We start from the raw sequence: 202,931 nt of genomic DNA, 5'->3' as shown, positions 1-202,931 counted from the left end.
TCAGTCTATGAGTTTCCTTTTGAATTAAGTGTGTTTCTTGTATGCAGCATATTGTTGGATTTTGCTTCTTGACCCATTCTGCCAGTCTATTTCTTTTGATTGGTGAATTGAGACCATTAACATTGATGGTTATAACTGAAACGTATTGACTTGTCATTGCCATGACTTTTTCTTTTTGTTGGGTTCTCCCCCTTTACATTTAATTTCTTGTCATGCCAGATGGGTTCATTCTGCTTTGATTCCTGGGGTTGTGATCCTCAATGTCTGTTCCTAGGCTATTGTGTAAAATTCTTTGGAGTGCTGGTTTGGTATTCACAAAGTTCCTAAGGTGCTCTTTGTCATGAAAGTATCTTATTTCTCCATCCATTTTGAAAGATAGTTTTGCAGGGTACATCAATCTGGGTTGGAGGCTGTTTTCTTTTAGGGCTTGGAATCTGTCACTCCAAGCACTTCTTGCCTTGATGGCTTGTGTTGAGAAGTCTGCTGTGATTGTGATGGGCTTTCCTTTGTATGTGATTTGTTTCTTTTCTCTAACTGCTTGTAGAACTTTGTTCTTCTGTTGAGTTTCTGGAATCTTAACAATTATATGCCTATGTGTAGATTTTTTTTGATCAAGGCTCTTTGGAGTCCTATATGCCTCACTTATCTGTATGTCAAGCTCTTTCCCCCTGCTTGGGAAGTTTTCTGCCATTATTTCTGTGAAGAGATTTTTTTATGTCATCTGCACTCTCTCCTGTTTCTTCATTGAGCCCAATCGGTCTTATGTTATTCTTCTTTGCATCATCTAGCAGCTGCTGGATTGATTTCTCATGTTCCCTTATAATTTTGAAGCAATTTTTCTTTTCCTCCTCACTAATTGCAATCTTATCTTCTATATCTGAAATTCTGTCCTCACATTGGCTCATTCTGCTGTGTAGACTTTCAATGGAGTTTTTCATCTCCTGGAAATCTATTTGCATCTGTTTTATGGATTCCATTTGTTTCCTATTTTGGGATTCCATCATGTTCCTGAGGTCCTCTCTAGATTTATTAATCATGTCTTGCACTAGGGGCACAATTTCTGTTATCTGAGAAATTATTTCTGATTTCATTTTTTCCAGATCCCCTTTTGTTGCCAGTTCAGTGGGTACAGGTGGTTTACTATCAGAGTGTTCCATCTCATTTCCCTTTAGGGTTGGTGTAGGTGATTTGGAAGTCTGGTTTTGAGCCTCATTTACGTGTTTTTTCATTTAGACTGGGGGGGGGGGCTGTTGGTGCCTGTACAGATTACCTCCTCTGAGCTGGGAGAGGTGGGACAGGGGCCGAGAGCAGCGGTAGGGATGGTGGCCCAAAAGCCCTTTCCTGTGGGGTGGGAGCAGTGGGAGGGATGGTGTCCGGGAAGCCCTTTCCTCTGGGCCAGGAGCGGCTGGACAGAAGGTGGTCCAAAAGCCCTTTCCTCAGGGTTGGGGGCAGCGGGAGGGATGGTGGCCCAGAAGCCCCTTCCTCTGGACCAGGAGCAGTGGGACGGCAGCTCAGAAGCCCCTCCCTCTGGGCCGGGAGCAGCAGGACTCAGTACCATGGTCTGGTGGTCTGGTGTCCTCTGTGTCTTTGTAGTGTGGAACCAGGTGGCTGTACAGAGGAGCGCGGTGGTGGTGGTGGGGGGTCCAGTGCATTGTTGCCGGGGGTGTGGGCTGATTTGGCGTGTTCACGGAGACTCGGGACCTCAGTAGGGCGTGCGCAGACCTGCCTGTCTGCAGCGGGCTCAAGTGTGCTTCTAACTCCACTGTTTGAAGTAGGAAATTAGTTATCAATCAGAATAATACAAGGAAGACTAAAACATTACTTAAAATGGCCTATAAAGGCCTAAATGACCTGCCCCCCACCACCACCCAGTACTCTCCCCTCCCCATCCTCACTCATCTTTCCTCTTGTAGTCCTACTCTTGGCAGCTGGCCTTGGCTCAGTCCTTTGTCTTCATCATCTTCGACCACAGGAATTTTTTTTTTATCCTTTTGATCCCTCATAAGTGTGCTCCTCTCACCCTTTTGCCTACCTATCTTATTCTTCAGGTCACAACTCAAGCAGACTGCCTCAGTGAAGTCTTCCCTGACCTTCTCTTCTTACAGAGACATTTAAAGGCTTTGTACATCTCTTTCATACTACACAGCACAGTCTCAGTTTTACTTGTACAGTTAATGAGGTAGTGAGGTACTGTCTAGTAGTTAAGTTTAGGGATTTGGGAGCCAAAATTGCTTGATTTAGAATCCTGGCTCTTAATTTCTTGATACCTCAGTTTTTTCATCTTTCAAATGGGGCTAGTAGTAGTAGAACCTACTTTTAAGGTTTGATGTGGGACTTAGAAGATTTAGTGTATATAAAATGCTTAGAACACTGAAGCATAGTGAGCACTATGGAAGTGTTGGTGTACTTGAAGAGCAAGTGGAGTAAATACTACGTGAGTAACAGACTCACTCAGGTGGGTCAGAAAGAGAGGCAGGAAGGACCTAGCAGAGCTGGCCCAGGTGCTGCAGTCTTAGCTTTGCCAGTCAAAGGGCTGGAGTGACCTCGGGCTTGCTCTGGCAAGAAGTACCTCCTAAGTAAGAAACAGGAGGAAATGACAGTTGTAGCATATTCAGTAATTACCAATAATAATGATGAAGCAGAAAGAAGCTTTTCTAAATTAGTGATCTTTTTTTTTTCTAAATTAGTGATCTTAAAATGAAAACATATCACTCGTGTTGAAGGAAAGTTTTGATTTTCTTTCAATGAAAGGATCTCATAGAAAATGATATAAAAAAAGCATTGCCATTTGAAGAGATATTTAAAAGTATCCAGACAAGGGCTGGGGATGTAGCTTAGTGGCATTGCACCTTCCTGGCAAGCTCAAGGCCCTGAGTTCGATCCCTGGTATTAGAAAAAAAAGTATCCAGACAAAAACTGTGGAAAAAATAGTACAGTGAGCTTAGTAATATTTACTTTCATCTCCTTTTTTATTCACAATGTTATATTCATTTTATTTAATAAATATACTCCACATTATACAGGCTCAGGCTGAACAAAACTTGAATCCATAGCTGAACCTGATGCCTTTTCTGTGTTTGTCTCCCTGTTATCTCATTATTGTTTTAGTTGCTCTTAAAAGCAGGACATGAAACAGAGCCAAGGATCCATGGACTGAAACTTGTCCCCCAGGCAAAGTCAAAGGAACCATAATGGCGGCTGTTGACGGAGGATATTGCCACAGTGTGCCTGTGTCTATCAGAATGAGAATGAGGAGGGAGAGCCATCCAAGAGAAGATCCAAATGAAAGTTGTGAAACAGATGGACCTGTTCATTGCTAGCAAGTTGGGGTCCACATATTTTGATGAAAACTTGCTGAAGGAAGCCTTTTGAGAGAGAGAGAGAGAGAGAGAGAGAGAGAGAGAGAGAGAGAGAGAGAGAGAGAACAAAGCCAAGCCAATATTCTTGTAGTCCCTCCAGGGGACTACAAAGGTAATCCTTTCTATGACAGGTCATGGTGGAGCTGGAGGACAAGGGGTTGGTGAAAGCACTTGGCATCTCCAACTTCAACCATTTTCAGATTAAAAAATTTGAACAACCCTGGAATGAAATATAAACAGGTAACTGATCACTCTAGTGTGACCCATACCTGTTCAGGAGAAACTGATCCAGTACTGCCCTCCAAAGGTATAACTGTCACAGCCTACAGTCTCCCTAGGCTTTCCGAGGACCTTGACCAAGCCAGGGTCATCCCAAGATTAAGCCTGGAGGATCACAACCCTAAGAAGATTATTGCCAGGTGTGGAGGCACATGCATATAATCCCAGCAGTTGGGAGGTTGAGGCAGGAAGATCACTCCAAGTTTGAGACCAACCTGGGCTACATAGTGAATTCAAGGCCAACTTGAACTGCATGGTGAGACCCTGTCTAAAAAAAAAAAAATTATAAAGCACAAAATCCCCAACCCAAATCTCGATCTATTTCCATATCCAGAAGAATTGATGACAATCTCTAAGTCTGTGACATCTACATGAGCTGCTGAGAAACTTCAGGTCTTTAACCTCAAGCCAAATGACGAAGAGAGTTGCTTGAATCCTCAGATTCAATGGAAACTTGAGGACCTCGATCATGGCTGACACATGTTGTTTGGAGTATCCCTTCCATGCTGAATATTGAAGCTCAGTCTCCTGATGAGATTACCAGGTAGATTCTCTCTCTTTGTTGAAGTGCCCCCCCCCCCCACCTGCTTTAGCCAAGCTTACCTCAAGTCATACTGTGCCTGGACTTGCTGGAGGCCACACTCTAGGCAATGTGGTATTTAGATTCACATGTTCAGCCAGGAGCACACTATCACAGGTAAGTATGACAAATGATCATTTTTCCCCACTTATTTGATCTGACCAAATGTTTGTTAAACACCAGGAACTCTGCTAATGTTAATGGTGAAGACACAATAAAAAATAATAATAGTAAAAAAAAAGCAGGGGATATATAGGATGCAAAGCAAAATATTAAAAAATTCAACATATGATTCAGTGCCCTAAACTTTAGAAAATGGCCTTAATAAAGTTAATTCCTTCCTTCAAGATGTTAACGTTATTTTAGTTATTAGATGCAACATATATATATAACCATATATAATCATTTAAATCGTGAAAAGATAATTTGAATCTACTCATACAATTCTCAGTTATTTGTTCTGTTCATCTTGTCATAATTGCTTTTTAAAAATTCTTTGTTATGACCTAAGATTAATTGTCCAAAATATGTAGCTCATTCAGAGTCAAGGAAAAACTTAAAAATGAATAATTTCTAATCCAAGAGATTATTTTTACAGCAGTTTTATCTGACTTTAGTCCTATGACAATTCTAAGTGAAAGACAAATAAATTAGAAATTTGGTAATTTTAGGTAAAACCTTTCTTTTATATTTTCCAGACACTGTGAAAAAGAGTGATTCAAATGACAGAATAATACACACTTTTTTTTTGTTTTGTTTTGTTTTTGTTACTGGGGATTGAACTCAAGACCTTGTGTTTACAAGGCAGGCATTGTGCCGCTGAGCTAAATCCCCAGCCCAATACACACTTTTATAAGTCAGGTGGTTTCCACTTTATTGTTTTTAATCAGAATTTAAGTTGGAGCTAAGTAGGTTGTCATCATTAAAAGCAATTTTTTGACAATTGGCTACTATGGACATTTAATTTAGTGTTGAAAAAAAATGAGCGATATTTACCAACAAAACTTCCATTCTCATCTACTTATATACATATGAGAACAAAGTTGTTGTTTAGTAGTAAAATTATGAGTGGAAAACAGGAATAGTTAAATACTAGCTCACTGGAGCAACAAAGTAACATTAACCCATGAATAAACAAACTTTTCAACCCTCTAAACATATCAAAAATATTAAGGGGCCAACTTCAAAAATTTGTGAAGGAAGCATATGTTTTCAAATTTCTTCTGAGAGAACTCAGGCAAAAATACTTGGAGACAATTAATCAAAAGGAGTAAATGTGGAAGACCATAAATCAATCATGCAACACCCTTCCAGGAGGCATCGGCTATTTTTAACTGTCCTGTTGGCAGGCTTCTGTAGACAGCTGTATCGGTTGGCTGGAGGCTGCCTGTGGGTGTGGAAGAACACTGGGTTGGTTCAGTTATTTTTAGTTGTGAAACCCTCTTTTCAATTGCCTAATATTAAAAAAAGTACACTATGCCTGAGACCCTAGGTTCAACCCCTGGCACCAAAAATAAAATCAATTAAAAATTAAAAAACATATTTGAGATGAACATTTTTACATTTTGGGGTTGAAGTAGCTCCCGTTTTTGCTACAGAACATGGAGCAGACCTTATAAGTGCAGTTTTGGTCCATTTCTCAAAGCTCTCCTTCATTTGTCCGGGAGTCCTTGTGCATTTACTGTCATACGTGGGAGCAAGTGGGAGTGAAGGAAGTTGATTTAGACTGTCTTGATGGAAACCCCTTGAAAAGTCCCCATTTCCCTGTGGTCAGTTTGGAAGGTCTTCCCTGCAAGATTGGTGAATCCCCCGCTTGAGTTTTGTCCAGATGGCAATGATAGGTAATCTCCCTCCCCTATGTTAATCCTGGTGAAAAGGGCTCTTTTCAAGCCTCCCATAAGCCCAGTCTCATTGCTTATTTCCTTTCTTCTCCCAACTTCTTTTCTAGGGTTTGACTCTATCGGCTGTCTCCAGAAAGGCAGATTTAGTTTAGATTCTGGAGTCAGGTACTCATGGACTTTTTATAGCAGTAACTCTGGGTCTCTAAGGATTGCACTTTGATAACTAACTCTGAAATAGCATGCAAAAACCTCTCCTCAGTGTATGTTTGCCCCCAAGTGGGCTGCACTGGGGCAGATTCCCTCAAACACAGACTTATGGACACAATAAGTCAGTTTCTTTTCCTTGGCTCAGTTCTGGGGCTCAGTGCCAGGCATTGGTTTCTTCTTTTTCCCTTTGTGATGACTTTCAGAAAACTCATTGGCTTTCACTGTGACTAGCCTAAATCCTCACAGTTCAAGCTTCTTAACTCCAAATCTCAAAGAAAAGAGGGTAGGGCATTGGTTTCTTCTTCACTGATCTCAAGTTTTCTTAGGCACAAGTTTCCTTTCTACAGATGTACTAAGAGGCTGACTTTGCTAAAATAATAAGGAATTTTCACTAATTCTTGGGGGGGTTTGCTGTGTTGATCTTATCCATGCATAACAAAGGAGGGGGGGGGCTATGGACGTTGCAAAGAAAAACAAATACCAAGGCTGTCTTTTATTTCCTTTCACCTTGGGAGCACAGGGTAAGCAGAATAGTAATGCCAACAAAAATAAACCTGAGCTGTGGCAGGGACTCCTTTATTCAGGTACAACTGGAATCATTCAGAGGTGCGACTGAGAAGCCTGAGCTCCCCTGTGTGTTGGGCCTTCCCCTTTATTAACCACCCCCGATATCATTTCCAAAGTATGACAGAGTCCCTCTTGAAAAGTCTGTAAAGTCAGTTTTAAACATATAATGTATTCCTATCTCCCCCTTCTCCAAAAACACTGTACCATAATCAGCACACATCCTTAAATAATTGTAGCACCTTCCCTCTCACCATTTTGTCCCTGGAGACCTTGAGCTTGAACTCCTGCTCTGTTGCTGCCCTGAGGACCAATAACTCTCTAGGCTGCTCCACAGCAGTCACAGGGACTTCACCTGGTTGGCCCTCCAGGTAAACTCAACAGAACCCCAGGTGTAATAGGGTGGTGAATGAGATTTTTCCTTTTGTCCCAGATTACTGATCAAGTACATACTGGGTTCCAGAGGCACTTGATTCTTCACATGCTAAAGAGAGTCACCAACTAACCCCCATTCCTGTCCACAGGGCTTGAGAAAGTCTAAAATCTTGGGATTTTGTTAGAGACAAAGTTACTGGGGAGTGGGAAGCTGCTGTAGAAGAGGTGCAGAGTTGCCTTAAAATGAGCGTGTGCATGTATGTATGTCTGTGCATGTGCACCAATGCACATGCACACACACACACACACACACACACGCTTGCTATAAGAAAGCTAATATAAGACATTGTCAAGCCTACAAGAAAGAGAAGAGGGGCATCTTTCTCAGATGGATACTGGCTGAGCAGTGGAACCTGTAGGTCCATCCTGGAGCTGTTATGGAAGTGTGGTGACGGAATTCGAGGGAGAGCGGTCTCGTGTCTCCTGAAGTTTGGGACAGCATGAGTATAGAGACTGGTGTCCATTTCTAGTCCAGAGATTTCTGAGGGAGTCCCTTTGGGTTAGCCCAGGCCTGTGGAGATTGAAGAGATCATTTTTATCATCTACTTCCAGGCATACTTCCCTCATGAAGCTCTCATTAATTACTCCATTCCACACCATCTGTTCTTTTCAATGTGCTACAACTTGTAGGGAACATGTCCAGCTTGGTTTTCTAATTATTTCCAGTTTCAGTATTTTTGGGCTCTACTTGTAAGATTGTCTATGGCAGAACCATTTCTTTTTTGTCCTTCTCCCACAGTGACGAATAAAAGGCTTGTAGTAATCACTCACTGAATAGTTATTATACTCAATGCCCATTCAAAGCCCATGATGAACATGGCATACTCATGCTAGTACTGATATTTGCATTTTAGCTACATAATCCAAAGGAAATTTGGGCTACTACTTGAAAGGGAAAAAATCGCCAATGAATATTTTTTGAATTATTTAAGTAAAAAGGTATAACTCAATATGAACCAGATGCACTTACTCAATATATTACAATTATTGCAAGGAAATACTCTTGAGTTTTTTAATAATCTTATAAACTAGACATCATTCTCATCCCTTGTTATATTAGTTTTAACTAGCTGGATGAAGCCTGAGGTATTAGGAATTGGTCATGTAGGAGTCAAACACAGCAAGCTCAAGAAATATTTGGCTGAATATTGACACTCTCTGCTTCCTTCCTCCTTGTTAACTCCTATGTAATTAGTCACTAAGTTCTGCTAATTCTGTCTAAAATGTCTCTCAGCAGTCTGGGCATCTCAAATTTAACTTGTCTAAAATCACACCTGGACATGCTCCCTAACATGTTCTACTCCCTCTCATCTCCCTTGTCTCAGTCTGTTCCAGCTGCCTTCACCCAGGTAGCTTATAAACAACAAAAACTTGAGAGGCTGGGAAGTACAAGATCTAATGCTGGCAGATTTGGTATCCAGTGAGAGTTTATTTCATGGTTTGTGGATAGTACCTTTTCTCTGAGAATTTGCACAGTGGTAGGGGTAAGATAGTTGTCTGGGGCTTCTATTCTAGGGGTACTAATCCTATTTGGGAGGTTATTAGTATTTTTCCCCCCTGCAATATCTCCAGTAGTATCAGCTCTGACTCCTGCAATATCTCCAGTAGTATCAGCTCTCAGCTGGATTAGCTTAATACTAGATCAAGTATGACATTGTTTTAATTAATGTAGCTCTGAAATGATTGGCTGTTAGTACTTGATAGAGGAAGTCTTCATCAGTACCTGTTTTAAAAGCCTTCATTCCCCCTCTCTATGGCCCCTACTGCTGTTCTAGGAATGTAGAAGGAGTACAGTGAACTGTCTGAGCCCTGACTCTTCAAGGGGCATAAGTGCTTTGAGAATGGGTAGACACAAAGACAGTAGTTACTTCTGACTCTCTCCAAGGATCAGGCAAAAGAAAAAAGTTGCCACATAAGGAAATAAAAGCTTTTCTGTACCTTCAATTGCTGAAAACACTGAATTTATTGACATCTACTGCCATCATGTGGACATATACATTTATTGAATTGTTTTGAATTTTTCTAGAGCCTCATTCATCTGTTTTGTTACTTCCTGTGCTATCAGTTCAATGTGTCCAAGTGGTTGATTATCAGATTTTCACACCTCATTTCCCCCAGAATTTGCCTTTGGTGAGCTGGAAGTCTGGGTTTGCACCTTTCTTATGTGTCTTCTCATTTCTGTTTTTGTTGTTGGTACTGTTTTTTGGTAGTTATTAACCTACCACCTTTAACTGTGTGAATTAAATAAAAATCGAGGACCAGCCCAAAATATGTTTATAGTGACTAAATTCTTCAATATAACAACTTTACCCTTTGGGATGAGGGCTTAGAAGGAGTTGGGGAGGGAGGGCTAGATAGGTACAAGGATAAGGAAAGGTTAGAAGTGAGGCCAGAGGACACAGGGAGATCATGCAAACTCTAGGAAACTGTGGAGACAAGAGGAAAAGGCAAAATGAATGAAAGACAAGAACAGAACAACCTAACAGCAACAGGGAAGCTAGAAACAGTATTGAATTTCCTTTATTTATTTATTCCCCCCCATTAAGCTTATCGGTACGTTTTAGGTATAAAATACATTTACATACATCATTGGGCTCTTGTACCATTACATGAGTATCTTGGTTCTTTTTTTTTTTTTTTTGAGTTTCCTTTAAAACTAATGACAATCAAGAGAAGGAAAAAGAGAAAGAAAAGAAGAAAGGAAAAAGAAATCTGAATTAGGACAGTAATATGAACAAAAAGGGAGAGAGATGAAGAACAAGGTGGGAGAGAGAGTGAGAGAGAGAAAGAAAAGAAAAAGAAGAAAAAAGACAATAAATATATTTGAAAAGGGAAAAGAATTAAAAATAAGAGAAAAAATAACTTTGAAAATAAAAAATAAAAATAAAGGGCCTCCTTCAGGGTACGTCTCTGCTGTCACAATAGACAACGTGGGCAGCAGTGTGCAGATCTAAGTCAATTAGTCTCAGCAAGCTAGCAGCAGTCCCTGAGATTCAGGCTGATTTCTGGCTGCAAGGTCCAAACTGAGCTCCCTGAGCTCCTGCTGGGTTGAACTCTGCAAGGATAATCCAGGTTCCAGTTGGAGGTTGTTATCCCTCCAACTTACCAACTAAGGTGGTCTGGTGTGCCTTTATTGCAGAGATTCTCTTCACTTTTCCAGTGGGCTTCAATTTTCATCAAGGAGCCTGAGAGAGGCCCTCCTTCTGTTGTTCACTTCTGCTCTATCTTCTGGAGCTCAGAACAATGTCCTTTATGACCCCCTGTGCCTCTGTGTTGTGGATCCAGGTTCTGGCTCAGCACAGCTGCGTGGGGGGTGTTGTTATTGTTGGTGGTGGTGCTGCTGCTGGCACCCACTCAGCTCACTTCCCCCCCGAGCTGGGGGGCTCTGCTTCTTGGCTCTTGGGGCATTGCTATGGTGGCCCCAGTGGGTCACCTCCTTGGTGCTGCTCCTCCTACATTTATTGAATTGAAACTTGTGTTTCTGTTATAAGGCTATCAAGGCCAAAATAAGGACTAAAAAGCTTGTTTCTATGTCCTTCAGCTTCAGATAATCTCTCATAAATTCCTCTAAGTTCCTTGTGCTCTCAGATTCCCCACAAAATTCCACAATGAAATTCCTTTCTCTTCTCTTAAGATGCACTCTGTGAAGCACCACCAAAATGCATGCTGCTGATATTCCCAGTGACTTAGTTTTTGATGAACTGGATTGAATCAGAAAAAAAAATAGTCCTGTTATCTCTGCATTCTAGTATATCACACCTCATGCAATCACTCCACTTTGAGTGTGGGTGGGACATGTAACTAGTTTCTAACCAATAAAATATGACAGAATGATGGCTTATCCTTTTCATAATTGCACTGCATAGCATTTGCAACTTCCACATTGCTAGCAGACTCTCTTGATTGCCTCTGTGCTTGCATACATGAAGCAAGCAATCCTGCTGAGAGGTTGTCAAGAAGAACTCAGAGTGGCTACCAGCTGTCAGCCAGTAAGAACTTGAGCCCTCAGTGCAACAAGACATAGGGAATTATATCCTGCTGACAACCATATGAACAGATGATTCTGTGGCTGAGCTTTCAGATGAGATCTTGATTACAGCCTCATGAGAGACCCTGAAGCAGAAGTCTCCATTAGGCCATGCCCAGATTCTGTGAAATAACAAATGTGTGTTGTTTTCAGCCAGTAAATTTGTGATAATTTGCAGAAATAGATAATGAATACATAGCTCTTTGGCTTTACTTATATCACTTCCCTACTCAGGATTGTAATATTTGCTTGGAGTGTTTTTTTCCCCTTTTATAATTTATTAGTAGATGTTTGCTGTACATAATGATGACTATTCATCATTGGGAACTTATGCCTCTACATAATATATCTTAATTCTTCTTTTGTTCCCATTCCCCATGCCCTACTTTCAACCTCTCTTCATATCTCCATTTACAAAATATTTGTTTCCATTTTCCCACCTCCCATTCTCTCTCTCTTTTTTTGTTTTTCTTTTCTTTTTTGGTACCAGGGATTGAACTTGGGACCTTGTGCTTTCGAGGCAGGAGGCACAACCACTGCGATAAATCCCAGCCCCCATTCTCTTTTTAAAAATCCACTTTCTCTTCCTTCCCTACCCCTACCATCTCTTGTTTCCCTTCCCAGTTGAACAAGTTCTTTTTTAAAAACAATAATTTTATTGGTACATTCTAGGTATACAATAGTGACATTCATCAATGGAGATGTGTACCTTTACATAATATATCTTGATACTTATTTTTTTCCCATTCCCCTGCCCTCCCTTCAACCCCTCCACTCCTCTCTCTTTACAAAGGCTTTGTTTCCATTTTTAAATTTTCTCATGTTTATTCCATTCCCTTCTTTCCTTTTCCCTACCCCTCCCACTTCCCCTTAACTTTGCCTCTTTTCTTCCTATTTCACATTATCTATTATACATTTTGATCCTTATTTACACTTTCAGTTTCTCACACCAGAGAAACTATTCTATATTTGCACATGTGTGTCCTATTTATTTCACTTAAGAGTATCGCCTCAATGTGCATCCATTTAGTTATAAATTTCTCTATTTTCTCATTATTTATGCCTGAATAGTACTCCATTTTATTAAAAAACCACATTTTCTTTATCCAATCTCCTTTTGATGGGCAACTGGGCTGTTTCCAAGTTTTAATTATTACAAACTGGGCTGCTATAAACATGGGTGTACATATATTGCTGTGGTATGATACTTTTAATTCTTTTGGGAAGATACCCAGCAGGGGAATAGCTGGGCCAAATGGGACCTCCAACCCTAGTTCTTTGAGGTATCTCCATACTGATTTCCACAGTGGGTGCACCAGTCTTCACTCCCACCAACAGTGGACAACAGTTCCTTTTCCCCCACAGCACTGCCAGCATTTGTTATTGGTTGATTTCATGATAGCAGCCATTCTTTCTGGGGTAAGGTGGAATCTCAGCATTGTTTTTATTTTCATCTCTGGAATGACCAGTGATGTTGAACATTTTTTCATATGTTTATTTGCAATTTCTACTTCTTTGTCTGAGAAATGCCTGTTGATTTCAGCTGCCCATTTTTGCATTGGGTCTTTAAATTTGGGGGGTCTGACTTTTTAAAGTTCTTTATATATTCTAGATAGTAGACCTTTGTCTGAGGAACAGGTGGTAAAAATTTTATCCCATGTTGTGGGTTGTCTCTTCACACTGTTGGTGGTTTCTCTTGCTGTGCAGAAACTTTTTAATAAGAAGAGATCCTACTTGTTGATTCTTTTTGCTAGTTCACGTGCAATTGAGGTTTTGTTCATGAAACTGCCAATCCTAAGCCAATTCTTCAAGAGTTCTACCTAACCTCTCTTCCAGCCAGTGTAGTGTTTCTGTTTAGAATTTAGATCTTTAATTCGTTTTAATTTTAGTTTAATTCCTGGTGAGAGATATAGGTCTAGTTTTAATCTTTGACAAGTTGAAACCCAATTTTTCCAGGACCATTTATTACAGAGGCTATTTTTCCTCCAGTGAGGATATTTGGCTTCTTTGTCAAAGATGAGGTGGATGAATATGTCTGGAGCTGTTTCTGCGTCTTCTAATCTGTTCCACTGATCCTCAGGTCTGTTTCTTTGCCAGCACCATCCTATTTTTATCATAGTAGCTTTGTAGTATAGTTTCAAGTTGGGGGTTTTGATACCCCCTACCTTGTCTTTGTAGCCTAAAATTGCTTTTACTATTCTAGGTATCTTCTTGTTCCAAATGAATTTTTTTCCCCATTAAGTTTATTGGTACATTTTAGGTATAAAATACAGTTACATTCATCATTGGGATCTTGTACCATTACATGAGTATCTTGGTTCTTATTTTCTTCCCCTTCCCCTGCCCTCCCTAAGCCCCCTCTACCCTTCCCTATTTGCAAAGATTTTGTTTCCATTTTTTTCCTTTTCTCATATTTTTTCTTTTCCCTTTTTTCCCTTCCCCTACCCCTCACAATTCGCCTGCTCTTTTGGACCTTTTCTTCCTGTTACACAATATCAATTATACATTTTTTAAATTACAATATCAAGATCTAGGAGACATTACCACAGATTGTACAGAATTTAAAAGGATATAGAAAGCATATTACAAAAATCGTTTTTGAAACAAATTTGACAACTTCTAAGAAGTACCTTGGAAGACAAATTAATGAAACTAACTCTGGAGGAAATCTAAAATTTGAATAGCACCTATTAAAGAAAGTATATTCCTAGCTTGAAAACCTACCTATATGACAACAACAGGCTCATATACATTTTAAATGATGAATTATATCAAACATTTAAAGCAGAAAAAAGAAGGAACACTTCTCCCCTCATTTTAGGAACTCAACATTGTGCTAATCCTAAAACTGGATAAAGATAATAGAAGAAAAAAGTATGAACATGGAGAGAAATTTGTTTAACAAAACAAACTATTGGAAGTCAGATCTGGCAGGATATAGAAAGTGGTTTTTTTATAGGGATGGCAGTGTTGGTTCAGCATTGGAAGATCCACCACCAAAAGTCATCATTTTAAGAGAGGAAAAGAAAAACCCATGTGATCCTGTCACTAGTTAGAGAAAAAGTATTGGATTAAATTCTACAGCTGTTCATGGTAAAAGCTATCAGGAGGCTAGAAGTAGAACAGAAACTTCTCCACAGATCAAAGACATGTACTCCATACTTCCATCAAAAATGCCTTATATGAATGGAGAAGATACAATGCTTTCCCCCTAAGGTGGGGAACAAGGGCAGATATGCCTACTCTTCATCTGTCCATTAAACTTTGAAACATAGGCCTAAACCAAAATAGTCTGGAAATAAAATGACACAATTAAGGTAGGATTGTCATGGCAGAAGGAAAATCTTTATATGTAGATAAAATGATCATCTACAGAGAAAATACTAAGAAATCTCTAGGAGCCCCTAGAACTTGTACTTGAATTTAGCAGGATTAGAAAACACAAGGTATGTATAAAATTTCAGGTCTGTGTATATTTGCTATAAATGGAGAATTGGATATTGAAATTTAAAAGTTATGTAGGAGTACAAAGGACCTAGAAAAGTAAAAAGAAAAAGAAAAAAAAATAGTGTTGGAAGACAGTTAGTACCTAATTTTAAGACTTCCTCTAAAGCTACAGTAATCAAGGCAGTGTTGGTGTAAGGAAAGACATATAGATCATGGGAATAAAACAGAGAATCTAGAAATAGAACCACACATATATGGTCCACTGAGTTTTGAAAGATTATGTAACATTTACATTTTATAGAATATAAACTCAATTCAAGAGCCAAGGAAATGATAGTGTTTTCAGCAAATGGCACCTGAATATCTGGTATCTGTATACAAAAAGTTAACCTCAACCCTTTTTTTCCATACATGAAAATAACTTGAAAGGATCTATGAACCTAAATATGAAAGGCTAAAGCTACAAAACTTTAAGAAGAAATTATAAGGGAAAATGTTTATGAATCTAGGGTGGGCAAGAACTTCCTAGGATACAAAAAACATGATGTATAAAAGAAAAAAAATGGATAAAGAGATTCCATCAAAATTTAGAACTTTAAATGACATCATTAAAATGAAAAGTAGTCCTTAAACAGACCATATTTACAATGGATATAACCTATGACTAGAAAATATAAAGATCTCTTACAGCTCATTAATAGACAACCCAATTAAAATGTAGACATAAGAAGATGATAAATAGCCAGTATAGCACAAGGAATGGTGTGCAACTCTAGAATCAGAAAAATACTAATCAGTCCAATAATAAGATTGAATTATACACTCATTAGGGAAATGAACTTAAAAGTTTTAAAAGCTTTGTCAAGACGTTTTCTTTTTATTGGATTCTCCCCCTTTGTGTTTAATTTGTCATGCCCAATGGATTCATTCTGCTGGGGTTCCTGGGGTTGTGATCATCGTTGTCTTTTCCTAGGATATTGTCTAAAAATTTTGGAGTGTTGGTTTGGTATACATGAAGTTCCTAAGGTTCTCTTTATCATGAAAGTATCTTATTTCTCCATCAATTTTGAAAGGTAGTTTTGCGGGGTACATCTATCTGGGTTGGAGGCTGTTTTCCTTTAGGGCTTGAAATACATCACTCTAAGCAATTCTTGCCTTAAGGGTTTGCATTGAGAAGTCTGCTGTGATTCTGATGGGCTTTCCTTTGTATGTGTTTTGTTTCTTTTCTCTCACTGCTTGTAAAATTTTTTTCTTCAGTTGGGTTTCTGGAATCCTAACTATTATATGCCTATGTGTAGATTTTTTTTGAACAAGGCTAGCTGGAGTCCTATATGCCTCACTTTTCTATATGTCAAGTTCTTTTCCCCTGCTTGGGAAGTTTTCTGCTATGACTTCTGAGAACAGTTTTTTTATGTCATCTGCACTCTCTCCTGTTTCTTCATTGAGTCCAATCAGTCTTATGTTATTCTTCTTTGCATCGTCTAGCAGCTGCTGGATTGATTTCTTGTGGTCCATTACAATTTTAAAGCAGTTTTTCTTTTCCTGGTCACTAATTGCAATCTTATCTTCTATATCTGAAATTCTGTCCTCACATTGGTTCATTCTGCTGCATAGAATTTCTATGGAGTTTTTAATCTCCTGGAAATCTATTTGTATCTATTTTATGGATTCCATTTGTTTTCTATGTTGGGATTCCATCATGTTCCTCGCTCATCTATTTTTTTTTTAATCTTTGTCCTCCCTAGATTTGTTAATCATGTCTTGCACTGTGGGCACAATCTGTGCTGTTATCTGAGTAATTATATCTGATTTCATTTTTTCCAGATATTCTTTTGTTGCCAGTTCAGGGAGTCCAGGTGGTTGAGCATCAGCTTGTACCATCTCGTTTCCCTTTGGGGTTGCTGTAGGTGATCTGGAAGTCTGTTTTTGAGGCTTGTTTATGTGTCTTCCCATTTCTACTGGCGGGAGAGGGGGTGCTGCTGGCTCCCACACTGCTCACCTCCTCTGCCCTAGTATCGGTGGAATGGCAGCAGGGGAGCCTCCTCCTGGGCACTCTCTAAGTGTTAAAATAGAAACATGTAGAAGTAAGCTCCCTGCCTCCATCCCAGGCTCCTAGGGCAGAGAAGCTCAGCCAGTTCCAGCACCTGGAAGGAAACTCCCCAACTGCCATCCCAAGCTCCTAGGGCAGAGAAGGTGAGTCACATGGGTGCCAGAAGCACCCCCTCCCATGGAAATGAGAAGACACATAAACAAGTCTCAAAAACAGACTTCTGGGTCACCTACAGCAACCCCAAAGGGAAATGAGATGGAACAATCTGATACTCAACCACCTGGACTCTCTGAACTGGCAACAAAAGAGGACCTGAGAAAAATGAAATCAGAAATAATTACTCAGATAACAGCAAAGATTTTGCTCATGGTGCAAGACATGATTAATAAATCTAGAGAGGACACAGATAAAAAAATAGAGGATCTGAGGAACATGATGGAATCCCAACATAGGGAACAAATGGAATCCATAAAACAGATACAAACAGATTTCCAAGAGATTAAAAACTCCATCGAAAGTCTGCGAAGTACAATGAACCAATGTGAAGATTGAATTTCAGATATAGAAGATAAGATTGCAATTAGTAAGGAGGAAAAGAAAAATTGCTTTAAAATTGTAAGGGAACATGAGAAATCAATCCAGCAGCTGCTAGACTATGCAAAGAAGAATAACATAAGACTGATTGGAGTCAATGAGGAGAGGAGAGAGTCCAGATGACATAAAAAATCTGTTCACAGAAGTGATGGCAGAAAACTTCCCAAGGAGGGGAAAAGAACTTGACATATAGATAAGTGAGGCATATAGGACTCCAGCTAGCCTTAATCAAAAAATTCTACACATAGGCATATAATAGTTAGGATTCCAGAAATCCAAAGGAAGAACAAAATTCTACAAGCAGTGAGAGAAAAGAAACAAATCACATACAAAGGAAAGCCCATCAGAATCACACCAGACTTCTCAATGCAAACCCTCAAGGCAGGAAGAGCTTGGAGTGATGTATTTCAAGCCCTAAAGGAAAACAGCCTCCAACCCAGATAGATGTACCTTGCAAAACTATCTTTCAAAATTGATGGAGAAATAAGATACTTTCATGGCAAAGAGCACCTCAGGAACTTCATGAATATCAAACTGGCACTCCAAAAAATTTTAGACAATACCCTAGGAAAAGACAATGAGGATCACAACCCCAGGAAACCCAGCAGAATGAATCCACTGGGCTTGACAAATTAAACGCCAAGGGGCAGAATCCAACAAAAAGAAATAGTCGTGACAAGGCTTTTAAAACTTTTGACTTCATTTCCCTAATGAGTGTATAATTCAATCTTATTATTGGACTGATTAGTATTTTTCTGATTCTAGAGTTGCACACCATTCCTTGTGCTATACTGGCTATTTATCATCTTCTTATGTCTACATTTTAATTGGGTTGTCTATTAATGAGCTGTAAGAGATCTTTATATTTTCTAGTCATAGGTTATATCCATTGTAAATATGGTCTGTTTAAGGACTACTTTTCATTTTAATGATGTCATTTAAAGTTCTAAATTTTGATGGAATCTCTTTATCCATTTTTTTTCTTTTATACATCATGTTTTTTGTATCCTAGGAAGTTCTTGCCCACCCTAGATTCATAAACATTTTCCCTTATAATTTCTTCTTAAAGTTTTGTAGCTTTAGCCTTTCATATTTAGGTTCATAGATCCTTTCAAGTTATTTTCATGTATGGAAAAAAAGGGTTGAGGTTAACTTTTTGTATACAGATACCAGATATTCAGGTGCCATTTGCTGAAAACACTATCATTTCCTTGGCTCTTGAATTGAGTTTATATTCTATAAAATGTAAATGTTACATAATCTTTCAAAACTCAGTGGACCATATATGTGTGGTTCTATTTCTAGATTCTCTGTTTTATTCCCATGATCTATATGTCTTTCCTTACACCAACACTGCCTTGATTACTGTAGCTTTAGAGGAAGTCTTAAAATTAGGTACTAACTGTCTTCCAACACTATTTTTTTTTCTTTTTCTTTTTACTTTTCTAGGTCCTTTGTACTCCTACATAACTTTTAAATTTCAATATCCAATTCTCCATTTATAGCAAATATACACAGACCTGAAATTTTATACATACCTTGTGTTTTCTAATCCTGCTAAATTCAAGTACAAGTTCTAGGGGCTCCTAGAGATTTCTTAGTATTTTCTCTGTAGATGATCATTTTATCTACATATAAAGATTTTCCTTCTGCCATGACAATCCTACCTTAATTGTGTCATTTTATTTCCAGACTATTTTGGTTTAGGCCTATGTTTCAAAGTTTAATGGACAGATGAAGAGTAGGCATATCTGCCCTTGTTCCCCACCTTAGGGGGAAAGCATTGTATCTTCTCCATTCATATAAGGCATTTTTGATGGAAGTATGGAGTACATGTCTTTGATCTGTGGAGAAGTTTCTGTTCTACTTCTAGCCTCCTGATAGCTTTTACCATGAACAGCTGTAGAATTTAATCCAATACTTTTTCTCTAACTAGTGACAGGATCACATGGGTTTTTCTTTTCCTCTCTTAAAATGATGACTTTTGGTGGTGGATCTTCCAATGCTGAACCAACACTGCCATCCCTATAAAAAAACCACTTTCTATATCCTGCCAGATCTGACTTCCAATAGTTTGTTTTGTTAAACAAATTTCTCTCCATGTTCATACTTTTTTCTTCTATTATCTTTATCCAGTTTTAGGATTAGCACAATGTTGAGTTCCTAAAATGAGGGGAGAAGTGTTCCTTCTTTTTTCTGCTTTAAATGTTTGATATAATTCATCATTTAAAATGTATATGAGCCTGTTGTTGTCATATAGGTAGGTTTTCAAGCTAGGAATATACTTTCTTTAATAGGTGCTATTCAAATTTTAGATTTCCTCCAGAGTTAGTTTCATTAATTTGTCTTCCAAGGTACTTCTTAGAAGTTGTCAAATTTGTTTCAAAAACGATTTTTGTAATATGCTTTCTATATCCTTTTAATTTCTGTACAATCTGTGGTAATGTCTCCTAGATCTTGATATTGTAATTTAAAAAATGTATAATTGATATTGTGTAACAGGAAGAAAAGGTCCAAAAGAGCAGGCGAATTGTGAGGGGTAGGGGAAGGGAAAAAAGGGAAAGGAAAAAATATGAGAAGAAGAAAAAAAATGGAAACAAAGTCTTTGCAAATAGGGAAGGGTGGAGGGGGTGAAGGGAGGGCAAGGGAAGTGAAAAAAAATAAGAACCAAGATACTCATGTAAAGGTACAAGATCCCAATTTTGAACGTAACAGTATTTTATACCTAAAATGTACCAATAAACTTAATGGGGAAAAAATAGAGACATGTAATCTGTTGGAAGATAAAATACTTAAAATTCTTGAAGACGTAAATGTAGGTAAGGACTTTTGTAAGAGTTGCACAAGAAATAATACCAAGAATCAACAAATGGAACCATATGAAATTAAAAAGCTTCTGCACAGCTAAGGAAACAGCCAACAGAGGTAAGATACAACCTATGGAATGGGAAAATTTTTTTGCCAGTCATTCCTCAGATAGATGACTAATATTTAGAATATATGAAGAACTCTAAAAAATTAGATCCCCCAAATAAAAGGGCAACTAAATAAAAAAATGGGTGACTGAAATGAATAGATATGTTTCAGAAGAAGTATAATTGGTCAATAAGTAAATGGAAAAAATGTTCACTATCTCTGGCCATCAGAGAAGTGCAAATTAAAATAGTGAGATTCCAACTTATTCCAGAAAGAATGACTATCATCAAGAAATAACAAATGCTGGCAAGGGTGTGGGAAAAATGAGTCCTTCTAGATTGTTGATGGAAATGTAAACTATACAACCACTATGAAAGTCATTATAAAGATTCCTGAAAAAATGAAAACTAGAAATTCCATTTGACCTAGCTATTCCCCTTTCCTGAAAGAGTTAAAGGCATCATATTATGGTGATACATCCATACCTGTTTATAGCAGCACAATTTATAATAGCTAAATCTTGGAAGTAGCCTAGGTGTCCATCAACAAATGAATGGACAAAGAAAGTGTGGCATGAATATACAATGAAGTACTACTCTGCCAGAAAGAAGGATAAACTTGTGTCATTTGTAGGAAAATAGATATACTTTGAGACCATAATGTTATGTGAAATAAATCAGACACACATGCTTAAACATTGCATGGTTTCTCTTACGTGAGAAACCCAAAGAATAGATGAAGAGCAGAATAAAAGATAGGCAATAGGAATTAGGAGGTAGATCTTTTGCAAAAGGGAAAGGGAGCTAGAGATGAAGGAAGGGGAGATGGAAGAGGAAGTTCCAACTGTGGATGTTATGTTCAGCCTGGACACAAGCGCTCCAGCCTGCCCTTCCTGACAGCCTGCCCTGTGGACTTCAGACTTGTCTAGCCAGCCCCCACAATTATCTAAGCCAATCACTTGTGATGAGTCTCTTAATATGTGTCTACTTTTGGCTTTGCTTTTTTAGTAGTCAGAAAGTGCCTCTTGGATTTGACATTTGAGTGGAAACCAGAATGAGGAAGGAAGGTATATATATCTGGTGGAAGGTTGAGAGTAACAGGGGTAGATTCCAGGCAGAGGAAATATGCATAGCAAAGACCCAGTAGGCAAATGTGTTTGGTTTATTTGAGAAAGAGTAAGGAGGTCAGAATGATGGGGGAACAGGGAGGAAGGGCACTGCAGAGCTGAGTTAGGGAATGAGGCCTGGGCTGGAGCATGCATACATCATGATATGAACTTTGGATTTAATCTCAGTGAGATGGGAAGCAGCAGAGGCTAGAGAGGAGAGCAGTAACATGCTCTAAATTATATTTTAGAAGGTACACACAAACTGTGTTCAAGGAGAGTTAGGAAGGTCAGTAAGGGGCTATCATAGTTGTATAGGGAAGAGATACTAGTGGCTTTGAATATAGTAGTGGTGATGAAGGAGGTTAGAAATGGATGAGAGACATATTTGAAAGGTAGATGGGGGTAAAATTTGCTAAGGGATTGAATTCAGGAAGAGAGAGAAAATAAAGTGAAAGGAAAGATGGATAATTCCTACGGTTCTAACCTGAGAAGCTGGAAGAAACTCAAAGTAGTGCCATCTTCAGGGAGGTGATAATTGGTGAGAAGAGGAGGAACAGGTTTGAGGCATGGAAATTAATACAGTGCTGGAAATACTAAATTTTAGATATCATTAAAATAATCAAGTGAAGATCTCTGTTTGATATGAGTTTCTTTAAATTCTAATTGGAATCATTAGCACGTAGGGTGTGAATGTGAATGGGAAAGAAGAGGTTTGAAGAGTGAGCCTTTTTTTTTTTTTTTTGGTACCAGGGATCAAACTTGGGTCCTTGCGCTTGTGAGGCAGGCGGCTAAACCACTGAGCTAAAACCCCAGCCCTTGAAGAGTGAGCTTTGGGGAGTGTTAATGTTTACAGGTTGGGAAGAAGTGGTGAATTCACTAAAGTAAGTGGGGACTGAGTGGTCAGTAGAGTAGGAGAAACTCTGAAAGAGAGGAGTGATTGCAGGAGATGGGTGTGGCCAATGGTATCAAAGGCTGCAGAAAGCTTGCATATATTTGGAACTAAGAACTGACCAATGAGGACAGTTTTTCAGAGTTGTCTATGGACCGCCTGTTCAAAAATCACCCAATTCGCTTCTTCAAATGAGATTCTGGACCCATCTCAGTCCTATTGAATCAGATTCCCTGGCACATGGTCCCAAGATTGTCCCTTAAACAAGCATAAGATGATTTTTATAAACCTGAGAGCTGTTGTCCCAAGTCTTTGTTCATAGAATCAAATCCAGTTTTTCTCTAGACCAGTGGCTATCAGACTTTAATTTGATCAGTGTCACTTGGTATACTTTTTAGACCACAGATTCCCAGATACCATTCCAGAGTTTTTGATTCAGAAAGACTTGGGTGATGCTGGGGATTTAGCTCAGCGGTTTAGCCGCTTGCTGCACAAGTGCAAGGACCTAAGTTCGATCCCTGGTACCAAAAAAAAAAAAAAAAAAGAAAGAAAGACTAGGGTGAGCCTGGAAAATTGCGTTTCTAAATTCCCAGGGAATGGTGATGGTGCTGGTTGATAGACTACATTTGAAACCCAGTGTGCCAAGTTTTCTGAAGTAGAGCTTTTAAAGTTAGGAAAACCGATTAGAAATGTAGTCTCTTCCTTGGCTAAAAACTGTTAACAGAGCATGGCCTAGAGAAAAATGTGGTCTGTTTTATGTTTTCTTTCTCTAGATTCACCTTACAGCTTTTCCTGTAGCTCTGATTATTCTTCTTTAGCCCTCTGAGGAATGAAGTTATCAGTAATTCAAATCAAGAATTTATCCAGTGCTCTATTTTTAGGGTCTTGTCAATATCTTAAAGAAAACATCTCATAGTAGGTGAGAAAGGCACTTGGACCACTGGGGGTAGCAGAGAACAAACAGTCTGTTAGTTGTTAGAGCCAGAGAGGGCAGCTACGAGCCACAGGTTACAACACAACCTTCCTAAGCACCCACATAACTGGTGTGGCCTATTCTTAGCTCTGCTCTTGGCTGATGGGAGGTAAGAAATGGGAACAGTCTCCAGTCTCCAGTCTGCAGATGAATGAGGAAAGAAAGAAAGGAAAAGAAAGAAAGAGAGAAAGAGAGAAAGAAAGAAAGAAATAGAGAAAGAAAAAGAGACTGGGCCAGGATTGGAGCATGAGAAAAATAAAACAAAACAAAACAAAACCCCTGATTTTTGGCTGTGCTAGAAGCAAACTAGATTGGGCACAATAGAAGCCAAAGTAGATTTGCCAAGAAATAGAAACATCAGATCAGTAGGAGTCCAAGGTAAAGCCAGGCAAAGTGAAACAGCAAATCTAGATTAAGTTTCTAAGGAAGCATTCTACCCTCACGTAAATGAGTCATGTGTATTCAGGTACTGTGTCATAGTCTTATGCCATTTTGTGATCTTTTTGGAACAAATTATCCTTGTGCTTGGGCTGACTGGCCGATCTAATTTCCACAATATCATTTACTTCTGTTTCTGCTTCCTTTTATCCCTCACTCTAAGGCTCTTCATTATACTTCCAAACTTGTGAACTAGATGGATGAGAAACATGAGATTCATACAGGTCAAGTAGAATTTTTCTATCCTTTTATCAGTGTTTTGGTAATGATATTCTTTTGTTTTACTATCCATCCATCCATCCATTAATGCATGTGTGCAACAGGTATTTAAATCCTGTCATGTGCTGGAAACAGCTGTCAGTACAAAAGCAACTGAAGACAATATAAAAACTTTGTAAGTTTCAGAGAATATTGGGAGGATACAGACCTAAAGCAATTAAGTACAGTAAAGAGTAACAGATGATAGACTACAGCATGCACAGAGTATGGTGGTAGTTGAAGGAGGGAATGGCTGATTCTATGGGGCATTGGACGAAAAGCATCATAGAGGAGATAACTTTTGAACTGGATCTTGACTCAAAGGATCAGCAGCTTTCAATGCAGGGAGGTCACTGTGGGGAGAATGAGCACTGTGAGAAAAGGTGCCAATACATGATAGAGCTTGGACATTTGGGTAATTACAGTCTTGTTTGGTGGGTGTTTAGATTGCCCAAGATGGAGAGAGAAGAGGAAGATGGGACAGCTAAGGGACCATGGAAAGAAGACACATGCAAAAATTGGCCTCAAACTGAAGTAGGGAGTCTTCCCTTTGAAATCAGATGTCAGCACAAGTAACTTTGTGGGGCAAGGGTAGAAAGTTGAAGAAGTGGATCCCTGCTAAAATTAGTTTTGTCTAGTTTGCTGAGAGGAGGAGATCTGGTGTGCCTCCGATATGTGTGTATCTGAATAGGTATTACGTGGTGGGAGGCTTAGGGTAGATGGAATAAGTGTCATGGATTCATAAAATCACTTGTGTTATCTACTGAGCCATATTTTCTCACCTTTTTTTCAGTAAGTTTGAATACCTTTGATCTCCAACCCTTTTTTGGCGTCTTGGAGGATGCTATAAAAGGAAAAAAGAAGAGCTCAGTCCTACTACCAAAAGTACAAGGGAGATGGGAAAAAAATGAATAATGAATAGATGAAGAGAAAAGGAAAGCATGAGCCTAAAAGCTTGGCTAACTATTCACTAGTGGAGCAAAGTCATATAGCATCTCAAAGCCAGAAGGTAGAAGGTAAAAGGCAGTAGATAGATACAAATGATTCATACATTTCTGGCTTATGCCAGGGGCACTACTTGTAACACTCCAAGTTAAGAACACAAGAATATTGGTGGCTTTGCTGCCACAAAACAACAAATGGACACTCTGATAGGTTTAACCTATGGGACAAAATGTATGTAACCTGATAAATGCCCTGCAATATCTGAAGGTGTTGCAGGTATCACTGTTAAAAAGAAAACAATCTCTTTTTTTCTTTGGTACCCGGGATTGAACTCAGGACCCTGCACTTATGAGGCAGGAGCAGCACCACTGAGCCAAATCCCTGGCCCAGAAAACAATCTTAATATTAGCCACTATTGAACCACACTCATGTAGCCTAGAGAATGGTGGAAAACATTTCTTTCCTATCAGGTTAACTTTCAGCCCACGCAGACCTAGCCTCAGATGGGTATCTTGAAGTATGCACTCTCTCTGGTCTCTTCTCCAGTTTTCTACCTCTCTGTACAAGCTCCCCAGCCCCACACCTATGTTCCGCCATGGGTTTTAATTCCACCCTGGTGAAGCTCTGTAAGACTGAGCTTGAGCACACTGTCCTTGACAGTGGGTCCTTCCATTTCCCATGGCCATGAGTTGAAGTCTTTCAGATTACTCCAACATGGGCAATATTTATAGGTTTTCATAGGAGGAAAGATTCCCTTTTAGGAGGAAAGATTCCCACCAGGAAAAAAGAGTGGGAGAACAGAAGGAGCGAGAGATCAGAAAACACTGTAGGGCCATACAATTTCTGGAAAGAGCTTAGTAAAAGTAAAAGTAGGCCATAGTTTAACAATTCACTGAAGTCCTTTCACTCACAGGGAAAGCCGGGTGAGAGTTTGTGAATTCTCAGCAAAGGTGATGGTGTTTGGGACTTTTGGACACAAAAAATAATACATCATATGTCACGGATTGCAAGAAACTGAGTGTTGCTGGACCACGAAGCGTGAGGCAGAGACTGGGGAAAGATGAGGTTGGAGAGGTGGGTAAGGCCAGTTCTTGGAGGACTTTGCTGTTATAATAAGTTTTAATTTGTTCAGGAAGTCATTGGTACTATTAATGATTTTAAAACAAGGAGTGGCTTGGTCTTATTTGGATTTCTAAGTAGACCTGAAAGCTGAATAAAGGACAGAATTGAAAAATAATCTGGAGTCAGAAAAACTACTGAGAAGACAGACTCATATTTCTTCAATGAAATGTATAGATACAGTATTTGTGCAATTAAAAACAATTAAAAAGAAAGCCAGATACGGTTGGAACATACCTGTAATCCTAGTTACTAGGGAGGCTGAGGCTGGAGGATTGTGGCAAGTTTCAGGCCAGCCTGTGCAGTTTAGTAAGACCCTGTCTCAAAATAAAACTAAAAAAAGGGCTGGAGCTATAGTTCAGTGCTCCTTGGGTTTAATCCCCAGTCTCAGAAAAAAACAAACTGGAACAAAGAAAAAACTGAATGAAACCAGACATCCAAACAACAAAACAAAAAAAGAAAGTAAGAAAGAAAACAAAATAAAAAGAAAAGAAAAAGGAATTCCTCTGAACATTCTGGACCTTTAATGAAGAAGCAGGAAATAGGTGGCATTCATTCTGTTTTATCCCATTAGAAGCCCTTGATTTGCCTGTCAGCCCAATCTTAAATAAAAAGTCCCTGAAGCCTTCTGTGCTCCATCCCAGAATGTACCTAGATCACCACTCTGGACCCATTTCATCGCCCCTCACTCTTGCTACTCTGAGTTCCCAGGGTTCCTTATTTTATCTACTTATTTTGACACATATTTGCCTGCCACTTGTTTTGATTAATGGCAAGTATGGATCTGCTTTCAGAGTTTTGATATTTCTGCCTTTTCAGGATACCACATCTGGTATCTGCTGTAAGGTTTCATGTGACTGAAGTCCCTTGGGAAAACTCCTTTTTCGTCTGCATTCAGCTTTGGGCATGAAAGGATAGATAAACTACTATGTCCTTCAGTGGGGCTGAAGAGTAGGAATCAGACTCCCCATAATTCCCTCATGTTGCAGAATCAGTCCCCATTCATGTCTGAGAAACAAACGATGTTTCTGGCCTTGGTCATTCTATGTAAGATGCCCCCCACCTCACTGCTGGGAAACACTCTTTTGCATTCCCTTCTCTGGAGCCTCATGCACTTAGCTAGAAGTTGCTTTCTAGATTGCTTAGTGGGATAAAATAATCCAGAATAATTTCCCCCTCTCAAAAGCCTTAATTGAAGGACATCTGTAGGTTTCTGGTTGTTGTTATGTTAGATAATGTAGGTTCCAGGGATCAGGGTGTTGATATTTTAGAAGAGAAAAAATAGTGAATTCAGATTTTGAATGGTGAGATAGTTAACTGTCTTAAAAGCAGTTAGAAAAACAATATAAACAGTAAATTTATACTTACATAATTTGTGCTTCTTTTACTGTGTGCTTATTAACATCAAGTAGACAGGAACATGTTCATGAAACATATAATGCTGGGTTTTGCACAATGCTGCATTTTACTCAGGTCAGATGTTTGGAAAGCAGTAAGGACCACATATCTATAAGTACATTGATTAATCAAATAATTATGCATCTATCTACCTATGAATCTATCAATTATCTATCTATCTATCCATCTACCTATCATCCACCTAAAGGATCACAATATATTAGTGTAAATATAGAGCTACTTTGTTAAGCATAGCATAGTGTTTTGCATAGAATTTGCTATACAGTCGATGTTGAAATATTTGTCGAATAGTCATAATTCCTTATTTAAAGTGATCTCTCACAATGAGAGTCTTATATTTTCTGGCTTACTGTCTTTTTGTCCAAAAGAAATCTGCATTCAGAATTTTGCATGGCAAGTGTGGTAGCGCACACCTGTAATCCTAGTGCTAAGGCAGGGGATTGCCTCAAGTTTGAGGCCAGCCTGGGATACATAGTGAGTTCAAGGCCAGCTTGAACTACATAGCCAAACCTTGTCTCAAAACAACAACAATAAAAATATGGCATAAAAAAGCCAAAAACAAAACAAATCTTCCAAACAAAAAACCCAAACCCAAACAAAACAAACAAGTAAGCAAACAAGAACCAACAAACAAAAAGGATTAAAAAAAGAGAAAAATGAAAAAATTTAAAAGCCCCAGAAGAATGTGTAGCTGTGGTTGCAACCCCTTGAGGTAACAAAAACATAAGAAGATTATCCAGGGTGATCTCATACTGGGTTTTTTTTTTTTAATATTGGGAATCGATCTCAGGACCTTACATTGAGCTAAATCCCCAGACCTCTCATGCTGTTTTAAACACTACACTCTTCTGTCTCTTTTTTTGGGGGGGGGCAGTGGTGGTGCTGCGACTTGAACCTAGGACTTCACAAAAGTTAACTATGCTATTTACCACTGAGCTGTACCTCAAGCCCCTCCTCTGCCTCTTTGTATTCATTACAAGCTAAGCTTCTTCTGGATTTATCTGTCCACTTGAAGAAGCAGTACTATTCTTTATTGGGAAGGGACAGTGCTCTAAAAATTTTCTCCCTTGATAGTATTTCTTTTTCTAAATAAAAGAAAAATGCTTGATTCTATTGGCAGAGTCATTTATCTATTTCGAGATTTATATAGTGCATTGAAGCATTTTTTCATACTTCTTGCCACAATTTTGGAAATGTGTGGTTAAATTTTTTTGAATTATCCTTATGGAGGAGAGGAAGGATTTTGGTATTTCAAAGTGGGGGTCTAGAATGTTTACTTGTTATGCAATGCACAGAACAGTCCATCACAACAAATACCTCATTTGAAAAGAATTAATACAAGGTAATGTCCTATCCCAGACTAGAGCTATCTTCTATGCATTTACTTTGGAATGAAACTGTAGTACTTCAGATCATCTTCACCTGGTTTTATAAAGGAAATAAAATTCCAATGAAAACAAAATATTTTGAAAAGAACAATTTTAACTAAATAATTCAAAGCTGGGTTTTAATAATGATGTTGGCCATGTTTTTGAATACACAGATAACTCTAGCCAGGGTTGGCGGGGAAGTGGCATATATTCTTCAGGGTCTGTTATCATAAGGAAGTCACATTACAATGAGTGCTTTAAGAATTACACTGTTTCAGAGGAACATAGTGCAGACTGACCTTGGACTGGTGAGTAAGAAAAATATGAAGAGGAGTGCTGCTTCCACTGATCTAGTGCTGAGAATGACTTCATGTTCTCAGAGGACATGTAAAATATGGATTTTGTGAACAGATTTGGTCTGAATTTCATGGATAATTTTGGAACCACATATTATTTTATAGCACTAAGAATATGGGACATTTCATTTATAATACTACTTCTAAAACTTAAAAATCTTTCATTTGCTTTTAACTACCATTTATTAAATACTTTTTGTGCCAAGCTTGTGCTTTATGGAAATTATTTCATTTGATCATCTGTCTTAATTACTTCTTTGTTGCTAGGACAAAATACCTGACACAAGTTAAAGAGGAAAAGTTTATTTTAGCTCACAGTTTGTAGAGGTTTCAGTCCATAGTTAGCTGGCTCCAAGGATGGCAGCTTCACAGAGGGGCATGGCAGATGAGAAACAGTCCATGTCAGGGTATGCAGGATGAAGCAAGCCTTCCTTCTCTCCTTTTTTATTCCATCCAGGTTACAAACCTATAGGTTGGCGCCACTCATACCCAGGGTGAAGCTTTCCTCTTCAGTAAGTCCATTATCTTCACTTAGAACTATGTTAAACCAATCAGTGTACTAATCTAGTATTACACACTCATGATTCAGTCACCCCCCCCAAAGCCCCACCTATGAGCATGTGGGTCTTTAGGGGATATCTAGATATAAGTCACAACACCATCTCTTTATGGAATCTGGACATCCATTCATTCAGTAATACATAGAAGGTAAGTAAAGATTTTTTTGAACAAGAGAATTACAGTGGTGCCTGAATTCACAAATGCTTTTGTTTGAAAACAATTTGGTCCACAAAAATATTTGGCAAAATTTTATTTTTGTTTACAAACTCTACATCTGGTGTCAAATGTGACTGTGACCATTTTTCCTGCACAAACACATGCATGGGCGTCTTTTCCAAAATTGTGGAACACATTAAGTTTGTGAACCGAGCTGCCACTGGGGCGTGAGTTATACTTCAGAAAGATTAACATAGTATGTGGGATGATTAAGTTGATGAGGAACCTACTGGATGATGACTACAGTCTAGTTGAGAAGTAATGAGGATATAAACTGGGATGTTGACTGTGGACATGGAGGATGGAATATGACTGGTTGAGATGGACACAACTGAAGGTCAAGTGAGAACGAGTCCATTTTAGATGATCGATTTTGGATTTACTGATTTGAGGTGAGGTCTAATTAATTGGAGTAATTCTGCTGCTTGACTGTAGTTATTTATGAAATGCTGAGTATAATAGAACAGTGGAGATTACAAGTTTGGTCTAGCGGACCTCATTCAGACTTGGCAGTGGGTCTCAGTTGAATTAATAGGATTCTGTCTGGTACTTTTCTCTTCTTGATCTTGGACAGTTTCCTAAACACGCACATCCTTAGCATTCACTGCTGGATATGGAATGTCCAAGATAATACATTTTAGTTGGAGACAGAGTGCAACTTGGATTGAGTCAAAATGGGTGCTCAATAGTTGAAAATTATTGTACTCGCTATACTTTATTTGCCCTATTCATTCTCTTCTCTCATGAATATATAATGGGATTTTTCCAGTGGCTATCTTAAGTGTTATATGATATCACTACACATTGAATGGAGAAGCACATTTGAGAATTCAGCTGCCTTTAAGGACATTTGCAAAAATTTAAGCAACACTACTGTTAACTAATAATTACAAGAGGATGTTGTTCATTGTTTTTGGACTAAGATCCTGCATAGACCAGACTAAAAATAAAAATGGAGTCACTCATGCTAAAGTTCCACATCCACAGGGCCGGGGATTTAGCTCAGTGGTTCTGCCACCTGCCCTGCAAGTGCAAGGACCCGAGTTCGATCCCCGGTACCAAAAAAAAATAAATAAAATAAAGTTCCATATCACCAAACTGAACTAAGTTATATATCTGACCTTCAGAAAAATGAAAGTTAGAAATAACAGCCAAATTGCTTAAACAGGCCAGTTCTAGTTGGCACAACACTAAAGTTCTCTCTACTTTAATCAATACCCAAAAAAAGATAACCTGGAATAACCTGTTAACTAATCATTTATTTTCCTATTTTTCTGTCCCCTCATCTGGGCTTTACGAGGAAAGTAACTTCGAAGTGACCAATCTGCTTTTTATTTTAGTGTCTGCCTTTTTAGGCCCTTCCTCTCTCTATAAAATCAACTTCTTTTGCTTTGACATTGGAACACTTATTCTATTTTATAGAATGAAGTGTTGCCTGATTCTAAAATTGAGAATAAATCCAAATAAGATCTTCGAACTAAATTGTTGTAATTTTACCCTTTGACAATACTCTTCACTATTAAAAAAAAAAAAGAGTACTGGGCATGGTGGCACATAATTGTGATTCCAGGAGGATCCCTGTGAATTCAAGGACAGCCTGGCTACATAGCAAGACCTGTCTCAAAAGGAAACAAAATACTCTTCACTGATATTTACTTTTTAAAAATTTTTATTTATGTATTTATTTATTTTTTTCACTGTTCAGGGTTTATTTGGTGTTGTAGTTGGTTTGGCACTTGGTTACATCGTTCACAGGTAGATCTTTCCTTTTTACATTATATGGCAACTTACACTACTGATATATTTTATATATATATTACACCAAATAAAACCCTTTAAAATAGTTATGTATAAGACATGCAGCGTTGGATTTATACTCTGAATCTCAGGCTGTGACCAGCTGGGCAAAAAGACTAGGCTTTGTTGGTGAAGTTACATAACAGAGCAACATACACCTGGTGCAAAGGGCAGCTGGAGCCTGTGTGATGTTGGCCGTGGTGTCTGAGATGGTTGGGGCTACACAAGTGCCATCCAGCAAAAGGATAGAATTGTGGGGTTTTGTGAACCATTTCTATTTCTAACTTTGGGAAACTCATGTTTTTCCCAAGCCATCTTAATACTACTGCTTCAACCACAGAGCAGATAAAAAGGACAACATGCACAACCTCCAACTAAATCCTCTTGCAGCCCAGACAGCAAAGTGGTGCCACAGGATATCTGCTCTCTTTTTCAGATGGGCCTCTTCCTCAGGAGTCAGGGTCACCTTCACAACATCTGAGATCCCATTTTTTCCAAAGACACAAGGAACACTAGGGAAGATGTCATCCTTTATTCCATCCTTTATTCATGATAGAAGTAGGATGCACTCTCCTAAGATTCATTATACTTTCTGCCAAATCTGCCACAGACAGTCCAATGGCCCAGGATGTGTAGCCTTTGAGTTTGATCACATCATAAGCACTGTCAAACACCTGTTTGTGAACCTCTTTCCACTGCTCCTTATCCCCATCAATTCCTAACTGGGAGTGAAGATTCTTCAGGGAGAAGCCAGCAATGTTCACTTCACTCCACAGAGACACACTACAGTTTCCATGCTCCCCAAGGATCCATCCAAGGCAGCTTAGCGGGTGAACTCCCAGCCTTTCCCCTATCAGGTAACAGAACCAGACTGAATCCAGATTCAACCACTTCTGATAACATGATTTTTGGGAAAGCCACTTATCTTCCAAGCCACATAGGTCAAGATATCCACTGGATTGGAAACAACAAGCAACTTGCAGATTGGGCTGTACTGTACAACATTAGAAATGATGAACTTAAAGATGTTCACATTACGCTGGACCAAATTAAGACGGCTTTCGCCCTCTTGCTGACATGCCCCAGCTGTGATAATAACCAGCTTGTAGTTTGCAGTTACATTATAGTCTTTGTCAGAGACAATTTTTGGTGTTCTAAGGAAAAGGCTGCCCTGTTGGAGATCCACCATCTCTCCCTTCAATTTGTCTTCCATGGCATCAACAAGAGCAAGTTCATCTGCCAAGTCCTTCATTAAGATACCAATGGCACAGGCGATGCCCACAGCACCAACCCTGACAACTGTAATCTTGTTCTGGGGGACCTGCTCTTCTTTAAGGAGATTCACAATCAGCTGATCCTTGAGACTGGCCATTTTGGATTTAGAACCAAAAGGAACCGGGAGTGCATGTTGGGCAGGCGTCAGGCGCGTTGTTGCAAGGTCTGGCAGCAGTTCAAGCACTAAATTTTTACTTTTGAAAAAGTCATTAAGGTACAATAATAGTAAAAAGTTATTGTGTTCATATGTAATGAACCTATTGTCCTTTAAACATTAATTTATGAATAAATACCTCTGGTCTACTTTTTAATAAAAAGTATTGATAACTAGCACTCAATAAACAAGCATTTCTTTGGGATATGCGGGGGTCCTGAAACCAAAAGGTTTGAGAACTGCTGATTTAAAGGAGTAAGATCCAGTGGCGTGCAAAGTGACCAAAGGGACTGTTCTCAGAAAGGGTCTAATTGTCACTACCTGAGGCTTTGAATGAAAAGACTGAAGATCAGCTGACTTCCTTTAAAACTGTTTGTGTTCCAAGCAGCTTTAGAATGGAAAGCCAGCTCTAGTTCATCTCTACTTAACTCTTATTGAAAGGAGTTTTTGTGAATTGTGACAAGTTCTTAAGGAGAAAAATTTAAGAGATGGTGGGTGTTCTTTCTCCTCTTTTCTCTCCTTTCAAAATGGATTTAGAAAATTTACTAGTGTTAGTGATCAAGGCATGTGTCATAATCTATGTTTCCACTCTGCAACATGTTACTCACACGCTGAAAGTGGACTGTTTAATATTTTTAGATACATTGTCTTCTCTTAATCCTGAAATTTTTCTTTTGCAAAAGAATGTTGTAAAACATAAAGATTAAAGGTTTTAAAAACAAACCAAAGGTCCGTTGTGGTGGTACACACCTGTACTCCCAGCACTAGGGAGGTTGAAGCAGAAAGATCTTGAGTTTCAGGCCAGCCTGGGCTAAAACAGGAGACTTTGTCTCAAAAAAAAAAAAAAAAAAAAAAAAAAAAAAGGCCTTGCGTTTCAAGGTATATTTTACAAAATAAAGGAGCTCTTTTGCATTATATCAGTCATGAAATCTGACCCTTGTAAGCTTTTGTAATTAACTGAACCAGTTTGTGGAGGTAGTGTTGTTAGATGAAATACAGGACTGCTAAAAGTTCCTAGGGTAAATTTGAATTTCAGGTAAAAAACTATCTGATCTTTTTAAAAGTATGTGTATATCCCAAACAGTGATACTACAAAATTAAATTCCAATTTAACCAGTCAGTCTATTAATTTGCTAAATTTGGCTACCTTGGCACAATTAGGTGCCCTTTGCATGTCTTTACTTAGCATTTTTTATAACAGGTATGTATTTTCAAATAATTTTGGTGTGAAACCCTAAAAAAATAATTTTTTTCAGTAAAACGACGAATAGTCAGCAAAGAAGTTTTGTATTTTTTATTTTGCAAAACAGCCCCCTTAATTTTCAGAATCAGAGTCCTGAAGCTAGTACAGTACTATGCAGGTCTTGCAAATCAAGTTCTGCAGCTTAGCCAGGCAAAGGTTCCTTTCTGGTTACGGAGTAAACTGGCTCCACCCAATTGCTGAAATGTGATACAAATTGGAACAAAACCGGAAGTTGGCTGGGCTGCCTTGCTTCTCAAGGTAAGTGACCTCTTCGGTTTTATTTAGGTCAGAACTGTTTGCAAAGCGTTTAAAAATTGAAGGCAGCGAGGCCACTGAACCGCGGGCAGGCGCCGTTGTGGACGGGGCGGGGGCCGGGCAGGAGCGAAGCTGCCGGGCGGGCTGCCCTGGAGCGTGTGGAGCCAGGAGGGCTCGCTAACGAGCGGGGCTAATAATGTGCCCCGAGACTTTGACTAAGGAGCATAGTGCTCGGAAAAGGGTAGATGGAAGTAGAGCCTCAGCTGGGGTCCTTAAAGTATGGAATTTATTCATGCACCAAATTATCTTTTTTTTTCTTTTTTCCTTAACGTTTAAATTATGAGAACTCTTGTTTATGTTAAACCTAATATTAGACTTCGTTACTCATGTGGAGGTTACTTAGAGCCTTACTTTTAAATTTTACGATGCTGCCTAAGGCCAAAGCTTTTTTTTTTTTTCCTGTGTGAATTAAAATAATTAGGAAAACTACCCTGAATTTAGCTCAGTGGCGCTGTGCCTGCCTCGCAAGCGCAAGGTCCTGAGTTCGATCCCTGGTACAAAAAAAAAAAATTAGAGTCTGGTGTTGTACTCTAATAGTGCAGAGGTAGGATGCTTAAATTTGGTCTGTTGGCTTATTGATAACAAAGCTAGAATTTTTGAAGAAAGGTTTTATTCATTGGGGGAGTTATAATTGGACCGTAAGCCAAAGTGTTGATTCTTTGGATGGCGGGCGCCTTCTGTTTCACACCTCTCCATTAACTTAGTGTCAGAGTCTTTTGAAATTCAATGAAAAGCATTGTGGGAGTACAGTTTTCAGGTATCTGCGAGTCAGAATGCAGGGATATTTATGAGTAGGTTGCCTTTGCACCCATCCAGAAGTTTGCCATTAGACAAATCACCATTTGGGGCAGAAAAATGTAATAATTTTTTATTAGCTAATTTAGCTACTATAAAGCTTATTGAGTCTCCAAGTTAAATCAGGTTGATAGAATTATGCGATATTCCAAGGAAGGATGGCAGTTTTAATGGGAGACCTTATTTATGGTGACCACTGCGTTAGATGTTTTGTAGATGTCACTTTAATACTCACAGAAGCCCTTGATATTGGTGGCATGGTCTCTAACAAGTGAGAAGGCGCAGTAAAAATAAGTCAGTTGTCTGAGGTCACTAAGGTGTTGTCTGCCAGATTACACTGGATAAATGGACCCATTTAAATTTAGGTCTATGAGATTTCCAAATCCATACAGTTTACTCTGTCATAGGATGCAGTTTCCGATAGCATATTCATTGAATCTTTCAAGCAGGGTAGAGATTTTATTAAAACCCAAACAACAAAAACAGTAAAAGTAATATAGAATATTTGAAAATGGAAGGAAGAAAAAAATCTACCTTAAAATCAACTTAATGTATTTCTGTACAGTCTTTATGTACTGTGTACATTGTAACATTTTAAAAACATAAAGTACTATATTCTTGGAACTATGTATCATATAATATAATAGGGATTGAAGAGAGGAAGTCCAGTCTACTTCCCATACTAAAAAAGGGGTAACCACTGTTGGGAACGGTTAGTAGCACGGGATAGATTTTTTTCTTTCCTCTTTTTCTTTTCCTGTTTATGTATTTTGGCATACTACATGTCATTTGGGAATTTGCTTGCTTTCATTCCTCAATGTGGCATGAACATGCTTCCACTTAAATACATGCCGATTCATGTCTTAGGATTTTTGTGAAGGAATTTAATATTTGCAAAACACAAATGAACTTCGTTTCTAGAAAGCACTTAATTATTATTAGCTGTTGTCCTTGTCATTGTCTACTTTATTTCATTCTTTTTGATGGATACAAGTATTCTATAGTTTAAATATAGCATGGTTTATTTTTGTAACCATTGAAGTATCTTAAAATTTTGCTATTATAAATAATTCTTGCATGATTATGTGGATTTTTCTGTAGGATAAATTTTAAGAAGTGAAATTCCTGTCAGAGGTTAAATATAGCTTAGTAGAATACTGTCAGATTTCCAAAATGTGACAGTTTATCCTGTTTACTGTGTGGTGTTTGAGAGCTCATTTCTTCATATCCCTAGTTACTGAATTTTATCAGTATTTTGCACTTTTCATGGAGGTCCCAGTGTTTTGTTTTTTGGGTTTTTTTTTTTTTTTTTGTACTGGGGATCAAACTCGGGTCCTTGTGCTTGCGAGGCAGGCACCGGAACCACTGAGCTAAATCCCCCCCCCCCCCCCCCCGCCTTTTATTTTATTTTTTTTGAGACAGGGTCTCCCTATGTAGTTCAGGCTGGCCTTGAACTCAGGAGAATCCTCCGGCCTCAGACTTCAGTGTGCTGGGATTACAGGCTTGTGCCACCAAACCTGGCTAAAGGTCCCAGCCAGTTAGAAGGCCAAACCTGAGCAGGAAAAAAGAAAGGAGCTTATTTTAAATATAGCACATGGTACTTTGTCCTTATAGTGTAGTGGGAAAAAAAAATCCTTGAAATTTGAGATGAGTTGAGAAGTCTAATAGTTTTTCTTTTAACTTGGTAATTCCTGGGAAGCTGTTGAATGTTTTTGGGGGAGAGGGGAGATTCATGAGAATTGTGCTTTAGGGAAATGATCTTGTGGTGTAGAGTATGGTTAGGATGGGAATATAGAAACAGACCAGCTTAAGAGTGTCTCATTAATTTGGCTGACTGTTGAGGTGGGCTTTATGTTTGGACACAGTGACAGAATGCAAAACAGCAGACAGATGTAATGGAGGAAGCAGATGCAAAGCAGGAAAGATGCAAAAGAAATAGGTAGGAGCATAGGAGGGTAGAGGAGGACCTGTGGGAGTTGTGTGGAAGTTGGGGTCCAAAAGAATGTTTGGAATCAAATCTTGAGAGTTTGGGATTTCCAATGTTGCTGATTAGAAACATACTGACAGGCTATTATCAGATTAGGAGTCAGGTGTAAGAACTGGACTAGGAGAAAAGACTATGGATTCCATTTCAAACAAGTTGAGCTCATTGTCATCCAAACAGAAATGCTTACAGTTAGACATTTGGGTCAAAGCATTGTAGAGGGCATCGAAAGACTGATAAACTGTCATCTTAGAATCCATAATCAAGGCCACAGAAGTGATGAGCCTGCAGGGAAATGGGTGAGGAGGTGGGAAGTGGAGGGCTGAGGGGAAGAGTCCCGGGGATGGATATCTTCATGGAAGAGGCAGACACAGGGGCCACACTTAATATTTTTGCAAAGACTGTTTCTAACATCTGACCTCGTTTCTAATTAAATTGCCTTCACTGTCTCCAAAAGTCTATTTTCACTTTTTCTTTCTACCACTGGTTCTCTTGTTCTCATTCAAATCATGCTCATTCTGAATCTTCTTTCCTCCACACGCCTTATTTACTTACCACATCAACCTAAAGTATCTGATCTGAGGCTGTGGATAGGTTTAGTGGTTAATCAGTGCCTTATTTTATATATTGGAAATACTAACACCCCCTACAGTCCCATCATTGTGACAAATGCATACTAAGTCCCTGTCATGGTGTCTTTTTTTTTTTGGTACTGGGGATAGAACTCGGGTCCTTGTGCTTGCACAACAGGCAGCGAAACCACTGAGCTAAATCCCTGGCCCTGTCATGGTGTCTGATAGCTTGTAAGTCCTTAATAATTATTAGCACTATTATTAGTTTTTTTCTGTGCCTCTAAACTACTACCACATTTCCCCCAAAATAAGACCTAAATGGAAAATATGCCCTAGCATGATTTTTCAGGATGTTCATACCCTCAAAATAAGCCCCAGGTAAGATCACCAGCCAGGTGGACACATTTAGTATGTCTGTTATGACACATGATGGACATATTGAGTTATAAAATAATTTTAACATAATTAAATATAAATAATATTATTGATATTAATACTTAAATGATAATTTAAGTACATGGACAAAAAGTGCTCATTTAGGGAGAGCTCCGTTGCTGGACATGAGAGATTGGGACCAATGGTTCTACAGGAAGTGGAGTCATAAGAAATTCAGGCTAGAATTTGGGGTTTGGAGAGTTGTGATGATGTTTTGTACATGAATAAATGAATAAATGTAGATGTTTGTGCATGAAGAAATAAGAAAATAACCCCTGAAAATAAGCCCTATTGTGTCTTTTGGAGCAAAAATTCATATAAGACCTGTTCTTATTTTGGGAGAAATATGGTATAATGAAATACAGTGTTGTTTTCCCGTTATGTTTTTATGTAACCTTGGGATGTCTGTCTATCTATCTATCTATCTACCTATCTATCTATCTTCTGTGAGCTTCAATTTCCATACCTGTAAAAAAAGTTTGCATGTTTCTTCCAAGGTCTAGAGTTCATACATGTAAAGAACTGACTGTATGACTGAAGTATATCAGGCATTCAGTAAACAGTTACATCATTAAAGTGTAGATTAATAGTCTTTGCCTGTTTTCATCTATGAGGTTTATGTCTTTAGAGAAGGAGCCTTTTTAATAGCACCTAACTTGGATTTGAGGACAGGATTATGGTGAGAGCCATATAGGATAATCCAGATAAAATTTAGATAGCATGTAATAAAATATTTGCTTTCACTATTTTCCTAGAACATAAATGAAGAAAATGGAATAAAATTACTTGCTGATGAAGCTGCAATTAGCGAAATCAGGGTTAGATTATGGAGTTTTCAATGGCTTTTTTCCCAGTGTTTTTCTCTACTTTCCCTCCCCTTTGTCTTGCTTTCACTCAAACTCTTAAAAATCTTTCCCAGAAGTCTTTTCAACCATCTTACATTGTTAGATCTGACAGATCTCAAATTGGTATTCAAGTGCAATTTTTTTATGCTCTTTATTTTTTAAGACCTTTTCTGAAAATGTCATAACTCCAATTGTTAATTTAAAAAAATCATTTTCTCTATGCTTCCTGCTGTGAAGATAGAGTCTGGAACATTTTTATCTCAGCAAGTGGAAATACTTGACCTATTTTTCAATTTTCCTATAATTTGCAATCCAACTATCAAAGTCAATTTAATTCTTCATGTGGAAGTTTTCTATCAAGGTGAAGTTAAGTTACTAGAAAGAAGGGGAGCAAATTCTCGAAATTATTTTAGAAGGTCTGAACAAATTAAATACATATGCAAGAGATGTGAAATCCTAGTTGTCTAACCCTAATAGTGTTAAGAAATTAGCACATACTAGGGCTATGGAAAGTTAATAGAGATAACAAATAATGTCAATGACCACCTATAGACTTTCTTTTTTAGGCATTGGACTAGAGGATCTATTTTTACATCCATTCTTCCTGGAGCTTTAAAAGAAGTATCTACATTGCTACTCATATTGCAAGACATTGCTCATTTATCAAGTTAAAATTTATTAGAAATGTTTGCTTGTCTTGCAGGACACTGTCAAAATTAGTTACTTGAGATTCAAGATCTTTCTGTAGTTAAAAAAATCTTACATTAGAAGATCACTGTTGGGCCGGGGATTTAGCTCAGTGGTTTTGCTGCCTGCTGCACAAGCTCAAGGACCCAAGTTCGATCCCTGGTACCAAAAAAAAAAAAAATCACTGTGAGAATGCTAACATGCTAACTTATTGGCCTTATTTATAGTTTTTGTTTAGGTTCACAAATAGAAAGATGAGAGTAAGGCATTTTCCATTGGATATGTCCAGTTCCTATCTTCAAAAATCCTCCCTGTTGCACAGATTGTTTTTTCTTTAGTTCTGGAAACTTGACTTTTTATAACTGAAATCTTTTTTTTTTTGGTACCGGGGATGGAACTCGGGTCCTTGACCTTGCGCAGCAGGCGGCGAAAACACTGAGCTAAATACCCGGCCCCCTAAACTGAAATCTTGGATGCTCCTAATTTAGAACTTGACTCAAGGATTAAATTTAACAGTCTATGTATGCCAAAAATGGTTATCAAACTGCAGGTTAAGATCCTTTGGTAGGTAGTGAAATAACAATTTAGTAGGATATAACCTGCATAAAACAAACAAAAAAGAAAGGGATAGAAAATATATGAATTTGTAATGTGATCTTTTGAAATGTTTGGCTGATAACGTAAAACTTTTTTGTTTTGGGTGTGGTATAAAAATCCTGCTATATATAGCAAAAAAACTAAAAACAAAAATAAAAAACCACAATAGAACAAAATAAATCCGTTACCAAATTCTTTAGATACTTTGTTGTGAACTATTTTGGGTGTTTTTACTTTTTTCATAGTTCATTCTTCATAAATAATGTTTTATTGCCTCATATCAATTACAACTCTCAGTACATGCCTACACTTGTATCTTGGGTGAGGCAAACTGAATGTTACTAGCCTGAGTTGTCATAGTGTGTGTGTGTGTGTGTGTGTGTGTGTGTGTGTACATGTGTGTACGTGCCTGTTAACTTTTGAACTCCTTTCATGGCTAACAAGAACTGCACCTTGAATGCAATATAACTGGACGTGATTAGTCAGTTGCTAGCTTAATTATCTGACCTTGTTTTGTCCTGGGAATTGAACCCAGGCCCTCACACACGTTAGGCAAGCACTCTACCAAGCTACACTCTCAGCTCTGACATGGTTTTAACATAAATGTTCCTCCTATTTTTTCTTAATCTTAAATATTCTTGGTGTCACACAATGAAAAGCCAGTTAATGTATTTTATACCTAAAATGTACCAATAAAGTTAATGGGAAAAAAAAAAAAGAAAAAGAAAAGCCAGTTAATGCCCAATTAATTAAAAGGATTTAAAATTTTTATTTAACATGTACTCCCTTATCTAATGACTTACATCTAAATATCTTTCAATTTCATTTTATTTGAATTTCACTTTGTTGTAATAAATATATTTTTCTTATTAGTATCACTGACTTCTGTGGTCCAGGATCACAGTAATAATTACATTTTCATCTAAGAACAAGAAATTGTATTTACGTAACAAAAATGCACTTATTTTGAGGCCTGATTCTTATGTGAGATATATATGGAACATGGTGTAAGCAGTCATTATACCCTTTTGCTAAATGCCTGTCTTTCAGACAAAAAACGAAACTAAAAGCTAACATCTCATTAGCTTTGTGAATATTTCAGTTAGAGAATCAAAGTGACCTCCCATTTAATCTTTTAAACTATGGAGCTGTCTTCATTGTGAACTGACAAAATGCAAGCTATGGTTTCTCTAGTTTTATCTTCTCTATAATATACATATTAAAATGTGAATAGTAACAATTAAAAAAATTATACATAATTGGTAGTTTTTCCTATGCTTGAAATATAACCTCATAATATAATAACTTATTATTAACATTCCATAATTTTAGCTTAAATGTTTCCATGAATAACTCCTATTTGTCTTCCTATCATATTTATGTTACTTGTTGATGTAGATTGGCCAAAGAATTTAAAAAGTTGTTCCTTAAACCATTCACTGGAAAACCAACATTAGCTGTTGTAAAAAACTTTATCTTGAGCAGTCAGCATTTGAGAAAAGAGAAGGAGATTGACATTGCTTCCTTTTCTGACCTTGTTTGTTGTATTTGCTTAAGGAGTGACAGGTGTTATCTTAGTCATATCCCCTTCTTGTTTTATGTTTCATCTTCAAATTATTTCAATATGCTTTTCTAATTAGTTTTTCTAAAATCAAAGCATTTTAGAGTTGAAGGTGGCCTTGAATTTCTTGTAACTTACTTGCTCTGTTTTTCAAATGATGAAACTGAGTCTTAGAGAAATTAAATGACTTGGTTCATGTTATTCAGGTGTTTGGTACATCAAGACTTACTTTCCACTTTCACCTTATAGGAAGTCAGTGCCAAATACATATCTGCTAAACTGAACTAATTCTTTGCAATACACCATTCTTTAGATGAGTGGCACATTGTTGCATTTAATCTTTATAATAATTTAGCCAAGGTCACATGGTTTAATTAAATTTCCTCTGTGCACCTAGTTCTTACAGGAAGTCTGCTCAAGAAAAGGGCTTGGAAATCAGATTTTAATTGAAAATTCTTCTACTGCCCTGCTCTTTAGTAATCATTTTCTTAAATATTTTGTTTCTTCTAGTAATCAACTATTTTCAAAGTTACCTTTTCTACAGAGAAACATTGTACTTCTCTTATGGCATAATTTTTTCTTGAAGCTCTTGATAGGTTTAGTTTTTTCTTTTCTCATCTTTGAATGGAAAGGATTTTATCTACTGTCCAGGTTTGATGTTTGGTAAGATAAGGGTATGTAATACTGTCAGTCCTAAACTGTCTACTTGGTAGCTCCTGATACAAGGTACAAGGTTTGTTAAAGTGTGCATCCCCCAGCATAATTTTTGGAGTTTAGCAGGATTTCCTGTAGTTTAGCTGTGGTCCAGTGTGAAGTTTGTTTATATAACAGTGGAGTTCTGCTTTTGCTGCAGCTCCAAAATTGTAATAAGTTGTATTTCCATCTTCATTTCTGTCAAAGTGCTTTTCATTTTTCTTGAGACTTCTATGACTTGTGTGTTATTTAGAAGTGTGTTGTTTAATCTTCGAGTATTTTAGGATTTTCCAGATGCTTTTTTGTTACTGGTTTCCAGTGTTAATTCCATTGTGGTCTGAGAGCAGACATTGTTGATTTCTATTTTTAAAAATTTGTTAAGGTTTGTTTTATGGAAAAGAATGTGGGGTATCTTGGTGACTATTCCACGTGAGCTTGAGAAGAATATGTATTCTTCAGGTTATTGAATGAGGTAATCTATAGATGCCCATTATGTTCTGTTGACTGATAGTGTTGTTGAATTCATCTTCATCCTGCTGGGTGCATGTCTGTAATCCCAGCACTTGGGAGGCTGAGGCAGGAGGATTGCTGTGAATTTGAGGCCAGCTTGGGCTATATAGTGAGTTCAAGGACAGCCAGAACTACATAACAAGACCCTGTGTCAAAACAAAAAAACAAAATAAAACAAACCTCATCTTCATTCTTACTAATTTTCTGCTTGCTAAATTTGTCTATTTCTGACAGAAGAGTGTTGAAGTCTCCTACTGTTATAGTGGTGTTGAAGCCTCCGACTGTAATAATGGATCATTTCTTTTTACTTGTATTTCTATTAGATATTTTTTTTTGTTTTTTTTTTTTTTGGTACCGGGGATCAAACTCAGGACCTTGTGCTTGTGAGGCAGGCGGTGGAGCCACTGAGCTAAATCCCTGGCCCTTTCTCTTAGATTTTGCTGGATATATTTTTATGCTGTGTTGTTAAGTGCATACACATTCAGGATTGTTATGTCATCTTGGAGCACCGGTCTCATTATTATGTAAAGCTCTATTTATCCCTGATAGCTTTCCCTAGTTTGAAGTCTGCTCTGTTGGAATTAATATAGCTACTTTTGCTTTTTTTTGATTAGTATTGATAGTATATTGATTAATGATACATGGTTAATATCCAGAATATATAAAGAACTCAACAATAACAAAAACTGAAGTAAATCAGTTAAAAAGGGGCAGATGATCTAAACAGACACTTCACAAAAGAAGTACAAATAGCCAATAACTACATGAAAAATGTTTGATAATGTCATTACCCATCGAGGGAATAGAAATCAAAATTATAGTGTATACCATCTTACTCCAGTTAAAATGGCTATTAAAAAATACAAAATAAAAGTTAAAAAATACAATAAAACAAAAAAAATGCTGGTGAGCATGTGGAGAAAAAATACTCATACCCAGTTGGTGGGAATATAAATTAGTATAGCTGCTGTAGAAAATAGTTTGGATATTTTTCAAAAAACTAAAAAAATAGAACTTAATTCAGCTACTCTACTCCTGGCTATATATCCAAAGGAAATTAAGTCATCATACAGAAGACATACTTGCATGTTCATGTTTATTGTAATGCTATTCACAATAGCTAAGATAGTGGCATCCATATAGGTGCACATCAACTGATGAATAGATAAAGAAAATATGGTACTGTATATAAACAAAACAGTATTATTCAGTCATAAAGAAGACTGAAATCCTGTCATTTATACTGGAATGGATGGAACTGGAGGGCATCACATTAAATAACCTAGACAAGAAAAACAAGTATTGTGTGTTCTCTCTCATATTTGAAAACTTAAGAAGAAAAAATAAAAGAGGCCACCTGAAAGTTGAATGGTGATTACTAGGGACTGGGAAAGGTGTCAGCAGGGGAGGTGAGGTGGATAGTGAGGAAGAAGGGTGGATAAATATGATGAATGTACACTGTCTGCATATATGGAAATATCACAGTGGATCCTTTTTTTTTTTTTTGGTACCAGGGATCAAACTCAGGACCTCGTGCTTGCAAGGCAGGCGTGGGGGCACTGAGCTAAATGCTCAGCCCATATATATATATATATATATATATTTTTTTTTTTTTTTTTTCTTATGAGAATTGCCTCATGTGATTAAGGAAGCTGAGAAGTCTCACAATTTGCTGTCTCCAAGCTGGAGAAGCAGGAAAGCTGGTGGTGTAATGCAATCTGAGTTCAAAGGTCTAAGAACCGAGGGGAGGGAGCCAGTATGCAACTGCAGGTCCAGACTGAAGCCTGAGAATGGGGCCTGGAGGGAACAAGACTGTGGCCTGGTTTCTGAAGACCCTGTAACACATCCCTGCCAAAATGTTTGTATTGAATAGTTTATTATTTCCCCAACATACTAATGAAAGTTATCTTTTACTATCTTTCCTGTCAGACCCTGGGGCTGTACCTTTGTTTCATTAAAACAGCTTTGAAAGGAGTCTCAGTTTCCTTCCTTTCCTCGTCTTTTAGGTAAGGAAGTGGGGACTTAAGAAGTGATTTGTCCAAAGTCTCACAGCTGGTACTTGGTAGAGCTGAGATTTAAATCCAAATCTGACTTCACCTACATTCTTTTTATTTTATGTTTTGAAACTATGGATAGCTGAGCATTGAAGGCAAGTAATTACCTAGAATTACTGTCCTGTCTTATGAAAACTGATGTATTTTATTTTAATTAGATCTGAGAATGATATGTTTTTAATCTTCTTTTTGAGATGGCAGTTCCAGGATTTACCCTCAGTGCCTTCGTATTTCTGTTGCATGTTAATTCGGTGGCCAGTTACCCCAACGGAAAAGTAACAAAGTCATGCCATCGAATGGTTCCTGAACATGGTCATAGCCCACAGTCTGAGCCAACTCACCACATGGCAGTGAGTCAGACGACATTCAGACCCGGAGACCAGATTGAAGGTACTGTACTGGGAATAATTATTTCCATTTTGAGTTCCATACTTTTACTGTTTATTGCATTTTTATTATTGGATTTGGATTATTTCATTTTAATCTATTTATTTGTTTTTGTAAGATACCATAATCTTATTTTTCTCATTTTTTTTTTTGTTTACTACAGATGACCATATTACTTATGTAGTGTATCTACTCCCTATTCAGAATGGGTTTTAGAATGTTTCTTATCATTATTTAATATTTATATATTAGTAGTACTATTAACCTAGAAGAAGAAAATAAATTTGTCTTGTTTAAGATATAATTAACTCTTGTCTTTATTGAAATAGTGTTTCCTTGATTCTATTGGCAAAATGTAGGCAAACTGTTATAAATGTTTGTTACAAGCTGGGGCAGTGGCACATGCCTGTAATCCCAGTGTTTTGGGAAGCTAAGGCAGAAAGATCTCAAATTCAACTCCTGCCTGGACAATTTAACAAGAACCTGTTGCAAAAAAGTAAAAAGTGGCCTGGGCTTATAGCTCAGTGGTAGAGCACCCTTGTTCTGGAAATGAAAAACATTAATAAGTATTCTTTTTTTTTTTTTGGTACCAGGGATCAAACTCGGGTCCTTGCACTTGTGTAGCAGGCATCGAAACCACTGAGCTAAATCCCTGGCCCAATAAGTATTCTTTAACAAAAAGGGTATATTGAGAAAGAAGTTTAGAACACTCTGTATGCTATACATATTGTATTTCTTAGAGTTTCACACTGCACAGTAGAATATTAAAAACGCCAGATTTGTAGTAAAGAAACAAATATTTACTTTCATCTAGCATTCAAAACTAATTTAGCCCTACAGATACCCATTGGCTGTCACCTGTGTTTTTCCCCCTTGGGGTTAGATATTACCATCTCCTAGACTGAATGTCCAGTGAAATACAATTCAGACATTCTTTGTCTGTAGAATGATTCCTACTCTTTTTTCTCCAAGAGTAGTTTTGAGCACACATACTTGGTTCTAACTGTGATGTGATTTCTGTAAACTTTCCTTTTTGGGGTCTTACTAAATCTGTTAATCTGTCTTTTTGGTCTGTTTCGTAGTTACTTTGTCAGGACGACCTTTTAAAGGCTTTCTTTTAGAAGCTCGCAATGCTGAGGATTTGGATGGCCCTCCTATTGGTTCCTTCATGTTGATTGACAGTCAGGTGTCACAACTTCTGACTTGTGAAGATATACAGGTTTGTGTTTCACTTGTGATTAATTTCTGTCAGCTTCCTTGGAGTCTTTTCATTTTGGAAAGTGAAATGTGGTAATTGTTACAGTGACATTACCCAGGCAAGACAGTCATTTAAACAGATTCACCATGAGCATGCTTTTCCTTTAATTTACTTGAAATTTGTGTTTTCACATCACCATTCTAGGGAAGGTAGGGCATAGGCCTGAAGAGTTTATAGTTTGTGATATTTTAGATCAGATTAACGTATATTGATTTTTGAAGAATTTCATTATTGAAAAATAGAGTTCTAGAGTGGGCAAAGGCCTAATTTCATTCATTCATTCATTTAATAAACATTTATTTTATGAGGAACAAGGGATATGGTGACAAACAAGACTGTTTTTCTTTGAAGAACTTACATCCTTTCACATCAGTGTGACACATGGACATAAGAAGTATGACACAAAAGTAGAACATGTGGACACAGGCCACAAGCAGAAGAGTTCAGTAGGTTACTGTGTACACAGAGTACATAGGGAGAGCAGTAGAAGGAGTTACATACAGGATGGAGGGAACTGAGAGAGCTTCTTGGTTATGATATCTATTCTAGGCTTTGAAGAATGTAGGAGTTTACGAGGTGAAAGAAATTGCTGAAAAGAAAGAAATTACTAAAATATCATGTTGCATACTTGGAAGCAGGAAATTTTTCTTTTTTCTTTTGAGGAATTATCTGCATTTTATTTGTGTCTATTAATGGAAGAAATATAAATTTATAGTATAAATGAAATAACGACCTGGCTCTATTAGTATTAACATACCCAGTATTCATGATCAGTTCTTAAATTTCTGATGTCTTTAATGTATTCACAGTTAACTGCTGAAACGTTGTCATCCAATCCACATATATTTATTCAGTATCTGAGTTCTTGTACTAGATAAAATAGTCTATCAGAATGCATGGCCATGAAACTATGTCTTACTTTGCAAAATGATAGTAGTTCCAGCTTTGCTGAGCTGTTGATTGAATGAATGGTTGTTCTTTTCCATTTTATTTCAGGGATCAGCTGTGAGTCACACAAGTTCATCCAAAAAAACAGAAATTAAAGTTTATTGGAAGGCTCCAAGCAGTGCCCCAAATCACATACGGTTTCTGTGAGTAGAAGGCTTTATATCTCTGTAACTAATATAATTGCAGCCACGGTGGTTTGTGCCATTCTGTATGCTATTGGACTTTCTTTGTCTAGGAGACTTTTGGCATAGTGACACTAGCTTACTTATGTAAGAGTTTGTTTTGCGTTTTTGTTTGCTTATTCCGCCACAGGACATAGCCAGCACCAAGCCCAGCACTTGGTACCTAATAGGGACTTACTACACATTTGCTGAATGAGTGAATTATTACGTTACCCTAAAACTCATAAAACTATCAGTTAATACTTGAGCCTATATGGTATATGGAGTAATGCTTTTCAAAATAGTGGCTCCTTTTAGTATGAAAATATGAATAAAATATAGTTCTGAAGTTTGGATGACTTTTTTGCATTGTTACAACTTGCAGATTAGACTGTTAGAAAAATAACCAGCATGCCTCTAAGAATTATGAAACTCAGAAGAATTAAAATAGTGCTTTTTCCTTCTTTCTCCGTGCAGGAGAAATGGAATGTCATGAAGCCATGTAGTGATATATGGACGTATATTTCAAGGAAATATCGCTATCCTGACATGTCTCTGTTTTCTGCTTAACTTTGTACACACCTGCCCAGTACAAACAACAACTTTATATCTCTGTTGTGGTGGAGCGTTAAAAAGGAACTGTGACCCAGTAAGAACTGACAGTTACTTATGCAATCGCTTTTGAGCTACTTGCTGTAGCTGCCTGCCACATACTCCCTTCGGAAGAATGTGAATAGTATACTATGAAATGAGTAGTAATACATTCTTTATGCACCAAGGAGAAGAAATCTGTGCAGTTTAGCCTCTGAACGTGACATTTGCGCCTGCTGTTAATATGTCCAAAGAACAAAAAAGCCAAAAAAGAGAGGGACAAAAGGAGAGAGTAATACAAGTTCTTACAGTGATAGGGTAGAAGACAGAGATTTGCTTCAGAAAAGTTGTGTGTTCCTAATTCATCTCTTCCACTTTTTTTCTTTTAACAGTTTGATTTCATTATGTTGGGCCACAATTAGGGTTTTGTCTAATCTCACTATGACTGCATTTCAGAGCCACAGTTGTTGAGAAGTATAAAATCTACTGGGTGAAGATTCCTAGTCAGATAATTTCACAGCCAAATGCACTTCTTTTTACAACACCTAAAGCTACAACAGCCCCATCGTCAACATCACCTCCAATCTCCCATTTAACCAAACCAGTAAGTCATATTTTTATAGCTTCACCAAATGCAGTCTAAAAAGCTTTCTTGGAAATTGTTGTTTGATGCTTGGTAAAGTGCATATTAAAGAAGTGGCTGAACTTGGTTTTGGTAGCAAGTGTTTGTGTTCTCAGTAGGAATCTGAAGGAAGTCTTTACTGCAACATTATTCTTTATAGGTTAGAATAAAGGAAATGCAAGAACCTTAATGTTCAAGATTGGTTATAATATTCACATCTAGTTTATATTAGCAGTGGATATATTTTCATTTGGGAATAAATTTGAAGAAGTCCTTCCCTTGTTTCTTTCCTCGTGGCCAAGTGTCAATCATGGAGAGGGAGCTTAAGCTAAATTGAGACAAGATTTGGAGGAGATTCTTAAAGTGGTGGTATAACTTCTAGATCTTATTTCTTAAAGGTCAAAGAGTAGTGGGGAGTTCTGTATGTTGAACAATAGAAAATTTTTTTCTGTAAGGTTCTCAGCTAGAATTCCATTTAGGGCCTCTGATTAAAAAAATTATGATTGAAAAACATTTTGGAAAGAGTAGTGCATATTAGAAATATTAGGAAGAGGCATTTTACTAAAGGAAATTCAGGTAAATTAGCCTGTTCAATTCAGAAGTGGCTCTGACTGTGTCTTGAGACAGATGGTTGCGGTTTGAAGAGCACACTTGGGCCCAAATACTGACTTGTCTACTTCTTGTGGGTCTTTAGAGAAATCTCAATTTTCAGTCTCAGTTTCACTTATGAGAAACAATAATATCTTGCTTTTAGTAGCACTGTGAGAATTAAAATAAGGAATATGTTTTCTAACTGTGCCTTGCACTTAATATTTAGTAAGCATTAGTTCTTTTTCTTTTTCTCTCCTTTTTTGTTGTTCTCATGTTGACAATGTTTTTGTCTTTCCATGTAGTCAGTAAAAGGGGTATGCTCTTTTCAGAACTTTTACTGTATTTCTGTGCCAAATTTCTAGTTCTGATGATAGGGAATTTTGTTCAGTCATAGGATTGTAGCATTTTTTAGAGCTAGAAGAGACCTTAGGGTCTCTTTTGTTCAGTTTCCCTCTTGGACATTTCAAGGTAAAGGGACCCTAGAGAATTAAGTTCTTTGGAAAATGTGGTGGAGTAAAGGGGAGAGCAGAGACCAAAATTATGTTCCTAGTTCCTAGTGGCTTGTTCTCTTCACCCTACTGTGATTGGTCGTTACATTCTCATTAAATCTAGTTACATAAAGTTAACGTTTAGCTTTCTTTTGAAATGTACTTTTGCTGCCCATTCTAACAAAGTCTGTTTGCTTGCTCTGCCAAATTGTAGAGCTGATGTGTTTTTGAGACTTCCTCTTGTATGCATAACAAGAAGCCCTGGATTAAATCATTACAGATCATTGCGTATTCTTCGCCTCACTAAATTATTACTGCTGTATGGAATAATGATATTTATCGGGCTAACTTTTTCTTGTGTTACTTTAGTATCAAATTTGAACTAGAATTTTAAAAACAGAGACCAAGATCTAAATATAAAAACTTGGGCCGGAGATTTAGCTCAGTGGTTCTGCCGCCTGCTTCGCAAGTGCAAGGTCCCGAGTGCAAGGTCCTGAGTTTGATCTCCGGTACCCCCCCCCCCCCAAAACCTCCTAAGTATAAAAACTTGCTAAGGATTTGCCCGGTTTAAAAAATCCCATCTTTGAAAACTAGAGACTACTTGTTAGGCAGGATTGTTAATGTGGACATAATCCCTAAGAAGTTTCTCAAAATTTACCAGAAACTTTGCTCCAGATACATTCTGGAGTACCCTTAATGTGAAATGCTTTGATATAAAGGGACTTTAGTGCTCTTGTACCACTGCAGGCCAACTAGGATAAAATTTTCTAAATTTTAATTAAAATTAGTTAAGTTCAAAAGTTCACTAACTACTGCTCTGATCACTTCTAATTTGGAATATGTCTTCTGTTCTTTTTTTGAATCCTTATGATGAAAAGGTTTTCTCATTAAAACCTATCATTGAATGTGGTGACTCTTCTGTGATTGGCAATGAACTTGAAGTGCTTGCTCAATAATTAAGTTTTTTTTCTTCCTGTCATTTCTCTAGTTCAGTGCCTCAGACTGTGGGAACAAGAAGTTCTGTATCAGGAGTCCTTTGAACTGTGACCCAGAGAAGGAGCACACCTGTGTCTTCTTGTCCTTCATGAGAGATGAGCAGTCAGTGGTGGTGGAAATGAGTGGTCCTGGGGAAGGCTATTTATCTTTTGCATTTTCTCGTGACCGATGGATGGTTTGTACCTCTCACTTACATATGTAGTAATCAAAGGAGAAGTGGTGGAGTGAGCTCTAATCAATAGTAGATTAGCTGTTTCTTCCCAAGTCAAATTATCATGCTTAATGGTGGAATGGGAGAAGAGAAACTAATTTAGAACAGATTCAAAGTTAAATGGCTGTGTTTCATAATTTTAATTTTATCAGTTGGGCAATTTACCTCTGAGAACAGGCTGTCCTACAGAGAGTTGGAAACACCATCTTATTTCCAGTAGATTTGCCACTTTATGTGTCTTTTTGTGACAAAGCAGGATGTCCAGTTAAATTTGCTCTGTGTAAGATGTCATATTGCTTGTGATGCTTTTTAAGCCACAGTTGTTTACACGAGTGACAGAGCTGAAGTGTGCATTCCTCCTCTTGGTGGCCCCATTGTAGTAGTCACCAGTGCATTTCCCCCCCAGAGAATCACACCTGTGTGTGCAGGTAAAGTGCAGTCGTTACTAGCGGCTCCTTTGTGTGATCTGCAGCAGACAGCATTTGCTTCAGCAGAGTCTCCCTCTCCTTCTCCCTGAGTGGTGCTGGATGGATTCAGTGGTTCTGTAGGTGGCAGCCTCGTGCTATGGTGTGGAAGAGCAGTGCTGCACGGGCATCTTGATTTCCCAGGGAGAAGCAAGAGGAGTCTTGTGGCCAGGACATGTGTAAATCCTGTGCAAGCAGAGTAGGAAGCGTGTGTGTGTGTGTGTGTGTGTGTGTGTGTGTGTAGGAGGGGGCCACCAATGGGGAAAGTTCCTCGTTTCCTTTTTACCAAAGGCAGAAAACCTTTTGAGAGTTTTTTTTCCTATCAGAATTTAAACTTAAAACCACTGCTTTAGGGAATCATATTTCAAAAACAGACAAAGAAATCTGAGATGGTTCTGATAACTAAAGCTTTTTCTAAAAGTACACTGTAATTACATTTGCCCCGGTGCTCTGTCACAAGTATCGTTGGAAGCCAGTTTTAACTTTTTTAGGGAGATGACATTTCAGAGTATATAGTATATGACTCAAATTACTAGAATGCACTTGCTCTCCTCTTTCATGAAATGACAGATATAACTTACATCTATGAGATACAAGTTATGTCATGTGGTTTCAAAAATAAGAAATTATCAGTCTTTCCTCTTCAAAGTTGCTTTTATGGGAAGTTTTTACACTTATGGAAAATAATGCTGTAATTTTTCAAGAGATTTTCTCTACTTCCCTTCATAATTGACATCAGACCCATTGCCTGTTCTTTGGGGTATTCTCAGAACTGGCAAAATCAAGTTTGGTGCATAAGATGAATCATAAGGATGGGTAAAAAGTCAGGCTATTAGAAAAGATGGATGCAATGCTTGGGTGAATGTGATAAGACTGGCTATGAAGGAAATTCTGAAAATGAGTCCAAAAACGAGTAAAAGGCCTTATGGAATAAACATATAATTTTGTTAGGGTTCATCTCTGAAATGTATCACTCATTTAGATATATACTTGAGTTAGTTAAAAAATAAAACTTATTCCAGTCACTTTGTAGCCCAAATTCATGCTATAATACAATTGCACTTTCCTTTTTACTGGTCACATAAAGTCTGTAAGCAGGCTGGGAGGAGGTCATTATTGTTTTGAGTGTTGGGATGGATAACTGACAGGTAGGCCAGTTATTTCTGTTCTAAATTGTAGATATAGATGGCACAAAAGCATTTACCTGTAATTCAAGATATGTTTATCTTACTTAGAGATCTTATCTGTGTCTAGTGTAGGACTCATCAACAGTGTTTACAAAAAGAGACATAATTATGCAGGTGCAGTTGATTTACACAGTAATCCTGTTTAATGATTAAAATCATATGTACACCTGTGCCTAAATTGGGGGAAATGAATCATTTTCAAAATATATTTTAAAGTGGTTATTTCTATTTTGGGCTGTTATCTTTTAATTTTTTAGGGAATTTTTATGATCTATATTTTTGGAGTACGTAAAATAGATTTAAATATTGAAAGTATTTGATGTTATGAATACAGGTTAGATAACCTGTTAGATAAATTATACCTTTTAAAAATTTGGCTTGTAGCTGGGCTGATGGTACACATCTATAATCCCAGCACTGAGGAGGCTGAGGCAGGAGGATTGTGAGTTTGAGGTCAACCTGGGTTACATAGCCATTTGAAGGCTGGCCTGAACTACATTGTGAAAGAAAACAAAACAACCCCCCAAATTGACCTGTAAATTTATGATAGCAGCTGTTTTGGTGTTAGACCTTTTCATAAAAATTGATGAAAAGTTTAATTTTCCATATTTTTTGCTAACAGTAGCTGGCTAATCTCTGAATTTTAATTGAATTTCAAAGTCCATGTATCTTCCTTATCTGAGATATTTTGCTAAATTATGTAGTGTATCAAGCATGCCGATTGTTAGCTTCTCCTTTCCCTGCAGAGTCTATACTTAGATGTAGTACCTCTCACTATGCACTTAGAGCGTAGATCACACCTATGACCCCAAAAGGGATGGGGATCCCACCCCCTCAGCAAGCAAGCAGTTTTCACTGGCTACCAGCTGCTGTCCTCCAGTTCAATTCAATTCAGACACCCCATACCTGGAGATAGTGTTAAATTCCACAGGTTGAGGGCTCAGTCCCCAAGACTGCTCTTCTCCCTACTTTAGGGGGTGATCACAAGCCCCAGGTTATTTCCCCTGTGCTTCTGACTTCATGAGCTACGTACTAGGGTTCCCAGCACCCTTTCTAAATATGCCAAATTTGCTAGACCTATTTACAGAAGTCAAGGAAACACTTAAGTTTACTTGTTTATTATAAATCATGTTACAGAAGGAACAGATGAAGAGATGTACATGGTGAGGTAGCGGGAAAAGGAGTGTGGAGCTCCCTGGCCCTCTCTCCACATGTTCAGCTGTCTAGAAGCTCTCTAAACCCTGTCCTTTGAGGTTTTTATGGAGGTTTCATATAGGCATGACTGATTATGTCTTTGACCATTGGTGATCAGTTTAAACTTCAGCACCTCTTTCCTTCTCAGATGTTGGGGAGTGGGGTTCTAAGCCAAACCATTTTAATTCTGTAGCTACATTTGGGCTACAAAGTGGCTGGAGATTCCAAGGATTTTAGGAGTTGTATGCCAGGAGAAAGGGAGGAGGATTAAATCCATATTTTGCATTACACTTGCCCATATCACATAATTGCATATATAATGTCAATGGCCAATTTCTAGGGTATCCTCAGTACTGACTCTTGGACTCCAGATTGGTGGTTGCAACTGCTGGTTGGTCCTTTCCAGATAAGTGTTCCTGGACAACACAGATCAATATTTATATGACTGGACTTGTCTTTCCTCAGTGAACACCTTTAAAAGCCTTCACCTAAATATGCCACTTCATCTTTCTATGTCTGTCTGTATCTCTATCTTGATTTATTTGGTGTATACGAGTACTTGTTTTTCTCCTTGAATTATTTGAAAGTAAGTTGTGAATATCAGAACATTTCATTGTAAGTTTTCAGCTTCTCTCTCCTAAGAACAGGGACATTCTCCTCTACTTATCACGATGTCTTTATCCCATCGAGAAAATTTAACAATGATACATAATTTTATGCCATATATAGTCTGTATTCCAGTTTACCCTATTGTCACCATAAAGTTCCTTTAAAGCTTTAAAACAAATTTCTTTTTTAATGAGGCAGGGTCTCCCTATGTAGTTCAAGCTGACCTTGAACTCACTATGTAGCTCAGCTGACCTCAAACTCTTGGTGATCCTCCTGCCTCAGCCTCCCGAGTGCTGAGATTACAGGTGTGCATCACCATGCCCAGCTAGCTGGGTTTTTTTCTTATTTTTTCTCTTGGTTTTCTGAGACAGGGTCTCACTATGTAATTGAGGCTGGCCTTGAATTCACTATGTGGATCAGGCTGGCCTCAAACTCACAGTGATCCCCCACCTCAGCCTCCATCCTGCTTCAGCCTCATGAGTGCTGGAATTATAGGTGTGCATCACCATGCTTGGTTTTTTTTTTTTTTTTTTAAATTTTTGACCCAAGATCAGTTGTCACTTAGTACATTTAGTTGGTATATCTAGTTGATCTTTTTTGAATTAGAGCAGTTACCCTACCTTTTTTCTTGATTTTTTTTTTCCTTCCAGGCCAGTGGTTTTGTGGAATTTTCTTAAATTTATATTTAGTTCACATGAAGATTTTTGGCACAATTACAATGTAATTGATATTGTTTCCAAATCAGTGCATCATCTCAAAAGGTGCATAATTGTCAAGTTGTTCCATTATTGCTGATGTTGTGTTTCATCACTGGTGTCTTTCATATTTCGCTATTGTGCAGTTGTCTTTTCTGATTATAATTAATAAATAATATGTGGGACAGTACTTAGAGTGTATGCATAGTCTGCTTCCCAGGAATCTGTTGCCAAATAATTTTAGCATTTATTGATGCTTTTTCTGTGAATCACTTGTTAATATTTGTGATTGTAAAGTGGTGATTTTCTAGCTTATTTATTGGCTGACATTCTTCTGCAAAGACCCTTTTCTCTGTACTTCTCCTTCCCTTTCAGAGTAACACTATGAACTGATTCTTTTGTCCATTGTGCTATAGTTCATTACTACTATCTTGTTTTAGATGGTTTTATCAACCCATATTTGATTAATGGAAGCCCTTTCAAGCTGGCTTCTGTGCCCTTCTGATGTATTTCCATTAGGTTTTTTTTTTTGGTACTGGGGATTGAACTCGGGACCTTGTGCTTGTGAGGCAGGCAGCGGCACCACTGAGCTAAATCCCTGGCCCTCTCCATTAGTTTTTGAACATGTCCTTATTTTCTGGTGCCACATGGTGTTCTCCACTCATACGTTCATGCATTTATAATTATTTTTTTGTTTTGGTGCTGGGGATCGAACTCGGGATCTTGTGCTTTCGAGTCAGGTGGCGGAACCACTGAGCTAAATTCCCGGCCCTATAATCATTTTTTAAAGAGTGATAAAGGAATTTATTTGGCAGCAATTTAAAAGTAATACATTTAAAGAAATAGAGTGTATGCCCTCGAGAGAGAGAGGGTTGCTACAGCTGGGAATGTTTATGTGTTTTTGGTGGTGGAATTTATGAATCTGTAGGAAGTTCTGTCTTGGTTTACAGGAAATAGGATGGCTCACCCACAAGTGAAAGACATGAGCCCCACCTTTTTTTTTTGATAAATGATCTAAGAGGTTTTGCCAAAGACATTCTTTATTGTTTTTTTTTTTTTTTTTGGTGCCGAGGATCAAACTCGGGACCTTGTGCTTGCGAGGCAGGCAGCAGAACCACTGAGCTAAATCCCCGGCCCAAAAAACATTCTTTAAATTCTCCCAATTTGTTCCTTTATTTTAAGAACAGGTTGGGTCGGGGATTTCTGCTGCGCAAGCGCAATGACCCGAGTTTGATCCCCGGTACCAAAAAACCCCCCCAAAACCAAAAAAAACCAGGTTTCTGCCCTTTACTTTATCAACCAAGCTAGTTTATAGAAGGGATGTTGGTGTGATGGCCTAGAAAAAAAAAGCATAAACAAACCTAGTTTATACTGATATAGATAATCTTGAGTAACTTTGTGTCCTGGAGTTACAGTCTTCTTAAAGACTAAGTATAAGTTTTTAGACATGTTTTTTTTTTTGTCTTTTACTTGTCTTTATTTCTTCCATCCTACCTCATTTCCTTCTCTGAGACTTTGATCCCTTATTCTTAAGGGGTGCAGAAAGGCTGAGGGTCATTTTCTTATAACCCCTTTGGCCTGAGGATGGGCGTTGATCCTGCCTAGCTAGGTACCAAAATCTCACTTTGACTGAAAGAGGAGACAAAGGAAGATAGGCTTTGCTGTCTGATGAACTATTACCAGGTTCTGGGGTTTGAGGCACTCCTAGAGATTCTTTCTAGGTACTTCTCTTCCTGAACAAAGAATTAGACAAAACAAGTGCAAAAGGTAGCCAGGTTTTACATTTATTAAAAGTAGGAAAAGAAAAGAAACATGCTTTGCATAGTGAGTGCAGGCCAGTTAAAGGTAACAAAAAAAATACACCCTGGAAAGTGCAGGCCACTGACAGAGGTAACAGTGGCCTCCAGCTTCATGGCTACTGTTTTGTATCTTCCACTCCTTAGGCTGACATTAGATCTAGGCCATCCTATTAAAAACCTGCTTGAGTTCTTTGGAGAAGAGCTGAAGATAGTATTTTCCAATTGGTCTCAGAGGCAGGGCTTTTGGAGCTGTTCTGCACATGTGTCCTGGAACTCTGTGATTGACAGGACACACTCACTTGCCCAGCCAGTTTGCTATGCCCTAATCACTTGCTTCAGAACCATTATGCTTTGATAGTCTGGAAAAGAGGACAAGAATATGAGCAAGTCATGGACATTTAAGCTCCATTTTATAACCATGTTATACAAGCAGAGGTCAGAAATTAAAAGAATATTGTTTGCTAGGTATGGTGGTACATGCCTGTGATCCCAGGACTTGGGAGACTGAGGTAGGAAGATGGGTTCAAGTTTGAGGCCAGCCTGGGTTACATAATTTGAAGACTTGTCTTTTTTATTCTTTAGCTTACATTTAAAGAAATAGAGATAAGTCAACCTTTAAAAAAATCCTTCTCCATTTAATATTAATCCCTAGTTTGTAAAATATAACCTAAGAGTGACATTTGGGGGACAGATATTAAGGTACCCATAATCATTTAAGATACACTGCATGCCTTCAAAATTTTCTACACGCACTGGATGCCTTGTGAAAAAAATATAGAGAAAAAAGGAAAAAAAAAAAATAAAGAAATGACAGAATCTCAGGATCAGATTCCCCAAAAGGACGCTGTCCCTATTTCTCTAAGATCAAACTGCCCCAGATTGGCAGCCTGCCCTATTTCCCCGGGGTTGGAACTGCCGAGTGGCAGTCTGCCCCATCATCTGTCCTGATTAGTCTGGGTGTCCATACCAGTCACAAAGAAATCTGTCTTGGGACCAGGCAACATTGGCCTGTCCCATTGCTGTCATGACCAGGACAAGCATCCTGGTCCCTGGCACACAGCTACTCAGATCTTCATCAATGGATCAGAAAGGCAGGAAAAAGAGGTTACACACAATAGCTGGGATTTACTCAAAAAAATCACCCCAAGGGTCTTTCTGTCTGGGGACCTGTAATATGTAAAGAACTCAGAGAGTTTAAAACATCTGAAGATGCTACCTAGTAACTATAAATTGCTTACCATTTTAGATAGGGAGATAAGCTTGGGGCTAAAATGATAAGAATACCAAAACCAGATAAGGTGGAGGGAGGAAGCAAGCAAGCTGGCGAGAGAGAAGTGACCCCATGAGGCCCCAGAAGAGTACAGTTGGCAGGGCTGGACAGGCATCTCCAGAACCCTGGGAGGTAATGGGAGCCTCGTAAAGGGCAGCTGCAAAGGGCTGGAGTGGAGCCCTTCTGCAGTGGGCTGTGGGCAAAGCCCCGATGGCATGCATCTTCAGAGTGCAGGCTAGTGCAAGGGGAACACTACCCCCACCCCCACCCCCAACATAGTCTGGAGCCCCTAGCTGAGCAGGAAGGGAGGGAATTCATCTCACCAAATCATCAAGTTGCTATCTATCCCTTCCTTCAATACATCAACAATATTCGATACATCAGCAGAAAACTCAGAGAACACATGCTTTCCATTTCCTTTCCTGGATGGTGTGGCCAGAGAGGATGGGAAGGAGGGGGGACTGAAGGGAATTTAGGCCTTTGTCCACCTAGGAGCTTGGGCAAGATTTACTTTCCTTCTGCTCTTTGACCAGCATAAGAGTGGGAGACTCCACATTTTTCTTTTCTTTTTGCAATCCTCAGTGGGGATCAAACCTGGGGCCTTGATTGTGTTAGGCAAGCTCCCCACACAGAGCTACACCTGTAATCCACTCCATTTACTTTTGATTCTTTGGCATGCCTCCACATATTTTAGCTAACAAAACTAACTCTTTTCTAAAATTTTCATATATTTCATTGTTTTTTGTTTGTACCGGGGATCGAACTTGGGTCCTGCTTGTGAGGCAGGTGGCAGAATCACTGAACTAAATCCCCGGCCCTAAAATTTTCATATATTACACATCTTTGGTCCTGAAAATGTCTAAGATTGGAAAACCTTGCCTTTAATCTTAGCTCCCCCATATAACCTGCAAATATTTTATTCTCCAAAGCCTGCCTAATTAGCTCTTCTGATAAACCTTTTCCAATTCTCTGGCTACCCAGTTTTAGTACATGTGCTGCTGAAGTGAGCATATCTTTGGCCATCTATAATTTGTCTTTTCAGAGCACTTTGCCTGAATTTCTATTTTTATCATTACAATTGTGTGCTCCATTAAAATGTACCCTTTGATTGTAAGAACCAAACTGTAGTTATTTTTATTTCTCCCTTAGTACCCACTACAGTGTTTTCTCATAGGCTATGTTCTAAATATATGGATTCAGAGGGGGAAACTGGGATAGGTTTTCAGTCCAACCCAGGGAGGGAGTTGGTGGAAATTAAAAAATATTTTTTTTTGTATTTTGAGATGTCCTTTCACTGTGTTTCCCAGGCTGGTCTTGAATTTCTGGGCTCAGGTGATCCTTGCTTCTCAGCCTACCGAGAAGTTGGGACTATAGGCACATGCCACTGTGCCCAATTGTTGGTGAAATTAATTATGCCACATACCACTTTGCTCCAGATTTAGGATTTCTACAAATGCATGGAGCGTAAGGTTGTAGTGACATCTTGTCTCACCCTTCATTTAGAATAGTGATGCTTGATGTTCCTGTTCTCTATCCCTGCCTTCCTCTTTAATATTTTTGAGAGGCCTTCATGTTTAGATTTAGCATTCTAGTTGATTTCTTAACAGGTTGTCTTAAAATCAACCATTTTATTAAAATTTTTTAAATGACAGAATTCCCACAGCTCATTAATGATGGACATTCTAGAACATATCTTGTCTACCATCAGAGTTCAGCTGGGCATGGCCATGCATGTCTGGGGGGCTGAGGCAGATTCTGAATTTGAGCCCAACCTGGTCAGTTAGCAATTTAGTAAGACCCTGTCTCAAAATAAAAATTAAAAAAGGGCTGGGGGTACAGCTTAGTGTGACTTCCCTGGGTTCAATCTCCAGTACTTTCCCCCTTCCCCCCAAAAAATCAGAGTTCAGCAGAGTTTTTTTGGGAAAGAATTAGACTACAATTGTTTTGGAGCTGGTAGGCCATATGGTTTCTGTCCCAGTTACTCAGCTCTGTTATGGAGTGCAAGAGCAGCTGTAGCTACACAGAAATGGATGGATGTGTGGCTGTGTTCTAGTAGAACAGTTGTGGACATTGAATTTGAATTTATCTTCATTTGTCACAAATATTCTTTTAATTTTTTAAAAGTCATTTAAGTTTGTAGAAACCATTTTTAGTCCATGAGCTGTATAAACACAAGCTTCAGGTTGAATTTGGTCTCTAGACCATAATTTGAGTCCTGGTTTAAAGCATGTCTGTACCAAATTTCTAATGTTGAGTTGGGCTAATTCTGATTTGACTTTAAGTTGGGTAACAGTGAATAATTGCTTTGCTAAGATTATGTCCCAGAGAGTTTTTAAAAGTAGAACATTTGAGTCTGAAAGTAGAGAAACATGGTAGAATTTCAGGTTGGAATTTGGAACAAAATGTATTAGTGTTGGACAGTCTTGGGTCTTGTTTAAGAAGTTAGTGACTAGGGCCGGGATTTAGCTCAGTGGTTCTGCTGCCTGCCTCGCATGTGCAAGGACCAGAGTTTGATCCCCAGTATCAAAGAAGTTAGTGACTAGAGCTGGATGTGTTGGCTGTGGATGTGGAGTAGTCCCCCCTGCTCAGGAGGATGAAACTGGAGGATTGCTTGCCTCTAGGATTTTGGGGTCAGCCTGGGCAACATAGTGAGATCTCTTAAAAACACAAAAATCAGTGACTAAAGTACATAAAAGACCATGTTAGATAGCTTATGTACTTATACACGGTAGATTAAAATGAAGTTAATTTTGTACCATCACTGAAGTGAACTTTGAAGTTGCTGCCTGTATCTGATAGCCACTTTAAGGAGTAAGATTGCCAGGCATTGTAGTGCACACCTGTAATCCCAGCACTTGGGAGGCTGAGGCAGGAGGATTGCCTGGGGTTCGAGGCCAGCCTGAACTACATAATGAATTCAAGGCTAGCCTGAACTGCATAGCAAGACCCTGTCTCAAATAAAACAAAACAAAACATACCTGTAATCCCAGAACTCTGGGAGGCTGAAACAGGAGAACAAATTTGAGCCCAGCCTAGGAAACTTAGTGACTTAGTGAGATCCTGTCTCAAAAAAAAAAAAAAAAAAAAAAAAGAGTTGGGTCTGTAGTTCAGTTTGAAAGCTTTAGGTTAAATCCCTGGTATTCAAAAAACAAAAAACAGAGTAAGATCTAATTTTCAGGGCCAGGGATTTAGCTCAGTGGCCCTCACCTACCTCGAAAGTGCAAGGTCCTGAGTTCAATCCCCAGTACCAAAAAAAAAAAAAATCTAATTTTCAGAGTTAAAGAATATTGGAGACTAAAGGATAGATAAGAATTATACTGACAAAAACTTCTTTGAGCTCAGATATTTTTGTCTCAGTTGTATAACATTAAATGTATTGAGTGTATATAATATATATCAATATTTGATTATAGTGTCTTCCATCCTAGAAGTCACTAAAAAATACACAATACAATGAAATGCATTGTCATTAAAATATGTAGCACATAGATATTTATTCACAAGTAAATATATGGAACAATGTTCATGGCAAGTTAAGTGAAAGAAAGGTAACAAAACTGCATTTTTCCATTTAAAAGGAAAAAATAGGTATAAGTAAAACAAGTTTAGAGGGATATATACAAAAGCATTAATTGGTGATGGATTTATGGACTGTAAACATATTACATGTCCTTTTTTCTTTTCAGTAGTGGGGATTGAACCTAGAGCCTTGGGTATACTAGCCAAGCATTGTACCACTGAGCTACACTCCTAGCCACTATGTGTATATATATTTGTTGTTTTATTATTTTAAGCTGAAATTTTAGTCCTATATTCTAACAAATTATTTTCCACTGAAGAATTTGCCACTGTTTCTCTGGAATTCATATCATTTCAGTTAGTAAATTATGTTTGGACAAAGTCAAATAATATTTGATTAGAGGTTTTTTTAATGTTGAAATTCCTTTAAACTTTTCTCATTTGCAATTGTTTTTCAGGGCAATGATGATGCTTACATGTGTATTCGGGAGGATCAGACTGTCCATATACAGCCTTCCCATTTGACAGGACGAAGTCACCCCATGATGGATTCCAGGGTGAGTATGAACATCCAGGGACCCTCCTGGCTGGCCCACCATCCTCTCTGCAGCTGTCATCTGCTGTGTGGCTGTCGGGTGCAGCCACATAAGAGCCTTGAACCCCTTCAGTAAGAACCCTTGTCTGGGCAGGGGCCTGGTAGCAGGATTCCTCTCATAATGATCTGAGTAACTTTTCTACACTTTAGAAAGCACGAGACAATTTGTTTTTTTGTATGAAAAGATGAAGTCTTGCTTATGACACTTAAATCCTTGTTGCATCTGATAAAAAAAAATTCTGGTTTGTTACCATGGTCAGAGCATTGGCCCCATTCCAAAAGCTTACTCATGTTTTTAAGAAGAAGCTTATGTTGGTGACAGAAGTACTCCTTGACTATGGAGAAGGAGGATCATATATGGTAAAGAGTGTTCCTTTGGGTGGTTGTCTTAAGTGCCCTTTGTTGGCAACTGTGCCAAATGTAGGCCATTTCTGAGAAATGTCTTTTTTCACAGGGCAATTGACAAACAAATGAGCTCTGAAGGAATAGTAGCTATTGCTTACTGACATAGCAAATGCAGTCTGCCTGAGGAGGCATCACTCAGTGACATAACTGTGCATAGCTTTCCCACAGGGTAACTCTCAGCTGGCTTGGAAACTCTCCCCAGTTGCATGTTGCATTTTGGCCCCTAAGGTATTACTGGGTAATTGTTTCTTTAGTGCTTTTCATTGTGTACTAGTGGCCAGATGGAGTTAGTACATCTGCTAAAGTTTCTAACCTGGGAACTGTAGGGCCCTATTCAAAGAAAAAATAATATTTTTGCCAAGTGGGAGAAAGATGAATAAATTGGGGGAAAATGATTCTTGTACTTTTTACGGAGGAAGTGAAAAACAATGATATTACGGACAAAACATGTACATCTGGTTGTAGAGAAAGGAAATTGAACAGGCCAGGATTTTGATCATGTCTTATTTTTAGCAAATTTTTAGAAGTGCTAAGACCCATTGTGTGTGTTTTTTAGGGTCCTCTTGAGGATATGGCTTGGAGGTTGGTGGATGGTATTATGCAGTGTTCTTTCAGAAGAAAGATTACCCTTCCTGGGGTTAAGAATAGATTTGATCTAAACACAAGCTACTACATATTCCTAGCAGATGGTGCAGCTTTTGATGGTAAGTATATTGATAAAACGTTTTCTTCCTCTCCCCTTTTCTCTCTCTTTTACAGAGAGTTTTATAATTGCTCTTTTTTTTTTTTGGATACTGGGGATCGAACTCGGGACCTTGCGCTTGCAAGGCAGGCGTTGGAACCACTGAGCTAAATCCCTGGCTCCATAATTGCTCATTTTTAAGGTACATATTTGTGGGTAAAGAGTTATAATCCTTTTCTATTTTGTCTGAACATTGACTTTTAGTTAACCTGCTAACTTGTTTCTCTGAGAATTACATAAAATATCAACTAGATGACAAGGCAACATTGTTTTGATCAGAATGAACTCTAGTTGGTAAAATGCATTTGGATGAGAAGAACTTTACCCTGAAAGAAGCCATATCTTTGGGTTTTTCTGAGTGTACTGACATGGGCATATCTTATGTAGGGATCCTAGAAATATTGCCTTTGTGGTTGTTGCAAGAAATACTGGGTCTTTGGGGGAAACCTGCCCAGTACGAGTTTCATCTTGTTAGACCTTAGCTGTCTCCAGGAGGGGAGGAGGGGGTAGCGAGTGATTCCTGGACAGCTGAGGATGCCTTATTCTGCCCTGCTGGGCAGTGGGTTTCCTGTCCCACATCTTTCTGAGTGAAACTGGTGTCTCATGAGCCTAATTTAGTTTCAGGAGTCTGAATGCTTGATTTATTCTTAAGACTACCCTGGTGGGAATTGCAACACATATAAATAGCAATAGGTTTTGTTTATGGTCTTGGCTGATGGTGCTTTGAGGAACTGCAAGAAATACCAGTGTAATATTCAGTCACTCATCTCTCTGGAGATAACTATTGTCCTCCAGCTTTGAGAATGTGGCCAGCTTTGCAGATGGGGAGAAGGTGGGCACATAGGATGGACTGTCATGGGGCGGGGGATGGGGATAACAGAGGCAGACCAAGAGGTGTGGTGTAGGCAGAATTTTGAGAAGCTTTGCATTTTTATCATGTGGTTTAGATTTTTTGTAGTTGGTAAAGTGGAATCTCAAAAAGTTTTGAAGCAGGATATAATGGTAGAGAAAATTTAGAAACATTTGTAGATTAGTTGTAGGTAACGTGTAGTTATCCTGGTTAAGTCACATAATCTTACTTGTACCAGCCACAGAAAATATGGCTTGAAAATAATTTCTTGGTTAAGTGATGATAATGTGTAAAAATTACTCATACCAGTCATTGACTGAGCATTTTATATAAAGTCATTTTTACTTTCATAAAAATACAAACTAGATATGTACTGTTCTTTTATTTATTTTATCTAGTAGTAAACCTAGCCTTAGGGAGATGAATTTATCCAACAAGTAAGTGATAGAGTTAGAACTTGAACTCAAACTCTTTGACTTCGGAGTGTATGTATTCAATATGTTAGGACATGGAAAAGAGAGAAAATTAATTTTTAACAAGGAAAAGGTCAAATGTTGGTGTTTTAGTTACTGCTAAACTGCCAGTACTTGTATTGTCATATCATCATCATCATCATCATCATCATCATCATCATTGCTGTCATTTATTGTGCATTGTATGCATCTCATTTATTTCTCATAGAGGCCTAGTAAACAGGTATTATGTAGGCCATTTTGGAGGTAAGGAAAATGAGACTTGAAAAGGCCAAGCAAATTGTTCCAAATGGAACCTGCAGCAGAAACAGGAATTAAGTCCATATCTCTTCCAATTACACAAGCTGTGGCTTTTCCATCACACCAGACTGCTTCCTTCAGTGCCCAGCGTGTTATAGGCTCTCCCTACATGATTAGCGATACAAATGGATTTCTTAAGTTGCTAGGAGATTTAACAGTTTGTGTGCATATTTTTTAAAGTTGTGCACTCAAAAAAATTATACTTCCAAAGAAAAGCAGTCTTGTTTAAGTGGAAGAATTCTATTGTATAATAAATTGCATGTGCTTGAGTGGTGAATGACAATGCCAAAAAAAATTCTTCATAGCTCAGCATTGTATATTTTCTGGCATCAATGTTTTAGGTGATAGTTCTAATACTTTTCTTTAAGAAAATCCTAGCAAAGGAATGATACTGTGGTATGTAAAGAATGGAAGATCAGCTGTCTTACTTCCTGCTGGAGTTGGTGTGCTGATAGCGTGTCAGGAAGGCTTTCTGTCTTGTTTTGGTGGATATTTCTCCTGCTTTAGAACCCCCTGGAGTGCTTGCTAAAATGCACATTCCTGGATCCATCGCAGACCCACTCAGACTCTTGGAGGTGCTTGGGATCTGCGCCTCAAGTGTCCCTGGTGATTGCTCATGTGCTGGAATTGGTAACTTCCTGCTCTAGGAGAGGGTTTTCCCTTTCTAGATGTACACATCAGAAGGCAGTCCAGGGGATAAAGAGAATAATACTAGAACTTTCTTTTTATATTTATCTCATTTAAATTTTTCTCTTATTTTACAGTATATATGATATATTAAAACAATAGTACATGAATATGTTTATTAACAAAAATATACGTATATTGGTGGCACATGCTTATTTTTTAAACTTGTAGGGTGGGAAGCACATAAACCCCTCAAGAAACAGAAATGGAGATTGTTGCCCCAGGGAATTCATTTTGCAATTTCTTTGAACTGGAAAACAAAATTGCAACATAAATCATTGGTTCTTCTATTACTGAGTTGTATGTATGTGGATCATTTATAAATTGAACTCTGCTTAAAAGCAGTGAGACTTTATAAGGTGTAAGCCATTTTTTCAAAGCAATCATATAATCTTTGTAATGCATATAAATTTAAAAGGTGCTTGGTTTCAGTAAAACCTTTTCAAGATCTAGCCATTTAGAGCCTTTTTAAAGAGTGCTGTCTAGGGCAGGGGATTTAGCTTAGTGGTTCCGCCGCCTACCTTGCAAGTGCAAGGACCAGAGTTCGATCCCTGGTACCAAAAAAAAAAAAAAAAAAAGTGCTGCCTTCCTCAGAAGGCTGACATCTTTTGATCTTGGGATGAATAGTTGTGAAATGCTGAATGTTCAACAGAAAGGTAGAATTCACTTGGGCAAATAACTAATTCCAATTAAATCTACCATTTAAATAATGAAGCACACCTTGTTATCACATGACCAGTTATTGAAGCAATATAAGAGTGCTGTAAGTCACATGCTACTGTGGACTCTTGCTCTTCAATCTCCCCGAGAATAGAAGCACAAAGTTATAATGACGCCACACTGTGGAACTCAAAACTGTACAGGGCTTCGTTTTCATTAAGGTTAAGTTCAGGCTTAGTCCATGGCTCTACAGTGATTATGCAGCAGGATTTTCGTGTAGAGGTGGACATCGAGGCCTTTTTCCCGGGAAGCAGCTTTATTCAGAAGGGCACAGACTCAGCGGATTTGTATTCAACATGGCATAGTTGCACCCTTTCATTCAATTTTTGTGTCTTTGTCTTCCTTATATGGACGTATACTAACATTATACAATCTGGTTGGGTATACATTAACATTCTACAGTCTGGTTGGGTATGATTTGTGTTACAGAGTTACATCAGAACTACACATGGGTACACAGAGGCTCATACATTACATCGTAAAAAATTCCCACCCCTACACATCTGAGTGGCCCTACCACAATTGAGAGTATAAAAACATGTCTTCAATAACTTGCCTCTTGTGATTGTTGTAATACAATCTCTTTTTTTTAATCACTACCACCCCACTAATGCAGGATTTTTAACTTCCTTAGCATGTTCTCATTTTTGATAGCTTTCTTTATCATTTTCTTTCTGTCATTTTTGTAGCTCCTGACAGTTATTATCTCTTTGTTCTTGACACTCTCTCTTCTAGGCAATCATTACATAAAGCTCTTCTCATTTCTGCTTCATTTTTGAGCCTCTTTGTTATAACAAGCCTGATGTCCTGACATCATTTTTGAATAATCAGTTTTTTCCTCCACTGCTTCAAAAGCTTCTTTATTATACACTAAAAATCTGCCAAAAAAATCAAACTATTTCTAATTTGCCTGTTCTCCCATTGATCTGTTTGTCTGTTCCTGCTCTTGTTGGAATTACTATAGCTTTATAACAGGTTGTGAATTTTGACCGAATGTGGTTCCTTTCTTTCAACAGTTCTTACTTCTTTGTTGCAAATCTTCTCTGTAGATCAACTCTAAAAATGATTTGTCAAATTCTATGAAAAATCTGTTGGGGATTGAGATGAAAATTGCAGTGAAATTTTAGATAAATTTGGGAGAATAATAACTTTTGGCAATAGTGTGTCTTCTTATCCAGAAACATTAGGACATTCCATTCAGATCCTTGCATATGTGTCTTTCAGTGAAATTTTAGTTTTCTTCTTATCTGCAAATAGGATTTCTATGTTTTTTAAATTTCCTTATGTTTAGGTATAATTTTTAAAAAACAATCTAGTGTAAATGGAATTTTAAAAATAGATTTTATAAATTTGTTGTTGCACAGAAAAGCTTCAAATTTTTATTTATCTCGAATTGATCCACCTAGTTTTCCAGTCCATTATCTTATATTTTCTAGATAAATGCCATATCCTGTGCAGCTAGCCTGTTTTCTTTCTTTTCTACTACATTGACTACTTTTCCCAGAATGCTGTAGAGTGGCAGTGGTGGTATGTTTAGCATTTTGTGTTGCTCTTGATTTCGATGTGGATGTTTCTGATATTCAGTGCTACCTGTCATATGTGTTACATTTTTCTGGTGGATATATTTTATCCTCTATTGTGTTTAGGAAATGTGTTCTTCAATTCCTAACTTTGTTAAAAGTTCATATCTACTCATGCCTGTATTCCCAGCACTGTGGGAGGCTGAGGCAGGATTGTAAGTTTGAGCCCTGCATGGGCTCTTTAGTGACTTAATGAGGCCTTGTCTCAAAATTAAAAAGAAAAGCATGGGGGTTGGGGCTGGGGATGTAGCTCAGTATAAAAACGCACATGTCATGCCTGAATGCTGGCTTTCTCTAATGTCTTTTGAGCAGCCATTGAAGATATTTTATCATTACTTTTACAGATTTCCGAATAGTGACTCATCCTCATAGTCCTGAGATAAACCTTACTGGGTCATTTTTTTATTCTCTTAAGAGACAACTGGGCTGGGGATTTAGCTCAGTGTTCACTGCACCTGCCTTGAAAGTGCAAGGTCCTGAGTTCGATCACCGGTATTGGAAAAAAAAAAAAAGAAGAGACAACTTTTACTCATTAATAATTTTATTTAACCTTTTTACATCTGTATTCATAAGTGGTTTTGGTCCATGGTTGTTGGATTGTGTGTGTGCATGTGTATATACGTGTGCTCATGTGGATGTACCCATACCAGTTTGGTTTCAGTGTATTGCTAATTTCATAAGATGAACTCTAGAAGAGTTTAAATAAAATAAAAATTTTAAAGTTACACAAAGTTGTCATACATGTAGAGTCTAATTGTAGGATGGAAATATTTCGCTAACTACAACAAAAATGCTGTTGTCGTTTCTCTCTAGACCTACTACTTCTTTGGTCAGTTTTTCTACTTTTGTATTTTCCCAGAAATTCATCCATTTCATTTAGAGTTTGACATTTTTGGCTTACTTAAAGTTGTATATGTTGTAAGACTGAGATTCTTTTGGCTGATTTACAGTGTTTTATTTTAATTATAAGAATATCTTCTACATTAGCAGTTATGTCACCTTGTTAATTTCTAATGCTGTTTTTGATATTTATTTTTTTCTTGTGGTCAGTTTCCAAAAACTCAAATTGATTTTATTGGCCTTTCTGATTTGCTAGGTTCTATTTGTTGTTTTAAATGTACCTCAAATTAAATGATTGCTTCAGTACTTTATCTTCACCTTGGTTGTGTCCATGTGTTTTCATAGAAGTGTCTTCATAGAAGTGTCTTCATTCTTACACATCTCTGTCTTGTGAGTTTACTTCTGCATTCCTATTTAACCCAAAGTTTATTCAAAAGAGTACATAGATGATTTTCCCTCTAGTTTTCAGTTCTCTTTTACTTTAGCTGCCTTTTAGGAGAAATTATGTAACCTATATCCAGTGTAGTTATTTACTTTTGGAAATTATTAACATATAGTCTGTTGGGGCCGGGGATTTAGCTCAGTGGTTCCACCGCCTGCCTTGCAAGTGCAAGGTCCCAAGTTCGATCCCGGTACCAAAAAAAAAGATATAGTCTGTTGTCTTGACATTTGTCATTTGAGACAAAGATTTATAGATTATCTCGTATATAAAATTTTAAAATTACTTTTACATTTGTATAGTATGCTAAAATGTGTTTCATAATTTATTTAATCATTCTCCTAATGATAGACATTTAGTTTATTTTTTTTATGACATAAAAGAAGTTGTTGTGAACATTCTTGTACATGTATCTTTGGTTAAAAAAATTGTTATTTCTGTAGTACAGATTCTTAGAATGAACACCCTTCCTGTGGAATTCTACAAATTCTCAGGTTTAATTTCATACACAACAAACAATAATACATCTTCAGTTTGTTTCTGTCATAATTATTTGGGATTTTGGTTTATTAAACTCAACCTGAATTGACCATATACCAAATACCATGCTCATCAAAATGCTTTCCTTTCTCTCCTCACCCTCTTCTCCCAGATCCCAATATCTTTTTTTTTTTTTTTGACACAAGATCTTGCTAAGTAGTTCAGGCTGGCCTTGAACTCATGGCAATCCTCCTGCCTCAGCCTCCTGAGTGCTGGGACTACAGACACCTGCTACCACATCCCAGACCCAATATTTGTTAATTTGTTCTAGGATTTTAGATACAGTTAATGGTTAATGGTTTGTATGTTTTTAAAAGATATGTATGCTTGGGCCAGGGGATTAGATCAGTGGCACTGCACCTACCTTGCAAGTCCTGAGTTCAATCCCTGGTACCAAAAAGAAAAAAAGTATGCATGCTCCTTCAGGATTATATCTGACTTGAGGCAAGAGGAGTGCCATGAGTTTGAGGCTAGCCTGGGCTACATAGTGAGTTCAAGGCCAGTCTGAACTACATAGTGAGACCTGGTCTAAAAAAAGTTATATCTGACATTTTCAATGATTTGTGATCATATCAGTAATTATTTTGACTTCTTGTTTAGCCCATTTCTTACCACCAGTTCTTTTACCCTAATTTCTCCATTCCTCATTCTTTTTTTTGTTTGTTTTTTGGGTACTGGGGATCCAAATCGGCTCCTTGCACTTGTGAGGCAGGAGGCAGAACCACTGAGCTAAATCCCTGGCCCTCCATTCCTCATTCTTATTTTGATTCCTCTTTGTTGGTTATTTCTTTAACTTTTGTCAAGAAAGCTGTATGCCTTTGCATATATCTTATGTTGCTTTTGCTTATGAATGACAGCTCTGTTAATAATTAATTTTTATTATCATAAGAATTTTTTCTTCCAATTTATGCCTGTCTCTCAAGTTTTTCTCTCCTGAGGAAGTAATTCTTTTCTATCATATTTAATTTTGTTTTTTCAATTTTCAGGTCGAATTTATAAGCACCCTCAGCAACCTTTGATTACACATGACAAACACGATGTGACAGACTCTCCAAAGGATGTAGGAGGATCTCGCTCTTCACTCCTTTTGAAGGTTCATGGTAAGTCACATGTGTAGTAAGATCACTTCTTGGTGGAATAAGCTCACTTGAAGACTCAGCGCTGGCTGGATTAGGAATGGTGCTGGCATAATTGACCACATTTTTATGTCTTTAATGTTTAAACACTACCATTTGCAGGTAGATCATCTACCTTAATTTTTTTCTAATTCTTATTAAAAATGGAAGTTTTTAATAAGGCCAATTCAGTGGTTTTTACCACTGGCTGAACATTAAAATTGCCAGTGGAGCTTTTAAGACATCAATAATTTTTAAAAAGTATCTAGTTACATATGAATTGCCGAAGTTAAATGAAGAAGATATAGAAATTCTAAATACCCCAATTACAATGAGTGAAATTGAAAATGTAATAAAAAATTTACCAACAAAGAAAAGCCCAGGTCCTGATGGCTTCACTGCTGAATTCTACAACACATTTAAAGAAAAACTAATGCCATTACTCTTTAAACTCATCAAGGAAATTGAAAGGGAAGCAAGGGTTCCAAAGTCATTCCTTGAAGCAAGTGATACTTTGATTCCCAAACCAGGGAAAGACCCAACCCAAAAGGAGAACTACAGGCCAATCTCCCTAGTGAACATAGATGCAAAAATCCTCAACAAGACACCACCAAACAGAATACAGAGGGTCATCAAGAAGATCATACACCCTGACCAAGTCGGATTTATCCCAGGGATGCAAGGATGGTTCAACATCCATAAATCAATAAATGTAATACACTATATTAACAGTCAAGGACAAAAACCATGTGATCATCTCAAAAGATGCAGAAAAGGCATTTGACAAAATCCAACACCCATTCATGATAAAAATGCTACAGAAAACTGGAATAAAAGGTCTTTGTCTCAACCTGATGAAGGCTATCTATGAAAAACCAACAGCCAACATCATACTAAATGGTCAAAAACTGAAAACTTTCATGCTAAAATCAGGAACAAGACAAGGATGCCCACTATCACCACTCCTGTTCAATATAACTCTGGAAACATTAGCCACAGCAATTAGAAAAGAGAAAGAAATGAAAGGAATAAAGATAGGAAAGGAAGAAGTTAAACTCTCATTATTTGCTGATGATATGATACTTTACATAGAAGACCCAAAAAACTCTACCAAAAGATTTCTGGACTTAAGTGACAGATTCAGTAGAGTAGCTGGATATAAGGTCAGCACTCAAAAAACAATAGCCTTCTTATACACAAATAGCAGACTCATTGAGAGAGAAATTAGGGAAACAATTCCTTGTATAATAGCATCCAAAAAAATGAAATATCTAGGAATCAATCTAACAAAGGAAGCAAAAGACCTCTATGCTGAAAACTACAGCACCCTGAAAAAGGAGATTGAGGAGGATATAAGAAAATGGAAAGACATCCCTTGTTCCTGGGTAGGAAGAATCAATATAGTGAAAATGGCCATACTTCCAAAACTGCTATATAGATTTAATGCAATGCCAATTGAAATTCCAACAATATACTTCACAGGGCTAGAGAAAACAATCCAAAAATTCATTTGGAACCAGAAGAGACCTAGAATAGCAAAAGCAATTCTGGGCAACAGAGCCATGGCTGGGGGTATCACAATATCCAATTTGAAGCTATACTACAAAGCTACTGTGATTAAAAACAGCATGATACTGGCAAAGAAACAAACCTGAGGATCAGTGGAATAGATTAGAAGATGCAAAAACAACTTCAGACATACTCAACCACCTCATCTTTGACAAAGGAGCCAACCACCCTCATTGGCGGAAAGACAGCCTATTTAATAAATGGTGTTGGAAAAACTGGATTTGAACCTGTCAGAGATTAAAACTAGACCCATATCTATCACCATGCACTAAACTGAGATCTAAGTGGATTAAAGATCTAAATATTAAAACAGAAACACTAAGCTTGCTGGAAGATAAGTTAGGTAGAACTCTTGAAGATATTGGCATAGGAAAAGACTTTATGATCAAAACCTCAGTAGCACGGGAACTAGCAGAAAGAATCAACAACTGGGATTTCATCTTATTGAAAAGCTTCTGCACTGCAAGAGAAAGCACCAACAGAGCTAACAGACAACCTACAATGTGGGAACAAATTTTTAGCAGCTGTAACTCAGGCAAAGGGCTACTATCTAGAATATATAAAGAACTGAAAAAAATCAGACCCCCCAAATTCAAAGACCCAATTCAAAAATGGGCATCTGAAATTAACAGACATTTCTCAGACAAAGAAGTAAAAGCAGCAAATAAACATGAAAAAATGTTCAACATCACTGGTCATTCCAGAGATGCAGATGAAACAACACTGAGATTCCACCTCACCCCAGAAAGAATGGCTGCTATCAAGAAATCAACAAATAACAAATGCTGGCAGGGTGTGGAGAGAAAAGAACCCTTCTCCATTGTTGGTGGGAGTGCAGACTGGTGCAACCACTATGGAAATCAGTGTGGAGATACCTCAAAGAACTAGGGCTGGAAGTCCCATTTGACCCAGTTATTTCCCTGCTGGGTATTTTCCCAAAAGAATTAAAAGAATCATACCACAGAGATATATGTGTACCCATGTTTATTGCGGCATAGTTTGTAATAGCTAAAGCTTGGAAACAGCCCTAGTGCCCATCAATTGGAAACTGGATAAAGAAGATGTGGGTTTTTTTATAAAATGGAGTACTACTCAGCCATAAAGAATGAGAGACTAGAGTCATTTATAGCTAAATGGATGCATATTGAGACCCTACTCTTAAGTGAAATAAATAGGACACGTGTGTAAATACCGAATAGTTTCTCTAGTGTGAGAAACTGAGAATGTAAATAAGGACTAAAAGGATTAATAAATAATAAATGATACTTTGAAATTGGAAAAGGTCCAAAGGGGCAGGGGTGGTGGGAGGGGAAGGGGAAAGGAAAGAATGGAAAGGAAAAATTGTGAGAAAAGAAAAAAAAAATGGAAACGAAGTATGTAAATAGGGAAAGGTTTAGGGGTGAAGGGTGCACAGGTAATGGGGAAAAAATAAGAACCAAGATACATCACGTACAGGTACAAGCACTCAAAGATAAATGTAAATGTATTGTATACCTAAAATGTACCAATAAAAGAATTTAAGAAAAAAAAAGTATCTAATTGTTTCTGATTGCAACCCGGGCTGAGTATCACAGAGTTAATTAATTTGCACGAGACCTTAATTGTTGCGGGGTTTTTTTTTGGTACCGGAGATCGAACTCGGTTCCTTGCGCTTGTGAGGCAGGCGGTGGAACCACTGAGCTAAATCCCCAGCCCTTGTTGCTGTTTTTTAAAATAAATGTTAATAATAGAATGGTCTGTGGTTTTATTATATAAGAGTAGTGCAGCTTCAAAATATGGCTTTATTTATTTATGTATTTATTTTCGGTACCGGGGATTGAACTCAGGACCTTGTGCTTGTGAGGCAGGCATAGTGCCACTGAGCTAAATTCCCAGTCCTAAAATATGGCTTTATTGATGAAGAATTGATCAACGCACAATGATCTGAAGGATTACAAAGTACTTAGTGCAGTGCTCAGGTGTCATATGTTTAAACGAGGAATGGCACCATGTTGGCAGACAGTGAGCAACAAACAACTCTCCCGTACTCTGGTTCCACCAGTGAAAGCTGCTTGTTGCAAAGATAGGATTTAAAATAGGAAAGTATGGTAGTATATACTATCCTCTTAGAAGACGTTAGTATTTTGGGCGAGCTTTCCTTTTTTTGGTATATTGGTTTTACGTTCTCCAGAGTTATCCATTATGGTAGAGTGGCCATCAGTGTCACCACAGTTAAGCTTGACATTTACCTAATTGTTGTTAATTTGATTCTATTGTTAATTTGTTGTGCCTCCAGTTAGGCAGTGATTGGGCTTGGAACTTATTTGCCTGTTTGTCATTGTTTTTTGGCGTGAAATGTGGGAAGATTCTGAAATAACTGCAGACAAGCTGTATTGATGTGATGGTTGAGAGCACAGTTTCTTTCTTTTTAAAAAAGTTTTTATTTTTATTAGTACATATTTGTATTATGTAATGATTACCTTCTTTGTGGGGAATTGGTACATGTTCATAACACACCTCAATTCTTTTTTCTTCCCCTTTCCCTCCTTTCCCTCTTCCTTCCCTTCATCTCTTCATCCCTTTCCCATTTGAAAAAAGATCTGTCTCCCTATTTTCCTATTATCTTTTATTTTGTTCTTTATTTATCTTTGGGTTTCTTTTGGTACCAGGGATCAAACTTGGGACCTTGCACTTGTGAGGCAGGCTGCAGCACCACTGAGCTAAACCCTTAGTTCTTTGGGTTTCTCATAAAAGAGAAACCATGCAATTTTTTTTTTTTTGGTACCAGGGATTGAACTCAGGTCCTTGTGCTTGCAAGGCAGGCAGCGGAACAACTGAGCTAAATCCCCAGCCCTTCATGCAATGTTTAAACTTGTGTCTCTGGCATACTTCACTTATGATCTCAAGGTGCATCCATTTCCCTACAAATGATTCAAACTTATCCTTTTTATGGCAGAGTAGTACTCCATTGTGTATAAATACTACATTTTCTTTACTCATGCATCTGTCAATGGGCATGTAGGTCATTTCCAATATTTAGCTATTATGAGTTGTGCTGCTGTAACCATGGATATGCATGTATCAGTGTAATATGATGTCTTTAACTCTTTCAGAAGATACCTAGAAGGGGAATAGCTGGATGAAATGGAAATTCTAGTTTTAGTTTTTTGAGGAATCTCCATAATGATTTTCATAGTGGTTGTACTAGTTTGCATTCCTGCCAACAGTGTAGAAATATTCCTTTTCCCCCAGCCCTTGTTATTATTTGATTTCTGTAGAATAGCTATTCTTTTTGGAGTGAGATGGAATCTTGGTGTTGTTTTAATTTGCATTTCTCTAATGGCTAGAGATATTGGACATTTTTTCATGTATTTATTGGCCATTTATACTTTTTCTGAGAAGTGTCTGTTCATTTCAGTTGCCCACTTTAAATCAGATCTTTACATTTGAGGATGTCTAATTTTTTTGAGTTCTTTGTACATTCTAAATATTAGTCCTCCATTCAAGGAATATTGGACGAATTTTTTTTTCTCATTCTGTAGATTGTCTTTTTACTGTGTTGGTACAATTTCTGAAGCCAGATTGTATTTTAATCTTGACTTTGTAAACTTGGGCAAGCTGTTTAATTTGCCTTAGTTTCCCCACACAGCAAAACTAGAATAACAGCTGTAAATACCTTGTAGGATTGTTGTAAAGATCAAGTACATGAGCACTTGGCATGTAAAAGAGCTATGGAAGTGCTGGCTGTTTGAAGGAGTGATGCTGGGTAAAATCTATGGTGCATAGGATTTTTTTTAGATCATACTTATGTATACTAAATGTATTTTGCTAGCTGTTTTTTATTTTCTGAGGATTTGGCCTCATAATTTAAGGAACAGCTTCTTTAGTTTGTGATGTCAGCCTCTGTATTTTTCTCACCTGCAGCTGCCTTAATGTTCGTGGCATGGATGAGTACTGTCAGCATGGGTGTGCTGATTGCCCGGTTCTTCAGACCTGTCTGGTCAAAAGCTTTCTTCTTTGGTGAAGCAGTTTGGTTTCAGGTAGGTGACGGAGAAAAACAAAAAGAAAACAAAACTTATTCCAGTTTTCAACATAAACTGTATGGGTTTTTTTTTCTTTACAGTTGTTGTAGGTTTTAGATCCTCCCCCTGACTTTTGTTTCCTAATTATCTGAGAGTAGACATAAGGTACCTGATAGAGGCAGGTTGGACTGGAGAATGTGTCGGGGCCATGTGTGTCCCTTTGTAGCACGGCCATTGGCACCCACATGCCCCTTCCTTACTGTTTGTGGGCAGATGTGTGAGCACAGCATTCGCCAGCACTCTTGAATGGAGAGCAGTCGAGGAGGCCTGGAGTGCAGAAGAAAGAGACAGTGGTGCTTCCTGCTGTCCGAGCAGGGTTCGGTCCTCTGGTTGATGGGCGTGGAGATGGTGCTGTTCCTGACTTGGCAGTCAGGATCATGTGTCTCCTGAGTCAGTGGGAAGAGAAAATAGAAGTGTTCCTTGTGTTGTCTCTTCCCATGGGCTTAGGAGACAGTTTTCTAATGGCAATGTAAGCAAGAATCATGAATAATAAAGCAAGACCACTTTACCTTTCATGGATCTTGGCCTATCAGTGTTTGCACATACAGTGGAAGACCAATGAGTATGTGTTGAGTTAGAATGGAAGGAAAAATACTCCTGATAGAACAGGTTAGACTTTTTTAGAGGATATTTTTCACTCTTCATATAAATTTGCTGTGTTTAAGGTTTCACTTATCTGACCTCATTTCTCATCGTTGGCTGGTGGTGCTGTTTTATTTGTTCTCTCTAATGCTGTATGCCTGGCTCCTGCTTGTTATGCTCTGTTTTTGTGGGTGTGATCTTTCTCACTTGTTCTGTCTCTCCTCCAGTCTGCTCCTGAGGATGTTCCTAACTGGGTGACTCAATGGGGTCTGATCAAAAAATACAATGAATGAAGGTTTGTATAAAAAGTTTATTATAGTAAAAGATACATTGCCATTAGTCTCCCTCAAAATATACCCCCTCACTTCAAGCACACTCATTCCATCATTCCTGCCACTTTCTGAAGCAGTTCTGGAAGTCTTCTTTCCTGAGTATCTTTAGTTATGTTGTTGTGGTTGTGGCAGTGTCATGAATCACTTCCAAACCTTTACCGTTCATAGTCATTTTGAATTTGTGGAAGAGCCAGAAGTCGCTTTGTGCCAGATCTGCTGAATAAGGTGAATGAAGAGACACTGTAATGCATTTACAAACCTGCTTTTTCATTAGATGGTACTAGGCAGCAACATTCACTGATTTTTTGATCACACCTTGTAAAGACACTCAAAGCAGGACTCTCAGAACTGAGGCAGAAAATGACAAGAGGGGTGAGATTAGTGTGTTTGAAGAGAGGGGTAGTATTTTGAGGAGATTAATGGCAATGTGTCTTTTACTGTAATATATTAGAAAAATAAACATCCATAATATTTTTTGATCATACCACATATGTTTCCTCAAAATTCAAATCCTCCACTGTCTTTAAAACCACTGTGTGTGTGTGTGTGTGTGTGTGTGTGTGTGTGTATAGTGACATATACATATAGGGTGACTATATATCTTACTTTGCCTGAATAGTTTTGGTTTGTACCAGTTTTCCAAGGCATAATCAAGTAACAGTGCCTATTTCATTCATAATACTCTCTTGATTTATAGAATGAGTTGTATTTTTCATATATTTTTCACTTATTTACTCGGTTACGTCCCAAGCTCCTCAAGAGATAGCATTTTCTGTTGCGTTACCATCTCTTTGCCCCTGTTGTAGCACAGAACTTGATGCTGGACCTCCATAAATATCTTTGGGAGGAAATGAAGGAGCTGGCAAGTCAGCATGCTTCATGTGAAACAGCCGTTCCTGCTGCTCTGTCGGGGAGAAGTCTTTGTAAATATTTTTGAGTGATGGGAATGGAAGCTTAGAGTGTTCTTTAAAGTTTAACATATATAAACCTTTTATTTTCACTGACAATAAAAGGTGATTTGATGTCAGTTGAATGCAGGCCTCAGAGACATGTATCCCATGTCTTTCCCTGTGTAACACTAACTCTTTCTCTTTCGTAGTTATTTGTCCTCTCACTTTTGTCATGTCACCTTGCAGCTGCATCGGATGCTCATGCTCACCACATCTGTGCTCACCTGCATTGCTTTTGTTATGCCCTTTATATACAGAGGAGGCTGGAGTTGGGTGAGTATGTCTCAAACAGGATGTTTCTAGTACAATCTATTTTGATGTCAAAGCAAATTCTATTTTGTGCTCAAATGATGGGTAAAGACATTTGTCTGTGTGTCCTTTCTATTTTGAGTTACGTGATGATAATTTCATAAGGTTGGGGGTCAGAGGTGGGGTGAAATCAAGTACATATTCTTGGGTAGTCCAGTGTTTTTTTAAAAAAAATTTGCATCAAATATACATAGTGTAGTTTTACTGAGTTTTTTCATTATAGAATAGCTAAAATTTAAAGTATGATATCAAAGGAACATAAATAATATAAGTGGTTTTCTGTAACTAGTACTATGATTACTACTAAGGTAACATAAATTGCATTCCTAGCATGTGATCAGCTGTTGCAACTGCTTTATATGAGCTATCAAATTTCCATCACAAATGAAACAGCTACTGATAATAATACTTGTCACAAATGAAGAAATGGAGGCTGTTCTTAGGGATTTATCTCTAATCAGATCTCTCCCTTGGCTCATAAATTTGTCATAAGCAGAGCTCAGGACTTCTGCTGGCATTTCTAGGGCCTCTCAAATTTAACATGTCCAAAATGGAGTTCCTCATCGTCTCTCTCAGTCCTGCTGTCCTGTAGCCGTTTCCATGTGAGCTGTCAGAGTTCTACCTTTAGCCCCAAACCTTGGCGTGATCCTTAAGTGGGCTCTCTTGCACACCCCATAGAAGACCCATCAGGAAATCCTATTGCTCTGTATTTAAGATCCATCCATCATACAACACCTCTCATGACCATCCATGATACTGTTCCGTGTGTTTGAGCCACCACCATCTTTGTACTTTGACAGTAGCCACCTTCCTGGTGTCTTCCCTTCGCCCTTGCTCAGGTACAGTCTCTTCCACAGAGAAGAATGGTTAGAAAGTACAAGATGAAAAAGTGGTATTTGAGAGAGTACAAATCAGACCATATAATTTCTGTGTCCCAAACTGCTTTCTCTAATTTTCCTGTTTTACTCAGAGTAAAAGCTGAAGTCATTTGAGTGACCTCCATGATTTGTCTCCCAGTTATTCTCTTCCTGCTTTGTTGCATTCATCTCATTGCACCCTGGCCTCCTTACCGGAGTACAGACAGGACCAGGCATGATTTATGAAGTCCTGTTTCTGTGGTCTTGGCAAAGATTCTTCGGAGACTTCTCTCCCTCAACTTCCCCAAGTCACTGTGCAAATAATAGCTTCTCAGAGGGCTCTAATTAGAGAACATCTTTACCTTGTATCATTTCACATATTTACTTATTAACATGCCTTTCCTTACTCTAGTGTGTATGCTCTGTGAGAGCTGGGGTATTCACTGGTCTATTGCTGGTGTATCCCAAGCACCTGCGAAAGGTTGTGGTACACAGCAGGTACTTACTTGGTTTATAGTTAGTGAATGAATGAGTGAATAGGTCCCTTGAGAATCAGTCATGTACCTCATCTCAGAGCCCATGCTTCCAGTATATTCAGTTTTATAGTCAGAAATTGATATTAAAGTTTAATATTCAGAGTTTGAACTGGGGCAGCAGGGGAGAAGTGTGAATCTTGGATCAGAAATATTATTAGGAAACCTCTCGTACTTTTAGGTAGTTTATGGATCAATCTATTTTTAAAAAGGCATTATGAAGATTTTCTGCTATGAATTGAGACATTATATCTTTATTTTATCTGTTATTTGGAAAAAATTATTCTGTGATTTTGTAGTTTTTGTATTTTATGACTAGGACAGTACAATCATCCCTCAGTACCCTGTAAGGAATTGGTACCAGGACTGCCTGGGGGTACCAAAATCCAGATGCTCAATTCCCATATAAAATGCATAGAACCTACATACATCCTCCCATATACTTCAAATCATGTTTGGATTACTTACAATGTAAATGCTATATAAATATTTATTCTACTGTGTTGTTTAGAGAGTAATGACAAAAAAAATGGTGTATGGATATTCAGTATAAATGCATTTTCCCCCAAATACTTTCAATTACTGATTGACTGCATGGATGCAGAACTCACAGATATGGAGGGCTGGCTATGTAGAAGTTAAATGCATTCTTCTATAGCCAGATCACTTGGGTTTAAATCCTGGCATCATCCCATATTATTTTAGATTCCTTTGGACAAGTTATTTAACTTCTCTGCCCCTCAACTTACCCATCTGTGAAATGGGGATAGTGTATATCTCTGTCACAGACTTTCTGTGAGGACTGGGAGTTAATGAATTGAAAGCACTTAGGGTAGTTCTCAGAACATTCTAAGTCTATACAAGAATTTGGTTGTTGCTTCTGTTTTTTTTTTAAATTAAGTAGAAACTTTTTATATCTCCCCAATCTTGGTTATAATTTTATCCATGTATAACTTGAGTCTGTGATTTGAAAGCTTTTTTTATATTGCTCATTTGTCAGTCTTTACTTTTTATTTACAAAGACTTCCTCCCATGGCTTGGACACCACTGTGTCCCTGCTCTAGGTCATAGATTTATAGTCTATGGGAGCAACGGACCATAGGATCACTCAGGGTACTAGGTATGTCACGGGGTAGAGACGCTTTTTGGTCCTTTCAGGTGTTTAAATGGAATCATTGTACAAGGTGGTCTGATTCAGCTCTCTGCTGTTTTGAGGAGCACCCAGCCTCACTAAGGCAGGAGTGTTGCAGAAATTGTTTCGATTCTGTGTTGATTCTTTTTTCTTGAGTTAAGTCTTCATGCAGCACAGAGGATATAAGCTTTAGCACAGTGGTCAGGAGTGAACCAGACTCTTTTTCAGTTCCGGAATTCCAGGGAGTCATACAGAACACAGAGATCTCAACAGATGATTATGCTGCACTGAGACGCTTGCCCTTGACATGTTGATGTGAACTAGACCCAGTGGGGCTGCAAATGGTGTCATGGTGTCATGGTCATTTAACACCCTGATGCGGGGGAGGCAGCATCCTACACGTGGACTCCACCACAGCCATTTATTTACACACTGTGTGGGCTTGGACACAGTACTTGATATCTCTGAGCCTTAGTTCCTCCATTTTAAAATTGGGATATTGATAACCAGGGGTCAAGCATTGTAGGAGCGTTAATGATAATGTATGGAAAGTATGTGCCTGGTACAAAGTGGAGATTCATTGAATGTTGCCTGTCACCATCATCACCATCACTGAATGTGTATAAAGCTGTGGGAAAACCCTAACAATACACTTGTGTATATTGTTTTTAATTTGAGGATTCAAGTTGATAAGAGATCTGAGAATATTAAAATGACATAACTTTGTCCAGCACGCAGGTTACCATCCATACCTCGGTTGTATAGTGATGACCTTGGCAGTTCTGCAGCCTCTTCTGGCAGCCTTCAGGCCACCTTTCCATGACCCAAGGTACTTACAGCTCTGATATACTTGCTCTCAGTGTGGATAGCATTAGTTGGCAAACAAATCCCTTTTCAAGTGGAAACAGTTATCGCTTATAAAGTTAAAAAAATAAAGTATGGTGAAAAATTGTATTTACTTTGAAAGGCTTTAAAGTGTATTTCAGATATCTAATTTCTAGGCAGTAAGGGAAATCACTTGCTTTTTATTTTCTTGTCATTTCATCAAGATTAAAAATACTGATTGATCTTTCATTTTGGTAGAAGGCAGATATTTAACTGGACTCACTGGAGTGTGGGAACAGCTGCTAGAATAATAGCAGGTAAGTAATTGTGATGCCACTTATAATTGCTGGTTCCTTGCATTGTAAGTTGTAATCTGGCTTAAATGATTTTTAGATGCATTAGTAATGGGAGTAGTTGGTTGTTGAGGAGAAATCAGCCTTAAAGATTGAAATCCAGAAAGTAATTTTTACAGGTAACAATTTAAATCATTGTTTCAGGCTTAAGTTTTTAAAAATGACTAAAATTATTTTTAAGACTTTTCTTTTTCAAGCATTTGTCTTTGCCAGCAGAATAAACTATGCCAATAACAGACATTTGAGCAGCTCTGATTGAGGGTCATTTTGTGAGCTGGGTTGGGGGTGGTGGTGGGGTCCACGCCCTCCATCCCAGGTCATTTCCATAGGGCTTGTACCTTCAGAAGAGGTGGTTTGCTAACGGCAGGTATGATTATTCAGTATCTTTTGATTCTTTGTATAATGAGCCCCAAGACAAGTGTCTGTAACCCTAGCATTTCTGTAGCCTGTGGGGCTCAGCAAGGAAGAGGGGGTACAACCAGCAATGGTTCCATACTTTTCTCCCTTCTTACATTGCAGACTTAAAACATTTTGGAAAGTTTGGGTGCCTCTTTTTCAATAACTGAGAGATCATATTTATAATTTCTTGTCTTGACCCATATAGTCCATATAGTATCACAATAAAAAAGACTAAATTAATTATTTGACCTCAAATACTAGTTTTATTTCATAAACTTTGAGTATGTTTTAGTTGATATACACATAATTATCTCTTTCAGTGGGGACTATATATTGAAAATATATATATATATATATATATATATATATACATTTTTTTTTTTTCTCTTTTTACACATAGTGGCAGCAATGTTCCTAGGAATGGATTTACCAGGATTGACTCTTCCTGATCCACAGAAAACCTATGCAATGATTGGATTTGTTATCTGGCACATTGGGACTGAGGTTGTTTTGGAGATACATGCTTACCGACTCTCTCGAAAAGGTGAGCTGCTTTAAAAACCATTTTTTGTGGAATCACTTTTATTCAAAGTACTGAAAATCAATTTTAGCTTCCTGGTATTAGTGGTTGACTATTGCGTGGTAGATCATTAATAATTTCTGGTGTGATTACTCAGCCAGTGATAGAAGTTATGGAAATTCTTTGCCTTTTTTTTTTTTTTTTAAAGTACATTATATTGGAATTTGAGAATAAAATATAAAGGAAAGAGTTTAGCTTTAGAGAAGTCGTTTTTTGGTTTTTTTTTTTTGGTACTAGGGATTGAACTCAGGACCTTGTGCTTGCGAGGCAGGCACGGTGCCACTGAGCTAAATCCCCGGCCCAGAGAAGTCTTTTTTATAAGTACTTTCACTTTGCATGTTGCTCTGACCTGGAGCCAGCACACACCGGGAACTCCAGTGCCTGATACTGAGGGAACCTGAGATGGAGAAATAGGAGAGCTGAGTCAGTGTGGGGCAGAGGTGCAGCCAGGTTTGACAAACTTATGGTATGCTCTTCCTTAGAGTGCAGTGTCCATAAACATGTAGTTAGGTAGGACCCACTTTGCCAGGGTTGTCTAGTGGTTAGATCTGGTTTGGCCTTACTGCTAGGCAGTCAAGTTATCTATAGCCATAGGTGAAGAACTTAGTAGATTTTAGGCGCAATGTCTTCTGTGTCCCATCTCATTGTCAGCCCCTGACATTAGTGACCTTCTAAAAACAAAAACTCTTTATTGTTCATGTTGTGAATCTAGGAGCCCGGGCCTCTTAGGAGCCAATAGTAAATATCTGTCTGCCACTTTTGGTTCTTAGCAGGGTTATATACACGGGACTTCTAGTGACCACTGTATTATGGCTTACTGTTTAAAACACATGTGCACTTAAAACTTGAATTGTTATGTGTTAATTGGCTTGCTCTAGTCATTCCACAGTGTACACATATATGAGAACATCATGTGGTATACCATAAGTATATACAATTTTACTTGTTAATTAAGAAAGTAAAATTTTTCAAAAGCTTTGAGTGCTAAGATTTTGGCACGGTGTTTATTTCCTAGAAGAGAGCTTTTTACAAGTCCTTTAACAAATGTGTGCATGGTCAACTTGTCTCAGTTTGTGAAAGCCTTAAATATTCAGAAGGTTTGTGACATTTTGTAGTTTGAAATGGAGAGCTTACCCCCTGGAACTGGTGAACAATTGGAATCAGGTTTTATTTTATTTTTTGAAAGTTTACCTACCTAACACTGTCCTGACAAATTTATGTTGTTCTTGACAGTCGAAATATTGGATGATGATAGAATTCAGATCCTTCAGTCATTCACTGTATCTGAAGCAGAGGTAAGTCTTTGTTTTCTAACTTATTGACACAATCTTAATCTTGGTACTTTGTTTTATATCTCAATTTTTCTTTCAGGGCCATACTTTTAAAAAGACGGTGTTGGCAGTTTATGTTTGTGGGAATGTGACTTTTCTTATCATATTCTTATCTGCGATCAGCCACGTATGAACAAGTAAAGACTATTTTTGTGGTCCTGGTGATAATTATCATCAAATCAAATAAACTTGAAGCTTTTACTAATTGTCTGGAGTATGTTCATGAATTCCAGTTTGGAAGACCAAGTTTGTGTTTACAGAGGAATTCTGATGTCTAGTCTTTACAGATAAAATTCAGTGGGGTCATATAGACCATAAACTGATGTGAAACCCTGTGTATAATCCTGCATCTTAAAGGCAATGTTGTGCTTGAGGAGAAATAACGTCAAATATTCCATGCCAAGATTTTAAGAATGTTAGCATTTAAAAGAATAAACAGGAATGATCTGGACAAACAAAACAGATACTGTTCCAAGGCAATTGTATTAAGGTAAAATATTTTGGACTACAAAGCTGCTATGGTACTCTAAAGAAATGTTTATTTTTACTAATATATCTGAGTGGTCTTTGGATTTCTTTTAAAGAAACTATGTTTCTGGGACATTTTATTTGCTCTGTATATCAATACTTCTTTTGTTAAAGGTAGAGGTGGGATTGACCCCAATGTAGATTTCATTAACATTTATATATTATTAGTATTATAATTTCTTTGTTAGTAGTGAAATGCAAGTAGGTATTTTTTGCTTAAAGATCTTATTTATTTATTTAGCTACAGAGCCAAAATGGCATATATGTTAATTGTTTTGACTGTAAGATTTAATTCTTATAGCATTTTAGACATTGTATTTCAAAATTAATAAAACTCACCCTTGAGCTCATATGTAATAGATGTTCTCTTTCCTTGTTGACATAAAATCATATGAGTGATTTTGTTTTGTAAGAAGTTCCTAATGGTTTAATGAATCAGCAGAGTCAGTGTTATTTTCTTTATTTCAATAATTTTATCTTCTGTTTTTATGGCTGTTTCATTTGTTATGAGGACCTCTAGCCAGTGGATGGCACTGTAATACTGAATTTTTCCTTGCTTCCTGTTTTCCTGTGCTGTGATTCACTTTTAGTACTTAAAAATCAGGGGATGGCATTTTCATTACATTCTTCCAGCTTGTCTTAATCTGTATTTGAAATATTTCTGCATTTTTTTTTTTTTGGTTTGCAGTTATGGGTGTTGAAATTCGAATTAGGAACAAGTGTTATTATTTTTTAGTTTAATTTTTGTGTTTTTAAAAAAATAACAATTGTTTGCTAGTTCCCTTTACATTCCTTTACATATCCTGTAGCAAATGAACATAATTATCTTAGGCAAAATAGTACATCTTTAAAATAGAAAGTTTAGAGATCAGACTTTAATTCTTTAGCTCTTCTTTCTGATTATGTTATGTTTTGGCTTGGCCTAAGAACCTAATTTCTGTCTGTAAGAAGTGGCTTCAGTGCTGGGGATTGAACTTGAGTCCTTGTGCTTGCGCTGCAGGTGGCGAAACCAGTGAGCTAAATCCCCGGCCCGAAGTTTTGTTTTTATTCGTTATGTAGATGGTTAGCACGAGTATTTTAGGGTTTAGATAAGAACTTTCTGTGTTCTTATTCTATAGGTGCTACACTACTTATAATCAGACCCTCTGAAAATGTCTATATTTAAAAAAAATTAGGATAGCAAATTAAATATTATAGTAAAATATTTTCCTTATGTTTTTTGTTGTAATGGGCTTAACGGCTAACAAATTTCTCTTTATAAATTGTATTCTATATCTGACAAGGAAAAATTTAAGGGAAAGATGACCCTAGCTTGTGTTTGGTAGGAGTTTGCTGGGCTTCTAGAGCTGAGGCCAAAAATCATAACTTTTTCTTTTTCACTGATTCATATGTTGGCACTATTCTGATAACTATCCCAGCTGACATACAGAGTTGTCAAAAGAAATAGTTGTCACTTCACCTTTTTAAAAAATATTTTTATTGTATGAAAAAAATTTCAAAATCATATGAGAATAATAGTTATTGCACTGTGTATCATTATCTTCAAAGTAGCTACTTAGAATAAAAAACATAAATCAAAGATTCTAAACTGGTACCACTGATTCTAAACTGGTACTGTGGAAATCAGTGTGGAGATTCCTCAAAAAACTAAAATAGAAATTCTATTGAGCCAACTATTCCCCTTCTAGGTATCTTCCCCAAAGAGATAAAATCATCATATTAGAGGGATATATGCATACCCTTGTTTATACTACTAGCTTATCATAGTTCATTAAAAAGAAAGATTTGTGTTATTATCTGTTTCTTTTTTGGTAAGAATCTAATCTTTCCAGTAGCACCAAGTTAAGACTTTTCTGCTTATGGGTGGTTGGTACTGACAGATTTCAAATACTTATTCTTTACTCCTCTCAGTTTTTTATTTGTCTAATAAACAATCTGCATAGTTTGAAAAATGATTTCTTTCATTAGGAGTGATTGTTAAGCATAACGCTTTTATATCTTAGCAACACTGCTCAAAACAGTGAGCAAAATCGTAAATTTTCTTAAAGAAACAATGGTCTGTAAAATAAAGATCAGCATGTTTTTCAGGAAAAAAATGAAATTAATTCTAGAAAATTGTGGTTAGGGTAGTATTCATAATTGAGACTTTTTGTTTTTATTATCTTTAGTTCTGTGGAAATCAATCTTAAGGGCATAGGTGGTATAGAGCATGAATTATCAAATAAGTGAATCAAATTCACTCTAGTGCATACTTGGTTTCTTCAGGATTTTAGGCTGTGATGTGTGTCAAGTGATGTCTCATCCTTTCTACATCCAGCCCCAGTGTAGGACTGGGAAAGACAAATACAGCAGATATCAACTAGGAAGTATTAGGGGCACATGTAGCTCTTGGCTGAAATTTTGTTTATCTGTGACTGTTGAAGTACCGGCCAGGAGAACAAAGGCCCTTGTTTAAGTTAATCCATTATAGATGGGAATGAAAGGTTCTCCTAATTTCCTTCAAACTAAATTAGGTTACTCACTGTTTTTGTTGATGTTCTGCTTTCTTCCTTATCCATTTCCTGACAGGCTCATCTATGTGGCCGTGTCCCTGATGGTCACCTGCCTGGAATGCCATTTCTGTTCTCTCCCTAGCAGAACCTGGCTTATCAAGTTTTAGCCCAAGGTCTTTCTTCTCTTTGGAGCCTTCCTTGACTCTCTTTCCAACCTGGGTTTCCTTTCCCTCACCTTCCTATAAGTATGGTGCTGGTGGGATAGGACGCAGGTCATCCTGTAAATTGAAAAGGACTGGGAGTTGGGAGTCGGAAGGATCTACTTTTGCTGGTTGAGTTACAAGCTGCACGTCCATGACCGAACCACTTACCTTCTGTGAGCTCCACTCTGTCTGTGTGACCCATCTCACTGAGCAATGGTGAGGATGGAAAAAAGTGATGCCAGCCAACGGGGCTTGTTTTGTACATGTTGATGACAGTGTCTCTGCTATTTTCTTATAGTATTGTTTTTGCATATAAAGTGTATAGTTTTTGCTATATAAAAATATTTGACGTTCATCTTGAAAACATTGTGTTAAATAAAATAAGCCAGACAAAAAAGGACGACTGTTGTATGACTGCATTTTGTGTGGTACCTAGAGTAGTCAAATATGTAGAGATGGAAAGTAGCATGGTGTTTTCCAGGGGAGGGAGGTGGGTGGACCCAGGGCATGGGTGTTGTTTGTGTTTAGGTTGTTGAATAGTTTTGGAGACAGGTAGTGGTAATGAGTACAATACTGTGAATATACTTTATGCACAGAACTGTACACTGAAACATTGTTAAAATGGTAAAAAGGTAATAAATAATAAAAAGTGGGAAAATGTCTATAATAGCACTATTTATGATAGCCAAAGGAGGGAAACAACTCCATATGCATCCCCATAAGGATGAATGGATTGTGATATATACATACAATGGAACATTATTCAGCCATAAAAAGGAGTAAAGTACTGATACATGTTATAATGTAGATGAACCTCCAAGCTACTATGCTAAGTAAAAGAAATCAGGCACAAAGTTTACATGTTGTTTGATTTCATTTATATGAAATATTCAGGATAAGTAACACATAGAGAAAGCAGACTGATGGTTGCCAGGGCCTGGGGTAGAGAGCCAAGGAAGGAAATAACGGGAAGTAACTGGGCTGATGAAAATTATGTTATGAGAATGTTACCTCAGGAAAAAGAATATTTGTGATATTATTGTTCTTGGAAAGTACCTTGGCCTCTTTCTCATCACCCACACACAATAGCTCACACCTACAACTTAAAGGAGGAGAGCTTTATTTTGGGTCACGTGTTCAATCCATTGTCAACTGGCTCTAAGGCAGAAACAGCATGGTAACAGGGTGTAGGCCGAGGAAAGCTGCTCATGTCATGGTGGCCAAAAAGCAGAGAGAGCAAGGAGGAGCTGGGAAGGGAGATTCAGCCTTCCAGGCCACACCGCCAGTGACCCACCTCTAATTAGTCCCCACCTCCTAATAGCACTCAGCTGCTGATCCCCTTCCAGAAGCCCCACCTCTGAACACACAAGACTTTGGGGGACATTCCAGGTTGAAACCCTAACACCTTTGGGTAAAAAGATCTGGGTGTTTTACTGTCCATAAACTTGATATAAACTTAATTTCTTATTTTGTTATCAAAGAAGTGAATGTAATTGTATCTTTGCCTGGTCTCCTGAATTTGAGGAGATAAGGGTCCTAGTGCATATACTAAGAAGTATATCTTTTTCATAGATAGCTTGCACGTAAAAGAAATTGTACTGTGCTTTAGTTTACCTGTGAGGACCCAAACAATTTTTTTGATTTTCAGTCATACACCGATATATGGTAATCAAACTCTTTGGATAAGAATTTCTCAAAACAATACATTCTAAATAACAACTTCCATGTCTAGTAACGTCTGAGTAAGATCCGACCAAACCAGCTCTTCTCCAGAAAAAAGTCTCATGTTTATGGTCAGAAGACATATGTTATGGCTTGGATCTGAAATGTCCCCTCAAAATCTCATGTGTTTGGAAGGTGATTGGATTATGGGACACTATACTCACTAGTGGATTGGTCATCTGACGGCTTCAAAGCTGAGGGGGGGCCTGGTTGCAGGAGGCAGATCATTGGGTGCGTGGTCTAGAAGGATATATCTCTCTCCCTAGTTTCTCCATTTTCACTCAGCATCCTGGGTGCCATGATTTGAGCAGCTTTTCTTTGTGCCAGACCCTTCCACCATGCCCTTTCTGTCTTAGAGCCAGCTGACCTTGGACTGAAAATGTGGTCCAAAATAAACCTCTCTTGCTTTAATTTGTGAGTGTTTGGCATTGCATCTCAGTGATGAGGAATAGTGACTATAATAACATGAATAAGGCAATGTTTCCCAAATTGCATTGATCTACAGAGTCAACAAAATCTCTTTGAAAATCCCAACTGGCTCTTTTTGCACAAATTGATAAACTGATTCTAGACTTTATATGGAAATGCAAAGGATCCAGAATAGGCAGAACAACCTCAATCAAGGACAGAATTATAGAAGATATACTTCCCAGTGTTAAAACATATACAGCTGCACAATATCAAGGCAGCACAATACTGGCAAAAAGGATCATATGGATCAGTTGAATAGAATGTGTTTTCAGAAGTAAACACTCACATTTATTATCAATTTAGTTTTGACGAGGTGCCAAGGCAATTCAAAGGAGGAAAGAATGACCTTTTCAACAAATGTGCTTAGACATTAGCCTAATGGAAAAGAATGAATTTCGACCTCTATCTCACACTAAAGACACAAATTGATCATAGACCTTAACATAAGAAACAACTCTTAGAAGAAAATGTGACTAAATTTTCCCAATTTAAAGTTAAGCCTTAGACATAACACCAAAAGCATATCAATAAAAGGAAAAAAACCTAATATATCAATCTCATCATAATTAAAAGCTTTTGTGTTCTAAATGACACTATCATGATGTGAAAATATCCCACAGCCTGGGAGATTCTTGCAAATTGTATAAGACATTAAAATCCAAGATATATAAGGAATTTTTACAACATAGAAGACAATACACAAAAAAATGGGCAATTGGTTTGGCTAGACATATCTCTAAAGATTTATCAATGGGCAATAACATTGTTATGTTATTGAAAGGTGCTCAACATTATTATTTCTTAGAATCATGCAAATCCATAATGAGGTACTATGTATACCCACTGGAATGACTATTAAAAAGACAGGTAATAACAAATGTAAGCAAAGATGTATAGAATTTGGAACTTTCATACATGGCCGGTAAGAATATAAAATGGGACAATTATTTTGAAAAATATTTTAGCAGTTCCTCAAAATGTTAAACAGAGTTATTACATGGCCCAGGAATTTTATTTTCAGGTATATAAGGAATGAAAAAAAATTGCTAAAAAAAATTATCTACAAAAAGCGAGTTTAGGAATGTTCATAACATCATAATAGCAAAAAAGCAGAAACTTCACAAATGTCTTTCTGCTTATGAATAGGTAAACAAAGTTTATATCCATACACTTATTTACACATTTATTGCTTACACTTATTTAGACATTTATTACACTTATTTGCACATTTATTGCTAAATACCATTTAGCAATAAAAAGAAATCAAGGGCTCATACGTGCTGTGATATGGATGAATCTTGAAAATACTATGCTAACTGAAAGAAGCCAGCTACAAAAGACCACAAGCTGGGTGATGGCTTTTCAGTTCTGTAAATATTGTACATACTATTGAACAATTAATAAGGACTTTTAAAAATTAAAGGGAGGAGTAGACATTTCCACAACTGCTGGAGAGTTCAACCTTCCTTTCTAGGCAATTGATAGAAGAATTAGAAAAACATCAGTAGGCATAGAAGTATGAATCGCAGTATCAACGTCTTCGCTTGCCTAATATTCACACTATACATAATAATTAAGGATTAGGGCTGGGGATATAGCTCAGCCATTCAGTGCCTGCCTGGTAAGCATGACCCAGTAACAAGAAAAAGTAAGCATTACACATTCTTTCCGAGTGCACAGACCTAGCAAATTTGTGTCATGTTCATAGAAGTCTCAATGTATTTACATATGTATATAGAAATTATAGAATATATTTTTAATAACATGTTAAATTGAAAAATCAGTATCCAGAAGTTACCTCAGAACTCTCTAAACATTTAGAAATTAAATCATATATAAGAGAAATTAGAAAAGTTTCATCAGTAATAAAATGAAAATAAAACATGCAAAGCACGATATACAGTAAAACAGTGTTTGGAGTTATTTTGTCAAATAGAGTATCCAGTAGCCATATGTAGCTGTTTAAATTTAAATGTGAAAAGAATTCAGTTCTTTAGTCATATTCAAGTGTTCAATAGTCACATGTTACTAACGGCTACTGTACCAGGTAGGACAAAAGAAACATTTCCGTCATTGTTGAATTAAAAACATTTTTTTTGAGACAGGGTCTTGCTATGTAGTTCAGGCTGTCCTTGCACTTGTGGTGATTATCCTGTCTCAGCCTCCAGAGTGCTGGAGTTACAGGTCATACACACCTGGCCTGACGGTTCTTTTGAATAATGCTTGCTTAGAGGAAAATGTAATGCCATTTTTATAAATAGAAAAGAAAGTCTTAAAATCTACAATCTTAAATTTCTTTCTTTCTTTTTTTGTTAAATTCTTTTATTGGTACATTTTAGGTATACAATACATTTACATTTCTCATTGGGAATTTGTACCTTTACATGATGCATCTTGGTTCTTATTTTTTCCCCATTCCTAGCCCTCCCTTCACGCCCTCCACCCCTCCCTATTTACAAAGACTTTATTTCCATTTTTTCCATTTCTCAGCATTTTTCCTTTCCCTTCTTTCCTTTCCCCTGCCCCTCCCACTACCCCTACCCCTTTGGACCTTTTCTTCCTATTTTGCGTTGTCGATTATTCATTCTAATCATTGGTACATTTTAGGTATACAATATAATGTCATTCATCATAAAATCTTAAATTTCTACTGGAAGAAAAAAAGAAAAGAAGGAAGAAAGAAAATGTGAGTTAAACCTAAGGGAAATAGAATTACAAGAAAGCAGAAATTAATAATTAAAAAATGGACAAATTATAGGTCAAAATCACTGAAACAAAAGTTAATGATTATTAAAAGAAATCAATAAAATCTGTAAACCTTTAGTTAGTTGATCAAGAACAAAAGAGAGAAGACCCAAATTACAAATTTCAGGAATAAAAGAAGACAGTGCTCCAGATCCCACGGATACATGTATTAGCCCACATTATTCAAGATATTTAGAAATATTTTGTAAGGGTGTTAACAGGTTTTTATACCATTTTCTAATAAAGTGAATCAGAGACCCTTGGACAAATTGCTGATTCTAGGATGAGGCAGGAAAGATACAGGATGAGGCTGGGTAGTTGTGTAGTGTGAGAAAGTAAAGAAAAAGCAAAGCAAAAATATTTGTGGGTTGTATTTGTCTGTATTCTCTTGCTGTGACAAAATGCCTGGGAAAATTAACTTGAAGGAAAGATTGTGTGGTGTGGTGGCACATGCTGTAATCCCAGCACTCGGGAGGCAAAACAAAACAAAAAAGAAAAGAAATAAAAAGAAAGGCTTTATTTCGGCTCATGGCTTTAGAGGTTTCAGTCCATGGTCGCTTGGTCTTGTTGCTTTGGGCCTGTGGTGGTGCAGTCCACCACGACAGCAGGACCACAGGCTGGAGGAGATCTGTTCACCTCATGGCAGCTGGAAACAGAGCGAGAGCAAGGGCTTGGGGCTCCAACAACCCCTTCAAGGGCACATCCCTAGTGACCTCACTGTCTTCACTAGGTCCTACCTCCTACAGGTCCCACATCGCCTGGGACCAGCTCTCCAACACATTGTCTTTGGGGAACCTTTAAGACCCAAACCATAACACGGATATGTGTCAAAGGCACAGAAGCCAACTGGAAGCTTTCAGTGGTGAGAGGTTGAGCAATTTGAATAGCAAATTGTGTTGGATCATAGCTCAAGTATAAAGTAAGTATCTGTGGGTTTATACTGATTTAAATAAATGGCTGAGAAAAATAAATAAGGGAGAACAGACAAATCTGTGCAGAAGAATTTTAAGTAAACATGTAGATTTTCTGCCCTCAAGGATAGGGAGCCTAATTCTGTAGTCCTTGAGTATGACTACAGAGTCATACTGTGCAGAGTCATCTCTCCAGAGTACTGTATAGAAAGGAGAAAAGAGGAACTTTACAGTGCCATGACAAACAGTCCTTCAGTCTGGTGATCAAAGTCAACATCAACAGTGATGCATCATGTTGAAAATGTGCTCGATATGATGATTTAATGAAATGACATTTTACCTCTGTAGTCTTCTTCCTCAAAACCCATAACCCCAATATAACCACGAGAAGAACACCAGAAAATATGCAACAGAGGGACATCCTACAAAGTACTTGGTCAATAATTTTGAAAACTGGTAGAGTCATCAAAAATAAGGAAATCCTGAAAATGGTAACATCCATGTAAGGAGACAGGACAACTAAAAATAATGCAGTTTTCTCAGTGGGATCCTGGAGCATAAAAAGGACATTAAGGTAATCTGAACAAACGATAAACTTTGGTTAATAGTAGTGTGTTACCACTGATTCATTAATTGTAACATGTATCATGCTAATGTAAGGGATTAATAATAGAGGAAACTAGGTGTGAGGCTTGTATTAACTTTGTTCTGTCCTCTTCATTTTTCTGTTAATCTAAAATTAGCTTTAAAATCTATTAAAAAAACAAGATGAAGAAGATAAAGTTGGAAGACCTGGCCCCTTCTTAATTCCGACACTTATTATAAAGCTACAGCATCAACAAAGCTACAGGTTAAGTGTGGTATTGGCATTACCTGTTACTATTACTACCCTTACTTTTCCCTGAACTTTTGCTTCACTTGTCTTACTCCACTTAACTCAAAATGGCTCACTGACCTAAGCATAAGCACTACAAGGAACAAAACATCAAGGATGAGATGAAGGATGTAATGGTGTCAGCCTTAATGTGTGATGTCTTAGCTAAACTTGATGATGGATGAGACACTTGGTGCTTTTCATTCACTGGCAAATTGAATCCTCAGACAACTCTGAGAGACTCAAGTAAGTTGTTGGTTGCCCAAGTTTGTACAGTGAGTGTGGCAGATGCCATTGGTACCTGTGTCATAGCCTCCTGGTCCATTTCCGTAGTGGACAGTTGTGAGTAAGTCCAATATACACTGACACCATCTCTCCAGAGGTACCTCTGTACTTTTTTCTTTTCACTGTGGGTCAATCCTAAGAAACATGTGATCCTCATGGAAGTGCAACCTGGAAGTGGGGAGGAGTTTATGCTTGCAGGTATGATCCTCAGTGAAGGACCAGAGCTGGTGGATAAGTGCCCCAGCATCTTCCCCTTCAGAAAGACAATTTTAGGTGCTTTCTGTACACTCTAGAGAGCATGGTGGAAAAAAGTCCCTCTTACCTAGAGCATTAACTTTAATTGTGAACCATTAAATTGGTCATTCTTTCCTGTGCTTTTCTTTCTGCCTAGGATTACTTCTCAAATAAGTACCCATGTCCTAATTTCAGGCTGTGCCTCTCATTAAAACCACCATTAGCCCTAAAAAGCAGACATTCAGGGTGGGATTCTGAAACTGAGTTGTCACTCACTGATCAGATGGCAATTAGGGCTGGATAAGTAGAGATGGTGACAACCTTTGGCAGCCTGTACTACTACATTTACTAAGATGCCTACTGGTACTGAATTGAGGTGACACACAGGTGAAAGGGAAAACTTGGGTTGTGTGGTAGCTTTGAACTTGACCTATGTGGGGCATAGGTATTGCCATCTACTGACATGTCTTGTTAAGTTGGCTGCTTTTTATAATTTCTTTGGAAGCCTTGAAGAAAAAGAATTAACTTCAGACTCAGTGATGTCTTGAGGGTGCTGGATAATGGATAGTATAATTAAGCATTGTAAGGGAGAATTTATTGTTATGGGAGTATTCTTCAAATTAAGATTTAACATCTCAGCAAGAATACTTAGGAATGATATACTATATAGTACATGTTCTCATTAGTTTTAATATTAATGTTCTGACTCATTCATAAGAATTGGCCAAACATTAGACCAGCGATGTGCTCTTTGAGAAGATGGGAAGTCCTTTACCAGCACAGTCAGCCATTGCACCATGGGGTTCACTTTGCACCCTATGTGAAGGGAAGGATGTAACAAGAATGAATGTGTCAGATACCATCTGCAAAGTTGTGGGCATTGTTGAGGTAATCTATACCTATTCTCAAAGTCTGAGGACAATTACTGCATGTACTTCTTCAGTGTGTGCAAGGGCTTGAAGTGTCTCCCAAACCAACAGAATTGGTCCTTAGCAAGACAGTGTAGCTGTCTTCTGGCATTATTGATTTTTGTCTGATACATTTACTTGTCAGAGTTGAAGATGAGTATTTCAGTGATGAAGTGTAAAAACATCCTATGATCCTTCAATCTTTGTAATAACAATGTTTGAATGACAGTTAATGTAATATAGGCAGGATATTTTAAATAACTTTATTCTTAAATGTAACAAGTTCTTATTAGAAATGCTTTGGTATCAATACAATAAAAATATGCTGGTTTCCCCCCTCCAATGAATCATATCAAATAACTGGAAAAGTTTTGGATTTGGTTTTCCCCAGTTTTTGGAATTTTTTTCACAGATAATGACTACTATTTATTCACATGACTTAATATTGGTATGATTATAGTTTTTTAGATTCCAAGAAAAAGAAACAAAAATATCCAGAAGAGAAATTTGCAGATGTTTCTTAGTTTTTTCTCCGAAGAATTTTTACATAGGTAACACAGCTCTCAGATCACTTTTTTCCCAAGCTTTGCCATTCTCATCCTTAGAGCTGCAAATTAAAGAAAAAAAAATAGAGAGAATTATGAAAAAGAGCCTCAATTTTTACTCTAAATGACCATTTCATAAAATGCAGGAAAGTTTAGAACATACCTCAGATGGTTTTATCCAACAATGTGAGCATTGTTTTAGTAGCACAAAAAGTAGAAATAATAAGCTATGGTTAACTTAGGGCAGAAGCAGGTTCAGAACTAGAAGGAACCTATTCTATAAAGATTAGAAAAAGTGGTAGAGCAAGCACGGTACAATTGGCATAGTTATAGGATTAGTGCATATTTTCACTTTTAGCCATAGATACACATTCCTATAGGTCAATAACTGTGTTTTGTATAGATTTCTGAGCTAAAGGAATGTACTGCCGAAAAAGAAAAGATGTTGACAAGTAAATTATATTCACGAATAGGTTATTTTTTAGCTCATTAAACTTAGTTTTCCAAAGGAGGTTTGGCCTTTGGATATACAGTGACAAAAACAAATTTCTTTATGTATGAAACAATGTCAGCTACTAATTAAGAGCTGGACTGAATGTATATTGTTTTTGTCACGATACAAGTGGCAAATATTTCCTTTTTGAGTATATTCTATTATTAATTATACATTGTATAGAGAAAGTATTTTTTAAAATGTAGATTTAGAATTTATAATACTCCTTTGGTATTTTGGTATCATGCCTTAATATTTATGACTTCAGACTGTCTTAGTCATATTTCAAAAATTTAGAGCTGCTTTCAAGGCACTGATCTAATGATAATATTAATGATGTAATATTACATTCATGTGTAATGTGGCTCAAGAACCAGCTATTTAGCTCATCTCACAAGTTTGTTTAATGAAACAATAACAGGGAAGCCATGTTTTCTCATTTCTATGCCATATGTTAGTTATTTGTTATCAGCGGAAATAACCCTCTCTCTAAGAAGCTCTTTTGTACAAATATGAGAAGGAATGGGGATCCACTATTGTAACAAGTACACGATCATTGTTATTGTCACTTTACTTATATGAGATATTTTAATTTCAATGATGTTAAAAAGCATTATTTCACTTGAAGCTTTAGGAAGAATGATCATTTCCAGGGGCAGGGTCAAAATATTTATCTGCATTCAGGACCAGCTGAGAGGATTTCCTTTGCTCTGTAGTAAGCAGGACAGTCTCTTGCTGGGAACTGTTGCATGGTGAGCCCTAAAGAGAGGTCTGTCATTCCACAGTAGGAAGTAAACAGAAGGCAGAAGGCAGAAGGCAATGCTGTAGGGAGCTTCTACTCTTGGATTTTTACAGACTTCTACCTCACTAATGGCAAAAGAGAGCTAGAGTAAGGTCCCTAATTTAAAGTTCTATTTGAAGGCAGGAGCAAAATTCTCTTTCCTATAGTTAAGCCCCATGCTTAAAGTTACTTTTTATCTCTACAATTACTCCTTATTTTGAGATCTGAAAATCAGGTACACCTTGTGCACTATGACATTTGGAGAAGTTTGTTAAGGTCTGTTTTCCTCTCTCTCCTTTCATTAAGCCTACAGCAAGTGTAAATGATAGGAGTTCCAGGTAGATGTAGAGGTCAGACTATGTTGGCAATGGAGGGCCTGTAGATGTAGTAAGTTAAAAATTTGGACCATCAGTTTTTCTTTTGACCTCTGTTCTCTGATCCCTACCTCCTCTCCCTATAGCAATTCAGATGCATGGTTTTAGCTGCCCAAACTTGGTAAGAAAGAGAGCTTTTCTGCTTACAAATATTTCTTGTTCCCTAGGGCTGATATAGATTGTAATTTCAGCACCAATAGCACATGAATCCCCCAGAGCTGAGGTTTCCCATATCTTCATTCTGAAATACCACTGACAGACTCAAGCTAGATTTTCTGGAGGACAGAATTGAGTTAGATGTAAAAGAAGTGTGTGAGAACCACCAAAGAAAACCAGGTGTCTAGCTGGTGGTCGATGAGGGTAGTAGAGGGATGCCAAAAAAAAGCTTACTGGGCCCCCACAATGGTGGAAGAGTAGCATTAACTATATCTTTGAACATGACAATGTGATATTTCAGTAACAGATGGACACAACATTGCCTATATTTTCCTATCTTTCCCTGTTCAAAATTTTGACTAAATAAATCTTGTCTTTAGAATCCCCAGGCTCCATATTTTTCTACCTTTCTTCCTCTTTCCTTCTGTTTTCCAAATTAAAAGTTGATTTTCAGATAAGAGTTCGATAGGCATATTCATTTCAAGGAAGAAGAAACTAACAATTCTTAACAATCTATGCCTACCGGGACTATTCATATTTAATAGGGGACAAAAACAAAGGAATTAACTTAAATAATGAGTTTTCAAATATTATAAACACTTTTTGGTTGGGGGAATGGAGTGATAAATTCAATTTACTTTGTGCTTGTGAAAATGAAGTGCATAGGTGGTTACGTGTTCTATGTATGTGGTTGGCTCCCGGGAGCATATGACAATATGATTATATTTGAAACTCATTTAAACAAACATATTAGCTTTGTAATCCATGTGTTGAATGGGAAAACAGGGATGTAAGACAATATCACGATAGAAGGCAAGGAATTTGGAGCATTCTGTTTATAAGATATTTGGGTTGATAGTACAGAAACTTGTATTGTTACTTTGTCTGGAATAGGTTTTCCTGTTTTCATTATTTTAGCTCAATGGCATGATAAGTGTTGTCTGAAAACATTAGTCACTTCCTGTCATTTTTCTTGGGATAAATGTGTTGACATGGTTAGGGAAGAAGGAATAAGTGTATTTGGGAGGAGCTGGCTAGTATCCAAGTTTAAAAAAGGAAGGTTTTATAGTGGGTAATGTCACTGTTGTTGACCACAAACAGTATTTTTCTCTTTCCTAAGTTTTTCATGTTGTTTAAAAAATGAATTTAAAAATGCAAATTCTGATCAGCAAATAAAGCTCGTTCTCAAAATGGAAAAGAACCTAGTATCTGCAGGTTTCCATTGTGGGGCACATACATCACTCAACTCTAATTGAGGAAGCTATATAAGTGGACACTTCCCAAGAAATTAGAAATTCCTCAGATGATTACATTTACAATTAGTATGCTCAATTTAACTACTTACAAGAATAAAAGAGGGTCCATTTTATTATATTATTAGCAACTCAAGACTGAGATTGTGGTTGGCTGAGAAAGAAACATCATGAATTTTACAGATACTACCATACTTCTATAGAATTATCAGGTTCTATTTTTTAAATTGGCTGGTGATTGATATTTATTGCTCTTGAATGATAATTGTCCAAATAGTGATATTTTAAATTGCTATCCCGTACAAACACCCAGAGCCTGAGTGTCTGGGTAATTTGACTTACATCTTGAGCTAAGGTAAGCAGAGATATTCTAATTGATTTTGTCAGGTTTTTGTTTAGTTTTCATACATGATAACTAAAATGTAATATTTAAGTGATAACAAGGAGTCTAATTGAGGACCTATCACTTTGATAGAAAAAAGTGTTAAAGTTATTTTTCATTCAATGTTAAAATAGCTAGCTAGCCATAAAAATTTTTATAGAGAATGAGAAATGCAAATATATAGAAAATAGAAAAAGTAAATATTCTAAGGTGGAGAAAAATATACAAAGTTAAATGTTATAGATGATGTAAGATAAACTGACAATCTATTTTTTAAAAAATGTAGAAAAATGAAGGACATAAAGTTAATAAAACTGTAGAAGTATAGAGAAACAAGATATAGCAAAGTAATAAAATACTCTAAAAATAATATTTGTTCCTTGCATTTTCTTGAAAAATTAAGGCAATTTGTTAACTTATGTAGAAAATTGAAACCACAGCCAGGCAATGACAAGTAGTTTCCATCAGATTCTGGTGGGAAAAGATACATTATTGATGATCCAACATATCAATTACCCAAATACATTCATACACAGTACCATATCATGACAGAAGATGCATCTCAAGTTACTATGGTCAATCAATGCAATATCCAGATAAGGCAACAATTTATTTTCACTTTCTTTATTGCTTGAAGTGACTTAATTACTCTGGTGGTGATAATTCAGATCAGCATTCATAAAAACTCTCAGGGCATATTAGTTTATGAGGTGGTCAAATTAGCTGAAAGCAAGAAGGTTCCTTAACACAGCAAGGAGACTGTCACATGACTAAACAGCAGTGGCATGCCTTGGCGTTTTTATTACCTGTTAAAGATGGATCCTCAGTCCCATCCCCGGCTATCGGAACATCAATTGGAGAATGGTGGGCAGGGCCACCTAAACTTTCTTCTTGTTCTTTCAGAGATATTGAATTTTTGTGGGGAGATTTATGGTTTGAGTTTTCATGAGGATTCACTTCAGGTCTCTTTCTAGGAAGTGGTGTGGGTTTGGGTGGCTGGTAAACCTGAATACAGGGCGCTACGGGGTGATAGGACAGCTGTTCAGCTTCTCCTTCATCCTCCTCTGTCTCATCATCAATCACAACTAGCTCAGCGTGGATGATCCCATCATACCCCGTCAGAAGTTTTTTGTCTTCTTCATTGTCCTCTGCCTGCTGATACCCCATGAAAATCATGGTCACAGGTTTTGAATTATCCATGTCAGGAGGCAATGAGTGAATGATATTATATCTAACATCTTCTTCTTCCCCTTGGCAAGTGGGAGAAGAGCCCTGGTGTTCTGACTTCCCAAGTGTTGCTTTGCTGGGGCTCACTCTGGTTTTTGGAGAGGGTGCATCATATTTGTCCTGAATGGCATTTGAGTCTTCCCAAGGAGTCATCATCTTTTTTGGGGCGTGGGACATCTCATCTGCTTGTTGAGTTATTGATCGGGGATGAGGTATTGGCTGAATGGGGCTGATGTGATTGACTCTGATGCTCCTCTCCTCTGAAAGTCCATTGTCCATATTGAGTATGGAGTCATTTACATCATGGCTCAGTCCATTAGCTTTAATCTTTATCCTTTCTTGAAAATTTGGTCCAGGGGTTGCCTTTTCTCTCTGCGGGGCTGTGGGTCTGCAAAATGGATTGGCGTACACAGGCTCATGATATTCAGTTGGAGATTTAGAGTTTCTCTCTGAGGCTTGTCTTAGAAGTTCCTCCACCTCAACTGGTGCCAGGCCATCGGTGCCATTGTATGCTGCACAGTGATTAGAGCTTACTGCATACACTGACTTTTGTCCGTCATCATAAACTTTGATTCCTGTACCTTTAAAGTCATCTGATGGGAGAGGTATCGAAGACAGAACTGTACTTTCCCCAGTCTTCAAGTCTTTTTCAACTTTAATTTCCATGGCATACAGTGCTGTTAAGAGACAAATTTGATCTTTAATTTAATTAAATTTCATTTATAAACTGGCCCGCTTTTACGGTGTTTTATACCTTTTGATGTTTTTTATTCTTTTATGTGAGATCTAAAAAATTTTTTCTGATTTTATTCCATTAATTGTGTGGTACTGTAATAACACTGTAACATCATGGGTTTTTAGGTAAGAGAGTGTGATATTTTGGAAATATGTTAAGGAGAGAAGAAAAGGTGATTGGAGAAAAGAAACTGATGAATGCAGATAGCAAAACTTCACAGAAGAAACAAAAGATATACTTTTGCCTATTAATAAATCCAATGAGGCAGATTTACACTCTTGTATTACTCAGTGGGAGAATCTATCTCTTCTTGAGGTAGGAGGGATAAGGCAGAGTGGGTAAAATGCCTAGGATGGTGCATTTCATTAAGTTACATCTTTCTTGCACAGACCAGCCCCCTTTTGAAAATTTACAGGGGTGTTCTAAAGTTTAAGTGTAGAACTGGTATGAAAGGCGGAGGGAGAAGGCCAAAATCATATACTTCTCTTTTTGCCTTATGTTTCTTCCCACTTTTACATCCACTCTCAAGTAAAGGGAAAGCTAAAAATAAAGCAAAATCAGCTGTGGTGAAACAACGTAACTGGAAGTAACTGGTTGATTTGGGGAAAGCTAAGATCTGTTTTATGACCCAGATAAGATTCCTAGGGATAGAAACGATAAAGATAAATGGATTTTTTTTTTTTTTTTTTTGGTACTGGGGATCGAACTCGGGACTTCCCGCTTGCAAGGCAGGCGGCGGAACCACTGAGCTAAATCCCAGGCCCTAAATGGATTTTAAAGATAAAGATAAATGGATTCTGCAAAATTATAATGTGGCAATGCATTCTCTTATTGCACTCTTTAAAAATAACTCGTGTGCAGTGGTATCTTAGTTCACGAACTTAATTTGTTCTATGATTTTGGAAAAGATGGCTGTGTTTCTGTTTGTGTGGGAAAGATGGCTGCGGTTGTGTTTGTCACCCGATACAGAGTTTGCAAACAAAACCAGTATTTTGCCAAATGCTTTTTTTTGCAAACCAAATTATTTGCAAACAAAAGCGTTTGTGACCTGATGCACTACTGTATTTTATACTGCCTCTCTTGCCTGATGGAATTGACCTTCCTTGGCTATCCAATCAAAACTGCAATATCTCGTACCCACTCTCTTTGTCCCACTTATCTACTTTATTCTTCTGCATTTCAGTCCTAAACGTGATATAGTTAGTGAATGCCTAGTATGTGTCTTACTGAGTTTGGCATAGAGTAGATACTGACTACATATTTGTTGAGTGAATGAATGACCACAACCTGCACAATAGCTTTTCATTCCAATCTAAAGTCCAAAGATTTCCTCATATTTCCATGAGGAAAGCTTCATGTTTCCAGGAGCTTTGAAGAATGAGTAAGGGAATATTTTCATTTTTAGAAGGGTTTTAGTAACGCAAAAGAGCATCTACTGGATGAAATATATTGGAAGAGATATTTTTCATCAGGGAAGTTTCTCTGCGAAGAGCTTCTTGTATCCTTATTTTACCTGTTCTTAACTAGGTTGGTGGAGAATAAAATACATAGAATAAATACTGGAACCCCTTGTCTCTATCAATGCAAGTGACTCATATATCTTACAGAACTTTGTAAAATAGACTATTGCTTAGCCTGAAAGCATAAGATGTCATTGCTAGTTGTAAATATATGACTTCTGAAACTGAGAGCGTGCCATTGAACACAGATTTCACATATACCTTTTCTATTTTGTTCATCATCTTCCAGTCCTTCATTTCTTTCCTTCCTTAATCTGGAAGGTATGTAATATTTTGGAAGGTCAGGGATGTTAGCATAGATATCCTCAATGGACTCTGTAAAATTGACATAAATTCAAAATATGTTAAGGACATATTTTTAACAATAGGAAAAATTTCAGTGGGTTTATAAAAATCTCTTAGTTAAACATGAAATTTGGCTTCTCAGAAACATACCTCTTGATGTTTCTTCCTTTTCTTCCTTCACAGACTATAAAAAAAAGAATTCTCCATGATTAATTGAGTTTAAAAAATAAAATCCAAATGTGACAATACTTTGAAAAATTACAGAGTATTTGTGGATTAATTTGGCAGGAAATTATGGTTTAAAAATTAGTTCATACTCACTCTTATTATATCTTCTGTTGTCCTCTCAATTGATTTTAGTTTCTTTAAAATTGCCTCTTCATTGGTTGAGATTTCCAGTTCAACTTTTTCAAGATCTTGGATCTCTTTCTCAAGCCTAACAACAAAAAAGATATACTTTGTATTGCTTAACACAGTCACCACGCAGGCTTCTCAAACATATCTTCCCTGTTTATGAACTTTCCTTGGACTATTGCATGCAAGTAGCCAGGCCCCTTCTAAGAACATAGTGTCATACTTACCATCACACTTTAATTCATTTATCACTCTCAAGGTACAGAAACTATTTAACACTGAATAATTTTCAATCCGAGTCTGTTTTTGGGGGGTGGGGGGACTTAGATAAAGGATTTCCTTTGCCCTATTTTCTTCACTGCAATTATTAATGTTACTTCCAAATGAAATAGAGCAATTTGTTTTATAAAGAGATTTAAGTTTAAAGTTGAACCAAAAGAGATGATACATTTGTAGTTATGTAGTTCATCAATTTTTCTTACTCATCTCCATATAAATTATTTGGGAAAATAGTATAACTGCTAAACTTGATTTTATAATCATAGTAATTTCATATGTAAAATCCTTGCATATCCTAACATCAAAAATGAGACTGTTTTAAGTTTCCTAAGAGTTTTGCCATGTTCTAGTGAGTCACGTGAAAAGAAGGAAAATGGGAAAAATGTAGTACAACAGCCTCAATTGCTGTTGTTTATAGAGACTATATTTTCTGGGAAGAAAATGGGCATACATGTCCTGATAAAGTAGAGGGGAATTATAGAGACAAACAGATACATATGTACTTGGACTGTTGCAACATTCTGAGGTAGTGTCTTGAGGGGCATATAGCAAAATGTCAGATTGTTGTGAACTGCAGGGGGCATCATCACGACCTTTATCCTATATAAAAACAGCCACTGGCAGTCATACAGTTACTAAGGCTGGCAGTCACCAAAGACACATAGTGTCTCAGCCAAATACACTAAGCTCTAAAGTCAGCTGCCTCAGAGGATGGCTGATTACATACAGCAGCTGGTTCAAGAGATGACAGCTGTGGATATTCGTGTCAGCTAACATAATTGTCAGTTTTCTTGGCTGCGTTCTTGAAATGGACATGGGCCTGGCAGTTCCAAAATCCTGTACCATTGTCAAAACAACGAAAGCCCAAGATGTGATCTATGTGGCCTTTCTCTTACTCGTTTGCTTCAGCATTGAAGTTTTGACTTTGAGGTTGCCTTTGGCTGTTACAGTAGTCGGTGACCATTTGTAGGTGAGCAGATTTCCTTGCATGTCACACAACTCTGAGTGGAATGTAGTACCTCTTGTTTCTTAGAAGTTATTGAGGTGTGACTGCCATTCTACTAAACTTCCTCCATGTCTGCAGAGGCACATTTACTTATCAGCAGAATTGTCGGGATATATGTTGGTCCAGTCTGGTAGAGTGGAAAACTTTGTATTAAATGTGATAGATCAGGATACTATTGTCTCTGTCACTCACTACTTATGACAGTTAGTTCTTTCAGCATTACTGAAACTCAATTTTGATATTTGTTCAATGAGAATAATAGCACTTGTCCTGCTTTATATAGACATTTGGTGAAATTAAGGAGAGATAATGTATATGAAAACACATAAAATATGGTTGGTCTAAATTATGGAATAATTTTTCAAGTTTTCTGAAACACATTTTGTTTCCTTTCATCCCCTGTCTCACTTCCTAATATGCATGTTATAGGCAGTCAAAAATGGGAACTCTTTTGGTAGAAAACAAGGAGGATTCAAATCATTGCTGCAAATGGCCCTTGGACCTCAGGACCCATCTATGGAATAAGGGAGACCAAGGACTGAATTCTAGTTCATCTGCTATTTTCCCATGTGACCCTAAATCTTTAGACTTCACCAAGACTCATTATTTTCATTTATTCATTCATCCATTTAAAAATGTTTTAGTATCTACTTTTACCAGAAACTATTCTATGTGCAAGTTTATGACAAAGACTCTGTCCTCAAGGGGTTTATATATATATATATATTTTTTTTTGGTACTGGGGATCGAACTCGGGTCCTTGCGCTTGTGCAGCAGGCGGTGAAACCACTGAGCTAAATCCCTGGCCCCTCAAGTGGTTTATATTTTAGGAGGAGACCACACACTAATTCAGGGACTGGAAACTTTTTCTGTAAAAGGCCAGATACAAAACATTTTAGGCTTTGCAATCCACATATGATTTCAGTTGCATATGCCTTCATTTATTTTTTTCTCCCTTCTTTTTGTTTTATAATCCTTCAATAATATAAAAACCAGCTGGGTGTGGTGGTGCATGGCTGTAATCTCAGCACTCTGGAAATCTGAGGAAGGAGGATCACAAATTGGAGCCTAGCCTGGATAATTTAGTGACTTAGTGAAAACCTAAAAAAAAAAAAAAAAAGGCTGGGCATGGAGCTCGATGTGAAGGCCCTGGGTTCAAGTCCCATCTCTGCACAAAAATTATATATGTTATAAAAATTGTATATATTATGTATGTATCATAGATAGCATACAAAAAATCATTTTTATTTGTTTTTATTTTGTGTCTGTAGAAATACAGGGCAGGGTTAGATTTGGTCCTGGGACATAGTTTGCTAACCCCTACATTAATAAAAAAACCAAAAAAGTGTGTGTTACATATACATACATATATGTGTGTGTATGCATACGCACACATCTACTTACCTATTTATGCACAATAAACAAATGTATTACACATATAATTGCATATATATTACACATGTCATTCTTTATGAGAAATATTATCCAAGGAAAAAGCAGAATAAGGGCTATGAACTTCAGGATAAGGGGTACATAACATGGTCAGGGAAGTTCTTGCTGACAAAATCTCATCTGAGAAAAGAAATGAGGGTGGGACACATGAGAGTTTCAGTGGGAGAGTGTGGCAGAGAGCGAAGAATAGTTATAAAGCTTGGAGTAAGGAGGCACATGGGAAGAAGTGACCTGCGTTGGCAGGCAACCAGATCCCGTAAGACCTTGTGCAAGGTAAGGCCTTTGGGGAGCCATTGGGAATTTGAGAAAAAAAGAAACATCCCATGACTTGAGATTCAAATAATCCCTTGGATGTTGTGATGAGAATAGACCAGAGGGGCAAATATGGAGGTTCAGATGAAAATGGTTTTATGCAGAGTTGGCAGTAGAAGGGTAAGTGATTGGATTCTGACAATATTTTGAAATACGTAAAGGAAGAGCTGCCAAGATTTCTTGATCACATGTGGGGTGACAGTAAAAGAGAGATGAAAAGAGTGATTCCAATGCTTGCGACCTGAAGAACTGGAAACATGCAAATGCAATTGACTGAACCAAAATCTGGGAGAGAAGGAGGAGGTTGGTGAGGAATGTGTTAAATTTGAGACAGTCAAGTGTGATATGGAGATGTTGGATATAAAAACCTGGATCTCAGAGGAGTCTGGGTTTAAAGATATATATTTGGAACTGGTATGTAGGTCTGTGTGTATGTAGGTATGTATGTATTTATTTTTTGGTACCGGGGATCAAACTTGAGAGGCAGGTGGCAGAACCATTGAGCTAAATCCCCGGCCCTATTTATTTATTTTTAAAAAATTAACTTTATTGGTACATTTTAGGTATACAATATAATGCATTCATCATTGGAAATTTGTACCTTTACATAATCTCTCTTGGTTCTTCTTTTTTCCCCCTTCCCCTGCTCTTCCTTCAACCCCTCCAACTCTCCTTGTCCACAAAGACTTTGTTTCCATTTTTTCATTTTCTCACATTAATTCCATTCCCCAATCCCTCCCACCTCCCCTTCCCCTTTGGACCTTTTCTTCCTATTTCACAATATCTATTATACCTTTTGATCCCTACTTATACTTTCAGTTTGTGTTTTTAAATATAAAATGGAGTACTACCCAGCCATAAAGAATGAGAAATTAGAGACATTTATAGCTAAATGGATGCACATCGAGGCGATACTCCTAAGTGAAATAAATAGGACACATATGTGTAAATACCAAATGGTTTCTCTGGTGTGAGAAACTAAAAGCGGAGTTCTTATTTATAGCCAGAGGAGTTGGTAAGATTTCCTGGAAGGTAAGAGAGATAGACAAAAATTCCAAGAACTGAACCTAGGACAATTAGAGGTCTGGCCAATGATAACTACTTCTTAGGGTGTAAATGAAGAATGAAAGAAAGAGGGAACACTTGGTAATTCTTCCTATGTCTTCTCCTTTCTGAGAGTTCTAGGTCTGCCTGGTCAGTTGTATCTCAGGGAATTAATGCACTGGTATTTTAAATTGTTTCCCTCTGAAGAAAAGACCATGACTAATGTAATTTCATATCTTCAGACTACTATGGTAAGAATATGAGGCTGAAAGCTTGCTAACCTCATCAAAGGATCTGCTAATGAATGTTTTTGAAGGTTTTCAAGTTACTGGTGAAAGCTGCATTAATAGGAGGCTAATGACACTTCATGACATGTTTGTGAAAACTAAACTACAAAAATAAACATTTCCTTCCCATTCTTTATCTCTTAGCATCAGCCTACTCTGAGTTAAAAAGGATAATAAGGAAACATCTTGGTGCTGATTACTTAGAATCACAAGCCTCTGACAGGAGATGCTTACTGACATAGGACATTTCTCACAATTTTCACATAATGCAAAACTGTTTTTACATCTTGATTTGCCCCTTCTGTCTATATTATTATTTATGGCTAATATAAATATCATCAAGAGATAAATGTTAGAGATTTGCTGTTCCAAAAAAGATCGAAAGGACCAGAAAGCCAGTGTTAGTTGATGTGGGACCTAGACAATAGTGACTGACAGCGAGGGACTTGTTGCTCCAGATTCCTCCCTCACTTGATCATCACAGAAGTGACCCGGAAACAGAACATGAGGAGGTCTGATAAGCTAGCTCCACACTAGAAAATGTACCAAGCTTTTATGGGCTGACTGTTCATGAGGAGCGTGAAACAAAAATTACAACAGAAGGCAGAGGCTATCTTTATGTCTAACATAGTGGTTCTGAGCCAGGGGTAACTTTGCGTGTCTGGAGACATGTTGGATTGTCATGGCTGGGTAGGAGGGGGCTACTGGCATTTGGTGGGTAGAGGTCAGGGATGATGCTAAATGTCTTGCAATGCAAAGGACAGTTCTCTCACAACAAAGAATTATCTGGTCCAAATGTCAATAGTGTTGAGGTTGAGAAACCTTAGGCATTCAGTACAATGTCTGGTATAAGATAAGTTCTTGAAAAATGCTTTATAAGAGATTTATTTATCTTCATCTCTCATTTATTTCTCTTCCAATTTTATCTGTTTTCAATATACAATGTGTATGTACCTACCCCCCCCCCCCCCCCCGCTTCAGTGGCCATTCATAGTTAAGAGAAGACTGAACTCTAATTTAAAGCTCAAACAATGCAGGGCTTAAGTTAGGGACTTATACCCATTTCTTTTCCAAAGATAGTTTTGGGAGAGAGAAAAAATTTAGCAGGTACAAGAGAAGTATTGGAGAAATGTATGTATATACATATATATATATACACACACACACATATATGCAGAGATGTACATACATCTATAATACATACATATATGTGTAAATATGTATGTAAAACATTACTTTTTTTTAACATGTAAAGCTTTAGGGGAAGTTGGTGTGGAATAACACTTTAACCTTCACTTGCCTATTTTTCAGCTGATGGCTTTGAATTTCCGTAAGTGCTGCCATCCCCATCTTTAGAAGGTTTTACCTTTCAGAATGGGAATTGAGCTCCTTGAAATGCTGACTCAGTTTGGCAAGAAGCAGCCAGCAGAGACAGAGAAATATCCTTCTTGGTGCCTCCTGGGCTGTTAGGCGGGGCCTGATGGATGACTTAGTACCTCTCACAATTTCTGAGAGATGGTAGGCAGGGTTCATGTGCCAATTTAGATAAGCAGAGTACATGAAAAAGGATTTGTAATGCTATCCATTATTGGAATCTTTCTTCTCTTTGCTATTTGCTGGGGGAAAAGAAGGCTATTTTCAAGAGCTCCCTAGGTAAAAGCAGGTAGCTTTCATTTCATGCACTGTGGTAGTAATAACCTCCCTTAATCAGCATGGGATAATGTCCCCAATCCAATTCCAACATGCAATTTTTTGTCTTAGAAAAAAGGGCAGCACGTAAATGCTGGATGCATCAAGAAGAGATTATTTCAGAAGGCAATTTTTTTCTGCAGCTTAGGGGCCATTTATCTCTCTCAGTTTTTGGTGGAGTTAACAAGGACTGACACCCTGGTGGAGTTTGTTATTAGGGGCCAAACAGACTGGAACTCAGCAGGGTGGGATAGGGGGAAAGATAACCACAAACCCAATTCAAAAGTTTATGCCCTACCTTTCAGTACTGGACTTGCTAGCAATTATAACGTTTAGCATGTGTTGCACATGGATACTGTACCAGGCACTGGCTTAATTAGTTCTCATGACAATCCCAGGAGCACTGTTATTAATTCCATTTGTCAGATCAGCAAGCAAGCTGGGCACCTAGAAAGGCATCTGGCTCTGAGGTTCACAGGAAACCTGAGGCAGGGTAGAATTTGAAAGCCTGAACTCTCAACTCCTCTCCCATTAGCCATTTGGAAACAAGACTTAATTAAAAAAAATTGATCCTCTGAACCTAGACACAACATTCATTTCTGCTCAACAGTATAAAAGGATTTTTTATTTTCCACGATAATAAAGAAAGTGATGATTGAGATGGATGGGGCCACCGACATGTAAAAGTGCTGATCCATTATAGAGAAGGTAATATTTCTGCCCCAGCCTTCACTGGGGTTAGTTTGTTGTACTGAAAATTTTTCTGCTCAATGCTCCAGTCAATATGACCATGATTAAAGTTCAATATATACATATATATTTGTTTGCTTGACTTTTATTCTTGGTAGTTCTTATAACCGTGTCCTTTGAAGAGTCTGCTGTTTCCTACACTAAGGCCACTTTATACCAAGAGTTTCTTTCGTTAGACACAAGACTGTTGTGTGAAGCAATTGAAGTGATGTGTCTTGACTGTAAAGCTGGGTAATGTAATTTGACTATAACATTGCAGTTGAATGTAATCACCAATGCTGTCTGAAGTTAAGTTTAAAGATAGCTTTTAGCTGTATATGTACTTGAAAGTATGGATGAATTACTTGCATCTCATTAGCCTAAGCTTTCTTCTTAAAAGCCAGGATTACACCCATAGATAAGGCCTAATGATTATTTCTCAGGGTAGCCTGATTCAGCAGGAGTTAGGCTTAAGCTGTGCCACTATTGAGAACAGTTGATGGAAGTGCCAGGAACATTCTCCCATCCCCAACCTTTCCCTGAGCTAAACTGAGAAGGAGTCAATTTCTTTCAGGGCTCACAGGCTATCAGAATGTCTTTGCCTCCAGCAAGTATTGAATTCTGCTTAGAGGAGGAGTGTCCAACTCATGGTCCCTGGACCACATTTGGCCCTAGACAGCTAGTAATATGGCCCCAGAAAGTCATAAACTTTTAACTTTATTGTGTGATTTTTAGCTGTATTTTTCATGACTCAGTTGGGCACACCTTGAATGTAGATTGTGTAGGTGACAACTGTATAGGGGATAGACCAGTGTAGTGCTCTGTCTCCCATGCATGCCACACTATAGATTTAAAAACGTGCACATCACCCAACTGAATTCCTCCCAGATTTCATTTAAATGTATATATATATGGAAGTTTTATTACTTATACACAGTAACCATGTTATAGATTTTATATATAGCCCAAGACAACTTCTCTTTACTCAGCACAGCCTAGGCAAGCCAAAAGATTGGACTCCTGTGGTTTGGAGAAGTGAGTAAGCTTTGTCTCTTCTTGAGCTAGAGATTTTCTCCCTTTTCTTTCTCACTGAATCTTGGAATAACTGGAAGTAGCTGATGATTTTGTGAGTTTTTCTGTGTGAAAGCCCAACTTTTTAGGGAAAGCGATGTTTTCTTGCACATGAAAACACACCGAAGCTGACACACTTGGCTTGATCATTCAACCCCTTCAAATATCATTTCTCATTTGGGGAATAACAACTGTATTCACCAAGTGTGGTCTTAAGGAAATAGTTGAGATAATGTTTGTATCACAGGGCTTAATGGAGAGGAGTTCCTTAATAAAGATTAGTTACCCTTTTCTCTTAGTCTGTTTGGGAGGGGGTTCTATCTCTAACAACCCTAATGAAAGAAAAAATCTATCACGTCCATTTATGGATTTGATCTTCAACTTTAATAGCAATGGTTTTAGAGCAAGCATGGTAATAATATAGCTTTAGGTACTCATGCCCAGTCCTTGAGAACACTATTCTAGACAGGTATATGTAGTACAGTATAAGGGTTCCCAACCTTTTTGGCACTAGGGACTGGTTTTGTTGAGGACATTTTTCCATGGACTAAGTGTAAGGGTGTGATTTCAGGATTAGATTTCTCATAAGGAGTGTGCAGCCTCGGTCCTTCTCCTGTGAGAGTCTGATGCAGCTGCTGATCTGGCAGGAGGTGGAGCTCCGGTGGTAATGCCAGTAAGTGGGAGTGGCTGTAAATACAATGAAACTTAGCTTGTGTGGCCTCACTTCCTGCTGTGCCACCCTGTTCCAAACAGGCCACCAACAGTATCAGTCTGTGGCTGGGGGTTTGGGGGTCCCTCCTTATGTATTGTTAATGAATTGTCATAGTATTTGTGATGATGTTCATTTCATACATACAAAAAGTAGTCTATTTTGACAACTTGCCATTCCTTCTGCCCCCAAATCCATTCCTTCTTTCCTTTTTATGTTTCATGTGTCTCCCTGGGTATCTTGCTATAAACTACATTTCCTAGTCTCTTTTGCATTTAGATGGATCTAGCTAATAGGATATTATATAGCAGAAGTCACTTCAGCAACTTTCAGGTCATACCTTAAAATAGACCTGTTGGCTCTCCATTTATCTTCTCTTTCCTAAACTGGAATGCAGATGTGATGTAAGCTGGCTTTACCATGCTGCCAAGGGCATCCCTTAGGGAAGATAAAAGCAACAAGACAGAAAGGAACAGAATCTGTCTATAATCTCATGTTACATTGTTGGTCCTCTCTTGAATGTCTAGCAGTTAAGACTTTTATGTGTGTGAGAGAAATGAACCTTTCTATACCATTTAAAGTTTCATACAACTGCTCTTTAGGATTCTTTTAAAGCAACAAAACCAGTATGCTAACTATTGTATAACCTTATGGGGGATGAATCATAGTATGACAGATTTTATGAGATTTTTCATAATTTCTTCATTGATTTGCAGAATTAATAATTAGTATCTCTTATTTCAGGTAGTCAATGAATGAAAACAAAAATTAATCAGTCTTTGTGCCTAATGGTGAAAAGAATTCATGTGTTTCTAATGCTACATTAGGAGTCGCGAGCCTGCTGCAGACAGGCAGCCACCTGGTTCTACACTACAAAGGTGCAGAGGACACCAGACCACCAGACCACGGTACTGAGTCCTGCTGCTCCCGGCCCAGAGGTAGGGGCTTCTGAGCTGCCATCCCACTGCTCCTGGTCCAGAGGAAGGGGCTTCCAGGCCACCATCCTTCCTGCTGCTCCCAGCCCAGAGGAAAGGGCTTTTGGGCCACCATCCCTACCGTTGCTCCTGGCCCCTGTCCCACCTTTCCCAGCTCAGAGGAGGTAATCCGTGCAGGTGCCAACAGCCCCCTCTCCCAGTCGAAATGAGAAAACATGTAAAGAAGTCTCAAAACCAGACTTCCAAATCACCTACAGCAACCCCAAAGGGAAGTGAGATGGAACACTCTGATACTCAACCACCTGGACCCACTGAACTGGCAACAAAAGGGGATCTGGAAAAAATGAAATCAGAAATAATTTCTCAGATAACAGGAGAAATTGTACTCCTAGCGCAAGACATGATTAATAAATCTAGAGAGAAGCTGAGGAACATGATGGAATCACAACATAGGAAACAAATGGAATCCATAAAACAGATGCAAATAAATTTCCAGGACATGAAAAACTCCATTGAAAGTCTACACAGAAGAATGAGCCAATGTGAGGACAGAATTTCAGATATAGAAGATAAGATTGCAATTAATGGCCAGGAAAAGAAAAATTGCTTCAAAATTATAAGGGAACATGAGAAATCAATCCAGCAGCTGCTAGATGTTGCAAAGAAGAATAACATAAGGCTGATTGGAGTCAATGAAGAAACAGGAGAGAGTGCAGATGACATAAAAAAAACTCTTCACAGAAATAATGGCAGAAAACTTCCCAAGCAGGGGAAAAGAACCTGACATACAGATAAGTGAGGCATATAGGACTCCAAATAGCCTTGATCTAATGCTACATTAAATCTGACATGGTTTGTGTTGACAGCTAAGTTTTTTTTTGTTTGACCCTTTCTTAATAGGCAGCTAAATGGTTAAACTTACAATGAAAAAGAAAGATATTTTTATTTTTTTAAAAAGCATAGCTCATCTAAATAAATATTTGGAAATTCAATGCATATTACTCAGTACATAGAATTGATACTTCAGTCAGGTCATCTTTACTGTGTTCATTGTATGTAATGGCAGACAAATTATTACCAATGGGCCAGAAGTTAAAGATGTAATGCTAAACTATATTTTTCCAATGAAATAGAGGATATCTGGAAAAGAGGGTGTGATTTTTAATTTACTTTAAAAGATAAATAATTTAAATAAATTTAATCAAACATTTAACAAAGCTTTATTAAGTGCTGATTATCTGTCAGACATTTTTGTTTCACTAAACTACAACAAAAGTATATCACAAAAAGATGAAGAATACTTCTATGCACATTCATGCAGGTAAGAACAACAACTGTGCTAGAATCAGCCACTGTCGAAGAGTATATGTACATTAAAGAAGATCCAACCTACCAATGCAAACAATCACATGATACAAAAACGGAAGAGCATTTGGCATACAGCAAACACCATTTGCCCAGAGCCAGATCTGTTGTCTCTAATTCCAAGGACTTAAGAACAGGACAAACAATATAATTTGGCAGCTTTAAGATCACTGGAAACAGAGAACTAACAAAACAAATGTTAGTCTGCTCTGATGATTGGGTATAGCAGATGTTTAGAAGGCTAAATAATTTATAATTACATGTGAATAGCTTTTGCATGGGTAAATCTGATCTCCTAATATAACACAGTAAATATGAAAGGTTATCTGATGGGCAGATGATGGTATCAAGATTTGAAACTGCCACGTAGGCAGGTAACATTAGAAAAGAGTAGTTTGTTTGTTTGGTACCAGGGATTGAACTTGGGACCTTGTGCTTGCTTGGCAGGCACTGGAACCACTGAGCTAAATCCCTGGCCCAGAAGAGAGTAGTTTAGTAGAAAAACCAGCGCTCTCAATCAGAATAATATTTTGTATATTAAAAGTTACATTTTCATCTAATAACAAATGCTGGTGGGGGTGTGGGGAGAAAGGAACCCTTCTCCATTGTTGGTGGGAGCGCAGATTGGTGCAACCACTGTGGAAATCAGTGTGGAGATACCTCAAAGAACTAGGGCTAGAGGTCCCATTCGACCCAGCTATTCCCCTGCCTGGTGTCTTTACAAATGAATTAAAAGAATCATACCACAGCAATATATGTCCACCCGTGTTTATAGCTGCACAGTCATAATAGCGAAAGTTTGGAAACTGCCCGAGTGCCCATCAACTGGAAATTGGATAAAGAAGATGTGGTTCTTTTTATAAAATGGAGTACTACTCAGTCATAAAGAATGAGAAACTAAAGTCATTTATAGCTAAATGGATGCACATTGAGGCCATCCTTTTAAGTGAAATAAATAGGAAACACATGTGTAAATATGGACTAGTTTCTCTAGTGTGAGAAACTGAAAGTGTAATTAAGGATACACACAGATGAAATTGCCTAATAACATATTTCTCAGATTGTGTTTCCATCGCGTGTCATATGACTGTATCGAAATTTAAATTAGGGAGAAGTTTGGCTCATGTGGAGTCTGCTAGCTAACTGGAGTTTTTTTTCCAGGTCATTATTTGTTCAGTGTTGGTTTTGAGGATCTTTCTGAAACAAATCACATCCTCTGGTGTCTTGTTGGTGCTTGAGATGCTTTTTAAAGTTATATTGAAAAATGTTTAAGTGCTTTTCAGTTCTGTTTTGGTTGAGTTCTACTGTATTTGAATATTATTGTAGAATTTTTTCCCCTTGCATTGTTCTTCTTTGAGTGGTTTTAATTTTTTGTATGTGTGTGTATTTGATAATAAAGTTATTTAATAAAAAAGTTGGATTTGTCATAAAATAAGAAACTAAACTGGATTTTGGAAAGTCAGTCACTGCAATGTGTCTGTTGCAGATGTAGTTTTTTTTTATTAAATTCTTTCATTGGTACCTTTTAGGTATACAACATAATTACATTAATCATTGGGAATTGTACCTTTACATGATGCATCTTGGTTCTTATTTTTTCCCCATTCCTAGCCCTCCCTTCCCTATTTACAAAGACTTTATTTCCATTTCTCATCATTTTTCCTTTCCCTTCTTTCCTTTCCCCTGCCCCTCCCACTACCCCTACTCCTTTGGACCTTTTCTTCCTATTTTGTATTATCGATTATTCATTCTAATCATTGGTACATTTTAGGTATACAATATAATGACATTCATCATTGGAAATTTGCACCTTTACATAATCTCTCTTGGTTCTTATTATTTTTTTTCCCCATTAACTTTATTGGTACATTTTAGGTATAAAATACAGTTACATTCATCATTAGGATCTTGTACCATTACATGAGTCTCTTGGTTCTTATTTTTTTTCGTCTTCCCTTACCCTCCCTTCACCCCCTCCACCCTTCCCTATTTGCAAAGACCTTGTTTCCATTTTTTTTCCTCTTCTCATATTTTTTCCTTTCCCTTTTTTCCCTCCCCTACCCCTTCCAATTCTCCTGCTCTTTTAGACCTTTTCTTCCTGTTACACAATATCAGTTATACATTTTTAAAATTACAATATTAAGATCTAGGAGACATTACCACAGATTTTACAAAATTTAAAAGGATATAGAAAGCATATTACAAAAATCTTTTTTGAAATAAATTTGACAACTTCTAAGAAGTAACTTAGAAGACAAATTAATGAAACTAACTCTGGAGGAAATATAAAATTTGAATAGCACCTATTAAAGAAAGTATATTCCTAGCTTGAAAACCTACCTGTATGACAACAGCAGGCTCATAAACATTTTAACTGATAAATTATATCAAACATTTAAAGCAGAAAAAAGAAGGAACACTTCTCCCCTCATTTTAGGAACTCAACATTGTGCTAATCCTAAAACTGGATAAAGATAATAGAAGAAAAATGTATGAACATAGATAGAAATTTGTTAAACAAAACAAACTCTTAGAAGTCAGATCTGGCAGTATGTGGAAAGTGGTTTTATTATAGGGATGGCAGTGTTGGTTCAGCATTGGAAGATCCACCCCCAAAAGTCATCATTTTAACAGAGGAAAGGAGAAAGCCATATGATCCTGTCACTAGTTGGAGGAAGAGTATTGGACTAAATTCTACAGCTGTTCATGGTAAAAACTATCAGGAGACTAGAAGTAGAACAGAACCTTCTCCACAGATCAAAGACATGTACTCCATACTTCCAACAAAAACTCCTTCTATGAATGGAGATGATACAATGCTTTCTCCCTAAAGTGGGGAACAAGGGCATATATGCCTACTCTTCATCTGTCCATTAGACTTTGAAACATAGGTCTAAACCAAAATAGTCTGGCAATAAAATGACACAATTAGGATAGGATTGGCACGGCAGAAGCAAAGTCTTTATATGTAGATGAAATGATCATCTACAGAGAAAATACTCAGAAATCTCTAGGAGCCCCTACAACTTGTACTTGAATTTAGCAGGATTAGAAAACACAAGGTATATATAAAATTTCAGGTCTGTGTATATTTGCTATAATTGAAGAATTGTACCAGAGTGTTCCATTTTGTTTCCCTTTTGGGGTTGCTGTAGGTGACCTGGAAGTCTGTTTTTGAGGCTTGTTTATGTGTCTTCTCATTTCCACGGGAGGGGGGTGGGTTGCTTCTGGCACCCAAGTGGCTCACCTTGTCTGCCCTAGGAGCTTGGGATGGAGGCGGGGGAGCTTCCTTCTGGGTGCTGGGACTGTCTCAGCCTCTTGGTTCTTATTTTTCACCTTGCCGAGCCCTCCCTTCCATCCCTCCATTCCTCCCTATTTACAAAGATTTTGTTCCTATTTTTCCATTTTCTCATATTAATCCCATTCCCTTCTATCCTTTCCCCTAGCCCTCCCACTTCTTTCCCCTTTGCCCCTTTTCTTCCTATTTCACATTACCTATTATACATTTTAGTCCTTTACACTTTCAGTTTCTCACACCAGAGAAACTATTCGGTATTTATACATGTGTGTCCTATTTATTTCACTTAAGCGTATCACCTCAATGTGCATCCACTTAGCTACAAATGTCTCTAATTTCTCATTTTTTATGGCTGAGTAGTACTCCATTTTACAAAAAACCCACATTTTCTTTATCCAGTCTCCAGTTGATGGGCATTTGGGCTGTTTCCAAGTTTTAGCTATTACAAACTGTGTTGCTATGAACATGGGCACACATATATCACTGTGGTATGATTCTTTTAATTCTTTGGGGAAGATCCCCAGCAGTGGAATAGTGGGGTCAAATGGGACTTCTAGTCCTAGTTCTTTGAGGTATCTCCATACTGATTTCCACAGTGCTTGCACCAGTCTACACTCCCACCAGCAGTGGAGCAGAGTTCCTCTTTCCCCACAGCCCCGCCAGCATTTGTTATTGGTTGATTTCATGATAGCAGCCATTCTTTCTGGAGTGAAGTGGAATCTCAGCATTGTTTTCATTTGCATCTCTTGAATGACCAGTGATGTTTAACATTTTTTCATGTATTTATTTGCCATTTCTACTTCTTTGTCTGAGAAATGCCTGTTCATTTCAGATGCCCATTTATGGATTGGGTCTTTAACTTTGGGAGGTCTGATCTTTTTAAGTTCTTTATAGATTGAAGATAGTAGACCTTTGTCTAAGGAAGAGCAGGTGAAGATTTTTTCCCACATTGTGGGTTGTCTCTTCACACTGCTGGTGGTTTCTCTTGCTGTGCAGAAGGTTTTTAATAAGAAGAGATCCCACTTGTTGATTGTGCTAGTTCATGGGCAACTGAGGTTTTGTTCATAAAATCTTTTCCTACACCGATGTCTTCAAGGGTTGTACCTAACCTCTGTTCCAACTGGTTCAGAGTTTCTATTTTAACATTTAGATCTTTATTCCATTTTGATTTTAGTAAAGTGCATGGTGAGAGATACAGGTCTAGTTTTAATCTTTGGCAAGTTGAAACCCAATTTTTCCAGCACCATTTATTGAAGAGGCTATCTTTCCTCCAGTGAGGGTGTTTGGCTCCTTTATCAAAGATGAGATGGCTAAGTGTGTCTGGCATTGTTTCTGCATCTTCTAATCTGTTCCACTGGTCCTCAGGTCTGTTTCTTTGCCAGTACCATGCTGTTTTTCTCACAGTAGCTTTGTAGTAGAGTTGCAGGTTGGGGATTGTGATATCCCCTGCCACGTCTCTGTTACCTAGAATTGCTTTTGCTATTCTGGGTCTCTTCATGTTCCAAATGAATTTTTGGATTGTTTTCTCAAGGTCCATGAAGTATGCTGCTGGGATCTCAATTGGAATTGCATTAAATCTATATAGCAGTTTTGGAAGTATGGCCATTTTCACTATAGTAATCCTTCCTACCCAGTAGCAGGGGATGTCTGTCCATTTTCTGATATCAGCTTCAATCTCTCTTTTCAGAGTGCCATAGTTTTCAGAGAAGAGGTCTTTGATTTCTTTTGTTAGGTTGATTCCTAGGTATTTCAGTGTTTTGGATGCTATTGTGAAAGGAATTATTTGCCCTATTTCTCTCTCAGTGAGTCTGTCATTTGTGTAGAGGAAAGCTATTGATTTTTGTGTGTTGACCTTGTAACCAGCTACTTGTCTGAATTTGGTTATTAAGTCTAGAAGACGTTTGGTGGAGTTCTTGGGGTCTTCTATATAGAGTATCATGTCATCTGCAAATAATGACAATTTGACTTCTTCATTTCCTATCTTTATTCCTTTTATTTCTTTCTCTTGTCTAATTGCCATGGATAATGTTTCCAAAACTATATTGAACAAGAGTGGTGATAGTGGACATCATTGTCTTGTTCCTGATTTTAGTGTGAAGGATTTCAATTTTTGACCATTTAGTATGATACTGGCTGTTGGTTTTTCATAGATGGCTTTTATCAGTTTGAGGTAGAGACCATCTATTCCAATTTTTTGTAGGGTTTTTATCATAAATGCATGTTGGATTTTGTCAAATGCTTTTTCTGCATCTATGGAGATAATCATATGGTTTTTGTCCTTGTCTCTATTGATATAATGTATTACATTGAGTGATTTGCATATGTTGAACCATCCCTGCATCCCTGGGATGAATCCCATTTCATCAGCGTGTATGACCTTCTTGATGATCTTCTGCATTCTATTTGCCAGTATCTTATTAAGGTTTTTTGCATCTATATTCACTAGTGAGATTGGCCTATAGTTCTCCTTTTCAGTTGGGTCTTTCTCTGCTTTAGGGATCAAGGTGATGCTTGCTTCCAGGATTGAATTTGGGAGTGTTACTTCCCTTTCAATTTCATTGAAGAGTTTAAAGAGTAGTGGCAGTAGTTTCTCTCTAAATGTCTTATAGAATTCAGCAGTGAAGCCATCAGGGCCCAGGCTTTTCTTAGTTGATAAGTTTTTAATTACATTTTCAATTTCATTGGTTGATATTGGGTTGTTTAGAACTTTTAGGTCTTCATTCAACTTTGGTAATTCATATGTATCTAGGAATCTGTCCATTTCTTCTGTGTTTTCCATCTTATTGGCGTATAGGTTCTGGAAGTAGGTATTGATGATCCTCTGGATTTCTTCTGGGTCTGTTGTAATTTCACCCTTTTCATTCCTAATTGCATGGATTTGGGCCTTTTCTTTCCTTTTTCTGGTAAGATTGACTAAGGGTTTGTCAATTTTGTTGATTCTTTCGAAGAACCAACTCTTGGCTTCTTTGATTTTTTTGTATCATTCTCTTAGTCTCCATTGCATTGATTTATCCTCTGATCTCTATCATTTCCTCCCTTGTATGAGCTTTGGGTTTATCCTGCTCTTCTTTTTCTAGAAGCTTGAGGTTCAGCATCAGGTTGTTTAATTGGGCTTGTTCAGTTTTCCTAATATGTGTATTCACTGCTATGAATTTCTCTCATAAGACTGCTTTCATTGTGTCCCATAGATTCCAATATGTTGTATTGTCATTGTCATTTAATTGAAGGAACTGTCTGATTTCTTCTTTAATTTCCTCTGTGACCCATTGATTATTCAGAAGTGTGTTGTTCAATTTCCACGTGTTTATGAAATTTTTTGAGTTTCTTTTGCTATGGATCTCCAATTTCATTGCACTATGGTCTGATGATATACAGGGGATAACTTCAATTCCTTTGTACTTACTTAAACATGTTCTATTTGTGCGTATGTGGTCTATTTTGGAGAATGACCCATGTACAACTGAGAAGAATGTGTATTCTGCTTTTGTGGGGTGGAAGACCCTGTAAACATCTGTTAAGTTCATTTGTTCAAGAGTTCGATTGAGTTCTAGTATTTCATTACTTAGTTTTAGTTTAGTTGATCTATCTATTTGTGACAGTGGGGTGTTGAGGTCCCCCACTACAATTGTATTAGTGCATATATGACTTTTCATGTCCATTAGTATTTGTTTTATATAGTTGGGTGCACTAGTGTTTGGTGCATAGATATTTATGGTTGTCATTTCTTCCTCTTGGATTCTTCCCTTTACAAGGATGTAGTGTCCTTCTTCATCTCTCTTAATCAATGTTGGTTTGAAATCTACTTGATCTGCAAAGAGGATAGCTACTCCTGCTTTTTTTCGGGTTCCTGTCACATGGAGTATTGTTTTCCACCCTTTTACTTTCAGTCTCTGAGTTTCCTTTTGAATTAAATGTGTTTCTTGTATGCAGCATATTGTTGGATTTTGCTTCTTGATCCATTCTACCAGTCTATTTCTTTTGATTGGTGAATTGAGACCATTAACATTGATGGTTATAACTGAAACGTATTGACTTGTCATTACCATGACTTTTTCTTTTTGTTGGGTTCGCCCCCTTTACATTTAATTTCTTGTCATGCCAGATGGGTTCATTCTGCTTTGCTTCCTGGGGTTGTGATCCTCAATGTCTGTTCCTAGGCTATTGTGTAAAATTCTTTGGAGTGCTGGTTTGGTATTCACAAAGTTCCTAAGGTGCTGTTTGTCATGAAAGTATCTTATTTCTCCATCCATTTTGAAAGATAGTTTTGCAGGGTACACCAATCTGGGTTGGAGGCTGTTTTCTTTTAGGGCTTGGAATCTGTCACTCTGAGCTCTTCTTGCCTTGATGTTTTGTGTTGCGAAGTCTGCTGTGATTCTGATGGGCTTTCCTTTGTATGTGATTTGTTTCTTTTCTCTAACTGCTTGTAGAACTTTGTTCTTCTGTTGAGTTTCTGGAATCTTAACAATTATATGCCTATGTGTAGATTTTTTTTGATCAAGGCTATTTGGAGTCTTATATGCCTCACTTATCTGTATGTCAAGCTCTTTTCCCCTGCCTGGGAAGTTTTCTGCCATTATTTCTGTCAAGAGATTTTTTATGTCATCTGCACTCTCTCCTTGTTGCTGATGTAGTTTTCAAGTGAATGCAAATAAACATAGACCCTGGAGGTTGGGGTGCATAGGGAATTGGTAAGATTTGGGCTTCTTAAATGGTCTGACAGGATAGATGTTGAGTGTGGTTTTTAATTAGGATGTGTTGAGAACATTGTAGTAAATGCCATATATTTAATAGGAGCTAAAGAATTGTAATGATAATGCAATCTGACTCCTACCCAGGTGTCAGGAGTTTTGCAAGTGACCTTCAAGTATTCTTGTAGCCCTGACATTGGAAGCTAACTGAAGATGTGCTTATCCATGACTCTGGTATGCTTTTTTCTTTCCAAGTATATGTTTGTAATAGAATAGTGGTTAATTTTGGAGAATTAGTACATACATATAATATATATAATATATTTTGATCATTTTCAATCCCTTTACCTCCATCTTCTCCCTCAAATCTTCTCTTATTATTAAAAATGTGGAGAAAAATATTTCTAGTGAATAAACCACTTGTAATCACATAATAAAGTGCCAAAACATATTAAATGTTGTAGATAGTCATTGATTTTCTCCATTCAGAAATAATCACTGGCTTTGGACCTTGTAATCCTTAACATTTATTCATAATCATATTGCAGAGCAGCCACTATATTTTTGATCTACTTCATTTTTGCTTTATTTATTAGTGCTAATTGTTCACATTTGATACTAAGAACAGAATTTTATTATTTGAAGACCCCAAATTTAAATTCCAATCTTTTTTTTTTCCCATTAAGTTTATTGGTACATTTTCGGTATAAAATACAGTTACATTCATCTTTGGGATCTTATACCATTACATGAGTCTCTTGGTTCTTATTTTTTTCCCCTTCCCTTGCCCTCCCTTCACCCCTCCACCCTTCCCTATTTGCAAAGACTTTGTTTCCATGTTTTCCCTTTTGTCATATTTTTTCTTTTCCCTTCTTTCCCTTCCCCTACCCCTCCCACTTCCTCTGGTCCTTTAGACCTTTTCTTCCTGTTGCACAGTATCAATTATACATTTTTTAAATTACATTATCAAGATCTAGGAGACATTACCACAGATTTTACAGAATTTAAAAGGATAAAGAAAGCATATTACAAAAATCTTTTTTGAAATAAATTTGACAGCTTCTTTTTTTTTTTTTTTAATTTGACAACTTCTAAGAAGTACCTTGGAAGACAAATTAATGAAACTAACTCTGGAGGAAATATAAAATTTCAATAGCACCTATTAAAGAAAGTATATTCCTAGCTTGAAAACCTACCTATATGACAACAGCAGGCTCACGTACATTTTAATTGATAAATTATATCAAACAATTAAAGCAGAAAAAAGAAGGAACACTTCTCCCCTCATTTTAGGAACTCAACATTGTGCTAATCCTAAAACTGGATAAAGATAATAGAAGAAAAAAGTATGAACATAGATAGAAATTTGTTTAACAAAACAAACTCTTAGAAGTCAGATCTGGCAGTATGTAGAAAGTGTTTTTGTTATAGGGATGGCAGTGTTGGTTCAGCATTGGAAGATCCACCCCCAAAAGTCATCATTTTAACAGAGGAAAGGAAAAAGCCATATGATCCTGTCACTAGTTGGAAAAAAAGTATTGGACTAAATTCCACAGCTGTTCATGGTAAAAGCTATCAGGAGACTAGAAGTAGAACAGAACCTTCTCAACAGATTAAAGACATGTACTCCATACTTCCAGCGCGAATGCTTTACAAAATGCTTTACATGAATGGAAGAGATACAATGCTGTCTCCTTAAGGTGGGGAACAAGGGCAGATATGCTTACTCTTTATCTGTCCATTAAACTTTGAAACCCAGGCCCCACCAAAATAGTCTGGCAATAAAATGACACAATTAGGATAGGATTGGCAAGGTAGAAGTAAAATCTTTATATGTAGATGAAATGATCATCTACAGAGAAAATACTATGAAATCTCTAGGAGCTCCTAGAACTTGTACTTGAATTTAGCAGGGTAAGAAAACACAAGGTATATATAAAAATTCAGACCTGTGTATACTTGCTATAAATGAAGAATTGGATATTGAAATTTAAAAATTATGTAGGAATACAAAGGACCTAGAAAAGTTAAAAAAAAAAAACCAGTGTTGGAAGAGGTTTAGTACCTAATTTTAAGACTTCTTCTAAAGCTACAGTAATCAAGGCAATGTTGATGTAAGGAAAGACATATAGATCATTAAATTCCAATCTTAATATAACAGAATAACGAACAGGGGCCAGCTAGTTTTGAGTGGTCCAATGGAGCAAGTGACATTTGTCTGTGGCAGACACAGGATGCCCTGAAAGGAATGTTGTGTATAGTTTTTGAGCTGATAAAGTTGGTTATGGGTACTCTCTTGGGAAATGGAGAAGCCCAGATCCCATGACAGTACAAATCCTTTCTCTGATGCAATGAGTCTCTGCTTTTGAACCTTTTTTCTTTGTGACCAAGACTTGAGAGGACAGATCACTGAAACTAATTCACTCCTTATTTTCTGTATTTTTCAGTTGCTCTTTTGTTCTTTCTTTACTCACATCAACACAGCCAGAGCTCTATGACATGTCTGCTAATGGTCTGAAGTTTGCATTTTAAGGTATCCAATATCATTTTGATTGAGAAAATTAATGAAAAGTTAAAATATCTAATGGCAGAAAAATGCAAATATAATTTGTTTCAGGGATCTTATGATTCTGGAATGTCTTCTAGAAGACCGAAAGACATACATGGCAGGTTCTCAATGGTGTTCACTGAAATGAATGAGGAGTAAGAGGAGTAAGGCCCGGTGGAAGAGGGCTGGAGTCAGAAAGGCCTCTGTGTAACACATAGCACAGGTCTATGGCTTTCTGTGCTTATGTATTAAAGCACAGAAGTACACAGAAATACATAAGCATGTAGTGTACTTACGTATAAAATGAAGTTAAGACTTCCCCCAGAGAATTGTCATTCTCAGAATAATACTTAGGACATAATGTGCTTCATAATGGATGGATGGATCCGGAGACCATCATGTTGAGTGAAATATGTCAGACTCAGAAAGACAAACATCATATGTTATCCCTAATGTGTGGAATCTAAAAAATATGGCAAGAAAGTAGAAGGGAGATATTATTAGACAATAGAAAGGGAATAAGAGAGAGGGGAAGGGGATGATGGGCATGTAATAGGGGAGGTAGATATGAGCAAAATATATGCATTGACCCTAGCCTCCTTGTGGAACTAGGGGAAGAGGGCAAGGCAAGGAGAGTGATGGGGGGTTAAAATGATCAAAATATGTTACGTGCATGTATGAATCTGCCAAAATGAAGCCCACTAATCTGTTAAAAAAAAGAGTGGAAAAAAAAGACGTGTCCATAAAGATAGCTACTACTGAATTGAGGAGGAAGGGGTCTCAGAGGTTATTTTAATCCGCCTTTCAGCCTACCATGGTAGTGGTGGTGGGGTACTTATTCTAGGTCAGTTATCACTTAATCTTTTTTCTGCTAACATATAGATGAGATTGTTATGTATGAGGAAAAGAGAATGCATGGTGGGGACAAGAAAATAAAAGAACACCTGAAGGAGAGGGAAATGAGAGAAAAGAACAAAGTGATTGTGGATAATTGCGTCAAACCCATGGTACCACTGCCATGTAACTCTGCCCTGACCCAAAGATACTTAGATGTTCATTCTCTTTTTATTTTATTTATTTATTTATATATTTATTTTGGTACCGGGGATCGAACTCGGGACCTTGAGCTTGCGAGGCAGGCACCAGAACCACTGAGCTAAGTCCCTGCCCTCTTTTTTCATTTTTAAAAGAAATTCAAGGCTTTCTCTTTCATTTCATTAATGCTCAAGTCATTATCTAGGCTTCTCCAGCTGGTCCTCTTAAGGAGGCATTATTTTTAAGTCCATCCATCCATCCATCCATCCACCCATCATCCATCCATCCTTTCATCCATCCTCCATGTCTCTCACTTATTCATGATTCATGTAGTAAACTATTCACGGATATTTCTACTATGTGCTAAGTGTTATACTAGAAGCTTGTGTGTGTTTGTATATGTGTGCATGTGTTTGGTGGGGTGGAATGGGTAGATTTATCCTTTTTTGTTGGAACTTTGGTTTACTCACCTTCTTTTGTTAAATTAAAAATGAAGCTCCTGAATTAAAAATAATCAGACTATCTCAAAAATTAAAAACAACAGCAGATGAACTATTACAAATCTGGTAAACCAATTAGTTAAATATGGAGAGTGAAAAACATGCTTGAAATAATTTTTGACTCATATAATTCCCTCAGAACAATTTCTTAAGTGTTTCTAGGCAACAGAAAATTTAATAAGAAACAAATGCTGGGGGTTTTCTCCTCTCCTTTTTTTCTTTCTTTCTCTCTTATGCTGTCACAAGAGAACAGCTTGTCTGTTTTCCTACTATATGATATTAGATATGGTTAGTTGGGTCAGAGCAAGCAGGCAGAAGCATTTAGAATATGGTATTTTGCATGAAGATATCTCACTTGTGTTTGACGAAGCAATAATTTCATTAAGGTACACTTGCTCTGTACAGGTAGATAAGATCATGAAGTAGAGAATACACTTGCATACATATTTTTATGAGTTAAACTTTGATAAACCATAACCAGCAACAAAAAAACAATTGACCTTTCTATTTCTGCATCAACATTATGAGTTTTCTATGAAATTGAACTTTGGCTTCTATTTTTTGAGCTAATTGAGTAGATTATTGCTCTATGTGATATTGTGCAGAATGCTTTTGCTTGTATTCCATCTCCATTTGAGGAGGAATTTTCCTTAGGTTATGTGGGATGTGGTTACAGCAGCTGTAACAGCCCACTTGCTTTTCTTGTAATGTGCAGTCACAGAAATGCCAAGCTTCACAGGCACCTCTGCCCATTCACACCACACATGAAACAGTTTCTGACTATCTGAGGACAAATGAAAGTTCATTAAAAGAAGGAGAAGGTCAGAAGGGTACTTTGGGATAGGAGAAAAAATATCCTTACCAGAGAACATTTAATCATAAGAAGCTTATCCTTCTCAAAGGGAATGCGGTGCATTTGCATCATTCTCTTTGGCAGTTAACCTTTTACATTTTATGCTTATGACATTTCTGTCAGGCGCTCTGTGTGCGCCAATGAAAGTCAGAGGTCTTTGGACACCATTCAAGAAGCAGAAGGTGCCTAGGGGCTGGGGAAGCTTGACGTGAGGCAGTCTGGCAGAGGAGGAAGTTTATACTGAGCTGCAGGGCAGCTAGAGAAAAGGACTCAGGCTGTGAAGGGCAAGCTGCCTGGGGCAGAGCTCCTTTGGAGACTTCCTGTGGGAGCTTGGGTGTCATTTTTGGCCTTACTTGTTGGACTGAGGGAAACAAAGAAGTGTCAGAGCAGGTTTTCTAAACCAGCCTATACATTTGTGTACATGGAGGTTTAGATGCAATCATCAGTGAATCTGTACCTACAACCAGGAAGTAGACGGTTCAGTGGTCACAGGAAGAGCAGGCTTGTTTGAGAGGTAAATTGAAATCTACTTAACAAAGCGATTCAGAAGATGTTCAGTGTAACTTTCTCCTGAGAACACAGCCTCCTAAGCTGTTAATCAGGGCACCGGGCAAAATACTCAATAATATTGTTCCAAGGCTAACACTCAGGAACAGAAACCATGGAAACCCATTTATTTTGTGAACTTGTTGACTCTCTTTGGAAGAACAGACTGGAAGATGAAGAAGGAGACATGTTTTACTTAACAGTTATGTATGAGTCAGAGAACCGTTTCAGTGTTTTTCATACATTAAATATTCAGGTGAATTGTCTAGTAAGCTGATGGATTTGAGAGTGAAATCTTTAGCATGGATTGGAAAAAAGTGCTATAAAAAGGTAGCGTTTACAGGATTTAACTCTTGTGAAATTTTTCCACAGGATCTGAGGCACAATTTTATTTTATGATTAGGACTTTTAATTAGGTTTAAAATTCTAGCTCTTAACTTTTCAGCTGTATATCTTGGGGTAAGTTCACCTCTATAAATGTCAGTCTTTCTCATATGTTAAATGTTGCCTACCTCACAAAGTGGTTGTGAGAATTTAATAAAATAATATGTATAAAATGTTTAGCATAGTGTTTGGTCCATAGCGAATGTTTCATAAAAATTAAAGCCTATTACCATTTTATCCTTTAGGCCATAAAGAAACATTCATCAAATACTTCCAAATGCAAGGAATCCTAGTTGGGTGGTATTCTTAGTTTGCTGAAAGAGAGATATTTTTTGTACTCATATAAAGAAGTGAGAGATTTGACCAAAATATTAAAATAGTTGAATAAAGTTCTGGGTAATATTCTAATTTTAATTATTTGTGAATTTTGTTAGAGAATAGTATTTAATATTTTTAAAAACCTACTATGTGGAGGGTACCTTGAAGTCACTTTATTCACAATGTCTCTGCAAAGTGACTATAGTTGTCCCACTATTATAGGCACAGAAACTGAGGCCCAATGAGATGAAAGAATGCGACCAAGCTTATGTATTGTGGCGAACGGAACAGAGGTCTGAAGGCCAAAGGCTGCGCTCTTTAGGTTCATTTCACAAAACCAGGGTACAGCAGGATGAAACCTTCATGGGCAAAGTCTGGCCCTGCTGTGGACTCTGAGGTCATTGCAGCATTTCTATTTTGGTGTTCCCATTAAACTCTTACCCTCTAATGGGGTGGGGGCTGGCAAAATGGCAATGTCACCCCTGAGCAGGCACCCAAGTCAAGCGATAAATCACATGCAGTGCTTGGGTTCCTTTTTCTGTTCAGGGGCTGAGAATGGCTCTGCTTATTTCAACCTCAGCAGCTGGCTTGCCTGCTATTCAGAACCAACAGGCACTTGAACTGAGTTAGCTCGTAATAAAAGCTTCTTAAGCACCGTGGGCAATTGTTTAGGAGAAAGATTGACTTTAAAAACATGCACCTGAATGTTTAGCAGCTTTAGAAATATCTGAGGATAAAATGTTCAGTTTTCAGGTAAAGCTGTTTTGGCAGCCTGATTTCTACAATGCTGGGCCATTGTAGAGGCTGCTTAATATAGGCAAGGCACAGATATTTTTTGTCTTTATATGCTGCCTTGGAACATTCTGTTTCTGCATATTTTTAACCAGATAAACGGGCCTCTAAGGGCCACATGGATGCAAATTCTCTACTAACTCTTTTAAAAAATTTTTAAATTTTATTTAATTTAAAAAATTTTTTTCCTAAATGATGAGAAATGGAAAAAATGGAAATAAAGTCTTTGTAAATAGGGAAGGGTGGAGGGCTTGAAGGGAGGGCTAGGAATGGGGAAAAAATAAGAATCAAGATGCATTATATAAAGGTACAATTCCCAGTGAGAAATGTAATTGTGTTGTATACCTACAATGTACCAATAAAAGAATTTAATACAAAAAAATGTTTTTTTCCTAATTATTTGTAAATAAATCTCTTTAGGACCCTTCCTTAAATAAAGCACTTTGTTGATTATTAATATATTTGTCTATTTCCAGTGTTTTACTATTTCCAGAACATTTACATCTACATCTTTCTTTTCATTTTCCAACTGGAAAGTACTGAACTTGGCTTGCTTTTTACTCCTCTACCTTTTCCTGGCCCTGTGACTGTAATTAAGTTCCTCACCTACTCTGAGCCTATCCTCAGCTATGAAATAGAATTGTCTATGTTTGCTTTTTAGGATTGCTGTATAAGGGACTCAGTGTAAGTGTAGGTGCTTTGAAAATCGTTCAAGACCCTTTGAAAATGAATGATTATTGCTATTATTATTTATATTTGTGGACAAAAATCATTGGTGTTCATTAAGGAGTACTAATGAGTTAATAGCATCCTAAAGATCTAAAAATTAAGTTGTGGTGAGAGGCCAGAACAGACATGTAATTGGTAATTTAATAGATAATAGAAGATAATAGAAGGACATGGAAGAAGACCCCAAATGTTATAGGAGATTTCTGGGAAAAGAAGAACAAAGGAACAGAACATATTTTAAAGGCTTTTTATAAGAGATATATTTAGTCCACAGCAGTTGCAGTGTGCCACTTCTTTATAGGCAGAGTAGGGTAGTCAAATGGGGCAGTTGCTGATCTGCTTCTTCCTAGTTGTGTAACATACTTAATCTTTCTGCAAAAAGTGAAGATAACACCTACTATACAGGGGAATGAAAATAATATAATATACATAAAGTGCTTGTTGCATAATATAGCTCATTAACTAACTACCCTCCTCCTCGTCTCCCTCTTCCCCTTCCTCTTCCTCCTTTAAATTTTTTTTTTTTTTTCAGCTAGAGCTCTAGCTAGACAGGCCACTATCAACGGTACTTGGAATTTGAAACTTTTGTGATTCTTAGAGCATTCAGGCGAAGTTTAAAAGCAATCAGTGGAGGCCTAGTAAATACTTTGGGATTACTCAGAATGCTGGCCAAACCTGTTAATGGAGCCTGGGTTACATAGCCACTTCAGTGATCGTCAGGTGCAGAGAAAGTTGTAGGTGTTCAGTTTGTGGAAAGGCTTTAAAAAGTTCTGAGGCAAGAAGCTGTCTGTGTAGTGAGGAGTGTTGACAGGGATTAACTTCTGGACTTACTCGGCGATAAGATCCTATGTTGAGGAATGAAGAAGGTAATCATCGTCTTAAGCTGGACTCTTGGTAAGAAGCTCTTGCTAAGGGATGCTTCGCTAAGAATGGAGTTTTCCAAAGCGTAGTTTGGGTTTAAAAAATTATCATCCACTGTTTGGAGGCACTTTTTATATCTTTCAGCAAGTAACGAGAAATTTATAAATGTAAAATTGTAAATTATGCAACCTTTTAAGAATCAATGTAAAAATATCCAAATAAGGATGGGGTGTCAACTTCTTTAGCTATTAAATACATAAGTACATGCAATTAGGGAAGTAAAATGGAAATTATTTGAAAAAAGAAGCACTGCCTCATGTTGTTCACTTTAGGCCTAACAGGATCTGACTGTCTGCTATAGTGAGTGTGGACATCATGCGGTCACAGCAGACCTGCTGAGTACTCTGCATTTCCAAGTCTTTCCTACAGGCCTCACCGAACATAAGGAAGTGAGTGAGGTTTTGAAAGTTGCCTATATTTCAAAGATGGGAAGATTTAAAATTATTGGCATGAGTATACTGTAACACATTACATCTTTTTTTCCATGTGTAGGTTAGAAAATGATTCTCAGCTTTCCTGTATCAGCTTCTTCCATGACATCTATTTTTTTTGTGATAATACTAATAAGCCCTTATATTTGAGATTTCTAGTTTTTTCATGTCCATCACCTCATTTTAAGTCAAGGTAGCTTGAAAACCTTACTTGGTACACCAGATCTTGCCTGACTCCATACTGATTATGCATGATGGGAAGGAAGGAACACGGAGAAATGAGATGAACACCTGTGACCGAAAAATCATAGAAGTCAAAGGTGGACTTGGTAGCAGAGTATCCATAAATAGATAGGTAGATAGATAGATAGACAGAACCTTCTCTTCCAGAATATCCTGGTTGAGTTTGGGGATTGTGCGGTAGAAATGTGAAGAAGACACAGATAAATACAGCCATAAACCTGTCACCTGAGCCAGGTAAGAGTGGGGACTGGGCCTGGGAAGAAGGAGTGTTTTTGGTATAGGTACCATGTGCCAAGTAGATGATAATAGTTCAGTACATATATTTTAAATTTGTTCAGCAGCCCTAAAACATAAGTATTGTAGGGAACAAGCCCAGACTGGTATGGGTAACTCACCAATATACATTAAAAAATAAACCTAGTGTTGCTCTGCTCAGGTGACATTTAGGTAACATTTCTATTGTTGCCTCCTGGTGTGTTTCCCTAGTCTTTTTAGAAACCCAGATGGAAAATGTGATTGTGCCCCTGAAAATGAGAATGAATCTTCTCCACACAATTTAGGGCAAAGCCAAATCAAGATAGCTTGGGGGCCTCAGTGAGGCCCTTACCTGTGGATACTTTGTTCTAGAACCTGGATCTGATGCTGGTCTTGTTGATTTTGCTTCTTCATCTCTTCTTGTTCTTTTCCGTTGCTGATCCCATCCAGAAGCCATTTCTCCCTCAAGGCTTTTTTCTGATGTCAAGAAATATAAGCGTATATTCTTATATCAGACAACAATTTCTAAAATCTCAAATTTCTTTCAAATTTTATGAATTTCAATAGTGGGCATATTAAAGAATTATTTTCTCCCACTGCCTTGCCTGGATAAATCTGGTATTTTCCTTTTTGCAACCTTGACCACCTTCCAAAGCTAGTTTATATTTATTGCAGTCACACAGAGACCTAAAAGTATGATTATGATGTCTTTGCTATTTCTTTGGTTGATGGGTATATATATTGTTAAAACCTCCCTGAAAGCCATCATGATAGTCACTCTAGCAACAGTACACAATGACTCACCTCCCAAAATCTTGTGTGGGAATAATTGGAATGGCAGGCAAAACAGAAGGTTGCCATTCTACCCATTCCTATCTTAAGTGAATTCAGTGTTATTCTTAGGCTGTGTGGTAGACATTTAGTGTTCTGCTTACTCAGCACTTCCTTCTTTTCTGAGACTCTCCCTGGTTGTAGACATCCTTAAGTCCATCTCCCTGCCTGTTCCAATAATATGAGGCATATTCACTGTGCTGTCTAAACATTAATGAGTTTAATTTTGTCAAATTTAAGAACATAAGAGAGACTTATGTTTTATCCTATGGAAAAAATTCCTCTTGAATTTGCATGAAAGAATTAACCTTTTTGATTTGAGCAATGAAACAGAAAGACTTAAAGCAATGAAAGAGACTTATAAATTTTGGAAGGGCGTTAGCCAGCATCCAGTCCATATCTCAAGTGGAATCTGTCAGACATATTGTTATATTATTTTCAAGGAGTTTAGTTCTCTTTCATACTTTCTGAAGAAAAGGAGTGTCATCTATCTCTAAAAATTATTTGCTCAGCTACTTGTTGTTAATTATTCATTAGGGATTCCCTATGACTGTAATGGTGAGGAAAGAATAGAAATTTTATCTTTTGGCCTTCTTTGATATTACAGTTAAAAGGAGAGCAGGTAAGACTTTGTGTCTTTAAAAAGGATGTATACCTTTAATACCATGGGGGAGAAAAATTTCTGAGTTTAAAAAATTTAATTATGCTAGGTTATGGTAGATAATTACCAAAGGATTTTTTTTTTTAACTAAGGCAAAGGCTTTCAAGTCGGTTAAAAAACCCAAAATTACAGTGATTGCAAATGAATATCGTATGGAATGAAAGTTTGGAGAAAAACTCTCAACTCCTCTAGTTGAATCAGTGCGGGGGTCAGGAAGCTTCTAGGTGCCTAGAAAATTGTTTGAGAACTGCTAGATGCAGTGAGGAAAAGCTTCACCTTAGATCATGCTTTTGTTAACTTTTAAGAAATTGCATGTGAACAACACACACCAGAAGAGCATTTTGTATTATTACATTCTGTGGCCAGAGAATTTGTTTTCTCTTCTTTCCCCAAATGTAATTTAACCATTTGTTATAAAGTTGGTTAGCTGCTTGTGTTTTCCCATAGGCTCAGTATTATTATTCTTAAACCTTTACAACTAATGAATGTTTATTAATTTTTAGGATCCTTATATTTTTTATTTTTACTTATTTACCACATTTTTCATTGTCTACTAGACTTGTGACATTTTGTATTTGTTCCATTCACTAATATATCTTCAGTCCTTTTGTTTTATTAGTACAGATCAGTAATACAGAATAATGAGATTCATCTTGGTATATTGGTACCTGTATATAATTTGAGTATGTTCATCCCCATTACTCTCCTGTCCCATTACTCTCCTTCCCTTTCCCTAAACAGGGAAATCCCTTCTTCATTTCTAAAAAGCTACCTCCTAGTTTCCTGTCATCTGTTAATTAATTAATTAATTAATTGATTTCTCATATAAGAGAACACATACAATGTTTAGCATTCTGAGGTGGGCATAATTCACTTAACATGATGGTTTCTAGTTCCATCCATTTTCTTGAAAGTGATAGTTTCTTTTTTTATGCCTGAATAAATACTCCATTGTTTTTATTTTTTTTGGTACTGGGGATCGAACTCCGGTCCTTGTGCTTGTGAGGCAGGGGGTGGAACCACTGAGCTAAATCCCCAGCCCTCCATTGTTTATATATACACCGTATTTTCTTTATCCATTCATCAGTTGATGGGCATGTAGACTATTTCTATGTCTTAGCTACTGTGAATTGCACAATAAACATGAGTATGCATGTATCACTGTAGTATGTATCACTGTAGCGTACACTGTAGTATGTTTAATTCTTTGGGAATATACTAAGGAATGGTATACCTGGATCAAATGGTAGCTCTATTTTTAGTTTTTTGAGAAATCTCCATACTGATTTCCATAATGGTCCTGCTAGTTTACATTTCCACTAGCAATGTAGGAGAGACCCAGCACATATTTAAGTATGTGAAGACTAGGCTTTTGAGGTCAAAAATGCCAAGAAAATCTGAATATATCAGCTTTTTAAGACTTTATTGTGATTTTATCTATTTGTATGCTTTTTTTCTCTAGGAAACACTCAGATGGGATTGTCTTACAATGTTGAGTTATAGATGGTAGAGAATGATTCTTGTAACATGGTCAGGTTAACTTCAGGCTATATTCTTGGTTCTCAGTTTGGTTAAGAACAAGAATAATTTTAGTTTTAGTGTCATTTCCTCTAGTGGAGAACTTTTTCAAGTTAAATATAAAATACAAATTTGGATGTGCAATGAAAATGATCTGGTATAATGGCATATTATAGAAATCAAAACATAGTTATTTTGTTTTGTGTCACAATTTAGACTTGTGCTTTAGTAAATGAGACTAATGACTAAGGTAACAATTTAATTCAAGATAATAAAATTCAGAACCAAAAGCTATGTGAACTCATTGAAAATATAAGTGTCATGCACATCATGGGTGTGATGATCAGGCTAAGGGGTTAAAGGTCAGATTGGGTTGCTGCAACTATTTAAAAATGTGTATGCACTGATACAGGAGGAACACTTTGTAAATGTTTATGCTTATGTTGTGTAATGTGTGTCATTGAACTGTAATGAAATAGTTTGCAATCAGGGAAGCCGTGAGGATAGTCATGGGAACCAGGACAAGTGGATAGAAGAAATAGAGACAAGTCTGTAACTATAGAGTCTAGTGGAACTTAACACGCTGAACATATTGTAGAATTGATTTGTAAAATACTTTTGCACATTTTTGAATCCTGTTTTGGAATTATGCCCGGTTGCTCCTTGGTCTGGCTAGCTATTTCTGTAAACTTGAAAGAATATTCTGTATTGAAATAGCCGCTCTTTCCTCTGTGTTCTCTTTGGAGTTTTTATGTCTCCCATATAGTGTTCTTTGTAGTATAAATGTCTTTTTTTCTTTTCTTTTTTTGACAAATCAAGATTTTATTTAGTATGAGAATGAGGGGGTCATTTAAGATCCAAGTCCTAACAAGTAGCTTACAAAAATAGTTATTTCTTCTTCCTGTTTTGATACTTAACTGTCACATGAGATTCTGTATTACACAAAAGGCAAAATGATTTTTGAAACAAGTTTTTCTATAAAAGAGAACACATATAAATGCTTCCCTAACTTCAACAGTGAAAGTTACTGTTATCTCTAGTGTTTACTAGGTTGCTTGTGACCCCAAACAGTAAAGGTAAAATATGAGATTTTTACGTTCACTAAAATCTAAAATAGTATGCTAGGAAAATAAAGATACAGTAAACAATGATATAAAGGAGGCTGGAACTCACCAAGAAGCATTACACAAATGACCCAACTATCCTTGGTGGCAGAAAGCAACTTAGCCAGAATACATACTTGTGCTACTGGAGAGGAGATAAACTGAGCCACTTTACCTTCTGGCCAAATTAAAATGCTATTTTTCACTCCTGTTTTGCTTGAAACAAAGCAATGAATATAGGTTAAGATCAATTTTCCTCCTGTTTCTGGATCTGAATTTGCAGCTAATTATAGGGCATGGCCTGTCTGTCAACTCCCCTGTACATATACACATACATGCAGACATATATATTTAAAACTATACAGTAACTAAGGTATTATTTATACAATCATTAAAAGATGTTCTTTGAACATATTAGCAAATGCTATACCTTTTAATTAAATTTTCCTTAAATAACCAAGCACTGAAAACCTAATAAAAATGTTAATTATTTTAAAATGGTTGACGTTCTTTTCCCCTTAAATAGTCTAAGCCAGAACAGGTCTTTTGTAGATGTGCTTAATAGATGCCTTAACAAGATTATGTGTCAATTACCATTTTAAATGTTCAGGACAAATTTTATTTATTTTATATTCCCAGTGTCCAACTTAGTACCTTGTACATAATAGGTGTTTGCTTAATAAGTGTTTGTTCTCTGAAAGGTCCTATGTACACCCATATAAATTCTACTTAACAGTTAAGAGTCACTTGAAATTCCACATCTGTCATAGAACCTTGTCTGACATCTCAGATTAAATAATTAAAGCTTATACTCTAAATAAAACACTATCATTTAACTAACTTACCTTTCCATTTACTCTTTAATTTCCCAAATTAGGAAAAAATATTTCCTATTCCCCTTTACACTCTCCCCTTTGGGTCCATGCACAGCTTGAGAAAGTAAAGATAACACCTCAGTCCAGAAAATATGAAAACCTCTTGGTTCAGGCATGAGCAGCCCTAAGCCAGTGCACACATTTGGCGAAGGGGTGTGGGCAGGATTTCCGAATTTCTGTTTATACAGTCTGCACAATTGTGTACAGCAGTCCAAGGCATGATAAATGTTTTGATTGCATTGGATTAGAAGAGGTCTCCTGGTTCCAGAAAGCAAACCAATATAGAAGACCACACATTACCTTATGGACTGTTTTTGGCAGTACTGAATGAAACTCCACCTCAGAAATGGACTTTTCAGTGAGTTAGGGTTTTCCTGTGTGAAACTTCCTAAATGAACTGAGGGGATAGTTAAGCCTTCTCTTCCACTGTGAGCTATGCTCTTGTTTTGGCTGCAAGGATAGTGATTGCTGAGAGCTAGAGAGCTATGAGTTTACTCAGAAGCAAAAAGTAATTCACTTCCTGTAAGATCCAACTGTAAGAAGAGAGAGAGAGAGGAATCTGGTTTTGGAATTAGAAACAGTCAATCTCAAAAATTGTTCCAGATTTGACTGACTTCATTGAAATTTCACTGAACTAATTTAGACAATTTGATTTTAATCTGTTGATTGTCATGTAGTACACACTGCATTTCTTGAGTGACAGTGTCTGTTCCTCATTGTAATTTCAATGCAACATACTGGAAGGACAGCAGGTCAACTATGATGTCACCTATACATCAAACAACAGAAATGTCAACCTGTCCAATAGGAGCAAAGAAGGAAACAGAATCCAGAGAAGGCAGGTTAATCACTCTTAAATTGCTTCTTTTCTTTTCTTTTTTTTGGTACCGGGGATTGAACTTGGGTCCTTGTGCTTGCGAGGCAGGTGACGGAACCACTGAGCTAAATCCCCAGCCCTTAAATTGCTTCTTTTCATAGATGGTTGGTTACTTGTTCCACTAGAAAAATGGATTTAGCTGAATTTGGCAAGTTTCATTTATGTTTGGAGATCCCATGAGCATGTAAAATTGTTTCATCGGGGGGGTTCATTAGCCCTCCCAGAACAGGGCCTGTTCTCAAGGAGCTCCTGTTTGTCATTTGGTTGCATCCTGTGACTAAGCTACGTAATAAAATGTTGAAACAAACTGTGCTTTAATTACAAAATGTCCACACCCAGTCAAACATGCAAAGTCTGATTTTAAAAATGGAGATGTATTTGTGGCTATGATCTCATCTGTGTTCTGTCAAAAGAATATAAAGGCAGAAGCCTGAACCATACTCAAACAACTTTGGATTCATTGCTTTGAGCTTTCAAACACAAGCATCCTTGACCAGACTAGACACTGTCTGCTCTGTACCCCCTGGGGAATGGCTGGTCTTTCATCGATTTCAAAAGGAACTTCCTAGCTGGACCCACTCCCTAGGGATGTTGAGCGAGACTGTGTCAGGGCCAACTTCTCAAGGCTAAATTCTCAAGGTTACTGAAGGAAACTAGGAAATGCAGTATTAAAGACTAGAAGTGATAAAACTGTGTTTTTCAACTTTCTGTGTTTGCCAGAAGGTATTAATCTCATATGCAAATATTCCTAGCTTGTTGGCCTCTGATATGGTTATTAGAATATTAGTAGGGGTATATTGGGAATTTTTTCTTTCCTAAAGCATCTTTACTATTGAAATTTGAATGCAATCAGGATATTTGAAAACAAAATCACTGAAATAAAATTAAAGTCATAAGTTACCTTCAAATGTTGGTGTTTTAGTTTTTCTTCTTCTATTTTCAGACGTTTCTGTGAGATTTCTTCCTGTATTTTTCTTTTGTCCTGAAATAAAAAAGTTCCAGTATAAATAATTTAAAAAATTTGTGTAAATATGCTTTCTTGAGGTTAATGTGTTTATCTGAACTGTTGGGCAGCAACATGCTCTTGGCATTGGCATAAGGCCACTTTTGAAACTCAAATTTAGAAAAAAAAAAAAAGGAGAAAAGAGAGACAGTCAAAGCATTTTGCCAATGGGAAAAATCTGAAAAGGTGTTCTATCAAAGAGAATTTAAAAATGTTTCAATGTCTTCCCTCCACTACCTGCCTTTTCTTTCTTCCCCATTAGTCTAACAGCGAGGCAATGGGAAAAGTGAATTTTAAGGAGGGGCATTTTGAGATGGGTGTGAGAAGATGTTGTGAGAAGGGAGACTGTTCCTGGCACATGGCTGAAGAAGCTGCTGGGTGAAAGGCCTGAACATGCAGAAAAACAGGGCAGCCTAAGGGTCATTGGAAAGGTAGGAGGGGAGTATGGAACTGCTTCCTCCTTCTGTCCTTGCTATGGGATGACAGGGAAAGGGTTTAGACAATGATTCTTAACACTATGCTGAGGTTTTAAAAAAGTTCTTGGAAAAACCAAGATATATCGTGTACAGGTACAAATTCCCAATGATGAATGTGATTATAATGTATACCTAAAATGTACCAGTAAACTTAATGGAAAAAAGTTCATTTTAAATGACATGATCTCATAACAAAACAATACAACGAAAACAGAAGCATCTCGATAGAAAGCATAATCATTAATGCACAGAAGTTTGTACTTTCTAGGAAATATAGCACATGTACTAAGCAGACAGTCTGAGTTTGATTTCAGGCTGCTCCACTTACTAGTTCTGTGTCTTCAGACAAAATCTTTAACTTCTATAAAATGGGGAAACTGAGAGTAAGGTAGATCCCTTATAAGATGTGAGCTCTAGCTAAGCTTATGTACATAAAAGTTCCTAGAAGATTTCTTAGTATGTATTGCTGTAGAGGCAATTGTTTAGTAAAATTTAATAAATAAGCATATAGCTTGTTATTCACTCCAAAAGCAGCACATTAATTCTGACACTGCTTCCATTGGTCTGAACTATTTCAGGGATTCCTTGTCCAGAACTGAGGCATTTGACTAGCCATGTATAAAAGACCCTTATTTCCTCATTTTTGACCAGAGGTGACATTCTCCACCTTATTCTTAAGAGTTGGTTTTAAATCTGCTTTCAAAATGGAAAACTCCCAAAGGATAAAATTTTGTTGCCAATGAAGACATTTAAAAAAATTTGAAGCATATTCTGAAGGTAATTTAGAAGGAACAGTTCCAAAAATACTTGGCAGTATTATTGAAATAAGTGCATGGCTTCCTGATGTGGTTCCTTTGAAGATTAAAAGCTGTTTTTGATGTATAAATTCAGTTACATTTGTTTAAGAAAAACAACACATTGTTCTCCAACTTTATGTTGTGTTTCTCTTTGTGCGTAGGAGGAATATATGGCTATACCAGCATTGCCTTTTAAATTTTATAAACAATTGTTTTGGGAAAAAATAATTAGGCACTAAGTGTAGGTCTTTAGAATCACTTTCTTCTTTTAGATGGAATCTAGTCACAAAAACTCTGAAAGCCTCTGTCAGCCAATTCTCTACATGAAGCTGGTATTGAGAGAATCTTAGTAATATTTTAAATTTATCATGCCAAACATCTTGGGAAGTACTTTACAGGCACTATTTCACTGAATGGTTATATTAACAAAAAGATATGATAATTTTCATTTCATAAAAGAGGAAATGGAAGCTCAGGGGAGTGAGTACAACTCATTCAAATTCTCATAATGAGTAAATGGCAGAGCCAGAACTTGAACTCAGACAATCTGAGACCAGCTTCCACACTCTTAGCCAAATCACTTCCCCATTTCTTGAGAGGGAAGGTAGTTAAGTTAGTTACACCTTCCCTCCTTGTTTTCTCCATTATGAATACTGAGGGCCAGCAGCACCCTCAGGTCAGGCAGTGAGGCACGGGACCTCTCATCAGAAGGGAGCACATTTTTAGCTCCCTAGACCTGGCACTGTAACCATCCATCCTTCTCCATGAATAGCCATATAGAAGACTGCTGAACCGACAATACCTCCCCACCCCTGTTGCTTGCCAGTTTGGGTTGATTTCATCTCTGGGTTAGTAATCAAGTAATGAAATATGTGAGTAGAGGCAGGTCATTTGAAATGTTTTGGCAGCACCAGGCTTATGCAAGTGTTGCTAAGGAATGCCAGTGTTTTGTCACTTAGAGGTAATGTGATTCTTCTCTCTTATCAGTCTAGGTAGATGGGAAGGTAATTTTGTAATGTTATGGACGTAATCCTATTCTAAGGAAAGGAGTGCTTTTTCCTTAAAAGATGTCCATCAGCTGTAAGCTGTCATCCAGATAGAAGCATTTTTGAAAAATAATATAGGAATAACTTAGTTTCAGTATGACAGAGTAAACTGTAAGTCAACCTAAGTTTAATATCTAGCTCTGCTGGCAGTACATGTACCAGAAGTTATCAAAGTCAGCTAATTCCTTCTCAAATGATCATGAAAAAAATAGATGTGAAACGTCATCTGCTGACCCAAATTTCCCCAGAACCTGCAGCATCTCTCTGGGTAGCTGTTTGATACGACACATTGGACATTTGTAACTATTCTAAATAAGTTATATTGTTGTTTACTTCTTCAGTGTTCAATTACTAGTGAATGATTACCTAGATTTTTACCTGTCTGACAGCCTATTTTAAAGGTTGACACTTTCAAATGTCAATTCTGGGAAAGACTTTCTCTTAGTTTGAAAATTAATTTGTTTGTCTTGTGTGACTATCACATTATTATAACCAGCCATGATCTAAAGATCTTACCACAATAACTTACTTGATAAAAGAAAGCACAGTACCTAACAATGTATTATCAATAATTAGCTAATATTTAATATGCCTGATTCTGACAAGAAGGCAGAACTTATCCTGAGTTGTTTGGTTGCTAATTTATCCCATTCTGAAGTACTTATGTACAGATTTATATTCAAGGTGACACTAGAAGTTCTACAGTGTTTAAAAATTATTCATAAGTAGATTCTTTCTCTGAAAATTTTATTTTCTCAGGAAGAAGGAAAGCATTTGTGTTAGTGGATATAGTCTCAGAAATATGGTGATACATGTCATTACCATGGCATCAGAAGTACTGTGAGGCTTGAGGGGAGACAAGGGAAGACCACTTCCAGTTGATCCTAAGATTAGAGTCTTTGGAATGGCTTCTGAAAGTCAGGTTGGGTAGTTGCTGGGGCTGGGCAATAAGGAGAAAGGGCATTCAGGTCAAAGGCTCAATGTGAGCAAAGGCCTGGAAGTAGAACTTCGGGACATTATTTGGAACAGGAAGTCTGAGTGCAGTAGCAGGAAATAAACTAATAACAGAATAAGAACAGATTCTTTATAGAGACCATTGAATGGCATGACAAGGGGTTTGGAATTTATGTATTGAGATAGGGAGTGATGAGAAGTTTTCAGGGAGAAAAGAATACTAGAGTTCAAACCATGTTTTCAGACATTGATACAGCCTCATTGTGCAGTAGGCATGGAAGGATGAGAACTGGAAGAGGATACACCAGTTAGGTTCCTGCAAAGACTTGAAAGGTCATGAGTGCTTGGATAGAAGGAGCAGAGGATGTGGATGTCCTAGAGAGCAAAGAGTTAAAGTTGTCAAGTCTTGGCAACTGATGGCCATATGGATGAGGGAAAGGAAAGGTCAAATGGAGTAGAGAGCATGTATGTCTGGGTAAATAATAGAGGAAGCAGAATCACTAACAGAAATAGGGAATTCAGGAGAAGGAAGAAAGAGTTTGAGATGAAAGATGACAGATTTCATACCAAGTTTGGTGTAGACTTGGGCCGAGTTGGTGGAGTTATCTGTAGACGGTTAGGATGCTGGATGGAGAGAGATGAGAGGAAGAGTCAGAGCTAGTGACAAAGATGGCTGAGTGTGGGAAGGGACAGATGAAAGCATGACAGGAGGCGGTGTTATGCAAAGAAAACGAGGATGAAGGGCAGATCCTCCATGAATAGAGGAGGGAGGGAACCCATGCTGAAGTTTATTTTGGGGCCAGTCAGATATTATTTATAATAAAACTTGGTGAATTTTGTTATTTTACACATGCAGACTACAAGGAGAAAAAGAATAATCACGATGTCATGATATTGCAAGTTATATGAGATTCAATGCTCTCATGCTCAAAATAATTCATTTTACAATTAAGATTATTAAACTTTGAGAAATAATACAGTGACTAGCTTAAGAAGGTACTTAGGAGCACAGCCGAGACCATAAATTAGATCTTAATTCCCAGTCCCAGTCTCTTTTTCCTTTTCCTATCTACACAAAAGAAAGGCAAAGCATATTTGTGGCATTTAGATAAAAGTAAGGAAAAACAAAAACATCCTGCTGTTATACTTGATGCTACCTGAACAGAAAGAGAGTATACGTGGTATTTTCCAAAGCCAATTGAAGAAAGTGGAAATATGAGTAAGTGCAATGATGAGAGAATTCAATTAGTGAAATATTTTCAGATTCACTCAGTCAAAAGCTGAGTATCTTAAGACCTCATGATTAGCTTTGATATTTTCATTGCTTAGAATCTGAAAAGATCAATAATAGAAGCTGCTTATTTAAATTTCAATCTGACCAAGAATTTAGAGCTGCTGGTGATGTACAAATAATGGTAACCATAAAGAAAAAGGATGTACTAACATAATCCTGCTAGAAATGAATTCTGAGCATAGTTAGAAGTTTACTAGATTTAATGAAAGTAGCTTTTAAAAATTCTTGAAAAAATTATTAAAATTCTTTAAAGGATTCTTAAAAAGGAAGCAAACATTTCAAGAGAGAAGACAGATCATGAGGCATGAGCAGTTTATGAGGAAAACATGGATACACAATTAAAAATGATATTAGGTAAGGAGAAAAGAGAATGACCATAAAAATACCCAAATTAAATAGTTTAATATCTAACTGGGCCCTTCCCAAAGAGCTCATGAAACCAAGAATAAGACAGTGGAACCTATTTTTAGTTGCATGAATAAGGTAAAAATTTAGGGTGATGTGAAGATGTGAAGTACGTGAACAACACTGAGATCACAAAAGGCTAGTGTGTGTGAGTGAGTGAGTGTGTGTGTGTTACTTGACAGTAAAAGATAAAGACAATAAGATTACTGCTGAGATATATAGTGTAATATATGTTACAAATGACAGATATAAGATAGAACTGCTCCACTCCTTTGTTTCCTTATTATTTATTTATTTATTTTAATTTATTTATATATTTATTGGTACATTTTGGGTATAAAATACATTTACATTTATCATTGGGTGCTTATACCTAGACATGATGTATCTTGATTCTTATTTTTTCTCCCATTACCTGTGCACCCTTCACCCCCTCCACCCTTCCCTATTTACACAGACTTTGATTCCATTTTTTTTTCTTTCTCATAATTTTTCCTTTCCCTTCTTCCCTTTCCCCTTCCCCTCCCACCATCCCCAAACCCTTGGACATTTTCCTATTTCAAGTGATCAATTATTCATTTTAATCATTTTCATCCTTATTTACACTTTCAGTTTCTCACATTAGAGATACTATTTGGTATTTACACATGTGTGTCCTATTTATTTCACTTAAGAGTATGGCCTCAATATGCATCCATTTAGCTATAAATGTCTCTAGTTTCTCATTCTTCATGGCTGAGTAGTACTCCATTTTATAAAAAAACCACATCTTTATCCAGTCTTCAGTCGATGGGCACTTGGGCTGTTTCCAAGCTTTAGTTATTACAAACTGTGCCGCTATAAACATAGGTGCACATATATCGCTGTGGTATGATTCTTTTAATTCTTTGGGGAAGATACCCAGCTGGGGAATAGCTGGGTCAAATGGGACCACTAGTCCTAGTTCTTTGAGGTATCTCCATACTGATTTCCACAGTGGTTGCACCAGTCTGCACTCCCACCAACAATGGAGAAGGGTTCCTTTCTCCCCACATCCCCGCCAGCATTTGTTATTGGTTGATTTGTTTCCTTATTTTTGATTAAGGAGAATAATTTTGATCCTGGAAAGGGTGCAACAAATAAACTTAAAAGGAAATTGACATCCAAGAGGAAATATGGCTTCTAATAAGACAGCTGTACTAATCTTCGGCCTCTAATTGGCTCATTTCAGGGAGAAGAAAAATTTACAGACACGATAGAAAAATATTACTATGTAATTTCCTTGGAATCTGGTATGAAGTGAAAATATATCAGCAGACTGAAATTGGCATATGCCCTAAATTTTGGAAGAGAGAAAAAAGAGAGTTATGTTATTTATAATGACTCATGAATTTACTGATTAATCTCTGGTGATGTTGTAGAATAATAAAGTGTATTTAGACAAAGAATATTTTTTTGTTTGTTTGTTTTGAGACAGAGTCTTGCTGTGTAATCCAGGCTGGCCTTGAATTTACGGTGATCCTCCTGTCTCAGCCTCCCAACTGCTGGGATTATAGCCAAGTGCCACCCTGACCAGCAGGAATGTTGTATTTAGAGAGTGATGTCTAGGCAGTAAGTTTTGATGACTAAAACAAAGATTTTGGGCATGTCTGAAGCCCTGGGTTTGATTACCAGCACTGCAAAAAAAAAAACAAAGAAACAAAACAAAACAAACCAAACAACAACAACAACAAAAAGAAAATAAAACCCAAAGATTTCAAACATTTTTTTTCTTGTGGCTTCATTATTCCAAGATCTATAGATGATGATTACTGAGAATTTTTGTGTCAGGAGTTACTTAAAAACAAAAATGTATCAATTTATTTAATCGTCCCTGAACCTCTGAGGTAGAGATCATATTTATTCCCATAATCTAGGTGAAGACAAAGAAACAGAGATCTCTAGATCATGGGAATGTAGTATATCTTAGTTTTCACATAGCTTTTGACAAAGGTTTTTACCTTACTCTTGGAAGTTTGTGTAAATGTGAAAAGAATATATATATATTTTGTACTGCGGGATCAAACTCAGGACCTTGCGGTTGCAAGACAGGCGTCGGCACCACTGAGCTAAATCCCCGGCCCAAGAATATTTATTTATTTGATGATGACTGTCTTAACATTTTTTAAACCAATGTCTATAAGAAGATAGAAAACAAAGTAAACTTAACAAACATGTAAACATAAACATATCGACATAACTTTCTGAAATCAGAATTCAAGGATTAAGCAGAAGTGGGTTGGAAGTTTTAACATTAAAAACTGCTTAGATTAGAAATTTGCACCTTTACATAATCTTTCTTGGTTCTTATTTTTGACCCTTGCCCAGCCCTCCCACCCCTCCATTCCTCCTTATTTACAAAGACTTTGTTTCCATTTTTTCATTTTTACATATTAATCCCATTCCCTTCTTTCCTTACCCTCCCACTTCCCCTTCCCCTTTGCCCCTTTTCTTCCTATTTCACATTATCTATTATACATTTTAGTCCTTATTTACACTTTCAGTTTCTCGTACCAGAGAAACTATTCGGTATTTATACATAAAGTCTTTGTAAATAGGGAAGGATGGAGGGGGTGAAGGGAGGGCTAGGAATGGGGAAAAAATAAGAACCAAGATGCATCATGTAAAAGTACAAGTTCCCAATGAGAAATGTAATTGTGTTGTATACCTAAAATGTACCAGTAAAACAATTTAAGAAAAAAAAAACTGCTTAGATGACTTAGATGATCATCAGGGCATAGAAACTCATGCTATAAAAGATAACCAAGTCAAATTTTCAAGACATTTTGGCTGATAGTGATGCTGTGCCCAAATTAATGATTGGCTTTATTATTAAGTCTAACCTATGAAACTTTATAGGATACATTAATTGTATAATATCTGGAAAATCCAAACAAAGTTAAAGAAAATATAAAAATTGCTCAGACCTTGACTATTTTAGAAAAAATTGTCAACAAGTCGGTGCATTTTATTCTCATAATTTTTTAACTCACAGAAACCACAGCTATATGTGTTTACACAAAAAACACCCAAGGTGGCCCTTACAAATGGTTTTGTGGTCTTTTTTTTTTTTTTGGTACTGGGGATCGAACTCATTTGCCAGACAGGCCTTGTGCCACTGAGCTACATCCCTGGCCCTTGTGGTCTACCTTTTGCACTTAAGCATTGCACACGAGCATTTCTCTGCAACTAGATTTTGTGAACATAAAAATATTAAATTTTATTCAAAATATCACACTTTGCTTAATCATGCCCTTTCTTCCTGTTAGGTTGTTTTGAGTCTTTTGGTACTGTAAGTATTTGGGTGATGAGGTTTCTCATCTGTGTATTTTGGACCAGCTTTCTCCAATGATTTCCTTAGCAAAGGTTCCTAGAAGTTAGTTATCCAGGCAAGGGGTGTGGATGTTTTAAAAATTCTTTATACAGATTGCTGAAAGTCTCCTGTGAATAAAGTTGTTTTAACTTATATTACCACAAAAAAGAGTCCATTTTACCTTTACTGATTGTGAATATTGTAAGTAAAAACCCCACACACTTTAATATTTTGAGTAGGACAAAAATGCATTATCTCACTTTTTTTAAGTAAGATTTCACAAATATAGTCAAATACCATTCATAATTTCTTTGGCTAGTTGTATTAATAATTTATAAAACTGTCTGTGGTGTCAACTCATTTTTCTGTGAACTTAGAAACAGTAATCTTTTCTTCACCACATTAGATATAAACAGTTTTTCCTATTTGCCTTTGAATTTCATTTGTGATGTTTTAGAAGTACAGAGAGAATTTTTTCTATTGTTTTGATGTTTGTGATGTCTGTTTTATCTGAGAGCTTTTAATTATTAATCCATATTTTCTTTCAGCTTTCTAAATATTAAAAATATATAATTGTTTAATCCTGCTGAATTGCATTTTAACTTATGCTGAGTGTTAATCCCTCCTCATTTTTTATGTTTTTGGTACCAGGGATCGAACCTGGGACCTCGCCCCTGCAAGGCAGGTGGCAGAACCACTGAGCTAAATCCCTGGCCCCTCCCTCCTCATTTTTAAGTAATTATCTGAACTTTTATCACTGAGTTCCTTCTTCTTGATTTAGGATGTAACTTTTTCATTTACCAATTATTAAATGTTCATCAGGGTCTTGTTCCAGGTTATTTGTATAGTTTCTTAAATTATTGATTTTACCAATACAAAATTATTTAGATTATGCACCAATGAGGCAAATTAGCATTTTATTGGGCAAGTCTTCCTTTATTGCTCTTATTAAATGTCTTGATTAGCAGTACTAATTTATTTTTCCAGTTACACTTTGGAATTATTTTTTTTAATTCCAGTAGATACAAAATTGAAAACCTAACCAAGTCCTTATCTCTTCTCATTCCTTACCAAATAAAATGTCAGCTAACTTACCAAATAACCAAATAAAAAACTACATACCTTTATGGAGTTTAAAAATGTACTCTTGATAGTAACAATTACTATCCAGATAATTAGAAATTGATATTATGTATGATTTGTAGCTGCATGATACAATTTATATGAAATTGAGATTATGTTTTACATGTCTAGTAATATGACGTTTAAAAATATATCACCAGCATAGCAATGTACCATGTCATTAGTCTTCTAAATTATTTTTAATAGTTACATATTTTTCTGTCTGTCACATATACACATACACACAATGTTTATTCAGCTAATTCTTTTTTTGGACATTGAGTTTGCTTCCTCCTTTGTACCATAAGAGATGATGTGAATAAATTAGGATGCTGTGAACATTGTAGGACGTCCATGTCTGTGTGGGTCTCCTATTTTTCTTTAGAATGAGTTCTTTGTAATGAAATTCTAGGTCAAAGGATAAAATTGTATTTAGTTTTTTTATACTAATTGCCAAACTGTCCTGCTCTCAGCAATTTCATGCTTTTACCTGCAGTGAATGAGATTGCTTCCTTAGAGGTTTTGATTAGAATTGTACTCAACTTAAAATAAATTGAAAGTATCTGACAGCCTTTCTGTACTCAGACTACACATCCAGGAATGGTGTGCCTCTCTGGTCGCATATATTATGTTACTTAGTAATGTTTCATTATGTAAATGTTACATATTTCCTTAGTAGGTATAAAAAGTATGAACATTTCTTCATATAAATCTGGCACATTTCCTTATTAATAATATTTTTAGTTTTTAACGTATTTTTTTAATTTTATAGCTCTTCAGAATTGAATATTTTCTGACTATTCTTTTTCAGAAAACTTGATTTTTGTCTGTTCAGTGTATATATGACTACTTTATGACTTTCAAATTAATTCTTAAGAGTTTTTTTCTATGTGCTTTTTGGTACATGTTAATTTTATAAAATATTGGGTTTCATCATGACATTTTAATATATATATATAACAAAGGTTGATCTCAAATTAATGTTTTCCTAATGTTAGAGATATTGAAAATGAAGACTTGAGTGTTTATTAACTTTTTTGAGTTATGCGGTTGGTCCAGTGGTAAAACTTGTGGTGAACCTAATTTTCTAAATTCTAAGGATGGCGCTTTTTGTACCCCTCTTATTGCTTAAAAATAAATTAATATAAATACAATTCCCCAGATAAAGGATTTGTTATATAACCAAGGTACTCTGTCCTGGTGAGAGTTCTGTTTGACTCGCATCACCATCTTTTAACACTGACACTGCGGACACTGCCATTTAAACTGTCTAAAATGAGCCTATGATATGAGGAATGATCAAAATCTGGAAACAAAAGCTACCCAGCTTCAGTGGCTAGAATACGACAGCCGAGTGAGAGGAAACCAGATTCTGGCGCATCATGTCAGAACTCTCAAGCCAGAGACCTGTTCTCAGGTGAAATAGGAATGGAGCCACCTAATAGTGGAAGAGTCCAGGAGAGGCTGAAAACACAATGCCTGAACATAGGGTAAAGAGGATAGGAATATGTACAAAGAAATCTCTGTTTTCCCTAAGCTTTCTATGATTATTTCTTCATCTGGCTTTGAAGTACCTAATTCCTAAGTCAGTCTTGGGACTGACTTAAGACTTAATTGTTATGGCTACATTCATTATGTTTATCATTACTTCTCATGGGGTGAATTGAAAAGAACAAATTTTCTGAGTCTCATTTCATTTTGTAATTTTAGCCTTCTTTCATAATCTTACAATAAATTCTAATAGACCTCTAAATGGAATCTAGTTTGTATTCTACTCTTATTCCTTTGTTTAGCCTTTCTTGTTTAGTGTAATGAATAGTAACTAAACAGAACAATGATAAACAGCAAACACAAACTTAAGAATTACTGAGGGGGGATAGTAAGCTTGGTCTTGTCTTCAGTGAAAAAGAAAATCTGTTAGCAGGCTAGACAATTACTAGCTTTCCCTTTCTCAGCTTAATTGCACTTGTTCACTCATTCATTCACTCATCTACATGTTCTTTTTTGTGCATCAGCTAGTGTTGAGCTCATTGTGGGGCAAACTCTGAAACATGCAAAGATGCTTTGGTTTTAAGAAGTCCTGACCAGAAGTAAGAAACTGTGCAATGGGAGTAGGATGAGGAGAAGGTAACAAAAGCTTGGAATCTTTAATGTCCTGAAAAATGACTTGGATTCCACCCCAGCCCTCTTAAGATAATAGCAAATGCTTCTGAAATGGCCCTCACAGTCTGTTCTTTTCCTCTTCTCCTCCTGGCAGACTGAGGATGGTGGGAGAAAACTTCAGGGGGTGAAGGAATGACTTGGGTTTGTGGTTAAGGAGAGCAGAGCTGCACAGGATTCTTCTCCTTGTTCCATTTCAAACTTTATCCATAAGAGTGAAGAATACAAATCTGAGGAAGTTCTGGAAGTAGGTGAGGGTTGCCAAATCAGGAAAGTAGATTCAGGTTGCACCATTAACTAATCTCTTTTCTTAGCCTTGGGTATTCTATCTATAAAAAGGAGATGGTAATATCTACTTTTGAAAATAGTCATAGGGGTGTTTGGACAAATGAGATAATGATGCTAAAGTTTTTATTTTTTAGAAGCCTAAATGCTTTGTAAGAATGGAACCAGAAAAGACGTAGAATAGCAAATACAATCCTGAACAACAAGGGCAAGGCAGGGGGCATAACAATCCTGGACTTCAAGTTATACTACAAAGCTACAGTGATAAAAATAGCATAGGATTGGCAATAACAAACAAACAAACACAACAGCAAAAGCAAAACAAAACAGAAAAAATAAACCAAAACAAAACCAGACTCATGGACCAGTGGAACAGAATAGAAGATACAGAAACAGCTCCAGGAACACTCAGTTAAAAGGGCCAAATCCCTTTGCTGGAAGAAATGTAGCCTCTTTAACAAATAGTGCTGGGAAAACTGGCTATCTACATGCTGAAGGTTGAACCTAGACCCATATCTTTCACCATGCACTAAACTAAAATCAAAATGGATCAAAGATTTAACATTAGAACAGAAACAATCTGTTGGAAGACAAAATAGTAAATCTCTGGAAGACAGTTGTAGTCAAAGACTTTCTGAACAAAATCCTAGTTGCACAAGAAATAATATCAACAATCAACAAATGGTATCACATCAAATTAAAAAGCTTCTTCACAGCAAAGGAAACCACCAACAGAGTGAAGAGAAAACCTGCAGAATGGGAAAACATTTTGCCAGCTACTCTCAGACAAAGGACTAATATATAGAATATTAGATTTCCCTAATTAAAAGATTCAATTAAAAATGGGCATCTAAGATGAACAGACAGTTTTCAGATGAAGAAATACAAGTGGCCAATAAATATATGAAGAGATGTTCAACATCAGTGAACATTAGAGAAATGTAGATCAAAACAACACTGGGGCTGGGGATTTAGCTCAGTGGTTTCACCTCCTGCTGCACAAGCAGAAGGACCCGAGTTCAATCCCAGGTAACAACAACAACAACAACAACAACAAAACAACAACAAAAAACACCAACAACACTGAGACTCCATCTCATTCCAGACAGAGTGGCTACCATCAAGAAATCAACCAATAACAAATGGTAGTGAAAGGGTGGGGATAAAGGAACTCTTCTCCTTTGTTGGTGGGACTGTAAACTGATACAACTACTATGGAAATCAGTATGATGATTCTCCAAAAAACTAAAAGTAGAAATTCCATTTGATCCAGCTATTCACCCTCTAGGTATCTTCCTGAAAGAGTTAAAGACATTATACAACAGTGGTATATGCATACCCATGTTCATAGCAGCACAGCTCACTATAGCTAAATTTTGGAAGCAGCTTATATGTCCATCAACAGATGAATGAATAAAGAAAATGTGATATTTATATACAATGGAGTACTAGTTTGTCATAAAGAAGGATAATTTGAGCCATTTGTACTAAAATGGATGCACCTTGAGGCCATAATGTTAAGTGAAATAACTCAGATGAACAAGGTTAAATATCACATGGTTTCCTATACAAAAAACTCACCATATATAGATATATATCTATATATCATAAAAGATCAATAATAGGAAAAAAGAGAGAGAAAAGGTCCTGTATTATAATCCAGCATGAACAATGTATCTAAAAGTGTACCTTGACTTATTACAACTGTCTTATATATTTTATATGTTCTTTGGCCTATTAGTCTGGTTTTCAATCTGTATATATGATAATTAACATTATAAGGTCTTATAAGATAAATAAATGACTCTGATGCTGGAAAAATAAAAGGGTGTGGAGAGAAAAGAAAAAAAATTCCCTACAGAGAATGCAATCTTCATGCTATGCAAACCTGTACTAATACAAGTAAAAAATGCCATGTAAAAATAGGTGCTGTTATTATTGTTGGTAGTCTCAGAATTCTTTGGCATAAGAGATGTTCTTTATGTTCTAATTTGTCTGCATAGCTGGATTAGGATTCGCTGTGATAGCTCAGCAACTAACTATGCTGCATCACTCACCATGTGCCAATCACTGATGCAGTCACACACTGAGAACTTGGTGTTTGAGACAGAAGCCAGTCTTGACTTCTGTTCAGAGCTTCAGAAGATTCCTGAGCTCCATGTCTTAAATGGCTTGATGGAATGCTTTCAGTGCCTAGGTAGGCTGAAAGGTAGATTAAAATAACCTCTGAGACCCCTTCCTCCTCAATTCAGTAGTAGCTATCTTAAATACCTTTGATGATATCTTAGGAAAGTCTACATCTCACATGGTTCTGGGTGAAGGAACTTCTTAAGTCAGTAAATTTTTAGTCTTTTTACAAAATGACATTTAAATAAATTAAAATACTGTTATTTAAAGAGAGGCTAGGTAGTTTGAGACCGGAGATGAGGAAGTACAAGTCCCGTTTCAGTTTTAGCACTGAACTGTGCTGCATTTGATTAGATGGTAGTCTTACTCCATTAGATTTAGTTTGTCTCACTCACTTTTCTAAAGAAGCAGAGTTTTCTTTTGACCATTTGTTAATGTTTCAGAAGGTTCATTGAGATCCTTGTCAGTAGAGGATCTAGGAAATTAGCATTATCGTTCTGAGGCACACTGGAAAAACTTTTCCCTGTTATCAAAAAGCAGTTTCCTTAATGATGTAAAATTATTATACTTCATCACATGGTATCCTTTATGGGTGGCCTATTATGTTTGGCAAAGAAATGTGGCATAGCACATTTGCTTGAGGAAACTTTTCGCTCTCCAGAAAAAACATGTAATCTTGGTACAAAACAGTGGAAAACTGAGCAGAGGTTTTATTGTTTGAACATTCTGGCACCCGCCTTCTTAATTTGGGAGGTTGCTACATCTTCATGTACCTTCTTTATGTGAAAGTTTATGGATCCTCATGACAAAGTGGAAGCTGCTTTTGCAACTTTGTCTTAACTATGAGGTATGGTGAGTAACAAATGGTGCATTCTGTATTCTTTTAACCACTAGTACTTTAAGAAGTCCTTAGAACTCTAGGTAACACAATAATCCAAACAAAGGTATGGAATAAATCTTTGATCAAGATCTAGGCTAGCTTGCTCTTCACTCTTTCATTTGTGCAGGTAGAATGAAGACGTAGAAATATACACAGTCAGCCTAGACTATAGAAGCAGGGCTGGCTTCTTGGACATGTGACCTGTGAGGCCCCATGAGGCAATCACACTCAGAGGAGCCCATCTCCTAGTTTAGTGCTTTGGCATCACCATTTTGAAATTTTGAATAAGGGTATTTTTTGAACAAGGGTCTCCACATGTTCATTGTGCACTGGGTTCCACAGATTCTGCAGCAGTCCTGCCCTTGAGTCATTAGCAGTTTTATTAACTATTAGAGGATTTCAAATATTGACAAAAAGAATGAGATGAAGTGGAATTGTCAGGGTTAAGGAACACCAGGTAAAGAAATAACTAGAAATGTCTGCCTCCTTAATTCCTGTATTTATAAGCCAGGAAAATATTCTTTGGGAAAGAAATAGAGAGTAGATCTAGGGATATGTGAGAATTTTTCTTCTTTTCATCATGAGCAGCTTTGGATGACAAATCTGGCTCTGTTGATCAAATTCCAGTGTCAGGACTTTAAGTGGCTCCTTTCCAAATGGGGGCAGTCCTGGGCAGGTGGTTCTACTTGCAATTCTTGCTATTGTCCAGCTTCTGACAGAACCCACCCCCTTCATGGCTATGTGCTGATGTTGTCTCCTCTGTGAGCAGACCCTGACCATGCTGTTCAAAATTGCAACTCTCTCATTTTCCCTCCTGATTCTCCATTTTACTAATTTTCATTTAAATATGTACGTCTTGACACACAATAGGTGCTCGAAGCCATCAGTTGGATAAAGGCATGGAGAATGAGTTGATAAAACACCTTCCTAATGGTTAAAGCTAAGGCTTAATGGGAATAAAAATGGCGGCTATCTTGTTTCCTCTCTACTCCTCAGTTGGGTCTAGTTCCTTTTGCACTTATCTGAGCTCTCCTTCATACAGGACTATTTTTGAAAGTTTTGATTTCCAGGAATTTTCCAGTTTGGGCATCTTCCTATTAGGAAAGGTATTTGCCTATGTCTCCGTAGAATGGAGCTAAGACACTGTTCCTCCCTTGTTGGGGAGGATGTCAGGAGTGCATGGAATGTTACTCCTCCCAAGGAGACCTCTTTGTGCCCCAGGGAATCTAGGGGTTCTTTTCCCCATTCTTCACTGTGGGCTTTGTTCCCTTCCAGAGAGGAACTCTGGGGGGATAACTGCCAATGAGACATTCAGCTTGTCCTTCATCCTACTCTTCTCAAAGCTGCAGGGGACATTGTGTCATCAGTTTCAGCAGTGTGAAGTAAATTTCAAATTACTAGTATATTTCAATAGCTCTCCCTTTGTATAAAAATCAACTATTTGTTAAAATATGTACTAACTTGAAAATAGCCTTGAGACTTTTAATGTATGAAATATAATATTTAATCAGTTTGAAGCAGCCCTGTTTTTGAATTATATTTGAAAGCTGAAGTCTTTGGCTGAAAGGTACTTTGGGTATTAATTTAGTAAGGTATGAGTTGTATATGAATGAAGTAATGGGGGAAGGACATGAAAGTGAGTAATTAAGTAGAGTGTATATTTGGTGCCTGCAACCCGAAATGCCTTCTTTAAACAATTGTTTCTGAGTACTTTCATCATTTTGCCTTCATTGTCTTTAAATTATTGAGGACTCTGACTAATCTAAAATTCAATTTACTGATGTAAGAAATGAATGGAACCATCACAGTAATTTAGTTTTCAGTTTGAGAGCCTAACTGCTATATCCAGTACTTAATGTGCTTAAAAACATTTTATTTAGAGAAGACTGTCACTTTGTTTTATACAATTACAGGTGTATATATTTATCTTTTCAATTTTTTGCAGTCCTTATAGTGACTTTTTAGACACTTGAAACCGGGTGGAATAAATATAATAGTAAAGATTATTTTATTTCATAGCCAGGAATTGGTGAAACACATTTTAATAAAAATTCAAACATCTTAGAGTGCAAAAGTTTTTCTTCCCCAAAATGAAGTCTGTGAGTTGCTGAATCTTGGTACATTGGGCAATTGCCTTCTGAATGTGTTCCTGAAGCATATGAAAACCATTTCAGTGTAGGCCAACAGCTAAAGTGAGAAGCTTGTCTTTGAGTTTTAGTCTAGGTCAAAGAGTCTGAAGGTTTCAAGTACATCCAAAAGTGAAATAATCCTTCCAAACTCCCTGAATACTATGACTTTTTATTTTCCCAGGGAGAAAGGGAATAGCTGAGCTGGCTTTCTGGGTAAGGCCAGGGTGGGGAAAGCTGGCATTTCCAAGGGTGTTGGGCAGGGAGGAGAGGGGATGTGTTGTTTCCATGGACACCTGTGCTCCATTTTTCCTCTAGGTGGTGACAAATGTGACTGGATTTAGCCTGATGAGGTGTAGACTCCTGGAAATTGGTCCCATAAACTTTTTCCAGTTTTCCCTGTAACCTTTATACAAGTATGTTACTTCTCAGCTAGAATTACTTTGTGATCTTACATTGGAGATTTATTTGACTCTTTCTAATAGGATATGTTTAGGTTAATGGAATAATTCGAAAAAGTAGTTTAATTTTAAAAAAACATCAAAAAAGCCTCTTTCAGGAACTTTTGTACTCTCGTGACTGCTCTTAAGGTGTGATGACCCCTAGTCTCTTTTTTTGCATTTGGAGCCTCAGTGGAAATTCCTGGTGCTCCCGAGTAACTGAACATCGCTGTTTCTCAGGAATATGTGTGGCTTCAATGAGAGTTTCAAGGTACTGAGGGCTTAAACTAGGGTGAACCTCAATTCAAAAAAAGGAAAGGGTGGTCTCGCATATTCACTGAAGACATGATTTCATTTAGTTAGGAGATAGAAGCAATTAGAAGTAGAGCTTATGACCACATAATTCACACAGGCTTGTAAAGTAACCTTTAGACAACAGCTGTAATGTAAAAGGCCTATGCCAAGAACAGCAGAGCACAGTGGAGTTCCTGTCCTTTCAAAGCAGGACAGCTGAAATGGTGACTGGGTTTAACAACAAAACAAAACAAACAGTCCAGGCCAGGGGTTTCCGAAGAAGGGAAGATACAGTAATTAGAAGTTAGACATTTTAAAAAGTATCGCTTATGGAAAAGGGACAACTTCTCAATGGACTCCTGGTTCCTTATCACTGGCAAAGGAAACATTTTCACTTATTGAATCCTTCCTGGAGGTAACTGAGATACTTTGCCCATTTAATAAAATTCCTAAATTAAGATTAGTATTATTAGTTATGCGATTAGAATTTGAACAGCAAAGAAAGAGAGTCTCCTACCTATCTAGATACAGCAAAAGTTTTTGAAAAGTATTCCTTTCTTCCTGACAGATAACTTCAGTAGCAGCAAATGTGAGAAAGTAGGGTGTTAATTTCCAAAGATTTTTTCCTTAAAAGATTATATCAAAAATTGCAGTGAATGATAAACAACTGTATCATAGATTTACAAGTTCCTGCCAAATACAACATTTTATAAAATAAAAAACAAAGTAGCTGTGTCACTTAAGAAAAGTAGTTCATTTCTGCATTGACTCTTTCCCAGAACAAACATAAAAAATCCATTATTTTCCTTATCAGCATTAACGAAATATTTTCCAAATCCACTGCATGCACTGCATTCCTCTATCAGAATCTTATTCAGTTTATAACTGTACTGGAAACCGATCTCTGAGAATTAATCTGATGTGTCCTTTTACCTACTTTTCTCTTGTTTAACGCTTAGCTTAAGAATACCCCGGTACCAAAAAAAAAGAATACCAACCTTCACTTTAATTCTGTTAAGCTTTCTGGGACATACTATGACACTAAAAATAAAAAGTTGTAGGTTATTTTATTTCTTTTACTTCCCTACTCCCTTTAAATAATTTGAACTTTTTGCTGCATCCATTGCCTGAAAGTTTCTAAAACCGGGGATCTGAGTTTTGACCTAATGTCTGTCAAATAGAATTTTCATTTTTAAGGTACAAAGAAGGTAAATGATAGCTAACCAGTCTACCTTCAAAACTTTGATTGCTGTTGAAGATGTAGGCACTGTCTATGAAAATCAGGAGCTTTTGCCCTGAACTCCTACAGAGGGTCACAAGGGTTAAGAGAAGCAGAGACACGTCCACGAAAGCTGACACTTCTGTTTTTCCACTTACAGGGGCTCATGACAGGGGCAGCTAGCAGCCGTGCCGTTCCTCTAAGCAACCACCTTAGTGAGTTATAACTGCGCGCAGACTTACTGTGATGGCTTGGAGTCTTCCCTTCACCAGCTCAGCTTCTTCCATTCTAGAAGTCAAGGGCAGGCAGACGCTGAAGGAAGTCCAAAGCTACCATAAATCAAGGAGCCTCCTTGGGGAGAGTAGCAGGGGTGACAAAAGAGAAGCAGGGAGAAATCCGCTCTTTGCACCAGGGAGAAATTGAGAAATTCCTGACTTGTCAGGAGCGCCTCTCAGCAGATGCACGGATCAGGCCAGACAGACACATGTAATGAGGGTGTGCTGGGGAGGCAGACGCTGAGGCTGCTGGCACGAGTTGACTGACAAGTTTGAACGGCAGCGGCACAAGCCCTTTTCCTTCAGGAGCTGCCAGCTCTTTGTTGTAATGTGCGCAGTTAGCAAGGCACATTTTCTTATTAACTGTTCCTTACCCAGTCCATTATTTTCCAGGAGTGGCACAAGGAAGCCACATGCTTAGTGCTCACTCCGCCTGTGCTCCAGCAATCCGCAACCCCTGCCCCTGCCCGCTGTGGGTCTGTATGGGTCTCTACCAAGTTAGTTTGCCTGCACTCTCCCTCCAGCTCGCAAGCAGAGAGCCTCACCCTGCCTGGGTACATGTACCAAGCCACTTGTTTGCCTTTCTCCTTGTGTTTGGCTTTAATAATAATTGAACCTTCCAGAGTTACTTTTGAACTTCATAGAGTGATGTTTATATCAGGCTGTCCTCCTCTCCCTCAGCTTCCCACTTTCAGTAGTTTGTTGTAAATGTTGGACTCATAGGTCATGGAGGACACAAAGGTGTTAACGTGACAATATTAAAAAGCTGGCCCACCACAAGTGCTCAGTGTGTTGGTGCTCAGCTTGCACTTGCAGTTCTTTCTTGGACCTTGTTCAGAAATGACACTCTTGGCTTTCAGGATGGTGCCCATTTTGACCTTATGAGTTACACAAGAGAAAGGAGTGAGCTTTAGAAAGTGTGATGAAACATTTTGTAGACACCAGCAGCCTGATACTATAAAAATTCTCTTACCCTTTAGAAAAAGGCAGTGAAGCCCAAAGAAACTCAGGTCAAAACAGACACAATGTTTTGCCATAGACTATGTCTGTTTTCTTTCCTTTACTGGTTCTTTAATAAAATTTTGATGTAGTGATCCTAATATCATCTACCTCATTATTATGTGTTTGTATGCCATCAAGCACCTTCCTATTAGCATATGACCAAAGAGGTTAAAAGGACAAACCAGTGCTTGCTTTGGCAGCACCTATACTAAAAGGACAAACCAAACACTGAACATGTGATTGAATTTCCTTTGAATTTTTGACATTAGTAATCGTGATATCTAGTATTTACTGAGCATTTTCTATAAGCAATGTGTTTCATCCTATTTATCTTACAAGATGTGGAGCAATAGGTGCTATCCTTATTTTAAAAGTGCAGCAACAGGTACAGGGAGGTAATTTACCACATAGCTAATAAGTAGTAAAGCCAGGATTGGGGCCTCAGCGGCCTGACTTTATAACAGCAATTATGAAAGCTTGCCCAAGGACACCAGGCAAGGTCAGGCACAGGCTGAAGGTTAAATCAGTCTTCATGAGAAAGAGTTACACTCTACCATCCTCCTCCATCCTTCCAGACACTTAAGGCTGGACCAAAACCTGTTGGGCAGAATCTTGTGGGGTTTTCTTCTAGAGAAATTTAAGCACTCTAATGAAATAAGATTTCCTCATTTTGTCATTTGGAACTCCCCAGACATGAAGTCCACATGCAAAGTCAATTACTTTAAGATGAAATTCATCCAAGAATTTGAATTTGCAAGAATTTGAATCATATTTGAGAGTGGTCTATTTATCCTTGTTACTGCATTCTCAAAAGAGACATTTAGGGAGACTAGCAAATAGGAGAATTGATTAGAACTGAGCTGAGTTTAATTACTAGTGGATGGATATTCAAGCTTAAAAAAAAAATCAAACCTTTAAAACTTTTATTGGCAGATCCTGGCTGAAGTTAAAGATAAGAGAGCAGTTGTGATAAATATCTCAGTCAGAATTGTAATTTTGCTGCCCAGGACAGATGGGCAGTCATTTAATTATTAATCTGAATCTTTTCCTAAAATCAACTTTTCTCTCCAGTCTCATTTTTGCTGTAGGAAAACTCAAGGATTTCCTAGTGTGTGTGTGTGTGTGTGTGTGTGTGTTTGTGTGTACGTGTGAAGGGACTAGATAAAATAAAAGAATCGGGGATTTAGGAAGGAGCAGAGTTGTGATGTTTGGTATCACGTGTTTATTCATTTGTCTAGTTGGTAGTATTTCAAGGATTTGTTACTCATTCATCTTGTACATATTTATTGAGCACCTGTCAGGCACAGTGCTAAGTATGTGGGCTACATAAATTAACAAAATTCCCATTCTTCTGAAATTTGTATTCTGGTAGGCAATAAAAGACAAATTAGTAAATAAGAAGAATATGGCAGATGAGCAGGATATCATGTTTTCCTGAGTCTTCTAAGAAACAAATGCTGTGGGTAGCATTCTAAATGTTAGGTTAAATGTGAAAAATATATATATATATCTCCTGTACATATAATAAATATGTATTTATTAGGATATATTATTATATAAAATATTATATATATTATTAGGATATATATCCTAATACTATTATATATCCTAATAATATTATATATCCTAATTTTATATGTGTGTGTGTGTGTGTGTGTGTGTGTGTGTATATGGTGTTATGGAACGAGACAGAAAGGGCTGGAGCTGGGACAATTTGGGAGACTCATGTAAAGGAGAGATGGAGGGAGATTTGCTTGAATCAGCCTAATCTGCAGTACAGTCTAAGGGACATTGGCAAGGGCATCAGAAAGTCTTGGGTCCAAAGTCAGGTGCCAGAGTGGTCCTGTGTCTTCCAGGAATGAGCCTACTTAAGCATTCCTGCCATGCCCAGTCACTGGCTGGGAGAGTCCCCAGGAAACATGGCTGAGAATGTAAACATAGGAAAGGATTTCGGAGTACAACATCTGAGACCTTTGATCACCCATGCTTCTGAGGATGGATGTCTGAGAGGCAAATTCTCATTGTAGCCACAGTGATAATAGTATGAAAAGAAAGAACAAGGGAGGAAAATAAAAATTTAAATTTAGAATTGGACCACTAAAATAGCTTCAGTGAGAAAAAAAGAATGGGAATGAGACCTTAAGGGGTGTGTGTAGAGTTAGCCATTAGGATGTCAAGGAAAATAGTATAACAGGAAAATCCTGTGCAAAGGCCCTAGATGGACCACATCTAGCATGCTGTAGGATCAAGGCTAGTGTGGTTAGAGAAGGGGGGCTGAGGGAAGGGTAACAAGAGATGTGGTTGGAAATGCAACAGGCTCCAATCCATGCAGAATCTTGTGGGCCATTGTAAGGAGTTTGTCTTTTACTCTGTCTGTGTAAGGCAAGAAGCCACTGAGATGTTTTAAATAGGGGATTGTTTGGCAAGAATGGAAGCAGGAAGACTAGGTAGGATGCTGTAGTAGTAAGCCAGGTAAGAAGTGATGATGGCTTGATCTAAATTGGTAGCAATGAGGGCGATGGGAATTGTTTGAAGTGTAGATATATATTTTATATATATATATATTAATTGGTACATTTTAGGTATACAATACATTTACATTTATCATTGGGTGTTTGTACCAGAACATGGTGTATCTTAGTTGTTATTTTTTCTCCCATTACCTGTGCCCCCTTCACCCCCTCCAACCTTCCCTATTTACATAGACTTTGATTCCATTTTTTTTTCTTTCTCATAATTTTTCCTTTCCCTTCTTCCCTTTCCCCTTCCCCTCCTGCCATCCCCAAACCCTTGGACCTTTTCCTATTTCAAATTATCAATTATTCATTTTAATCATTTTCATCCTTATTTTGAAGTGTAGATATATTTTAATCTTCTTGGTAGAGCCAATAGGATTTCCTGAGATTGGATTTAAGATTTGAAAGAAAGAGAAGATTCTGGATAACTCTAAGACTCTTGACCTGAGCAAATAGAAGTTTCCATCAATTGAGACAGGGAAGCTGGTGAAATAGTATTTTTGTTTGAAGTTTTAAGGTGAGGATAGATACCAAGAGCTCAGTTTCCAACAGGTCAGTTATCCATATGGAGATGTTGAATAGACAATTACATATGGAGTTTAGAGTTGAGAATGAAATCTCAGATTGAAAAATTTATTATTATCTCTAGAAGTAAGCTGGATCAAAAAATATCTAGTATATTTTACAGAGTGATATAGTCTAGTGAGCTAGTGTGTATTAAAAGTATGTATTCATTACCAAATTCAGCCTTTTGTAGAACAGAGATACAGTAAAGTTCTATCTGCTTTCAAGTATCTTATTAAGCTAGTTTTACTAAATATTTTGTTGCCTGTCAACCAGTGTAAAAGAGGATGACAAGAGTTAAAAGTTATAATGCATTACCGAAATACATACTAGGAGTTACAGGGTAGAAGAGATTCTTAGATAGTACCCTTTCTTACAATGAATTTGCTATCTGATTGGAGAGGTGAGACACATACTTGAAGTAATTAAAGGACAAAAAAATCCATTACATTCACTGTGGGGAGTTGGTACATGTATGTAACACATTTTAATTCTTTTTACTTCCCCTTTCTCTCCATGAAAATGTATATTAATAAAAAAATCAAAAATCAAAAAGTAAACCAGTTATCATTATACTCTGGTAAGACAAAGTGTTCGCTGTTGCACTGGTTGAGACAGGATAGCACAGCACAGTTGCAGTGGTGGCAACCCATGGGACGCATGCTGCAGTGGGCAGGCAGAGCCCTCTCGGTCAGCATATGAGCCAAGTCATCCCAGACCTTGAAAGTGGGCAGCTAAAATATTTTTCAAATCTAAAAACACAAAAAAATGCAAGTATAAAATTCTACAACATTTGCAGACAGTCTACAAGCCATCAGGAAATCTACAAGGAATTTTCTAGTATTTCAGCAGCTGTAAAGGAGAATTTTAGTAACAGCTTTTTACAGTTTCATAAGATGGAGACTACCCTATGTTTTCTTACTTCTCCAGATAAAGCCAGATTTGAAGAACTTGATCTTTTCTGCTTACACTGGTTAGATTATGAAAATCTGGAAATGGAGTTATTGGAATTTCCAGAAAGCTCTATCTGGAAAAATAAATTCTGTGATGTGCACCCAACACTTGAGAAGATAGAGAAGATGGAGTGTGAAGGGATGACAAAGGACAGCACAGTTGGTAATTCTAAAAATGAAATCCTTGAAGTGTGGAATTCTCTGCCACATAATTTTAAGTCAATGAAAGCACTTGGAATTGCTTTTCTTACTTTGTTTGGATCATCTTATGCTTGTGAGCAGCTGTTTTCATCTTTGAATTTTACCAAATCTGATATAAGAAACAGACTAACTGATGACCTGAGCACTGCATGAGTTGCTGTCAAACTAAGGAAGTATGAGCCAAGATTTGACAAATTATCAGTGTGCACACAAAAGCAAAGATCACATTAATTGTGCAAAAGCACACCAAATGTGAACTTCTACCTTTCCATAAAAAGCTGTTTGGATCATTGAAAGCTCTGTTATTGTGTTTTTCTTTTAAGACGAAAGATGTTAATGTATGAGTTGTTTGTCCTAAAGTAAAACCTCAGTATTCAGATTTAATTGCAGTGTTGGTAAATAAGAGGGTTTTGGGTTGCAGTTTGGGCACTTGGTCTCTAAAAGGTTCACCATCACTGGCAATAGTGGATAACAGTGTGTTGCCACAAACACTAAGTGCAAAACAAATAAAAAAAGACAAGAGATTAATGTGAGTCGCAGCAAACCTACTGCATGGGTAAGGAAGATCTTAAAAGTAGAGGAGACATTTCTAAGGAGGAAAACATAATGTGTTAGAGGTCCAGAAAGAAGAATGTCCTGCCTGAAGCAGAGAGAGAATTAGATAGAAAGATAAGTGGATGAGGAGATGGGAGAGAAAAGATTAGATTCATATTTCAGGAATACAGAACAGTCAATTTTTCTTAGAACAGAGAGGAAGAGAGAAAGATTAGGTGGGAAGAACTATTAAGAAAGTAAGTAATATGAAGTATGAGTGCTTGTGAAAAGAATATTAAAAAATACTGATGTTTTATAAAATGAAAGGCCCTTAGAATTCTTCCTAGCCTCCAGAAGGTCAGAACATAGAGACCCAAAGAGCATTGCTGTGGTCTGAATGTCTCTTCTCAAACTCATGTTGGAAGTTAATCACCATTGTAGCTAGACTGAGAGGTAAGAGCTTTATGAGGTGATTAGATCAAAGGGATACCACCCTCATCAGTGGATTAAGATATTTTATGAGAATGAGTTAGTTATAAAAGGAGTACTTTGACCCCCTTTTCATGTCTCTTTCTCATGTGCTTTTTACCAAGTGATGCTGTATGTCATATTATTATGATGTAGCACAAAAGCCCTCATCAGCTGGGATGAGTTGATTGGGATCACTAGACCTCCAGAATCATGAGCTCCCAAAACTTCTGTTGTTTATAATTTAGCCAGTGTGTGATATTCTATTATCACAACAGAAAATGGACCAAGGCAAGGATGAATAGGAATGACAAAGTAAGAGGAGTACGAGTCCTTAAGAATGACAGCAATTAGAATGATTAATAGGGATATCCAAAAGAATTTCAGTAATGGATTAAATTGGAGAGATGGATGAGACCTTGATAAGTTCTAACTTAAGTATGACATGTAATAGAACAATATGGTGAATGTATAAATTAAAAAAATTATTACAGTAAAAGACACATTGTCATTAATCTTCAGAATGCTCCCTTGTGCTTCAAACACACTAATCCCATCATCCTCGCCACTTTCTGAAGCAGTTCTGGAAGTCCTTTTTCTTGAGAGTCTTTAGTTGTGCTGTTTTGGCTTCTTTGATGTCCTGAATCAATTCAAATTTTGGGCGACAGCTGGAAGTTGTATGATGCCAGATCTGGTGAACAAAGTGGAAGGATTAATGGTTTTATGAACCTGCTTTTCCACTGGATGGCATTTGGCAGCAACATTCACCATATTTTTTGGTCACACCTTGCAAAGACACTCACAAAAGAGGGCTTCCAAAACTGCTTCTGTAATTGTTAAGAATGAAAGGATAAGTGTGTTCAAAGGAAGGGGAAGTGTTTTAATTTAAATATTCTCTGTGTATTTTGATCCTCCCTTATACAAGATAGAAACTTGCATTAGTGATTTGTGATTGACAACCACAAGCATAAAATCCAATGAAATAGTGGAAGGAAGAAAATTCAAGGAAGCCAAAGGCAAGAAGTAAATATCCCTAGGATGTGTATGTGAAAAGAGTTTTCTAGAGCCTTTTTGAAACCAGATCCCTTGTTAAGAACTTGGGTGGTCACTCTTTAGACTCTTCCCTCAGACCAGTGATGGTGCTAACCTGAAAATAGGCAGTTTTCTTCCTACGGTATTTAGGAAAATCCTGACCCTGAGATTTATGTGTGACAACCAGTCCTAATTAATTAATTAATTTGCTGTACTAGAGGTTGCATCCAGGTCCTTCATGCTGAGCTGTGTTCTCAATCCTTTGTTATTTTTCATTCTGAGACAAGGTCTCAATATGTTGCTAAATTGCCCAGGCAGGTCTGAACCTGAGATCCTCCTGCTTCAGTCTCCCATAGGGCTGGGATTACAGGCATGCACCACAACACCTGGCTTCACTTTCTCTATTCTTTTTTTCTGCTTAAATTCTTTTATTTGATCCTCGGTACCCCCCCCCCATTCTTGTATTGATATATTTTAGGTATACAATACATTTACATTTATCATTGGGTGCTTGTACCTGTACATGATGTATCTTGGTTCTTATTTTTACCCATTACCTGTGTGCCTTTCACCCCCTCCACCCTTCCCTATTCACACAGGCTTTGCATTTTTTTCTTTTCTCATAATTTTTCCTTTCCCTTCTTTCCTTTCCTCTTCCCCTCCCACTTCCCCTACCCCTTTGGGCCTTTTCTTCCTATTTCAAATTATCAATTATTCATTTTAAACCTTATTTACACTTTCAGTTTCTCACACTAGAGAAACCATTTAGTATTTACACGTGTGTCCTATTTATTTCACTTAAGAGTATGGCCTCAATATGCATTCAGTTAGCCATAAATGTCTCTAATTTCTCATTTTTTATGGCTGAGTAGTACTCCATTTTATAAAAAACCCACATTTTCTTTATCCAGTTTTCAGGCGATGGGCAATCGGGCTGTTTCCAAGCTTTAGGTATTACGAACTGTGCTGCTATGAACATGGGTGCACATATATCACTGTGGTATGATTCTTTTAGTTCTTTTGGGAAGATACCCAGTAGGGGAATAGATGGGTTAAATGGGACCTCTAGTCCTAGTTCTTTGAGGTATCTCCACACTGATTTCCACAGTGGTTGTGCCAGTCCGCACTCCCATCAACAATGGAGAAGGGTTCCTTTCTCTCCACACCCCCGCGAGCATTTGTTATTACTTTCTCTATTTTTATTCTTAACTCTTTTCCACCTCACAGGGCAATATGAGTTTTTTCTTGTTCTTCCCCTCTCTAATAGATTCCTGGATGGAATTTAATTGCCCTAGACCAGTAATAACGAGGTCTATGACTCTGATACTGCTTTGTTTTCATTCTATGGTGCTCTAAATAGGACTACAATATCACCCACTTCTGAGTTAGTAATGTGAGTATTTTGGTTTAGAGGGTCAATGGCCCTCAAGATAGTGTATAGGGTAGGTGCTTATCTCACTAAAACCTCCTAAGCATAGGCAGAGTCAGGGTCGTTGCCTCCTTCTTTCTTCTCTTGGTCTCCAGGACACTTCACTCTCCTCATTTTGCTCCTATCTCACAAATCTCTCTCTCTTAGCCTTCTTTGCTCAATTCCTTTTCTTCTCATCAACATTGTAAAAGTGTGCACTAGGGATCAATTGTTGGTGATTTTCTTTTCTATTCATCTCCACTCAATGCGTAGTAATCTTATAGAGTTTATCCTAATGCCAACAGATGCCAGGATTGCTGAATTTATTTATGTCTCCAGCTCAGGCTTTTGTTACTTCTGCCAGGAACTCACTTCCCCCAGATGTCTATAGGACGCATCCCTCACTTTTGTCTTTGTCCAGAGGCCCCCTTCTTTTTTTTTTCTTTGTATTAAATTATTTTATTGGTACATTGTAGGTGTACAACACAATTACATTTCTCATTGGGAATTGTACCTTTACATAATGCATCTTGGTTCTTATTTTTTCCCCATTCCTAGCCCTCCCTTTACCCCCTCCACCCTTCCCTATTTGCAAAGACTTTATTTCCATTTTTTCCATTTCTCATCATTTTTCCTTTCCCTTCTTTCCTTTCCCCTGCCCCTCCCACTACCCCTACCCCTTTGGACCTTTTCTTCCTATTTTACATTATCGATTATTCATTCTAATCATTGGTACATTTTAGGTATACAATATAATGACATTCATCATTGGAAATTTGCACCTTTACATAGTCTCTCTTGGTTCTTATTTTTCAGCCTTGCCCAGCCCTCCCTTCAATCCCTCCAGTCCTCCCTATTTACAAAGATTTTGTTCCTATCTTTCCATTTTCTCATATTAATCCCATTCCCTTCTATCCTTTAGCCTAGCCCTCCCACTTCTTTCCCCTTTGCCCCTTTTCTTCCTATTTCACATTACCTATTATACATTTTAGTCCTTATTTACACTTTCAGTTTCTCACACCAGAGAAACTATTCAGTATTTACACATGTGTGTCCTATTTATTTCACTTAAGAGTATCGCCTCAATGTGCATCCACTTAGCTATAAATGTCTCTAATTTCTCATTTTTGATGGCTGAGTAATACTCCATTTTATAAAAAAACCACATTTTCTTTATCTAGTCTCCAGCTGATGGGCATTTGGGCTGTTTCCAAGTTTTAGCTATTACAAACTGTGCTGCTATGAACATGGGTGCACATATATCACTGTGGTATGATTCTTTTAATTCTTTGGGGAAGATCCCCAGCAGTGGAAGAGCAGGGTCAAATGGGACTTCCAGTCCTAGTTCTTTGAGGTACATCCATACTGATTTCCACAGTGGTTGCACCAGTCTACACTCCCACCAGCAATGGAGCAGGGTTCCTCTTTCCCCACAGCCCCACCAGCATTTGTTATTGGTTGATTTCATGATAGCAGCCATTCTTTCTGGAGTGAAGTGGAATCTCAGCGTTGTTTCCATTTGCATCTCTCAAATGACCAGTGATGTTGAACATTTTTTCATGTATTTATTTGCTATTTCTACTTCTTTGTGTGAGAAATGTCTGTTCATTTCAGATGCCCATTTTTGGATTGGGTCTTTAAATTTGGGAGGTCTGATCTTTTTAAGTTCTTTATAGATTTGAGATAGTAGACCTTTGTCTGAGGAAGAGCAGGTGAAGATATTTTCCCACATTGTGGATTGTCTCTTCACACTGCTGGTGGTTTCTCTTGCTGTGCAGAAGCCTTTTAATAAGAAGAGATCCCATTTGTTGATTGTTTGTGGCAGTTCACGGGCCACTGAGGTTTTATTCATAAAATCTTTTCCTACACCGATGTCTTCAAGGGTTCTACCTAACCTCTGTTCCAACTGGTTCAGAGTTTCTATTTTAATATTTAGATCTTTAATCCATTTTGATTTTAGTTTAGTGCATGGTGAGAGATATAGGTCTGGTTTTAATCTTTGGCGAGTTGAAGCCCAATTTTTCCAGCACCATTTATTGAAGAGGCTATCTTTCCTCCAGTGAGCGTGTTTGGCTCCTTTATCAAAGAGGAGATGGCTGAGTATGACTGGAGTTATTTCTGCATCTTCTAATCTATTCCACTGATCCTCACGTCTGTTTTTTTGCCAGTACCATGCCGTTTTTAACACAGTAGCTTTGTAGTAGAGTTGCAGGTTGGGGATTGTGATACCCCCTGCCATGTCTCTGTTACCTAGAATTGCTTTTGCTATTCTGGGTCTCTTCATGTTCCAAATGAATTTTTGGATTGTTTTCTCAAGGTCCATGAAGTATGCTGCTGGGATCTCAATTGGAATTGCATTAAATCTATATAGCAGTTTTGGAAGTATGGCCATTTTCACTATATTAATCCTTCCTACCCAGGAGCAGGGGATGTTTGTCCATTTTCTGATATCATCTTCAATCTCTCTTTTCAGAGTGCCATAGTTTTCAGAGAAGAGGTCTTTGATTTCTTTTGTTAGGATGATTCCTAGGTATTTCAGTATTTTGGATGCTATTGTGCAAGGAATTATTTGCCCTATTTCTCTCTCAGTGAGTCTGTCATTTGTGTAGAGGAAAGCTATTGATTTTTGTGTGTTGATCTTGTAACCAGCTACTTGACTGAATTTGGTTATTAAGCCTAGAAGACTTTTGGTGGAGTTCTTGGGGTCTTCTATATAGAGTATCATGTCATCTGCAAATAATGACAATTTGACTTCTTCATTACCTATCTTTATTCCTTTTATTTCTTTCTCTTGTCTAATTGCTGTGGCTAATGTTTCCAGAACTATATTGAACAAGATAGTGGACATCCTTGTCTTGTTCCTGATTTTAGTGTGAAGGATTTCAGTCTTTGACCATTTAGTATGATTTTGGCTGTTGGTTTTTCATAGATGGCTTCTATCAGTTTGAGGTAGAGACCATCTATTCCAATTTTTTGCAGGGCTTTTATCATAAATGCATGTTGGATTTTGTCAAATGCTTTTTCTGCATCTATGGAGATAATCATATGGTTTTTGTCCTTGTCTCTAATGATATAGTGTATTACATTGATTGATTTTCATATATTGAATGATCCCTGCATCCCTGGGATTAATCCCACTTGATCAGGGTGTATGATCTTCTTGATGATCTTCTGCATTCTGTTTGCCATTATCTTATTGAGGATTTTTACATCTATGTTCATTAGTGAGATTGACCTATAGTTCTCTTTTTCAGTTGGGTCTTTCTCTGCTTTGGGGATCAAGGTGATGCTTGCTTCCAGGAATGAATTTGGAAGTATTGCTTCCCTTTCAATTTCATTGAAGAGTTTAAACAGTAGTGGCAGCAGTTCCTCTCTAAATGTCTTATAGAATTCAGCAGTGAAGCCATCAGGGCCCAGACTTTTCTTAGTTGATAAGTTTTTAATTACATTTTCAATTTCATTGGTTGATATTGGGTTGTTCAGAATTTTTAGGTCTTCTTCATTCAACTTTGGTAATTCATATGTATCTAGGAATCTGTCCATTTCTTCTGTCTTTTCCATCTTATTGGCGTATAGGTTCTGGAAGTAGGTATTGATGATCCTCTGGATTTCTTCTGGGTCTGTTGTAATTTCACCCTTTTCATTCCTAATTGCATGGATTTGGGCCCTTTCTTTCCTTTTTCTGACAAGGTTGGCTAAAGGTTTGTCAATTTTGTTGATTCTTTCAAAGAACCAACTCTTGGCTTCATTGATTTTTTGTATCATTCTTTTAGTCTCCATTGCATTGATTTCTCCTGTGATCTTTATAATTTCCTCCCTTGTATGAGCTTTGGGGTTGTCCTGCTCTTCTTTTTCTAGAAACTTGAGGTGCAGCATCAGGTTGTTTTATTGGGCTCATTCTGTTTTCCTAATATGCATATTCACTGCTATGAATTTCCCTCATAAGACAGCTTTCATTGTGTCCCATAGATTCCAATATGTTGTATTGTCATTGTCATTTAATTGAAGGAGCTATCTGATTTCTTCTTTAATTTCCACTGTGACCCCTTGGTTATTCAGAAGTGTGTTGTTCAATTTCCACGTGTTTATGAAATTTTTTGAGTTTCTTTTGCTATGGATCTCCAGTTTCATCTCACTATGGTCTGATAATATACGGGGGATAACTTCAATTCCTTTGTACTTACTTAAACATATTCTATGTGTGAGTATGTGGTCTATTTTGGAGACCCATGTGCAGCTGAGAAGAATGTGTATTCTGATTTTGTGGGGTGGAACACTCTGTAAACATCTGTTAAGTTCATTTGTTCAGGAGTTCAATTCAGTTCTAGTATTTCATTACTTATTTTTAGTCTAGTTGATCTATCTATTTGTGTCAGTGGGGTGTTGAGGTCCCCCACTACAATTGTACTGGTGCATATATGACTTTTCTTTTTTCTTTTTTTTTTGGTACCGGGGATGGAAAATATATGACTTTTCATGTCCATTAGTATTTGTTTTATATAGTTGGGTAAACTAGTGTTTGGTGCATAGATATTTATGATTGTCATCTCCTCCTCTTGGTTTCTTCCCTTTACAAGGATGTAGTATCCTTCTTCATCTCTCTTAATCAGTGTTGGTTTGAAATCTACTTGACCTGCAAAGAGGATAGCTGCTCCTGCTTTTTTTCGGGTTCCTGTCACATGGAGTATTGTTTTCTACCCTTTAACTTTCAGTCTATGAGTTTCTTTCTGAATTAAGTGTGTTTCTTGTAAGCAGCATATTGTTGGATTTTGCTTCTTGACCCATTCTGCCAGTCTATTTCTTTTGATTGATGAATTGAGACCATTAAGATTGATGGTTATAACTGAAACGTATTGACTTGTCATTGCCATGACTTTTTCTTTTTGTTGGGTTCTCCCCCTTTACATTTAATTTCTTGTCATGCCAGATGGGTTCATTCTGCTTTGCTTCCTGGAGTTGTGATCCTCATTGTCTGTTCCTAGGCTATTGTGTAAAATTCTTTGGAGTGCTTGTTTTGTATTCACGAAGTTCCTAAGGTGCTCTTTGTCATGAAAGTATCTTATTTCTCCATCCATTTTGAAAGATAGTTTTGCAGGGTACATCATTCTGGGTAGGAGGCTGTTTGCTTTGAGAGTTTGGAATACATCACTCCAAGCTCTTCTTGCCTTGATGGTTTGTGTTGAGAAGTCTGCTGTGATTGTGATGGGCTTTCCTTTGTATGTGATTTGTTTCTTTTCTCTGACTGCTTGGAGAACTTTGTTCTTCTGTTGTGTTTCTGGAATCTTAACAATTATATTCCTATCTATAGATTTTTTTTTAATCAAGGCTATTTGGAGTCCTATATGCCTCACTTATCTGTATGTCAGGTTCTTTTCCCCTGCTTGGGAAGTTTTTTGCCATTATTTCTGTGAAGAGATTTTTTTATGTCATCTGCACTCTCTCCTGTTTCTTCATTGAGCCCAATCAGTCTTATGTTATTCTTCTTTGCATCATCTAGCAGCTGCTGGATTGATTTCTCATGTTCCCTTATAATTTTGAAGCAATTTTTCTTTTCCTGATCACTAATTGCAATCTTATCTTCTATATCTGAAATTCTGTCCTCACATTGGCTCATTCTGCTGTGTAGACTTTCAATGGAGTTTTTCATGTCCTGGAAATCTATTTGCATCTGTTTTATGGATTCCATTTGTTTCTTATGTTGGGATTCCATCATGTTCCTCAGCTCCTCTCTAGATTTATTAATCATGTCTTGCACTAGGGGCACAATTTCTCCTGTTACCTGAGAAATTATTTCTGATTTCATTTTTTCCAGATCCCCTTTTGTTGCCAGTTCAGAGAGTCCAGTGGTTGAGTATCAGAGTGTTCCATCTCATTTCCCTTTGGGGTTTCTGTAGGTGATCTGGAAGTCTGGTTTTGAGACTTATTGACATGTTTTCTCATTTCAGCTGGGACCGGGGCCTGTTAGCGCCTGCACGGATCACCTCTTCTGAGCTGGGTGAGGTGGGACAGGGGCCAGGAGCAGCAGTAGGGATGGTGACCCAAAAGCCCTTTCCTGTGGGCTGGGAGCAGTGGGAGGGATGGTGGGCAGGAAGCCCCTTCCTCTGGACCAGGAGCAATGGGATGGTGGCTCAGAAGCCCCTCCCTCTGGGCCGGGAGCAGTGGGAGTGATGGTGGCCTTAAAGTCCCTTCCTGTGGGCCAGGAGCAGGGAGACATAAGGTGGCCCAAAAGCCCTTTCCTCTGGGATGGGAGAAGCAGCAGTCATAGTGACTGGGAAGCCCCTTCCTCTGGACCAGGAGCAGTGGCATGGCAGCTCAGAAGCCCCTACCTCTGGGCTGGGAACAGTGGGACTCAGTACCTTGGTCAGGTGGTCTGGTGTCCTCTGCGTCTTTGCAGTGTGGAACCAGGTGGCTGCCTCTCTGCAGTGGGGTGACTCAGCGTGTTCTCTGTGACTCAGGACCTCGGTAGGGTGTACACAGACCTTCCTGTGTGCAGTGGGCTGATTCAGTGTATTCTGCGGGACTGGGGACCTCGGTAGGGTGTGGGCAGACCTGTCTGTCTGCAGTGGGCTGATTTGGTGTGTTCTGTGTGACTCAGGACCTCGGTAGGGCGTGCACAGACCTGCCTGTCTGCAGCGGGCTGATTCGGCTTGTTCTGTGCAACTCAGAACCTCTGTAGGGCATGGGCAGACCTGCCTATCTGCAGTGGAGTGAGTCGGCATCTTCTGCACAACTCAGGGCCTCGGTAGGGTGTGCCCAGATGCCCCCTTCTTAATGATGTCTGGCTTGAGCACACTATGTGAAACTACAACCCCTCTCTCTGATATTACCAATCCCCCTCACTTTGTTCTATTTTTAACCAGAGGCCTTATCATTTTATACAATATCATATATCTTAGCTATTTTTTTGTTGCTGAGACAAAATACCCAATACCCAAAGTTAAAGGAGGAAAGGTTTATTTCAGCTCACAGTTTGTAGAGGTTTCAGTCCATAGTCAGGTGGCTCTAAGGCAGGGTGGCATGGCAGGGAGGCATTGAAGAGGAGAAACAGTCCATGGCATGGGAAGCAGAAAGCAGCAGCAGCATTAGCAGCAAGCTTGCCACTGAGTTTTATCCAGGCTACAAGCCTTTTAAGTGGTGTTACTGACACCCAAAGTGGGGCAACCTTAATCTCAGTATCACACCCTTAACTCATATTTACACACCTTAATCCTGCCACTTTCAAAATTCTCCACCTGTGACCATATGAGGCTTTGGGGTGGGGGATCTAGATATAAGCCATAACACCATAAAAAGCACTTTTGTTGTTATTATTGTTTATTGTCTGTTCTTTCACAAGGGAGCAACCTCCACACAGTAAAAGGTTTTTGTCTGTATTCTAAGTGTATTGAAAAGTCCTGGTAATTAATGGATACTCAATAAATAAATGTTGAATGATAATCATCACAATCCATTTTATTTTCCAATATAGGTGTTTATAAGCCTACTTAATGAACTGGGAAGTTTAAAAAAATTTTTTTTGTCTTTAATCACCACATGCTTACTGTACATATATATGGGGTACATTGTAATATTTGCTTTAATATATGCATTCATTGTATAATAATCAAATTTGGATAAGTCATTTATTCATCACCTCATTTATCATTTTTTGTGGTAAGAATTTTCAAAATCTTTTTTATCTATTTTGTGGCATTAACTACATTATTATTAACTATCGTTACCTTACTATGTAATAGAACACCAGAATTAATATGGATTGGAAAATTTACATTAAAAAAGATTACCTAACCTACCAAATGATTATAGATACAGTAAACAATGAAACCAGGATTTAACTCTAAGATTCTGTGGTCCCAAAGCTCCATTCCAATGCTCTATTCCATTTTACTTTTAATCTTCCTATATATAATGAGATACTGTAGCATGAGATTTAACCATCTAAAAATGTTACATGTGTAGAATAAATGAATAGAATAAGTGATGCATGACATGCAAATTTGATCATTTTGATGATTTGTGAGTTTATTTTTAAGACTGGACACAGTCTATAACCATTTTTTCTTATAAATCTGTTTGTAGATTAGATTATAACTTTTTTGTAGGTGAAATATATATATTTATAAATTATGTCTACTAGCAAAGAGTAGAATAGTGTATGTGCTTAGTATGATGCTTTCTCTTCAAACATTTGTATGGTTTTTTCAGGTTGAGTCTCCTGGAGGTCAAATGACTGCTTCATTTAGTGGAAAAGGATATATAACTATGCCAATTGCTTGACTTTTTAGAGGTAAAAGATGCAGCTGTTTTCTGAACACAGCCTTAGTTATATAATATCCTATCAAAAATAACCACAGATAAAAAATAACCTATTAACAAATCAAACACTCACAGTAGATAATCTCCTCAAACACCCATTAGAGCAACTGAAAAACGTTCCCTAATGTATTTCTCTTCTCGTGTCCACATAATATAAGTTACTATTAAGATATTTGAGATCTTATGTTCTAAGTTTCCTTTTATTTAGTGCACAAATGGACATGAAAATAATCAGCATCATACAAAGTATTATATTAGCTTTAGAGTACAGAAAAAACAGGAGGTAAAACATTCCATAATTATAATTCTACAATGAGTACTACAGATACTTCAGCCATTTTTCTCTATAAATTTGCTATTATATTCCCAAACCTTGTGGTGTTCCTATGCTCATACAATGTGCACTAAAGAGGAAGATGAAAAAGACCATCTAGCTTTAACTTTAAATGCCTTTGTTTTGAGAAAGTGCCTTTGCTGAGGACCATTTGCCTTACTCATTTTCCTTCCTCTGTTAGCAGTGTAAGGAAGACGCCCTTCCCTTCATATTGTTTTCGGGTTTGTGTGTTTTCAAAAATTCTTTTCCACTGTGATACCTTCACTTGACACTTTCATTTTTAGCTCATTGATTCAACTTGATATTTAAAATATTTGAACCAAAAAATGTTTCTCAAGTCAAAAGTATTTCCAATGGTGCCCATAAGATGTAACAGCACATATCCAACTATATACTTAAAATTATTCAGATTGTATATGTATTCAGATTGTATCTGTTGGCTTTTGAACTTGGAAAATTTGGCTTTACTTTGTGTTTTAAAAAGTTATTTCTACTTTTCTGAAAGTTTGTGATTTTAGTTTAAAGAGTAAGGGATGACAAGTTTTAGCATTTGAGTAGTTGGAAGTTCTTGCCCTAGATTTGTAGAAAGAAATATTGAGTGGGGTCACTTCTATTTTTTGAAGTTGTTACATTTCTTATTTTCTTTCTCCTTAAATTTGAATATCAGTTTTTTTTGACACAGCAAAATGAATATCCTTACATTTATATTGGGATCAGAAATGTAAATAGAGAACTGGAACTGATCATTGAGGTGATACCTTCCCCACAAAAAAGCTGTTGATTCCATAGCTCCCACTAGACTCTCAAATTTGGACATGGGGATTCCTAGGTCTCAAATAGATGTATTCCCAAAGAAGTTCCAAAGAATAGCTTGGGCATCACAGGAGTGCTATGTGGGAATTGGCTGTGGAATTGTAAAGGAATGTCACTACTAAATGAATGCTTGGTTCTCTGAGTTTTGATCATCTGTCCATACATCACACACTACTCAAACATCTACTGACTATGTAATCACCATCATGCTATGTACCAAAGAAAAATATATAATACAATGAACTTTTTTTTTTTTTTTTTTTTTTTTTTAGTGGAGAAGATGGGAGGTAAACAGAAGACAAGTAAACACTTTGAGAAAAGTGAAAAGGTCACCAAAGTTAGACTGAGGGAAGAGAGAAGTCCACCTTAAGCTACTTCATTCTTGCAGCAGAGCAATGTTTGAGTGCTTTAGATTGGACAGATAAGCATTAATTAATGAAGAGAATGAATCAGGGATGGGGCCAGGGAAGCAAAAGGAACATGTACAGTCACAGCCCCTGCTTTTTTGGATCATGATAGACCAGCTGAATAATCTTTACCAGTGCAGATCCTTTAGCAAGTGATGGGATGGCAACTACAAAGTTGTCACATATAAATTTATAAATCTCATTTATTATGTAAAGTATATGGTATTGAAAGGCTATATGTATGTGCATATATGCATATATATGATAAATATAGTTGTTTCCATATATTTATTAATGATTCTTTGTTATGCAAACATATATCAAAACCTTGTTCTCTCCCAAGAGAAAGTTAATAAATGTAGGTGGCTTTGGAATTGGAGAAACTTGTTTATTTCCCAAATTTTCTTCTTACTAGGTGGGTGAACTTGAAAAAATGGCTCAATGTGTAAGAGAGTCTACTTCTTCAGGTGTAAGCCAGTGGAAATAACAAGATTTTTATATTTCATAAGATTTTTATGTTAGGATGAAATGAATAGGTAAATGTGATGATGGAGGATAACATACTTCATAAATAGAACTTTATTATTATTACCATTATTTAATTATCTTATTGTACAAATCAAGTTCTTTGAAAGGTCCATTGAATTTTGCAGGCACATTATTATTTTGTTCAGTGCTTTAAAACTTGCTGGATGCATCTTTCTGCCCATATAACCCAATACTGTAATTGTTCAGGAAAAGGAATAGTCTTCCTTCTCCATGACCACAGAGTTATCAGATGTCCTTAGTTTACAACATAGGAAAATGGAGGCAAGATGGACTGACTGACTTGGGTGGGTGCCAGTTCATTAGATGGTAACACTCCCTGTCCAGCAGACTTTCCATTAGACTCACTATGGAAATCTTGGAAGGTTTGGTCTGATCCTTTTTTTCATTATGGAAATATTCTATAAGCTTATCCAATTAGATCAGCTTGTAGGGAGAGCCATCATTCTAAAAGCTAGGGTGTGCGCCAGTTATGTTAAAGTGGATTTATGTGGCAAAGCAAGAAATGAGCCAGCTGTCAGTGTATCTGCCCTTCAGCCTATTTCACTATTAAGAGTAAAGGCTCTGAGGTTTTGCATACTGACAGATTGGGTTCCAGACAATTGTAATTCTAGCTTGAAGATTTTTGGAAATAAGTGTTTCGAAAGATGCCAATTGAAATTTTACTTCCAAAATATTTAATAGGTCTCTCTTAGGAGAGATGAATGCTTTGCCAGTGTTTATTGCATACTTTAGCTAGGTCTTTAAAAAGGAAAATTAAATAAAAAGTCTGAAGGTAAGATACCACAAAAATCTTTGCTGTTTTATCACTACATTTTTGTACAAAGTTAAATTCTATGGGATCCATATCCTTTATTTCCCTCCCTGCTCCTTTCTTTTCCCTCCCCGCTCCTTTCTTTTCCCTCCCCGCCCCCTTCCCTTTCCCCATTCTTCTTTTTTTTTTTTGGTACATGGAGATCGAACTCCGGTCCTTGTGCTTGCACAGCAGGCGGCGAAACCACTGAACTAAATCCCCAGCCCTTCTTTTCCCATTCTTTTTGGTGAGATTCTAAGTGTAGGAGTTAGATTGCTTAATATGTATTCAGGGCTAAGACTGAAAGCATTGCATTATACCATTGAAGCCACACCATCTTGGAGTGGCATGGGTGGGGAAAGATTTAAAAAAACAGTAAGTTCGGAGAAATATAGTTGACACCAACAGATCTTAGAAATCTCTTTAGGGCTGGAGGTTAACTACAGTCCTTACTTCTGTGGAAATCAAAGGCTTAGAACACAGCCAAGACAGTGACACAGGTAGCTGCCCCATTCATACCCACATCAGCTGTCCCTCACCCACCTTAAAAAATATCGATTATAAAAATATTCCTTGGTATATATTTAATTTTAATCTTACAAAAATGTGTGCAGAAATTTGAAAAAGATTTAAATGTAAATTTCCTTCTAAGTGAACTTCCAGAGCAGCCTACTCTTTTCCTCACGAACCGTGGAATTCTTAGAAATGAAATCTGAGGCTATTATAGTATCACAATAGTAATGGGCCCTCTGAAGGTAGACCCTGAATAGAATAAGAACAGTAATTCAGTTGAGGTACAAAGGTCAAGCTAGATGAATATCTCTGGTTAATGCTGTCCAAGTCTTTATTAATTCACCATGCTTTGCCCCTTTGACAATTTGATTTTTATCAAGGCCTATTCTTATTGTCCTCCTTTATTTACATATCTCTTTTGGAAATGGATTTGAATGAAATAAAAATCATGACCTTTTAGGGTGTGGAGAAGTTCCATTTTCCTTTGAATTTACCAAATCCATCTGTGGGAGGAAGCAAGAAAGTGCATTTTACTGTGGCTTAATGGAGTGTTATATTTCTGGGAGTTAGTGAAGGCAGTAAGCTTTTCAAGAAGCATAAACACAGTTTTGTGTTGAGCTTTGTGTGACTGCTGGGTCTTCTCCCCCTTCACACAAATATACTAAGTGCAAGTGTGCATGCTGACAAATGGAATGCAAACAAATGGCATGCAATGGGTACACAACAGGGGAAATGTACAGAGGTTTTTATACTCCATTACAAATGGTGTCCTCCAAATGCCAAGTTATTTATAAAGAGGAGAGGCAGTGGTTTTCTAGCATAGGGCTGGAAATAAAGATGGATTTGTCCACGAAAAAGAATGTAACAATTCAGTTCTGTGCATTTGTTTATTGATGATCTTTTTCCCCTTACGTCTTGACATTCCATCAAAGCACTTTATGATCTTCCCTTGGGAAACAACTCAGAGCTTAGCTTTATTCACAAGCTTCATTATACTGAAGAGCAAAATGTTCTAGCTGATAGAATAGATTGTACATGGCAGCCCACTGACCTCTCTATTTGCAAGAAACATTCACTCCTACAGAGAAGTCCTAAATGTTAGCTGATTCACTTTCAGTCTTTCTGTATTTACTGAAACCCAAGCTACTGAGTTTACTTCCTCCTCCTTCTCCTCCTTCTTTAAAATCAGTAGAGTATTTTCTCTACTTCAGGTAAGAGTTTTCAATAAAGAAAGCTTTGGGCTACTAACCTGAGCTTTACTTTTCTCATTTTGTGTGTTTTGAAGTTCACAAGTCACTGTGTTCATACTACTTCAGAGATTCATCATACCAAAGAAGATGGTGGAGTGTAGGACAGGAAGAAGAGCTATCATTGAGGGAATGCTGTATTATAAGGGCATTTGTTGGTGAGCTTCTGGGAGAAATGGGGAGATGACTGTGGAACTGATTCTTTGACTCTGGGGCTCCAGGAACTTCTGGCAACACTCTCAGCAGAAAACTCACATTGATTTAGGAAATTGTTGAGTTTAGACTAATGAGTTTAGACTAATGATTTAGACTAACTATACTTGAGTTTAGACTAATGATTAGTTATTTTAGAGGAGGAATACTTTCATGCATGTGACCCAAGTGGCTCTGATTTCAACCAGAAGAAACCTGATCTCATATCCTCAGTAAGAAAAGCTGTAAAAACCAATAGTAGGGCTGCTGTTATGGTCTAACAAGAACCTCTAAAGACCAGGCAGGAGAGAACCTAGTTCTAAATATGACAAATTTGTGAGCTCTGAGTGTGAGTGAGTGGAGAACAGACAGTAGTCTAGCAGAAGGGGACCGCCGTGACTGAATTAGCAATTGTTATAGAAGAGGTTACCAGAGGATGGACAGGAAATTCCAACATGGGAACACCTGAGGACCAAAAGAAAGCACTGGGACTTGCAGGAGTGGCATGCTCTCTCAGGCTGGGAGCTCCAGGATCAAAGATAATTGTAATGCTGCTTTGTACTTCATGGTTTTCCTGCATTTCTAGAACTGTAGCCTAGGGAAAGCTATTTCAGTGTGCACTGGCCATTAAGTTATAAGATATAATTTAAACACTGTACAGATACAAATATTAATTTGAAAAAACCCCTAGATTTTTCTAAAGTCATTTGGGTAACGTGTTACAGAAACAGTTGAGAGTCCTTATTTCCCGTAGCTTTTATTTCTGTTTCTCTCAATAGCTCTTGGTTCTTGCCATCAAATCAAGAAGTACTCACACATTTGGAGCTAGTAGCCAACATTCTGACTCAGGTAGCATGCATAATTAATTTCATATCATGGCCAATTTCATTTTTTCTTTCATCCAAATGTGCATAAAGTTGTTATTTACTTGAATATATTCTCATTACTTAAGTAAAGCCCATCATGCCTCTCTCTATAACTCCTCCCTCCCTTTACCCACAGAATTGTCATTTTTGGGGAAAATATAACTAAATGAGTATAGGTATATTTACTAGTCTATGATCTTTCCAAGTGTTTAGGTCAAACTGAATGATATATTTAGTGTTGAAAATACTTCCCATGGTTTAAATGGAATGTGAGCTTAATTAAGCATTCAGGCTTCACTGAGTGGTCATTTGATGTACTGAAAGAAGTGATTCTTTACCCAAGGAAGTAACTTGAAATCAGTAGCCTGTTATGGGAACTGTGTTCTACATACCACCTGAGTATCAGCTGGTCCTGTGTTGTTGCTTGTTTGGTTAGTTGGAAAGGATGAATCACTTGGAGTGACATGGATAATTTTGGTTTCAAGCATGTTGCTAGGAGTAGTCAAATGATAACTGAAAGCCTCTTGAGTTCTAAAACTCTGTTCACAAGATCAAACCTTTTAAGGCCATGCACCTTAAAGTCATGATTGCTGTGACATATTTGATTTCATGTATTCAACAAGGATTTATGGTCTACTTATTGTGGAGCAGGTACTGGAGAAGCTGTTGGTGATAGAGTATGGAGTAATATGGAGGGTACCTCTGTTTTCAGGGACCTGAGGTTTCGTGATGAAAGACATGAGAATAGCAAATAAAGTATTAGAACAAGTTAAGTTATATAAGGAAAACAGCAACGTTTTGACCGTTACCATTTAGGGGTAGTGGTGGTGATGGGATGAGAAGTTAATTTAGACTGAGAGGTTAAGAAAGGCCTCTATGAGGAGATAATACTTGAATTTTCCCAAGCTGAAAACTCAGGTTCTTTCTAAATCAAATTCCTCATTTCATAATTATTGACTTAGTAAGTTTTGCTAAAAAAGTTACTGTATTTGGTTTTTATCCGCTCTTTTAAAATTAGGCAATCCTTTTTAGTTGCCAAGTAAACAATAATCACGCAAATTGAGGGGGAGAATTTGTTTTCTTTTAAGAATCACAGTAAATATTTCTCAAGTAGGGAAAATTGCCTCCAGGTAGTAGGTGGTACTTAAAAAAACCAAAGAGACTCAACTTTTACAGGCTCTAGCTAAAACCATAGTTATTTCAGAGATAGTAAATTCTCCTCTCCCCACCATGGAAAACTACTTTGCTTTTAGTAATTCTATGTCTTTTTGATGGCTTCATACTCAAAGAAGTTACCACAGGATTTATTTCAGCTCTTTGTGGAAGTCAGCTATATGCAAACAGGATTAATTTAGGTAGTTTCTACCTAGGACTGAGTCCTCAGCCTTCTCAGAAAACATGTCCCACCCCATGTCATCACTGCTTTTGTATTCAGTTTAACCAGTTTCAGGACAGATTGAATTCTGGGATGAATCTTTCAAGAGTGATAGGCTTGCACAGTTTGTAATAGCTAAAACTTGGAAACAGCCCAAATGCCCAATAACTGGAGACTGGATAGAGAAAATGTGGCTTTTTAATAAAATGGAGTACTACTCAGCCATAAAAAATGAGAAATTAGAGACATTTATAGCTAAATGGATGCACATTGAAGCGATATTCTTAAGTGAAATAAATAGGACACATGTGTGAACACTGAATAGTTTCTCTAGTGTGAGAAACTAAAAGTGTAAATAAGGACTAAAAGGTATAATAGGTAATGTGAAGTAGGAAGAAAAGGGGCAAAGGGGAAGGGGAAGTGGGAGGGGTAGGGGAAAGGAAAGGAGGGAATGGAATTAATATGAGAAAAAGAAAAATTGGAAACAAAGTCTCTGTAAATAAGGAGGGATGGAGGGGTTGAAGGGAGGGCAAGGGAATGGGAAAAAATAAGAACTAAGATGGATTATGTAAAGGTGCAAATTTCCAATGATGAATGTCATTATATTATATACCTAATTACCAGTAAAATGAAATTAAAAAAAAGAGTGATAGGCTTTGTGCTTTCTAATCCATCCCATGGTTTCTAATAGATGGACTGGTATTGAAGCAGTAGTCAATTACTATCCTTATGCCCCTTCTCTTGCTTTAAAATTTCTTCTTATCTTTCCAAGGGCTACTTTCTTGATGGGATGTCTCCTCTATGATGCCTTCCATTACTAATAAAAGTAATCATTCTCTTACATATGTCTCTCTACCCACTGCGCTGACTTTAATTTTAATAAATAATAATTAATTTTAAAATAATAATTATTAATAAGTAACAGTATTTTATTACTTAATAAATTGCAATTTCAAATGTAGCTGGATATCTTTCTGCTAGAACACAGATTTGCAAGTTCAGAAGTGTTGTAATAACCTGCTAGTAAATGCTTGTTGAACTGTTAATGTCAAACTCATTAAATGTATTTTTGTTGAATTTTTTTCTACAAGTTTACAAAGACCATTTGATGGCATTGGGCCTGATTCATTTTACAAAAGGTAGCAACATAGCAGTTGTTCTTCAGTGGGTCTGGATATTTTGGTGGATATTTGCCCCTGTGACACTGCTATTTATTCTTGACAGTAATGATTAATTTTACCCAAAGATGGAAGTATTTGTCACAGAGCATGTACGGGATGGTGAGAGAAGGAAAGGGGAAACAGGTGTAACTTGCATTCATACTTTTCTTTCTTTCCAACTGGCCTGGCCTAGAGGGCATAAATGGGGAGAACTAGAGTACACACCTTAAAATATGTTGGAATCTGTAACTACTTCCCTCTACATTTCTAAAATTTTGTAATTATTATGACTAAGCAGTCATTAGGTGTGAGCTGCTGCAGTAAGTGCTTTGCCTTTCTTATCTCATTTAATTCTTACAATGACGCTATAAAACATACCTTAGGTTTTTCCACTGGACATGGAGACCAAGAGCAATAAAGAGATACATACCCAAGGTCACACACAAAACCTGCAACAGAGTGAAGATTTCAATCCATTTCTACATGAAATTAAGGAGAGCTCTAAGCACTGTACTCTGAAAACTCTGTGATTGTTTGGTGGTTGAAGTGTGTTTCTTCTGGGAAGCATTAGCAACTTTGGCAGCAGAAATGCCCAAAATGATAGTGGAGCTGGTTTAAGAAGTGTCCACAGAGGATGACTTATTAGCTGGCTCTCCATCAAATCCCAAGAAGTAGAGCTTCTTTCAGTGTTTCTCAAGTTCTTCTTTTCTTTAGTCTATTTTAATGCTGCCTTCCAGCTGTCCAAAGCCCACCTGAACTCAGTCAGAATTTCTTTCTTTCTGTTCCCTTTGGTTCTGGGGATTGAGCGCAGAGCTAAGCATGCCTAAGTGTCCCTCAGCATACCTCCACCCACAGCCCAGAGCTGCCCTGTTTAAAAAGCATCCAAATAATTGTAAACTCCAGTAGTTTTTTAGTATATTTTAGTATTGTGCCTACATTATTACCACAACCTATTTTAGAGCATTTTTATCACCCCCAGAAACTCCTTGATCCTTAGCAGTCGTTCCCAACCTCTCTGTACTCATGCTCCCAGGCAGTCGTTAATCTACTTTCGGTCTCCACAGATTTGCCAGCTCTGGATATTTCATATAAACAGAATCATACAATGTATGGTCTTTTGTGTCTGCCTTATTTAGAATTGGAAAAGATTTATCCATGCTTTGTCACATATCAGAACTTCACATATTTTTACTGCCTTATAATATTACATTGTATGGAAACGCCACATTTTATTTATCTGTCCATTCATTGATGGACATAAGAATTGTTTCCCTTTTTTTTGGTTATTACAAGTAATGCTGATATGAACATCAGTCAGTATTTTTGTTTTTCTACTGAGAACTGCCAGTTCCTCAAGGCAGAGATCTGAGTTAGGGATCAGAGAGCCCTGAGTCTATCATAATCCATCCTGAGCTGTAGATGACTGCTAAACTGAATGCATTTTAAAAGAGGAGGGTTGTAACAGACTTCTCACTGGCAACTGCATTGTAGATAGTTCCTTTTGAGAGATGAGGTCTTCATAATGTCCTTTTCTTAACTGGCCTTGTTTTCTCCATACCCACAAAATGCCCAAAGGAGCAATTTAACACCCTACTTCTGATCCTTTCAACAGAATTGTGTTTAATCCTTTCTCATTTTCTGCTGCTCACATATTTTTTGTTTCTACATTTTGCCTTGGATAAATAAAAAGATTATTGTGAATTTTGTTACTACCCATAATTGCAGAATCTCCATGATCTCTTCCCACTCTATGACCTGTATTTCTATCTTCTAGGTCAGTCCTTCCAAAACTATGGTTCCAGAAATGTTCCAGATCCAACCTCCAACTCTCCAATCCTTCTGTCTTCTCCTTCTGTCACCCTTCTGATGTCCTCTCTTCCCTCTTGATCAAACTTAAATTCCATTTTCAACCATTCCAATCATGCTTTTTCACACACCCTCAATTCCCTGTCTTCTTTGGTCTTGGTGTTCTGCTTTTACAAAGCTAAGCCCATCTCCCTGTTTACCACACACCTATACTAATGAATCTGAACAGGACTAGAGAAAAACAGGTCTTGCCCCATTGTATAATTTGAATAGAATCCCACAATAATTTAATGACTACCTACGTCATGTGGGTCTGTGGTGTTTATGACTCATTTTTAATGCTGTCTGCAGTTGTGTTTTTCCAGTTCATTTACTTTCTCACTTTTCTAGTTAATTTTTTGATTATCTTTCCCTCAAATCTTATACACTGTCTCTATCATCCCCAATTACAACTGAAAGAGAATTCTCCAGGATCTAGCTACCGTATTTACCCATCTACCAGCACCTGCATCCCAGACATCTACCATCTGTACTTGTTCCTGTTGTTCTGACAAGGCAGTTAATCCTTCCACTTGTGTGCTAGATTCCATCTTTTCTTACCTATTATACATCATTGTTCTAGCCTTTTCCCCTGTATCTTGCTTCATTAATTTTTCACTTCTTGGAAAATTATCATCTTTAATATTGATATAAATATACTATTCTAAACATACAAATGCACTTTTATGAGCACATTTGACTATTATAAAGCAATGAAGGTGCCCCAGCAGCAATCCACTGGACACCCCCCACCCTGCTCCTCTGTATAGCCACCTGGTTCCACACTACAAAGACGCAGAGGACACTAGACCACAAGAACACGGTACTGGGTCCCACCACTCCCGGCCCAGATGTGGGGGCTTCTGAGCCACTGTCCCACTGCTCCTGGTCCAGAGGAAGGGGCTTCGGGGCCACCATCCCTACCGCTGCTCCTGGCCCCTGTCCCACCTCTCCCAGCTCAGAGAAGGTGATCATCACGGGTGCCTACAGCACCACCTACCCCTTCAGTCAAAATGCAAAAACACCTAAATAAGTCTCAAAACCAGACTTCCAGATCACCTACAGAAACCCCAAAGGGAAATGAGATGGAACACTCTGATACTCAACCACCTGGACCAACTGAACTGGCAACAAAAGGGGATCTGGAAAAAATGAAATCAGAAATAATTTCTCAGATAACAGGAGAGATTGTGCTCCTAGTGCAAGACATGATTAATAAATCTAGAGAGGAGCTGAGTAACATGATGGAATCCCAACATAGGAATCCATAAAACAGATGCAAATAGATTTCCAGGACATGAAAAACTCCATTGAAAGTCTACACAGCAGAATGAGCCAATGTGAGGACAGAATTTCAGATATAGAAGAGAAGATTACAATTAGTGACCAGGAAAAGAAAAATTGCTTCAAAATTATAAGGGAACATGAGAAATCAATCCAGCAGCTGCTAGATGATGCAAAGCAGAATAACATGAGACTGATTAGAGTCAAGGAAGAAACAGGAGAGACTGCAGATGACATAAAAACACTCTTCACAGAAGTAATGGCAGAAAACTTCCCAAGCAGGGGAAAAGAACCTGACATACAGATAAGTGAGGCATATAGGACTCCAAATAGCCTTGATCAAAAAAAATCTACACATAGACATATAATTGTTAAGATTCCAGAAACTCAACAGAAGAACAAAGTTCTACAAGCAGTTAGAGAAAAGAAACAAATCACATACAAAGAAAGGAAAGCCCATCAGAATCACAGCAGACTTCTCAATGCAAACCCTCAAGGCAAGAAGAGCTTGGAGTGACATATTCCAAACTCTCAAAGCAAACAACCTCCTACCCAGATTGATGTAGCCTGCAAATTTATCTTTCAAAATTGATGGAGAAATAAGATACTTTCAGGACAAAGAGCACCTTAGGAACTTTTGTGAATACCACACCAGCACTCCAAACAATTTTACACAATATCCTAGGAATGGACATTGAGGATCACAACCCAAGGAAGGAAAGCAGAATGAACCCATCTGTCATGACAAGAAATTAAATGTAGAGGGGGAGAACCTAACAAAAAGAAAAAGTCATGGCAATGACAAGTCAATACATTTCAGTTGTAACCATCAATGTTAATGGTCTCAATTCACCAATCAAAAGAAATAGACTGGCAGAATGGGTCAAGAAGCAAAATCCAACAATATGCTGCATATAAGAAACACACTTAATTCAAAAGGAAACTCAGAGACTGAAAGTAAAAGGGTGGAAAACAATACATGTGACGGGAACCCGATAAAAAGCAGGAGCAGCTATCCTCTTTGCAGATCAAGTAGATTTCAAACCAACACTGATTAAGAGAGATGAAGAAGGACACTACATCCTTGTAAAGGGAAGAATCCAAGAGGAAGAGATGGCAATCATAAATATCTATGCACCAAACACTAGTGCACCCAACTATATAAAACAAATACTAATGGACATGAAAAGTCATATATGCACTAATACAATTGTAGTGGGGGACCTCAACAGCCCACTGTCACAAATAGATAGATCAACTAGACAAAAAATAAGTAATGAAATACTAGAACTCAATCGAACTCTTGAACAAATGAACTTAACAGATGTTTACAGAGTCTTCCACCCCACAAAATCAGAATACACATTCTTCTCAGCTGTACATGGGTCCTTCTCCAAAATAGACTACATACTCACACATAGAACCTGTTTAAGTAAGTGCAAAGGAATTGAAGTTATCCCCTGTATATTATCAGACCATAGTGCGATGAAATTGGAGATCCATAGCAAAAGAAACTCAAAAAATTTCATAAACACGTGGAAATTGAACAACACACTTCTGAATAACCAAGGGGTCACAGAGGAAATTAAAGAAGAAGTCAGACAGTTCCTTCAATTAAATGACAATGACAATACAACATATTGGAATCTATGGGACACAATGAAAGCAGTCTTACGAGGGAAATTCATAGCAGTGAATACACATATTAGGAAAACAGAATGAGCCCAATTAAACAACCTGATGCTGCACCTCAAGCTTCTAGAAAAAGAAGAGCAGAACAAACCCAGAGCTCATACAAGGGAGGAAATTATAAATATTAGAGGAGAAATCAATGCAATGGAGACTAAGAGAACTATACAAAAAATCAATGAAGCCAAGAGTTGGTTCTTTGAAAGAATCAACAAAATTGACGAACCCTTAGACAACCTTGTCAGAAAAAGGAAAGAAAAGGCCCTAATCCATGCAATTAGGAATGAAAAGGGTGAAATTACAACAGACCCAGAAGAAATCCAGAGGATCATCAATACCTACTTCCAGAACCTATATGCCAATAAGATGGAAAAGACAGAAGAAATGGACAGATTCCTAGATACATATGAATTACCAAAGTTGAATGAAGAAGACCTAAAAATTCTGAACAACCCAATATCAACCAATGAAATTGAAAATGTAATTAAAAACTTATCAACTAAGAAAAGCCTGGGCCCTGATGGCTTCACTGCTGAATTCTACAAGACATTTAGAGAGGAACTGCTGCCACTACTGTTTAAACTCTTCAGTGGAATTGAAAGGGAAGCAATACTTCCAAATTTATCCCTGGAAGCAAGCATCACCTTGATCCACAAAGCAGAGAAAGACCCAACTGAAAAAGAGAACTATAGGTCAATCTCACTAGTGAACATAGATGTAAAAATCCTTAATAAGATAATGGCAAATAGAATGCAGAAGATCATGAAGAAGATCATACACCCTGATCAAGTGGGATTCATCCCAGGGATGCAGGGATGGTTCAACATATGCAAATCAATCAATGTAATACACTATATCAATAGAGCCAAGGACAAAAACCATATAATTATCTCCATAGACGCAGAAAAAGCATTTGACAAAATCCAACATGTATTTATGATAAAAACCCTACCAAAAATTGGAATAGATGGTCTGTACCTCAAACTGATAAAAGCCATCATTGACAACCCAAGAGCCAATATCGTACTAAATGGTCAAAAACTGAAAATTCTTTACACTAGAATCAGGAACAAGACAAGGATGTCCACTATCACCACTCTTGTTCAATATAGTTTTGGAAACATTATCCATGGCAATTAGACAAGAGAAAGAAATAAAAGGAATAAAGATAGGAAATGAAGAAGTCAAATTGTCATTATTTGCAGATGACATGACACTCTATACAGAAGACCCCAAGAACTCCACCAAATGTCTTCTAGGCTTAATAAACAAATTCAGTCAAGTAGCTGGTTACAAAGTCAACACACAAAAATCAATAGCTTTTCTCTACACCAATGACAGACTCACTGAGAGAGAAATAGGGCAAATAATTCCTTTCACAATAGCATCCAAAATACTGAAATACCTAGGAATCAACCTAATGAAAGAAATCAAAGACCTCTTCTCTGAAAACTATGGCACTCTGAAAAGAGAGATTGAAGATGATATCAGAAAATGGACAAACATCCCCTGCTCCTGGGTAGGAAGGATTAATATAGTGAAAATGGCCATACTTTCAAAACTGCTATATAGATTTAATGCAATTCCAATTGAGATCCCAGCAGCATACTTCATGGACCTTGAGAAAACAATCCAAAAATTCATTTGGAACAAGAAGAGACTCAGAATAGCAAAAGCAATTCTAGGTAACAGAGACATGGCAGGGGGTATCACAATCCCCAATCTGCAACTCTACTACAAAGCTACTGTGATAAAAACAGCATGGTACTGGCAAAGAAACAGACCTGAGGACCAGTGGAACAGATTAGAAGATGCAGAAACAATGCCAGACACACTTAGCCATCTCATCTTCGATAGAGGAGCCAAACACGCTCACTGGAGGAAAGATAGCCTCTTCAATAAATGGTGCTGGAAAAATTGGGTTTCAACTTGCCAAAGATTAAAACTAGACCTATATTTCTTGCCATGCACAAAAAAAAAAATCAAAATGGATTAAAGATCTAAATATTAAAATAGAAACACTGAACCAATTGGAACAGAGGTTAGGTAGATCTCTTGAAGACATCGGTGTAGGAAAAGATTTTATGAATAAAACCTCAGTGGCCCGTGAACTGCCACAAACAATCAACAAATGGGATCTCTTCTTATTAAAAGGCTTCTGCACAGCAAGAGAAACCACCAGCAGTGTGAAGAGACAACCCACAATGTGGGAAAATATCTTCACCTGCTCTTCCTCAGACAAAGGTCTACTATCTCAAATCTATAAAGAACTTAAAAAGATCAGACCTCCCAAATTTAAAGACCCAATCCAAAAATGGGCATCTGAAATGAACAGACATTTCTCACACAAAGAAGTAGAAATAGCAAATAAATACATGAAAAAATGTTCAACATCACTGGTCATTTGAGAGATGCAAATGGAAACAACGCTGAGATTCCACTTCACTCCAGAAAGAATGGCTGCTATCATGAAATCAACCAATAACAAATGCTGGTGGGGCTGTGGGGAAAGAGGAACCCTGCTCCATTGCTGGTGGGAGTGTAGACTGGTGCAACCACTGTGGAAATCAGTATGGATGTACCTCAAAGAACTAGGACTGGAAGTCCCATTTGACCCTGCTCTTCCACTGCTGGGGATCTTCCCCAAAGAATTAAAAGAATCATACCACAGTGATATATGTGCACCCATGTTCATAGCAGCACAGTTTGTAATAGCTAAAACTTGGAAACAGCCCAAATGCCCATCAGCTGGATACTAGATAAAGAAAATGTGGTTTTTTTATAAAATGGAGTATTACTCAGCCATCAAAAATGAGAAACTAGAGACATTTATAGCTAAGTGGATGCACATTGAGGCGATACTCTTAAGTGAAATAAATAGGACACACATGTGTAAATACTGAATAGTTTCTCTGGTGTGAGAAACTGAAAGTGTAAATAAGGACTAAAATGTATAATAGGTAATGTGAAATAGGAAGAAAAGGGGCAAAGGGGAAGGAAGTGGGAGGGCTAGGGGAAAGAATAGAAGGGAATGGGTTTAATATGATAAAATGGAAAAATAGGAACAAATTCTTTGTAAATAGGGAGGACTGGAGGGGTTGAAGAAAGGGCTGGGCAAGGCTGAAAAATAAGAACCAAGAGAGATTATGTAAAGGTGCAAATTTCCAATGATGAATGTCATTATATTGTATACCTAAAATGTACCAATGATTAGAATGAATAATCGATAATGCAAAATAGGAAGAAAAGATCCAAAGGGGTAAGGTAGTGGGAGGCGCAGGGGAAAGGAAAGAAGGGAAAGGAAAAATGCTGAGAAATGGAAAAAATGGAAATAAAGTCTTTGTAAATAGGGAAGGGTGGAGGGTGTGAAGGGAGGGCTAGGAATGGGGAAAAAATGAGTACCATGATGCATCATCTAAAGGTACAATTCCCAATGAGAAATGTAATTGTGTTGTATACCTACAATGTACCAATAAAGGAATTTAACAAACAAAAATAAAGCAATGAATACCAAAGGTTTCTCTTGACTCTACCAACCTTGCCAGGTGCCACCCTATTTTGGGAATTTTTGGTAGGCATAGTTAAAAACAGTAGTCTCTATGTACTGCTCTGTGGAAATCTCCAGTATAAGAGCTAATGCTATCTCAGTCTTAATTATCCAAAGTGGAGTATCTGATCTTCAGCTCTGAAATCCTTCACCCCTACTCATCTCCCCTCAGTTGATGGCAACTAATTAGTTGCTCAGTGCCAAATTCTTAGTTATCCTTGAATTTTCTTTTTCTCTCATCCTCTACATCCAATCAGTCAGAACATTCCATTTGCACTTTTAAATTATAGCATATATTTGATCTGATCAATTCTCATCATCTCCACTATTAGCTCCCCACAGTGAGTCAGTTATTTATTATTTCTCGCCTCCTAACTTGTTTTGCTGCATCTACTCTTCCTCATCATTTGCTTCTACAAAGCAGTTGGAGTTATTGTTGTAAACCATTAGTCAGGTCATGTTACTCTTCTGTTCAAAACCCTTAGTTTTGAACCAAAGTACAAATAATAGCCTATGAAATCCTGCATGAACTGAGCCCCCACCAATTTCTGACTTCATCTCTCACTTCTCTTTTCCTCCTACTTACACAAGCACACTCTGCATTACAACCTTTGGATGGGCCTCTGTCTGGAATGCTCTTCCCCTAGCTTCCCACATGGCTAGCTCTCTCACTTGCTGTAAGACTTCCTGGACATTTCCTCCTTAGTGGTATACATAAGATCACCTATTTAAAATTGTATGATGTCCCTAGCTTGATCTTCCTACTCTGATCTGTTTTTGCAAAATACTTGTCACCTTCTAATATGCTATATCATTTCCCTATTATTATTATTATTATTTTGTTTTCTGTTTGTCCCTACTTCAGTGTAAGATCCATGAAATTTGAGGGCTCAGCAAATATTTGATCAGTACATACATTAACCTGCATTTGTACCACATATTAAATTTATTAATAAAATTACTCTACTAAGGGAAATATTAATTGTCTTTGAAATTTTGGTTCTGAAATTTTAAAATCTGATGCTCATTAAGATACTTCACATTTGTCATTTCCACTGCTACACCTGTTGTAAGCTTTCATTGAAGTGGTTATTTTAAGACTGCCACAGAAACATTTTTGTTTGGGCCTACATCATAAAGTACCATTTTTTTGATAACTAAAAATTTCTAAGATAATGCATTTATTTTAAAAAGAGGTTTGAAACAGAGGCATTAGCCTCACATACTGGAATTTGGCATTGAAGACTTTCCAGAATTCTCCAACTGCTGTAGATCTAGCTGACAGCTAAGAATAGTGCAGAATGTAAACTTCTATAGAGCCAACTGTGAAAGGAATTTTTAGAAACAGAGTAAGACTGTATAGGATTGTCAGAAAGTTTGGAAAATGGTACTCAAATCGTTAAGTGGTACATTTTTTTCATTATATGTTTTACTATTCTAATTGCAAATGGAAAAGCTCATAGGACCTCCTATATGCCCCTAGGAATGATCTCATTCATTCCATTCATTCATGCCTTACTTGACATTATTATGAGAGAACACAAGGCAAGAAGTTTTATTGCTTCATTTTATATGACTACTTTTGAGAATCCCAGAAAAACATATGATGATTTTATTCAGCATCTGATTATAATACATAATTTGTTGCATCCCTTTTAGACCCGGAACACTCATTTTTATTTGCAAACTAAATTCCAGGGCAGGTGGAATTTTGTCTAGTTGACTTGAAAGTGAAGTTATGTTGGTTTTTTCCTTCTGTTGGGCCTTCCAGCATTCTTGTTTCTCCTTGTAGCATCTTGATCCTAGCCTCTGGTTTGACCATAGGAAATTCCAGAGATCTCTGTCGACCTTATGAAGTGCATCACGCCTGGGATCTACCAGCTTCTTCCACTTCAGTGCAAACCTGTTCTTAATTTGCTGTATGTTGGGGTGGGAGGGAAGTCTACACTTTTTTCTTATAAAATAAGGAATTAGCCTGGATGATATTTCTTCTTGCTCTAAAATTTTGTGATTCTATGATTTTATCTTTTTTTCTGAGCAAAATGAAAACTACTTATTATAAATTCTCTGGAGGAAACTGTTCCATTTTTTCATTTCTGCCATGTTTGTAAAATCATCTCTTTTGTTGACCTCTCTCTCTCTACAGAACTATGATTTGAACCTACAATAATAGTTTGTGTGTAACACTTTTCCTATCAAGTGGTCTGTTTCAGGTCCTGTTTCTGGGCGTGGATTTCAAGTCCCCAACTGGGACTGGTAGGAAGTTCAGTGACAAGATGCCTGTGCATTTCAGTCTCCACAAAGGGTTTACTTTATAGCCAGCTCCACTCTGTACTTCTCTACTTTTGGACTCAGCATGGGCCATCAAATCCTCCATGGTATCATTTATTAAAATGTGTAATATAATTGCATATGGTTTGACAGACTCAGTTCATGAAAGCAGCTCAGTGTGAGAACATGCTAAGGAGTAGAATAAAGTAAATGAGAGTTATTGTCCATCCTGAAACCTGCAGGCCACTCCTGAGATTAGTTGTTGGCAAACTCTCTCTATAAGCCTTGACTGTAAAGAACTCTAGGGAGCGCAGAAGATTATAGTCATTACCCTGATGGAAAGCCGAGCTAATTTTGCCTGGATCTGACCCTCTGGTTCCAGAAAGTCTGGCTATTCCAATCCTGTCATTTAGATGATACACCATAATGCCAGTGTCATTGTTGAGCATGTGATCAGCTGCTCATCAGGTGCTGGACCCCCAGCATTTCCTCTGTAGCTCACAGATAGCTCCTGAAATTTGAAACGGCTGGTGAAACATGGGCCTTCCATTCTTCGTCAGTCATCCCAATTTCATAGCTGGTCAGTTGCTGTAGTCAGTGTGGGAGGACAGATGAACTCAGACACATGAACCCTGCGGTGAGATCTGTGGAGCCATAGAGAAGATGAGAGAATGACAGGTGCTGGTCTGCCTTGCAGAGGAGGTCAGGGCTCTCCCAGCCGGGGAGGAAGGAGAGAGACGCAAGCTACCTGCAGGGGGAACTCGTTATATTGTGTGCTGTTTCCCAGAATGTGCTTCGTTTCTGTATGACTGACAGACACCCACAGTCACACTTGATTATAGCATAGCTTTCTTGGTTACCAAGGTAGCTTTATTACTGAAATGTGGTAAAATATCATAAAGAAAAGCCACGATGTGTCACTAAAGAGCCTCAGTGAAGGAAAATAAATGCCTAAAAGAGAAATGATGGTGTGGTTAAAGGTTTCTCAGCATTAAATGTTGCTGTCTTTGTGATCCAAAGTGGATTTGTGAGACAACAGAGTATTTGAAATGTGGTTTTAGTGTATGGATAAAGGTGAGGAGGTGATGTTAATTAGAAATGAAATGATTTTGGCTGCATCTGTTTAAGTTAAATCTGTACAGGGCCTGGCATTTCCTGAGGAGGGGTCAATAGCTCCGCACCCATTGTGGTCAATCCTCTTGGTGAATCCTAAGTAGCTTTTGTGGAAGTCATTACTTCACTATGAAATTTGATCTTTCATTGTTTTGGTGGTTTTTCTTTTTCGGCTTTTTGAGGCAGGGTCTCCCTTTGTAGTTCAGGCTGGCCCTGAGCTCATTATCTAGCCCAGGCTGGCCTTGAACTCAAGGTGATCCTCCTGCCTCAGCCTCCTGAGTGATGGGACTACAGGTGTGTGCTACCATGCCCGGGTGGTTCACTATGAAATTTAAAAACAAGGAAAAAAGAAAATACAGTATACCTATTTAAAGACAGCATGTGCAGGGGAGAATACTGGCCTGTGAGCTCACCCATCAGGGTATCCTGTCCCATCCTAGTCCCCTTTGTGGTTCTTAATGTCAGAGGTACTGAGCATGAAGTAATACTGTCGGCTAGAGTTTCACTGATGTGTAGCACCAATGTGCACAAACTGGGTGAAATCTAGAAGACAAGATAAGAAAAACGCTTTGCATATTAAATTAGCAGCACAGAAAACATGCATGGTATTTTAATCACCTTTTACCTTTTATAGAGTGAACCTATCCCTAATGCTACCACAGTGGAATTTTTTTTTTTTAACAGCCAGTTCTCTTTTGTCTTCACTTGAGTGGCCTTGCTCTGACTTGCTCAATTATAAAAGGCCTGTTTATAACATACATAGTTCAGTGTGGATTCAGGATTCAGTGGAACCCTGACTCATCTATTCTGATTTTTAATAGCTACCCTAGCATGAATATTTGCCTTTTTGACAGTCTCAGTCTTTGCTGTGAGAAAGGGAAGGTGATCAAATTTTAGTTCTAAGGCATTATTTTTTTGAAACAATAATATGCTTGGCCTGCATCTCTGAGAAGTTTCCTGCCAGTTGGTGGGTATTCTCAAATGTAAAATAACAGTAATAATTACATTTAGTGAGAACTGTCTTGGTGTGAGACCATGAAAATGCTTTACACATGTCAACATGCTCACTTCTTGGGGCCATCTGATGGAATAGGTCCTGCTGACAAGTGAAGGGCTGCAAGGGTAGTGATTTGGGTTCAACACCTGGACTAAGAGTTAAAGGGAGAAAGGACTGATTTTGGACATTGTGGGGTGGAACAATGGCTAAGCATGTAGAAATTACAGACAATTAAGCTTGAAATGCACATGTGGAGCCACGACTGATTTTTCCAGTATGAGCATCACTGTAGCAGTGGATAGTTGTGTCCTAACAGTACAAAAACCTTGTGACAGTGAGTCAAGATATGATGCCAATGAGGCTCCTAGCACTTGAAAGAACAACTGAGTCCCAAATAGAATTGTGAAAGGCTGTGGAATTCTTGAACAAATCAAGATAAGATAGGGTAACATTTTTAGGAAAGAAATTCCTGCTATGGTAGAGACAGTTTCCAGCAAGTGATTGGAAAGATAAAAGAAGTGATTATATTTATGCTAGAAGCTGGAAGAGAACCTTTTAAAAATATACATTTCTATGGACCACTGCCTCGTTCAGAAATATCTAAAGGCTTCCTACTGCAGTTAGTATCAATCTCAAATTCTTTATATCAGCCCACCTTAACTGTCATTGTTTTTTTGAGGTCCGATATGAATCTTTTGTTTGATCCAAGCAATCTCATTTCTGTTTCTTAAATATGCTATAATTTACAGAGGAAAGGGCTTTTGGGCTGCCTTCTGTCCTGCCATTCCCGGCCCAAAAGAAGGGGCTTCTGGGCCTCCATCTGTCCCGCCACTCCCAGCCCAAAGGTAGGGGCTTCTGAGCCACTGTCCCACTGCTCCTGGTCCAGAGGATGGGGCTTCCCAGCCACCATGTCTCTCTCCACTCCCAGCCAAGAGGAAAGGGCTTTTGGGCCGACATCTATGCTGCCATTCCTGGCCCAGAGGAAAGGGCTTTTGGGCTGCCTTCTGTCCTGCTGCTCCCGGCCCAGAGGAAGGGGCCTCCAGGCCACCATCCCTACTGCTGCTCCTGGCCCCTGTCCCACCTCTCCCAGCTTAGAAGAGGTGATCTGCATGGACACCAACAGCAGCCCCCTGCCCACCCCAGTTGAAATGAGAAAACACGTAAATAAGTCTCAAAACCAGACTTCCAGATCACCTACAGCAACCCCAAAGGGAAATGAGATGGAACATTCTGATATTCAACCACCTGGACTCTCTGAACTGGCAACAAAAGGGGATCTGGAAAAAATGAAATCAGAAATAATTTCTCAGATAACAGGAGAGATTGTGCTCCTAGTGCAAGACATGATTAATAAATCTAGAGAGGAGCTGAGTAACATGATGGAATCCCAACATAGGAATCCATAAAACAGATGCAAATAGATTTCCAGGACATGAAAAACTCCATTGAAAGTCTACACAGCAGAATGAGCCAATGTGAGGACAGAATTTCAGATATAGAAGAGAAGATTGCAATTAATGACCAGGAAAAGAAAAATTGCTTCAAAATTATAAGGAAACATGAGAAATCAATCCAGCAGCTGCTAGATGATGCAAAGAAGAATAACATAAGACTGATTAGAGTCAAGGAAGAAACAGGAGAGAGTGCAGATGACATAAAAACACTCTTCACAGAAGTAATGGCAGAAAACTTCCCAAGCAGGGGAAAAGAACCTGACATACAGATAAGTGAGGCATATAGGACTCCAAATAGCCTTGATCAAAAAAAATCTACACATAGGCATATAATTGTTAAGATTCCAGAAACTCAACAGAAGAACAAAGTTCTACAAGCAGTTAGAGAAAAGAAACAAATTACATACAAAGGAAAGCCCATCAGAATCACAGCAGACTTCTCAATGCAAACCCTCAAGGCAAGAAGAGCTTGGAGTGACATATTCCAAACTCTCAAAGCAAACAACCTCCTACCTAGATTGATGTAGCCTGCAAATCTATCTTTCAAAATGGATGGAGAAATAAGATACTTTCAGGAAAAAGAGCACCTTAGGAACTTTGTGAATACCACACCAGCACTCCAAACAATTTTACACAATATCCTAGGAATGGACATTGAGGATCACAACCCAAGGAAGGAAAGCAGAATGAACCCATCTGGCATGGCAAGAAATTAAATGTAGAGGGGGAGAACCTAACAAAAAGAAAAAGTCATGGCAATGACAAGTCAATACATTTCAGTTATAACCATCAACGTTAATGGTCTCAATTCACCAATCAAAAGAAATAGACTGGCAGAATGGGTCAAGAAGCAAAATCCAACAATATGCTGCATATAAGAAACACACTTAATTCAAAAGGAAACTCAGAGACTGAAAGTAAAAGGGTGGAAAACAGTACTCCATGTGAGGGGAACCCGATAAAAAGCAGGAGTAGCTATCCTCTTTGCAGATCAAGTAGATTTCAAACCAACACTGATTAAGAGAGATGAAGAAGGACACTACATCCTTGTAAAGGGAAGAATCCAAGAGGAAGAGATGGCAATCATAAATATCTATGCACCAAACACTAGTGCACCCAACTATATAAAACAAATACTAATGGACATGAAAAGTCATATATACACCAATACAATTGTAGTGGGGGACCTCAACAGCCCACTGTCACAAATAGATAGATCAACTAGACAAAAACCAAGTAATGAAATACTAGAACTCAATCGAACTCTTGAACAAATGAACTTAACAGATGTTTACAGAGTCTTCCACCCCACAAAATCAGAATACACATTCTTCTCAGCTGCACATGGGTCCTTCTCCAAAATAGACCACATACTCACACATAGAACCTGTTTAAGTAAGTGCAAAGGAATTGAAGTTATCCCTTGTATATTAGTGCGATGAAATTGGAGGTCCATAACAAAAGAAACTCAAAAAATTTCATAAACACGTGGAAATTGAACAACACACTTCTGAATAACCAAGGGATCACAGAGGAAATTAAAGAAGAAATCAGACAGTTCCTTCAATTAAATGACAATGACAATACAACATATTGGAATCTATGGGACACAATGAAAGCAGTCTTAAGAGGGAAATTCATAGCAGTGAATACACATATTAGGAAAACAGAACGAGCCCAATTAAACAACCTGATGCTGCACCTCAAGCTTCTCAAAAAAGAAGACCAGGACAACCCAGAGCTCATACAAGGGAGGAAATGATAAAGATCAGAGGAGAAATCAGTGCAATGGAAACTAAAAGAATGATACAAAAAATCAATGAAGCCAAGAGTTGGTTCTTTGAAAGAATCAACAAAATTGACAAATCTTTAGCCAACCTTATCAGAAAAAGGAAAGAAAGGACCCAAATCCATGCAATTAGGAATGAAAAGGGTGAAATTACAACAGACCCAGAAGAAATCCAAAGGATCATCAATACCTACTTCCAGAACCTATATGCCAATAAGATGGAAAAGGCAGAAGAAATGGACAGATTCCTAGATACATATGAATTACCAAAGTTGAACGAAGAAGACCTAAAAATTCTAAACAACCCAATATCAACCAATGAAATTGAAAAATGTAATTAAAAACTTATCAACTAAGAAAAGCCCGGGCCCTGATGGCTTCACTGCTGAATTCTACAAGACATTTAGAGAGGAACTGCTGCCACTACTGTTTAAACTCTTCAGTGGAATTGAAAGGGAAGCAATACTCCCAAATTCATCCCTGGAAGCAAGCATCACCTTGATCCACAAAGCAGAGAAAGACCCAACCGAAAAAGAGAACTATAGGTCAATCTCACTAATGAACATAGATGCAAAAATCCTTAATAAGATACTGGCAAATAGAATGCAGAAGATCATGAAGAAGATCATACACCCTGATCAAGTGGGATTCATCCCAGGGATGCAGGGATGGTTCAATATATGCAAATCAATCAATGTAATACACTCTATCAATAGAGCCAAGGACAAAAACCATATGATTATCTCCATGGATGCAGAAAAAGCATTTGACAAAATCCAACATGCATTTATGATAAAAACCCTACAAAAAATTGGAATAGATGGTTTCTACCTCAAACTGATAAAAGCCATCTATGAGAACCCAAGAGCCAATATCATACTAAATGGTCAAAAACTGAAATCCTTCACACTAGAATCAAGAACAAGACAAGAATGCCCAATATCACCACTCTTGTTCAATATAGTTCTGGAAAAATTAGCCATGGCAATTAGACAAGAGAAAGAAATAAAAGGAACAAAGATAGGAAATGAAGTCAAATTGTCATTATTTGCAGATGACATGATACTCTATATAGAAGGCCCACAGAACTCCACCAAAAGTCTTCTAGACTTAATAACCAAATTCAGTCAAGTAGCTGGTTACAAGGTCAAAGAAGTAGAAATAGCAAATAAATACATGAAGAAATATTCAAAATCAATTCAAGAGATGCAAATGAAAACAATGCTGAGATTCTACTTCACTCCAGAAAGAATGGCTGCTATCATGAAATCCACCAATAACAAATGCTGGTGGGGCTGTGGGGAAAGAGGAACCCTGCTCCACTGCTGGTGGGAGTGTAGACTGGTGCAACCACTGTGGAAATCAGTATGGATGTACCTCAAAGAACTAGGACTGGAAGTCCCATTTGACCCTGCTCTTCCACTGCTGGGGATCTTCCCCAAAGAATTAAAAGAATCATACCACAGTGATATATGTGCACCCATGTTCATAGCAGCACAGTTTGTAATAGCTAAAACTTGGAAACAGCCCAAATGCCCATCAACTGGAGACTGGATAAAGAAAATGTGGTTTTTTAAATAAAATGGAGTACTACTCAGCCATAAAAAATGATAAATTAGAGACATTTATAGCTAAGTGGATGCACATTGAGGCAATACTCTTAAGTGAAATAAATAGAACACACACATATAAATACCAAATAGTTTCTCTGGTGTGAGAAACTGATAGTGTAAATAAGGTCTAAATGTATAATAGGTAATGTGAAATAGGAAGAAAAGGGGCAAAAGGGAAGGAAGTGGGAGGGCTAGGGGAAAGAATAGAAGGGAATGGGATTAATATGAGAAAATGGAAAAATAGGAACAAAATCTTTGTAAATAGGGAGGAATGGAGGGGTTGAAGGGAGGGCTGGGTAAGAGTGAAAAATAGAACCAAGAGAGATTATGTAAAGGTGCAGATTTCCAACAATGAATGTCATTATATTGTATACCTAAAATGTACCAATGATTAGAATGAACAATTGATAATGTAAAATAGGAAGAAAAGGTCCAAAGGGGTAGGGGTAGTAGGAGGGGCAGGGGAAAGGAAAGAAGGGAAAGGAAAAATGCTGAGAAATGGAAAAAACGGAAATAAAGTCTTTGTAAATAGGGA

General features: G+C 37.5%; 2 protein-coding genes and 2 pseudogenes across 9 annotated transcripts; 2 read left to right on the top strand and 2 right to left on the bottom strand.

Annotated features, from left to right (window-relative positions):
• The first annotated feature begins 2,358 nt into the window (after positions 1-2,358).
• On the top strand, positions 2,359-4,480 carry LOC147827684 (aldo-keto reductase family 1 member B7 pseudogene; annotated as a pseudogene).
• Positions 4,481-32,070: 27,590 nt separating this feature from the next.
• LOC101705530 (L-lactate dehydrogenase A chain pseudogene) lies at positions 32,071-33,138 on the bottom strand (annotated as a pseudogene).
• Positions 33,139-34,569: 1,431 nt separating this feature from the next.
• Positions 34,570-86,437, top strand: Frrs1 (ferric chelate reductase 1). 8 transcript variants are annotated; one of them, XM_087213175.1, is made up of 17 exons: positions 34,663-34,678; positions 45,421-45,563; positions 45,663-45,858; positions 46,938-47,074; positions 48,110-48,204; positions 49,270-49,417; positions 51,503-51,685; positions 62,917-63,015; positions 64,015-64,162; positions 71,616-71,729; positions 77,217-77,332; positions 79,425-79,511; positions 82,801-82,898; positions 83,153-83,211; positions 84,047-84,190; positions 85,460-85,521; positions 85,598-86,437. In XM_087213175.1, exons 3-17 carry the CDS (start codon positions 45,663-45,665, stop codon positions 85,688-85,690), a joined length of 1,779 nt encoding a protein of 592 aa, XP_087069301.1. In that variant the 5' UTR covers positions 34,663-34,678; positions 45,421-45,563; the 3' UTR covers positions 85,691-86,437. The 8 variants fall into 8 exon arrangements, with proteins under 8 accessions (XP_012922659.1, XP_087069301.1, XP_012922660.2 ...); XM_087213176.1 differs by lacking the exon at positions 34,663-34,678 and adding an exon at positions 45,161-45,272 and having other exon boundaries at positions 45,728-45,858; XM_013067204.3 differs by lacking the exon at positions 34,663-34,678 and adding an exon at positions 45,161-45,272.
• A 10,742-nt stretch (positions 86,438-97,179) lies between these two features.
• Positions 97,180-160,087, bottom strand: Palmd (palmdelphin). The gene is made up of 8 exons (XM_004869108.4): positions 159,522-160,087; positions 140,222-140,302; positions 133,808-133,932; positions 105,004-105,118; positions 104,833-104,866; positions 104,599-104,712; positions 101,721-102,818; positions 97,180-97,537 (listed from the first exon to the last, which is right to left on the bottom strand). The coding sequence occupies exons 1-8, from the start codon at positions 159,564-159,566 to the stop codon at positions 97,494-97,496; spliced, it is 1,656 nt and encodes a 551-aa protein (XP_004869165.2). The 5' UTR covers positions 159,567-160,087; the 3' UTR covers positions 97,180-97,493.
• Between the last annotated feature and the right edge of the window lie 42,844 nt (positions 160,088-202,931).

Source organism: Heterocephalus glaber, unplaced genomic scaffold (assembly GCF_053883595.1).
Source record: "Heterocephalus glaber isolate CG9 unplaced genomic scaffold, H.glaber_assembly_v1.0 deba00001442, whole genome shotgun sequence".
Classification (NCBI taxonomy): domain Eukaryota; kingdom Metazoa; phylum Chordata; class Mammalia; order Rodentia; family Bathyergidae; genus Heterocephalus; species Heterocephalus glaber.
This window is presented reverse-complemented; position numbering and strand designations above follow the sequence as displayed.

What these genes read in the sequence shown, in the direction of transcription:
- Frrs1 (XM_013067206.3), top strand. Translation starts at nt 45,126, where the DNA reads ATGCAATCTGAGTTCAAAGGTCTAAGAACCGAGGGGAGGGAGCCAGTA. An exon ending in TAACACATCCCTGCCAAAAT is followed by an intron (nt 45,273 to 45,662) that starts GTTTGTATTGAA and finishes CTTCTTTTTGAG; the next exon opens with ATGGCAGTTCCAGGATTTAC. An exon ending in AGCTGCTAGAATAATAGCAG is followed by an intron (nt 83,212 to 84,046) that starts GTAAGTAATTGT and finishes TTTTACACATAG; the next exon opens with TGGCAGCAATGTTCCTAGGA.
- Palmd (XM_004869108.4), bottom strand. Translation starts at nt 159,566, where the DNA reads ATGGAAGAAGCTGAGCTGGTGAAGGGAAGACTCCAAGCCATCACA. An exon ending in TAAAACACCAACATTTGAAG is followed by an intron (nt 133,933 to 140,221) that starts GTAACTTATGAC and finishes TCTTGACATCAG; the next exon opens with AAAAAAGCCTTGAGGGAGAA. An exon ending in TGAGGATCCATCTTTAACAG is followed by an intron (nt 97,538 to 101,720) that starts GTAATAAAAACG and finishes TTTAATTTGCAG; the next exon opens with CTCTAAGGATGAGAATGGCA.